At 40.7% G+C, this 236,387-nt stretch overlaps 21 protein-coding genes and 1 pseudogene across 24 annotated transcripts; 12 read left to right on the plus strand and 10 right to left on the minus strand.

The window, feature by feature from the left end:
* Positions 1-190: 190 nt before the first annotated feature.
* On the plus strand, positions 191-4,080 carry aqp10a (aquaporin 10a). The gene is made up of 6 exons (XM_070912665.1): positions 191-274; positions 1,638-1,764; positions 2,124-2,261; positions 2,414-2,532; positions 2,625-2,842; positions 3,876-4,080. The coding sequence occupies exons 1-6, from the start codon at positions 191-193 to the stop codon at positions 4,078-4,080; spliced, it is 891 nt and encodes a 296-aa protein (XP_070768766.1).
* A 7,655-nt stretch (positions 4,081-11,735) lies between these two features.
* Positions 11,736-30,550, plus strand: atp8b2 (ATPase phospholipid transporting 8B2). The gene is made up of 29 exons (XM_070912527.1): positions 11,736-11,844; positions 15,119-15,177; positions 15,306-15,419; positions 16,440-16,538; positions 16,715-16,776; positions 16,940-17,012; positions 17,352-17,422; positions 17,522-17,601; positions 18,133-18,291; positions 18,374-18,462; positions 18,661-18,857; positions 19,856-19,976; positions 20,512-20,599; positions 20,820-20,854; positions 20,952-21,111; positions 21,232-21,420; positions 22,124-22,239; positions 22,483-22,647; positions 23,058-23,169; positions 23,766-23,871; positions 24,663-24,903; positions 25,091-25,274; positions 26,768-26,991; positions 27,099-27,182; positions 27,415-27,660; positions 27,789-27,927; positions 28,611-28,741; positions 29,747-30,355; positions 30,461-30,550. Exons 1-29 carry the CDS (start codon positions 11,736-11,738, stop codon positions 30,548-30,550), a joined length of 4,152 nt encoding a protein of 1,383 aa, XP_070768628.1.
* A 2,002-nt stretch (positions 30,551-32,552) lies between these two features.
* On the plus strand, positions 32,553-39,651 carry il6r (interleukin 6 receptor). Its single transcript, XM_070911578.1, has 10 exons — positions 32,553-32,712; positions 33,925-34,563; positions 35,256-35,379; positions 35,574-35,752; positions 35,863-36,032; positions 36,189-36,330; positions 38,159-38,205; positions 38,342-38,396; positions 38,728-38,830; positions 38,960-39,651. The coding sequence occupies exons 1-10, from the start codon at positions 32,631-32,633 to the stop codon at positions 39,219-39,221; spliced, it is 1,803 nt and encodes a 600-aa protein (XP_070767679.1). The 5' UTR covers positions 32,553-32,630; the 3' UTR covers positions 39,222-39,651.
* Positions 39,652-41,818: 2,167 nt separating this feature from the next.
* Positions 41,819-43,027, plus strand: LOC139290607 (RIIa domain-containing protein 1). The gene is made up of 4 exons (XM_070912433.1): positions 41,819-41,899; positions 42,008-42,084; positions 42,487-42,533; positions 42,950-43,027. The coding sequence occupies exons 1-4, from the start codon at positions 41,819-41,821 to the stop codon at positions 43,018-43,020; spliced, it is 276 nt and encodes a 91-aa protein (XP_070768534.1). The 3' UTR covers positions 43,021-43,027.
* Positions 43,028-45,319: 2,292 nt separating this feature from the next.
* otoa (otoancorin) lies at positions 45,320-56,422 on the plus strand. The gene is made up of 28 exons (XM_070912432.1): positions 45,320-45,419; positions 45,520-45,581; positions 46,519-46,540; positions 46,832-46,880; positions 47,319-47,451; positions 47,612-47,674; positions 47,780-47,973; positions 48,060-48,193; positions 48,807-48,925; positions 49,037-49,179; positions 49,492-49,609; positions 49,738-49,953; positions 50,037-50,207; positions 50,383-50,523; positions 50,773-50,822; positions 51,069-51,189; positions 51,276-51,394; positions 51,498-51,639; positions 52,049-52,242; positions 52,338-52,428; positions 52,608-52,698; positions 52,798-53,033; positions 53,372-53,524; positions 53,612-53,754; positions 54,146-54,282; positions 54,643-54,740; positions 55,448-55,601; positions 56,023-56,422. The coding sequence occupies exons 1-28, from the start codon at positions 45,320-45,322 to the stop codon at positions 56,103-56,105; spliced, it is 3,477 nt and encodes a 1,158-aa protein (XP_070768533.1). The 3' UTR covers positions 56,106-56,422.
* Positions 56,423-56,605: 183 nt separating this feature from the next.
* On the minus strand, positions 56,606-63,993 carry znf687a (zinc finger protein 687a). Its single transcript, XM_070911537.1, has 10 exons — positions 62,047-63,993; positions 61,164-61,419; positions 60,850-61,031; positions 60,567-60,751; positions 60,255-60,431; positions 59,986-60,148; positions 59,643-59,882; positions 59,413-59,525; positions 59,147-59,249; positions 56,606-59,066 (listed from the first exon to the last, which is right to left on the minus strand). The coding sequence occupies exons 1-10, from the start codon at positions 63,991-63,993 to the stop codon at positions 58,443-58,445; spliced, it is 3,990 nt and encodes a 1,329-aa protein (XP_070767638.1). The 3' UTR covers positions 56,606-58,442.
* A 1,220-nt stretch (positions 63,994-65,213) lies between these two features.
* Positions 65,214-70,477, minus strand: LOC139290239 (26S proteasome non-ATPase regulatory subunit 4-like). Of its 2 annotated transcripts, none has more exons than XM_070911950.1 (10): positions 70,398-70,477; positions 69,118-69,258; positions 68,921-69,035; positions 68,472-68,558; positions 67,649-67,717; positions 67,301-67,516; positions 66,935-67,043; positions 66,707-66,844; positions 65,751-65,806; positions 65,214-65,652 (listed from the first exon to the last, which is right to left on the minus strand). In XM_070911950.1, exons 1-10 carry the CDS (start codon positions 70,421-70,423, stop codon positions 65,482-65,484), a joined length of 1,128 nt encoding a protein of 375 aa, XP_070768051.1. In that variant the 5' UTR covers positions 70,424-70,477; the 3' UTR covers positions 65,214-65,481. The 2 variants fall into 2 exon arrangements, with proteins under 2 accessions (XP_070768051.1, XP_070768052.1); XM_070911951.1 differs by having other exon boundaries at positions 66,707-66,842; positions 66,924-67,043.
* Positions 70,478-71,397: 920 nt separating this feature from the next.
* LOC139290146 (C-reactive protein pseudogene) lies at positions 71,398-72,312 on the plus strand (annotated as a pseudogene).
* Positions 72,313-72,511: 199 nt separating this feature from the next.
* On the minus strand, positions 72,512-84,603 carry LOC139289694 (phosphatidylinositol 4-phosphate 5-kinase type-1 alpha-like). The gene is made up of 16 exons (XM_070911310.1): positions 84,558-84,603; positions 81,528-81,562; positions 80,721-80,813; positions 80,362-80,492; positions 80,138-80,255; positions 79,377-79,529; positions 78,894-79,193; positions 77,472-77,707; positions 77,272-77,355; positions 77,092-77,140; positions 76,737-76,821; positions 76,473-76,643; positions 76,236-76,368; positions 76,078-76,140; positions 75,850-75,949; positions 72,512-75,719 (listed from the first exon to the last, which is right to left on the minus strand). The coding sequence occupies exons 1-16, from the start codon at positions 84,601-84,603 to the stop codon at positions 75,717-75,719; spliced, it is 1,800 nt and encodes a 599-aa protein (XP_070767411.1). The 3' UTR covers positions 72,512-75,716.
* Positions 84,604-85,588: 985 nt separating this feature from the next.
* Positions 85,589-91,200, minus strand: LOC139290124 (extracellular matrix protein 1-like). Its single transcript, XM_070911818.1, has 10 exons — positions 90,981-91,200; positions 90,250-90,306; positions 89,695-89,763; positions 89,489-89,551; positions 89,019-89,299; positions 88,041-88,246; positions 87,030-87,318; positions 86,750-86,949; positions 86,334-86,424; positions 85,589-86,218 (listed from the first exon to the last, which is right to left on the minus strand). Exons 1-10 carry the CDS (start codon positions 91,048-91,050, stop codon positions 86,036-86,038), a joined length of 1,509 nt encoding a protein of 502 aa, XP_070767919.1. The 5' UTR covers positions 91,051-91,200; the 3' UTR covers positions 85,589-86,035.
* Positions 91,201-94,328: 3,128 nt separating this feature from the next.
* rorc (RAR-related orphan receptor C) lies at positions 94,329-111,601 on the minus strand. The gene is made up of 13 exons (XM_070911240.1): positions 111,449-111,601; positions 111,229-111,330; positions 106,886-106,915; positions 98,617-98,702; positions 97,993-98,134; positions 97,536-97,886; positions 97,344-97,445; positions 97,133-97,254; positions 96,616-96,748; positions 96,395-96,502; positions 96,164-96,274; positions 95,455-95,564; positions 94,329-95,323 (listed from the first exon to the last, which is right to left on the minus strand). The coding sequence occupies exons 1-13, from the start codon at positions 111,483-111,485 to the stop codon at positions 95,165-95,167; spliced, it is 1,593 nt and encodes a 530-aa protein (XP_070767341.1). The 5' UTR covers positions 111,486-111,601; the 3' UTR covers positions 94,329-95,164.
* A 3,428-nt stretch (positions 111,602-115,029) lies between these two features.
* On the minus strand, positions 115,030-118,441 carry them4 (thioesterase superfamily member 4). The gene is made up of 6 exons (XM_070912573.1): positions 118,250-118,441; positions 116,886-117,075; positions 116,565-116,727; positions 116,060-116,170; positions 115,603-115,727; positions 115,030-115,477 (listed from the first exon to the last, which is right to left on the minus strand). Exons 1-6 carry the CDS (start codon positions 118,376-118,378, stop codon positions 115,431-115,433), a joined length of 765 nt encoding a protein of 254 aa, XP_070768674.1. The 5' UTR covers positions 118,379-118,441; the 3' UTR covers positions 115,030-115,430.
* A 1,685-nt stretch (positions 118,442-120,126) lies between these two features.
* On the minus strand, positions 120,127-122,040 carry LOC139290452 (tropomyosin-2). The gene is made up of 4 exons (XM_070912236.1): positions 121,637-122,040; positions 121,377-121,431; positions 120,708-120,825; positions 120,127-120,480 (listed from the first exon to the last, which is right to left on the minus strand). The coding sequence occupies exons 1-4, from the start codon at positions 121,931-121,933 to the stop codon at positions 120,447-120,449; spliced, it is 504 nt and encodes a 167-aa protein (XP_070768337.1). The 5' UTR covers positions 121,934-122,040; the 3' UTR covers positions 120,127-120,446.
* Positions 122,041-123,211: 1,171 nt separating this feature from the next.
* On the plus strand, positions 123,212-126,246 carry LOC139290446 (uncharacterized abhydrolase domain-containing protein DDB_G0269086). The gene is made up of 4 exons (XM_070912229.1): positions 123,212-123,640; positions 124,827-124,881; positions 125,082-125,196; positions 125,291-126,246. The coding sequence occupies exons 1-4, from the start codon at positions 123,347-123,349 to the stop codon at positions 125,589-125,591; spliced, it is 765 nt and encodes a 254-aa protein (XP_070768330.1). The 5' UTR covers positions 123,212-123,346; the 3' UTR covers positions 125,592-126,246.
* A 7,916-nt stretch (positions 126,247-134,162) lies between these two features.
* msmp2 (microseminoprotein, prostate associated 2) lies at positions 134,163-135,182 on the plus strand. Its single transcript, XM_070912709.1, has 3 exons — positions 134,163-134,271; positions 134,815-134,923; positions 135,008-135,182. The coding sequence occupies exons 1-3, from the start codon at positions 134,163-134,165 to the stop codon at positions 135,180-135,182; spliced, it is 393 nt and encodes a 130-aa protein (XP_070768810.1).
* Positions 135,183-136,015: 833 nt separating this feature from the next.
* Positions 136,016-148,302, plus strand: nbn (nibrin). Its single transcript, XM_070912083.1, has 17 exons — positions 136,016-136,108; positions 137,304-137,425; positions 138,906-139,033; positions 139,206-139,365; positions 139,449-139,552; positions 139,665-139,782; positions 140,990-141,180; positions 141,292-141,392; positions 141,507-141,639; positions 141,743-141,945; positions 142,648-142,804; positions 143,259-143,925; positions 144,041-144,130; positions 145,287-145,427; positions 145,902-146,015; positions 146,099-146,148; positions 147,631-148,302. The coding sequence occupies exons 1-17, from the start codon at positions 136,078-136,080 to the stop codon at positions 147,662-147,664; spliced, it is 2,544 nt and encodes an 847-aa protein (XP_070768184.1). The 5' UTR covers positions 136,016-136,077; the 3' UTR covers positions 147,665-148,302.
* Positions 148,303-151,095: 2,793 nt separating this feature from the next.
* On the minus strand, positions 151,096-153,246 carry osgin2 (oxidative stress induced growth inhibitor family member 2). Its single transcript, XM_070912464.1, has 5 exons — positions 153,159-153,246; positions 152,836-152,972; positions 152,564-152,755; positions 152,371-152,462; positions 151,096-152,278 (listed from the first exon to the last, which is right to left on the minus strand). Exons 1-5 carry the CDS (start codon positions 153,223-153,225, stop codon positions 151,096-151,098), a joined length of 1,671 nt encoding a protein of 556 aa, XP_070768565.1. The 5' UTR covers positions 153,226-153,246.
* Positions 153,247-157,316: 4,070 nt separating this feature from the next.
* gtpbp10 (GTP-binding protein 10 (putative)) lies at positions 157,317-161,717 on the plus strand. Its single transcript, XM_070912195.1, has 10 exons — positions 157,317-157,349; positions 158,097-158,290; positions 158,435-158,526; positions 158,814-158,958; positions 159,067-159,140; positions 159,284-159,336; positions 159,448-159,555; positions 159,709-159,786; positions 159,951-160,074; positions 160,670-161,717. Exons 1-10 carry the CDS (start codon positions 157,317-157,319, stop codon positions 160,879-160,881), a joined length of 1,113 nt encoding a protein of 370 aa, XP_070768296.1. The 3' UTR covers positions 160,882-161,717.
* A 2,924-nt stretch (positions 161,718-164,641) lies between these two features.
* On the minus strand, positions 164,642-222,024 carry adam22 (ADAM metallopeptidase domain 22). 3 transcript variants are annotated; one of them, XM_070912588.1, is made up of 32 exons: positions 221,928-222,024; positions 221,481-221,641; positions 217,923-217,999; positions 202,260-202,326; positions 198,461-198,543; positions 194,659-194,722; positions 183,611-183,677; positions 183,383-183,459; positions 182,688-182,762; positions 181,793-181,864; positions 180,446-180,612; positions 180,273-180,357; positions 179,871-179,961; positions 179,710-179,761; positions 175,470-175,569; positions 175,302-175,373; positions 174,840-174,932; positions 174,368-174,448; positions 174,209-174,259; positions 174,052-174,115; positions 173,800-173,905; positions 173,587-173,706; positions 173,166-173,334; positions 172,800-172,911; positions 171,928-172,018; positions 171,580-171,633; positions 170,561-170,761; positions 170,021-170,121; positions 169,599-169,665; positions 168,153-168,242; positions 165,249-165,372; positions 164,642-164,662 (listed from the first exon to the last, which is right to left on the minus strand). In XM_070912588.1, the coding sequence occupies exons 1-32, from the start codon at positions 222,022-222,024 to the stop codon at positions 164,642-164,644; spliced, it is 2,952 nt and encodes a 983-aa protein (XP_070768689.1). The 3 variants fall into 3 exon arrangements, with proteins under 3 accessions (XP_070768689.1, XP_070768691.1, XP_070768690.1); XM_070912590.1 differs by lacking the exon at positions 168,153-168,242; XM_070912589.1 differs by lacking the exon at positions 168,153-168,242 and having other exon boundaries at positions 194,638-194,722; positions 221,928-222,015.
* On the plus strand, positions 184,343-188,176 carry cldn12 (claudin 12). The gene is made up of 3 exons (XM_070912591.1): positions 184,343-184,457; positions 185,701-185,953; positions 186,041-188,176. The coding sequence occupies exons 2-3, from the start codon at positions 185,735-185,737 to the stop codon at positions 186,851-186,853; spliced, it is 1,032 nt and encodes a 343-aa protein (XP_070768692.1). The 5' UTR covers positions 184,343-184,457; positions 185,701-185,734; the 3' UTR covers positions 186,854-188,176.
* Positions 222,025-224,807: 2,783 nt separating the features above from the next.
* Positions 224,808-229,998, minus strand: dbf4 (DBF4-CDC7 kinase regulatory subunit). Its single transcript, XM_070911840.1, is given in 12 exon segments — positions 224,808-225,624; positions 225,730-225,845; positions 226,408-226,522; positions 227,013-227,138; positions 227,236-227,281; positions 227,443-227,488; positions 227,615-227,691; positions 227,807-227,876; positions 227,965-228,015; positions 228,148-228,351; positions 228,985-229,154; positions 229,944-229,998. Coding segments are annotated over 12 exon segments (1,884 nt in total). The 5' UTR covers positions 229,990-229,998.
* Positions 229,999-230,989: 991 nt separating this feature from the next.
* On the plus strand, positions 230,990-235,560 carry slc25a40 (solute carrier family 25 member 40). Its single transcript, XM_070911969.1, has 10 exons — positions 230,990-231,140; positions 231,359-231,466; positions 231,793-231,852; positions 231,942-232,048; positions 232,182-232,249; positions 232,598-232,722; positions 233,285-233,568; positions 233,708-233,789; positions 234,655-234,735; positions 234,826-235,560. Exons 2-10 carry the CDS (start codon positions 231,367-231,369, stop codon positions 234,957-234,959), a joined length of 1,041 nt encoding a protein of 346 aa, XP_070768070.1. The 5' UTR covers positions 230,990-231,140; positions 231,359-231,366; the 3' UTR covers positions 234,960-235,560.
* Positions 235,561-236,387: the final 827 nt, after the last annotated feature.

A 236,387-nucleotide genomic window follows, 5' to 3' on the forward strand; every position in this document is an offset into this window, starting at 1 on the left:
GGAAAGGTTGGATACAATGCACAGGTCCTCAGATGTTCAGCTGGAAACTGGATTTTTTTTGGCGTCAGCACCGACACCTCCTTCACTGACACAACCATATCAGCTCCTGGACAGACAGCCCGACAGCTGGTCTGTTTGACAATAGAGACAGAGTTCAGTGTGAGATCAGAAGAGGGATTTAACTTCGACAATGTTGAAGTTACGTATTCTGAGAGTGAGGAATGCCCTGGTGCGAGAGTGCATGGCTGAGTTCTTGGGAACCTTCGTCTTGCTGGTAAGTGATAATCTCTGAGGGTCCTAACAAGATCCACACTCTTGTCATAACTTCATAAATAAAAATGACAGTGGAAAATAAAACCATATATAAAACACAAAGAGAGAGAGACAGGTGAATTAAAAAAAATGAATTTAGTGATTCCATCATTTTTATAGATGTGGCCTTAATTTACATGTTCTCCCACAATCATTTAGCTTCCTTTGCATTGGCAATGTAATTCTTAAAAGATACATTTTTATATATGTTTATTGTATCATTTAAATAAGTTTAAAGTATGTTTTTCTTAGTTTGGATACATTAGACATGTGAGTAATATAGGATGTATCTTGTGTCCTTAATGTATGGATTATTTTATTAATTTTAAACAATCTCTTGTAAACTGACCAATGGCAATATTACAGTATCATATGAAAACTCTATACTATTGTTTGTTGTTATTGTAAAGCTGTATATAATATATATATAAATAAATAAAATACATTTATACATACATTTGTATATGATATATAGATATAATTGTTTCTACAAATAAAACTAAACATATATACAAAAGATTGTATATATGTTTTATATGTATATGAAGACACGTGCAGACAGCTTTCAAAGATGAAATTATTAAACCACTTCCTAGAATCAAAGTGATAGAGTATATATAGAGTTTTTGATTTAGTCTGTTTACATTATTGTGTTTCACACATAAATTAACACAATCCATAAAAATTATTGTGATCCAGTTTGAAATTAAATGATTATCCACATGTCATCATTTTACTGGCACATCCAACTACTTTTGCAAGGAATTTTAATGGCCTTGGCTTAATTGTTATGAAATGTCATTTGCTTTTATGTGATTTCATTGACCTGTAATAAATACATAATACAACAATGTCAATTAGTGACTTATAGCCAATAAAGTTTCATCAGAAAATGCTTTGCTGCAGGTGTGGTTTTTATGAGATAAATACATCAAATACGTGTATTTGTGTGTGTGTGTGTGTGTGTGTGTGTTTTACTTGTAGTCCTCTCATCTGTGGGCTTCAGATAGATAGTTTGTTATATGGCCATTTAGATAAGAAGTGGGCAGTTGCATTACAAAGTCTAAGTTCACGAGGGAATGGAATTAACTACATTTTAATGACCTCAAATTTGTTTTTAATAACTGATAAGTTTGTTTATAATATAATATAATATGTCAATAAATAATGAGTCAATCACTAAGAGAGCAATAAGGAATTACAAAATGTGCCTGTGTATTTTGGCCTGTATCAGTTTGAAGTGAGCTTTGCTGTTTGTATTTTTTGCCGTTGACTTTTCGGGTTTATTCTCTCACTCACTCTGTCCCCTTTCATCTGCTGTGAAGCTCTTCGGCTGCTCTGCTGCAGCGCAGGTGAAGACAAGCCGAGAGACTAAAGGCCAGTTCCTGTCAGTCAACATGGCCTTCTCTGTGGGCGTGATGTCAGCCATGTACCTCACCAAGGGCATCACAGGTAAATGGACACTAACTTTTACCACGATAAGATCTTTTAACTCAGTGTAAAATGGCTCTCATGGCATCCTGCAAAGATTAACATACAGTTAACTACAACAGCGGTATTCAGTTTGCTGCCTCACACTCTGAGTCTACTGCAGTCATTCACTGATCTGAGCGCTCCAGATTTATTACTGTAATATCTGGCGCTCGTGCAGCTTTTCAAGGTCTTCACTCTGACTGATATCTACCAGGACACAACTACTCCTAGTTGACACACTTTACGGCTACAAATAATAATGTGAGATTTCATTACCTCCCAATCTATCCACCTCCTTCTTGTCTTCCTCTCCCTCCGTCTCCTATTTTTCTCTGTAGGTGCTCATCTGAACCCAGCAGTGACTCTGAGTTTCTGTGTGTTGGGCCAGGTGCCCTGGGGAAGGCTGGTGCCCTACTGCCTCTCCCAGCTGCTGGGGGCGTACATGGCGTCAGGGCTTGTCTACCTGGTTTACTATGGTTTGTCTTTCTGGCACATTAATCATTGTATTGAATTATTCAGGATGCTAGAAGTGGAACCTGAGACACTTTGAATTTCCCTTTCATTTTTCTCCAGATTTGCAAATCTGTTTGTTTAGTTGTTTGCTACTTTACCTCTGTTTCTGTCTCAGATGCTATAATGGAGTTCAGTGGAGGAGTATTGACTGTATATGGCCAAAATGAGACAGCGTCTATATTTGCCACATACCCCTCAGAGTACATGACTTTGGGCAGAAGTTTCCTTGACCAGGTCAGTGGGAGGATTTGTGTAAACTTTAATCAGTACTTTAACAGCTGCTCCTTTATTGAACTCATAATTGCTGCATTTATACTTTTCATTAGGTCGTGGGCACCGGCATGCTGATGTTGTGCATCCTGTGTTTGGATGAAAAGAGGAATACTCCCGCTCCCTCAGAACTGATCCCTGCTATAGTGGCAGTGATCGTCCTGGGGATCTCCATGTCAATGTCAGCTAACTGCGGTGCTGCAATAAATCCTGCTCGGGACCTGGGACCACGCCTCTTCACACTGACTGCAGGCTGGGGCACTGAGGTCTTCACGTATGTATCTTATTATCTTATCACTTAACACATACAACTTTCCAGGCAGACAACTTGAGGATGCATGTTTCTTATTAAACATTTTAAGTAACCCTAACCCTAACCCTAAAGCTACACAATTAATTCAAACTCTTATAATGACATGTGAAGAGGGACATTGTTTGCCATTCTTCCAGGTCTTTAACCCTGTGTTACTCAGAAAATCATGTATGTCAGAGGTTATCAGATGTTGGAGCTGTTTCCTGCAATCAAAGGAACATTAAGTGTCAGCTTGTTACAGAACATCTGATTATGGCCTGCTGTTTGTTCCACGATGCAACCTGTTGCTCTGAATGATCTTATGATCATAGATAGCTCCACACTCTTTATGCTTGATCTAATCAATTTAAAGCTGCATTAATTGATTCTTGCCCTGTAGGGGGCAGAATAACTCTTATGACTCACTTGTTGGGAAATAATGGCATACTTACACATACGGCAGACAGAGAGCAACAATATCAGATCATTGGAGTTGTGTTTCTGGCCACCAGACAAGTGCAAGTCCAAAACTCACTTTTAGACAATGTGCAATTTCACAATGTACAATTTCCCCCCGGGGATCAATAAAGTATTTCTGATTCTGATTCTGATTCTGATAGACAGCTGCTACAAACTGTGTAAAATAGCTGCATGCTAGATATCCGTCTTTAACAACGAGTCAGTCATTTGTTCTGTGACTTTATTTGGTGTTGGGCAGATAGTCAATGGACAGTTGGTTATTCTGAGCTTGTTTGCTGAAAATAGCCACTTCTGCTTCTGGAAATGTGGTGAGGTGAAACCATGAACTGAGCTATACAGCCAAGAGACAAAAAAATATCTGTAGAGCTGCAGTGTTGAGTAATAATTGTTAGTGTGTTCATCACAACGAACAAATCCTTTCACATTACACATTCAGCATCAATATGAAAACTATTGATTAATGCAGCTTTAAATAAAAAATTAGACACATCACATTGGCTGGAGAACTCTTCTAATCTGGGTGTCTGCTCTCCAGGTGTTACAACTACTGGTTCTGGGTACCCCTGGTGGCCCCACTTATCGGCGGTATTATAGGCACTTTCATGTATTTGATCTTCATCCACTGGCACCTGCCTGACCCCGACCCCACTGAGAGCATGTCCACCCTCTCCACCATCAGTGACAAAATCAAGCATCCCAGTCCCACGTGGGACAACGAGTTAAAGGCTGCACATTTGTAAGTGTTACTGTAATGAAAATATGCTTTTCAGACAGTAATCTGGTTGATGTTTGAGAAAGCAGAAGCGAATAGCTGAACTGAGCTGCTGTTAAGACGCACACACATCTTCTCATCTTCTGTTGTAAAATGGAAAAATGTACTACTGTATGATCTGTAGAGAGCTTCTACTCACAGACGGTAGAGGTGGAGGCAGCTGAAAGAGATACTGATTGTGTGATAACACTGTTTACATTGACGTCTGCATCCTTTAGAATATTGATTTATTCTTGGTAAATTATATTACTGAGTTGTATTTACTTTTTATGAAATACCATAATGAATATTGTGCATATGTGAAACTGATTCAATAAAACTCTGGAAAAAAAACCCATTAATGTCACTTTTAATTACAATTATGTTCAACTTGAGTTAGCATTGAGGGGTTAGCATTATTATGTTGTGTAAAGTAGGTGTACATGATTATGTATATGTAGTTTGAAAATACAATCCCAACTCAAGGTCCACTTACTATATATACAGTATATGCATGAACCTGAAATCTGCTCTTTTTTTCTGCTGAATTATCTAAACATACTTACCTTTACCTTTTACCTTTAACAAAAACATCTAATTTTATAAAGATATTTCCAAGAACTTCATGGTGACGGTCTTTGTGAGGTTTGTAAAAAGAAAAAAAAGGTTTTATTTATGTATTTCTAATAATTATCTGTTCAGAAATCCTTATATAAAAAGGTAGCTTGAGTATGCTTGAGTTGGCTTTTATCTATTTCTTTGTTATATGTTTCATATTTTTCACACACAGGTGACAGAGAGGGAAACCATTTCATTGTTTCACCCTGGTAGTAAGTATGTCTCTCTCCTGTGTGAGGAGAAGAGGGTCAGTTCAGAGACCCACTTCAGAAAACACAGGTCTCCAACGTCTGGAGGTCTACATTGTGATTATGTGGGTCCTTTCATCAGTGTTTTAGATTGCTTTGGTCTCTTGAGTCTATCTGGAATACACTCAAGAGCAGATTGTGAAATAGGTTGATTATAGAGTAATGATGTGTTTGAACCTTTGAGGTCAAGACTGTAATCAATTGGTGGTCTGTGACATTGACAATGTCACAAACTACATGTGACATCAATTCACCAGCAATAACGGGCCGAGACAGCAGAAACGGACAAGACAACAATCTCAAGCCTATTTTTGTCTATTGTATTTTTCTCAAAATATCCCCCCTTAAATAATATATTTTTTACACTCCTTTGTAACATTGACACATGGAGAAACCTTTGAAATGGAGCAGGTCTAGTTAATCCTTGATGACGTACTTTATACCAGGCTCAGCTTGTTTGCTAGTTTGCAACTCTACCTCTAAACACAACCTGATATTAAGGATTTCCACATGCCAATTGGAGAGCAAAAGGTTTTTAATGGTGATTTTCCTTCTGATTTCTCTCAAACACTGTTAGTCTGTTAGTTCTGGTGGGTCACTCAGCAGCTGCTTCATTAGAGCCCAAAAGGTCTCTGCCATTGGAACAAAACTGCTGCTCTGGAGACTGTGAGGCTTTATATGACATTTCATAGCTCCACCCAGAGATGCTCAGCTTTATACAGAGACTACAGGACAGAAAGAAGATGAAAATAATATGAGGACCATCTCAAGGATTGTGTCATACATGAACATATCTCTGCATGCTGACATATTTATAATGCAATTTGAATTTTGATAGGGATCCAGTGTATGAATAGATGGCTACATGTTTGAAAGTTAAAAAAATAATGCTTATAGGCTAATCTTTGTTTGTTTAAAAAATTCTAACTTTACAGCTTTAATCTATAAAATAATAAAAATACATTTCCTTTGATGTGTTTATGAAAGATCGATTGACATACCATGAATTTGCAGACACTATCAGAAATATTGTTATAACATATGTTTACAAACTTACTGCGGAATCTACAGATGCAGATACAGTATTGTTTGCATTATGTTTTATGCAGTGAACAGATGTTGGAGCAGATAATGCTGACAGGGCAGTAGGGGGCGGTATGACACAAAAGGAAACAAAAAGCACATGGCTTGATGATAAATGTGAAATAAAAGCGTGTGCTCAGGCTGTTAAATCAGTTAGATTTTTAGGTGTAGTTTAAAAAAAATGTGGGTTAAAAACAGACTAAAGTTCCAAACAGTGGGCATATAATAATAACGAAACACCACCACTGATGCAGAGCAAAATGTCAGATCCTCAGTGAACGTGCTTTAAGGTCCTGAGTGCAGAAGGTTCAGATGGAGGTGGAGAAGGTGCAGGAGGTGCAGCCCCTGCTCCTCCTCCCACTCCTCCCACACCTCCCTCCTCTCTCCTGGCCGAAGCCAAACACTCCCTCACCTCGACACGGTGTGACTCCCGCGCATCCCGGGTTCCTGCTTCACCCTCCCACCTCAGTGGTCGCATCTCATCACGGGCCAATTCAGTCCAATTCAAGCCCGAAACCTCATCATGACCTCGGCGACAGGAGCAGCGAGGATGAATCCGGCAGAGGCGCATTTATAACGCCAACTTGAAAAGGTAGATGCATGTTGCCTGAGCTGATGTGTGTGTGTGTGTGTGTGTGTGTGTGTGTGTGTGTGTGTGTGTGGTTAGCCTATGGCCAGTTTGCTGTGCAGTCTGACAGCTGAACTGAAAGTATTGATGTGTGTCTCGGCTTTCACTGTGAAGTGTTCAGCTCTTATTACTGCGCCAGACAATGTGATTTACATTAAAGCTGCTCAGTTCATACAGTAGACACAGTTCTTAGTTTCAGGGGATTTGAAACCAGTAATTAGTCAAAACATTTTCCCAAAGTCAAAGTGAAAGTTGGCATTTCACTGTGTAGTGACTCCAGACATCACTACATTTCCTCTAATGGACGTCTTGCTTTGGACTGACAGATGAACTTTGGACTTTGGATATGCTGTGTAATTCAATTTCTTCTTAAGAAATGTGGAACCTGCCCTCAGCAGGCCGATTACATACTGGTTTAACTTTGTTAGAGATATTCTGTTTTTTTTGTTTGTTTCAGTTTGTTGCTCTGTGCTTCCTTATGAAAGTGACCTACAATCTTAGTTCATTTTAATAGGATGTCATACAGACACCTCGATAACTACATCAGTATTTATTAATACACCAGAGGAGAGTAACAACCTGCCTAACAGTAAGTAACACCACTTAATTATTATTTGAAGACAGATAATGTGTTGAGTGTGTAGAGCATGGAGAGCATACACCAAGCTGAGCACAGCAGACATTAAAAAAAATAACACCAATAAACAAAAAGACCACCTTATGTTCATTATCGTACTGCACCTGTCAGCCTATCTATACATTAATTTCTTCCCAAGGCAAGCTGCCATCTGAGCAGACATTACGTGATGACTTAACTCTGTCAGAGTCACTCTGGTCGTCTGTCATTCAATGCTTCCTTATGAAAGTAGCTATAGTGACCAGCAGTTCATTTTACTGTAACAGGATGTCATGCAGACGTCACAAGAAACTATATTAGTATCTATTATGGTAGTATATGAGAGGAGATTAAAACCACGTAATTTAATTCCTCCTCAAGAAATACACAACCTGCCTTCAGAGAAGACCAAGTGCATAGTGATGTAACTTTGTTGGAGTTATTCTAGTCTTTTGTTGTTTGGCTTCCTTATTATAGTGACAATAATAGGATGTCATGCAGATATCACAAAAGGATTTATTATAGTAGTATGTCAGAGGGGACCCTGTAAAATACTTTTAGGTCACTTTAAACCCACTTTATTACTTGTACAACCTGCCTTCAGAGCAGGCCAAAGATGTGATGACTTAACTTAATCTACAGTAATCTTGTAGTTTATATTAATAGGATGTCATGCAGGTCCGTTTTTAAATACAGTAGTAGAGGAGATTAACAAACCAACCCATCAACAAAGTGTATTATTATGTGAAGACAGAGAATGTACTGTATAGCACACGCCAAGCTGAACACGGCAGCCGTTGAGTAGAATGATTAGAAAACTAAACAAAATTAAAGACCACCTTATGTCTATTCCGCTACATCGCACCAAGAGGGTTATATAGGCTACCGACCTCTAAATGTATTTTCTTATGCTCAAAAAGTGTACAACAACAAGTTTTTCTACATTACATTACAATACTGTAAGATAAATTGAAGTCACCAGTGAGTACTGCAGACCCACCATTATATGTATGCATTACACGTATGCTTGTTTTTGGTAACATTTAAGATGTGAAGTACTGAATTTTGTGTTTGCAGCTCAAAGCCACACATCTCATTAAGGTTTTTTTTTTTAATTGCTCCAAATCCTCTAAAACGTCTGCCAGTGAGAGAGATTAAAAGGAATTCTGCCCAGAGGCCGAGAACGGTGCTCAGATATTCAGTGTGCCCCTGGTGTTCCTCACTCCCCGGGCTGCCATGCTTTATTTCATCAGGGCACTGTGGGTCTACAGGGTTATACAAGGCGCCAGCCACAGATGGAGAGTGAGAGAGAGGGAGGGATGTGACAACTGAAAGCTTGAACACAGGTGAGAGGTGAGAGAACATGGCAAAAAACTCTCATTCTCATCCTGCAGTCTATATTAGATTGATAAAGAGGTGGTTACAGTGTAGAGAGCATGCAATAATAGAGAAGAGTGTATGGCAGGGCAAGAGACGATGCTGGAAACTGTAGCTGAAAGCTGATCGGCCCGACTCACATGGACAGAGGCAGAGCTGCTCTTTCTCAGGAGTATTGATTGGAGGCTCGCTGCCTCAAGCCCCCGTCTGCCATACTGTTTGTACCTTCTAGTATGCACTACAAAGACGTATAACGCCTCACCTCTGCAACCTCATCTCTCATCTCTCTGCCTCACCGTCACTTAGCCGAGATAAAACACAGCGAGTGAAAGCAGCGAGGTGTGTAATATTAACAGGTCAGCATAAATGGAAAGAGAGGAGACAAGAGGGGAAAGTGAGGAGAAGAGAGAAGAGGAAAAATACCACTCCATTACTCTTTCTAATCCACTGTCGGAGGTCTGGCCCGAGCCACCAGTCCCCAGACACTGTGTGCCACAGAGACAGATGCAGCTCTCTGCTGAATGTCATTTCCTCATTATGGCTCTAACAGACCAGAGATGGCCTGGTGTGTGTGTCCTGTTGTGTAACGGTTGTAATGCCTGATTGATTTGCACTTTCTCTCTGGGAGGCAAATAAATGTTTTTCACACCCTGAAACAAAAGAAAAGACAACAGTAAGTACATCACTTCAATACAGAGGTGCTCACTGTTTGATTTTAAAAATGTGAGCACTTTCTCAGAATTTCACACTTCATATCAGAAGAAAATATCTGTTTATTATGGTTCTCACCTCACCTCCTCTTCTATAACTACTTCAACCTTCTTCTCTCCTCTGTGTCCTCCTCATTTCCTCTCTCCTCAGCGCCTCTCAACACAATTAAGTGCTGCTTCTCTTCTGTGTCCTTCACCTCCTCTTCTTTCCCTCTGCAGACAATCCCATGGGCCATAGCAGAGGGACGCCGGCAGAGTGGAGATGTTCAGAAAGAGGCCTCCTCCAGGTCAGTGCCTGACATTAAACACACTAATCACTTGTGCCTTCATGTAATGAGGGAGTTGGAGCATCTCTTTGGCGGAGAAAGCTCACAAGGCCCTTCAGAGAGTTAAACTTTTACCTGGTGTTAACACGTTTGTAATCAGATAGCACATAACACATTGACATACAGGTATAAATGCACACAGAATATATGGAGATTGTCCAAACCAAGTCTTGAGGTGTTCAGGGATCATTTAAGAGCACGTTGAGCACAATCATGTATTTAATTCACATACAGTAACAATATGTTGGCAGGAACACTTACAATAAATTACTTTCTCTACTATACTTACTATACAGGCTATTATATATATACAGTACATTGCTAGATGTCCAGACAAACAGTGTCATCTCTGGTGATGGCTGAAAAGACTGAAGCAGCCGTCTTCCCTGCTGATAATCCAACTGTTTTTTTAACAGAATTATCTGCCACCATGTTTCAAATGCCTCACCTGCCTCTCATGGTTCATTCAAACTGTAAACACTATAGAAATAGGTATATGTTTTTGGAGTGTGAACTTTACGTATCCACATTCAGTCTTGATACAAGATGCATATTATTGCCAAGTGCAAAGGGGGCCACAGTGGATCGGTGATAGCACTTTACTTAAGGTGCCCATGCAGGGTTAGAGGGCAGAGCCTCAGCGATCTTAGCATCAAGCATTCATCGTAGGACGGGGCCCCACAATTTGCATTTTGACATGTAAATAAATGTGAAGTTTAATTGTAAAGCTGGTCTTTTATACGCTGCCATCATTATTTGCATTTTGAAGGCGTGCGAACTTGACTCTGTTGGGCTGATACACAGCATGTAGTTTCAGTGTGAAATGGCGTTGTTTTTTGTCCCTGAGGATGAAACTTTGTGATAATGCATGCCTTCCACTCTCACCCTTCCCTCTGTGGCCGCTGCCTAGTATATCCTTATTGATCTTCTCTGTCTAAATAAATACAGGAAGAGTCACTTTCATTACTCTAACTGTACGGTAATTACCTTAAGCTGCCCAATTACAGCTCTGACTCTTAAATGTATGCCTCAACATTAATTAGATATAATGATTTATTCTGGAGAAATCACATGCTGTATATTTTCAACTATATGTGTGCGTGTAGTGGTGGAGCTGCAGTTCCTTTTGTTAGTTTTATCTTCTTATATTGTGTGTGTGCCCGATACGAGACCAGGGAATGCAGAAGGGATGTGTGTGTGTGGAGGCGTGTGGTCGGCAATCTTAAATGTATCGGCACGAGGCTTGCCGAACAGCACGTGCTCAGGGCACCTGCCTGGCCCCGCCCACTGCAGTGCACCTTCTCCTTTCAAAACGCGCAGGAAACTGGACTGCTGCACGAGCCACTTAGGCTCTAAACGCCACAGCTGTGCGCCGACCAGCTCATGCTTCGTCGACCCGAAATGGCGCCCAGTTTCCTCATCCAGCGACTCCCTCAGCTTTGGGATCGCTGCAGAGGCTGTTGCCATGGGAACGCCCATCAAACCAAGAGCCCATGTGGTTACGTAATGCCTACAGCCGGCAGTGTTTATGTTGTGGATGAGATGAAAAGCTGACTTTGCACATGGGTGCGTCAGTTGATTGATGGGGCTGTCTTGCAGAATTGATAAAAAAACACTTCTGGTTTACGTTTAGGATGTGTATAAATGAGTATGCAATCTACATATTTAATATTTATAGTAAACATAAATCATAAACAATCGGAGCGTTTTGTCCAGCGACAGATTAACCGTGAAATTGCTGACTAACCTTATTGGAAAACATGACCTCAGTGTTTCTGCGGCAGGAGGGAGAGAAAATAGAGCAAGGGATGGACACAAGTGTGTGTGGGTGTGGGTGTGTGTGTGTGTGTGTTCGGTGAGGCGAGAGAGGCAGCAACAGAGAGGCAGGGATGGGACGGTGCGCGGTTAAACCAACTTCACTGAAGTTGGGGACCGGAGTTTCAGTCCCGCGTCCTTGCCGAGATGCGGCGGTCATCTGTCATTGAAACAGCGCACACATCTAAAGAGAATTCAGACGGCGACTGTTAGAAACGACAAGATGACAGTGCTGAAAGACATCCCGGAGAAATGGTTTCCAGTCGTCCTCCCCCTGCAAAGAAAGAAACAGAAAGGACTAAATGGAGCCAAATCGAAAAAGAGACGGACAGGTACGAGTGTGTGTGACCATTAAGGCTGCGGTTTCATTTGAGTCTTTGTAGTCATCATCGTCATCATCATCATCATCATCATCAGGAGGTTGTTAGTTGTGCAAACTGCATCTCACTGTTTTTCAAATAAACGTCATTCCTCATCCTCATCCCAACTGAGTCCAAGTTGCTTTTTCATCTCACACCCAATTATACACTTGACTGTGTGTGTGTGTGGGGGGGGGCGGGGGGGGGGGGGGCGTATACACTGTTCACCTCATCATATTACATGTCCACGTAAAATACCTAATTGGCTTTTTTGCACAATACCACGTTGTGTCTGCTGGTCCTGTAATCACTCAACTTTCTCATTCTGTTAATTAGAAATCAGCCTGCGATATCAACTGCCAAACAGCAGATTTAACAACAGGGAAATAACAATAACTGTCATTCTTCATACTTCAGTAGTTACTGTAAAGTCTGCACTTTTTCACTGTCACCCAGTTGTTTTTCAGTCTGTCCTATGTCCCAGTATTGGGAGATAACCTGTCAGAGACCTTGCTCAATTTCAACTGATGTTTGTCCAATCTGTTTTTACACAAGTGGGATGTGCATGTGTAAACAAAACTGAGTTTTCTGAATTTTCTGTAAGTAAGTAGGATGATGTACTTGTCTCTGCTGCCAGAGACACTGATCAATCTTCCCGGCGCCAGCCTCCGCTGTCACTGCACTGCCTCGTCTCTATCCGTATTCTTTAGCTAAACTATCACAAATCACACTGGATGTGCACCTTCATTTGACCTCCAGCTCATCAGTCTGTCACTGTGTCACTCGCATCGTTTTCCAACAAATTAGATCACTCTGTGTGTGTGTGTGTGTGTGTGTGTGTGTGTGTGTGTGTGTGTGCGCACGACTGCAGACGATTCCACTATCCCATTTTCATCTAATTAAATCAGCCGCAGTGAGTGATGATCACTTCTGCACAGAGTCTGATCCTCACTTAGGTTCAGTCATGGCAAGGACAATAGCACTTCCCATAGCTCAGACTGACTGCGCTCTTTGGTCATCATTGATATGACTTCATAAGGGGAGTCTGAGCTGTGGCACATGCCCTCACATGTCCAGCCATGGGGGGGTGGGGGGAGAGTGTTAAAGAGACACGAGGGGTGGATGAAAGAAAATGAGTGCTTTTGGATTAGGCTACAGTTATTCTGTGTAAGATAGTATGATATTAAGTATTTTAGTTTGAATCAATATTTATGTCTCAGTTGTTTATGGAAACCTTATGCTCGCAGCAGAGTGCGCCTGCAACTGAAAGTTTCAGTAATGGAGCTTTATGGATTTATACAGACTTGCTGTGTAGCATCTAGTCTGCGTCAGGGCTTTTAATGCCCTTGAAGCTGTCAGAGACGTTAAACACTTAATGGGCGGTTTGATAAAGATGCTCATGCATTCAGGTTGTGTTGGTCAGCTTGCACAGGACAGACTGGTCCTGACATCAGGCGCTGGGAAGCCTCCGTGCCTCTGTGCTTACGTGGCACAAGCATCTTGCCCTCTTCATGGAGGGTTAATGCAACCTTGGCACTGCCTGTCAGACACATCTCTCCGGTGAACACTTGCCCCAGAAAGCAACGTGACGACCTTCAGGTAGACAGGAGACGTGCCAGAGGGAAAAGGAAAGGGAGGGGGGGGGCAGGATTGGAAGAGTTTCAACAGAATAGATGTTATTGAGGATGTGCACCTACACGATCAGACAAACCTGATATTGTTACTAAACCAGATTTTAGAAGAGAGGACATATCAAATACCATCAGCCCAGAGCTGGATTCTTATATGGTGCAGTTTTATGTATGCTCAGTCTAACAGCTGTAACATGTCCGCACTTAAATTAACTTTACATACACAGTAGATAGGAGTCCAGTGATGTCCTAAGACACTCTTGAATAGGTATATTGAATATATATATATACATATATCAAATACAGTATATATTGATATCGCAATATAAAATAAGAAACACTGTGATGGAGGATATTGTCCACTTATTCAGTCATATTTGTAACTCTCCTTAGGTTTCTGCGAGCAGCTTAAAATAAAACTTAAAAAACAAAAGCAGAGATGGCAAATAATTAGTATTTTCTAACTTGACTAAATCCACTGTGACATCAGCCCAGCTGGTCTGTTTTATAGCCTGATAACCCGACAACAGAAGGGAGCTCTTATGGGATTTCTTTTAAGTGGCCGGTGTTTGTTTGGTGAAGCTGAATACAGCAGAGACAAAGATGTACTGTAAGTTTTGAGCTGTACAGAGTGAGACAGGGCTTCACAGTGCTGCAGAAACACCGGAAACCACAGGTCTTTGTTTATGTGTGTGCATGTGATTATGGGGCAATGGCCTCTGTTGTTTGATGTCCGTTCCTGTGGAGCCTCATTGCCTCTCAGCCATCATTTAGAAGTGTGTTGAGGACTTTGTGGTTTCAGAGCTGCAGTACCTCCGTGCGTATGCTTTTTGCCCTGAATCTTATATTTGTGTTTGTGTGTGTGTGTGTGTGTGTGTGCATGTGTGTACAGCCCTGTGCAAAGCAGGCCTGTCATTTAAAAAGCAGTCTCATCAATATTAGAGGAGACAGGCCCAGTGGAGGAGGAGGGGAACTCCCGAACTACTTTGCATCAGCATAAACAGAAACCTAAAAACAGCAAGAGTATAAAGAGTAGGGTCAGGAGGGGAGGGGCACGAAAGCTTGAGAAGAAGACGTTTCACAGTTTTACTTGTACTCTCCATAGATTTACGTCTCTACATAGTTGTATTTGATATAATGCTTCATCCTGTAATGGCTCCCAGACTCCTGTTGACTCATACAGATGTACACACACTCATCCAATGGTTACGTGTTGCGTATCTGGCCCAGATTGCACATCCGGTCATTAAAAGACAAATGCAGAAGCCAATTAAAGATCTGAGGTAATTAGTCTACTTATTAGTCCCTTTGTGTGTGTGTGTGTGTGTGTGTGTGTGTGTGTGTGTGTGTGTGTGTGTGTGTGTGAGACAGAATGAGTCTATCTGACACTCTGTCTCTGTTGATAATACTCAAACAACCTCCAACAGACACTCTTTAGTAAATAAATGCACAAACATCGTGGACTTCCCCCCTGCTGTCTGTCTCCTTCACTGTAAAGATATTGACATTCTTTAGGGATTACACTTTTATGCACTTTGACACACAGAGATGCAGCGGTTTGGGCGCTTTCTGTATATCTTTGTTGTGACTCATTTTGTGTCTTGTTGTTTCTGCAGAGGAGGAGAGAAGGGTCAGAGCCAATGACAGAGAGTACAACGAAAAGTTTCAGTATGCGGTAAGAGAGTGGTCTCCTGTGCATGTTCCAAAATATGGATAAAGGATGAGAGGACATTTTAAACAATTCAACTGATGTATTGTGAGAGTCCATATGATTTTCTGTTTTTTTCCCTCCTCCTCATCCAGAGTAACTGCATTATGACATCCAAGTACAACATCATCACCTTTCTGCCCGTCAACTTGTTTGAGCAGTTCCAGGAAGTAGCCAACACCTACTTCCTTTTCCTGCTCATACTGCAGGTGAGGAGAGGATGGAAAAGAGGGATGAAAGCATGGCAGGGAGAGAGAGAGAGAGTCTTTGTGTGTGGGTGCAGCTGGAGTGTCAAAGGCTGAAGAGTTACTGGTTTACATCTCTGAAGGACCAAGATGTGTCAGAAAGAGACAGTTAGCTTGAGATATATAAATTAAATGAATTTAATAGGTGATAATAAATCATTATTACAGGGAAGGTAAAACTTTTACATGGCCATAGGAAACACATTCAAAATCCAATTAATTGCTCTAAAATCAGTGTGTGAGAGGTTGTTTATAAAAGACCTAAAAAAATGAGTGAGGATAACTTTACAGCTTGCTGCAGTTGATTGACCTGAGAGGAAATATGGGATAAAACACATTCAACCAAACAATTTCTCATAAACACTGTTCACAGACACAAGTTGCAAAAAGTTGCCAGCAGTATAGGGTTGGCAATGTCGGTCCACCACTTTGGTACAGACTGAAATGTCCCAAAAATGTTGGATGCATTACCATGAAATTGTACAAACTTTGGTGATCCTCTTCCTCTAGCTCCACCAGTAGGTCAAAATGTCTAATTTCCATCAGCCTCAGCTGTACTTCGCTAATAAGCTAAGATGGTAAACATGTAAACATCAGCATGTCAGCGTTGTCATTGTGAGCATGTTACTAGCATGGCTGCTGATTCGAGTCTTGTTATTTTTTACTCTGAAAGTTGTGCAGCCTTTAATATCAAACCCTTTTCAAAGCTTGGTGAAAACATAAAATGACATGGTAGTCAAGAAGTTCATCTATCAGTGAACAAATGCTTAGTTAAAAGAAGCATCCAAACAAATGTGTTTGTGCATTGTAAATTCAGTGCTGTTTACCTGCCCACTTGGAACAGTCTATGACCTGAACACACAGTATGGTGCAGTGAGGTGCACTCTTAAGGAGCTCAGCAGTCTGCTGTGTAGATAAGGTCAGATGTAGCTGTCTTTGATTCAAACTAATGTGCAAATCAACCTTCTCTCTGTCTCTGTGCAGTTAATACCTCAGATCTCCTCCCTCTCCTGGTTCACCACCATCGTGCCTTTAGCTCTGGTGCTGAGCATCACTGCAGTAAAGGATGCCACAGACGACTATGTGAGCAGGTTTTTTCATGCACCACATACTCTTGCAATCTTGCTCGTGGCAGAATAACATTACAGTGATTATTATTGGATTATTTCTAGCTTTGAATGTAGCACGCTAACAAGTGGCCTCGTGAATATGTTGAGCTCGACTCCTGAAATGCTCACAGTGATCTTTGTCTCCTCCAGTTTCGTCACAAGAGTGACAACCAAGTGAACAATCGTCAGTCTCAGGTCCTCATCCGTGGCTCGTGAGTCTCCTGTCTTGTCATTGCAACTGCACTCACCAGGGCTGTTGCTTCCTAAACTAAGTCTGCTAATTATAAAATTCATTATTCAAGTTTTATCAGTCTTGTATATAACAATTTCTTAGCTTCTGTAACTCTTATCTCTCTTTACTTTTTGCTGTTTCAGGCTACAGCATGAAAAGTGGATGAATGTTCGAGTGGGTGATATCATTAAACTGGAAAACAACCAGTTTGTGGCAGTAAGTGTGTGTCCAACACAGTGATGCACATCACCACTCATGCACAAACACACACACACGCACACAGTGATCAGTAGTCTTGCAGGGCTCTTGACTCTCTAGTCATTTTATATGTGCATTTATACTGTTTTGTAGACCAAGTGCTATAATGCTAAATGGATTTCAGTATAGTATGTGTCTTATTAGGGGACGCTAGCTACTGTTGTTAATTACTAACTTGTTTGCAGATGAAAATACTCATTTTTATCATCACTGTGCCATCTGGGCACACAGATTCTGCTTCTGTGCCGTCTGTGCTGTGCACTGGATGCTAACCTCAGCTAATGTATCTATTTTCAGGCTGACTTGCTCTTGCTGTCCAGCAGTGAACCTCATGGGCTCTGTTACATCGAGACAGCCGAGCTGGACGGGTCAGAAAACACACCTTACCATCGACTAACCCTAACCCACAATCTGTAGAAGCAACAGGACACTACATCTAAATTGCTGTGTATTATATTATCTTGCAGAGAGACCAATATGAAGGTGCGTCAGTCTGTCTCGGTGACATCTGAACTTGGAGACCCGAACAACTTGGCTTTGTTCAACGGTGAGATTTGAGAAAACTCATCTTCTTCTCTCGATTCCTGGTTTGGTTCATCTTCCTTTCTTGATAATATAAAGGTCAACAGTCTTCAGTCTGCACTTGACATAACACAAACGTTATCCACTTTCACACCCTTGCACATGAAGAAAGAAAAGACTCACAAAACATGCACACACACACTTTCTCCTCTGCCAGCACTGAATGACAGCCTATCATCACCCGCCCACTAGTACACACAACGAAAGACTTTCGTGTCAGCACAGCGCACCCACACACACACACACACACTCCTCACCTGCTCTGGAAAATACATTAGTGCAGCAAATCAACCCACACTTTGCCTCATATCAACTTACAAAAGGTGTGTGTTTCGGCCTTATGTGAGGGACAACAGCATGATATCATGGGGATGATTAATTCAACACAATGTCATACAGCTAGGGAAAAGAACATAATACTGTAATTGGATTTGGTGGACATCTATGATATAACATCTGATTTAGATTTGTATGTGCTTTGCCCTTGCGTGTGAAGGTGAGGTGGTGTGTGAGCCCCCCAACAACAAGCTGGACCGTTTCTGTGGGACTCTGTACTGGAGAGACAAGAAATACACCCTGACCAACCAGAACATGCTGCTACGAGGATGCGTCCTCCGCAACACGGAGGCCTGCTACGGCCTGGTCATCTTCGCAGGTCTGTGTATACTTGTGTGTGAAGATATATGTATGTGATGTGATGTGTGTAATGGGTCTAATTTTCCCTGTTTTTGTCCCAGGCCCAGACACCAAGCTAATGCAGAACTGCGGTCGCACCAAGTTTAAGCGTACGAGCATCGATCGTCTGATGAACACTCTGGTCCTCTGGGTAGGACACCCAAAACCTCTCACTTTCATGGCTCACACAATAACTATTTCAGGACTTGATCTCAGTGGCTTGAATCTAGTTTCATATATCTCCTCCAATAATGTATTCTATCCCAATTTGGGCTCAACTGACCAGAGATCCAAATGTAAGATATCTGATTGTACATTTACTTTCTCTCCATCTGTGTGTTTGTGTCAGATCTTTGGCTTCCTGGTGTGTATGTGTGTGATCCTGGCTGTGGGTAATGCAGTGTGGGAGAGAGAGGTGGGCTCCCTGTTTCAGAGCTATCTGCCCTGGGACCCTCCTGTAGATAACTTCCTGTTCTCGGCCTTCCTCTCCTTCTGGTCCTACGTCATCATTCTCAACACCGTGGTGCCTATTTCTCTGTATGTCAGGTGAGGACAAGTCCAAGACTAATAGACCTACTGTGCAAAGCAGACAGTTATTTACACCAACTTTGCACCACATTATTGTGACACCATGTACACTTGGCATTAGGTGAGCAGATTGTCCATAATCCATACAATACAGACAATAAATACAAGTTACGCATTTGTCTTTTAAAAAAAAGCATAAGTATATATTGTACAGCCTTATATCTAGATACAACCTGGACACGAAGTGAACGTTACCTTCACTTATAGATATAAAATATAAATGAATGTTACATTTATATCTACTTCTGCTTCTCCCTTATTAAACATATTACTATTCTTAATTTTAAAGTTAAACTGCTGGATGTAAGAGGTCTCATTATCAGTGTTTGTGCACTGGAGGTTTCATGTTTCCACATCTCACTTGCGTTAGTTGCGTATGGGGACTATGATATGCTTCCAGACTGGCGAGGATGTCAAAACATCCTGCTTGTATGTGCACATCTTAAACTGAGATTTTAGGTGAGCACAGAACTTTCTTCTAGTGCGCTTACGTCGCTCTGCACAGTGAAGGTTCCAAGTGAAGAAACAATAAGCACATTTGGGAGTGGAGGGGGACTTAAATGTCAGGTGTGACGGGGGCCTAAAAAGTGTATTAGACTGTTGCCTATATTTCCTAAATGTATTAGACATTAAGCTTTGTTTGGCACAGTTTGTATATGTTCTCTGCAGAGATTCCCTCTCAGGTAAGAGAGCAGCAGATGAAGCCTGCTCCCCCATTTCCAAAACACCACTGTAGTCCCTGCCCCCCTGATCTAGTAGACTTGTAGCTCATGGGTGTGTTACACATGTGCCACTACAGGCTAACCTAAAGACCTGACTGATGAAAATGTTGTTGTCCGCTGTCTCCGTTGTCAAGGTGTTGTGTTAGAGAACCTAAATTGGCACTAGATTAGTTAGATGACTTTTACTCTTCTGTTGTTGTGACCATGTCCCTCTCTCACCTGTCTGTGTATCAGTGTGGAGGTGATCAGGCTGGGTCACAGCTACTTCATTAACTGGGACCAGCAGATGTTCTGCTCACAGTGCAACACAGCAGCTGAGGCCAGGACCACCACTCTGAACGAGGAGCTGGGCCAGGTGGGCATTCACACTTGTTGTGCCCATAAAGCACGTTTATTGATTGTCCATTCTGCCAGTCCATCCATCCTACATCCAGCCTAGTTTCTGTTGCTTTTCTGATGCTCAGTTAATTCATCTTAAATTCTTTTAAAAATGCATTTCCATTCATTTTTCAATACATTCTGCAGTAACTGAATGAAGCCACTTGTGTCTTACTGCACAAATGAAATGCACCTGCAGACTAAAAGGAATCTAAATTCAGGGACGAGGAGGCTTCACAGATTGGTCTGAAGAATACGTCACTCTCTTGGGCTGTAATGTGTTCAGTATATGCAGTCAAAAACTCAGCTTAAGCATATCAGTCAAGCACTTTTTAGTTTTTTTAGTAGAGAACATAGTTTTGGTCCAGTTTAAGTTCTTTATTTTTATTTTCCAAATACAACAATGTCTTTAAAACATAGCTTTAATCTTTCTTTTAGATGCACAATCATTTTACATTAATGACTTTGTGTAATTTTAGATTTAGTGTTACCATTTAAATTGTTTGCTTTAGGTCGAATACATCTTCAGTGACAAGACTGGAACTCTCACTCAGAACATCATGAGCTTCAATAAGTGCTCCATCAATGGACAGACTTACGGTAAGTGCACACACACACACACACACACACACACACACACTGAACATTATACGCACCATAAGAATAGGCTTTACAGCAGAACAGTTGTATCAGGATGCATTACGTTGAACAGCTGTTAAAGAGGGAGAAGTGGCCACTGAGTGTAAACTTGTGCTAAATCACCATGCATACACACACATATACAAAAATACACAACCTCACGCTTCTGTTTGTATTACAGGTGAAGTAACAGACCCATTGGGACCTCAGCCAAAGGTAACTAGCCAATTTTTTTTTTTTTTTTACTGAAATACACATTCACACATATGCACTCCCTAGTTTATGGAGGTCCTGACTCTCCTTTCATCTTCAGAGATTGGACTTCACTCCCTTCAACCCCTTGGCAGACCCGGACTTCTGTTTCTATGACGACACCCTGCTGGAATCAGTGAAAGTGGGAGACTCACACACTCACGAGTTTTTCCGCCTGCTCTCCCTCTGTCACACCGTCATGAGTGAGGAGAAGAGCGAGGGTGAGCGAGGGAAGGGGAATCTGGGAGGTTGAATGTCAGCGAACATTGGCATCAGCACACCATCTCATCTGTCCGTTATATATTGACCATTACTCGTTATCATTTTGTCTGTCTAACCAGGAGAGCTGGTTTATAAGGCTCAGTCTCCAGACGAGGGCGCTCTAGTGACAGCAGCTCGAAACTTCGGCTTTGTGTTTCGCTCCCGAACACCTGGGACGATAACCACCACAGAGATGGGACGACCTGCCACCTACACTCTGCTCGCCATACTGGACTTCAACAACATACGCAAGAGGATGTCTGTTATAGGTGTGCAGGGCTCATCATTTTACAATTTACATCAAAGGAAACAACTCTGGATAATTTTTACTGTATAAGGCAACCTTATTATAGGCTACAGTGATGGGCATCTTGTTGCAGCAGAAAACACAATGTGAGTGTGGGTGTCCAGGGACATCAAATTCAGGTGACAACCAGTTCAAACTGATCTGGGATCTTGGACTATTTACGCTCATCTTTTGTACTTTGGATACCATTAACACAACAAGAACAAGTTTTCTGTGCTTGTAGCAGGCTTCATTGCAGTGGACCCATCTGATAAACTGAGGTTTTTATGTTTAAATCACAAATATGCATTTAAATCATGATCCACGCTCCTGCAAACTGACAGGAGAAAGGCTATTAGTCATGTTTACATTTTATATCATGGTGAGATTTTTCACTGTGTGTTCCTGTGATTGGTCTTCTTGTAAGGTGCTGGGAAACGGCCCAGAAATCACTGGTCATAAATCACTCTCGCCTTGGCAACAGCTTGGATCTAGTAACCGAGCAGCGAGTCCACGAGGCACCGAGCAACACACTGGTACATCAGTGCCAAACGATATTCAGACGGACAGATCCACTGTATGTGGGAATGGAATTTGTTGAAGCTGGGAAAGCGGAGTCTTGTTATTTGAAGGTGATGGAAGAATTGTATAGATTGTCTTCATTACACTCTGTTTTTCATTTTCAGTGCGTAACCCAGAGGGCAGGATTCGTCTGTACTGTAAAGGTGCTGACACTGTGCTGCTGGAGAGGCTCCACCCCTGTAACCAGGAACTGATGAATGTCACCTCAGACCACCTCAATGTGAGTAAACACACACAAGCTCATTAACTCTTAGATGGACGGATGGATGGATGGAAGGATGGATGGAGCAGTGCTGCCATCTAGTGTCTCCAAACTTGAAAACAGCTGTTTACTCAGCATCGACTCTTCCCTGACCAGCTCAGTTTATCACCTTGACATGAGGCCGACACTGACATTTTTTGGGCCTAAATTCAGACCCAGTGATAGATATATATATATATATATATATATATTTGGCTCTAGGAGTATGCAGCAGATGGTTTGCGGACGCTGGCACTGGCCTACAGGGACCTGTCAGAGGACGAGTGGGAGGCGTGGTCAGAGAGCCACCGCTCTGCCGACAAGGCCGCCAACTGCAGAGAGGACCGGCTGGCAGCCGCTTATGAGGAGATAGAGCAAGACATGATGGTTAGTGACTAATGGTCTGAGATGTGTGTGTGTGGTTTGTATGTAACGGTTGTGCTTTCAGTGTCATTTTCTTTGACTGGAACGTTAAACCATTTCTCACACAATTTATGCGGAGTGCCTTCCGCAAATCGAATAAAAATATCTCTATGAAAATGGGAACTTAGGTTTAGTTGGACCTATCGTCCAGACTGCATTTGGTGAGGGGAAATTCCACTCTTTTATTAAACAGCACTGTCGAGCCTCTCAGTGCAGATGTTGTTTAATTGATGGTTGATTTAATGAGTGGAATTGGTGATAAGCCATTTCAAGTCATAACATAGAAATAGCTTTTACATCCTCCTTAAATTTCCTGCAATTATGATGAATTTGAAGTTGTGTGTGTGTTTCTGTCTGTCTGCCTGTGTGTCAAGCTTCTGGGTGCCACAGCTATAGAGGACAAACTGCAGGAGGGCGTCCCAGAGACCATCGCTGTCCTCTCTCTGGCTAACATTAAGATCTGGGTTCTCACCGGAGACAAGCAGGGTGAGATGTTCACACTTTTACACGCACTTTCAGTTTTTCTTGCCGTTGTTTAAAAAAGCATCATCATTTGGAACAAATCAAACAAACAAAGAGATTATTCTCCAACACACACTGGTTTGTACTGTGAACACATTTATCATCAACAAGGCCCACGGGCCAGTCACAATTATGTCGTAGGTTTGTAGTGGTGCATGCGAGAGTGTGTAGACCAGCAAAAAGCATGCAGGCAACCCCACCCCACCCCAGTTTCAATACAACAGTGAAATGAGCTAAAAACACTGTTGTTTGCAACAAATCTACTGCAAACACACCAGAAATCCAGAAGAATTCTGGGAATAACAAAACTCACAAAATGACAGTGACTTTGTATATGTTGCTAGCCTTCATGAGGGTACCTGTAGCTTGGTTCTACCATTGCAGTTTGTTTTAATCTCGTGCTGCCAGTCACTTTGTAAGAGGAGGTATCACTTTTCACCCATATGAATAAAGATATAAAGATCTTCAGCACCAATCTGGCACCTGATCTCTTTATCATGCATCTCCAATGTGTTCAGCTGAACTGCACTCCAGTAACCTTCTCCCTTTCTCTCACATAGAGACGGCTGTCAATATTGGTTACTCCTGCAAGATGCTGACAGACGAAATGACCGAGGTGTTCATCATCAGTGGACACACTGTGCAGAGCGTACGACAGGAGCTCAGGTCAGTCTGTCTGTCTGTCTGTATCTGTATCACGCTTTGATTTAGCCACTATAGTTAAATTAACAAAAACTACTTACGAGTATCGTGCACGTCCCTACAAATGGACTGCCTCCTCCAAAGAGTGTCAGTTTTACAGTCAGTTCATTCATACCATTTGTAGTGTAAAAAAGTGTAAAACCAGCATATGTCAAAGATTTTGTCAAGGATGATGAATAGTATCATTATTGATTCTAGTGCAACAACCTGCACCATCCTGCCTTGTTTTTTGATTCATTGAAACAAGTGAAATTGCACAGGACACTCTTCACAAAAATTTGATTTTATCACTCCATAATGAACTCAGTGACTTATATAAATGGATATTTCTCACAGTGTTGATTGATGCTCTTGTGACTTCTTCTATACTGCATGGTTTATGAGCACACACTGTATTTCCCTTATACACGGCTCTTAAAACTTTGCATGGCCTGAAGATTGCATACTAAAGTTCCCGTAACTTGTGTGAATTGCAAAAAAGTGTTGAGTTGAGTTGTTGGAACCTTACCTTGGTGAGCTTATAGTGCTCTTTCCTCCCTGATACACCTGCTCTTTTTCAATTTTGCTCCCCTCCTATTTCTATCTCTTCTTTGATTTCTTGTCTCAGCCGTGTCTGTTTTCCTTCTCTGCGATTCCTCTTTCATCTCTCCTATTTTATTTTTTCCTCTACATGGTCATGTTGTCTTTTGCTTCTATCTTTATGGCGTACATCAACGAGCCATTTTGATGTCAAGTTTGTTTGTCTTCCTCACCAGGAAGGCGAGGGAGAGGATGATCGAGCTGTCACGAACCAGAGATGGAGGGAAGGAGGAGGGGATGGAGGGATGGGGAGAGGCATGTTTCATGGGTAACGGGTTCAGAGAAGGACAAGATGGAGATGGTATGGCAGGAGGAGGGAAACAGCTGCAGTGCCCTCTTCCTCCTCCTCCTCCTCCCTCCAACCTCATGGAGAACATCTCTGGAGAGTTTGCCCTCGTAATCAACGGTCACAGTCTGGTATGAATAACATGCCTGCACGCTCACATACTGTACACATTCACATATACAAAACTGTCTGTCAACTGTCAGGAAATAGTGAGTTGCCAGAAATGTGTTCTTCTTAATGTATGTTTATTCCACAGCTGCAACTCTGACCCCTTTTAGACAAACATTAAGACGACTCTCTGTTCCTGTTCTTTGCTAGGCCCATGCACTAGAAGCCGACATGGAGACGGAGTTTGTGTCGACGGCATGTGCGTGCAAAGCAGTGATCTGCTGCAGAGTCACCCCGCTGCAAAAAGCCCAGGTGGTGGAGCTCATCAAGAAACACAAGAAGGCCGTCACTCTGGCTATAGGAGACGGAGCTAATGACGTTAGCATGATCAAAAGTGAGTTGTGCAGGCAGGATCATTATGTGGAGGATGGAGGAGAGGAGGAAGTGTAACTGGATTATTGTTGAGATGGAGAGGAAAGACAAAAAGAGAAGTAGAGTTATAGGCACATGGGTGCCAGTGTCAACCTTTAGGCAATGGAAATTGTGTAGTTGTAGAAGTTGTTTATCTACATTGTGTTACTCGTAGTGACGAAGGCTGTGTGGAAATGTGTGTTGCAGTAGGTGTGATGTCCTCATCAAGTTAGGAAGTGGCTTCTTAGTGTCCACTCAGTGTAGTGAGTGTCCTCTTAAACCCTGCTGACCCCCAGGTTGGCCATTCATTACGCTGTGCAGACAAACATTGTTCAAACCCACAGAACCTTCTTTTAAATTCTAGTGGAAATCCCAAAGTTTCCAAATATGCTGACCATGTCAGGCTGATCTCTGTGTGTAACACGGCATAAACAAGACATCCAGAATATTTCTATTTGATGAAATGGTGCATCCATTGTGTAATATTCTGTGTTTTGCAAGTGTTGCATCACCTTGCGTGTTTGTCTGTGTATGTACGTCATGTGAACATGATGTCTTCAAATGAATTTATGCAAGTACAAAGCAGAAATGCAGCTGGTTCACATCCTGTGATTTATGCTCTTCAAATCTCATCAACATTAGCAGTTGTTTTTTTTTCTGAGGCATTTGTTTTATCTGTACCTCTCTTTGATAAGGCATAATAATAGATCATTTACTACTGTTTTATTGACTTTTGGCAATGGCAATTAATAGGAATGCATTTTAGGTTTCTAGCTTGTTAAAAAATTATCTGGCTGGTATTTATCCTGCTGTTTAGTTCTTCAGGAAGTTCCAATTGACTGTTTTACAGCTTATCTTCTGAAAACGGGTTGCAGTGCATCCGGTCCAAAATTCATGTATTAAACACGTATTAACATTTACAGCTCTAGACTTGACGGACAGTTGTCAAAAGCCTGACTTATAACTCATGATTGCAAACAACTGATTTTTGCTGTTAGCTTATTGGGATGTCAGAAACCCTTACCCTTTGAGAAATTTAATTTGTAACCGCAGCATTGACTGCTTATTAGAAAGGTAGATCCATCACCCTTTATTAATAACTTACTAACATTTATAACGGCAGACATGATGGCTAGCTATAAACCCATGAGTGTTTAGTCCGAGCTAAAAAGAGCAAGGCAAGTGTCGGGCCGGAGGCGGAAATCCCAGTAAGTTGTTCTTATTAAAGGAAAAGTTTATATGCTTATTCGCTTTCTTACCGAGAGTTAGATAAGAGGATTGATACCTCTCTCATTTCTGTACAGTAAATATGAAACTACTGTCAGCAGCCAGTTAGCTTAGCTTAGCATAAAGACTGGAAACAGGGGGAAACTGGATTGTGTAATAAATAAATTACAGCTTATAAACACTAAAGGCAGTTTTCCAACTATAGCCAGCATTATTTGACTTACTTTTCTCTCCCCTCCACTCCTCCAGGTGCTCATATCGGAGTTGGTATCTCAGGTCAGGAGGGGATCCAGGCCGTGCTGGCCAGTGACTACTCCTTCTCCCAGTTCCGCTTCCTGCAGCGCCTCCTGCTGGTGCACGGCCGATGGTCCTACCTGCGCATGTGCCGCTTCCTCTGCTACTTCTTCTACAAGAACTTTGCCTTCACCATGGTGCACTTCTGGTTCGGTTTCTTCTGTGGCTTCTCTGCACAGGTCAGAGAGTAGAGGTCATGAAGACATCATTACAACAGGGCTCAGGAAATTGTAGTCATGATTTTCACTTTGTCTGTGTTTGTGTGTCCGTCTCCTCTCTCTTGTAGACGGTGTATGATCAGTACTTCATCACTCTCTACAACATTGTCTACACCTCCCTCCCTGTGCTGGCCATGGGGATATTTGACCAGGTCTGTTATAGCTAGTTAGCTATCTGCTAAACATCAGCATATTAGCATTGTCATTGAGTATATTAGCATGCTGAAGTAAGCAAGTACAGCCTCACACAGCAGCTAGCATTTTCTGGGTAAACCATAAGTAATTATTTTATGAAAAATAACAATTCCAGATCATTTCTGTCGTACATAGCTGATTGTCTTATTTTAGTAATATTATTTAGCCTCACTTCCTCTCTTATTGTAGGATGTTCCTGACCAGAGGAGTCTGGAGTATCCTAAACTGTATGAGCCTGGACAGCTTAACCTCCTCTTCAACAAGAGAGAGTTCTTCATCTGCATCGCCCAGGGCATCTACACATCAGTGGTGCTGTTTTTTGTCCCCTGCGCCATCCTGTCCGACGCCACTCAGAGCACCGGAGTGCCCCTCGCTGACTACCAGACCTTCGCGGTCACCACGGCAACAGCCCTGGTCATTGTGGTCAGCGTACAGGTGAGTGGGGCCAGAGTGGTGTCAGCTTTCCTCACGGCTGGCAACCTCTATATTTACCCGCTGTTTTTTCCATCATTGTGTGTTAACTGTCCACTTCTGCTGTTTTCTGCGTGTGTGTGATTATGTAGATCGCTCTTGACACAGGCTTCTGGACAGTTATCAACCATGTGTTTGTGTGGGGCTCTCTGGGCTCCTACTTCACCATCATGTTTGCTCTGCACAGTCAGACCCTCTTCAGGATCTTTCCCAATCAGTTCCACTTTGTAGGTCGGTCCCCTGTTGTCTTTATTTGTCTGTCAAACACACACACACACACACACACACACACACACACACTCTATAGCCTGACCAATACTGAATTATTGTAGCCGATATAAGAAAATTTATTTTCTTAATTTGAGGATGCCTCAAATTTGTCAAAAGAATTGTGATAGATTGCACTGAGGGAGGATATTTAAATTTAATTTTGTCAATAAACCTGTATTATCAAATATGACAGAAACAGAAAATATGGTCATTTTGAACAGTAAGGTTGAATCAAAATTAGATTACTTTAAATAGCTAGTATACAAAGCAAACATAACAAAAGTATATTAAGATTGAATCAGGAAAAATAAGGTTAGATAAATGCAGCCAATAAAACATTAATGCACTACTACCTGTTGTCATATATGTGATAAGCCAAAATCTGACAATAATATTGGCTGATACATTGGTTGGGCTCTATGATCTGCCCACTCACAATTTTGTAAACACATAGCCTAAGTCAGTAATTGGTTAACCCAAATAATCATCATCATTTTTACTGATGAATCATTTCACACCATCAGTATGAACATTATGCAAAGATGTCTAACATCCGTGTTTTCACAGTGTTTGTGAAATGCCATAAATTCCTAAAATATATTTGCTCATGTTTGTGTATGTGTAATGTGTGTTTGTGAGTACAGGTAGTGCCCAGAGCACGCTAATGCAACCAGTCGTGTGGTTAACTATTGCACTGGCAACAGCAATATGCATAGTTCCAGTTTTGGCATTCCGCTTCCTCAAGGTGGACCTCAAACCTCAGCTCTCAGACACGGTGAGTAAACACGCACAAACACAAAGTTTCTAACGCTGATGTGTCCATCTTCTTCATTGCAACATGCGTCAGTGTCACGTCTTCCCGACAGGTCAGTCTGGAACTGGTCTCAGCCAATGATTAACTGCAAGCGTACAAACGATGATTTGCTTCCCGTCACTGGCCTCATGCACCGCAAATACTCTGCAAATATTGACTTAATCAGTGTACCCCAATGACACAAGTTGCTTTTAGTACATGAATATAAGCTTGGTGTTTGGCCTTGTCTGTCAGTGTGTCTCAAGCTAGCTGGGCATCCAACCGAAGCCACTGTCAGGGTGGTGTGAAGAACTTCCTTTTTTGATTTGTTTATAGTTTCTCTACTGTCAAACCTACTGTCTATTACTGGTTTCTATGCTGGGGATAAGTTTGAGTTGTAAAGTATGTTTTGAAAAACGTTTTGCAAAACACCTCAGCCTGACAGCCTGATCAGCACCTCTAAAGCTCACTACTTAACATGTTGTATCATGTTGGTTTAACCTGTGCAAAAACGACAAGTTGTGTGTTTACGGAGGGCTATGTGCCGGGCTATTTCTTGGCCAGTCGCAGTCCTTCTGGAGCTAGTCCACCTGGCCTACGAAAAGTTACCCAGATAACCCCCAGTAAAACTACAACTTGTCACTTTTACATTTATGTAATAGCCTCATATTTGTGCTGTTATGAAATACTTCTGGTGTGTAAAGCACCCAAATAAACCAGCCGCCATTGGTGTGTGAGTATGTGTTTGAATGGGTGAATGAGAGGCAAATTGTAAAGCACTTTTTCTGTTAAGGTTAAAAAGTGAATGCATTTTACCATGAATGTATTTCTGCATCATCAGCTTTTCATTTTTTGGTCACAGTCTAGTATATCAATCTGTCAAGTTCAGAAGCTCTCTTTCATACAGACTGTGATGAACTAACAACACCGACATGTCACTGAATCAAGTCATAATCTCCCTCTTCCTCTCCTCTGTTCCTTCTCCAGGTGCGCTACACTCAGCTGATGCGGCAGAAGAAGCGAAAGCCGGTTGGTCGTAGCGTGGGAGGTGTCTGGCATGGGGTGGGCAGCGTGTCAGAGGGTCGTCTGGGCGCCCGTGGCAGTTCTAGGAGGTCAGGCTACGCCTTTGCCCACCAGGAGGGATTTGGAGAGCTGATCACCTCAGGGAAGAACATGAGGCTCTCGTCTCTGGCCCTGGCCAACTTTGCCTCCAGACACAGCTCCAGCTGGATCGACACGCTCCGCAGGAAGAAACATACTCACACTCACACTCCCCCCAGTGCCTCTGGGGAGTGCAGCCCGGCGCCCAGTTGTGTCTCTGGGTCCGTTCCACCGCTCTCAAACTCCTCCTCTGTTCTGGGCGGCTCACAAGATACGCCCATCGAAGAGGAAGCAGCCACAGCACCAGCCCAAAATACACAGACTGCTCTCCCTTCATCCACACAAAACCCGCCAGCTTTAGCACCAGCTCCAGAAGCAGCTGCACCTCAGGGTCCAGCCCAGGCCCTCAATGCTGGCGTCCACACCCCCACAGCAGTGAGGTCGCAGGGGGGAGACTCACCTGGAGGCTGGACGATCACTCTGGGGACTGTGCAGGTAAGCTTTCCCGTACTTGTTATAACACATCTAAAATCAAACACGCTGACATGAATTAACTCCTTTCAAATTGCACTAACAGTGAACTCTTCCTCTCTCCAATAGGAAGCTCTGTTTGGTTGGAAGGCTCGTGCCACTGCATCCAGCAGCCCAGGCCCACCCTCTGTTGCCAAGGAAACCAGCCAGATTGAGTGAAACATTCAGAATAAATGGAGGAATAACTTGTTCACTACTGTCCATCACATGTTTGCACACACATACAGGATGTGTGGTATGCTTTACTGGAGAGACACTGAGTGACTCATCCTAATGACACGGACCTTGCCAACTATGAATTGGGATTTAATAGCGATATACATGTTCCCACGGCATATGATAACTGTGTTCATGAATGACTGATATAGAACAGTATATAACTGAAGGAAAGCAGCAGGTGCAGAAACAAATGTCAAGATAACTTACTATTAATTATCTAAAAGATTGATTCCACTTGCTTAGCCTCACTCACAGCCAAGTCACACAGCATCTTGAGTGAATGAGCAGAATAACACAACTTTCAATCAGTTAAGTGCAGGCAGTATTATGTGTAGAAGTGTTTTTTTTATCCTCAAGCCTCTGTGTTCTCTATAGTTCTCAGTGAGAACGGTATTTTAAGTTACAGAACACCGCAAGACTGTTGCAAGACTTGTGTCCCTTTTCTCTCCTTGATCCGTTTCCCTACTTGTTACTCTTCTACTTTACATGTTTTCCTTTCTGTTTTTTGCATCATATTGATGTGTTTTATAATGGCCTAGTTGAGTTGCACCTTAAAGCAAGTTCTCAGTGCCGTTTTTTCCTTTTTGCAAGTGTTTTTTTGGGTCTTACAAAAGGCCAGATCATGTTAATGCACCTCTGATGTAATGTCTCGTACCACCACGGTCTGAAAAACAGACAAACTGCCGCTGGCTTACTTTAGGTTAGACCTTTAGGGCAAAGTGCAAATCAAAAAGGCAGTAATAGACATTTAAAAGGTGGTTTGTCGAATCCTCAATCGTACATGTTGTCATTTTGTGTGAACAGTCGTGCTGATTCATACTGTATACATGCTGTACACTTCAGTTAAGTGCTTTACATTTGTCCATGAATAGAGGTTGAATGTGTTTGGGGATAATCATGCCTTAACTATGCCAAAATGTTGGTCTCTTTCTGGTTCCTGAGTACAACATCCCATCTGTCAAATACTGACCCCTGACCCAGATTGGGGTGAAGGAGGGTAACTAGAGGGACGATATGAACCTCTTCTTGGATCTGTGCCTGTACTACAGTCTTCAAACAAAGACGCTCTTCGACTGAAAACACAACAGAACATGATCTGCAAAAAAAAAAAACAGACTGGAAAATGAATGTACTGTACAGTGAATTGTTTAAGCCTGGGTCAGCTCTTCGGGAGGAGCATGGAGCTGTTGAATGGTGGTCAATAAACATGTAGTTTCTCTTTCACATGAGAGAAACGTACTGTGTCCATGCAAATGTTATTTCAAGCAAACCAAAGTGTACGGTAATGACTGCGCTATGGTGGGGAGTGAAATGAGATAAAGTGAAAAAATAACTGAGAACTTGAGGATTTTTTTACGTTTTAGGTTTAACCACAAAAAGCCGTTCTGTGGTTCTCACCCTATAGTCCTGTAGTTTATCATGGTGCACCATCACTTCCTAATGGCCATGGTTAAAACATGAACAGAGAATAGAAAGAGATATTTTCAGTTGTGTCCAAATCGAAAAGCAATATGATTTTTTTTTAACTTTGGAATAAAATAGAAATGCAGTCCTTATTTAGGCTGTACAAAAGTTTAACAAGCATTCCCACACTTATAATATATCATTGGAATACACTTTAATGTACCATGCATGATAAAAAATAAAAAAAATCAGGATAATACAGTTATAGACAGTACAGGATGTTTTTGAAAAAAAAATATGAAGGCACTTCCTGAGAATGACAGATTTTAAGAATAAATATTATAATAGGCCTATATTCCGCTTTCATGGGGTTTTATTGTGACGCTGAGGAGGATTTCCTCTGAGTAACGGGCTCAACAAGGGGAAGAGAGCTGGGATTTCACAATAACGGGTCTTACGGACAGCAGGCTGCTGCAACCAGAGGAAGCCGGTAACTCTGCAGCGGAGGACTCTGTTCTGTGAAAAGTTTGATGGGAGTCACAACAATCGCCAACTGATGCCGTTTGCGGGCAGGTGATGGTGTGAGGACTCGGTAAAGGGAGATTCATGCGCAAAAATGCGGGTTTTTCTCCCTTTGCTGTGTGTTCTGTGCGCCACACCGGTCCACAGCATTTTCGACGGAACCTGCCTCAGAAAAGGTAAGCGGCCAGAAGAGACGTGAGCGCGTTTGCTCATGCGATCGACATCAAACATGTTGGTGCTTATTGTCACCCACAAGACTGATTTACGTTCTTCTCATGTTTTGATTTTAGATGACTGGAGATAAGATAAATCACAGCAAACAGACCAAACTTCTTTGTATGCTGTTTGAGAACAGTGCAACAAGTCGTTTTATTTCTGTGCACCTCACAGATCAGATTTCACATCATATTTACAGAACATCCAGCGTGATATTTTCATTTAAAAATATGCAGGGCACTGTTTTTTAATGATCTGCATTGTCATTTTGTGTCGTTTCACTTTGAAATTGCTAAAACTTTTTGGAAGCTCAGAAAAATGTTTTTCATTCTGTCTCTCAAAAGAGCTATACACTCTTTTCACAGTTTTTAACCAAATCCGTCACAAAGTTTGTCCTTTTTTTTTTATTTTTAATTTTGTTATTAAGTTCAGCCAGGACCCTGAGTAGTTTTTTTTCCTAAATTCAGGGTCTGGCTTCATTACTACTATTTGTACTATTTGTACATGCTGCCAACATTTTACTTTCCAATCAGCATCTCCTATAAATGTGTCTTTAACCCTGGTTGTGTTTGTTGTACTGGACTAAAACTGCTGGAACTTATTTATGAGCAGGGTCAGGCAAAGTCAAATCTTAAGATAAATAAATGTATGAAATCTAAAAGCAGTACACACAGAGAAGTAGATGAGCTGTTCTGCCCTCTCTCCGGTGCGGACCCTTGAATTTCCACATCTGATTTCTCGGCAAAAAAAGACAGTGACCTGGGAAAGTGGGAGAAAGGGAGAGAAAGTGTGTTTGCACTTTACAAGGGCAATGGACCTCTGACGTCAAGCCAGTCCAAACAGGAGGCTATAAACACAAATACAGCTATGTCTCAAGTTATGATTGACACAGTGAGAACATCTGGGCGGACAGAAAATGAAACAGTAAAGAGGACAGACAAATTAAAAGAGGAAGTTCTAAAGGAGTTGGTAATTTTGGTTATGCAACGTTGCATCCTATCTGTGATGCCTATTCGACCGCAACCAATACTCAAAGCAAAATAACTTGTCATTTTGTACAAAATACTGTAAAAGTCTTGAAGTCACTCACACACAATTTACAACAACCAGCAGACACATTGATTCTTATTTATTCTATAAATTATGTTTTTGTTGTTTGTTTTTCTGTGCAGACCCTCCCCCCGGTGTGCTGGTTTTATCCCCGGGCAGTAAGCTGGTTCTGACCTGCAGCGGCCATGTCAAGGTGGACGGAGTAAAGGTCAGCATGGCCAGAGACAGCATAAACACCAACAGAAGAGGGAGTCCTTCACACACAATCCCAACCACTGTAAACATTAAAAGCAACAGTGGAGTTTCCATGAAAAGCGACAAACATACTATTGATAATTCTGTGAGGGAGGGAAACCGCTCTCACCCTACTGAGGCAGGAGAAACCAGAGGCCTCGGACAGACAGAGACAGGATACACAGCTTCTCCCACCACTCACACGGTCCAGCCAACCAGTGTGAGCAGACAGCCAAAGGGTGAATCCAATTGGGAGGCTGAAGAGACTGATGGCGAGGGCAATTATGAGGAAGAAGAGGAGGGGGAGGGGGAGGCAGGGAGCAGGATAACAAGGGGCATCAATTCGAGGCCTCAGTGGAAGTGGAACGGGAGGACAGTGGGAAAAGGAGACAGAGACTGGGGAGAAATTGCATTTGAGAGGAGCGGGGCTGCACTGTCTCTGTCCTCAGTAAAACTGACCGACTCCGGGAAGTACTCGTGTTCGTACAGAGGCAGAGAGAGGTTCTCCTTAAAAGTAATCGTCGCAGGTGAGTCAATGAAGCTGTGACGGATGATTGGAGTCATAAGTGATGTGTCAATTTGATTTGATCCATGGTATATTTGTCCTTTGTCCTTTCATTTGTCCTAACATATTCTAATTGAGAAAACAAATCAAAAAGTTTTACATATAAAATACAGGAAGCGTATCATGCCACACATTCTGAATGTCCGGACTTGGTGTAAATTACACATCTTATGTGTCAGTGTGACAGAACGATGTAGGGGTAAAACAATGAGATGGTTCAGATATTCAGGAAGGCCTTCACATGACATTATATTATTTATTATATCGTAAAAAAATATTATTTACAAGTTTTTTGACAGATGCTGCCACAGTGGGATCATACTGCTCGATTTGCTGCTTTTCATTCATCATTCATTCATTTCATCATTGGTGATTGAATATCTTTGAGTTTTTTATTGCTGTTTGGACAAAACAAATATCTACAAATGTCATGTTGGACTTTGGGAAAGCGTAATGTGTATTTTTCATAATATGTTTAATTAATTGAAAGTTTAATCTGTAACAGAAACAATCATTAGTTGTAGCCCGATCCTGCCGGTGACTGCGTGCGTGACTGTGATTAACAGTGATCTGTCTTTGATGTAGAAGTATTTAGGACAGACAACAAATGACTGACTGACTGACTGATCACTGCATGTCTTCTCCACATGTTAGATCCTCCAGAGACTCCCAGCCTGTCCTGCTACAAAAAGTCACCCAGCAGTAAGATTCGTTGTGAGTGGGCACCTCAGAAGCCCGTCACTATATTGCCTAACTGTTACCTCTTACTCAGTAAAAGGTAAGAACAGACCCTAACATATAACACATGGTCTGAAGATAGTAAATAATACTTTAGGGGGGTGAACAGGGTTAAAACTACAACAGCAAATCAAGTAATGCTCTCCAGAGATGTTATAGGACTGATTTCTTTACGTCTTTATATCCATCTTTGTGTGAGTGACGCTGTTCTTTCTTTGACTTTCCTTCTCTCAGCCCGACAGAGGCATTCCTCCGTTTGCCGTGCTCATACTCATCTCGGCTCTCCCGCTGCTGGTGCGCTCTGAACCACGCTGAGGACGAGCTGAGGACCGTTCACATGGCCTACCTGTGCGTAACGAGCATCGCAGGCAATGCCACCAGCACCCTGCAGCACTTCATACCTCTGAACATCTGTAAGTGTGTGTGTGTGTGTGTGTGCGTGTGTGTGTGTGTGTGTGTGTGTTTGGTCTGACGTAAAGGTGATCTGAAGCTGCACTCACTATGTTCCCTCCTGCTCCCTCAGTAAAGCCCAACCCTCCATCACGTGTGTCAGTCCGACAGGAGGAGGGACAGGAGATGAAGATGACGGTCACGTGGAGTTTCCCGACTTCCTGGAAGTCTCAAGACAGCTATTATCAGCTAATGTATGAGATCAAATACAAACCTGTCACGTCCTCAGTTTATCATGAACAGGTGCGTGCTGGTGGACCAATAGACAAGTTGTTGTTGTCATGTGTTTACTTTTCACAGTTCAGTAGTTGGCTGTTGGCTTTTATGGCCTGAAACAATAAAGCACTCAGCTGTTTCAGGTGATGACAGTGTGATGTGTGTTTACATCTGTCTGTATAGATAATGAGGATTAAGGAGCGCTCCTACACTATCAACGATGCAATGCCCGGTGTTGAGTACCTGATACAGCTCAGAGCTAAGGATGAATATGATGGCCGGTGGAGTGACTGGAGTACACCTGAATGTGCCAGCACTTGGACGGGTAAATACACATGAACACATACATACACACATAAAAAAAAGTACCAAATCAAGCCCTTTTAAAATGAGATTTAGCTGACAGTATTATTAGTTGAAAATTCAAATAGGTATTTCTTCTCGCTCAGACCAGAAAAGGTACGGTATGGTTTTAGAGATGTGTTATACAGATTATCGTCTCTGTAATACACGATCCATCCTGGACACAGACAAAAGTAGTCATGACAACCGGAGGAGGCAGGTCTCCTGTTTCCTTCCCGTATGATTGGGTCTTTTATATAAACATCCTCTCATACATGCATACTTTCCCCCCTTCCAGTTCTGTTTCTCCTCCTTTCTGAATAAGTATACTCATTGTGCACAATGTGCATACATGTTCATGAAGCTGTTAAGGGAGTATTTACAAAACGTTTATGAATGCAGCCTCATGTCCTGATATTCTTTGCAAAGTGAAATATACCACATTTTAAATGAAAGTTACATTCTCCTGCACATTTTGACAGGAAAGTGAAACCTCTTTCAGGCAAATGTCTTCTGTAGGTATTTTCTTGACACATTCATATTCCTCTTTAACACTGGCAACAATTCCCTTAAAATCCTTAATCTATTTGATGTTTGACTACAGGACTATTTAGGAAATACGTTTATTTGCTTTCTTGTGAGTTAGATGAGAAGATTGATACCACTGTCATGTCCTGTTGATTTTACATTTTGGTTTTGTACAGATTCAACAAACTAGATATAAGGTGTTAATTAGGTGTTTTTATCTTTGTACAGAGCCGGGCTAACTGTTTCTCCCTGTTTCCTAAAGGAGAAGCAGCTAAGCTAAATGTGTCTTGCTCTATTCTAATATTTATTGTACTGATATGACAGTGGTACCGATCTTCTCTCAGAAAGAAAGTAAATAAGGGTATTTCCCCAAATGTCAAACTATTAATTTAAGTAGTTTCCTGGTGGCCAAGGGATTTAAGAAGCTGACCATGTAATTACTACTTCCCTAGTCTGAGGCCAGCCTGACTGGCTTTGGTGCATGTCATCAACTTTTCTCTCTCGTCTCATTTCCTGTCAGCTCATTACTGTATGTTATCAAAATAAAGGCACAGACCGCCCCGAAAGTATACTCTCTCTGGATGTGTATGACAGCTCATCTGGTTTATGCTAAACAAATGTTCAATTATTTAAATATCCTTTGAGTTACTCATGGAATGTATATATATATATACATATATATATATATATATATATATATATATGTGTATGTATGTAACATTGTACAATACAATATAGCCGGCAATATGCATTCAAGACATTTATTGAATCAGTTCCCTATGGTCTTTCTTCAGAGTAAATTAGATACTACTTCTACTACTATTCTGTAGGGATCAAAACATTTGATATACTGTTTGATAATTCTTGAATGCAAAAGTAGACTATCTAAAAGAAACTATTGTTACTCTGTCTAGATCCGTGGTTTGCTTGTGACCCTTGTGACTTGTAACCCCTTGTTACTGGTTATACAAGTCTACATGTTGTGACCAATACAACCAAAAAGGGATCTTCTTCTTTTTCTATTTTTAGAGGTTTGAAGAAGTAAAAAAAAACACCCAATAATTCAGAAGAAAAATGCCAAAGTTTAGATGAGAGTTTGAAAAAAGACACATCATTTTACGGGCCGAGATGTAGTTATTTTCTCTGGTTCCGGTCCTGCTGATCATCACACAACCCCCAGTGTGTTTTTACTTTTAACACATCTGTAATGTCTAGATGAGCAGGGGCTACCTCTCTGTCAGTTTTTGACAAAGTGTCATCTGTATGGATGTCTCTCTCCTCAGCTCAACCGTCAGTCATGCCGTCGATTGATGATCTCAGTACCATGACGGTGAGAGTCTCAGTCTGTCAGTCTCTTAATGCTCTCTCTTTGTCATTTTCCCCTAACACTCATGCATTCAATATTCATTGTTGACGTATCTCCAGTATCTCACACTGTCGCTTGTGTTATCTTGTCTAACTTGCAGTTTACAGAATTGGTAGACACGGAAGGCTCTGGTACAGATGACTACGGGTCTGATGGTATGAAAGCTAGCAGATGATAAAATATTCTGGTTAATTAGGTGTGTTTGTGTGAGACGGGACAGACAGAGGGAACTCTTAAAAGTTGTTATTTCTGAAAATCCCCTCTGCCCCACTGGGTTTTTACAGGAAGCCATGTCATCATAATAACTGAGCCTCAACAACGAAACAAGCCACAGGAAACATGGCTCAACCCACCTATCTCTCTCTCTCTCTCTCTCTCTCTCACACACACACACACATTCAGTCAGTCACACCCAAACATGTACTTGTATGGATGTTATTCAGCTCCATTAGGATTCCTCACAGTCTCCCCCTCTCTTTACTGCAGTTAGTGAACCAGTGCGTAGCGGAGTGGAGGTGTCACATCCCGTCCTGTGGATCTCTGGTTCATTTGCTCTCTTGTCAGTCATTTTAGCCGCCTACATATTCAGGTAGTGAGATGTGCACTTGGTTATGTTTTTCTATGTCTGTATTTTCTGCTGTACAATAAATATGGATGCATTCATAATATGAGTTCAATTATAGCTAGTGGATGGAGGTCCCTTTTTTTGTTATTTCAGACACAAGGACAGATTTATGTCTAAACTCCAGGGTCTGAGTGTCGTCACGAAGTATGATGACTCGCCTCGTCCTCTGCCCTCCGTCCCACCAGCCCCAGAAGGGCAGGCTCTGGTGACCTTTGCCCCTCCGCATTACAAAGATCCCCCACCGAATGAAGTGGAAGAAGGGGAAGAAGAAAATGAAGAAGAACAGCAGGTGAAGGAGAGGACAGAAGCCATGCACTTCAACAACACAAGTTATTTCTTCCTCCAGCAGAAGTGATAACCAAGCAGAAAGGGGAGTAAAACTAGCCAGAACAATTAAACTGCTTTGTGTTGTTGGATTGTTGTTTTTCCACTTCAGAGCCAGTGTCACAGATGAGAAAACAACAATGGACTCCAAATTTGTATGGTTCTTCAATGAGTTTCTGTTGGACACAAACTCAGGAACAGCTTGTATAGTCTGTCTCTATCTCTCTAATGCTATCTCATGCCTAAAATAACTCTAAAATACTTTTTTTGTCATTGTATTTGTCTTAAGAGCAGCCTTTCAGCTACTCTGTCTTATGCCTTTGCCAATTTAGAAAAAGTTAGTTGATAAACTGCAGACTAGATGTAGTCCTAGTTATAGGCCTGCGTCTAGCATACCACCTCTTGTTCTGTTTGTATATAATTTCATTAAGGTTTATCAAATATATCACTCACACATCCTGCCCTTCTAGTTTCTTTACAAGGACTGGCTAAAGTTGGTCATTCATCTGTAAACTTGTTCATCTGTTTTAGCGGTGTTGATCGTCCTGTTTAAGGTTGTGTGTTGCTCCAAAGAAAGGTCTGGATTATGAACTGTGCAAAGTGGACAGTTGCCCTCGGGCCCCAGAACTCCCGGTTTACTTGTTTAGGAACATTTACCACTGAAGCATACAGTAATATCAATTGATATGACACCGGCCTTAACCCTAGAACACTAACGTTAAAATTAGTAACACCATCACTAACGTCGGGTATATTTTACCCGATATAATATCCCGGATAAAATACAGTTTTCATCAATTTATGTAAAAGTACAACACTGTATGCCAAATTGTAGTACTCTTCTTTAATTTCCCAAAATACAATATCACATAAAATAAAAAAAAAAGGTACCATGGGGGACCCTTTAAAAAGGCAGCAAAATTATTGAAAAATCAGGTAATCCTAAACGAGAAATTTCCAAACAAAAAAAATAATGGAGCTGGGAACTTGTTCTTCGGTCCACCCATTCCTGGGACATGTGAGCCTTGTCTGGTGAAGGCACAGTCTTCCTGCATCACTGACAACTGTGGGAGAGAGAGACAAAAAATGGCATTTTTTAAGAGGGGAAAAATTACCAATTTTTTTGACTATATGAATTTCCTTGGAAATTACCATTAAGTGATGTTTACTCATAGCCATTATACTAATTAAGGATTACATGCAAATTCTGGGACAACTCTAATTTACCTTATGCCTTACATGCAGTCGGTACAGGCAGGGTAGTAATGGCGAGGACACACTGGTCGACGGCAGACATGACACCTGTGTCGTGTCTTCCTGTCCGAGCCTGTGGGGCAGTTGTCACTTGTTAGCATGCCAGAGTAACGAAGCCTGTGACAGGATGACAGCTGTGGATGAAATGGGGCAGAGAATGTGGCCGGCCTGAATGTTGTTTCCCTTGAAAAGTGCAAAGAGCGCCTGATTTAAACACACAAACACTAACATCGGGTAAATTCCACCCGTAAAATATGTTACTCTCTATCACTAACGTCGGGTGAAAATCACCCGAACGCATGCCTCTTGAAAAAACCATAGATGGGAGGAGGGAAGCAAACATACCATTAATGACATCAGTGAGCAGCCTGAAGCTACCCAAGGACCCATGCAACTCAGACAGCAGCAACACAATGAAAATCACATGACAAGAATTGTGTGGGTGAAAATCACCCGACGTTAGTGTTCTAGGGTTAAGGTAGGTCCTGCTTTATTATTTGATCTTGAGACTGTGTCTTGAACAGGGCTTCTGTGCTAACATATAGTTATAAGACTTTTCTAAGACTATCATAGATTTGTGCTTATATGTAGCATATTCCAAAATGAATTTGCTAAAATTAAATTAGGCTACCACAGAGCAAACCTGGTGACACATATTCTAACATAGAAAGCATGGAATAACTGTACACATTGCACAGAGAGTAGGAGGAACGGGGAGGTAATACAGGCCAAGCAGCTCATGTTTGCCTTGGGCCCCCCTAACAGCTTAATCCAGCCATGCTGGGATACTAACAGACAGAAATCGAAAGGATTTGATGACAGTGGTGATAAGGGGTGATAAGGGGATTATCAGGCAAAACCTTATAAATTAGGATTTGTGTGGTCATATGTGGAAAGTGTTAGATAGAAAAGTTAATAAACTGAGTCAATGATCAAACTGTACTACAGCCACCATGGTGATTTAGCCTACTGGTCTTGCATTATGACATAAAAGTCAAAAAGTTGTACTCTTTAAAATAATTTTTGATTAGCCCTGAGTTGGCATAACATTTCTGTTTTTCCTATAATGTATTTGTCAAATTATGCCAGCTTTAAAACAACGTGGATTCATTATATTTACAAAACAACAACAAAGCGCAATCGAGTTGTGAACCTTTTAATCCTGCCCTGTGCTGCCACCTCGCGGACGCAGCGGTTAATTGCTGGGAGTCGTTTCCATAGCAACAGTTGTTGAGAGACCGTGGAGCCGTGTCAGTAACAGGTGACCATTTCTGTGCGTAATATGGCTTCAAACGTTTAACAGCTTTAGCCTGCCTGCCAGTGTACACAGAGAAATAAATAACTAATAATAACTAAATAACTTTGAGAGGAATTATGGCTGGAAAAGAAGGTTTGGCGAAATTGGACGTCGGTGCATTAAGCGCTGAGCAGCAAGAAAAACTACGGCAGTTCAAGGTAACACTCAAGCTAAAAAGCTACGTTAGCTAGCCACAAACTGCACCTTTAACGTTACGTGCCTGCTGTTTATTAGGGAGCCTGAAACGTATTTTCTTTTATTCTCAGATCAACACGAGAGTCGACAACGAGAAGTATTTGAGGTCTCATCCAGAAGTAGAGGTGTTGATAGGCGACTTTCTGAGGTTAGTCATCCTCTCATGTTAAAACAAATCAGTCAGCAGATTAACTGTCAGCTAACTTTGCTCACGTTGTCTAGTAGTTATGTTAGAGACTGAGATGAGGAGAGACCCAACATGCTCCTGATGTCATACAGAAGTAGCTCTCTCATTTGGATATGAAAGCTGGGGACCATAAGCCTGTCTTACTTTTATTTGTTTATTTTTTAAAGATGCAGCTTCTTCTTCAAAACAGCCTCTGTAGAGTTAGATTTGTCAGCATCTGCCTCAGAAAATGATTTCTCTGAGGAATATCTGCAATTGATCACCTTTTAATGTGAACTTTTATTTTTAAAACACTCAAAGGGCACAGTCTAACGTCATACTGTAGTTGTATAGTTACTGTTCCCATTTCCTGTCCTGTCACAGAGATGTGCTTCTTAAAAGGCCTGCTGAAATCCGTGAGTTTGCTGCAGGTGAGTTGTGTGCACGCACACACGCACACACACACACACACACACACACACACATACATACGTGGTCAGTTGTTCATTTTATTATTCTATATGTCACATGTTTGGTCATGGTGCAATTTTATTAAGTGTAAAATGTGACAAATATACTTCTCCTTGTCCAAAAACAATTAAAAACACATCAGTGAGCCACACTGATGCACTGGTGACATCAGAAAGTGCATCAAAGGTGTTGGAAATATCTGAAAATAGTCTCACTTAACTCCAGTTTGACTAATAATTGCAAAAAAACTCAAGTGCCCAACTGGTTTAGGAATGTTGTTGCTGAGGTAATAACTACTGGGGATCCAAATGAACAAAACTGATAACACACACAAGCATGATCTTACCCACTAAGTAGTGTCAATGGTCTTTTTCAGATCACTTCACCAAACCAAACCTTCATGTGGTTATTGGCTCCAAAATGGAAGGAAACAGTGACCTGGAGTGAGACATACACACCCAACAGTCATGGTGCTTCTCCTTTGTGTCTTTCTCTATCCGGGGCAACACGTGTACAGAATCTATTTCATTAACAACTAAGACAAAAAAAAGCAAATTGTTCAGCTGTTGTACAGTATCTCTAATGTGAAAAAAAAAACATTAAGGAAAGCAAAGTGGCACTACTGTACTCTTAAACTGTATTTATTTGTCTATAGTATCTCTTGTGCCGTTCTTTAAATTGAGTGTAGTGATTAAAGTTAATGAGAAGAGGATGTCCTGTCACATCACCAACATGATTGTGAAAGCTGGAGTTTGTGTTGACTTCCTGCAGCTACCCTTTCCACCAGAAAGAGTCTTTGTGGTCTGCATTGTGGGCCCAGTTGTTGGGTGGACATATAGTCTGCATTGACCTGGATATGGACTCAACTACATGGACCAGTGAAGATTTTATGTTTACTTCACTCGTATATTTAATGAGAAAGCCGAACAGTTTAAAAAAATGTATTCATGGTCCAGTGTCCTCTCAAATGTATTCTTTGGTGTTATTTTGTTATCTCATTTCTCTTTTTTTATATACATATTCATTTTTGTGCCATTGGAGAATTGAATTCACATCTGTGTGGAAAATAACAATTATTGATTGATTGGAAGAATTAGATTTAATTATGAAACTGAAGTTCTCAGACTCAAGTGGAAATTTCACAAATGAGAACCTTACATGCTGTGGAGAGACTTGACTGACTTTACACGTTCCCATTGAACTCCTCACTGTGTTTGTTGGATTTAGCATCTAGTGGCCATTACATGAACTGCACCTTAACCTACTTCTGTAATGACCTTAAAATTCAAATATTAAGGCCATTGTTGTTTTATGTTTGTCAGCTTTCTCCATGTTGTATGAAAAGAGCTTTCACTGTGTGGTTATCTTCCTATGTTTGTTTTGGCTCCATAATTCTGTTTGGACAATGCAGTTCTATCTAGGGTTGTGGTGTTTGGATTTTATCAGCTGTCATTTGAAATGTATGATCTGAGGAACAACCTTTTATAGAACCTCAAAAATAAACAACTGCTCGTCCCATCAAGACTCATTCCTTTATGGTCTATTGTTATCTTGTCAGTCTGCATCCTGTCAGATTTTCTGAAAAGATCTGAATAAAAGCCGCAGTCGTACATCCTTAAACAACCTCTCTAGTGTAATCTCACCTTTGTCCAACAATGGTGTGTTAATTGCATGGTCGACATCAGAATGCATCAATTAAAATGGACATCTCAAATCATTCATAACCCCTGTCTGTCTGTCTGTCTGTCTGTCTGTCTCTCTCTCTCTCTCTCTCTCTCTCTCTCTCTCTCTCTCTCTCTCCCTTTCATTTACACACTTACACACACACACACACACACACACACACACACACACACACACAAACAGTGGTGTTTTAATACCACGCACCTACTCTGGTTTCGTTGAGGACAGGTAACCACCCAGCCAACTCGCATCAGACGTGAGAGAAAGGCAGAGGAACAACACGCACAACTTCACTGACTGTTTCCAACTCGTTTTGTTTCTACCAGGGAGCAGACGCACATTCTGTAAGTAATAATTCATCTGTGCATAAATCAAGTTCTTTGTATTCTTTTTCAGTCTTTGCGATGTATTGATAATTTCAGGTGTGGCATTATGTCAAAGCAGTCACATTGTTTCAAAAAACGGTGTTTTTATATGTTTTAATGTTTTTTTTTATTATGACTTAATGCATTATATAACCAGCAAATAAACAATTACGCATTCAAATATTGTCTCACTTTACAAGAGGCTATACAACGTCTTGAGAATATATGTTATTAAAAGTAAGAGGTAATTATTATTGTTATTGTGATTCTTTATATTTCCAGTAGCAATCCAGGTCATCATTGGGCATATTTAAATGAGAAATCAAATCAATGGAAAATAAACAAATGATGAAGGCAAAACACCAACATGCAAATGTTTGAACTCCATTATGAGAAGCTGACTTGTTGTTCCACGGTACATCATGTACATTGTTTTTCACAGCGCGTTATCCTCCAAAGTCCATGGAGCCTCCCATAGGATGAGTAACAAAGACGGTAACTAGGAAAGTATGATGACAAATCCTCAGAGGAGGAAGTATGTCAGAAAACTGGAGGTGGCTCACATGGAGACAGGTTCCATAACGACTAGAGACCGAATAACAAAATCATCACACCCTACAAAGAATAACCTTTTTCTGTTGCCATTCTATGTCAAAACCACTTGTAATATGTGTTGATATTAATGCACACTTTGAATCATGTCATTATGTTCAACAGGCAGGCGGGCAGGTCTTTCCACCATGGCTCCAAAAGGAGGAACATTTGTCCTTCTACTCATTGTGGCCTGTGCAGCCTTGGGTAAGCAGCAATGCCACTACATGCATCATCTCCTCTTATAACTGGCATAAATGCATGCATTATGTTTACGTGTACATACATTTCATTACTACCTGTTCAGCTAAGACCCCAGGTAGGATGCCCGGGAAGAAACCTCACTTCAAAGACATGGCCGAAAGACTGGTATGTAATTTCCTGAATACTTGTTTGTGTAGAAGGAAGTAGTATGCAAAACAACCTTTTTTGATTCATACACATTTTCAAGTCCAACGCTTTCTTTGTCAGTTTTCTCTTTGACTTTGGTCAATTTTCCAACAATAATAATTTGTCATCATCACATTGAGATTTTCTATTCCTTAAGTCATTCTAATGTTATACAGGACTACAGTAATGAGCATATGGATGCAATCACTCACGGGAATCAAACTGTATTCATTGGTAGTAATTGCACTGGAAATCATCTTCTGTCATGGTCAGAGAGGGTAAACTGTCTGAAAATGGTGTAGAAATTATTATATCTCTGATGTGAAGAAAAAAAAAACATTAAGGAAAGCAAAGTGGCACTACTGTACTCTTAAACTGTATTTGTTTGTCTATAGTATCTCTTGTGCCGTTCTTTAAATTGAGTGTAGTGTCATTGTTTGAACCTGGTTTTGAAAGTTGGGTTTTTGCCATAAAATTGATCAAAAATGTCCTCAGGAATCCTATTGTTGTTGGTTGAAAGCTTTTTATCTTTTGTAAAATATTTGATTAAAAATCCTTTATTTCCATTCTTTCACAGAGAATAAAATTGTTTTGTACTATGACCTACTTGCTGCACATCAGTACCTTCATCACAGGCCTTTCAGCTTTGTACCTTACTTAATGACAAAGAACCTCACAACTTCATGTCATTTGCTGCTTCCACCTACAACATTACTGTCACGATATGGTTTACACTGTTTCCATAGTTTTAGTAATCTTTGCTTATATACTGTATATAGAACATTTCAATGCAATTAAGTGCTGTTCACATTTATTTTGAGTGCAATATTTTTTTCTAACCATGTACAGAGATTTTAAGCAATGCAATATCTTACCTGAAACATCTGATGGTGATATGTCTGTCTTTTTTCATCAGATGAGGAAGTGCCACAATATGGGTGAGGAAACTCAATGCACTCTTTTCATTAAATTAATTTGTGTGTGAGATAGAGAGAGATGAAAAGAGTGTGTTTGAATGCCTTTTGTACTCAAAATTCAAGTTCTATTGCAACATTAGACGGAGCTAATTGTATAAATAAAACTGTACAAAGCCTAATCCCAGTCCATAGTGTATGAGAGTGTCTGTTTACATGCATTGTGAGTATCCACCGTAACATGAGTCACAACTAATACATGGCAAATACTTTTAGCTGTGCAACGTGTAAATATGGAGGGTTGCTATGTTACAGGATACCCGGTGCCTAAGATGATGCTGCTGAAAAATGTCTTCAATAACAGGTAATTCTGTAGGCGTGTCTCTGTTGTGTGTTTGGTTCATTTCCTGAAGAGGCAAAACATTTTCAAATATTACAGCTGGGTCCTTTAAACCTGGAGTTGTTCTCATTTATTTTGATATAGACTTTTTTTAAACTGTTACAAATGTTTAGCTGCCTTTTTATAAAGATATTTATTTGCTCCAAGCAGCAAAAATGTGAGTAGGGATCAATTATTGTCCAGACCCCCAGACCTGAAGGTGCTCCAGCTCCAGCTCCTTCAGTAGATCTGCTCAGAGGGCAGCAGAAGACTGTGGTGATGTGTGATGAACACATTTATGAATACAAAATGTTGCTAAAAAAGTGAAAATGGGCTCAGTTGAATTTCACTGGATGATGAAAGGATACAATGAATCAACAAATAAAACACAACACCTAACATTTGAAACCATTTCTCCTTCAGTGACTTGCCTATGGAGGGCAGAAACGCTGGGCCGTCCAACACCTTCCTGTCTGCTTTCATCAACGTCCTGGACTCAGTCTCTCCTGACAAAGACTCATTTAGCCGAGTCCCCTCGGATGACCCGGATAAAATGGTGTGAATACACACACAGTCAAGCACATTAGATTATTGATTATTAGGAGCATTAAAACTATTATCTTAATGGTTGATGGGTCCTTTTATTCATCATTCATATTTATAACTTTCTTAGCCAGCGCACATTAGTTGTGTCTTTTCTCTCTATCTCTTTTTAGACAAACAAGATGTTGAATTGCAGCTATCTTCCAACCATGATCAAGCTGATGAGGAACTCCTCTGTCAGTACTCCACACTAATGCCAAGATCTTTAGAAAAGATAAACGTAATCCATTCACGACTCTCTGGCAGTCTAATCATTCCTGCCATCTCTCTTATTCTCTCAGGAGGCATCTGCATGTTACATGCAAGCATTTGTGGCCCCTCTGTCCTGGGAGACTTTGACCACACCGAGTGAAAATAACATGGACTCGGACGACTATGACACGCTTCTGTGGGCTGCCAAACCTGTGCTGCAGGATATGTCTCCTTCAAGAATGAACCTTCCAATCAAAGTAGAGAGACAAAACATGGAAAAGATGTGAGTGCGCTTCTATGCAATTAATTCCACTTCCGCTGTCTCTCAGCAGCTTTTCTTGAAATTGTAAAATTGTTTGTTGGTTCCAGGATGAAGATGCTGCAGGAGGTGTACGATCCCATGTCTGAAGACAAAATGACTCAGATGGTAAAATGGGCAAAAGAGCAGATGACCCAGAACTACTTCAACTGTACAATGAGGCCATCATCTGACTCAAGATCAAGTAAGAAATTAGTTACGCACATGAGGTCAGAAACCACTTTCTACAATAAAATCACACATTCCAACATATTGACCATTAACTATTTATGAACAAGTCAGATAAATTCATACTCTTGTGTTAAACAGAAAGAGGACAGAGAGGCTAGAAAAAATAATGAGCACAAGGCAGAAGAGAAAGAAGGACAGAAAGTGTGAAGTGAAAAAAAAGGGAAGTAGAAGTGGCTAAACAGAGGGAAGCACTTGAGAAGAAAAAGAAGGAGGGAGAGAAGCAGAAAAAAGGTGATGAAGCAGCTGATATAAAGCAAACCGGATTAAACAATAAAACAGGCAGGAGACAAAAAACAGTGGGAGATTGCGTGTGTGTCATAGAACAACTGTGCTTGTTATGTGTGTTTGTGGAGCACATATTTGCAAGCAGTACAACTGCTCAGTATGTACATTTGCAAATGTGTTTATTCAAATCAAAGACCGCATCAGGTGCTACAGACATAGGGATCTGCTCAGCAAACACCCAAATATACCCAGAAAACCTTCATGGGTTGTGATGCCTTGTTTTCCTGTCACTTTTCTGTTAAGTATGAATGTGACTTGTAACAGCCTCATTTATTCTATAGTGCTGAAGGAGCGCTGCAAACCTTCACTGAAATGGCTGAACATGGAGGTGATGACCATGATGGGACCTTACCTCTCCTTTTTAACACCAAACGATGTTGATTCTTCTCCCAAAGAAAAGGTGAGGGGGTCTGCAAAGGATGAAGGGCCAGTAAATCTGGAAATAGCAAAATGACAAGATTTTAATTTTTAATTTGCTCTGTTGGTTTGTTTCCTTCATTTTCTCTTCTAGCTGTGTGAATTCTACCGCTCAGCCCGCTTCAAATCCGCCTTGAGCATGGCCACAAAGATCAAACCCAGCCTGGGCAAGAAGTTTCTCCAGAAATTACAAAAGTGCTTCAGTGGAAAGACGGAGTTTGCAGAGCATGTGGACAAGTGTGTATTCATGCATGAATGTGGGTACATTAGTGCATAAAAACTCTGGATCAGAACAGAAGAGGACAGATGAACATACTCTTATTGTCTCAATGGTTTCCACTCACTTTTACCATGAATGTCACACCTCTGTGTGGGGACTTTGTAAGGAGGAAAAGTATTAACAGATAAGAGAGAGAACATTATAAGAGACAGAAAAATAAATAAATTATAATAATCCTGTATACAAATGAATGTACCTGACATTATAGAGAGCTGATTCAATTTCAAGGTTGGAATGATCTCTACATTTTTGCCTTTGAATGTCCTCAGGCTCGGCACACTGGCCTGTCATTATTACGCTGCTCCAGACTTGACTCTTAACCTCAGCAGGAGCCTCCTCTCTGAGCTTGACAAATGTGATGACCGCGACAACCCCAGAATCAAAATGGTATCACTCACTTGCTCATACTTTCCCAAACTTTCACGCATGTCCCCCTCAGCCAGGACAGAAGGGACACATTTCATGACTCTCAGTAATCTCTTTATTACTCTTTGTTGTTTTTTCCCCCTCTCAAGCTGAAGAAGCGCCTTGTCAATTCTGTGATGGCAAACTCCAACACTACTCAAGCACTACGTGAGCTGGGCGGCAGCATTACCTTGTTGTCTCCCAAACAACTGTCCATGATCCCTGGCAACGATCTCAAAGTTGTTCTCAAAAATCTGGGACCCATTGTCCAATGGACTCAGGGCCAGCTGTTCACCCTGGTCAAGAAACAGCTGGGCGATAAGAAGGTGAGTTCGCAGGGCTGCTGGAAACTTGTCTCTCAAATGCTCTCCCTCTCCCTCGATACTTATCTCGTTCTGCTTTCCCTTAGTGTAAGCGGGTGTCGGGTGAGGAGCTGATGGCCCTTCAGTCAGCTGCAGGAGGTTTGCCCAGATGTGTGCTCAAGCATGTCAAAGCCCAGGAGATCCTGAATGATACAGAGGTCCTGAAGAACATCTCCAAGCGGATGAGGAAGGGGCAGTTGAAGGCCATGCTGCAGGGGGTGAGTAAGGAGAGAGAAGCAACAAATAGAGGCCGGCTCCATTGATTAAGGCCAACTATGACTCCAGAGGGAACACCAGATGGATCTCAAATGAAAAAGTAATTTGTGTAATCTGTGATGCCATGTAGATACACTGTGAACATCATTTTAGAAAGACTGAAATGTTTCCCTGTAGCTGCTTGAGGATGTGGGTCCCTCAGAGCTGGTGCAGAAGTTGGACGGCACTTTGCTTTCTAGCATTTCTCTAAACAACCTGGACAAAGCAAATATCACCTCTTTGAAACAAGTGGAGGATAAAATGTGGACTCGGCCACAGGTAATGTCCCCAAGTACCTCCTCTCTGCCAACAGCCCTGAGCTATTAACACATTTTATGTTTTTACATTTGTAACATTCTTTTTGTTGTTTTAATGCAAATTATTACTGTTCTTGATGCATTTGCTATGAACCAATCTGGATTACTGAAGCCTTCATAAATGTATCAGTAAATTGTTAATTAAGTTGGTTAAGTAATGAGTTGTATTTGCTAAGAAATGCTGTTCCCTACTTTGTTGTCTTTTCTTTAGGCAGCGTACCTGGCAAAGAAGATGTATGATCTAAAGCAGCTTCAGTATAGGTGAGATGTACAGTGGACAAAATACCTGAAACTTGAGAATGAATGAAGAGAATTATGTCTATTGTCAGGTGTTTTAAAGTTTTTAAAGCACCAAATAAGCAAGTAACACCCTTAATCCTCTAAACTTTGATTATTATGTATTTCTATTTGTATGGTTTTTCAGTAATGTGCATGGTCTTGTTACGGAATGTACATGTCTGCCATTGCTTTACATGCTTACCTTTAAAACATTATTGGCCGAGACAGGAGGCTGCGTTCAGTCCTCCAGGGAATAACCTGCAAGATGATTGACAAAGTAGCAGACAGAGATGAGCAAGACATGACTTGGGCCATAACAGAGACTCCGCAGTGGCTCTCCAAAGTGCAAGTATGTATTTATTCACACATACACACACATGAATAAAACATATGTCAAGTGTACCTATTGATGACAATTGTATTTTACATTTTCAGACAGGATGTGCTGCCCGAAAGCTTTTTGCGACTTTGGAGAAAGTGAGAGCTGACTATTTCAAAACCATCACTGAGGAGGAGATGGTTGAGATTCCCACAATCTTACTTCTTCACCTGCCGTAAACTAAGTCTCTTCCATATCTCACTTCATCATGCATTTAAATATGTCTATAATAAGATGTAACATCTCTCTGTCTCTGTATCTCATTTACACTATCCCAGGCCTTCGACGGTGAAGGATTTGCCTGACTCAGTGTGTCCCATCTTCCTCGACAAGATGGAAGCGTCCAACCTGAGCTTGGTGCCTCTCCGTTCCCCTTCTCGCCCCGCGCTCACCCGGAGAGCTCTGCTTTGCCTGGCCAATGTACGCACAAGGATACAGGCTGGTGACAAACGAAAGGAAAAGCCAACATAAACTGTCTCAGCAAGGTGTCGAGCCACCATGAGCTGTTCAAAGAGCAGCAAAAATGCTCCTTGGCATAGATAGTTCAAGTCTCTGGAGCCAAACGATATTCCCTCTTATGGTGTTTTGATGATGGTGGTGGAGAGCACTGTCTAACACATTGGTCCAAAATCTTGAGATCTGGTGAAGGTCATATAATACACTCGTCAAACCATTCAATGAGACCTGTATGGAAGCATATGTTTCTCCTTTTTCTTTTAAATTGTCGCCTGCCTGTACCTACGGCTCCACACCTATAATTGATATTATTATCACATAGTGAGTCTTTTGTGCGCAACAACAGCCTGAGATAGTTACTGTATATTTGCAGGGGACAGACTTTTCTGAACTGACCACTGAGGACATGTCCATGCTCGGTCCGCTCTTGTGCGAGCTTCAGCCTTCCCAACTGCGCCTCATGGCCCCTGATGTCCTCAACTCCAGCCTCCAGGCCATGGCTTCCTGCCAGCACATTCCCCAAGGCCACAGGGCAGGCCTAATTCAGCTGGTCAACCAGACTTTTGGGTAGGACAGGCTCCCTGTGGACGCTGGGGTTACTGCGGAGAAAGACAGAGGAAGGAAGAGTCTGATGCATTTTTTTATTTTTAAATCTTCTGCAGGGATTCATCTGATTGGTCAGCTGAGACTATGGAAGTGATGGGTCCTCTCCTCCTTTTGGATGATGATGCCACATCTGCGCTGCCCAATAAGGTTTGAATCTTTTGTCTTCTTCTTCACATGTTGTCTGTCAGCGACACGGCTCATAATGTCCTGTGTTTGCTTTTCCACATTTCAATAAATCGTTGTAAACTCACTCAAAATGAGGACGGAGATCAGCACTGCACTCATATGGTTGCCATGTTTATTTTCCCTCTCTCCGTCTCTGTCAGCCTTGGATGAGGGACGTTCTCTATTTTCTGAGGTGGCGCCTGTCCAACGCCTCCGATGCCCTGAAAAAGAAGTTCTTCAAGCTCACCACCAGTGATAGTTAGTGATACTGCGCAAAAAAATGGTGATGCATGATTCCACTGTACTTTTCTATTTCTCACCTGCTATGTGTCTCTCTTCTGTCTCTCTCAGCCAAGAGTAACAGTAACGGCAACAACGGCAACAGTGGCACTGACAGTAGCAGTGGCGATGCTAAAAGACCCACTGTGGAGCTGATTGAAGAGCTGGGAATGGACAACGTCTACTGGACAGCTGCACAGCTAGATCGGATGTCAGCCCAAACCTTCCTCGCTACTGTGGAAATACTTGGGACCATCTCTGACTACAGAGCAGACCAACTGGCCGTGCTCAGTAAAAAAGCAACAGAGGTACAGCGGAGCCACTGATTCTGGTTCTGTTCATTGAGGGGGCAGAGGACTCCTCTGGTGCAGTGATGAAGAGAGGAAATCAATTTATTTATCTTTCTAACATTTCTGCTTTATTTTATTCTTTGGGTTTAATTGTGGGATTGACAGTGAGGTCACTACAATAAGGGACTGTACGAAAACTATTAGGGTGTTTTTAACAAACACGTTTAGTGGACCCTCCCCTTCACAACCCCCTCTTAATATAGAAATCCAACATTTTATGTTCTTCACAATTATTTTATGAGCAGTCACCCCTATAAAAGTCTGATTTGTGTGAGTGTTTCTGTGTGTTTCTGCAGGCCTTGGGCCCAGTGTCACAGATGACAGATAAGAGTGTGGTGATGCAGGTGGGATGTATAACTCAAGGCTTCTCCGACGCAGACCTGGAGAAGCTCCCCTTCTCACTGGACACTCTGGAGGAAATTTCCCACTGCGGCTGGAATGAGTCACAGGTGAAGTAATAAAAACAGCCTCATATACGCATGACTATTATACTGATCATCATGATGTTTACTCAGCAAGATGACCTGTCTCATTAGATGGAGGCGGTGTGGAAGGGTGTTGCTAAACGTAACAACCTGACAGCGCAGCAGCTGGGAGCTACAGAGATGGTGGCACTGAACCGGTTCATCTGTGGCCTAAACTCCAGTGAGATCGGACAGCTCAACATCAACGCCTTCAAGTTTGTGCATCACTTTCTTATTATTATATTCACAAATTAGTTTATATCCAATTAACCTGTCGTACCAACCAATAAAAAGAGGGTGTAGCCTCACAAAAGCACCACAACATTATGCCAATTATTTATTCTAGTTTCAACACAGCCAAGCAGGCATTTAAAAAAGTGAAACTATCTAAACAAGATTTCTTTTCTTTTCCTCCTATAGTCTTAATGTCTTGCTTATAGATAATTCTGGATGCTTAAATAGTTTTGTAGCAAATCTGATTTCACAATCAGGAGATTCCTTCCTGCACAGAGAATGCATTCTCTAGAGTGAGATGGTGTCGCAACTACATAATGTGTGTGTGTGTGTGTGTGTGTGTGTGTGTGTGTGTGTGTGTGTGTGTCACAGGGACGCTGTGGGCTCACTAGATGGTGTTCAGTGCTCCTTCAAGGTCGCACAGCAGTTGAAACGTCTTGCTGTGTCTGCGTTTAGAGATCCCAAAACCTGGACTGAAGCACAAGTGTCTGACCTGGGCAACGTCATCGGTTAGATAATCACCTGTAAACTGTTGGCTGGTGTAGAATCAGAATCAGAATCAGAATCAGAAACTGTTTATTGCCAAGTAACATACATTACAAGGAATTTGCTGTGGTCTGAAGGTGCTATTGTTTTGATAACAAATAAGTAGAATATAAAAGCTAAAATAAGAATAAGAATAAAAAAAAAAAATAAAAAAAAATAAATAAATAAATAAATAAATAAATAAATAAAATAAGATAAGATAAATAACAACAGTGCAGTGACCAGAATAAAGTAAAGTGTCCAACTAGTTTTAGTTCTTGTTGTGTGCCTTTTGCTCAGCAGCTTTTTACCAAATACTGACCAACTATTTCCATCTCTCTCAGCTGGGCTGGATGCAACAGAGTTGGCTTCTTTAGATCCGTCTGTCTTCTCATTTCTCAGCGAGTCCTGCATCCCACTCATACCACCAGGCCACTTTGCTGTAAGTAACGTTCGCTAACCTTTGCTCTTTGCTTCCATCGTCTTTCAGCTGGGAGCCAAATCCAGTAGTGGAAAGTAACTAAGTACTGTATTTATGTAGAGGTATTTGTACTTGAGTTGAACTTGAGTCTTTCCACACTTCATCATTCTACACCACTGCATTTCAAAGGGAAATGTTGTATCTTTTGCATATTATTTGTCATGCAAAACATATAATCAGCTTCCAAAAAACAACATGATGCATTGTTTAATGATAAAATAAAGACATTTTTGTGCGAAACTGATTAAAGTTTCCTATAAAAACTTTTTTTATATCTGCAAGTGTAGTGTAGGAATATTTCATCCTGTTTTCAATACAAATCAACTTTTTCATAATTCTAGTGATGCTACAGCTTAACAACAGTTAAGATCAGCTCCACCTCAGTCAATTACAACAAAAGTGGTGCTCACATACAATGTTAATGCATCAGTGATACATATACATATACAGTATATAACCCCATGAAAGGGTCCATTTGGCGTATTTTTACTTTTGTTTGTTTAATTTACATTTTGCTGATAATACTATGTACTTTTACCCATAAGATTTTGAATGCAGGACTTTTACTTGTAATGGAGTATTTATACATTGTTGTATTACTTACATAAAGGATCTAAAAACTTATTCCACCCCTCTGACCTCTTTGCCACTTAACCTTTCCTCCCCAGACACTCTCTGACGCTCAGCTCGAGGCTCTTGGGCCTGACAATGCTGCCATGGTAACCAGTAAACAGCGGGTTGCCATGACAGACAAGCAACTGGCCGCTCTTGAAAGGGCCACGACCGGGTCTCGTGACCAAAGACAAGACCCTGGCAAGTCAGGTAAGCAGATACATACATAAATTTATTCTTCAGTGTTTATATACTCTCTTATAATTCCTTTAATGTGTCATACTGTTAACATATTAGTTCTGCAGCATTTGCAACCAGTAGAGATTCACCCTGCCATCAAAAGCTGCTGTGAAAACTTAGTTTCAAATCCAAATCAGGTTTTTTCCATAACAACAAATATTCATAGTCAAACAACATTGTCTCATAGAATCTGCAGTTCCTCTCAGCTTTATGGATTGTTAAAGCATCATCACTTGAAACTCATTGTTTTGAGGACCCAAAATACAGGGCCATGAGTGATGAAAAAGTAAAAACAGGCTTTAGTCCTGTTGTCTGTCCCAATAATAGACGATTGCTGTATTTGCTGTATTAGGAAATCTTTGCATTCGGTCTTCTTGTCCCTCTCGTTTAGGAGCTCCATCGCTGAGTGTCGAGGGGATCTCGGCCTACCTGAAGCCCCTTCTGTTCCTGCTCACGGGGTTCCTGCTGCTGTGAGAACAGAGAGGCACCACAACCTACTGCGAAACTGCCAGGAGCTTTAGCTAACCACACAAACGCAGCCTCCTTCCTGAGTTATCATTGTAGTGCACTTGTGACATGTTATGTCATGTTATGTCTTATGTTATTTGAGATGAAGACATGTTCCTCATAGATTGTCTGAGATCATTTGTGTGTGAGTGTAGGAGTGTGGCTGACGCAACATAATCAAATGACCTGTAAGATGTATAAGCATTCTTTCTCACTTTTTATCAAGTTCACTTCCACAAATATAATAATCTCTATATATTTATAAGAAAGCATATTTTAATAGAATGAAGAATATGTCACTCTGATGTCCTATATGGGGTTATTAAGATCTCATTATTTGGATATTTGATACTGTACTGACAAAATGGAAAATGACAAAGGTTAAACTAAATAAAAAAATATTAATATACTTACTCAATTACTGTTGAAATGGTATTTAATGACAAAAAAAACAAGTTAAAACAAGACAATGTGCCAGTTTTTATTAATCTTTTTTTATATAAACATTTGGTTAGAAATTGTCTTGTCAATACGAAAACAGAAAACGTTAAACAGAACAATGTGTGTGAAAGCGTTGGATAATCTCCTGAGAAAGTAAACACAAGCGCAAACAGGTCACCGATAACTACAGCACATTAAAGAGATGCAGCTGCGTGGATATTAAGTCGTCTGTGGAGATATTTCAGCGAACCAGCAGCTTCTTAGACATGACAGCTAAAAACCACTAAACAGAGAAATTAAATCAAAACACAGCACTCAAAACACTTGTTTCTCCTCTCAGACGTCATTATATTAAGCAACAATTTTGTTAAATAGTTCTGACTTTTCAGTTTCGTGTCCTTCTGTGTTGATGTGGATGCTAAGTCGACACCTGTCCATCAGTAACACATCAGTGACAGTTAGTCATGCAGAACAACGATTTTCTTTTTTTTTTAGCAAGGCTAAAGACATTAAAAATACAAGGTTCAACATGTTCTCATATTCTTAGGAAAGCATAAGGAATAGACACACATACAGATCTTTCATTTATAGTAATATCATAAAAAAAGATCTAGACAAACGCATCCCCGAACCAAAAGCCAGAATACATAATTTTACTTCCATCTCTTGCACACAGGGAAGGAATAAATCAGTTAATCTGATGTAAATACAGTACATTCCACTTAAAAAAGGTATTAAACGCTTATTTCAGTTTTACCCCATTAACTACAAACTGTGTACACTTCAGATTATTGCTGACCATTTCCCAAAGCATATTTTAAGCTTTTAGATTGGATTCCTATCTTTCACAAAGTCGGTCCGTATTCATTGAAGTACAATATAAATATGAATGTGAATGTGCAGGGACCACAAACTCTGCTCTAACAGGTTATCAATACCAGTAAACATTTAAAAAGGATAGGTTCACATTTTCACCGTCATTATTCCTCCTGTCCAAACTGTCAACACGATTCCAATGTCATGATGGGGGGAAATAATCCACAGTCCTCATTTTGTGCAAAAATATATTCCAAACTTCAGTTGAAGCTACTATATCAAGCAGTCTGAGTTGAAATGAAAGTGGGTATCTTATCAAGTTAGTCTTTTTGGTATAAAATGTGCTCTTTGTGTTATATCCCTTTATTGAAGCTCAGCAAGGGAAACACAGAGACAATTGAATGGGTTACCTATCTCCAACAAAGTTGAAGTCTGCATTTAAAGTTGGAAATAAATATGAAGTGTTATTGTATGTTTTTGAAAATGGCCGGCAATAAGTTAAAGGTATACACACTTAATAGTAACTGAGCTAACCTACTCCTATGATTCTCTAAAAATATGTAAAAAACAGAAAAACACCTGGATTTGCGGTTCAAGAATCTCCTCAGTAGGATGAAAACATTGAAATCAAAACAGATACATTCCATCGCCGGCTATCAACAGCCGTCATAATCACAGTAGATTTGATTCTAACATTCACAGTTCTCTACAGGCACATTTTTATGTGAATGTGGCCACAGCAGTGAACTAGTCAGACTGTTCACTGACCGGGACGTAGCTCTAATCTCATTAGTAACATTACTGAACGCAGAAATGCAGCATTAGATCCTGAGTGTCAGAAGTTGAAGGTTAAGGCTGATCTTGACCAGTTATAAATCACATTTGATTTCTTGACAATCTATTCACACACAAACTCTGTTCTACCTTTCTTTGGTAAAATTAGTGCATAGGTGTGCTAACCCACACTTCAGGTTGACGATAAATAAGGCACTTGCAAATATTCTTCAATCACCTGCCGACACTGCTCTTCTCCACGTATTTGGCCTCTCAGGTAGTTTTTCCTGCGTTCCTTGCACTGATGAAAGCCATACCGTGAGTTCTGAAGTGTGTATTCAGATCTGACGCCTTTTCAAATTGTTTGCCGCACACCTTACAGGCCAGTGTGCCCTCCTCCTCCATCCCCTGAGCTATGGAGGACTGAGAGGAGGGCGATGCTGGTGCAGAACCGTCCAGAGAACTCTTATCATCGTGGTTCCTGCTGTTACCAGGGGAAGGTGCAGGGTGCATGCTGAGGGGCTGCTGGTTGTCGGTGAATGCATTTCTCACTTTGTGGGTGATGAAGCGATGGCGTGACAGGGAGGAGGTGGACGTGAAGCAGGCGCCGCACTGTAGACACTGCTGACCGCCGCCCTCCGTCCCTGCTCGCCGGTGCTGGCCAATGTGCTCCAAGAACGATGCCTGGTCCTCTGTGGTGAAGCCGCACGGGGCACAGCGAAACCCAGACTCAGGAAGGGAGTAGGAGGCTGGAGCAGAGGAGGAGGACTTCTTTACTGGACTCACACCATCTGTGGACTCTTCGTCCTGCTCCATCTTCACAGCTCCTCTCCGCCTCTGGCGAGGCCCCAAACTGCCGTCCTGCTCTGAGGAACTGTCAGCCTCATCTCCGCCTCCCTGTGACGAGAGGAACTCTGCTGTCAACGACATCTTAGTGAAAAGTGTTTCCTGTTTGACCTCCAAAAAGAGTGGCTTACCATCAGTGTGTCCTGGCTTTCTGTGTCCATGCTGTGTCTCAGCTGAACGTGCTTTTCCAACATCGCTCTGCTGCTGAATGTTTTCTTACTCTCACTACAGTACCTACACACACACACACACACACTTAACTTTATCTTGGCGTAGCCTGTACTGAATTTGTCCTTCCAACGCCTTGTCATGTCCAGAACAACAATATACTGTATACTGCAACTACAAAGTGCCAGGGTCAATAAAGGATAAAGGATGCAAAGTGTGGGATACTCACTGGCAGCGAAAGCCACGATTCAGGACTTTGTGTTTGTCTCTGATGTGACGTCTCATACTGGAGGTGGTGGTGAAGGAGCTCTCACACTTGTTACAAGGAAACTTCTTCAGAATCTGCACAACACAAACAAAAAAAACATAAGGTTATTCATTTATAGCTGGATCGAAAAACAAAATTAATTCAGTCAAATTATACATCTTAGACCGCAGGGGGATGGTGGACTTCCAGACCTTGCCATGTTGCTCAGCCATATGGGCGATATAGTCATCCCGGTCAGTGTAGCGTGCGTGGCAAGGTGCACACTTCCACCCTGAGGGGGTCTTCGTCTTCTCTTTTTTCTCTTTTTGTTCTTTATCTTCATCCATCCACTCCTCCCCATCTGAGCTCTCCAGCGTCAAAGAAGGCCGAGAACGAAATGAAGCAGCAGGAGGTGAAGGCAACTCTTGTTTCAAAGTGAGAGTCTTATGGGTCTGAGGAGCAGACAGAACAGGGGGTAATGGTGTTATAAGGACATTTTTTGTTTGTCTTAACACTAACTAAACTATATTATACACTACATAAGCATGTATATACCTTGAAATGGTCCAGTAGGGAACTCCTCTGAGAAAACAACTTGGTGCACTCCAGGCATTTAAACACGTGCACCTTCTGATTGGTTAAATGAGTGTCAAAGTGGACGTACAGCAAGGACTTGTTGGTAAAAACTGTGTCACACATGACACATTTATAGATCAACCTGTAAAGGGATAAAAACTGGGTCAATTCATTCAAAGGATTTTCATGAGGAAAAGCACATCTGTGTGTGTGTGTGTGTGTGTGTGTGTGTGTGTGTGTACGTATACATGGTCTGTCCGTCAGTGAGCGTTGGATGTTGGGCAGTGATGTGGTTCTGTATGCTGGGAGCAGATTTGAAAGCCATGGGACAACTGGGGCATTTGTGAAACATATCACAATGAGCCTGTTGGATGTGAGACTTCACAGAGTTAAGCCCTCCAAACACCACCAGGCAGCTGGAACATCTGCAGAGAGAGAACGAATTGTTAATAGACAGAGAAAAGAGGGATACATGGGCATATAAATGTAATTTATGTTGGTATAACAACAGCACAGTACACTTTTGTTTAATTGAACAACCCCATGGGCAGATGTCAAACCTGTATCCAATGCGGCGTGCGAAGTGCAAACAGGTCTTGTCCAGGTGTGTTTGAAATAGCGGCAGCTTGGCCGTGCCGCCACACTCTGGGCAGACGTGTGGTGGGCAGCCTTGGTGGATGCGTTGATGAGCTGCTGCACTGCAGCTGTTGGGCAGGAGCATCGGAGGAGAACACTCTGTGCATGACTGGAGATCAACAGAAAAAGAAAGGAATTAAGTTCATTTTCATATAATTGGAAAGCAAATGTCTTCCTCTGTTTCCTCCTTACACTCAAAAGACTCACAGTGGTTTGTGCCGGTTTGATTTCTTGGAAATGCTCGGCCACCTCTTCTTTGGTGCTGAACTGAGCCTGACACTCAGTACATTTGTTACTGATGTACTGCACTGCCTCTGTTTTCTTGTTGGATATTGCCTGATGTGGCTGCGTTGTTGGGTTTGGGGTGGTCTGGGTGGATGATGACGGTCCTGAAGAGGATGACAGAAGAGATGGAGAGGGCCCACCTGAGGAATCAAGGAGGAATGTACAAATAGAAGCATAATCACTCACAAGAATCACATCTAAAATTAAATTAAACAACAGAAACAATGTGCACCAACCAATTGCTGTGGGTTCCCGCTGGCCAATCATCTGCTCCACAGGTACAGGTTTCATGACCAGGTGTGAACACTGCATGATCAGGCCTCTCTCCTTGTGCTCTCTGGCGTGTAAAAGCAGGCTGCACTTGTTGAAGAAGGCCAACCGCTTGGCGCAGTGATTACAGGTCACCTCAATCCTCAGTGAGCGCCGAGCGTAGTGCCGCGCCAAACTCTGCTCCAGGGCAAAGGCATCACCGCACTCCAAACAGCGGTAACCCTGCAGGGGATCAAACATTCATCTTCTTAGATATTGATACATTTATATGAAATACAGCTATGTGAAACAATGTTGTGAGCTTGTCATGAAATTAAGCCTAGATCTGTTGGAGAAGGAATTCAGCCTGACAGGAACATTATATGTCACAGCGGGAACATTTTGAACCATGACACTCATAATAATCATAATGCAATATCTGATGAGTTATACAGCACACATCCTCTTCCTGTATATTTTACATAAATGAAAATCACACTCTTCTATCCTTGATAACATTGGGCTGCTTGTCATTAGCAGACAAAACTTTATATGCTAAGCAAAAAAGCTAAATCAGCTGGATAAGCTGTTATGGGTTTGTGGCAGGGCTCCCTTGTTGCAGTTTGCACAATTGGTGGTGCAACTAATGATTATCATTACTGATTAAACTGCAGATAATTTTCTTGATTAATCTATTTGTTGTTTTGTCTCTAAAATGTCAGAAAATAGTGAAAATGTCAATCACAATTTGCCAGAGCACGAGGTGACACCAGTCAAAAAACCCAAAATATTCAGTCAACTATCATATATAAAACAGCATATTTGAGCAGCTAGGAATAGTGTACAGCAATATACACAATGACAGCTTACCTGTGCAGGTAAAGGAAGGCCCCACTCTGCAGGAAGAGGTGAGCTCAGATCTGGTTTGTAACTGGGCAGCAGGTTCTTGTTGTTCAGGATCTTGTTGAAAGCTTCTACCAGGTTGGTCTGACTCTTGGATATGATTGCCCCAGTGCTGTTAACTATGGAGGCTGGTTTGCCGCTACTTTGAGGATGGAGCAGAGGAGTAGGTGCAGGAGGAGTCACGCCAGTGTTCAGAGTTTTCTGACCCAGACTGCGAGGATTGATCCCGCCTGGGCTGACTCTGGGAAAGGAGACTGAGATGGAAGGCAAGGCTGCAGTTTTGGTAATGCTAACAGCAGTGGGAGAAACTTTAGGCTTGTTGTCCACTGCAGTTTTGTCTTTGACTGAACGAGGACCTTCCTGGAGCATCACCATTTCAGGCATCTGAGATAACTCCCTTTTGGATCTTGTGTTATGACATTCTGGTGAAGGTTTTGCACTATGCACACCCTTAGTAGTGGCTCGTGCACCTCTTTTAGGTGTAACACCAGTCACAGTCCTTGTGATGCTGCCTGTGGGCATTTTGATTTTAACTTTGAGGGGACGCAATGGAGGTGAAACTGTCTCTGCAGCACTAGCAGACACAGGATCCTCAGAGCCAGCGCCACAGCTCTCCTCGTTTACATTTTCTCCATCTCCAGCCACCTTTTCACTCAGCTCCTCAGTGTCCCCTGGCCTGTCATCTTCTCTGGGCTCACTTTCCATGAACTCCTCCTTGTGGTTCGCTGCTAAACCTGATACTTGGGCCGAATCAGGGCTGCTGCTTCTCTTGGGGACCACAAGACCTGTCTCACTGGGCGGTGGGCTCTCAGGCGAGTCCCTCTCATCAATTACATGCTCTGGGTATTTCTCCTCTTGGACTGATGTGGAGCCTGTGCCGACAGAGGGGAGGCAGTCTTGGGGGCTCTGTGGCTGAGCAGCTGTGGGGGGAGAACTGGGGGTGGTAGGTTGCCCCTTTTCCTCAAGTTGGAGTTTAGGTTTTGCAGGTGCCAGAGAAGGGAGACGAGGAGGATGAGAAGCAAGACAAGAAGTGGTTTCAGGAGACCCAAGCAGCTCAGACTGTACTTTTGCTCTGCGTTTAAATTTGGGAGGGGAGGACATTACAGATTCTGGGCTCTCCTGGATCACCAGTGGACTTCCTAAGTCTGGTTCTGAGTCACTTTCATCTGAGTGCATAACACGCTTAATTCCAGCCATAAGGTTGCCGTTTTGTGGTAAAGGGGAGGATGGTGGATTACTGAGGAGACAAGTTTCCTCCTTCTGAGGGGAGTGAGAAGGAAGGTGAGGGCTGACTGAGTGTGGGGAGGGAGGAGATGAGGAGTTAGTACCGGCACTAGTCGAAGACTGGAGGTACAGGAGGGGCTTCAAACTGTTCATGACATCAGTCGTGTGCGGGACCGGTTCAACCTCAGCTCCTTTATTGCTGTCACTCTCATCAGTGTTTAGTGTGGACCTCAATGGGGAACGCTGGGGCCATGGTTCTGTGTTGGACTGTCCCTGATCCCTGGAGACAGATCCCTCAAAGCCATTGGCAATCTGGGGCTCCACCGGTGCATGAGCAGGTATTCTGGGACCAAGCTGTGCAGTGAGCTCACCAAACTTCACCTGAACCTGAGAGTTTAAGCCACTGCTCAAAGGATTGTCTGCATTATCCCCAACAGACTTCTCCTCCTCTTCAAAAGACTCAGATCGCACTGTGTTCTTCACAATAACACTCACCAGAGGGGGGTCACTGTGTGGGGCAGGAGGGCAGGGAAAGCATGAAGGAGACCCACTCTCTCTCACATCTACATTAGTCCCCACCTCATCCCGTTCCTCCTCTGGACTTGATTGAATGGCTTCTTTGGCATCAATGTCAGGAATGTCAAAAGCTGCCAGCAAATCATCAAAGTCTGGGGTCTTCATGTCCCCCATTGCCAGCACAAGGCTCAAAACCTATCGGGCCAACAAATGAGTCAGAACCACTCATGTAACGTTAATTTAATCACAACATGTTGACACAGCCGTCCTGCGACAGTTAAACGTTTAAGTCTCATTGAAATCAAAAGTGTGACGACTGGTATCGCAAGAGTGTCGACAGTGTCGACTGGTTAAAGTAGAAAGTAATTGGTGTATTGTTATTCTGCTCCACTTTACTGCTTTACTGGAGAAAAATAAACAAGCCTAAATAAATAAGAAACGTTAGACAAAGCTGCAGTTTAGCATGTCAAACTTAGCTAACTAGCTAACTGCCATGTTACAACAAGTGGGTTCTTCTGCTAACATCTAGCCACACTTTAGCATTTCACTGCTAGCTGGCCGTGCTAACGTCAGCCGGCCAACTTTCCTCGAGTAGCTAAATCAGTGCAATACTCAGCTAATGTGGTTCTAATATACTATGTTTATTGCGAGTAATGTTTCCTCTAGTTAACGCATACATTAACTTACGCTTGTATGTCATTTGAATTACCTGCTAGTTAGCGAACTTGGTTCCTGACTTTCCTCTCGGACGCATGAGTTCTCCGTCACCAAATCGTGCGACCGTGACTTCCCAGGAGCCTCCCAAATGTTTACATTTCCAGTTTACAGTGTTGTTAACATAATTAAAGAGGTGCCAGACAAACTAATTAATTAATGTTACCCTTTCAAATACTAGCTCAGGAAGACCTTTTTTTTAATACAAACTGTACTTACTGAAAAGTACCTACATAAAAACAATTTTTTAATGTCAACCGTGTTCACCTGTTTTACTAAGTTACATGAACTGATGCTATTTCTCATTATAAGAACAGTATGAAAACATCAGTAATATAAGCCAAAGGCCTATGTCGACATGTCTGTTTCTCCCCTAGGCTGTGCTCACTTGTATACATTGTGTCTTGTATTCCAGTTTTGTTCAATAAGTAACATAACATGCAGTGATAATAATAGTAATAATATTATAATATGCAAGGTTAAATGTTTGTTTAACTGGATGCTGAATATGACACTAACTGTGTAATATTAGTGAAAGTATCTGAATTTCAATGTAACAGTCATTGATATTTTGGAAACGTTTTTGTGTGTAAAAAAACATTTGCAGCTAACACAACTGTGAATACATTTTAAGCATCAGATGAAATACCACTTTGTATTCTGTAAATTTATTGAGGAAGTCTGCCCATGTTATTAAGTAGTCATATTACAAAATATTCAAAAGTAAGCATATCTGCTTGACACAAAAAATGAAATCAGAATAGTCCTTTAACCGAAAGTTGAAAAAAAGGCAAAAGTTGTTTACAGTTTATACAGTGACACAAACAAAAGATGAACAAAATGGTTCCTGTATTGAGGAGAGTAGTAACGTTACGGTGAATAACACATGCAGTGCAATTCTCAGGTCTTTTTTTATTCATCATATATTAAGTTCCTCTCTTTGTATTTTCATTTCTTTTTCTCCTCATCCTTCTTGGTGTCAGGTTTAGAGCCCGTCTGGGAAGCCAGAGAGCCCATGGCGTTACGGATGGCCTCATTGTTGGGATCGACTCCAGGAAGATTTTCCAAGACGCTCTGAAGGAACTCTGGATCCTGCATGACATCGTAGTCCTCTTCATCCTGGACACAGAAAATGACATATTATAACTAATCTTTACCGAGCACTTTTCAATCTGATGAAAAAGACAAATGAGAACAAGTAAAAGGCCTGTGCTTACCTTAGCCTTACTGGAGTCCATGTCAGCTCCTGTGTCCATGTCCTCAGCACCAAACTCTGCAAGAAAAACGGAACAGAAATGTAGTTTGAGTAGGAAAAATGGGGTTGATGGACAATTGTGGTTATTTCTAAGCTATTTGTTCCTGAATGTGCTGCTGTGCAAAAAACACATCTATTCAACAGTGAAGTCCTCTATTGCCAAAATCAGTTGTGTTGTTTTAAGTAACAAGAGCAATACTGCACTTCTACTCTCATGCTGCATTCAGTGCATATAGAATACTCTTTAAATATGGGCAGCAGACTGCTCCTGCCAACTGTTTAGTGGTTAATCACAATCCAGGCTCCAAAGTTTCCACCTGACATAATAAATTGTATTCAAGTGCCAATACAAACAAACCAATAACCCCAATGTCAGGAGCTCCAGGTAATCATTATCCAAATTTGCCGTTAGATATTCATACTTCTACAATCAATCATGCCTTAAAAGGCAGATATACTTTATATTCTGTAGTTTGTCAATGGCTTATTTTAGGTTCAAGAATGGTCTTTCTGCTTCCTAACATGCCTTGAACCGCCAGTCAACAAAGTAAATAAGGAAGTGTGTGAATGATAATTAAGTATGAAATGGGCTATTATAATCTGACTAATGTGACAACTGCTCAATCAGCTGTAGAAACACTTTTTTAGACGTTAAAGAAACAGTGAAACTTATGGAACCTCATTTACTGCTCAAAGCCAAAAGTAACCATTAAGTGTTCAGTAAACGACCCCGACCACTAAAGGTGCTGATGAAAGCAAAATGTACAGTTAAGTACAAGAGTGTGAAGACATAGCCGTAAATTAATTCTGCTATGCTTTTCATATTGGTGATGTGATGAATACTGAATATCACTTTGTATCATAAGTTATTAATTCTCTGGTCAGGGAAATCCAGAAAATTCAAAATCCATGTTTAACCTGCTCCTTCTCCCTGCATGGACATCTGTAGAGCATAGGCAATCTGTTCATCCTCTGTCATGCGGCTGAAGTCTGGTAGAGCAGGTGTGGATGAGTCAGTACGGGGAACAGACATCTTCAACAGGGCATCCTCAGACTCTGCAGCAGAAAGAGAGAAAAATATTAAAGGAGGATGGGCAGAAATTGGCATCTATGATATCAAATAAAGTTGGTGGACATTTTTCTCACCATCTGCGGCAGGGGAGGAAATGCCAGCTTCAGCAGCTGATGCAACAGTGGCTCTGCGAGCTTCATCCTCCTGTCGTTGTCGCTGCTCCTCCATAGACACCCGCAGAGCCTAGACAGAAGAGAAGAGAGGAAGAAACATTGCATTACCCTAAACACTGACAATACAGCAAGTAGCATGACAGCACAGAAATAAACAATGAAGTAAGAATTAAAAAAAAGACAAAATGTGATATAGACGGTAGTTGTGAAAAAACAACAACAACTATAAGGATGAATAATCCAGAGACAATAAGACAAACAAAAAAAACTATTCAAACTATACATACTACAGTGAACTATTGTAGCATCTTTCCCCTGCGCTCTTACCAAGGCAAGCTCTGGGTCTGCGCTGGGATCCACTCCAAACTCAAAATCACTGGCACCCAGGCCCAACACTGCACCTCCCTCTCCAGCCAGGATGGGTGAGGACAGCAAGGCATCAGCCAGACTGGGGCCTGGAGGCACTGTGACCAAGTGGGAGCCTGCGCCCTCTTTGCCATTCAGTGTGTTGATGAAGGCTGTCAGCTTCTCTGTATTCATCTCCTGCAAGGGTGAGAAAGAATGGGGGTAAGCACATGGACCACACAACCACGTAGAGAGGACAAAAATATACACAATACTACATTAGATATTCAAGAGGTTGAGTATTTGTGTGGAGCTTTGATGGAAAAATACCTCCTCTCCAAAGTTAATGACATCCACATTGACCTTTTCCTTCTTTAGACGCTTTGCCATTTTGACCAGCTACAGGAAAAAAAAAATACTTCAGCTGACACAAACACTACATGTTTTATGACAGGCCTGACAGATATATTAGTACACTGATGCTATCAGCCAATTTTTCCCACAGATGAACGGGGACCTGTTCAATGAAAAAGCATTACTTAAGTAAGCTGGATAATAACAACACTGAGTAAACCTAGAACAGCTCTTTTTACATGAGTCCATATTCCAGACTTGAAGATTTTCTGGGCTTTACTCAGAAACTGTTATCCAAATCCTCCTTTATGAAGGAAGACCTATGCTGTCTGCAGCTTTCCACTGATAATGTAAAGGTAGAATTTGCAAACAAAACCTTCTAGTATTAAACAATAGTAGTAGTAAGTTGTGTTTAACTTCTGAGTTGTCAATTCTTTACATAACCCAGGGAGAAGACTTGTCAGTCAATTCTTTAGAAAAACAAAGTGTGAATAATGATACTGTTAATGTTAATTAACATTAATTAATGTTAATTAATAATGTTACTTTGGTGTGTACAGGCAGCAGAGTTCAACTTGCACAGTATAACTATTTACCATTAACTATTCAGAGTTTGGTGAGCAGCATGCTTTTCCAAAAGATGCCTCCCATCCCATCCAAAGAAAATATTTACAATAGGACATTGTAGAGTCTTCTCCCTGGTTATCAATATCAGAGTCACAAATCTAGTATTCGCTGGGTAATGCATTATCACTAATGTCACGCAAAACACACTGACTTATGTCAGAACTTAGCTCACATCTTTTTCGTTGTCCTCCACTGGGCTGCCAACAAATGCAATGATGCGCATCTTGTGGTTTTTGCCCTGTCTGTGCTTCAGCGCCAACTACAGAGAGAAACGTAGCAAAACATTATGAACTGACAAAATGCATTTATGTGACAAATAGGACAATAGATCTTTTCACCACAGGCATCTTGGCATGTCCTATCAGGAAAAGCACAGCTGTAATTAATAACATTAATGATGGCTGCTCTACATTTAGGTGAGCTAGTTCCAGTTGTGTATGTTGGCTCACTGTATCATTGGAGAGGCGAAGCACTAAGACCTTCAGTTTGCCCTTGTTTTGAATAAAGACCTATCTATATTTACAGTAACAACTTTACTTGACCTCCCCATATGACCGAATACTGGATTCCTGCAGGAGGAGCAGGAGAAGACTCACTGTGTAATGAAAGTCACAAACTCACATGTGCCACCCTGATGCCAGTGCAGAAGCTGATGTTTCCACGAGGCTGCACAGCATGCAGCTTGGACAGTATCCTGCCCGTGTCTGGAGTCAGTGTGGTCAGCACCTCACAGTTGCTGCACAGGGACATAACACTTGTGTTATTATATTAACATATTCTAAATGTGAGTACACTAATTCAAATACACTGCCTCTTACTTTGCCATGGTGATGAGGCCCACGTTGTTTTCAGGGTTGCTGCGGGTTTTGGAGTGACAAACAATATTAACTGCGTCCTGCTGAGCCTGCAGCCTGGTGGGCAGAAAGTCTCCATTGCGCATGTACTCGCTGTTGTCGACACTAAGAGAAATGAACAACAGTGTTAACTATTACTAGCTCTAGAAAATTGCAAATTACACAGATTGAACATTGGTTGCTGGTATAGGCCAATATCGATAGTACGACAATATGTATACATGCATCTCTAATGAGAACACTATAACATGTAAACAGGGTGGACACTAAAACAATTAATTCACTAATCAATTAGTTGATAAATCGCTGAAGTAATTTATCAAGAAGAAATGCCAAACATTTACTGAATTCAGCTTCTAAAAAGTGAGGAGTTGCTGCTTAAAGTTGTTTTATATTGTTGTAAATTGTATATTTTAGGGTCCTGAACTGTTGGTTGGACAAAATAATTAATATGAACACGTCACTTTGGGCTTTGGGAAAACGTGATAAGCATTCGTTGCTATTTTCTGACATTTATCGAAAAATTATTAAGGAAATAAGTATTACTATATTACACAATAATGAAAATAATTGTTGAAGCCCCAGTGAACACAATAACCTGAACTCTTACAATGTAATGGAAACCAATGCAACAGCCCTGTAGCACGGCTGCCTTCGAAAAGCTGTAATATTTCTTATCAAAACAGAAGGTTTTTCGTGTTGTGTACTCTCTCTGAATGCATCCAAAACTGAAAGACAGCGTTTACTTGTGATAAATAAATAACATGTTAACTTGGTTTATTAGGTTGGTCAAAATAAAGGCAACAATAGATCCCCCTGAGTTGCATGCTGTCAATGACAGTAGGTTTTGGTTTTGTTAGCTAGCTAATGCTAACGCGTTAAACAAAGCAATTTCTATTCAACTTGAGGCGCAGTCAGGACTTCACAGTTACGTTCCGTAAAGGTTAGGTTGCAACACTTTTTGATTAGCGTTAGTAAACATATTACTTGTTAAATAGGCCATAACCTGACTAAAAATCAGTTGTTTAGCTGTGCTGGGAGCTCCTGCAAGCTAACGTTAGGTTATGGAGTGACTCAGGGAATAGCTCGAGCATCTTAAACCCAAAACACAAGTTACGTAAACCTGTACGAATGTTTCAGACAAACGACGTCCAAAGACGCATATTTCGTTTATCAAATGATAGCTAATTTTTAATAAAGTTAGCCTTTCAATATTAACTTTAAACATATGTCTAATTCCTTACCAGACCATAGTACTTTCAAGCCCCATCTTGATGGCTGTGGTTTACTACGTCATTGTGATGGTTTATGGGTAATGTTGTTTAAACTGAAAAAACGCCACAAATGTCATACAATGTAATGATAAAATGTTAGGGATGATTTTTAACTATAAAATAATGGGATGCAATGAGTTCCAAACGTTTGGTGAATCCATGTATCAAATATAAGGACTATAATAACATTAACCACTACTTTAATTGCTCTGTGGGGTCTGTAATTGGCATATCAGATGAGGTCTAGTAATTTGAACTAGTGGTGTGCACAGACTCAAAGAGCCAGAGGCAAAACTGGGAAAGGGACACCTCTTTGGATCCCGGTAGACATTTAAAGGTGGCATGTGTTTGTTCAATGAGAAGACTGAGATACCTCTAAACTGCCAAATAGTACAGATACACACACGCACACACACACACACAAACAAAAGACATATGTACGTAAGTGTACACAGTCTAGCACAGGCGTGCACGTGTGAGCAATATGTGCCATATGCCTGAAAAAAGCCCCTTCCTTGTGACTATAGGGCAAAAATGAATGTGAGAGTCTCATAATAGGTTCCCCCCTTGTTCTTGGTTGTGAAAGAGTCCACAGTCCTCCATAATGAAAGCAGATCAAACAATGTTTGTTGCACAAATAAACAGACAACCTGAAACTGGGAAGTCCAGGATACAGCCAGGCCACAAGTTAAAAGGTACTCTAAATACATCTCAAACCTAATAGTTTTTCAACTTTATTTTCAAACCGATTTCCATCTGATCCTTTATTGTCATAATGCAAATAACATAATAATTTCATAAAAAAACAAAGTAATATTTAGTCAAAGAGTTTGTAAAACTCCGGTTTTGCTGCCAACCGGTGATGAATGAAAGAACTATTGAGCTGAACTAATTGTATCACCAAAAAATTACTGCAAAACCAATTTACTATTTTCAGTGTTACTAAAATATTGACTTTTTGAAATCTCAGATGGAGAAACTCTTACTTCTGATGGTGATGTTTGTAACATGTCAATCAACAAAGCTTTGTGCACAAGCTTGTGTTGAGTATAATGTGAATTATATAATATAGCTGGAACACATCTGTTTGTTTCAATCACAGAACATGTTTGGTTAATGTAGTCAATATTCTTGCTCACTCTCCTCCTCTGAAAGACTTAGGTTGTTTTTCCACCTGTGCAGATCTGTCAGGCAAAGTATTTGCCTTCTCCAAGGAGAGCAACAAAGACCATGTGAAGCTCCTGACATCTCAAACTACATTCAGCTCTGTGACCACCTGTCTCAGGTAACTGGTGGTGTAATCAGAAAGCTTCGTTTGTGATAATGTTTGAAGAATTGTTTGCCCCAGTTTCTCACAGCTGGCACATCTGTTCAGATTCCAGACAGATCTCACCAGGAACTATGGGCTTTTCTCTTTGTCTACTCCCACGTTCAGCGACGACTTTGTGCTCTTTAAGATCAATTCAGGGATGTCATCAGGATGCGTGCTCGGGACGGGGGCACAGACTTCCTATCACTGTCACTTTCTCCAAACACCTGGCACTCTATGTGTGCCACCTGGCGATCTGACAATGGGTTGGCTCAGCTGTGGGTGGACGGCAAGTCGACCATCAAGAGATTCATCCAAAGTGGCGCCATCACTGGAGCACCCATCACCATCCTGGGCCAAGAACAGGACTCCTATGGCGGGGATTTCGATGTAAATCAATCTTTCATTGGTATGATTATTCAAGTCCACATGTGGGACTATGTCCTCCCTGCCGATCAGATCAAACGCTATATGGACAGCAAACATTTCACTCCAGGCAATGTGCTCAACTGGAGAGCCTTGGAGTTTGAAATCGAAGGGCAGGTTCTGGTGGATGAGGAGTCTGAAGTTATGTAACAGGGTGTAAAACCGTGAATGAATCACTAGTCACCGCATTTAATGCGGCATTCACTATATCAAACACGTGTTATGTTCTCAACAGATAAAAAAAAAATCTCTTCAGACACTTAAAAGATGGTGGTCCTTTTTTTAAAGTTATCCACAAACACCTAGTAACCGATAGTTAGATAGTACACATGAACAATGGGTCCAAAACCAAGATTTAGAAAATATGTTTAATCCTTTAAAATCAGACATGGAAACATCACCACCACATAACTGAAACATGGCAGGAGGGACAGGCAGCACATATTGCATGAGAAGGCATTTCCGTGACTCCTATGTACATATACACATTTTATACACAGTAAAAATATAGTAATTGAAGCATATAGGACAACCAGCAATGTCTGGCTCATAAGCCGTGTGAAACATTCATGTAGAAAAAGCGTGGGAGATTAACAACCCAGAATCATCATGGAGAGAATCTACCTATCATATCACAATCTAAACATGAAATATAAAAAGTGAAATTGTCAAATAGTCCCCCCCCTTCATAGGCAATACACGCTATAAAGTTTCAGACATCCTTCTGTCAGTATACAGTATACGTACAATCATCTAAGGTACATAATACAACTTTTATCATTTCAGCCTGCAGAAATCAACCATATTAATAAATATACTTCTTAGAGCTGAAAGGTGGCAGATTGTGGTTCATATTGCATTACTTCAAATATATTGTAGTGTCTACACTGAGTGCGCCGCCCTTTAAGCACCAAAGGATGATGTTTCTCTTGTGCCATGGTGTAGTACAAAAACAACTGTGACAGAACTGGTCTGCATCCAGCAAGTACACAGTACCACCCATTAAAAGAAAATGTTACAACATAAAACATCAAAACGCAGGTGTCACAAAATATAATCTGGATTTTTCTACATGAGAAAGAATTTCTAGGAGTGTTTTCTTTGGTGACTGTTTGACTCTCAACCAACTAAGTATGACTTTAAACGGATCTGTTTGAAATAATCAATGTTTTACATTTCTGCATAATACCAGAAATAATTCATATCAAGTTTATCATCCCAACTACACAAAAGGTGGTAAATAATGGGTCCTAAGAGCTACCACAACTGTATTAAATTTAACTTGAATTTCACAGGAATGTGGAGTTAAATCTTGAAATGTCTCTGGCCACAATGTAAACCAATTCTCTGATGAATAAAAAAACAAATCTTTACAGGGACTAGGTTTATGTCAGATACAGCTTATCAGGTGTGAAATTATTTAGCAAAAAAAACAATCCAGTTTAATCATAGAACTTAAAACACAGGTCAACCCAGTGTTATTACCATGTACGACATATCAGTCCATGTAGGTATTGAGGAGTGTCTAATTTCATTTTCATGTTAACTCGATCCTGAACATTCGCAGGACCTCCCCACTCTTTTCTTTGGTGCCGCGACTGGCTTATAATACAAAAGACTCAGTCCTAAATCCTCAACTGTGCATTGATGAACATGAGTAGTTTTCCTTCTTTCTATATTCACAACTCACATTTCCCCTTCTCCCTCTCTGCTGCATAGACCACATGTGCCTAACAAACATCAACAGTAAGTCTTTAGAGATGAGATGACGTCTAAGATCTTGAGTGTTGCTACAGTCACTTGGTAGGGAATCAAATATCTGTATCAGAAACATCTCATGGGGTGAAAAGCTCTCTGCCAGCCACCTCAGTAGCTTGTTTAGTGCCCTAAACAATAAGATAAACACAAACCATGTTGCCAAAACAAAGCACAATTTTTATGAACAGCTGAATAAAAGCTGAGTAAGACCACATACAAAAAACATTTTTTGTTATACACACGGTTAGTAATATTGGTCCAAGAGTGGATGTGGGCGGGTCATTTCTGTAACCAGCAGAAATGATTAATAAGAGACAAACATCCTTACTGTCTGATGTCAGGAGAGTTTAAAGACTCACACATTCGTATAACCAAAAGGAATTGTACTAGTGTTTGCATTAAAATCTGAAATTATTTTAAACCCTGACAACTGGAGGTTGTCCCAGACATACAAATGGCAGTTTGATGACTTCAGCTGTAGTGATAAGGCAGGTTTGTCTGTGACTACAACACTAACCTGTAAAAATAAAATGTCAGTTATACATCACGTTAGGGAAGGGACAAACATGTAAAGGCACAGACATGACAGACAAATGACAGTAGCTGGAAATGATTACTATTCTATTAGCTTAATAGCATGACTTCATTTAACAGCATCTACTGGCCAGCAACGCTGTCGACAGCTCTTTTCAGCTATACTTTAGCACATATGGTCACATCAGAGGGGGAGATTTTGCAGGGTTGTACAAATGTGGTCTGCCATGTTAATAAGACACATTCTATATAAGAAAAACATTATAATGTACATTCAGCAGTGGAAAGATCTAGCTGGACCTTTGCTGCACCACCGTGGCTTCCAGCCGAATAACTTAATAACAAAACGTGAAAAAAAATGACCGTATAGGTCTATTTCAACTCATCCCTCCGCTGTTTCAAAATCCAATTTCAAACAAATACCTGTACATCCACAATCAGGAAAAAAAAAAGAAATGCATACATGATTGCAGAGTCAAAAGCAGCAAGTGTTGATTTGACCACTGATAGCTCAGAGTGCCCCTGCTCATGAGGAGTGCCGAGGGGAAATGGAAGTGCAGTAACGGGAACACTCGAGTGTGAATCACGGAAATGTGAACCCACTTAGACTGTGCATGAACACACAGGAAAATATTCACTCCTACAAATGCAGGATATTCCCTTTGTGTGCTCTTAAGTGTGTGTGTGTTCCTGCTGAACTGCTGTCTGTGCCATCTCACATGGCTTCATGCTGCGTTAAGTGGATCCTGATTCCTGACTCTTCATGGATAACTTGACTGCCTTCACCATCCACTGGTGACTGGAACATGGGATTTTTTTTATTTTTTATTTTTTTACAAAATACAACTAATTATTTTGTTTATTATGTCATTTCAGCATCTTTGTTTAATCAATGTAATGCTGCCACAGCAACTACAGAGCTGCTAATTCAGGGTCATAAGCCTATTTTCCAGTTGTATATTGGGGGGCATTGGGGGGGGCAAATGTGTGCGCACAGGGACAGTGTTGATGTCTGGGGAAGCCTACAGCCTACCACACACCATCTTCTTCTTGATCTTCCCATCACTGCTTTCTTCATTGTCACAACCTCCACTGCACCTCGCTGCTTCATCCAGCGATCCCCGTATATACTGTAGGGGTGAGAAAACAACAGGAGGTGCAGTGGAGCGTCTGTGGTGGATGGGTGACTTCACTTCCGCTTGCCTCACCTCATCCAGGAACGCCTCGTCTTTTAGATGGCACTGCGTCTGTTTGTTTGTTTTTTACTGTGAAGATGAAATTAATGTCAATACCAATATTATGAAGGGTATAAGAAATGGAACTAATACTGGCTGCTTCAATAATCAAATCATAAATAACAATTTACAGGTGTATAATTTCATCGTTTAGACTTACAAAGCAGATGTTGGTCTCAGGGATGATATCTGAGAGTGAAACTACATCTTCGTTTCCAGACAGGTTGCCTGAATTATCTAAAACCCCTTCTGCTTCCAAACTGGCACAAAGAAAAGGCAATTAATACGACACAATGACTAACACAAGAGAGAAAAAAACATCTATTTCACAGACTGATGAGGCAGAGTTATATATGAGAATTATATGGCCTATCACTGCTGTCTGTACCTGTGGGAAGAACCCTGGTCAAGGTCTGTGTTTGCTGATTTGTGCACTTCCACCCCTACAGACCTATGGAGAAAAGTCAGTCGGAGCAATTAATATAGAGCGTGAGCGTGAGATGGAAGAACAAAAGGTCATGCATTATTATCTGGGTGATGCTTTACCGTAGGGGAGGAGAGGTGGAGGCAACTCCTGTGCTGCCTAGTGATGAGGTGGACAGGTTGGCCTCACAGTCTGCAAGGTTTTCTACCAGCGGAGGGGTCCTCGGAACAAGATCTGGTCTGCCCGACTGCACGCCTGAGAACAAAGAAACCAAATTATAATCTCCAACCTGAGCACAGATGAAATAATGGATCTATTTAATGCTCTTATCACTTTTCTGGTGATGTCTCAGTTCTTACCACTGTCTGCCTCTGAGTCTGTGCTTTTAAAGTGGCTGTGGTAGACAAGTCTGGAGTCAACGGCTGACTGTCCAGTTGCATGGGAGAGCGGGGTGGGAGCTCCCAGGGTGGGGGCCCTCCTAAGACCCCCCTGACCCCCACCACGACTCTTCTTAGATGGCGATGGTTTTACTGAAGATGATGGAGGACATAGAATTGGAAAACATCAATGCATCAGGCTATTAACTTCAGCACATTTAAAAACACACGCATGCGCATACTTACGTGGAATTTTCTTGAACACCGTGTTGCACATGAACTGCTGGAAACGATCTGCATAGAAGCCAGGTCTGTGAACTGAAACGGTGTCCTAAAGTAGTAAAACAGCAACAGATACATTAGAAGCTGACAGCACTAACATCTATACGCAATCAAAACTGTCCTACAAACAGCAGTACTTTATACGTTTTGTTTGTGCTTGTTTGTTAAGAATTATTTTAATTATTAAGTAATCTAGATTGCATATTAACATAAGTTATAGCCATAAATGATAAACAGCACTCTGAGCCATTCTGCTCAGCTTCACTGCCTAATGATACTTTGTTTAGCTTTATAGAGCATTTAGTGTGTAGGCTCTTACCCCATCATGGACCAAGGCCTTCCAGGAGTGCTCCAACTTCTTAATAAACCTAAATAATAAGACATAATAAAACTGTTTATTGAAAGCCATATAAATGAGTAATGTAGGTGGGAAGCCTGCTCATAAATTAAGAACGAATGCTTATACAAGGAAGTGATTTGGCTGCTCTGAGACACCAACCTGTAGGACTGGAGAATGTCAATGATGCCAATGTAGATCAGCAGCCTCTCTCCTTTAGTATTACGAGATGGAATCCCGCCCATGCTGAAAAGTCAAGGCCAGAGAAGCAACAACAGATCACTTAACTGTCATGTCCCCATCACCATCAAACACTGGTTCAAATTCAGCTCTGCTTGTGGTAAGACAAACAATAAACTCACTGGTCTTCTGAATCCAAAGCGCCCTTCCCTCGAGCCTCCCCCTGAATGGACTCCATGGCTGTACAGTACAGACTTTTCTGGGCTTGTGGCCGGCGCTGATCTGGGGTCACTGCTCCCTCCGACCCCCCACTGTCCCCCGAATTGCCTCCACCGCGCTCCCGCTCTCGACTGGCCTGGTCCATGTTGTGGATGCCCATCAGCAGACTGTAATCCATGATCTTGAAGCTCTGCAAGAGCTACATAAAACATACAAACACAATAAATGACCTTCAACAGGAGCAAGTCTTAACATTGACACATACAGTTTCATACATACAATACCACAGACTCACAACAACATTGTTTTGGTGAGGTTTCTTCTTTGAGTATGTTATTTTGCTTGATTTAATGATTGGTGGTGGACTGTGATAGAGAAGTGGAAGAGAAAGAAGGTACAATTGTAGAAAAAGTAATTTTTGTTTTTTTTTATTTGTACAGTAGAGGACAGTAAAACCCAAAAGAGGTGCATTCACACTATATAAAAATGTTGATTTGTTGGATTTGAACCTCTGTTTGAAAATGCCATATAAATACGGTGTTAGCAGCGGGCATTGCTGTGGTTGTGGTTGATACGCCCCAGTCTATCAGTTTGATTCACCCCAGTGAAACATTTTCTCATCCTACACATATGGGCTGTAAGTAATCAAATAATTTAGATCATCATGATGATAAAACTGCTACTTGTGCAACAAATGAGGGTGAGATACATACAAGCAACACAGCCAATCAGACAACAATTAGCTCGCACAATGGTAGACACACAATCAAAATAACAAATCTGCAGAATGGTCATGGTAATAGAGACAACAGAGAAGATAATACATCAGTGGTGATAAGTCACGTAAGCTTAAGTAGGCTGGAGAAGCAAAACAACAGTGACCACAAAGCAACCACAAATGGATTAGCTTCTAATGGAAAGAGATATTTTGATGAATAAATGACATGCAGCCTCTGTCATATAAGTTGTGTGGCTTTCGTAAGTATTGAATAAACACTATGCACAAAATAATGACATCGCATGTTAACTGCAATGATATATGCCACCAGTCTCTTCCACCATTTGAAAAGGTATCATCCCTCAAAGTAAACAAAGTATTAGATTTCAGTGTCATGCAAGCTTGAGCCATCTCTTCAACACTAGACTGTTGATGATACTTCAACTGCCAGCAGGGGTGGAGCTCAACATTAAATAACAAACAACACTGTCGCCTCAGGAGAAACAGAAAATTATAGACGCCTCTGTAATAAAAAGTTTAACAAAAGCGGCGGCCATTGCTGTCTGCAAATTTGGCTGCTCTGACACAGTTTAGAATGAGGCTTGAACGCACAATACTTGAATAAAAATCAGTCAGTCAATGAAAAACAAGTGTCTATGTGACTCACCAAGCAGTCCCTCTGTATAGTTTTGCACAGGGCATTGTAGTTGTCCGCTTCCAGCAGCAGGCCGTCGGGCAAGTCCTGGATAAAGTCCAGGTCTTTGTGAGTGGGAACGGCCTTTTCTCTCTCCTTAGGGGAAGCACGTCTCTTATAGGTGGAACCCTTCAGGTCATATTTGAGGTGCATGGGGATGGTCCGAGGCAGAAGATTGTTCATCACTACAATACGGATATTCTTGCCCCCTGCCTGAACGCAATACAGTCCGTAGAACTTGGGTAGGAGGGTGCGCTTGTTTTGGTTTATATTCTGGAAGGGAGGGGAAATATGGAAAACTGATTACATATCTGACACACTTAAATTGGAAAGAAATGATTAGAGCTCCCACTCATTTAAGCTTCCTACTGTCACGGTAATTATAGTTATTGCAATAATAAATCATTCACACTGAACACGCTCCTGGTTTCTGTTGTATTCATTCGTGAGGCTCACCATGAAGTATCCAGGCAGGAGTTTCTGGAGGAATTCTGCCTCTTTGTGTTGAACAGTCTTGATGATGAACTCGTCGTCACTAGAGACATAGAAGATGGATCCGCTGGCTCCGGGGTTAGACAGCTCGATCAGTGGCTCGTTACACAGAGAATACTTCAAGAGGAAGAGGAGTTTGCATTAGTATCCAATTGATACTGGTAGCACATATAGGCAACTTGACATAAACAACAACAGACTTCTGACAGTGACTCCTGATTGCACCAAGTCTGTGTAGTTGGACTACAGAGACATGGAGTGATTTCTAAATCAGTAAGAATTTGTAATTCCAAAATGCTGATGTTAAAAAAAAAAGGTGCAGCAAAGAAAGAGCCAAGAATGGGGAACAAAGCCAAAAGCAGGAAATACGACAAAAGGTTAAGGCTTCACGTAGACCTGTGATGGCGAGGATCCACAACTACAGTGTCAGAACCAGACATGACTTACTGCAGACAAACCACTTCAGGAGCTACATGGTGAAAAATATGTCTAATAAAAAGCCGTTATGGTGAATGAGAAAGCTCTTCATGCCTCATTATTTCTTGATTTCCAAAACTGGGAAGCCTCACAATTAAGGTGACACTTTTCAACCTCAAAAGGGGGCACTGGTTAAAATCACTGAACTAAACCCACAAAAGAAATATAGGAACAGTGACTAAAGCCATAACAAGAGCAGAGCAGTTCTTGTAAACATGGCAGTGTGTGTGTTTGGTGTAAGTACTGACCAGGTAGTCATCTGGCCGGATGCCAAAGAGTTCCCTGAAGTATCGAAAGGCAATAGGAGCGTAGGTTTTAAAGCGAAAGTCACTGTAGTGATGAGCAGGAGTCAGGTTACTGCCTTCACTGAAAAAACATGAGAGACCCAGAGACAGAAAAGCCATTAACACACTACATACATACTACACCACAAATTCATCATGTTTATTCAACTACGACGTCTATTGCCAACCTGGGGAAGAAGATGCTTTCGACCACCACAAAGTCCTGCATGAGAACATCCCTTTCTGCCTTTTGGCTTAAGCTGCCAACTGTGTGAGCGATGCCCAACATGATGGCACCTTTTAGGGCAGATGATGTGGTCTAGAGAGGTCAGAGAGGAGAAGATAGTGAGCACTGGAACAAACAACATTTTACCCCTGTGACTTCTGCCGTTTCACTCACTATTCTTGGGCGGCATCTAGTGAGATGAATTCCCAAACTAAATTTAGAACATAAACACCAAACACCCTTTACACTTTTCACCTCTGCTGCTCAGTATTGTGGGTGTCAAAAAACCACCTGTGTCACTGACCACCCCCCCGTTCTAACCTTTTTATAGGTGGTCTCTCCTGTGGTGGTCTCAACGCCCCGGTGTCCAATGGTCTTCTTCATACTCTGAGTTGTGCCTGAAGAGCCAGGCATCTGAGGAGAGGGGCAGGGAGAACATTGAAATATGGCTTGGTGTGTGTGTGTGTGTGTGTGTGTGTGTGTGTGTTTATGTTTGTGAACACAGAAGACAGAGAGCTAATTATGTGTAGGTTTTAGGTCATATTGGCTCAACATCTTCACATGATAACCTCACCCTGTGGTAACCCAGCCATCAAATTGACTGACACGTTGCTGAAATCTCAGCGAGGTTCTACCGTCTACTTTATGTTTGCTTTAGTAAGAAACTGCAATTAATTATTGTAATTGGTACCAAATAAATTTACATTAGTTTGTACTCTGCCTTTTTTGTCAATATTATCAAACAAATTCCCCATCCCTAAAACTTTTTTTTTTGTTATCCTTTGACTGTTGTTTTCAATTATTAGCTTTGAATACAGGTTACAGTAACAACATTGTGGCATTATTGGTTTGTTTACTGGTCCCAGTACAGACAGATAAATTGTTGACCACGTTTTTCCAGGAATTTATTCACCTGTGTAACAAACATAGGACTCTTACTTCCACAAAAAAAATTAATAAACTGATGTCTCAAGCTGATGATGGCTGCATGAATGCAGGCCTGCACTCTCTAAACCAGTTCTCCTTCCCTCCTTGGGGGTTGACTGGATCACTATTTACATTACTTGGGGCTGTACATAATGCGAAGGTGTTTTATCAATTCAGTATGACAATTTCCGGAGTCCTTACCTCTGCGGGGGCCATTTTTCGGATGCCACTGGTCCCTAAAGACAGAAAAACAAAAACAAGTTAAATTGGGATTTACAGCATGAGAAAGACACTGACAAAAAGGAAGAAGCCTTGAGGAACCTCTTGTTCAGACACGACTTCACGATAGCCGTGTAAATGTAAACCCAAACAGTCAAACAATTTGACGCTTGAAATCATTTTGAAGACTTGGAGTTGGCAGCTTTTAACTTGGAAGAATTTGTTAATGACTGTTTAATAAACCCTCTGCTGGTTAATTAGCAGCGTTATTTCCAGCGCTGGCTGATAACTACAAGGCCAATGATGAGCCCAGACCTAAATGTGGCCACAGAAACCGACTGCTGCCTCTGATACAGCAGCTCTATGTGAACTGGAGCTATTTCTCCCGTGAGCTGGCTGCTCCAGATTCATCTGGTCCCTGAGGATGTGTGTCTGCAGTCACCAGCTCCCTCAAAAAAAAACTGTACAGTTTCTAGATATTTCTGTAACAGCCTAATTTGTGTCTCACAGCAACTTTGCTTTCATCATAGTGATTAACTCCATAATTCTAACATGACTACATAATGTTTGTTAAATTCAGCCATTCAGCAAACTCAACTGATCAGTATAGGAGTAGGATTGTGTAGGTAAAAGTTCAAACCATCACCATGCAAAGACATCTAGATGTGTCTAAAATTTACTGGGCTGCTTACCAAAGATAAGAAATGAAATTGTAATACATGACCCAGACACATGGGTCTGGGTAAGCATGATAACAACAACAGCACACAGTAGTTTTGTAAGAAAGGCACACAGTGGAAATAAAAGAAATACTCGACATGATTTCCTGTGTCCTTACATAAACTTGCTGTTTAAACCTACTATCTCGCCCACGCTGCAAGCACCTCTAGCCTGTAACCAATGGCAACATCTACTTCAATGCTGCAGTGCCACGGGTCAATATATACAAAAGGATGTCAGGAAGATTATACACCTGTAATCATGTGTGTGAAAATTCATCTACGCCCAACAGATTCAATCCAGGCGATGCACACAGTAAGTGGACACTTCAACCCAAGAAAGGTGGGAGCGTTAATAATAAGGCAGCGTCCCTGAATGCCATGCATCTCTTCTCAGTTAACAGGGACACACGGCAACCCTCTGGGAAACAATGAGCATCATTCTGCCCACATTCCCCCTCATTATGTAAAACAACACACTATATCATCACTACTCATGCAGTTTCTGCTCACGCACACAGAAACACTCACGCACACCCATGCGAGTACCTCGCTGTAATGCTCTCCTCCAGAACTGAGTCCTAATATCTGTGGAGCAGGACATGGTCAGCCTAAACGGCTTAACCTAGTACAGGAGCAACACTGAACACATTTAAAGCATGATTGTATATAAGTACAAGAAAATGTGTTGCATCTAGAGCTGAAATAATTAGATGATTCATCAGTTCAAGCAGAACATTTATCAGCAACTATTTTGATAATCAACTAATCATTTCAGTCATTTTTCAAGCATAAATGCCAAACATTTTCAGGTTCCAGCTTCCAGTATTTGAGTCTTTCTCAATTTTTCTCTAAGGTCAATGCAGAACTAGTTAATAACAAATACTGTGAAGCAGTTTCGGGGTAGGAATTACCAAACCCAACTCAACCCAATTACTTAACAATGACTTAAGCTTGTCAGTGACAGGCCTTATGACAATAGGCAAACCATCTGTTCCACCCTGTATACTAAACAACTCCCTGCCAGCCTTGTTCACATGTAGCCTGCAGCCTGAACAAGGCAATAATATGGGACAGGCACACTCTCCTAACATCATTTTCTGCCTATGAAGACTCCATAAATATACTGGTTCTTGGCCAGATTAAGAAACAAGGCCAATATGGGCGAGTAAAGATACCACATTATGTTACTGTCACTCAAATGTCTGTGTGAGTGTGTGTGTGTTTGACAGAATACTGTATCTTGTACTTGTACAGTCTAGGGCTCTCAGCCATGTGGGAGCCACAAGAGTGCTTTGGAGCCACTATTTTTATTCCCTGATTCAGACTGGGTGGCTACCAAGAGAAGAGCAACTCCTCTGTACACAGGGAAGCTAATAAGTGACGCACAACTAAATGGATTAGTAAGATGCAACGTGCCCATCATCTGTCGTGTCCTCAGAAAATTGAACTGCCCACCACCCATCTGTATATGTGAGATCATAAACAAACCTTTCATCAGCTGAACAGGGACAGTGTAATGAATGAAGCCTGTTCATTAACTAGATAAGCATGACAAGCCGGTGACATTGGTTAAAAGAATGTCGGGAATCAATAAGATCAATATTTCTTTTGACAATACATCACCTCAACTGTGAAACGGTGGAAAGTAACTGATGGGGGGCTAGTGTTGGAGTGAATTTGCTTATTAAGTTTGCCCCAAACCTGGACAGACAGACAGACAGAGGAAAAGGAGGGGAGTAACGGGCGAGGAAGGCTGGATAACAGAGTAGTTTCCCATAGATGGACAGACACATTTGAAACAGCAGCCAATTAGCACGTCTCGTTAATTTACTAAACAATAGACCGGTATGTATTAAAACTCATATATATCCTCCTGTGTCCAGCTAACTAATTAGCATAAAACACCGTGTAACGTTAACGAAGTAACCGGCTTGATAACAAAACACATCACTTCAGCCAACGTGGTCACGGGAATTCATTTTTTACATGCTATTAACCCCAATAGATAACAATAATTCGATATAAATACTGCTGGCCTGCTAACTAAAGCATCGTGTGACCAACAACAACATCAACTGAGGTTTATCAACTAGGCAGCTAAACAGGCTAGTCATTGCTTGGTTCATTTGTTAGGTAAAAAGCCTCGATGCTAACTAGCTAACTGGCTAACCGGGACTTGATAAAGCCATGGTCACCAAATCACACAATTTACATCGCTACAAAATGTTACACAGTTCTGTTTGAATGTACGTTTGAAGAAACAAAGGAGGAAGATTAAGCAACTAGGTACCTGTCGGGGCTGTTGATCCCGAGTCTGCTGTTCCAGCAGTCGCCATTACGATTTGAGTGTTCACATCACAGACAGCGCCGACAGTTGAATTCTGATGTTCATGTCGCAGCAGCACCACAGCGCCTCCAGTGGACTGAAGTGGAACAGTTTCAGTTTCAGTTTTACTGTAAAGCTACATATATTCATTTTGTGTGATGTTTACATCAAGTATAAAAGTGTAGAATATAAAACAGGTAATCATTTTTTAAAATAACATATATTATTCAAATATATGTGTGATATGTTTTAATCATTTTAATAATAATCTTACAGAGGGAGCTGGACTATGATTTCCAGTCATTTCTGAATTAGTGGACATTTTCCCCAAAAGTGATAAAAAATCTCAGGTGTTTAGTTAGTGGATACAGAAATCATATTAATGAACAGAAACAGGACACTTGTCTAGTTAGTTGTGGAAATAAATTATATTAAAGTTAAGTGCCGCCTTGTTTGTGTTACACGCTATGTAGTTTGCGTTATTTTACCTTTATTTTTAATCTTTGCATTTGTCCTTGATTTAATCTGTGGTATGCGTATGTTGTTAATGACAGGATCAAGTGTCATCGAATCCAATAACTTAATTCGTTTTATAGGGGTTTTGTAATGCCTGTTGATCAACAGTTGAAACTGTTAAATGGGCAAGATTTGGCAAGAAGGCTAATTTCCATCTGGTGTCCCCTGGCAGATGTTAAAAGGCATCCTGAAAATCTAATTAGAAATCAATGGTGCAAAGTTAAGAACACAATATTAAAATAGGTAGTATGAATGACGATTTAAAAAATGTACTTTTGACCTCTGATAAACTGCAACTTTATGTTGTTCAATATCCACCTAAAAGACTCCCTTTCATGTTGACTTATTTGTGTTCAACACATTTACATTTAGTTGCAAAAAACCTCATCATTATAAAATGTCAACATATTGTACCAGGCACACTGTGGTTAAACTAACATAAGCATTGCATGCAAGAAGACAGTAGACCACACGAAAGGAACATTTAAAAACATTTTTATTAGAGCTGTTGTAGATATGATCTTAACCACAAATCCATATTAAAAGAAGAGAAATGATCTTGCGGCTCCAAAGGAATCAAAAATTGCATTCATAATCAAATATGTTAAGAACAGCCTAGAAAAAATAGTGGTACAGTGACACAGACAACAATCTGTTTTACAAACTAAGCATTTAACAATATCTTTGTTTCTTTATAAAGTTATTCTTGTGATAACAATGCTTCTCATGTGGTCTCAGATGAAAATATGCAAATAACACAGTAGGTAGTAGCAGTAGGTGAAGCTAGAATTTGGTCCACGTTTTGAATATTCTTACAGACCTCTAATTGTTTCTATTCAGTGATTGGATGTCAGCTCTGCTGCTAGCTTGCCATTTCCCTGAATGGCCCGGTGCCAGTAGGGTCAGCAGCAAAAGGTCATAAGGGTTTAGGCGTAAGGGCACTTTTTCTTCTTCTTTTGACGCAGGACTTTGGTTGCTTTGGTGATGGCATCCATGAGAATTTTGGAGATGCACTGTTGAGCCTCTTGTGAAGACATGCGGCAACAGCGGCGGACAGCTGGAGGAGGAGTCTTTCTTGGTGAACACTGGTTCTCTGACGTTTGCTCAAGCTGATTTCATGAGAGAGAAAAGGGCAAGAAAATGACACATTCAATTTAAAACATTTCCCAAACATTTGTCTTTTGATTTGTCTTTTATACAAACTCACTTCCTTTTATAACTCACCATTTGCAGAAAACAAATGGTCTGGTGTGTTTTAGAGATGGGCAGGCAGCACTGGTTGACAAAGCTCTTGAGAGGAAAACCAACAGGGAACCTAAAACACAGTGACTTCGTTACTATGTTTCCAACTTTACATTGTTCAAATGTTGTGCACATCTGTTTAGATCCATGACAATATTGGTAACACAGAACATACTGTAGATAAGTGGCGGCATCACATTTAAGATAAGAGACATTTCAGCATAACAGGCCGCTTGAGATTTACTTATTTTCTGTGACAGAAGAAACGGCAAAAAGCATCAAAAGAGACAAGAAAACAAGAAAATTGTACAAACAAAAAAAGAACATAAAAGAGGAAGAGATGAAGAAGACAGACAGAAAAACAGATCCAAGTACAGATGTAGGAAGTACTGTCTCACTTCTTCTTGATGATCTTGTGAGTGTCACAGAGTGCGTGCATTGTGAGCTCTTTGTTGGCGGAAGTCATATTATAATGTGGGTCGGGAGACACGTATTGGAAACAGTCGTCTCGTTCATTTCCCGCACTACCCGCGCAACAGTAGAAATCCACCGTGTCACCATTCTCATCCACGCAAAACCGGTTAAGCTCTTCACGCCACTAAAACACAAAAGGAGAAAGGACATGAGAAGGTACCAAAAATGACAAAAATTAAGCAAAATATTTATGTTTTGCTTTACCTTCTGATCAGCACAGGTGAGCACATCCTGCTTCTTTCTGCAGCACTGTTTGTATCCCTTTTCTATACGATTAATGGTCTTTGCCTGACGAGCCAGCCAGTCGTAGCCTGGACCTGGCAGGCACTTGATAGTATAGAGCGGGCGTAGCTTCTGGTTGCCACACAGTGATTCAATGACATCTGCGGTGGGTCGTCCAGGAGGAAAGCTGATGTCAATTTTCTTGGAAGCAGATGGTCTCTTCTCCTTCTTTCTTCTGTTTCCTCTGGCACTGTACGGAGTCACCACTGTCCTGTAAAGTGTGAGACATAAGTGTGTTTTGCATTGTGAGGTTCCTCAATAACACTTCTCTATAATTTATTTTCAAATCACTTTCTTTCCTTTGCCTGAAAGGATAAGGTTGGTGTTAATCTATATTTGTGTTTCCCACTCAGTCTGTCTCTAAATATTTTCTAACTTTGCTACCCTGTCTATTTCAGTCCCAACTGGAGATGTAATATCCTTAAAATGGCTCACAAATATGTAGTATGAGTTTTAAAAAAGGCTCAGTAATTTCATAAAACATCTGGGCACTGTTGTTTTTAGCTGATGGGGAGAGGAGTAAAGAGGAGTAAATAGTGCATTTGTCGGGGACTATTTTCAGTAGTGGATTAATACAATTTGGTTCTCTAGTGAATATTTACAGCACCAGGACACTGTATTCAGGATTTACTCAAAATAAACTAGTGTCAGTGTTCATTGTAATGAAGGAACACGTCACGCAGTGCAACAGCGACGATCATTGACATGTTTTTAATAGTTTTTGGACAAAAAGTTTCTTAATGGCACATTCTTTAAGGCAACATATTATATATATATATATATTAAACACTGCTATAGAAACTGATTTCTGGTTTTGTCCTCTGCATAAGAGCAACTGGTATGTGGGCCTAAGAGAAACATAGCACCCGTATTATTACTCTACAGAGACTTAATTGTCAGTATCATGCTCATTTTATTTATTTCCCTGCATACCTCTGGCAAGTGCTGGGGTCAAAGCGGAAGTTGGCAGTAGAGGGTGGCGGTGGCACCGGCAGCTCCTCTGTTGGCTCGTAGTTTGGGTTTGGAGCGTCGTTGTGGAAGCAGCTTAGCCTGTCGCTGCCTGTTTGTCTGCAGCAGTCATAAAGACGATCCTTAACTGATGAGTCCTCCTCACAGAAGGATGCGACTGACAGCTCCCACTGTAGTAGGCACAGAAAAATAACACAGACAGTCAGTTAGGGTGTATGGATTAAATCCTTTAATACTGACATAAAGTCTGAGTGAATGGGCCACCCACAATTAGTAGAGTATCTTAATACACACTTAACCAAAACAAAACAAACATGGTAAGAAGAAAGCGATAAGATTAAGGTAATGTTTTATTCACAGAAGAATTTGAAACAGGTTTGTTGCTTGCCCTCAGACGGCTCCACTGGTGCTCATGCCAAGGCCTGTCTGTTATGTCAGGCTGGGCTGCACGTAATGGGCTTATCGACTGGAAGTGCCCAAGGCCTTCAACTTGATGAAAAATGCAAGTACCATCATCTCTGCAATGTGAAGAATGTTTTATGTCCTTTTTTATATTCGGGGTAAATATAAGACTGTTTGGTATGAGTGTATGACTCTAGGCCTACTACATTACAGCTTCAGGAATAAAGCTACTATGGATATAAAGTATAAGATGTCTATGAGAGCCTTCCTCCTCATGAGGTATGAAGTGGATATCATTCATTGTATCTTGGTTTGGGTGCGTTGTGCATAATGTCATTGTGTTTTTCATCATGTTCCACTGCTTCTTGAGAAGGTAATTATGTTGAAAACAATGAGAAGCAAAAACATAAACACAGTGGAATAAACCAAGAGGAGCAGAATTAGACCAAGAAGATACAGGATATCATATTTATCACATTTTACATTTATACAGAGTAAAAAACTGCTCAATCGGCTGTAGGAGCTGTTGTGAAAACTCACCGCCTGTGTGGCGCAACAAAGCGTCACTTCCCTCTCCCACGTCTGGTTCCCTTTGCAACATGTACCAAACCAGGACTCTGCCTTATTGACAGCACTGGCCCTTCGCTTCTGCTGGCCAAAACCAGAGTCAGGAAAGTAAGAGTCTGGGTAGCGGGGACGAAGGTCTCCATGGAGACAGATGGCTTGGAGATTGTCAGAGGTCGGTCGGCCGAGGGGGAACTGAACAGGATAGTCCAGCATAGGAGGGCCACCGAAAGAACGAGGCCCAAAGCTTGGTCGACCTTTGAGGAAAGGACAGGAATCATACTGTTATAGGTGGTACAAATGAAGCAAATGAAAACTCAAAAGAAAGAGAGGAAAATAGATACTAGGTGTCAAGACTCCTGGTCTGGAACCCCCTGACAGAGTAAAGGCTGTATTAGATAGATAGATAGATAGATAGATAGATAGATAGATAGATAGCAACTTACCTCTCTCACTCAGGGTATCAAACTGTTCTGGTGGAAACACCCTCGTCTGCTCTATTGGGCGCTCTATTAAAACAGAGAAAACAATGAACATAAGACGACGGTTAGGTCACCTCAAATCTATGCTACCAAAGCGACAAATGTTTCAAGTGGCGTGCAGCTATGTAGTTTGAGAAGGTCATAACAATAGGTAAGAAGATTAACAGCACCCTCTGGAACGAAGAGATCTGTCAAGTCTGCTTCTTTCTGAAACATGAACGAACTTGGTTGTTGCAACTCTGAAAGACACAAGGATTTTAAAAACAATGATTTACATAAAGGAATATTTTACAGTGTCTTAAATACTTACATTTATAATGTATTTCTATACTTAAACCTAACCTACATTAACAATAGTCATGTCCTCGACTTGCCCGTAAGCACTCTTACTCTTACTCTTACTATGCATAGCCTAAAATCTTATCCTAAACTTAACCTTTAGCGATTTAGTATGTCACTTCCATACAGCTCCCTTCAGAGCCACAGAAGACATCAAACAGCCATTTTCAAAGGTCATAGTTAGCAGTTTCAAAGCAAAACTCCCTGTGATGAGCAATTTCATGAGTGAAATCAGTGGAGTACTCCTTAAATCTCAATATCAGACTCAAGTCAGAACCTCAAAATAGTCTCTTGAAGTAGTGAGAGCTGGCCAAATGCCACTCTGAACATCTGAGGTTCTAATTGGTCCTTGCAGAGATACTGCACCAGCATGTGAACACACGCACCTTGCATGATTTTGTCAAGGTCAAAGGTGACATCACGCTGCTCAATAAGGCGCTCATCTGGAAAATGGTACACACAAAGAGAGAGAGTGAGGGAGAGAGAGAGGCAGAAAGCCAGACAAAGTTATGCAACTCTTCAAATTATACTGAGAGACAGCGAGACAGAGTGGAAGAAGTATTCCTTTACTTAAATAATAGTAGCGATGCCAGTGTAAAAATTCTCTTCTTACAAGTAAAAGTCCTGCATTTAAAATATTACTCAAGTAAAAGTTTTCAAGTATTCATGAGTGAATTAATTGTACTGTCAGTGTTGCATCATTAAATATTACACATACATTGCAACTGATTTTAGTGTTGTTGCTCTTTGATGTGGAGATCATTTGAAACGTTTGCATACTATTTGTTAGTTTCATCTATTACAATGAATCATATTCCATTAACTCGTGCAAAAACTGAATCTGCATAAAAATATTCAAGTTATGCATAAGTACCTGAAAATTATACTTGTAAGTAAGTAATTACATTCCACTAATGGAGACATCAGAACATTTATATAAAAGTAATTTAAAGTCTATTTGCAACATGACTCATGTCAGTAAGTCTGCAGGCGAAATAAACGCACTTACAGCAGCTGAGACGAACAAAAATGGAGCCCGGCCATCAGCCAAGAAGCAAACACAACAATTTCTGACATGAGAACAACAACAGAAAGAAGGGGGAATAACAGCACTAACCCTTGGATGCTGAGCTCAGTAAAACCAAGACAAACGCGGTGGAGCAGACTAGAGCCCGAGGCGACCCCATTGCGAACTTGATAGGCGTCTGTCTGGGACTGCTTGTCTCGCACGGTCCTCTCCTGGCAGAGTGAAGTCGAGGCCGCCCAGGAAAACACGCTCAGCGGGGCAGCGCACAGACCGGCCCGGTAATTGGTCCAGCAGAGGCTTCCGTGCTGTCCGTCTGTGAGAGCGAAACACCGCAACCGGGCAAACAGTTTTTATGGTTGTTGTGGGGTTTCAGAGGGGGGAGGGAAAGAGGGAGGGAAAGAAAGTTTTTCAACATGACTCATAGGTGATCCGTTCAAATCCTGGGTGCTGCTAGGGTGCTCCTATGTGGGAAATGACTTAGTCGCTGAACCTGAGTTCATGTGTGAACATGATTTTAATTTTTTCTTTTCATTCTATCCAGACTGGCTGTTACTCTTAAGCAATCAACTCGTCATTCACTGCCCTGCCATCAATTCTATAATTATCACCTATTGGCCGAGACAGTCAGCAGTTCTTGCTGAAACAGATGAGCAAGTCAGTGCTGGAAAGTCATTATTGTACGATTTCTCACATAGGCCTAGGTACTTAAAAGTGAATTATTATTAGTATTACTATTGTAGAAAATATTTCTTGTCTTCTACAAATAGTAAATATTCAGTAAATTAAAATGATTTGTGACTTGCTTCTTTTCAGATGGTGGAATTCCCCTTTATCAAAAAATATGCTTTTTTATTATACCCTGTTATCAAGGTTGTACTTTTGTGTAATGCTTTTTTTCAAGGATCAGACCTGTGAAACTGCTACCATTTACCATAAATTAGATGTTTACTTGGCCTTAATGCCTTTATATAGGAATACATCAACTCTGTCACAGTGTGAGACCTTAGGGTACCCCAGCGATTTAGTATTGCACTTCCATGATGTTGGTTAACTGTAAAGAGATTTATTTTAAAGAGCATGAATAAAATCAAAGCAGCAGAGCCTGACATATGCTGTCTCAAGTATTGGTCAAGAAAAGAAAGAATCCTACATTTCCCATAATGCAAAAAAATGTAAATGTAAAACCCTGTCTTTCAAACTCCACTCTCCATGTGTGTAACGCAGGCTTTCTGCTAAAATGTTTTAGCCTCCTGGCAACAGGAGGAACTGTTTTTTAGGCTTTAGAGAGGCTGAATATCACTCTCTGTGATGGTAAACTGAACGTGATGTGTAAAATCAGCGTAGTGCTCCTTTTGAGAACACGTTGGGAGAGAAAATTGAAATGAAAACTGAATGAAATACTTTACAAAATAACAGCATGTATTAATATCAGCATAATGCTGTGTTTGTTTCCTCTATCTGAATTTTGTCCATCTCACCCACTGTGTTTGTGATTCATTGTCTGCTTGTCAAGAGATATTAAAGGCCTTAAATTCCTTGTTATCTCACACTGAGTTTGAGTCCAGGGTTATCATGGCCTCACAGATTCCACTGTGAAAAACTGACTGTGACCTCCACACAATACCTCCCACCATGTTCTTGTAAAAAAAAAAAAAGACCAGAGAAGAACTCCCTTTTGCAGCTGTAGACTGTAATTTAATGAGTTTCCACAATTTGCTCTTTATAGGCCACAGCTTTAACTGGAAGGATTATCCTGCCTTGAGCAGCTCTGCCCACATATACATTAGATATCAGGAACAAAGTTTTCAAGTGAGTGATGGGAGTCCGGAAACTGTTCAGAAGTGTTTGTCCCGGATAGAAATTCCCCAGAGAGGTCAGAGAGAAAGAATGGCAAACAAACCCAGGCAGGGCTGCAATGCACTCCCTCTCATACTGATACTGGAAAAAGAGCTCTGCTGTCTGCCATTAAAGTATTGAGACAATTAATGACAACTTGCTTTAAGGCTGTAAGACTGCTGGAAACTGGTTTTATGGTTAAAATATGTGCATGCGTTGACAGTACAGACTGCCAATGTTTGATCACCACTTTCCTCTACTTTTAAGAGTAAAAATCAAGTGAGGTCTAGTTTATTTATGTTGCTCAGTCCGCATCTCTATTGGCTTTACTGGTCGAGAAAAGAAAGTGGCTTAACACATAAGAAAAAAAGAAGAAACCACAGGAGGAAATGAAAAGATGGCTCCCCCTCCTTAGTCTAATGTATTCAACATGAGAAAGAACATTACAACACAAGTTGTTTACCTGATGCTTTTCCAAACCAAGCTGAAATATGACGGCAGAAATCACTGCATATAGAAAAGCTGCTTTTTAGCAATCACCCAGGGAGATAAAAACACGACTAGTTCTCTTGCATGGTACATTTAGCATAAATTCTTTGTGGTTTTTTGTAGGAAAAATTCATATTTACCACATCCAATTGACTCACAGTCTTTTAATTTGCTTCCTTTTAACTTGGTTAGCAACAGTTTCTGTCCATGACAACCCGATGACAACTTTCCACTGCCAGCGTCTGCAGCAGGGTCATCCACAATGACTAATATTTCCTTTCTATTAAATGCTGCAGCTACAACTACAGCATGGTGCTGGGACTGTGCCTGGATGTCCTTTAATGTGCTACTGAGATGATAAATCCTGCTTATCACTTCAGAGTTATGTATGCTATGAATAAACTGTTCTTGTTGAGTTTTATTGAGTATTTTTCTTGCATGTCTCAATCTTACACAACTATTATATAGTATATATATACTATATATTACACAGTTTTGACACAAATAGAAGCAAAAAGTTACCACATCTGCTTGGTGTCACAGCCTCAGCAGTTTATTAGAAGATTTACATGGAATTATCTTCATTATAATCTCAACCTTTCTAGGAACAGAGAGGACTACATTTGCACAAACAGTACTTAGTGCTGAAACCTCTCCTCATTTCCTCTTTATCATGGCTTTATTCAAAGATAAGTAGAGAAAACAAACATATGCATGGTAATCTGGGAAAAAAAGGAAAAGTTTGCACGCAGAGGAAGAGACTTCTACTGTATCTCCACATTTTTAATTGAATATTTATTTCTACATTTAATGCAACATCTTTTCAAAGCTCAAAAGATATAAAAGCCTGTGAGGATTTATTCAAACACGAAGGAAAACACTTAAGAGGTACAGCTGCTTTATGGGACTTATTAGTCGATCTGTGACATCATCAACCTGAGGCGGAACATTTCTCTGGAGACATACAGAGTCAAAGAGGCAGGCCGTCTCTTGTTTTTTGGATGTGTTTATCACTGAATATGTAATTGACACATTCAGCTCAAATTGGACAGCTGGTTTCTGAGGTTGCCATGGTGAGAATGGTGGTGGGGGGGGGGGGGGGGGGGCTATCATTTAGTTTACTGGCATTTGACAAATCTGAAATCTTCCAGTTGTTCAAGTTTTGTAGGGAATACTTTGAATAACCTTAAAATATCTAACATTACAATCAAACAATGATGTTGAGCAATCAATCTGTGTGACGTGTTCTGGGTGCAGCCTATTTTGAAGGTTCCTGAAAGTCTGAGAAGCATGATAAGCTTCCGACTTTTTTGGCTTTGTCTGCACATTTGTTTGACTGTTTTTATTTTATTTTTCTATTTTGTATTGTACAAACAAACAAAGGAGTCTTTTACGAATCCAAGCAGATTACAACTGATAGCAAAGGGACAGATTCTATACTGTCACCTTTTAATTCTACAGGAGGACAGTGTTTCGTGCTCTAAAGATAGATTTTGGGTGCGCTACCATTTTGAGTTTCAGTTGATGGCCGACGTGCCTCTTTGAATCACTAATGTCTGAATGCTCTGTGACACAGTAACTGTAACCGGACAGAATCACAACAGCAGGTCCTGAGAGAAAATGAATCCTGTACCCCACTGACAATGTACTGTCAAAGAACAACAAAACGCACGTATCTCTGGAATAATCAAAATAGTTTTAAGCTATCAAAATATCGAAATTTATGTTTGACACAATCTACCAAAAATGCTCTGCCGGAAGTCATATAATACTTAACACACTACAATTACTGTGCTTTTCTCAATTATTTTCATTTTTAGAAAAATAGATTCTGTCAAGAAGTAATGATGAGACTTAAAATAATGTGTGTGTGTGTGTGTGTGTGTGTGTGTGTGTGTGTGTATAATGTGTGTGTGTGTGTGTGTGTCTTTGCATATTCTAGTGAATCATCAGTGAGTGGTCCCCGGCTCGGCCTCAGAGGCGAACAGCTCCTTGTAGAGTGGAGGGAACAGAGAGTGAGCAGTGAGCGGGTAACGCTGACTGAACCAGCGCAGCTTCTCCATGTGCAGACTGCACAGTGAACGCAACACTGCCATCTTCTGGTACAGCTGCAGGGAGGACACAGACATGTTTAGGGAAGAACACACAGATTAAAGAATAAGAACGTTTGCTTTTTTATCAGCTTTTAGCCAATCAGAGGATTCAAGAGAAAGCATCTGCTCTATACTGAGACATGTACCTTGTGCATTAGGCCTTCTTGGTTGTCTCGGTGTAGAATGTGTGTGAGTCCTAACTCCACGCTTCTCTGCACTCGCTGAACCCTTCCTCTGTCCTCCAGACATGGACGATCTGCACAGACAGACAAAAAGAAAAACAGAGAGGGATTTATTTTCAAAAGGTGTACACCTTACCAGAGACTCAAATCACTGTGTGGCCTGTTAATATTACCATGTCTATTAAAAGCCACTAGGAGGCAGAACAGCTAATTGTGTGGGAATGGACAAATGAATGAAGCTGCAGGGCAAAATGTGATGGAAAACATGGTAAAAGGATGATTTATATATATTTTTCTACTGAAAGCTGAGAAGTGACTTTAAAAAGGTCAATACTTCAGGGACTTTTTGACCATGTAATTTTTGTTTTTATAAACTGAGATATTTAGCTAGAGGTGACTAAAAATATGTCTGTCATCAGCTAAATTTGGACCAAAATGAATAAACTACACTTGTTTCAAAACTTTTTGGTCTGAAAGATGATCATGATGTACTGACTATTTAGCCATAAAGAACCATCAACGTAAATGTAGACTGGGTAAATCCTGGAGAACAAGGAAGGACAAATCAGCTTCCAAAAAGTAAACAAAATAAAATGAATGTTACCTAGCAGTGCCTTCCCACATTTATAAGTTTCAATGCAACATAACTGAGAAACATATGAGTTGATCTTACCTGTGTTGATCAGCACCAGAGCACTGAAGAGAGCGATCTGGTGCTCAGTGAGCTTTAGAGCACACACACCATGAGCAAAGTCAAACACCGATGTGATTAAATCACCACATGCTGAAAGAAAAGAAACCACAGAGCGCTGATAAACCTCCAAATGTATATATTGCGCTCATTGCACGAATGGTTTCAGAGCTGCATATGTGCTTCAGGTAAGGAGTGTAGAGGAATCCTCACCCAAAGACTTGAAGACTTCAGCTCCGGCAAACTTCCCGTCAAAGAAGACAGTGTTGTTCTCTGTGTTGAAGAACCGACTCATCCTGACCAGAACCACCTCCATGGAGCCTGAGTGAAGGGGGAAGAAAAGGGACCAGTTAAAAGAAGGGGAAAGACAGATCAAAAGCCTTTTAGATTGTGAGGGTGAAGGTCCCGTCTTGTTAAGCGACAGGCAAACTCACCGGTCTTCAGGAGAGCAATCTGGTCGTTCTGGCTCAGCATACGGAAACCTGGGATGTGTTTTGCAAACTCCACCACATACTGCACAGCATCAGTCAGTCGGATTGCACAGTGCTGCCACATCTCATCCACTGACTGGGAGCGAGAGAATGACAGAGAAAAAAATATTGTTTTAGATCTTTTGCAACATAACATTCAACTCAACCATTGAGTCTACTGCTCTTTCTTCTAATGTAGCATATCAGGTTTCTGTATTTTATCTCTTTGTTTATTGTAAAAAGATCAACAAAGTCATTAACTTTAAATTGAACATAGGCTTCCCATGTGATCAAAGAGGGAGAAGAAGAGGAGGGGGGAAATTATGAAACAAGTTTTCTGTTTGATGAATCAAACATAGTCTCAGTCTCAAGCCATCAGAGGTGACATGTTCTGTCTGTTTTGAGATTTGAATAAGGTCAACAGAAATGCAAGAGGAAGCCTGAGAACCAAAGAACCAGTCATCAGGTTGGTCTGCTGTACTTTGCTCTGGTAGGCTTGGATCTCCTCTCTGCTGAACACTTTCCATCTGAGAGCCTGAAGCTCCTCCACTCTGTACTGGCTGGTCTCTCTGTGGGAACGCACAATGCTGGCACACAGTTCATCTGAAAAAAAAGAAAAAAAAGAACTGCTCATAAATATTAAAAATACAACACAATTACATGCATATTAGCCCACTGTGTTGTTAGCTCACCTATGTTTCTCAGAGAGTGAGGATAGAGGCTGTACGGATCCTCCAGAGGGTTGTAGGGATGAATCCCCATCAGATCATGAGATGGCTGTCTGGAGTCAAATCCTGACATGAGGAATAGAGAAGACAAATAAGGAATAAGCAGAGGAGGATGAAGGGAACACAGCGAAGTGTGTACACACATGAGTGCCTCACCTCTTAAGTCGGTGTGTCCGCTGTTGTCCCCCCTCCCCTGGGATCTCGATGTGGGAGAGACACCGGAGCCTCGGTAGATCATACTCGACACCTGCGACTCGCTCGGGGAGCACACCAGGTAAGAGTGAACATCAGCGGTGTAGGGCAGCAGCTCGGCCTCCCCGGTGAAGGAGTAGGCCATGGGCTGAAGGAGCTGTGGGGAGCGGTCTTGACGGGTCTTGGTGGGGTAGGACAAGATTGACTGGGCGTCTCCCTGAAGCTGCTGCTGTTGCTGCTGCTGCTGCCGGTGCCTCTCCACTTCAGCGATCAGAGAGTCCCGCTGACGTTTAGACATCCGTCCAAACTTCACCGCTGAGGAAGGCAAAAGATGAACACATGGAAATAAAGAAATGCTGTGAATGAAGAGTATAGTTTGTCTGTCTGTCAATCTGTCAGTGTGGGCGTGTTCATGTCTCACCATCTCTGCTCATGCCCTGTGCCAAACACTTCTGCAGACGGCAGTGTTGGCAGCGGTTGCGGCTGGCCCGGTCGATCTGACAGTTGCTCTGCCTGGAGCAGGAGTAGGATACAGTAGGCAGCTGGCTGCGCCGGAAAAATCCCTGAGGGGAGGGTACCGCATGGTTAACAGAGCCCAACACAAACAGGATTTATGAGGCAGATACCATTATTGATATTGAAGACTTACAAAACATGCACAAACATTTTTGAGAAGGATCCCTTAAATTTGTGACCAAGATATGAAGCTAGCAGGACATTTTATAGTTGAAAAATAAACTTGCCAGTGGTCTCTGATGAGCAACATGTGACGGTGACACTGTTTCGACATTAAATCAAACATATCCTGTTCATTTCTGCGCTTACATTTATTCTTACATATCAGCTGAAAAATCTTGCTGGTACCAAAACATCTGCAATTAGATAATATTGGGTTATGTCTGATGTCTGTTCAGGTCTATGTACAGATCTAGCTGTTTCCAGTTTTTATGCTAAGCTATGCTAACAAGTGGTTGGCTGTAGCTTCATATTGAATGGACCGACATGAGAATGGTATCAACCAATATGTCGTATGCCGTCATCTCACCTTGCAGCCCTCGCACGTGATGACTCCATAATGCACTCCAGAGGACTTATCACCGCAGATCTTGCATGGGATAACTTCAATCTGGGCTGAACAAACACAGAAGTGAAAGCAGTTCTGTTAATATTTTCAAATGCAGACCCTCTTCTCCTGCTTTTCTCCACACACTTCACAGTCACTAAGGTAACACACCGACACACACATGCAAGCAAACAAGAAGAAGTGAGTTTGTCACTGTCATTGAAAGATACTTTATCTTCAGTATTATCACTACTCATGCAACTTAACAGGTCATGAAAAACTACAGTGTCAAAATCTCAGACAGCTGACCAAATAACGAGTGTATACTGAAGGAAACTGACCAAATGTAAATGAATCAGTCCTGTAACTGCAACATAAACTCCTTTACATCAGATTTCTTTATTCGCACGTCAGCACTGTATAATGTCGATAAAATGAAACAATACAATATGTTGTTTGAACAATATTAAAGAATTCCTTGTGTTTTCTGAATCATTTTAATATCCTATTTTAATATAAAATATGGCAAAAAGCACCATAATGACACTTCATATTTTTACCCAAAGAAGTCAAATGGAAATGATTCCCACTGTGAGAACTTAAGTCGTATGCTGTACTTCCCCTTGAACATCTACCAGTGTTGTGTGACCAGAGTAAACCAAAGGTATTTTCCTCTCAAACACTGCTTGCCTTAATAATAATGAACAAAATAACATCAAACGTGGAGTATTTGCAAATGGAGAAAGGCGGAGAATACGAAGGTGTCAACCTCAGAGTCCTTTCAAGTGGTTGACTGGCTTCTCTTTCACTCTGACTGTCCCTCTTTCATGTCATTTCTTTCTTTGTGAATCCTTCTCTGTCTCGCTCATAAAGGACACAGCTGCCAGTAATGCACTCTCTCTCCTTCATCACTGCCAGTAATGGCCATCCCCCTCCCCCCCCCATGCCCCCGATCTCTGCAAACTCTCTTGGTGGCGATCAGACGGCATTTGATTCATTGTCTTGGTGACAGGCGGGAACAGTTTCATAGCATGGCCTGACAGATATATATCCCATACAAAAAAATGATAAGGGATTGTGCATCCCATTCTGTAGAAGTCACATTATTTAACATCCAGGAAGCAGCACAGACAGTCATCTTTTTTCTTTTTTCTAACGCTAAATAATCTCTCCTTTCATCTATTCCTGTCATCTCCTCTCTTCCTTCCATATATGCACTGAAATTGTGATTGCTTTCTGCGAGATGAGCTCTTACGTCTGCGCGTTGATGCAATTATACAGTAGTATTTGCGTTTCCGTGCATAACTGTGTCAGATTTTTTTGTGCAAGTGTGTGTTAGTGTGTCAGTGTGTGCCCTCTTTATCTGGTGCCACAGGGATCACCTGAAAGCTCCAGAGGAGGACAGCCGGTCTGAGGTAAAAACTCACTTTTTTTACACGCAGACGTAGAGCACGAGCACATGATGAAGCAGAAACACTGATGAGATTTCTGCTGTCGCTAATAGAGGCGACTGATTAACCTCAAGATTCACCGTGATAAGGATCAGTGTGTTACAAGATTCTGACACTGTAAAAGTCAACTGGATGATTTGGTTCAAAATAAACAACAGAAACACTTCTCTGCAAGCTAAACACCATTGCTTATTTATACACATAAACTGTCTGAGCTGTGACTATGATTGCCTTTCTGTCAGCAGTGCAATAGTTGGAGAGAACATGAGTGGTCTCTGTTTTTTTTTTTCGCTATTTCAGTTTTGATTGTCAACCTCAAACAACAGGAAATCCACTGTGACCCACAACCTTTCACTGTTACACACACACAAATATACACAGCAATCATGTACACTGCTCATCTAATAACTTTCCAATCATAGCTGTTACAATTCTCAGCTGAGTTTATATGACAACCTAAACACATATCACGTTATCTAAAGCAGCGTCGAGTTAAAAAACACCTGCAAAACAGCGACTACAATCTGCCTTAGATGGCCCGGGAGTGTCAGGACACCAGTATCTCTAAGTGGAAATTAACTTGACAGCACATAAACACTGAAGAATCTAAAATCACCAATTCACTAACAACTCTTGTGAGCTTTTTTTTGTCTCACGTGGTTATCTCCAGCCACAGGCCTAGACCAATCAAACCCAGCATCTCCTGGTGTATATGTGCATGCATGTGTGTATGTGAGAGAGATAAGACAGATAAAAATACTGAAAAAGGACTAAACCACCTTTATTTCTTCTGTTAGTGTCTGTTTGACAGATAAGAGGTTATTGTGTCTAGCACACAATATGGCTGACAGGCAAATACAAGTACGCTGAAACATAAATTACTGATATTGGTTTACCCTCTTGCAGCAGGGCTGCTGAACATCTCAGCATGACCCGGCTAATGAGGGTTTTGGGTTAAAAAGATATTTTTACTGTAGATCTTATGTACTTGATGCTCAACCCGTAAAATGAGGATTAATTTTGCTTTTCACTGGGGTGTACCCAAACAACACTAATTACTTTAGTTGCATTATGTCATGATTTGCGATATCTCTTGAGAAACCCTCAACATTTTATATTTCCACTGCGCTCCAGTAATACCGTACAGTATGAAACCAACCATAAAGACACCACACAAAGCTGCATTAACGTGTTCATACTGAAGTGAGATCATTTAAGCAAAAAAACCAATCGAGTCAAAATGTTCATTCTAAAATCGATGCATTACGTGCTGGAGGATGTTAGGAAGTGGAGAGGTTTGAGTACAGTAGACGTGCAGCGATGGAAATATTCTGGTTTGTCAAAATAAAAGAGTACCACCTCCCACGCTTCCGCATACAAAGTATACCAAGACGCTGCTACACAGAGATGGGCTGATTTATGACTTTCAATCAATTATCAATGACTTACAGGCTCCCCCTTAAAAAGCACATCTGTCAGTGTCGTCGAACAAACAACAGAAGCTTCCGTGAATAACAGCAAATAGAAATCATGAAACACTCACAGGTTTCGTACGAGTGTAACGACAAACAAAATTCGGTTCTCAATTTTTGTGATTCTCAAGCTTGATGACAATAATAAAGAATACTACATCTTGGCTTTCTAATATGATAAATGACTCTGGACAAGCCTGAAAAGGTGAAAAAGAGTCATCAGTATGTATCACCTTAAATATACAAGAGCCAAATACAAAATACTGAGTAAATCATAAGAAAAAAGAAAAAGCAGAAGGAAAGGTTTGATCTCTGGATTTCAACCTAGACAGAGTTTATTTCAATACTCTCAACAGTTTTGCGTCAAACTGAGTGTGTGTGTGTGTGTGTGTGTGTGTTGCTATACAGATCGCCACTCAACTCATCACTCTCTGCCTAAAATCACCTTGTCAGCAGCCTGTTCTTTTCACTGTAAACTGACAAAAAACCTCAACTTTCCTCTGACGGAAGCTTACCTTTGGTACATACACGCCTCACACCCTTATACACACACACACACACACACACACACACACACACACATACACAAACTAACAAACAGATTTTTAATCTCTCACAAACACACAGACAGGATAGGAGGATTACACACAATGTATGATCATCTTATCTACCGCACCTCCATTTTCATAACTTACACAATGTAATGATAATTCTTGTCATTATTATCTATAAAAAAGAAAAGCTTTTTTGTTAATGTCGTCATTTACTATAATTCATATAAATTATACTTTGAAGATTTTAATTTAGAATCTTGCTGAGGCAAACGTTTAAAACATTTCAAGAGATCGTGCGTCACTTGGGTAATAACCGCACCGTATTTTCTATTCTGTCAAAATGTATGTGTGTGTGTGGGGGGGGGGGGGGGGGGGGGGCGGTATATTGCGACATATTTGTAGTTAACAAAATAAAATAGCAGACATAATAATAATAAAATTTAAAAAAATTACAAAATTAAAAATACAGTAAATAAAAGGTAAACGTCACACTAAATCCAACTTTAGATTCATTGGTCCTGCCGTGCAAAGAAGAAAAGGATCTCTAAAAGCTCTAAAAATGGCTCTGACTCACTAAAACAAAATGAAATTATGACTGTCAGAATAAATTTCCTTTCACGAGAAGCCATGACTTGGGTCGGCAATTTCTTAAAATAACTGTAATATGTATTTAAGGAAGAAATTAACAAAAGAAACAAGTATTCATCATCAGATAAAATAAAAGTTATTACCAATAATGACAAACTGGGGTATTTCAATAAGAAGTACTTCACACTACTCTTCTGTATTGAATATTTTGGTTACATATATATATTTCATTGCTGACTTCAGGTTTATAGATGTTAAATATCTTGGAAGTATTAGAATCAAACTGTGCTGGTTGCTACATAAATGTGAGAACTCCTTCACTACTGAGTTTCATTCATTATTTAACAACAACAAAGTGGAAAAAACGACCTACAGTACCTAATCTGAGAAAAAGAGAGATGATCAAAGCAGATCTGAACACCAATTAGCATCAGAGTTACCATATTTCACTTTGAAGTGCAGGCAGAATTTGGGGGTGTTTGAAACAGGTAATGTTTTGACAGTAGCAAAGGGTGTGAATCAGCTCAACTGCTGTATTTCATTTACCATATTTTGGGTGGGAATGTGTCACCTGCGATTTTGATGTTAGCTTTGATCTGAAGCCAACCGCTTTCTGCTGCTTTGGAAGTGCTGTGCACCCAGAGGAACAAGGAAATCCTTTCTGATAAAGAAACTGTATAAGAATCTACGCAGGAATCCCCCGAACACAACAACAAAGCCATGTGAAATGTGTGCGTGCATAAGTTCTGCCCACTGTGAGTGAGTAACACCAGAGAATTAGATCATTAATTGTGTCTTGCTGAAGTTATTATATATTCGGCAATGGGAGCCTCCTTTTCTCCCTTTCATGCGCACAGTATCCACACACAGCTGCAGGGCTGAGATATGCTACATCTAGGCGCCATCTAACAAGCAGCAGCGGATCTGTGTGTGCATGTGCATCTATGCGTGTGTGTGTTTGCATGTTGCAGGAGAGAGACAGAGTGTAAGCAACTCGTACAGAGAAGATGAATTATTCCTCATCTTTTGTCTCTTTGCTTCCCCCCCCGTGTGTGTTTTTAATTCTATTCATTCAAAATGAAATAAATCAAATTCAATGGTGTTTTAATTACCACATTTGCACAATATTAACAGCCTCTGCATCCTGTCTACTGTATGTGTGTGTAGCGTCAGTCCATTCAAACTGATGCACTGCGGTCGTGACGCATCCTGTTTTCCTGTCTCTTTCGATTTAAGTTGGTTAGAATTCAGTGGAAGTGTTTGCAGAAAGGGGTTTGTAACATGTCTGATATCAGATCATGACCTGGTCATATTGGGTCTTCATTTCTTTCATTACTTGTCCTGGAAGCATGATGGGTCTTTTTGGGTGGGATGGGTAGATCAGCAAGGCATTTTGCTGATCTACTCAAAACATGTGAGATTTGTATAGAATACAATATAAAGTATTCATTTTTATACAACTTCTTGCACTCTGATTCTCAACATCTTAAGTCAGCTCAGCTTGTTGCCTGGAGGTGCATTGTGTATGTGGGAGGGAGGGAAGAAATATCTGAGACATGATTCAAATCTTAAATCCATCAAAGGGAGCTCAAAATTGAGTCATGTTACCAAACCATAAAACTGAAACACATATATCCGTGTGAACTTAGTTAACAGTCATCCAATCAAGAACTCCAGAGAGACCCAATTAAGTTTCAAAACAAATAACGTGGCATACTTTAAACTGTACATACATGAACACGTGTGTGTGTGTGTGTGTGTGTGTGTGTGTGTGTGTGTTGTATGGGATCTGTTACAGAGCTACTGAAAATATCTGATTAAAACTTAAACGTTAAATAAAACATTAATAAAAAATGAGCGTGACATGAGTGCAAAATTGTGACGTTTAGAGCCACTTTGAACTTCAAGAAGGTTTTACTGTTCAACCCGGTGTTACATCAGAAATGAAAAGTGGAAACTGAAAAGCTTAAGCCTGGTGAAGTTCAAAAAAAGTTGACGCGTTTGAAGCCACAGGTGTCAGAGTCTGTGTGAACACAGTTATTTCAAGGATTTGACAAAAGCTAAAAAAAGATGTCATGTAGTGATTAAACGTTATTAGACGTCTTGATAACAATACGGTGCACCATCAGGAGCATGAGGTCATCAGTCGCAGTGTCTCTTTTAATAATCATAAACTATGAAATCAGAGTGGATTGGAGAGAAACTTTGACCAAAAAGCACGTAATTGATCTAATTGATAAAATATCTTTGACTGTACTGCCCACACACACACACACACACAGACACAATCAAAGAACTTCATCCCTACCTCGCATCATCCTCACTCCTCCACTTGTCTCAGACGTTTGTCCCACTTTCACAAACTCACTTTTCCTCTCACTTTGTCTGACAGCAGTCTCTCACACTTTTCGCACCAAACTATTCTTTCACTCCTTCAATCTTTCTTCTTTTTTCGTCCGTCCTTTAGCAAGCCGGGTCGGGTGCTCACTGCAGCTTTAGCACACATATTCAGACTTTTGAGTGTCAGTCACCGCCTCACCTTCCTTGTTAGCGTGTGTGTGTGTGTGTGTGTGAGAGAGAGAGAGAGAGAGAGAGAGAGAGAGAGGAGACAGAGACAAAGGAGAGGGGGGACTGTCCCCTGCCCTGGCTTCTTTCTCAAGGTACTTTTTCCTCATACCTTTGTTGTTATCCGTCACCCCCTCACTCTACACCACACGTCAAAAAATTATCTTTATAGTGTCTGCCACCTTTAAGACTCTCCCTGAGAATTTAAATCAAACCACCTTCAACAGGGATGACTGGGGGATGCAGTAAAAACATGTAAGTCACAGGAACATTTCAGTACAGTAAGATTTTATTTATTTTCAAACTCACACTTGGGATTTCAATTTTGGATTTTGTTTTACTAACTGGTCAGCAATAAAAAAATAAAAATAAATTAAAGAATAATTTCTTTCTTCTTTCAATGTCTTTCCCTCTTTCTGCGCTCGACTCTTCAGCTTATTAAAGTTTAGCGTGCAGATCTTCTGTCACAAAGCGACAGTGATGTAAAAAGTATTGAGATCTTTCATTTGAGTAGCAACACCACACTATTAAATTACTCTACAATTCCTACATTCATACTTTTACTTAAGTAGTAGTACAGAAGTATTACCAGAAAAATGTCCTTAAAGTATCCAAAGTAAACAAATGGCCCCCATCTGAGCGTTATATCATATTACTGGATTATTATTACTGATGCATTAAAATGTAAGCAGCATTTTAATGTTGCAGCTGGTCGAGGTGAAGTTTTCTAATTTTAACTATTTTATAACTATATATAACTGTTGGGTAGTTTAATCTGTAACAATGCTATATCTGTCAGTTACATGTAGAACAATATTTCCTGCTGAAGAAGAAGAAAATACTCAAGTATAGTAGTGCCTCAAACTTTTAGGACAAAGGAGAGTAGGACAGTATTTCAGTAAATATACATAGTTATCTTTCTCTCCCTCTATCATCCCTCCATCTATAGCACCTGACTGAAGCATCAAACGACACAAGACCACCATGGCTCTCTATCTCAACGCCCTTCCTTACTGCTAACCTCCAAAACAAAATCCAAAATGATTCCTCCACTCTGCAGACACAGCAATCAGGTTTTATAGACATTCACTCGCAAGCAGCAATCAATAAAACGATTATTATTTATGCTCAATTTGTTTATCATCACACCACCTAATGCGCAGGTTAGTGGTGTGTTACACACAGCATCTCCACACTTGATTACACACCCAGGTGTGCTAAACTTGTGGCAGAAAGTGTTAAACCAAAGAAGTTAAAAAAAGACGAGATGTTATCGCTGCCATCTGCATTCAGATGCCAAAGTGTCAAAGCCATAGTAGCTAGTATTTTCATCACTGTGTGTATGTGGTGTGTGTGTGTGTGTATGAGGGGGAAAGCACAGGTGCAACACACAGCACACACACTGCTAATGGCCCAACTCCAGCGACACCACAGTGCATGTTTGTGTGTTTGTGTGTGTCTTGCTGTACAGGTGCAATGTTGTATGTTCACTAACTATGAAGTTAACCACAATGCATGCACAAATATCTAGCACAAACACAAGCAATGCCATTACCACACACAGACACACACATGCTCTCTCTCACACACACACACAGACAGTATCTCATAGAGAACTTACTCAAATGAGTCTTCTTGGACACGGCTCCTCCTGAGGGAGAAAAAATGTAGTTAGTGAATCAAAACTACACGACAGTTACTGTAAATCTAAGTTTTACTACAAGCTGTAATACATATGAGCATCCAGGTTAATGTTTTAGAAACAGAAACACAACATGCAGTGTACTCATGGGCTTTACACATTAGACTTAACCCAGGACTAAATAACACACTGGTATTTCTGATAGAGGCTTACATTAGTACATTTACTCAAGTACAATTTTATGTACTGTATTTTATTATTGTTTTAGCTGAGCATTTACATTTTCTAATACTTTATACTTCTACTTCTCTCCATTTCCCTCGGAAATGTACTTTTTACTCCACTACATTTATCTGACAGCTGGACACCACCAACAACAACATGAAACTACTGCTGACATGTTAATCCATGTCCAATAATATAACACTGACAGGGGGCATTCTTTAAACACAGGACTTTTACCCAAAGTATTTTCATTATTTTGTAATTCTACTTTTACCTAAGTTAATGATCTGAATACTTCTTCTCCCACTGAAACCTGCACTGTAGCAACATTAGCTTTGCAGTTAAACATCTGATGTTCAAATGTAACATCGTAACCTATCAAATATCCAAATGAGCATGTTACCAGGGTCAGAATTTAATCAAGGGATTACTGGAAACTAGTATGAAACGTGACAGAAGCTAAACTAACGTCTTTAATACAGATTCAGCTGTGATAAACTCCTCATTGTCAAATCCTTGATGGCAGTTTGGAATAAGGTTTTACAGACTTTTTGGTATTTTTTCCAGTGTACAAAGGCCTGTGGACAAACAATAAACCCTACTGATAGCAGAGAGATTAAATTAGAGGATTCCCATTTACTCTGGTGTGTGTCTCTGTCATGTTTGTGTGACTCTTTAGTATTCACACAAACACAGCAGATAAAGGCAGAGGAAGGTGGGTGTCTGTGAAGCAATCGGTCCTCTTTTTTGTCTGCCTGTTTGACCACAATTGTGAGAAAGTCTACGCTGCAGTGAATGTGGGTAAATGTGTGGAGGGTCTGAACCAAGGGGTTTATTTCTGGAGTTGTATGTGTGTGTGTGTGTGTGTGTGTGTGTGTGTGTGTGAGAGAGAGAGAGAGAGAGCGAGAGAGACGGAGAGGTTTGAAGGCCGGGGAGATAAGTATCAATGGAAGACGTAGAGCTAGCCGGTCTTTGTCTGGCGCCAGATCAGGCCCTCTGTGGTTTCCACTGTTTTCCTCCCATCATCAAATCAGTTTTGCTTCATAAGCAGAAAGCATGGAATGAAAGCAGAGCAGCGCATGCACACACGGAAAATGTAAAGAAATTTCAACTGAGCAAACGTTTTGAGGTGGTTTCTAAACCAAATGAAAAAGATTGTTGATGTTAAATTAAATAATATTTTAAAGGGAACTGTTTAGATCTAAATACAAGCACCATATCCTTTGATGGGTTTTAAATGTTCCCATGAGCCCCAGGGTTATTGAGCTTAGTTAATATGTCCAACAATTACATAAGCAGTGTAGTATGGTTTCAGCGAGGAGTGTGAAGAGCGATTGTGCTTCTTTTCATCAGTCAGTTATAGAAATGCACAACAGTGTCGTCCCTAAAACATATAAAGACCAATTGTAAGGTTGTTGTTTTGGTTTTTTTTTATTTGATGACCACATGACTGCTCCAACACTTAAAAGATTAAAGCTATTAGTTGATGGTTGGTTTTGTACTTTGGTTAAATGATTTACAGTCACCTGAAACACAGTGACTTTCCGCCTGAGCCACTGTCATCTCTGAAATGTGTTATTAATGTTTTTAACTTGTGATCTCTATGCAGAGTGGAATAAACGGTTGTGGTCGGTGGTGGAAAAATAATCTAATGCAATCACTGACATCGGCTTCTGTATAAACTAAATGTGACACAGCATGCACACATTTAGCAAGACTCACCTGCCAGCCAGGCCATAAACCCACCACCATGTACACACACACACACACACACAGAGGCACAAGCATCAACACCACTCATCAGTCAAAATCTCACTAACGTCTCTACACTCTGACATCTAAGCCGACTGCTGAAGTGACAGTTGCTGCATTACATAACAGCACTGAAGACCACTGAACCCAGAGAGTAGGCCGGCACATTCGCCTGAACATAAACTGTGAAACATACAGCGCAGGAGAGATAAAAAACGTAAATATATTAAAAGCCAGACAGGCTACTTTATTACCTTCTCAGTACTCTTCAATCTTAATGTCAATGTAACAATATGTGGAGTAAAAAAGTCATGAAGGCAGATGGTGTTTATGTCTATGATGATCTGGATAACTTGTAATAAATAAGTGAGTAAATCACAAAATAAATGTAAGAAAGTAATTTACAAAATATAACGATATTTTGAAAATGAACATAGGCGACTGAATACACACATATTAACACTCAGGTTTGGATGTTGGTCGGGGTTACAGTAGGTTATTGACCAAAAAGTGCAATTAGCCTTAAATTGGTTGTCCTAACGGGTTTATAAATCATAAAAAGGTCAGAAATCTAGCTTAGCTTGACCCCTAACAAACCAAAAAGATAACTATCAATTTGTATCAATCCTAAACTACAGTACACTGATGATCACAGAGGGGAAACTAAATTTGGGGGGGGGGGACGTGTCAGGGTGTGACAAAATAAAAGTGTGACACAATAAAAGCAGGATTCGCAGTTTTAGGGTGATTAAAAAAACATTTTTGACAATGTCTTGTAGAAAACAATACTTAAGTGTTTAAATGACCAAATTATTAAAAATGACTTTGAAGAGTTTTAAAATGGTTGTGAATTTTTGAACTGAAAGTATTTTCAATTCAAATGTATTCGTGTTAAGTTGCAAAGAGGCCAGATGCTTAATACCACACACAGGAGAAGAGGATTGGACCCACAATAGACCCCTGAGGGACACCACAGACGGACAGTTTGTATCCAATAATGAACTGGAGCAGGGTTTTACCCTACAGGCAGGAGGAAAAGTAATGTGGAGCAGTACCAGCGACAAAACCCAGCGCTCAAGAAAAATCAGAGGACACCACAACAGCCACTAAAACCAAGACACTCATCACCTTGAGAAGAGCCATCTCAGCGGTACGAAAAACTGTACAACCACACTGAAACTCCTCTTTAACCAGATTAAAACACCATCACAGCAGTTCCAGTACCTGATAAGTAAGCTGATGTTGCTTTTTTTTTTTTAACAAAAAAACTTTAACCCCTTAACATCCATTTTATTTCCCTTAAGTAGCTTTAAAGTTGTTAAATGGTCTTTTTCCACTCTGTCAGACAGTATCATGGTTATTGTGTATCATGTTGCTCCAGCTGTCTTGTGCATCATTTAGAAAAATGTCCCCAAAATGCTGTCATATTTGGTGTATTTGGAAACTTCGGCACCTTCACAGAAACTTAAAATAAAATTGTGGGGATTTGAACAATATACGGCCACTCGCCATGACTTAAGGACTCCTAACCCAAGCCAGGACAGTGAGGTTGAAAAGAGGAATTGTGGTATAATATACAGTTTCCCTACAGTATTGAGTATATGATTATATTCACTTCTTGTTGTCCTCTCTGTTAATACTTTAAGTACATTTAACAGTGGGCCACGAGCGATAATGTTGTTCATATAGTCATCCTTGATACAGCAGTGCAGGTAAACTCTAGACAACTGTGTCGCCATGCTATGAGAGTAGTAGGAAAGGTGTGCAGTGGGTTTTTGTGGCAGAGGGACAAGGTGTCTTATCTCAAGTGGCTGCCAAGAGTTTGATTTTAGCCAGGGAGAGGCTTTGAATAGAAAAGCATTGACCAAAAACAGAAGCAAAAATAAGAACTAATCCCCAAGGATTACTCCGGCTTACTGCCATTCTTACCCACTCGCAGCACCTTAACCACACCCCAGTGAAAGGGAGGAGGAGGGTTACTGGGGTAAAGATGGGTGAGAGTGGAGGGAAAGAAGATAATAGTGAACACGGTGACAGAAACAGAGTCAGCTGGGGCAGGGCAGGTGGGCAGAACGAGGTAAAGGAGGTGTGAAGGAGATAGATGTGGGTGGGAGTGGGTGCAAAATGACATGCTGGGAGATAAGAGCAAGGCCTGCTGTGCATAAAAGGCAGAGGGGCATAAAGAGACACAAAATAACACTGTAGAATATAAATATAAAAGTAAAAACCAGCTGAAACTATTCAACAAGCTGCTTACAGAGGCATCACAGTTCAAATAGCCCACACATGCGACAGCAGACTACATGTAATCTGCAGAATAAAACCTCAGTGATGGATCCTCTTACCTCTCTTGAAGGGGGCGTCAGCTGAGGGCACGTCGGGCTCCTCATATTCCATAACTCTCCTGTCAAAACACTGGGTGGCCCTACACGAGCATACACTCACCTCTTACCACACACACACACACACACACACAAATACACACACCTGCTATGTAAGTCGGGTTTTGAACTCCACCCGCCGCCATTGGACTCAGAAGTGACAGAACTCGGGCTCTTATACTACCTGTTGGTTGTTCTAGCGCCCGGGCCGGCGCAGGCATTTGAAAACATGCACTGCCATGTCGCCTCCTTCCTGTCCTTTACAGCGGCTCCCAAAACTCGGCCGTCATCTTCTTACCCTCTCTGTCAGCCTCCCTTGTTCAACTCTACACCTCCTCTCGTGAGGTTGTTTTGCAATAATTTAATTCCCCCCGAGGCAGCAGCAGCAGAGAGGAGAGAGTGCAGCTGGACCGGCCGGCCGTTCACAAGCCGTGCGCCCCAGCCCCCCCACCTCCTCCCCGCGCGCTCTCTGTGAGCCCTGACCGTCCCAGGCTGGAGAGAGTTATGTCACCGGCTGTTACGTAATAGCAGCGGATCGGGTTTTGCTTTGTAGTGCTCAGTTGAGAAATATAATCCCATGTTGCTGCCACAAATTTCCGCCACACTAATCGAGGAAACACAATGCATAGAGAGGAGACATTAAATTCCCTTTTTTGTTACTTCCCGGCTAAAAGGGAAACAACATAGTTAAAACAAATTCCCTCCTCATGGGCTGGTGTAATAGTGGCTTGTTAAAAACCACCTGCAGGGCTCTGTGCATGCAATATATGCAGAGAGATTAGTTTAATAAAAGGCATGCAATGCCTCATTTTAACTGAGGCAGGAAAACAACTGCAGACACAAAGAAAACGATGAATAATCGATATGTCTTCTCGGTTTACATCATTGTGGTACATGCTGCTCTAAGACATGGCGCTTACACACACACTCATGCTGTGCCTATGTCAGTATACTCAAGTATACTCAAGTATTGTACTTAAGTGCAATTTTGAGGTAGGCTTCTCGTATTTTATTTGTATATTTCCATTTTCTTGTACTTCACCACATTCCAGAGGCAAATATTGTACTTTTTCCTCTGACAGCTGAAGTAACTTTGCAGACAAAGCCTCTTAAAATGTGATGAATTCCTATACAGAAGATAGTTTAAATATGTTCCACCTCAAACTGCCACAACATTAAAATGCTTTGTACATGCTATGTTTACACATTCATAACAATGTTATATTGTGTGTAATAATATAACTTCGACAGGGGCATTCTGCTGGATAATGAGTACTTCTGATACTTTGCTGAGGACATTAATATACTTTTAATTAAGTACGATTTTGAATGTATTTGAATGAGTATTTTTACCATGTGGTATTGCTAAGTTTACTTAAGTAAAGGATAAACTTCCTCCAGGACCGCACCATGCCAGGCTGTTAAGCATCAATAATATAACCCACAGTTATTTATGTCCAATGGCCAGTGAAAGCTGTTGATGACCAGCGGGCCAACAAGTGGAAATGGCCCAGACAAATCCAGTATCATTAAGTGTGTAACTTTTATTCATTGCCAATTACTTTGATTACTCACTTAATTGTTAAATCTAAAAAGTACTTCAAAAAAACAACATGGTGCCTCATAACTGCTCATTTTGTCCGACAGTCAAAAAACTACAAAATTCTCATAGAACAAGAAATGTTTAGTATTTTTACTTGATTTACATTCAGTTGTTTTGATGAATTTTCTGTCAAAATACTAATTGATAACCGTCTCAGCTCTACACATTAGGCCTATTGGTAAAATAAATGGATAGTAATATTACTGTTAGGATGCCAATTCATAGATACTCCTCTGCCAAAGGTGACACTATACCAAACTATACGCCAACTTTAAAATGCGACTGTCGTATACAGACACCTCACTATCCTGTCAGGTGTTACCACTTTTAGCAGGCTACTTTGTTTAAAGTATACATATCAAATTATTAACTATTATTATTAAATTTGCAACTATTAAGCTTTTCAAGTGGAAAGAGAGCTTTCAAGCAAATATCTAAAGATAATATCAGGTCTGGCAGTGCTACAGTGGACACAGAGCTTGTTGCAGGTGGTTTTAACTGAAAGTTGAAAACAACTACCCCCACTCTGCCCCCCCTCCACTTCCTCAAACCCAACTTGACCACATGGCTCTTCAGGGGAAAAGAGAAGCGAGCTGGTGTTCATTTGTCCTGCATCCGCCACCAAACACACACACACACACACACACACACGAAAAAAAGGTTTTAGACACTGAGGTAGCATTTCCATGTGCACTTTACTGAGGTTAAAGATGTGAGGGGCCCTCAGAAGACCACCAGGCCTGTACTGTGATGAGCCCATACACTCAGAAACCACACATCAGACCAAACTGTGTGAGAACTCAAGTTAAATGCAGTTAAATGCGTGCAGGTTTGGTGTACTCGTAACCAGGAATTTACTGCAGAACAAAACCTCACTCAGCAGCACCTGCTAATAAGCAACACAAATTTACTTTGCAACTGTAACATTAATTTCAGCAATTAGTCAGAGCTTTTTGGCCAATTACTTGAAAAAAACAACATAAAAGAGCGATATTAAGAAATGCCTGAGTATTTTAAGCTGTGTCAAACACATCAATGGATTTTATCAAAAATAATTCACAGATATAACAAGCGGTGGGTGAAAACGTTCCATTGTAATGTTCCATAGTCAAATGTAAAAATCAAATAACGCAATGGTGTCATGAACATATAGTCAGTACAGTATGTGTTTAACCCAAAATAGTGCTCTATATGCTTTCAGGTGTCTGTCATAAGCGCACTTTTTAGCATCGTTGTCTGCAATAGCTGCCAGAGCAGCACAGATCTCTGTGGTGTGGGCAGTGTTACTTATTATGGCACATTGCGGCATGCCTCACTCATCTCTGACTGTAGAAACATGTTTAAAGTGTCAGAGGGAGTGAGACTAACCAGTCATCGCTATCATGATGATTTGGGGTTTGAACACCTTGCGTCGCCATTGTAAGTTTTGATCAGAATCAGAATCAGAAATACTTTATTGATCCCGGGGGGGGGGGGGGGGGGGATTGTACAGTACTGGGACTGTGATATTCTCATAGCATACATATTCACACATCACATTCAAAATATAACCACATTCACCACATGGTTGGCTAACAGTAAACAACCAACACCTGAAAATCAAAATGTGTAAGTAAGAAGTGTGAAACTCTTCAGCCGACATGTTACAAAAATTAGATCACTTTGATTGCACAAATTTATCAAAGTGACAGCTCAAATTGGGTTTCAAAAATAAACATAAAACCCATACATCGTAAGTGTATAAATTATAGACAGACAAAAAGCCATACCATATTCTGCAAATTAATCAAATGCCTTATTTTCTGTACCAAATCATCACTTTTGTCAAATATAGCAATATCATTATCTGTCAATTAAACCTTTACAACAATGTTAGCAGTTTGATCAGGGGATTAATTAAAAACAGTGTAGATATATAGTTTAGAGTGCTTTTTGGCAAAAAAAAAATATATATCTATGTAGCTCTATGTACAACATTATATAATATAAAAAGTTTTTATCATACCAAGAGAAACTTACATTTTCATTTTCAATGTAGGTGCAATCCAGCATTTAATTTAAGATCCAAAAGGGAAAACAATGCAATTTTTATTCAATTTTGCAAACAATTTCACTTGTTGACAAAAAAATAAACACGTGGTTTGTAATTTATATAACACCAGTAGGTAAGGCTTTATTGGAGGAAACAAATATCCATTTGTACATTTTGAGCAATGATCTCACTTCTAAAGGCCCCAGTTTTACATAAAACCATCAATATTGTAAAAGTTACAAGTTAGTTCAATAAATAATGTTTAGATATGTTGATGCGTTAGTAACACTAAGCAGAGGTAGACGAGTAAAGGTTCTTCATGAAACTGTACTGTGGCCAGCAGAGATGCATGAATATTAAGATATATTAAAAGGTTTGTGTTAAACAAGTTATATCTGTAATCACCTGGCATGTAAGTGCACACTCCCCAAAAAATACTTAAAACCATTGACACACACACACACACACACACCCGCTGTGGCCTCAGCTTGCTGACAGCGCTTGGTTACATGGTAGGCTGGTGCGTTTGTGTCATACTCCCAGTAGTAGGTGGCTGACATTGATCGACAGGAACAGTGCTGCACGAGAGGAATGAAAGAAAACAGGATAGTGACAATACCGAAGAGCAGAGATGTGACCAACCACAAGCTGTCACACCGACATGTCCCATCAGACACGTTGTGTGTATAATAATGGACCTTACCTGTGGTTTCCGTGTGCACTCTGGAGCCATCAGTGCTGGTCACTTTACACGAAATAAATGTTTTTCTTCCTTCCTTCTTATCAAGAGAGGATTCAAGCAACACTGTGCTTCCCAGTGAGATGGGCCTTAGGACAAGACAAATGTTTGTCAGGGTAAACTGACCATGGATGATAATAGTTATACAGTGTGAAGATGTTAGTTTGGCATCCTTATTACATTATTATTATTATTGATATCTGGGTTAAGGAGACACTTGGCAGTCACTGAATGTGGCATTATTCAATGTCAATGCACACTATACCAACCCAGAGCTGGCTGACAAGTATATCGTAATCCCATAAACCCTGCACATGGCAAAATGTGTTCCACATAAATAAATGGACAATGTATGACCAAAAAATCTATTTATAAAACAAAATAACTGTTGCATTTCTATAAAAATATATTCTTCCTGTACCTGCGGTAGTTGATGTTGAGGTTGGCAGTCATAACAGGTCCAGAGAGTAGAGTAGCGTGAGTCCCTGTCACAGTATCAATCATAGTGGCTATCGCCCCCCCGTGGACATGTCTGGAAATACACACAATGTCTATTAGACATCAAATCCAAAAGGTTAAAAGTGAACTTTTGAGAAGTTCAAAGATTTAAAATTAGCCCATTTTGTGAGGTAATTATTTCTTTGATTTATTTATTAATTTTTTGGCATTTTGTCTTTATTGGAAAGCCGATAATATAGAGGCAGACAGGAAATGAGAGGAGAGAGAGGGGTATGACATGTAAATAAAGCAGTTGCCAAAATTGAACTGTGGACCAAGACATAACATTTTTAAAACCATAAAATGTGCAAATGTATTAAAGGTAATGTTACAGTGTAGTTTAGAGTACAGAGTACAGCCAAGTAGGAACCGTAAAACAAGCACATACATCTATACACAAACTTGTACAACATTAACAGTTATCTCACCCTGGCGGCCCCTCCAGTAGGTGTCCAGCCTGGAAAATGCACACACACTTCTGTTCCTCACTGTTAACAAACAAAACATACTCAAATGCTGCCCCCGGGTCTCTGATGTTCCGGGTAAAAAGACGAGCTTTTGACTGGATTATTTTACTAAGATACAGTCCACCTGATGGGAAAAATACACAAGTGAACGGTCAGCAGCTAACAGAGCATCCCAGGGAAAAAAAAACATAATAAATATAGTATATTTATAATGCTTACTCTATTTCATGAACAAAACAAAAAAGCACAAAGACAGACAAACATCACAGTCTGGGTCTGCACCTGTAGCATACTTGAGGAGGCGATTGTAGCTTGGCAGTCTCCTCCACGGCCCTTCCTGTTTCTCTCCTCCCTCTGTCTCCACCCCACACTGGCTGTTATAATGCTCATACAACCGCATCATTTCTGAGCCCCATGAGGAGTTCGGCAAGCTGAAGTCCCGGGGCTTGGAGGAAAAGGGCCATGGCAGCGCCTGCCGGACAGGGAAATGTTTTACCACCTTAGTCTGCTACTGTATCTGGGTCTAAAAGGCCTTGGGCAAAGTTAGTGGTGGGACAATGTGTTGAGACAGGGCATGTCATAGGACTATGTAAAAAGAAAAAATGTATTTAAGCTCACATGCCAGTTATTGGTTCCTGAAAGGATGATATATAAATACTGAGACAATAGAAATTTGTCATCCATCATACCATTTCTACCAAGGACTCTTTAACATCTCTGGTTGTATTAGGCCATTGAGGGCAATGTTGTAAATCAAAGACCAGGACTGCTTTATGGCACTACTGAATTTGTCAGGTATTTTATTCTGTTGTTCCCATATGTTATTGTCTTTATAAACACTTGAATTTCCAGAAAATGCACAATATCACAATATTTATATACACTCAGTGGCCCCTTTATTAGGCACACCTGTAAAATCTAATGCAAGCCAATACAACAACTCAGCCATACATTCTACCTTTACAAAGTTAATAATGTTCAGTTTTGATTTGACATTAGAAAATTACTATGTATATGTACATTGTCTGTTGAATAACTCAAAAGGGCCTTTGCAACCTTTGATGTCAGAGAAGGTTCAGACTGTCCAGTCGTAAAGATTAGAAGACCTTGTGGTGTTTCAATTTCTTGAGATAGGCTTGTTTGGAGAAAACAACACGATAGCAAAGAAGAGCCATGCATGCCCCTCTTTATGACCTTCTTTTCCTCGGTCTATCCAGCCTATTGGAAGTATTTTTGAAAAGCAAAAACCTACGCAGGGACTGTTGGGGAGAGGTATTCATTTTACTAGATGTTTATGAGGTTGCAGTGGTGCTGTACTAGACTGCATTATATTAAAATGTTTCTACTATTCTCCCTCCTCGTGTTTGTAAATGGGGTGTATGACAGCTGCATAATTACAGCGATTTATGACAATATTGACTGGACTGTTGTATTTTCAGCCTATAACCCTAACTCTTTCTCCTGTTTGAACAGGAATGCACGTAGCTAACCTAATGCTAACACACCAGTGATTTAAACTGGCTAACTAAACCCGTGACTAGCTGAGAAACATCTGGAAGGACAGGAAGGAGAATGAATTCACCCCATTCAAAAAGATCCGACCAGTCATTTTGAGCACTTTCCTCAAAGCAGTTGATTCTACCTACCACCATGGTCCGTACAAAGGTGTTCCTGAATGAAACGCTGGCAGACGGATGGCTGAGTTGAGTCTGTATGGATGAGAATGAGCCGAGGCTTTGAAAGCCCTTGAATATTCGACCGAGGCTCCTTGCCATCTGTTCACTGTTTCAACTGACGAGGATGGTGGAAAAGTTTGCACATAAACCTATTCTTACAGAGCTGCCTGTGTTTTGAGGTGAGCTCGACAACTGCTAGTGTAAACGCAGTTAACGGTTGTAACTGGCAGCTATCGAACGCTTTTGCTAGCTAACGTTAGCTAGCACCGTAACTAAACTACTATCGTTGCAGTAAACACTGAGCTGCTTTATAATACACCGTAAGCATGTTTAACACATATTTGTGTTTAGCAATCTCTGAAAATTTAAATACGCTCTTCTGTGACACACTGTGATTGTTTTACCGGTGACTTTCATGTGTCATCTTATCAAGCGCCTGTCAACTTCCGGCACACGAAGGATTCCAGCTATAGCGTCATTTAGGTCACGTGGTTTACGCATTGCACTGTGATTGGCTATAGAGGATACTGTCACCATAGATACAAATTTTGGAAATATATTCATGGTTTCATTTGTAATAATCACATACCTGCCTTTGCATTTAAATATGAATATTTGTGTCAGGTAGATAGAGAACAGCATCTTCTCATCCTTCATGGCAAATAATTTGAAAATGTGAAACCCTGCTTTATATCCTTTTGTAACTATATGGACTTACATGTTTCCTCATAACAAAACACAAAAGCTCTGAAGACATATGAACTATGTCAGCAAAATAGATTCTTTAGTTAAGATGCATTGTTCTTTTTTATTATTTTGTGTTTAAAATATTTATTAAGAATGCACATATCTATGTTATTTTACAGACTACTTAACAATAGATGTAGCCAATGTTTTCATAAAATGTTTATCAACTGTGTCGTTAAGATAAGGTTTTGCCAGACAGTTTCACAAATGGGTAGCAACATAATAATAATAATAATAATAATAATAATAATAATTGAACAGTATCCCCTGGGCATCTACTACAGAAGCAGCTACAATAAATTTTAAATTATATAATTTCATGCCAGCAGTCTTGTAACACATGTCAGTGCACTCCTAATAACTAAAGTTATTCAAGAGACAATTTTACTCAACTGCACTTCAAATTGAATATGACTGCGGATGACACTGCCACATATTACTGTTTCGGTTAACTTCAGTGCATTAGACTTTTGAAGGAGGTGTTAAATTGATCAAGACTCATCCAGATGTCTCTCGGTTTGTTGCTCATGAGAAGTGACACCTATACCAGAAAACTGTGTCTTTGTTATATCACCTGTCCAAAATAGTATCTACAGTTTAGCAGCACGCTGTAGGCCAACGGACTCAAACCAGACAAAATGGCTGCACCAAGATGAAACATTGTGTTACACAGAGTGAGCTGAAGAGGTAGGACAGGAAATGAGAGATGGGAGAAACTGTGCACACCAAGTAGCTCTTAATCATGAATGAAAAATGCAGTGGGTCCTTCACTCCCATACCTTGGTTCTGCACTAGGGGGAGGTAGAGGAACATGCCATTGAACAGTTTATTTAATTTATCATAATTTGGTTTCTGATTAATAGATGAAAGATAGATTCCAGCTCAGTTTAAAGTATGTTGATTATGGCCCTGCAGTACAGCCCTTGAAATCAGGAGAGAACACCAAAAAGCTCAACAGCCAGACAACATTTCATCATGTAAAAAACAGATACCATGAGGCAAGGGGACCAAAGCAACCCAAACATACCGTTCAGGCCTCAGGCAGGTTCAGGTTCAGGTGTTACACAATGTAACTTTACTAATTCAATCAGAGGAAGCTATTTTTGGTAATGACCATTATAATTTATTTGTGTAATGACAAGTATCAAAGTTTTTTCACATAGACAAAAAGCCAAACTAGATGTAACCAACCAACACAATCACATTACAAAATAACATACTTCTCCTCTCCCCATGTCAGTGCCATTTGTCGAATGGATGTACAGACCTTTTACAAGATAGTTTTTAACTTTCTCATAATTAACAAGCAGAGTTGTAGTCACATCAGTAATATTACAAAATGTATTCCTGGCATTCTTCTTTTTTTTTTTTTTTTTTTTTAAAAAGCTCACAGTCAGTGTTGAATGTTTCTGAGTTGACTTTATTTTGGAGCTTCAGAGTTTCCACACAGCTTCCTGCAGAATTAAGAAAAGAAAACACAATGTTAATTTAGTGTGTCCTGACATGACAAGGTTGCCTTACATCTTTACTATAGCAGCCATGACTCTATGTGGTTCTGCTCAGTAATGGGATTTATACTGTTGAAACTGAGAGGCCTTGGGGCTCTCTGATGTTCTGGACAGCTCTAGTTGACCACACATTCTTATTCCGAGGATGCAAGAAGGCATTTTCAAAATCTTACCGTGCTTCCTCCTTGGTTGTATCTGCAAAGGCACAAAGAGCTTTGTCTCTATCCAAAATCTGTTGTTTCAAGTTCAGAATGTCCTCCCCAGCCTTCTTTTTAGCCACTTCTTGATCAGCTGAGGAAATGACAGAGTATAACAGAGAAACAAATGTTATTCCAGAGTGTGTACAAAATGAGAATTTCCATATTTAATTCACTATAAATTAGTGATTTGAAGTGGAAAACAAACAAAGGTATTTGCCAGTTATCAAGGCACAAAAATGCTATTTTTGCTAAGCTCAGATTTATATCAGCTAGGATCAGCTAAGAGGTGTGCTGATCAGTGACTGAAACCAAGGATAGTTTGCCTGGAGCACTTTAGGTTAGCGCTGGTTTCATTTGAATAAAAAATAAAGGCAGTTATCCCAGAATATCTTGTTAGCTGGGTTTTTCAGAGGCCTGAAGAGACGGCGCAAGACTGACAGATGTCAGTAGCTCCAATGCATCCTGTCTTTTAAAAAGGCAAACAGCAAGTCTGAAGGTGTATTGAGGCACATTATGATTTGTCACATTTGCTTATCTGGCTCAGTTTTGGATTGGCCAACATCAGTGTACAGAAGCACACTTTTCACTATCTCCCCAGAGCTGATATCACCGGACCACAGGTGAAAGATAAAGCGGCCTTACCTTTGAGTTTGGTTATGGCCTCTGCAATACCTGTCTTCTTATTCCCAGTCTCATCCTAATAAGGGCACAGGTGAAAGTAATTGTCAGCAGTTGGATTAATGCATGAGAGGGGGAAAAAAGTTGACTAGAAACCTAAATCAAATATTTGGATGTAACAGAGTACTGAGGTACAAGCTGATCCTGACATGCCATATTCACAAAGTCAATATTAGACATCGTGCAAAGTGAATAACATCACTGCATGTGTGTGCGTCCCTTGCCTTCTCTGTGTTACAGGTCTGCAGACTTTTGTCAAGGTCCTGTGTTGATTTCTCACTCTCTGCCTTCGTCTTCTTCAGCTCATCCATCTTGGTGTTGACAGACGCCAGCGTCGTCTTCAGTTCCTGGATCTTGTTCTTCAGTTCGATGATGGCTTCCTCTTTCCTCTTAACCTCCGCCGAGTTCGCCACCATCCGGGTTTTCAAATTGTGCAGGTTCAGCTCCTGACGCACTGCCTGGAAAATCATTACGGCCATCACGGACACACTCAGGCCGACTAAAACAATGGCGAGCTTCATCTCGGTCGAGACGAGGAAAGATAGGATCACCGAGACTGCTGGTGGAGACTGCTGCCCGGTCACTTGTCGCTTAGTGCAGGTAGCTCTCCACCCGTGCACCTGCGTTGGCTGAGTACCTGTAACCTGCTTTACCTGCTCAACTAGCTGGGCGTGGCAATCCCCATGTTTTCTCCTTTGACTGTCCCTCTCTCCTCTAGAGACGCACTCACTCTCAATGTGTTTGCATCTTGATCATGTTGCTGTCTTTAATATTATATAACATATTCTGTTTGGTTTCAACATTAATGATGCAAATAAGCAACAAGAGATTTATGTGATATACCACAAATATACAAACTCAAAACCTTCGTTCTTGTTACTCATTGGTGAACTGTAACGGTGCATTTACACAATCGCCTCCTTAAATAATAAAATGGATCTATATGTGCTTTTCTATGTTTTATCGTGATACCTTTCTGATCTACTGTTACTGTTTCTCTCAACAGTGGCAAAAAACCTGCCACATTTACTCAAGTACTGTACTAAAGTACATTTATTAAGATACTTGTACTTCACTTGAGTATCTTAGTTTTCTGCTACCTCTCCTCCACTACATTTCAGAGGGAAATATTGTTCCCTTTACTCTACTACATTTATTTGACACCTTGAGTTACTTTACACATCAAGGTTTTACATACAAAACAATAATGATACTCTTTTAAAATGGTGCATTCATCATAAATTAAACTACCTAAACAGTATATAAAATACCAACACACCTCATTAACATGCTGCATAATGCACAATACAAAATGTATAATAATAACACTCTGAAAGGGGCTATTTTAAGTACAATTGTGAATGCAGGATTTTTACTTTTTAGTTTTTTTACAGGGGGGTACTGCCACTTTTATTTAAGGGGAACATCTGAATACTTCTTCCTCCAAATCAGGCTGATTTAAATGTAACCTCATATTCATATTCATACAAGTAAAAGCATTTCAGAGTGTTGTGTCTTTTGTGTCAACACACAGATATAAAACATAAGCCAGCCTGCTTATCTGCAGTCATATTTGACTCCTCTATCAAGGTAATTGAGTCTGATCAAGGTGAGCAGGACCAACCAGTCTTTCCTCAGAAGCCATGCAGGAAGAGGGCGGGTTTCTGATGACAGACTGGGGGAATGCTGCGCAGCTCAGACCTACACGAGTCAATGTCCAATCCAAAAGCGCAGGTGAGTCAGCCTCTTGGGTTGATTGATTTTAATTCGGCAAACGCAGAGAGGTGTAACCAGGGAGACGAGGAGAGCAGCTCTGTTGACTTGGTCACTCTGAATCCCACATGGAAGTTTAAGAAGCCGTGCTGTGACACCTGTAGGGACAATTATAGCTATCCATCATCAAGGACAAAAACAACTCGCGGCTCCCGTAAATCATGAAGGTGACATTATTTCTACCGATGACAATAGTCGTGTCTGTCGCTGTGGTGGGGTTCATGAAAGTCCGGAGAAAGGAGCACGACAAAGAAGAGAGACAGAACAAGTTCGAGGCTATCAAGCTGCGGGTGACCCACGATGTTCTGGGAGAGTATCAGAGCGAGAAGGCAGAGACGCAGAACCGGCTGGACCAAGCCCAGACTGAGCACAAAGCGCTGGAGGAAGTAGTGAACATGCTCCGGACCAAAGCAGACAAGGCGAAGGGTGACATGGACATCTGCCAGGGAGGCCAGGTGGGGAGAAAATGAAAGAGATGCAAGAAGTGAGAGTATGACGAGTGATCTAGCCTACAGTAGATTGTGTCAGCTTAAAAGGAAATGAAATGCTCCACAACTTGAACCTGAGGAAGGAGGAGGGGTTAGATATAACAACCAAAATACAAATGAATTACTTTATAGCCGTTTTTAAATGCATCATCTATTTTCATAGCCATTGGGATATTATTTGTAATGTCATCTCTTTCTGTGGGGGAACAACTGATTTGAATCGCGTTACGTCACGAGTGTTCGCACGAGTCAAACAAAACACACATAACCTGTTTCACCTGGTAAGGAAATACATGCATCTCATCGGCACCTGCCGGAAAATCAGGCTTGTCTGCATTGTCAGAGCAGGGACTGACTAAAGGCCTGTATACACGAGTAAACTCCGGCAGTAGTGTGCATTTTCCTACATTTCTGTATGATTTGTAAACATTTTTATCGTTTAAATGATGTGAATGAATCTACTGTCCCTGCTTGTATTCAGGGCAGGCCTTAGCCTTTATAGGGTCACAGGCCAATTTCCTTATTTTCCCACCCAATCATTTCCCACACTGCCATTAAGCTACAGGTATCACAGTGGATGTTGCTTTAAAACTGTTTTTTATCATATCATCAACAAATGTATTATAAAAGAGAAATATTATCCGCTCCCTCCCGTCTCTGCCCCTAAAACGTGTTGTTTTACTTCATATTTCTACTTCTTAAAATGGCAATAAATGAATGAAAGAGTGCATCACCAAAGCGAATGTTCCTCTGCTGTGGTGTCCAGTAGCTAGAGGACCAACACTGACATGACTGAGGAGCAAGAGGAGACAGTCAGAAAATTACTGCACTCTAGCTCTGTGTGGTTTATTCACAGAGAATCAGAATTTGCATTTACATACCTATCATTGTCACCCATTTACTGCCCTTTATGATCCATCTGTACAAGGTTAATCTAGTGGTTTCACAGAGGATTTAAGTGATTCCTTAGAGCATCTGAGGAAAACAGAATCCTACAAATAATCGTTTATGGCATTTGTAGGGCAAGTGTTCAAATATGAACTGTGGAAATCAGAAGCAAGCTGCATCAAAGTTGAAGATGTTAATCTATGCAGAGAGGATTTCTCTGACAAACTCAGGTTTGTGTTGCTGAAATTCTCTTTTCCACCTGCAGAAATCTGCAAGAGATGAGCTGGCAACAGTACAGACCGAATTCGATAATCTCCAAGGTAGGTGCCGGTTTATGGGCCTCAATGCCAAAAGTGGTCATGTATTCATTAATGGAGAGGAGAGACTTTTCCCTCTTTTACCAAACATATACTGCTTCAAATGCATTTTAGTTTATTTCTCTTCCAGTTTGGTGGTCTTAACCTGTCTTTTAATTTGTGAAACACTTAAAATCCCTCATGTCATATGATAATATTTACAGCTGAAACCGAGAAGGAGAAGACCAGCTGGAAAACAGAGGTGGAAACACTGCAACAGCAACTAGCAGCAAAGAGCCCCCTGTGTGACTTTTTGAAAACAGGATCACAAGCAGCAAGGTATGGTGGCTACCTCACTGGACAGTGCACTTGAACATCCATAATGAGATCTATGCATTCACTACATTTTCTGTCGTTGAACTTTCTCTTAAAGCACGTTGTGTGGCGAAGTGATTGTTGAAGCCCCTAAACAAGGAGAGCCTAAAGCAGATGGCCCTAAACAAGAAGAGTCAAAAGCAGAGGCCCCTAAACAAGAAGAGCCAAAGGCAGAGGCCCCTAAACAAGAAGAACCAAAGGCAGAGGCCCCTAAACAAGAAGAGCCTAAAGCAGAGGCCCCTAAACAAGAAGAGCCAAAGGCCGAGGCCCCTAAACAAGAAGAGCCAAAGGCAGAGGCCCCTAAACAAGAAGAGCCAAAGGCAGAGGCCCCTAAACAAGAGCAGCCTCAGAAGAGATGAAGTACAGCCTGTGTTTTCACTCTACAACACTTCAAAAACACAATTTCTGACACGGATTCCAGCACGTTGCTTTACTGGATCAATGTCAAATGTGGTACAGGTGCAGGTAAGAGCCTTAAGGAGGGCTACTTAGATTTTGCAGTTAAGTGGAATAATGAATCTTCCCTTTCAATCTGATATTTCTTTTTATGCAACAAAATGGAGGAGGAATGAAGATACATTCTGATGTGGGTTATATGTTTTTGTTTTTTTGTGTGTATTTTAGTGTAATAAATAGATTTTCTCAAAATGCAAATATTTTGTTCTGGCTAGATTCACTCACATTTGTTGTAACTGAAAGGTAATGAGGAAATAGAGGAGTGACATGGGAGCTTCATGCTGTAGATTCATACAAAGATGTCCAGCTTCTCCTTTGCCACCTGCTCTGCTTCATGTCGTCTGTCGTTTTGATAATGTTTGTCTGCCATAATTCAGTTTGGATTTATGGTCCAAAGAAAATAAATACACAGCTGTGAAACAACTTTGTTTTAAAAAGGAGGGGGGGCTGTTGTTGTATGTATACAGTATCTTGTCAATAATGTACTTACTTTTTGTTTAATGTAATAAATAAGGTAACTTAATCCAATGAAATAAATTGTCATTAATGATCATTCAACATGGACGTACATCTCTCTACAAACTCATTATACTATACCAATCATGACTACAAAAAAGTACCACTGGCAATAAAGTACAAAACTGTGAACCTAGTATACACATATTAATCTGATAATACATTGGTAGGCCTCTACCAATTTCTTATATATATTTTTTTAAATGATCATTAGATTTGTATCTAAAATTACACCCACTATAGTACTCAGTTGTGGTACTACAAGCTACAAAGGATATTGGTATGTTACAGCAAACAGTAAAAGCAATGTCTCATTCTTTTGAACATATTGCAAATGCTTTGGCACATTTATGCAAATGATAATCTGCTGTTTCCTACATTATCACTTGCTTGTGTCATGTTGATCAAAATTTATTAACCTGGTTCTCTGTTTAACAGTCTTGCCCTCCAAAACATCTAGGCATTAGTTCATTGCACAAGTTATTACATCCAAAATGGTTGAATCTGTCACACTCTCTCTAAAATAGCTCAGAGGTGCATCTCATGAACCTTCACTTTGCAGGCATATACAGACAGAGCACAATACAGTGTAAAAGAAATTAACCTGTTCAACAGCTGGCAAGAATTCCCCATACAGCACTGCATGTACAGTTCTGCCTAAGGGGCATTCCTAAGGGTTTACATTTCTAATTCTTTCCTTTGTACTAAGCAGTGCTGTAAAACAGTCTTTGTCTTCTTCTTGTCTGTATCACAGTGACATGGTCTGTCATGAAATGAGTGCAAACAGTAAAAGCGTAAATGTGAATCCTGTCCAATCTGTTGCAATCAGTCTCCCACATACAGTACTGTGTAACCACACACAGTAATGTGTAACTTTGTACTGTTGAAGTTGATATATGCAGCCTTTTCAATCATTGTCATCAAGACCTTAGCCATAGAAAATACAGAGTACACTGTTACATTAACAACATGGACATGAGTATTTACTTTTGAGAGATAAACTAAGGATTGTGTGGTGCTGCTTCGAGAAATGCACTTACAGTTTTGCAAGTGTTAAGGATGGTTCAAGAAATGCACCAAAGCGACTGAGAAGAACTGTCACGCTATCAGTATGTCAGAATGCACCTCACCTAACACAGTGTACACAATAGTCAGGGTGTGGGGCTTGACAGACACAAGGTTGTGAAATACTCACCCGCTTACCTGTATCCTGGTTGCACAGGTAATGATTAATTAGTTATTTGGCAGCATGTAAATAGGGGACACCGGGAAATGCAAATCAATTCTGAACCAGGAAAGGGAGGAACAATCTTTTGTGTCTTTTGCTGCAGTACATTATGCATTTTTTTGGCCTTTAGTTTTCCTCTGTTAGATAACTCCAATACCTCCAACGCTGAAAACACAGAGATAGGTATTGAATAATCGTTGTTAACCTTGTCTGCCTCTCTCTTTCTTAGTGACCCTGCCTCAGGGTTTGTGTGTGTGTGTGTGTGTGTGTGAGAGAGAGAGAGAGACAGAGAGAGAGAGGAGCACTGACCAATCAGAGAACACAAAGCCTTTGTCTGTCACTCCCTATAAACTTCACTCTGTTATCCTGGTGAAGCTCGGGCTGTACAGTTTGTATTCTGGCTCATCTTAAAGCTTCATCATGTATTTCTGTTGGAGTGTGAGTTTACAATAAATTGTTATGCCTAAATTGATATTTTGTTCATGAGTGGCATTATGTTTTAAACCTTGATCAGACAAAAACATTTGAAATGCACCTTTGTTTAGGAATGCATTTTCAATTTGTAGAATAATGTTAGAACAGCAGCTTTGTAAAGTGTTCCTGGTAGATAGTTCAGCATATTTTCATCCATCTGATGATTGAATTCAAAACGAAGAAATAATTTTGGATTACAGTGGATTTATACGGATTTGTCATGACTGTACCACAATAATGGGGCTGCATGATCTGATTTATATGATACTGATGTTCAAAATGTTTATATTATTTTGTTATGTGATGTTACGGTGTAATGATGTAATCCCCTGTTTATCAACAGCAAGAGCCTTTTTGAACTTGAGCAATCTTTACTAGCACCTTATGTTCCCGGTATTCACCACATGGATTGGACAAGGATTGTTTTAAATTAAAGTTTTTTTAGATTGTCAAATTAGATGTTTTAGATAATTAGATGTTTTAGTGCTGCATCCTTACAAGCAATTAGATGTCCAAATACATCAGTAAAACTTAGTGACATGTCACCTGAATACAGACTCATTTCAGATAAATCTGTATTGAGTCAGGTTTCAACGTTAGCTTCAGTTTACCATAAAAAGTCAAGTTAAACTAATTAGACTAAATACATATAGTTCCTCTTTTATTAATTTTTATCACCCTGCCATCTCTCACTTTTCCTCACACTGCCCTCCATCTGTTGGAGATTAAAATAGTCCCCCCAGGCTCACAATTAGGCAATCAGAGGGCCATCATTCCACCCCAATAGGCTCACAAGGTCAGCGTCATACCAGGAGAGGATACAGAGACGGCAGAGGGGAGACATTCAGTCTGACTGATGAACGAGGACTGTTGTTCATCAAGTATACTGTGTACAGAGATTTAAAGCACAGCATGTGATGTTCCTAAACAGTCAAATACTGGATGTCTCGATGAATCACACGCTGTATTCTGGATAAATTCTTATTCTCACAATGTACTTCTTGTCAGCTACACCTGATCTACACCTGCTACTTGCTGATTAAAAACAAAAAAACACTCACTGACACACCCAAAGGTGAAAGTGTTGTGTTTTTCTTTAGCCATCACATCTGCCGTAATGATGTGAAGTCAACACGTTTTACAGTCCCACACTCCCCCCTCCTCCCCACTGAACACACAGATGGAGTGATAATACCATCACCAGTCATCTTAACAACCAGAGGTCATGCTGACAGCCAGAGGTCACCTTGACTTTAGAGGAGTGTTGATCCACAATGATAAAAATAACTCCTTTCAGATTTACCAATAAAAACACTTATTTTCTTAAACTTTTAATTGAGGTTCTGAATATTAACATCCCGTCGGAGATACTGTACATACAGAGCCACATTGTTCATCTTCACACATACAAAACACAACAGGTATGATAGTACTTAACACATTTACATACCAAAAACCAATGGTGGAAGAAGATTTGAGACCTTTTATTAAAGTAAAAGTAGCAGTACTTCGAAGTAAAAATACTCCACTACAAGCAAGTCCTGCATTCAAAAACATTACCTCAGATGTTTTAGCAGCAAAAGTAAGCACAAGTACCTCGAAATTGTACTTAAGTGCAGTACTTGAGTTAATGTTACTTTCCACCACTGCCAAAAACAAACCTACAAATACCAAAAAAACAAAAACATCACCAGGCTTTGATGGGACAACAATGACATGTTTACAGTCAGTAAATCAGTTTTGGGATTGTAAATTAGACATAAAAAAGTGTCGCTCTGCAGATCCACTGTGTCCATGACAGGTTGCCATATGCAGAGTGGAGGTCAAAGAAACATCTCATGACACTATACCAGTTGTCCACTTTGGAAATCCAACATTCAAGGATCTTGCCATATTGAACAAATGGCCAATAAACTTTGCATATTGTCCAACATTCTTGATGCAAACATGCTGCACTAAAGGAAAAATATCAAAACTTGCCTGCACATGGAGATTACAGCTGTACAACTCACACATGCAGATACTGACAAAAACTAACTTTAAGATTTGTGATGCTGGCACAGGATGGAATTCATATTTAAACATTTTATTCACGTTTTTATTATGCTACTCTCCCTTTTTCTTTTAATACATAGTTTATGAATCCATTTATAAAGGTAGTCATTTGAGATATCAGTCATTTGATATATTTGAATTGTTAAAGGAAATATTAGTAACAGGACACAACTAGTGACTTAGTGAAGTGACCGTCATGTGTGTCCTCCCTACAGGCAATAACTGAAAGTCATTTGACATCTGCGGTCGTGTGTGTGTGTGTGTGTGTGTGTGTGTGTGTGTGTGTGAGGGAGCTCACAGTAGGATGAACATCACATCTATTGATCAGGCTAATGTGGGGAGGAAAGGCTGCAGGCCACAGCAGCTGATCAATATTCCTCTAATTACATGGTGCACTGAGTGTGTCTGTTACTGAAAGAGTGAGTGTAGGTGGTCCCCCCCAAACTTACAGCGTTGTGTATATAAATGATGTCCCACAGAGGAATTGCACACAGATCATAGCTCACACACACACAGTTAGCTGTGAATCACTTTTTTTTTTTTTTAAACCTTTTTTAACCGCACACACACTCAGAGTAACTACATTTTTTTTACTTGAACCACTTGTTTAAAGAGTTTTTCTTGGCAGGACACTGGGACGCTCTGCATGGATAAAGAAAATCGGTAAGTATCCTCATATTTGTATTTACATGTGTGATTTCTTTGAGAGTGTGGAGGGTTTCTTTTTTGTGAATATTTCCTCTCCTTTTCTTGCTTTTGCCGTCTACTGTTTCCCATCAACCCTCATCTTTCCTGACGCCAATAGAGTCACTGATAGGTGATGTCACATGCCAACAGGATCTCCCTGTGTTAGTGACTCCCTCCCTCAAGTCCCCCCCTGTCACGTCCCTTTTGTGTCGGGCAGGTTGTTCAGGTCTTCCTTGTTATATGATATATATGTATATGTATTCTATGGTTTTGGCTGTAGTCTACATTCAGTCTGAAACAACCTGTGATGTTTTCTCTTTTTGTCCCTGTCAGTCCCTTATTTATTCTGACTGCATTGTTTCTCTTGTGCTACAGGTTTTTCCAGTCTGAGGCTGAGGCTCTGACTTGCTAGATGCTGTGTGATATGTTTGATATTCGGTTGTTCTTGTGCTTTATCCTGTCAACTAAATATCAGACATATTCCTACAGAGTCTGGCATTGACTTCTGATCCTTGTTGTACCTCTGAAAAAAAAGACCCATGAAGTCAGATGTTCAGGTAAACAGTTTTGGACGGTGAACTTTTGCTAAATATTGCTAAATATTGTAGAAAATCATTGTAATGTTCATTTGAATTCCTTCAGTTTAATTGCAGTTTCTCCAATTAACCTCTGTGAAGAAAGTGTGAACATACATTATTAGTATTGTGATGCTTCATTGTTGCAAAAAAGTAAAACATTAACAATGAGTTGTCATTAAAATTCTCTTTATGTTGTGAATAAAAGAAAATAAACAAAAATGATCCTGAATATCACGTCTCACTGTTTACATGTCCTTTCATTCTCTCGCTCTCAAACACACACACACCCACATGCACAGTAATCATTTAACAAGACTAACAGCTGAGGCATTATAGTTTATTTTACAATGGGATCTAAGTGTGCAAGTACATCCTGCTCCAAGAGCAAACAGGTGTTTTCCTGGCACCATGCATGTGACTTCAGGAGTCATAACAAAGCTGAACCTGATAACATCCTCTGTTTTATTGATTATAAGTCTGCCATTTCCCTAACTGCCTTTTTTGGCTTCCTTTTCAGTAGGAATGTATAATTAAGGTCATCATCTGTGATTTTATCCATGCAGGACATTAATAAAGCCTGATGGCATGTTAACATCATGATTCATTACAGTCTCCACATCTCTGATTCACATCCTGTTGCATCAGGCACAGTGAGCTGTATGCTTCAGATACTATCTTTATACTTTAATTAATAGATTTTACATAGAGGGAACAGGCTTTGGGACTTTTGGCTAATGAAACGTCCTCCCTCCCAGTCAATGAGTTCTTCAAATTACGTAATAGTCCATTTTCTAAGGAAGCATAATATGTTACATCCTAATGTGCACTGCGGGAGCACTGGATGGAAAATCAGTGGCACTGATGTGAGTCGATTATATGCTTTCTAATCAAATTAGTTACTGTATAAAAATGCAGCCAAACCCCGGGTATCACAAAATGGCAGTTTTCAAAATGACAAATTCAGTTTTACTTCACCTCACTACATTGTAATGTGAACAGCCGGCAATTAAGGGGTTACCTTGGGATGCCTCGTGTACATACAGTAACACTCTTTAAACCAAAACTATTCTGACAACAATAAGGAAACTGGTATGTGTGCAGAGAAACCGTCTGCCAATCTGTTAAAATATGGGAATGAGTCAGTTACAACCTGTTGATCAAACAACGACCGTGTCCTTAGTTTGTTGTCACTGCAGACTCTGTGTCAGTGTGAGCTAAAATGAACTGTGTGTTCACGGAGGAGAGGTTAAGGTTAGTGTAAGCCTGTAGGCAATGAAATCTCCTCAAAAGTGACAAACAAATCTGTGTGTGTGTGTGTGTGTGTGTGCACATAAGCACGTTTTATCAGAGGACTCGGGGTCGTTTATTCAAACAACTCTCAGCACAAAGAAGAAAAACACTGAAACCCATCCTCAAACACAACAATAACCTTGAATTTAACCAAGAAGCCCTAAAAATATCATGCCCCCTCCCTGCTCCTGACAACAAAACCCACAATGACGCAAAAACATTCCGTGTCAAAGAGACTCTTAAGAGGAAAATTAAACTAAAGCTCAGTGAATCATGTAAAACCATAACTGACTGATTCATTAACAATATTAACAATATGATACAAAATTGAATTAAGCAACTGATGTGCATCAATGAATTTGATCATTAGTCAGTTGTAAAGACAATTATCAAAAACATCCTTGGGATCTCTTTTTAAATACAATATAAGAGAGGTGGAAATGTTTGGTTTTTTTGGTATTTGTTGGTTTGTTTTCAGCAGAGGTGTACTCAAGTACTGTACTTAAGCACAATTTTGACACACTTGTACTTAACTTGAGTATTTCAGTTTTCCGCTACTTTATATTTCTACTCCACTACATTAGAGCCACTGTTTATTATGCTTGAATGATATGATGAAGTAACATACTACTAATCTACCCAGTAGTATGTAAAGTATCTAAAATAGATGTCTCCACATTGACAAACTACAACATTAAAATGATCTTAAATGCATTTGTTAGTGATAAAAACAGAATAATACAATATTCTATGATAATATAACACGCCAATCTGCATAATGAGTACTTTTACTTTTGACATTTTGCTGATAATACTTCTGTACCTTTACTTAAGTAACATTTTGAATTCAGGACATTTACTTGTATTTTTAGACTACGGCATTTCTATTTTTACTTCATTCCACCACCACAATATAAATAATATTACATTTTAACAATAAAAACATTAACATCAACATTAAATAATCTTTTCATTGAATGTCACAATAGAACAAGTATACATGCGTCTGGATGCTGAGCATGGGGTCAAGGGTTCATACTCCTCCGTACACACACATGCGGCTCCAGAGTCGGACAATAGGCCGCTGGCTGCTCGTCCTATGGATGGTGTCACCAGTGAGATCGACTGATAGGGTCAAATGGCACCCCATGAGACAAATGTTATCTGAAAGAGTGCACACTGTATACTCAAGGGCAATTTCTGTGAAGCAGTAAAACGAGGGAATGACGAACATTGTAATAATAATGCTTGTGTGTGTGTTTGTGTGTGTCTGCATACTGTATGTGTGCGTGCAGATATAGAATGGTAACTAATGAGTGGTTAGGGGGTGTTGGGGGGTGGACAAATAGCAACGAAGACAGTAGAAATGAGTGCGGAGATAAAGACGTGCTGGTTCCGTATAAATATCTGAGAGCACAGGGAGAGAGAGCATCAGTTCAAGAGTGGCACTGAGGAGGAGACAAAGGGAGGGAATAGAAAAGCAACAAGAGGGTGAATGAAAGAAAGAACTGAAAATACTGCAACGGAAGGTTTTTATATAACATAGTGGAAACAGGTAAGACTAACAATCTGACATTTCTCTCATCTGGTTATTATGTTTTTGGGGTGTATTTTAATTTTTTTTAACCTGTTTCTTTTTTTCAGAAATGGCAAACACAGCAGACAGAGTGCTTTTGGCTTTGCTGTTGTTCCTGAGTGCCAGTGTACCATGTTTTTCTGTGTACAACAGTGGCGAGTGCTTCTTCAACACTAAAGGTACAGTGTGTGTTAATGTATGTGTGTTGACATAGGCTTATATATGTACATGTACTTGTGCTTTATTTTTATGCTACTTTATACTTCTTCACAATATTTCAGAGGGAATCATTGTACTTTTTACCCCACCACATTTATTGGACAGTTATAATTATTAATTACTTTTCAAATTTCAAATTCAGATTTATCGTCCAAAACATGTGATCAGTTTATGAAATAGGATACATAAAGTAGTCAAATATCTCTATCCAGATCTGCAGCAACATTTAAATGCTACTTAATGCATCAGTAATCATAAACCTATAATAATTATAATAATTATATAATATGAAACAGAATGAAAGGGACAATTCTGTATAATTAACTACTACTCTAATTACAATTTGCTGTTAAAACTAATTGGTATGTACTTCTATAAAGTAAAATGATTAAGGCAGGACTTTTACTTGTAATAGATTATATTTTACATAGTATTTCTACTTTTATCCAAGTAAAGATCTGAGTGTTGTATACGTCACAATAAGTGATATTTTGAATTTTCAGGGAGCTGTGAACACATGGGACAGATGTACGGGATAGGAGAGAGCTGGATAACCAGTGACTGTTACCAGTGTGTCTGCATGGAGCCTTTTGGAGTGGGATGCTGTGACCAGTGAGTTTGTCTTAAATTCACAACCACCCCAGAAAGTATTTAAACTGCAGTATGTATATACTCTAACTCTGATCTTCCCTACAGTGGATCTGAACCTGTGGATTATCCAGACTGGTGTGAGATCATCCGTAAACCTGACTCTTGTACCAGTGTTGCAGTGATGAGAGCCAATCACAAACTACCCTGCCTCTGGGGACGAGGCCGTCTCAGACCAGCTTCAGGCCAACCGTGGAAATCTGACAATGATCCTTTATTTTGAGTTCAGAAATTAATGAAAACAAATAGCAATATAACAATGTGTGATGTTTATTTTGAATTCAATAAATAAAGACCACAGGTTTTATTTTATCATAAGGTTTGTAAGAGACTAAACTATACTGAATTTCATATCAACATCTGCAAATAACTATCATAGGAATTATCTGTGAATTTTGTTTGTATGTATAATTTCACATTTTAAGATTGTGTTGTTGATGACTCTGTCTGAATGTCTGGATTGTTTCTGGTTCGTGTTTTAAGATTAAATAAAAATGTATGTCTAATTTCTGGTTTTGTCTATTTACTATATTCACTTCATTGTTCTGTTCACTTGCTTCCTCTACAACTGAGTAATGCAAAATAGAGAATTCCCCCTAAAAACAGAGTTTTCGGGACGTACATCAAAAGTTATTCCATTATTCACAGGTCAGGATTTATCTCCAGATAGCATCACCAATACAGTTTTATCTGTCTGCTGTTCGAGTTTAGTTCAAATTGCCTGGAATTAGATTTTTTTCATGCCAGTCCCATGAGTCATCAGTGGTGGAAGAAGTATTCAGATTTTTTACTTGAGTAAAAGTAGCAATACCACAGTGTAGAAATGTTTTCAAAACTTTACTCAAGTAAAAGTGCAAAAGTATCATCAAAATATACTGAAGTAGTAAAAGTAATGGCCCATTTCAGAATAATGACTTCTAATAGCTTCACTGACTCTTAATGAATGAGGGAATTTACTTTTACTTTGAAAAGCGGCGCAGCATTTGTACGTCACACGTTGGCGCGCTGTGAGTGTCCACCGTGATGTTTTTGTAAATGGACTGGTTGTTTTAAAATGTTGCCTTCCTCTTCACCTGCTGGTGGCTTGGGTTTATGAAAGAGCAACACGAAGCAGTAAAATGTGGATACTGACACCACTGCAGCCTGGAGGTAACTTCTTCAGGCGTGGCTGACATTTTAACGCGAGCTTAACACGCAGCTAGCTAGCAGGTTAAAGTTAACACAGCTAACTCGAGTTATCTGTGTCATTGAGTGCTTACTTTTAACGGTATGATGAAAACAATTAACGCTGAAGGTAAAAATGCGGCCATAGGCTGAACATAAAGGGTCTACAGCTTTGGTTAGCAGTTAGCGAACAGTCAGCGGAAATAAGATGTTTTTTGGTGGAGGTTGCGTGGGTGTGGTGAACTTTAACCATGTGATGATAACGTTACTGTAACATAGGTTTAGTTTAGTGTGCATGCAGAGATGCATGTGCAGTTTAATGTTGCCTAAATATGCCACTGGGTGATGGATGGTATAAGATTGGGCTGGGAGCAAATGTATATCTGCTGTCCCTTCACAAACAGTAAAAAACAAAGTCCGTTACTTTAATATATATATGTTTCTACATTGTTATTACACAGTGAGTTACACATAGTACTTGAACATGAATAAAATAGGCATTAGACATTGAAGCATGCATTAATCAGCAACTGTCATCAGAAATGATAATCAATTAATTGATGCGAGTGATTTCTTCAAAATTATCTGGTTCCAGCTTCTCCAGTGTGAGTATTTGGTGGTCTCTAGTTTTCTAAAATTGTAAACTGAATATCTTTGGGTTTTGGTCTGACAAAACAAGACATTTGAAGATTGAAGCATTTTTCACTATTAATCGCTCAATTGTGAAAATAATTGGCAGATTAATTGATGACGAGCCTTTAAAGCCCTGCTGATATTAGAATTTGACATATTGGTTTTATCTTGTATAATAACTCCTTAACCACCAGTAATGCTTTTTGTTTTTCTCATTCCCCAAAAGATGATATGCAAATGAGTGTAATATTTACTGTGCTGTGGAATATGTGGTCCTTTCCTGGTCATAAAGGTGGCATTACATTTTAAAGATACAATTTTGGTAATAGGGTACATGCTGCACTTATATAGCGCTTAAACTTGGCAAAGCATCATTCACCCATTCACACACACGCACACAGCCACACTGGCAGAGCTGCCATGCAAGGCACTGGCCAGACCATCAAGAGCTTGGTTTGAATGACCAAGAGTTTGCAGACCCACAGTTAGGTTGTCTGTCTGTGATTTTACATTAGAAGGTCCATAACTTGCTTCCCATCACCCACAGGTGAGACCCACTACCTCCTCTCAAGTAAAGAGTATGTGGTGGGGCGCAAGAACTGTGACATCCTCCTACCCAGCGACCAGTCCATCAGCAGGGCTCACGCTCACCTCACTGCTGCTGACCAGGTGAGAGGACGATGAGGGGATGATATGACCAAAGAATTGTCATACAAAATAAAGACTGACAGTACACATAATCTGCTGTGCTTTAACGATTTATTGAGCACATCATACTGTATGTACAGTATCATCCATGTTAGGGCTCTGTATGTTCATGATTATGCACAGTTAAATCAATAAATGTAAACATACAGAAGATTGCATGTCTGTGTAGCTGAAATTGATATCAATATTCAAAGAGAGGATCCTACATAACTATATTCACTTCTTCATTGTTGGTCCATATGCTCAGTATCTTCCAAACACTCATCATTTTTATGGCAGCTTCCATCTGAGCACAATAGCACATCATGGAGGCTGTCAAATGTACTCAGAAGTAACACAGAGATCTTGTGACAGCGACAGTCAGTGTTCACTTGGAACAATTTTGTATGCACTGTCTATCTAACTATCACCTAACACCACAAACAGTAACTTGTGTTTGGGAGCAAATATTATCACTTCCTTGTCTTTGAACAGGATCACATCCTGATGATGTAAAGAGTTTGGTATAATTTTCAGTGGTATAAATTAGTGATAAACAGACACAAAGTGAGATTTACAAAATACTTAATACTAATAAATATGTTATCACTTTGTATCACCGTGCAGATCTGTGCAATGCCCATTAGTTTACTTATATAAGTGTTACTGCGCGTATAGTTTGTTCACTAGATAGTCTCCTATTAGTGTGAATATTTTGTTTATTATTATTAGATTATCAAGGTATTAATTTGATCTCATCACCCAACCCTTCTAATAATGTATAAAGTAGATGAGTAATGTGATTTCATTTGGCAAATGTTTGCCTGTGTGATAGCACTTCTGCACAGCAGGTGGTGCTATTGCATCAGTCCAATAGTGGTCAATCCCAAGTCTAACACCACCCAGTTGTGTAAAATGGACTGCTTACAAGTACCCAGCCCGCTCGTAATATAGAACATAGCTTCTTACATACTGTAGAAAATCACATTGCAGACAAAGAACTTTCACTTTATTTTAATTTCTGTTCATTAAAAACCATGCTGCCTTTGCTGAGTAATAACATACAAATTAGTGTTATTAAGTGTTATTTTAACAAAAATTATGTTGTATGTATTAAGAAAGTAGATAAATGCTGTTACATGGTGTTGCTGTCCAGGGACTTAATTTGGGCACTTCTAGCAATTTATTATTATAATCTGTTAATACTCAAAAGAATCAGAATTTCAGGTCTTATTTTTAGTTCTCAGTGTCACCTGTAGATAAACATGTAGTCCTCTCCATTTGGTCTTACACTTTAATTTGTTCTTACAGTTTAATTGATTTTCTGAGCTAAGGAAACATTTCCATCTTAGGCTTACTTTAGAGGATGGGCTTCTTGAGACATGAATAATTGAAAGATGTAGAATGGTTTGTTTGACTGATGGACAATTTCATGAGTTGCTCTTATGAATTTTATTCCTAGACCCTGACTCTGAAAGACACCTCCAAGTATGGTACGTTTGTCAACAGCCAGCGCCTGACAGGGAACACACCAGTGAACCTGAATTCGGGCGACAACATTACTTTTGGGGTTTTTGACAGCAAATTCAGGTATGAAACTGAAGCAAGACCTGTTTAGTTATATTTTCTATCACAGAACCTGATTTTCTGTCTTTAACTGCACTCTGTACTTAAAATGCTCAATGTAACGCACAGTTAATATGATTTTCATTCATCTTAAACCTGTTTATGAATCTCCTTCATGGTCATTGCTTCATCTCAGTGTGGACCATCAGAAGCCAGTGGTGTGTTCGTCCTGTTTGGACAATGAAGGCAAGGCGTCACTCTCTCAGGCCCTGTTGGCTGTGGGTGGAAAGCTAGTCAACACCTGGACTCAGGACTGCACCCACCTGGCCATGCCCTCTGCTAAAGTCACCATCAAGGTCAGGACCGGACTTTGTATCCTCATTAGGACATGTGCCGTGTTCTGAATATGTGTTGATGTGCTCTCTGTTTTCCTTATTAGACTATTTCTGCCCTGCTGTGCTGTTGTCCCATCGTGAAGCCAGAGTTCTTCTCAGAGCTCAGCAAAGCTGCTCAGCAAAAGTTACCCCCTCCTAAAGCTGAGAGGTACAATACAGTCCATCATATATATACACACATTCACACTAAGGATGAACCAAACATCAGAGGCCTCACCGAACCAAACACTATATCATCTGTGCTGTTCATTGTTTTCAAGTTTCATCCCTGAGATCGATGAGCCCAGCTTGAGTAAAGAGGATGTTGACCTTGGAGCAATTCCAGTTCGCAAACAGCTTTTCGCTGGAAAGACCTTCATATTCCTCAGTGCCAAACATGTACGTCTCCTTCTTTCTTTGTGATAACCTGATATTGTTTTCATGCTCTGCAAACTGCTTGGTAACTAGTCTTAGAATAGCAGGATTTCGGTTATAGTTATAGGCTGTATAATTGCCCAATGCCCTGCTTGTTTTTCATTCATTAGCTGCAGAAACGATTGAGAGTCACCTGAGCTTCATGTTTATCAGCTGCACATCAGTTGCCAGGCAGTCGGCAGGCCGGAGGTCCTCTGAGAGTCTCACTGCTCCAGTGGAGAGCTGCAACTCTTATTTTCACTATAGATGAGATATTTTCAAGATTAATTACAAGTTTTATTGTAATATTTTTACATAGTGTCATCAGCAAGCAAAAAAAGGTATCCATTTAATATGAAGGAAAGCAGATAAGTCTTTGCCTTTTTAACTGTAACCTGCAAATCTGTGGTAAGTGCAGTTTATCAGCTGATGAATTATTTGATAATGATTAAAAAATGAATAATAATTTCAGCATTTCTCTGATGTGTCTTTACTTCATGCTTGCTGTTGTAGAACACCACAGCTATGGATCATATATGGATGAACATTTGAACCTCCAGATGAGGTCAGGTGCACCAGAGGGCACCGGCAGGTTACTGAGACAGCAAACTTATCTGTACTGTCTTGCTTGGCCTTGTTTACACAACAGTATGAAGTGAAGTCTGTTGTCTTATGGATGTTTGTAAACATCTCTTATGTAAGGTGACTTCCATATTAACGTTACCAACTTCAAGGGTTTTTTTTTTGGTTCATTATTTGACAAGAAGCTCTAAAATGTATATTTTATTTCCAGGAGAGGAAACTCTGCTAGCTGTAATGTGTTTTTGTCAGCTTCATGACCTAATCTTCAGCATCCCTGCTTTAAGAAGCCAGCTGAAATGTAAATTGTAGTTGACTGTTATCACATAATGAGGGAGTGTTTCTGCATTTTCTTAGCTTTAAGTTGCAACAGCACAGGGATATCTCCTGGAACAAATGCTTTTACAATAACTCAGATATTAATGGCTCACTTAAATGGTTAACATCGGAAGAGAGGGCCTTCAGCTTCAACTGGGACACAACAAAATGAGGGGAAATATCACAAGAATTTTATTGTCAGTAGATACACAAGCACTCCGCCTGTCTCTCTGATCTGCTGTACAGATAAACAGTCCTGGTTGTGTAATTTACTGCTCTTCTATGTTGTTTGCAGCTGAAGCGTCTGAGTGCAGCAGTGAGTTTTGGGGGTGGCAGGAGTCAGCTGCTGGAGGAGGGCTCTCTGCCCCAGCACCTGCTGGAGTCTCCACAGAGCTGTGTGGTCGATGCTACTGCAGGCAGCTTCCAAACTCTGCTGCCTTCCTCCACCACAGAGTGGGCAAACTCTGTGAAGAACATTGTTCAGAGGTTTGCACAAAAAGCACTGAACAGTGTGTTTTGGTAATTTACTTGTCAAGGTGATTTGTGGACACTTTAAAAGTCTCTCTCTGGCACTTCTTTTTTTTCCCACTGACACAGAAAAGGCCTTCGAATCATCCCAGAGTCTGAAATTGGTTTGGCTGCTATCTATGCTTCCTGTGACAAGTACTGCAATCCATCCAGTCTAATACCGGACTCAGGTGGGTGACCAGACACAAAAGCACTGATTTCTTTCTTTCTTTTTTCTTTTATATAATTTTTCTCTTGTGTTAACATTTTCTTTGATTTGTTTCCTCCTTTGTTTTTCGTTTTAGACTTGGTAACAAACGTGAAACCCAGAATTCCAAGTTCTTCGCTGTCACAGAACGTGGCGGTGGATGAGACTGTGTTGCCTGCAGCATCTCAGAACATCACAGCTTATGCAGTTAACACAGAGACATCACAAAAGTACCGACAAGCACTCACAGACACGCATCCATTATGTGTTAAAGGTGTCCAAACTTTGTCTTAGAAAGCCTGTCTGATGTGTGTAATTCTCCTTATTTATCAGGACAGAGCTTTGTGAAGTTACAGGGGTGACAGCTGTAGGGGAGACTCCTGAAAGGAAGCGAAACGCCAGCAAGCTCCGTGGATCCAAACCCGTAGCTCAGGAGACAGCCTCTCAGTGCGTCGTGGCTGATACAATGAGCTCATCGTTCAACACTGTAAAGAGCACAGACTCGCAGAGGAAGAAGCCGGAGTCCAAACTGACAGGTAGCTGCATGAAGGAATTCTCTGAGATATGCAGATACCAATCCAATATCAGTGCTCTGTTTCTTTTTCAATTTAAAGACAGGCACTGTTTCTAGAGCTCCTCCGTCATTGATCAACAATATTCTTTGGCTTTAGTACATTTTAAGTAAATAGTTCCAAAGGGTTTGTTAAGTGGTGCTTGTACAAATTATATAACTGCATTGATAAAAAAAACTATGTAATGTGGATCGGTCACGTCCGTCCCGTATAGATCCTTTTAAATTAGTTCAGACTATTGGATTGGTGCATCCCCATAGTGTATCTGGCTTCATTTCTTAGATTTGATTGTGTTTTAAACTTTTGTGGTGGTCTAGCAGTTACTGTAGCAACATGCACACAACACCTGAAATACTGTATGCTTATTCAGTAACTTCTATAGATAGATACAATGTGTTAATTAGTGAGCTTTAGAGGTGCTGGTAGGCGGATTTAGTTACCTTTGGACAGAGCCAGGCTACCTGTTTCCCCGTGTTTCCAGTCTTAATGCTAAGCTAAGCTAACCCATTGCAGGCACCGTGGACAGATATGAGAATGGCATCAATCTTCTCATTTAACTCTTAGCAATACTTCCAAAAATGCTAAACTATTCCTTGAATTCACTCATGATAGGAGCATCAGCTGAATGCCTGTAATGCTGTAACAAATCAGTCAATGTTTTTGCAGTTTCAGGTGCAGGCAGTAGTGGGATTAGGCCCCAGCCATCCCTTCCTACTAGCAATGGTGGCACAAAGACATTCCTACAGAGGCAATCTCCTTCTCAAGTTTCCCCACAGAAACAATCAACTCTGACCAGTTTCTTTCAACCAGTCAACAAGAAAAGGTAAACATCTGCTCCTTAAGCAGGTCAAAGTCACACTTATCAGTGTGTTGGTAGTAATATAGTGCACTAACTGTACAACTGCTACTCATTGACAATAAACATATCTTTGACTGGCAAAATAAGATCCTGGGGATCCTGAACATTCATCTAGAAGATGGATGATAATGTTTACTCTGATGGCTCATCTAATATTCAAGTTTCCAGTCTCAGCAAATTGATTTTCATGTCATAGAAAGCAATTGTACTAATGTACCTATTAGCTGGAGGCATGTGCTAGGAACATTTGTTATACAATATCATTTCTTTTTACTGAATAAGATGACCACTCCTCTGATTTAGCATTGCACTCCTATAACATTGTCTTGCTTTTAATCGAAGCAGAGTCTTTTTTATTCTACACAACTGCAGCTGGCTGAAAGTCTATTCTTACTCTTTGTTTCATTCTGTCTTCAAGGCCTTTGGAGGATGAACTCTTCGCTATTATGTCCGAGCCAAAACGGCCTGTACTGGAATCCTCCATCAGCATACAGGCACCAGACACCTCAGTCATGTCTAAAGCAACATACTCTCGTTCAGACAGAGTCCCTGCAGCAACATCCCAGACAGATCCACTGGGGTCAGCAGCTGATCTTTTTGTAGGACGGTCAGAGGCTCAGTCAGACAGGGTCTCCCGCTCTGTCCAGGAGGAGCCACGGAGTAGAAAGAGGAAGGAGATGGATGCAGAGATACAGTTGGCTGAACTGGAGTCTATTATGTCTGAGGATATGGACTGCTTTGATGAGCAGCCCTCAGATAATCAAGGCCAGCAAGCACAGCTGATAATGCACAGCTCAACTGAAAAGAAACAAGGTTTAAATACTGTGGAGGCGTCAAGCAAGAGGCAGCGCGTCCATCTAGAAGAAAATGTAACCAACAAAAGGCCACAGGTGGGCCTGAAGGAAGAGTCCCATAAGAAACACAGCCAAAAATCTGAACAGCACATTGTCTCCATCAAGACAGAGCAGGTCGATCCTTTAGAATACAGAACAACTGATCACGAGTCCAGAAGACCTCCAGAAGTGTCTGCCAGTACAAGTAAAAACATTGAGCCTTTTGAAGATGACGAGGTGTCTTTCATTGAGGTGAGTTTGTCAGTGATTTAGAGAAAAGAAATTAAAACTTAAACTGTCTGTCTGGCTTCACATCTCAGTTTTGTATTCAATTACCACACATTTTTCACCCCTTTTATTCCTGTAGGATTTAGAGCTTCTTAAAGGAGATATTTGCCAGCCTAAAGGAGAGACCAACACCCCTCTGAAACCCGCTACAATCAAACAGGAGGTCCAGGTAAGTACTGTGAAAAAGCTCTTACTGTTACAGTTTTGTCTCCCTTTGAATAAGCCCCATTTTCTAGCTGTACCTTGATGCTTTATTTCCTATATATATATATTTATTTATTTATTTATTTGTCAAAATTGGCCTTTCCAGTTTTCAGTGACTCTAAAGCGCGGGACAGATATTGACAGATATAAGCATTGGACGCATCAAAGTCTGTAAAGGCACCTACAGTTTCCTGCGGCTGCTAGCCAACAGTGTTTGTTAAATGTTACATCAAAACTGTTTGATGTGACTCCAGCATCACGTCAGTTCAATCTCAGAGCATCAACTCAACAAATTTCAGTGTTTACTGGCAGAGTAGCTAGCCAATGTATCTATTGTGCTGTGTTGACACTTAAAATCTCTCATGTGCAGTGTAAACTAGTTTAACTCCGGTGACGTTTCCTGTCTGTCCAACACATAAGAGACCAGTCTAACTTGATTAACAATGATGGTGGTTGGAGCGGGCCGAGGGTTTCAGATTAAACTGTCTATCAAGCCAGCAGGGCCAGCCACTGTAATTTAGCCTAAGCAGATACAATGTAAATGTAAGGCCGGGGTGAGTGTAGGATTTAAAGGCAGCTTAAAGGTACATTAGGTCAGAGCTACGAGAGCATGGTGTCGCCTGTCAGAGCGCCCAGTAGATTCATGACGGCACAGACTGATAATCACTGCAGGGCCTAATTATTACTGACACTTTTTACTGTGTAGTGATAATTGACTGCCTGACAGATAAATTGTTGGGCTGATATTATCAGCCAATGTTAGCTTATCACAGATATTTTGTATCAGCATATAAACAGTATATATCAGCCAATAAGTAAGAAGAAATTACTGTACAGATATGTTAGAGATATTTAGAGCATCACAGACAAGTTTATTTTTCAACAGTACATACAGTATATTGGTGACAGCTGATGTATTGTTATCACATTTTTTGTTGGATCAAGACTACTGTGAGCAAACTGTTGACACAAGATTGGAAACCATTCAGGATTCACACAAGATACTGTACACCATGTTATTGTTGTTTGAGCTGTGTTTTTTTGATATTCCAACTCTATGATAGAAAGAGTATTAACTGTCCATCAAACAAAAGTTGACTTTTTAGTGTGCTGTTTTGCAGGAGTCAAAGATTGATGAAGACCTTCCTAAAAAGCTGGTGTTAGTGGAGTTCAGATCTCTTACCGTGACTGCAGCACCCAAAACCAAACCACAGAGGACGCAGGACATCAGTTACGCAAAGAACTTCAAATGTTTCCGCAAGGTCAGACTACAATGCATCTTACACAACAGAAACAACAGTAGAGCCTAGTTATAAATAAACATTTAAAATGACCTAATTCCCCTCCAAGCACACTAGTGAGTGATTACTACTTTTTCTTTTTGAAGATTATATTTTTGGCTTTAATTGATGGTGACAGATGAGTGAGACAGGAAAGGTGGGAGATAGAGGGTTGACATGTAACAAAGGGCCCAGGCCTTTGTATATGGGACGCCAGCTCTACTAGGTGAGCTATGAGGGTGGCCCGAGTGATTACTTTTCTTCATAAAAGTTCCATTATTTGTGAGACACATGTCCAAATATTTAGTAAGTTGAAGAGTTGATCACATATGCCAAGATGAAAACATTGTCTCCTGTACAACCAACTTTCAACCCCACCACAAAGCACAAAACAATATTTCCAACAATGTTTGCCTCATGCACAGAATTTTTTTTTTCTTTGTGTGCATGTGACAGATCTGCGTGCCAGGCGCAGGCGGCTCACTCCACGTCATTGGAGGGTCTGATCTGCTGGTTCACAACAGGGGCAAGAACTCTGATCTGGATGAATGGCTGAAAGATGCAGCTGAGGTACTATTGTCACTCTGTCCCTGTTATCTGTCTGTGATCTGTCTCAGCCTTGTATTCATGATTTGAGCCTGTGTTTGTTTCAGGAGGAGCGTCACAGCAGACGGGACGAGAGTATAGGAGATGATCTCTTTAGGTGAGAAACTGGAGCTCTGTTTCTGGAAGATGTGTAGTAAACTTGTTACCCCCTTCACAGCTTCCTAAAAGTCCTTGTAAGGTTTCTTGTATGGCAGTCACATGTCTGTTAGGTGCATAGATTGAGTTGTGTTTACCCAAACCAGTCATTAGGTAGACATGTGCCCAAAATGTTGGATCCGATCTGAAACTCGTGGAAAACCTCCTCAAACCCATAATTTGATCCGCTCCAAAATGCAGTCGACCTGAAAAGATCCTTTAGGAGAAATAACACCAACACGGCAGCAGCATGATGTCCTACAAGTTAACAAGCAGCCACAGTCGAAAAGCAGCGAAATAATGATATTGTCCAAAGAAAGGATGCAAAATCTGTCAAGTAATTCCAAAAATATTTAGTTTATTGTTTATATACTTAAAAAAACTAATTTATAGAAATAATTGAAAGTCCTATTTCCACCTCCTACACCTACAATACAATATTCTTAAGCCAAAGACACAGAGTAATAATTTTGTCATTGGACTTTTGTGTTATGTCTAAAATAATATAACAAAACAATACTGTGGATTAAACTGAGAAACTATCTACAGATAATGTATTGTATGTTATTTTGTCCCCCAGGTATGAATACTCCTTTTGTCAGTAGCATCCTTTCTGATTTAGACTTCAGTTCATGGGAGGCTAGAAAGAGCTAAATTACTTTCCCCCGTTAACTGTTGAATGTGTTCGTATTCGAGTTGAAGTGAAATTGAAAATTATTTATCCAAATTGAAATTTCGATAAATAATAGCCTTAATTTACACTGTGTCTCTTGTACAGGACTTGCTTGGTCCCTCACTTGGTATAAAAGCGAGTCAAGGTGGTAAAAACACAAAGATTCTGTCTGTACAGCCTCAGTCATTATAATCAGGTGCAGACAACATAATTAACTGAGAATTATGGATGTGGGGCCACTGTAGCTTCGGTTTAACCAATCGGAACGTAGTAGTTATTTCGTCACAGTGGTTGCCAGGGTAACAGAGGTGATGTAAGCTGGCGCTGCTGCTGCTGCCGTCGCTGCCGTGTTTTCTTTGACTAAGCAGAAAAGAGACAGTCTGAGATTGATTTTGTGTGTGTGTGTGTGTGTGTGTGTGTGTGTGTGTGTGTGTGTGTGTGTGTGTGTGTGTGTCAAGGCTGAGCTGTTTGATCACTGAGTCATGCTCAGTCAGTCATGCGTAGCCGGGGAACAGACTCTGCTGCTAAGAAAACAATCCGGTATTTTTTTGGTAGGTCTAAACGAAGTTTCCAGACGTGGTTTATAGGAAGCCTGTTTGCTTTAAGCTGTTCAAACACTGTCCGTGTTTTACAGCGCTTCATTTGGGCTGTTTTTATTGTTTGTTCAAAATGCCTCTAAGGACATTGAGGAATGATCCATGAGGAATGTTAAAAGCCCATCCTGACATGGGCAGACCCATGAGATAAAATCTTTTGTGTGTGTGTCTTTAGGTACAACCCCTCCAAACTAACCAAGAGAAGATGAAATGCCTTTATTTTGACGTCCGATGGAGGGAATTCATTTCAGAGGCACAGGAAGTAACTCCAGAAACGACTCCAGAAATAGTTTGCTATAACTATACTATAATGTAGATTAATACAATGCAGAGTTAACTGCTTCATAACTGCTAAAATGATCAGAAATGTTTATCAATGTTTTGTTTTGCTGATCTTTCTGTTCGATCTACAATTGTTTTCATCCTCTCCACTAATTAAGCCACTGACAGAAAGCAATGTAATGTAATATAAAGACAGTCTCATGTTCGGAGATTTTTCTCAAAGTTTTTATTCGTCAATAATAAAAAAATGCAGCATACAAAACATTAAAAAGTCTTCAATTGTACAAGAGAGCATTGAAACTCTACATGCTGAAAGCAGCTATTCCTGTGTTTTGAAGTTAAGACCAAATGTGTTCCCTGGTTTCAGCTGAACTTCAAACTTAAGAGGGATTCAAGTTGCCATTTCTTAAACGATCTCTGATGAGCTAACCCTACAGGCACTTTTACTGATGTCAAACTGTTCAGAGAAGTAGTCGTCATGCCAAAACATCAATGGGTCTTTCTGTGCAGATGGAACCTCACCTGTGCCTTCACATTCAGGGCAAGTGCCACGTATGAGTTGAGACTTGACGGCATTCAGCATGAGTTGTGCAGTAATAAAAGTTTTTTTCATGGGCAGCAGAGTGCCAAAAAGGAAGAAGGAGACTTTAAACACAGTTCTTTTCTCTATTGCAATCGGATTCTTTTTCTTATTACTTTGTGATAAAAGCAAATTTTCTACTATTACTACTACTCGCGAGTTGCCTTCTAAACTCCATACAAATCTGTACTAAAATGTAAAGTACATGGATGGACACACAGTAAACCTGTCTGTGCTTTTATGAAGCAAGCAGATTGCGCTCTGAGTCGACAGCAGTGGACACTTGTGTCCGACCTGGATGTAACAGGATCATATTCTTATCTTTAAGTAAATTCAAAACAAAGAAAGAGTTATCTCCACTCTAGAGTAACCCGGTCTCCTCTGCAGTCCTTAAATGGATTAAAACTCTTCCCAGGTCTGTCCTCATAGCACTTTTCTGTCTTCTGCGCACAGCAGCTGCTGCTAGGCAATGCTTCATGCCTGCATGCATATATTTAATATTTATATCAAAACAATACTCAGAAGTCAGTGAAAAAAGCATCAAGGAATAATTCAGCTGAAATTCAGTATTTAACACAAGTAACAACATTTTCACTAGTTAACTGTTATATAATTACCAAAACTTATACAGCAATGTTTTAAACTACTTTGTTAGAGGAAAAAATAAAATGACTACAGTAACGTGTTACTTAGTAATGCATTACCCCCAACGCTGACTCTGACTACCATATTGTATTGAAGGGGGCAGAAGAGAAAAAAGTGTCACATCACAATAAACAAACCATGAGCTGTGCGTGAGCGGCACACAGAAAAATGATGCATATGGCATCACACTCCTACAGACAGTGTTTCAATGACAGGAAAATATAGCAGAAATGAAGAATAGATTGCTACTTTCACTGCTCACAACCTGTCTAAACTGTTATTTTGCGTTTAACAAAACAATATTGGCTCTGAAGCTGTATTAAAAAATGGAAGAATAATCTTATATATACACACATCTAGAGTTTGGCAATATGAAAAAATAACAACAAAAACATTAAATTTGCTTCAGTGTATCGCAGAAATAGTTGTGGGAGAAGTCTGACTTGGTAATTGGTGTGTAGTGTTGAGTAAACAAAGTTGTGTGCCATGTTTGACATTTTTAAGAGAAACCTTTAATATGACTACAGTGATGGACAATAAGTAATTGACATATTGCCCAGTCATGCACACAAGCTGATGGAGATTAGACGTTAGCCTTCATAAGGATAGCCACAACATGTTAAAAACATGGTATAATGTAATTATAGAAATATGAAGAGGATGCCAAGATTTGGTTTGCTAAAAATATAAAAATAAATTATTTGGATGGTATGATTGTAAAAATGGGTATTCTGTGTGCGTGCTTTCTTGTTTTGGCTTTTTCAAAGCCCCTTCTCTCCATGTGTATCTATGTGTGTCTAGATAAATGGATTATGAAGGCAAGAATTGTTAGTTAAAGGATCATACTGGTATTTCTTATTTTATTTTCTACAAATCAACTTTTACCTCTCAGTGAACACCATGCCCATCTTTATTTTGTCTAAATGTATTATTTTGGAATAGCACAGTTTAAAGCATGGGTTAATTTGATGAGAAGTTTCCATGTCTCAGAATTTAAAGTTAGCTGTCAAATGGCAGAAGCATTCACAATATTTCTGGAAAATCAAACCCAGAAAAAAAAAAAAACAATAAGAAAACATCAATGGGAAAAGGATGACGTGCACTAAGTCTCTTGTGCTATGAAATTTGCTGTTCTGAATGTAAATCTAAACAAAAGTATTAAGATTTTCACTGTCAACTGTAATAAAAAAAGAACGGAAGTGTCAAACACCAGAATGATCCTTTCATGACCAGATCTTTTGCCAGGATGCTTGAATCCAAACAGTAAAATTAGCAATTGTTGCCCAAGTATACATTCAGATCTGTAAGTGAAATTATTTGCATAGAAAGCCTTTCAGTAGTACTATAACCAAAGAAACAGGTCAGATTTTTTAGACTTTTCTAACTGTTTTAGGTATATGGCTCCAACTACCTACAATAGCAGCTAAACAAATAATCCTCTGAAGTAAAAAACAAAAGCAAATAAATGGTAGGCTCAGAATAATCAGGAACATTAAGATTGCTTGTCCATGAACTTGTGTGCGTCCACTATTGCAAATACTCACCACTCAAGGTTGTATTACTTAGAGTTCAGATGATCGTAACTTTGTAAGTGGGACCACAGATTGCTCTGCGAGGGTCCATCACTTTCATAACTATAGCTATAAGTTGCATGGAGAATGAGCGTAGTGGCCTCTACTTTTGAGCACTCCCTCTCCTAAAGGCTAAAATAAGTACTTAAACGTGTGATACGAAAGCAAGTTAAGAGTTGTTAGTAAATAGATTGAAGGACACATGGTGAACGAATAAATAACCCTGATGAAAGTAAGGTCCCATTTAGTTGTGAGGTTACAGATTGACTAGAAAACATTGGCACATGGTAGCTTGGACTTCTGGGGACTTCTTATGAAGTCAGACAAGACTCTTGAAAGCTGTCCATTGTTTCTTTAGAAACTAATTAGTTAATTACATCCATTGTCTTTTTGGTCTCAGAAAGTTGTAAAAATGCCTTAGCTTTGATGAGAAAACACTGCATTAATGATTAAAACATATTAAAACTCTTGTTTTCCCCTTCACCTTTTACATCAGTTGGCAAGAGTGCTTGAAATCTGTGCCCTACGACCAACGTGTACTGCTCTTTTCTCCATCATGTTTTCAAATGAAGTTATTCCCTCCATTGCTGATGAGCTTCCCCTTCTTCTTGAGTCTCTTCAGCAGACAGGAGGTGATGCCTAAGGCGCCACCCTTCAAAAAGCGAACAAAGTTGTCTCCCACCAGTGGGCCCATGGCAAACAGACCTGGCTCCTTGGTACACTCAAAAGTGTAGGGGTGGATGTCAATGGGGTTCTGCTTGCAGGAGATGGGTTTCGTTGGATCCTGAGCCAGGTACTGGCCTTGCCCCTTCAAGAAAAACAAGTTTGGGTTGGTCCCGATCAGCACCAGGGCCATGGAGATCTTGAATGCCTTGAGGGAGTTGTTCCCCTGCAGCAAACACTTCATGTCAGACTGGAAGGACACCACACAGTGTTCAGGGAAACTGGTGTAGTCAGGAAACAGGCTGACACTGGCATTACCAGCCATGTTACCTGCAGCGAGTTGGGGCTTTGGGCACATCTTGGCACATACTGAAGAGGCAATACTAACTGCCTGGGGTCTGTTTGAAGCAGAGGAGGGAGCCACATCTGTGTAGGTCTGAGAGCACATCATGTTGTAGACTTTGTGGTACTCTGGGTACAAGGTCTTGGGCAGCTGTTTGAAGATGAGGTCTGGGTCGTCTACACTCTTACGAAAGACATGCAGCACCCTAATGTTGCTGTTACAAGCGCATAGAACTGCATCTGCGGCGCTTAAACCAGCACCTACAATTAAAACCGGATCAGAGTTCATATCCAGTTTTCTCCGGCTTATGGCCAAACCCAGGTCTGAGATGCTGTGGAATACAAATGGAAGGTCCTCCCCCTCTACATTTAACCGAACCGGCGAATCGGACGCACCGGTGGCCAGAACTACATTCTCAGCAAACACAGAGAAGGGGACATGAGTGTCGTTCTGCACCTGCTGGTATCCCCTCACTTCCCAGAGAGCCCCCCCTCCTCCATTGTTTAGACACTCATCTCCATTTCCCTCAAAGCTTTCATTCCCACCATCTCCCAGCCCTCTATCTCCTTGATCATTGTGCCCATTTTCCAGATCTTCCCCCTTGTGCCCTCGGCAGAGTTTCTGTACAGAGGTCACGTAGGTGTTGTCAATAAAGGTCTTTTGGAGGCCCTTTAGCTTCACATAGTTACGGTAATAGGATGAGATCTCCTCTGGGGTGGCTCTGTCACTGGTTACATCCCTAGAGAGAAGAGAGAGAGACAATGAGGAACGAGAGGTTGCACAGCATCAAACTGAGGCTTGAGCCATGTATTTGCTGTCCTCTCTTGTTACCTGCGTTTCCCATTGGTCAAGTCTCTGTAGTTAACCCCAGGAAGCTCCATCCAGATGCCAAGACTAATAGTCAGCATGGAGCCTTCCATCGCCTGAGGAAAGAAGAGAAGGGTAGAGGAAGCTGCAGTGTCAGAGACGGACAAAATAATGTGGATCCTTACAAGCGTGTGGCAGACTAAACCTTGTAACTTACATGCCAAGCACCTCCTGGTGTTGCCCTCCCCAGCACCAGATGTGGGATGTGTTGCTGCTTGTCCCTCCTCCACTGAAGAACAGGGGGGAACTCGTAGCCAAAGTCAGCATTGGGGTGCAGTAGTGTGTCAAAGAGCACAGCCACGGGGTTCCTTGACCTCCCCTCGAGACCTTCACTCAAATATTCCAGATCCTGCAATAAAAGTCCCTATCATGACACACCTGAGTGACTGATCATGTCTACATTTGAAAGGAATTCGTAGGTGTTTTTACCTGTTCAGTGATGGGTAGGTGCTTGGTCTCCTGTAGTTTCCTGTAGAGTATCGGGTTTGGGTGGACAGTTGACGTATCTAGGTAGGGCTTGTATCCACTCAGTAGGTATGACAGACAAATACCTGATGGTCCGTTGCCTAAAAAAAGTCCCAGATTTGGGAAGTGGTGGATTAGCATCACAAAGGAGCACATGACAAAACATGATACAAATTAGATGGAGAAAGGTGCATTCAAGGTTTTATAAATGTGTGCAGGATTAGGGCCAAATTTGAGTAACAATGTGAAACTTTAATAGGTCAGGAGGTTAAGGGCAAAACGTTTACCTATGATGACCACAGGGACAGTGGGTGGGTGCTCTTGTGGCTGAGTGGTCTCTTCCAGAAGAGGCATGGCTGCAGCCTGGGCCAGAGCCGGCACTGAGGAGAAATGACAGAAATGTGAAGAAAGTTCCAGAGATTTCTAAAGCTGTCCATTTGATATTCAAGTAAACACAGAGGCCCATTTGTGCTTTGTCCCCCCTCGCTGCTTCCATGTCAGATTATTTGAACAGGTTCAAACCGGCTTGCTGTCTTTTGTGTCTGCCAATGTTGTTGTTGTCTCATGTTAGCTTAGATCCTGTCTCCATCTACCATCATCAGCTGACTCACACACTGAACGGGGAAAAAACCTTTATTCATCCTGTTATTGTGCTCCCACACACAGCCATGACCCTCCCTGTCTGTCTGGGGCTTCACACACGTGGAAACACCCCGCCACAACAGAACGTGACCCCAGCTTTTCTCTTTGCCGTCCCGCCAACGTCCACACACCCCCTGTCCTATCAAACATGGCCCGCGGCGAGGCTAGCCTCTGTTAACCCCGGTGCCGCTTCCCAAACAAAAGGGAGTTCTAATCAGATTTATGTAGGCTTGGGTCTGTTGTGAAACGTTGCCGTTGAGCATGTGTAGTGTGTGTTTGTGTGTTACGCGACAGTGCCATTGTGTGCCCGACGGGCAGCAAATCCCCCCTGATCACTCCTCCGAGTGGGCCCTAATCCCACTGGGCCTGTTTATGTCTTTACCGCCCCTTTCAACAGCAGCAGGGTGAGAATGTGGTCCTGGCATGCTGACAGACCAAACCATCAGAGCTCCTCCTCCTCACATACCCCCCAGCCAGCCAGCCAGCCAGCCAGCCGCCACCACCCAAACACACACACACTCACAGACAATCCCGCCAAAACATTACCCACCAGCCACAGCAAACAGTGCCCACTTGCCCCAGTTTCATACCAACCAAAACACTGCCCACACTGCCTTTGTCTTACATCCCAAAACTCTTGCTCCCTTCCCTTAAAACTCTGATGTCTACCTGCTGCCAATATAGTCCCCCTATACTCACATGCACCCCTCTATCCCCCCCTTCCTCCCTCCCCTTGTCTGACCTGTGTCTGTAGGCCAACTAGTTGTCTTTGGTCGTCGGCTTGTTTACCCTCTTCACTGAAAGCACTGGGATTCCACACATTGCCTGCCCTGTCGTGTCCCCAGTTGGCAAGCTGATACTGGTATTTCCATGCCACTGGTCAATTTTACAAACCCCACAATGTGTACAGTCATAAGTTGTTTGGGGGTTTTTTTGCTAGAACTTTCACTTTGCACACCCATAGCTCAGTGCGTACCAAAATGAGCCCCGTACTCTACGTGGACTTCAGGGGATCCCATCTAATTCACAATCATTTATTTTAATGTAAGATTATAGTGTCGTTTGTCAACTTTTTTCCACCAATAAAATAAAGAACAGGTCAAAATAACAAAAGTCTCCACATGGTTGACAAACAGAAGTATGTTGCTCAGTAAGGGAGTTCATTCTAGATCTTGGGAACAGTATTTATGACAAAACAGTCTCAGTTTAAAGGTCCAAATAATAGCTTTTTGTTTAAGCTTTCTACTGCATTTTAATCAGCAAAAAAAAACAGATTATTTAATCACGCCGCAGTATGTAGTGTCTGTTTTGGGTGGTTAGGTTGTTATTCAGTCCCCTGAACATGCAAATATAGTCTTCCAGCTCTGTCAGCCTGAGTAGGATTATTATTCAGTACATCAGTTGTTGTTGCATCATTTGCTGTTTACTGATTGTGATTTCACAATACAATTTTCTATTTTTGTGATTACGGCAACAAATGCCAGAGTAAATAATGAGCATAAGTCTGTGTGCTTTATTTACTGTATCTTTGACATTTAATTAAAATCCATTCAATACCAAAGTAAAGAGTTACAGTGCAGATTTCAGGGGAACAACAATACACCAATAGCTAAAAATGTGATAATAATAGAAATATTGACTTCATTGTTGTTGTTAGTTGACTTCATTTTGTGATGTGTTGTACTGTCTTCCTGCCCTTTCAGGCGCCCACATGTTTTGCAGCATGTGTGGAGAGGACGGACCATACTTTTCTAGAACATAGTGTGCTGAGAGCTATTTAAGGGAAACAAATTAAACTTAATGTTAAATGCTCAGTGGGCCAATATAAAGACAAAATGTACTTTTTTATAACCATCAACCTTTTTGTCGTTAATCTGGAAACCATGCTTGGAAATGTTAATGCGTTTCAATCAGGAATCCTCTTTTTTTGTCTGACTTGGTACAGGCTCTGTTTGACAGGTGCGTTTGGTTTTCACAGGCCTACAACTGCAGCCTGGAGGTCAGTTACAAAATTAGGTTAACTTTAACCAAGAAATATATATATATATATGTGTGTGTGTGTGTGTGTGGATGTTGCTGCAGCACAAGCTACTGGAGGGACTGAAGGATGATGTAGCAGTTTGCTCTCATCCTCCAGAGCCTCAAACCTCCCACTACACTCCTGACTCCTGAGCAGTCCTTACAGCCTACAGTAAAGGCACAAGGAGCATGCGACAGCGCCTATGTCACCACGATTGCATAATTTAGGTCAAACACACACTCACGGGCATCCGCAACACTCGGCCAAGAACAGCATCTCTTACCGCGTTGTGATGTATCTCTCTATCTCCCAGTCGCGTCCTGTTATCACGACCCAAGGCAGCGTTTCTAACCGTATAAATAGGCAGACACCGGTGGGAGGACCTATCCAACTGTCCGGGCTCTTGCATGAGATAATAAGCCAACCTCTATCTCGTCATCACACACACACACGCACACACACACACACACTTACCTCCGTGCAGTTAAATCCGAGCAGACCTGGTTTATTCAGGTCTGATCAGCCTGTTAATGTCCCCTGAGGAGGTAGATCTTCTCTGTGTCTTGATTGCAGTGTGTGTGTGTGTGTGTGTGTGTGAGGGAGAGAGAGAAACCGGGTCCTGCGTTTGCTTTTGTCGTCACATGCGCATCTCACTCTGCACCGGCAGGCGTGAACGCGTTCACAGAGAAAGACGAGAGCCGGAAGATCAGCGCATCTCTCTCAGCATCCTCACAGCGCCGCCGACCCTCTGCTGTCCACTGAGTGGGCTTAAAGCGGAGGGTTAGTGATGCTCAGGACAGCCTAATGCTGTCCAATGTTGTTTCTGATCATATAAGAACAAACAAATAAAGCCCTGCTATGAGCTCCTGTAAGCTGCGATATGTTTTACAGCCCGAGTGCTGGGCACATTAAACAATAATAGTGATGTTGCTGTTCTCAGAAATGTCCTAGGGGTAGCGCTACAGAGAAATGGCTATCCAAATTGGAAAGGGTTCATCATCAGCATTACACAGTGGCAGACTCAGACTGTCTGAGGGGCAGGGGTGGAAAAAATAAAAAGGGCACCAGCTGCATGCGGTGGGGTACCAGTGTGCAGAAAGTTGTGATGCATTCATGGTTAAACAGTTCCAAACGCTGGTTAAGATTAAAATTGTTTTATTATGGCACTGTAATTTAAAGTATAATTACTACACCTTGGCAATAAAAACACACAGGGAACTATTAACTATTTAACCATTTAGAGGCGCATAGAAGCATATAGGGCCGGATGTATGGCACTGCATCGCGTTTTCTCCACTGGAAGGGAACCCAAGAAGGCCACGTTTACTTGCACATTGGGCTCCTGTAGAGGGCTCTTTATCCTCTTTAATCTACCATAGGGGCACCCAAGAGTATGATACTGTATGTGAACATTTAGTTTTTATGCTGTCAATTAAGATAAAATGTTTATGTACTTTGTCTTAGACTTCATTTGTAATTGACAAAGTGGGTGGACAAAATGACAGTAATGTCTTACAATGTAATGCATTACAATATATTACTGTCACTGCAGTTTCTTGTGTTTGGCAGTGGCACTAATTGTTAATTTACAGACTTAAAAAGATAATGATAATTTCTACCAGTCCAAAACTGTCACTCAGCCCTGCTGAGTCCCGCCTCTTTGTCTCATGATCCAATGAGCTGAGAGAATAGAAGACACCGCTTCCGGTCCTTCATACAAACACATGTCAACTAGCAGCTAGCTCACTCAACAACACAAAAAGTGGCTAAAACATCACTGAAGATGGTCCAGTTCACTAGAATCTGCTTCCGGAAGGTAAGTGCTGTAGCAGACAGTAATCCCATGAAAACTATTTAATTTAAAACGGTGACTGTTTACAAACAATTGTAATGGCGACATTGGCAAGCACGCTAACTGCTAGCTAGCTGTGTGACAGGCTAACTACAGTCAAAACATCAACATGACTAACTTGGTCTGTGAGATCGCTCTCATCAGTGTATGATCTTAATACGATGCTAGCCATCTGGATCTGAACAGTATACGAATGAACTAGCGTTAATGTTGAATAACTGCACGTTAGTTTAGCTTTAACGTTATGTGATATTAAATGCGTAGAATATATTGACAACAAAGATATATTTTTAAACATGAAAAGTCTTTGTTGGCCTTGGAAATAGTAGTCTCACAATCACAACTCAAGGCAACTTACTTGTTTTTTCCTGAGCTTTGAACGTTATGGAGATGTTGATATGCAAGATTAGAAGCTGCTGTGATTTTATCCAAAGCCCTTTTAGGAGAGTTTAGCATGCAGCTTTTTTGAGCTTGGAAATATCTGTCTGTCAAAACAATCCCATGATGCAATTGGAAGCTTCAGAAAAAGCTAATAAGGCGACTTTGAGTTGGGATTGTTTTGTCAAACAACATATTTGTAGTTTATTTGACAGTAGTTTATTTATGATCAATAAAACCACTCCAAGTCAAACAGCAAAAAATAAATGATTAAAATGACATGCATAAATGTTGAATCTCATCACTGTAATGTCTCTTTTCTGCCTCCTGCAGTATGGAAACTTTCTGGACAACCTCCGTCTGTACGTCCGTGGAGGCAGTGGGGGCATGGGTTTACCCCGTCTTGGGGGGCAGGGAGGGAACGGAGGAGATGTTTGGGTGGTGGCTTCAAAGAACACAACCTTAAAGAGGATCAAGGACAAGTACCCCCAGAAACGTTTTGTAGGTGGAGCAGGAGCCAACAGCAGGTTTGTTTCATTATTGTCTGTAATTCACTGATCATTGACATCAGTTAATGATTTTTGTTTGTCAGATATCCTCTGACATGTTGTATAATAGATGCTAAGAGCTCTTTTGTGTGTTTAGTGTGTATGAATTTGATTTGTTGACAGTGTCCGTGCACTGAAAGGAGAGAGGGGGCAGAACAAGGAGATCTTGGCTCCTGTTGGTATCACAGTCACCACTGATGATGGCAAAATACTTGGTATGTCAGGCGTCTTTTGTAATACCTCCCCTATTCACTTGCTGTCAGTCAGACTTAAAAATCCTTGTTGTCAATCTTCTTTGTAACTGTGTCAACACAAACTCAACAGGCAGGTTTCATTTGAAATATAAGCAAAGGACAGACATGAGGTTGTATGTTTTATGGGGTTAAGTACATAATTTGTGGCATAAAACATATAACAGCAGTAATCAAATGGGAGTGGAATAGCCATCTGATGTTGCAGTAAAAACTTAGCCTCATGTTTTTACAATTATTCTCCCCCCAAGGTGACCTGAATATTGAGGGTGATCGTCTGATGGTGGCGAAAGGAGGACCAGGAGGCTCCCTCAACTCTGCTTTCGAGCCAAGTAAAGGCCAAGCTAAACACATAAGGCTGGACCTCAAACTCATCGCCGAGCTGGGCCTTGTTGGGTGAGAGCAGAAAGCACCCATGAACATGTTGGTTCATTTCAACCGAGACTCAAATCGGCACAAACATTTATCTAAATATCAGATTTTCTTGTGTTGATTCACCGTCAGGTTCCCAAATGCAGGAAAGTCCTCTCTCCTGACAGCTATGTCTAATGCCACCCCTCAGATTGCCAGCTACGCCTGTGAGTGCACAATACTGCACACATGTACAAATTGTGTGTTTGTGTTCCTCTTTGTGCATTTTTACTTCTGCATTTTTATTACAGAGGTGTAGTAATTATACTTTAAAGTTTTTTTTTTTTCTAAAATCTTTATTATTTCACAGTCACAACGTTGAAGCCTGAGATTGGCAAACTGATGTATAAAGATTACATGCAGGTATGGGAATGCATATTAGTTCATTGTCCTTTAACTGCCTGTTGAATTGATTCCTTTTTAGTGTTTTACCGTCATTCAGTTGCGTTCTTATCATTTTTTTGTTTTCGGTAGATTTCTGTTGCTGATCTTCCAGGCCTGATTGAGGGAGCTCACATAAACAAAGGCATGGGCCACAAGTTCCTCAAACATGTGGAGAGGACCAAGCAGCTGCTGTTTGTGGTGTGTAGTGGAAGTGACGGAAAGCACATAAGCTGCTCCAGTTATCACCTGGCTCCACCTGATAATTACCTGTGGTGGTGGTGGTGGTGATGATGATGATGATGATGATGATGATGATGGAGTTTAATTTGTTTGTGCTTTGTCTGGCCGTAGGTAGATGTTTGCGGTTTCCAGCTGGCCAGTAAAACACCGTTTAGGTCGGCCTTTGAAGCTGTTCAACTTCTCACCAAGGTGAGACTGATGACATGAAAGACTTAAATAAATAATTAAATATTCTTCGTACCATTCTTCTCTTTGACTTGACTCCTGATCCATCCACCTCACGAACACCATTTATTTACCTTCTCCTTCTTCTTCTCCATCCTCTCCTCCTCCTCTGTCACCATGGATTCAAGGAGTTGGAGCTGTACAAAGAAGAGCTTGTATCGAAGCCGGCTTTACTGGTGGTGAATAAGATGGACCTGCCGGACGCTGAGGACAAACTAGCAGAGCTGAAGGAGCAACTACAAAGCCCAGACGGTAGATTTGAAGGATTTCTTTACTATTATATTACTATTTTATTCAATAGCTTTATAATTTAATAATTGTATATATATATATATATATATATATTATTTTTTTTATTTTTTTTTATTCACTTTTGTATTTAAAAGTAGATTTTGCACTATAGCATCTGTAAACCCCATTTTTCCACATCATCTCTGGGTTGAGACACCAATTAAATGCATTAATAAGGTAAAAAAGCACCACATGGTGATCTTTTTTTTGGTGGCAAATCATACTTAAGTTGCTCCCTGCAAAGAAAAGTAAACATTTCAGACTCAGTCGGCTACTCTTTTCGCAACAAAGGTATAACTGAAACCCAGAGAAACTAAAGCAAATCTTCCCTTAAACATTTAATGATTTATGAGTAATCTACTTTTTCATTGTAACATTTGCTTGAGATCAATGGTAGTAATAAAAGGGGTTAACAGATCAATAGGTCAATAACCCAAAAAGGTGCTGTATTAAACATGCAGGTTGACTGATGACAACCAAGAAATAAAGAATCACAACCATTTGTGTTGCCTGTAACATGTTAACAGGACAATAATACATATATTCCTTTCTGTAGACTTCTCTGATCTGTTGCCTGATGACATGATACCGAAGAACTACATGACCTTCAGACACGTGGTTCCTGTCTCTGCCTCCACTGGGTTTGGTATCGATCATTTGAAAAGTTGCATCCGAGAGTCGCTCGATGAAGACGCAGAAATGGCAACTAAAGCCGTCCATCAAGAAAGACTGCAGGCACTGAGGTACCAGTCACACAAGCAATTGTGATGAACATGGACAACATGTCGCACATTTGAGTGGGACCAACAGCGTACGCCGACAAAATAAAGTTCAGAATAGTTGAACTTTAATGGCAGGCAAACATCACCCACTGAGAAACACCTGTGACAACAGAAACTATGTGGTATCAGTGCAGACCTGCTCTTGGAAGAGACAGAGGAGGACCTCCTCACTGACTGACCGTCGCAGCCAAAACATCCAATGTTATGAGGCTCCACGAGTTTCGGCACGAGTTGTGTAGTTGCTTGTTTGGTCGGTTGTTGTTGTTGGTCGGTTCCATCAGAAATTATACATTGTAAAAAGAGTGTATTTATATTTATTGGTGTGTGTTGTAGGGATGCACTGATCCTGATACCAGTTCTGATACTTCGACTCTGGGTATTTTCCAATACGGAATACCGATCCGATACCAGTGTGCAGAACTCACAGCAGTGATGTTTGATGTATGGTAACATGAGGCCAGGGATTACCGATCCAGCAGTAAATACAGTTTCTTTGCAAATGTCATTATAAAATTCAGTGTTTCCACAATCAGTTACGACAGGCTGCAGAGAAATACATGTCTGTATTTATTGTTGGGTTGGTCACGATTGGCTGATAGCAGTTGCACTAAATAAGGTCTGTATTGGATCAGTGCATTTCAAGTGTGAAGTGTGTATGCATGTATTGTTTTTGTCCTCTAGAAGTTAGTGTAAAATCTCAAGTTATTAGACATGTCAGCATAGACAGATGTGTTGATGAAAGTTTTATTTTATATTAAATATATTACAATACTGAATGATTAAGAGGAAAAAAATATGGGGATTAATTTTTGCATCATCGGTCTGTACAGCATACAGGCAAAATTAAAAAATTAAAAAGAAAAAGACAGCAACTGCAGTATTTCGATTTGAATTAGCACATTTGGGGTTTTCAAGGTTCCTGCAGCAGAGTGCTGATGTGTCTGGCAGGATGGGACCACATGGTTGAGAGACTGGGTGGTTGGTGTGCTCCAGTACACGAATACATTCAAAGTCTCTGGCCAGACAGAGACAGACAGCTCATCTGTGGGGGACATCGTCCTGTTAATATCCGCCAGTCCAACCGTGTGTAGCAGGCAGATACAGCAGATATGTTAGGAAGATTGACAGCTGTACAATCACAGATTTCACTGAAGCCTGCAGGTCCCATCTTTAGCGGAGAGTCCTCAGAGTGTAGTACAGTGCAACGTCCATGACACCGGGACAAATGTCTCGCTGTAGCACAGTATTATGATGTTAAAAATATTACTCAGGAGCTCTGAGATAAGGCTCTCCACAGCCTTGAGTAGCCCAGGAAGATGGCTGGGCCACTAGACACTGACCAATACTTTTAAGAAGACCAGAGCAAAGAAGAAAGCTCCGGTAGAAGGCAAATCATGAGCCCATACAGATCTCATATACAACATTATGTGTGTCCAAACTTTATATGATACAGATTAGCACATGCCAGAGGGGCAACTGTGTCTATTGGCCCTGGGACAAATGAGTTTCCAAAAAATGTCTCCATTCAAACTCATCAACACACATAATTACAATAATGCACTTAATTACTGTTTGAATCGTTGCTGTACATAATGCTGAGAAAAAAGTGAACATTACAAAGGTACTTAATAAAAAAGATACTAGTAGCAATATTAGTCCAATATTGTGAAGATCATATTACCTATACAGTCCTAATGCATACATGAATTACAAATGAACAAGTGCCCACACAGGAACCAAAACTAAACAGTAAAATGACAAACAGGAGGCCTTAAGACAACAATTTCTACATGAAGTAGAGCAATGAGTTGTAACTGTACAGAGAACTTGCTTTTGGGGAGCGATATGGGATTAGTTTCCAAAAAAAATATCCACCTTAAATAGCTACACTGGCATCAGTCAAAGCACAAAAACTCCATTCTCAATCATTTTTAAACCCTGTGGCTTCATGCCATGAATTGTCCTCACTTTGCTGACAAACAGTGTAGTCTGTGGTACACAAACCCATTTAGACAACAGCAAATAGGCAACGGGGGGGGGGGGGGGTCTTTCAGTGACATGCTCGTTTCCCGTTATGGTCTCACAAATAGCCTACCAGAGAAATAACTTAATTTGATATAGAACTGTCATGCTGTTGGTCTTCACAAGCTCAAACAGCAAGCACTGTACAGCATAGTTAATCATTTACAAGGCTAAATATCTCAATCAATCACAGCTAAATCCAAAATGCACATTTCAATCACAGTTTCCAGATCCCTCGCAAAGTTAGGTCTCTTCAACCACACTGCGTCATCGACTTCTTATTCTCACATACATCTGAGCGACGCCACATGCTGCCGTTGTGAAAGCGGGAGCACAGTGGTCTCAGACAGCCAAATGCAGAATCAGGGGAAACGCAATACATCTTAACATTATCAATGGGAAATTTCCAAAAACCACGTGAGTGAAAAGTGGCACATCTATAACTACACCAAACACATCCCATTCATTTCACTCGGGAATGGCACATAAAACTATTCAATTGTCCTAAATAAAACAGCCGCTTCAGCAACATTCTTCATGCGCCACAATCGACATCTCTATCAATACTTCCTCAGTCATTACCGGATGTCTGTGCATTTCTCCCAGAGGTGGATGAAACTAGTGCCAAGATAATATAAAAACACTTTTACATTCTGCTGTGGATGGAGAAAGCTATAATAGGTCACAGTCACACAGGAAAAAAAGAGCCAGAGGGAGAAAAAAAAAACGAGGCCGGAAAATAGAAACACCAGACAGAAGAACGAGTGCGGGGTCTCTACACTTATCTACAGGAATCCGCTTCTGTCTACAACACAACACAACAGGAAGAGGACAGAAGAGACGTCCCTCTCTTTCAAAATAAAAGCAGAAACATACTCTGTGTGTATTTTACTGTACATATTTACACACGCGCAAACAAACCGAGGGGAGGAGGAGGAGGAGGAGGGCAGAGTCAGGTTGAGTCCATGTCATGGGTTATGGGCTATAACTGGTGATACAATATGGGTTACCTATAGTGGAGAGAAAGCGTCTAAGCCTACAGAAGGTATAAAATCACTGGCCCCTTGCATGCTTTCCTTTCAGATCAGACAACTGCTCTTCTCGTCTTTTCAGTAGGAGGACATTGCCGATAAACAGGGTTGTCTCATGCATACAGTGTTGGAGTTTCTACAGTGATTCACGTGCGTCAAAATGATCCAACAAATCCAGCGATGCAGTGTGATACGATGCTCCTGGCTCCACTGCTCCTTGTTTAGGGACGAGCTCCAAACAAATCGGGGGGGGGGGGGGGCGTTGAAGTGAGTGTGACGAGAGCAGAGCTAAGGAGGATGTGTGGAGGTTTGAGGTTTTAGGACAGGTAGTGGGGGGGTCGGAGTGGTGGGGATTCCAGTCCCACAGGTGAGGCCTGAGCAGACAGGAACAGCTCAGTCTGAGCTCCAGCTGGTCTGGAGTGGATGTGGAGCTGGTCTCTCCGTCGGCACTCTGCATCGTCTTGTAGAGAACCACTGAATGACGCCGTCAGGCAAAGACGGCCGCAGAGATGCTTGTACACACTTACTCACACACACACCTTTGCCTATTTCCACTCCAGTGGGGGGCTCTCTCTCTCTTTCTCTTTAAGCGCTTACAGTCAATTTTGTTTCATTTTTGTGTTTTTCGTTCATAGAAAAGGAGAGACAAGTGTAGTTCCTTAAGGTCTTTTTGCAGAGTGGGTAAGATGGCTGTTATATTGAAGTCTCCCACAGCTGAGGAGACAAGAAGAAGGGAAAAGCACAGAAAAGAGAAAGGGATGGGGGAAGAGACATTTTAACATTTGCTGTAGTTACTTCACTTCCTATTTACATGAATTTTGTTCTGTCTTCTGTACTTGAAAGATTAGGCTGGTCTAATTTTATCTTTTTACGATGATATTATGATGACAAAACGCAAAAATCATGATCCTCTTTAGCAATGTTTTAGTAGCCTTCAGTGATCATAGTTTTGTCTTTATAAAGCCATGAACACACTACAGTAACACTAACCAAGCGTGAAGACTTGGCATCATTGATTTATCTAACAGCTGAGATTGAACAGTTGCTCTTTTTATCTCGTGTAGTGTGTCACAGTGGAAGACAACAGACAAAAAAGCATTTCTGTCAGCAACCAGCTCAAGCTACAGATCCAGGTTCAGATTCATCAACATGCTTCTCCAAAAAATTAACATATTAGTGTCCATAATGACCTGCCCTATTTTGTGCAGACCAGTTAAGAATCTCCACTCCACTAAAAATAAGTAATCATGGCCAAACCAGTGTCTTTAAATTATGTATTGTGTATCTGATCGATACTTGCCCTGGCGCTCTGCCTGTTGGCTTTCCTCTGGTCGTCGGGGAGAGGGGGCATGGGGTAAGGGTATCTCCTGCTGGATGCAATAGATCCTGTAGAGGAAGTGGGAGACTTGGCAGGGGATAGCGTCCTGAGGGGAAGATGAAGTGACATTATTAAAATATTGCCTCTTATGTCGTGGTTGGTTTAGGATTAAGTTGGCCAAAGACACAGATGGATAAATTATTTGAGACTCGGGAAGTTGGGCTAATGTTAGTATCTGTGACTTTGGGCAACATCCTCCTTGAGCTGCTCTAATTATTTTCACCTTCCTACAGAGAGAGGTTGATCTTAAAAGCTCTCACTGCTGTTCACCAAAAGCACAGACACCGACAAATAAACCATAGAGTGACCATAGCTCAGCTTTTAGGGGCAACCTCTGTACACAGTATGTACCTCTGTAAACAGCAGTACACAGTTCCCAGCAGCGGTGTGGGCATAGTCATAGTTTCCTGCAACTCACATGCGTCACCCTGCCGCAGCATTACTCTTTCATCACTGACACACAATAAACAGAATTTGCAGAAATTCCCCTTTAGCAACTGTTTAAAAAAAGCATGCTGCTAAAGGTGACTTCTGCTGTCAGCTGAGCCGCTGTGTAGTCTTGAAAAGTTGGATGTGTGTGTGTGTGTGTGTGTGTGTGATAATGAGGAATGCTGGGAGCAGTGAGTATGATGAGGTGACTGGGACGGTAGACCAGACCGGAGCTGGGTGAGAACAACAGACTGGCAGAATTAGAGGGGGAGGTCCTGTCCAGTGAAGCGGCCACAGAGAGACAGTCCGCCCCATGTTCAGTAGCTTGTTTACACCACTGCCGTGTGGTGAGCGGAAATACCTGGATGGGTCAAAGTAGTGGAGAGAGTGGGGAAGCAGGTGGACCGCTGGTTCCACAAGTTCGTTGGTTTTTTCTCCCAATTAATTCCTGTTGAACTTGAATATTATTTAAGAACTCAGTAAAAGGATTTTGTTTGTCCACCACTTTGGTCCAGGCTGAAATATCTCAACATATACTGGGCAAATTAAGGTGAAACGGTATACAGACATTATACATTCTCGGTCCACAGAGGATGAAATCTGCAGACTTTCATTCACATTTGTGGTTTGACTGAGATGATTATTGGATGGCTTATCATGACATGTGGTACAAACATTCATGTCCACCTCAGGATGAATTGTAACAACTTTGGTGAAACTCATCTAGCACATTCATCAAATCGAAACTACAATGTGTCCAATACTTCGGTTTATGACTACATAACTTAAAAACTAATGTCATTCTCATCAGCCTCAGCTGTACTTTGTATGGTTTAAGATGGTGACCCTGCTAAACATAAACATGTTAGCATCGTAACGGCATGTGCAAGCATTCTGACTTTAGCATTTATCTCAAAGCAATGCTGTGCCTAAGTAAAGCTTCACAGAGCGTGGCCTTGTTATTAGATCAGTATGTTAATGGCTCTGAATGCAACAGCACCTGCGAGCCTCCTATGGAGAACTCAGCTCAAGTGATTTTTTTGTTATACAGCCCAAAATCACAAATATACCTAACACCCTCTAGCTTCAGTCCTTGTTTCAGATAAGAAAACTCCACAGACAAAAAGTCAGATTCCTGCTCTTTAGGTTTTTACATTTGTTGCATGTTATATATATGTTATATATAACTGCTTCTCCCTATTATAACTGGTGCCATTAGCAACAGAATTTAAACTTGCTGATTGGCTGTTTTCTTAACACAATAGTTTTGTAAAGTGGTTTGTGCACAGTCTTGTACTGTACATGTAACTTATTTTTAATTAATTATGGCTTTTCTTTCAAAGCAGCTGCTACTTTCTTGTACAGACAATTTGATCAGAAGCGCTTTGTGCCGATTTAAGTGTTCAAACAATCAGTTATATAACATTATCAGTGAGAATAATTTAGTAATCTTTAGCTTTAGTTGTGGGACCAGGGCTCCCTGATGTAACCCCCCACATCTCTCCACTCTTCTGGACTGTTTCTGTCCTTCAGTAGGTGTAATAAGGGGGGGGGGCAGCTCCTGGACACAGTGAAGGTCTATAGATTACAGCGCTGATTGACTGCTTGTTGACGTTTAGCTTGTAGAAGTGAAGAAACAGTCGGTGCGTTGACATGGGACAGATGCTCTACAGGGCCAGCGCGCCCATGAGCTTCCTTGTTGTTGTCAAGGAAACCTTGTGGCTTGGCGTTTGGGATTATCTATAGACCTTGCACGCAATCCGAGTGGTGGCCCACAGCAGCACAGTGATGATGTCAGCGCAGCACCCCAAATATTTGGCTCGGCGGTGACATCACACTTATGCGAACGCGTGTGAGGTCACTGGGAGCGCGGCGGGGGCCGACACACAGACACTCACTGACAAAACAACACACAACATGCAGAATAACAGGAGACTGAGGGGGAGAAGCAAAGAAGGGAATAAGGAGAAATTAGGAATAACATGACTGTATTATAACTGTAACACTAGCACAGGCAGGAGGAGCCATTTTTTTTGCATCAATACGATATAGCTGAAAATGATAAATAAAAATCTGCAAAGTAAAGTGCAGCTGATCAAAAAGAAATGAATGTCTTCACTCAAACTAAAAGGAAGAATGACATAAAATCGGATATACTATAATGTAAAGCAGGAAAACTCTTTTTAATGCTCAGCAGCAACCCCTTTTAGGAACTCCAAGTCGCAACATGCCAACTGTCGAGAACACTTTCTCTGAGATATTACTTTTAAAACGTCCAGAGAAAAAGACCAGATTGGAGCTGATCGTTACTTTCCTTGACTAAGCCACAAATCAAACCAAAAGTGAGGGGGTTTTCAGAGAAGCGTGTGGGGTACAGGACATGGTCTGAGGCAATACCTAAGGTAAGGTCCTTGAGTGTTTCTATTCACATCTTCTACCCATTTAGTTACATCATAAAACTCTGCTTTGAAGCGAGGGGTTAAATACCTGTGGGAGGGGGAGGGGGGTGATGGACACAACACAAGGAGGGGGGAGAAGAGAGAAAAGGAAGGAAGGAAGGAAAGGAAATTGAAAAGGACAAAATCTCCAGAAATAAGCAAGTGTTTGGGGGGAGGAGAGAGGAAGAGGAAATATTTTAGGAAAGCAGAGCAGAGCAAAGATATCCTGAACAAACACCAAGATGCAATTGAGAAAATGAGAAGATGGCGGACAGACCTGTGTGTGGTTTCAGATGAAAACAGCACCAAGGAAATCACAAACAACTGTGGCGTGTGTTACAGGCTCAGTTGCATATTGGTTACATGTCACATTATTCCAAGCTTCTCGCCGCTCAGTCAGTCTCATGCTTGTGACGAGAACAGGTGCATTTCATATGCCAAGACCTTCAAACCCACAAACAAACAAACAAACCAACACGCCGGGCTGGGAGGCAGCCGATGTACGCTGTTCATTCACAGTCAACAGGCTGTATGCAAATACTTTATCACAGGTAGGCGGTGAGCAACGTTTAAAAGACATAGAGTTTTAGTGCAGCCTCACAAGCCAGACAAGAGCTGAGAGTTCACACTGCGAGAAAACAACGTGAACTCACTGTCTTGTGACTCGACCAGCTTGCAAGGCTCGGTGCAACAAACTCTGTATAGCTCTCTAGCTCTGATACTAAATTTGAGTGAAGGATTTCTTCCAGAGTTGTGTGAGCTACGCCACATACATAAAGGATAAGGACAGTAATATTATTTTTTTCTTATTGTCAACAAATCTAATGAAAAGTCCAAAACCAGCAATAAATTGATCCTACTAGAACACATCGTTTGTGTAGCCAAAGCCTGATTTCAGTTATTCAAAAACCATTAAAAAGACATACATGAACACAGGCACTATAGTGTATTGTGAGTCTCTTTCTGTCAATGCTGTAAATACTCTGTAGCGCACCGAACATGCATTAATCCACGGGTGAAAATAGTTCCCAACAAATACACTATTTGCTCCTGTTTGAGGAACATCTGCCAAAAACTACAGCTGTTTTATGAGATGATTTAGCCTTGAAAATCAAACTATACATTTGTGACCAGTTTTTAATGATTTACATCTTCAGCAAGAACCGATGGGTTCAAGGCTCGAATGTCACAGAAAAGGTAGGAAGGTTAGTAAGTGTTGAGGGACTCAAACATTGTTTGTTTTGGTCTTTTCATGGTATTTTGTTGACATAAAAAAATATAAAATTAAGAATAACGCCATCTACCTGATAAGTCTATTTTACACTAGAGCTTCTCCTTGTCTGCATGTCTCATGTACAATGTTCATTGACCTCACAACATGACCGACTTGCCAGAAGGAACTTACTCCGTGGAGTTAGAGCGAGCACGGAACTTCTTTCCTTTCAGTTTCTTACGATTACCGCTCAGATTTCCTGGAGAGAAACAGAACATAAACACACACTTTAAATCAAGATACATACAATAACACGCAAACCATTTACTGGGGGGCAATATTTAATGCAGGAGAGAACATGTATGAGTAGGGCTGCAATATGTTTGTATCCCCAAAACAATTTCAGGCAAAAGACAGCACTTAATTTGGCTCGAGACATGAGGTGACTTCTTTTCCTTTTGTTTTACCACAGGTGTGCTGCCTTTTTCCTGCATTTGTTTTGGGGGAAACAAAAACATTGCAGTCCTTCTTTTTGAGCCACCCAAGTGAAATGCAGTGCAGGGGAGACACAACTGTTTCCTCTATCTATCTATGAGTGGGGATTTGTATGTTACCTTGCCATGAGTTGCTCCTCGGTCGCCCATTTTCACAGATGTCAGAGATGTGTTTGGCATCTGGGATTCTTTCACTCCATGAGTGGGATAGGCCGTTAGATCTACACACACACACACACACACATACACACACACACACAGCATGGACAGAATATTATGAGTGCAACATCGTACGTCCGAGCTGCTACAAATCACTAAACGCTGTTCTGCTCCTGTTGCGTTAGTGGAGATGAGGGAGAGGCTGATGTAAACCATCGCAGTAGATGGTAAAATTATGAGCCATGAAACAATATCATGACAGCTGACTGTGGCATGATGTGAGAAATGTAGTTGTGAGGTATTTTCTGCTCAATTCTCCATGGGCTAAAATGTTCATAACATTTTGGTTCAAATCCAAAATGTTTACAAAAGGAGACGCATGATGAAAGCCATGATAGTAACAAAGCATGATATGAACACACAAGAACACACCAGCGATTTAGAGAGCGCAACACGCACAATTAGCCAGTGAATGAAATGAGTGATGATGAGATGGCACACCTGAAGCCAAACAGTGAGATGTTCTGAGAAATGGATGGGATGGAGGGGGTGAAGGACAGGGTGCAAATCTGCAGGTGCGACAGGCAGGCTGACCTCTTCTTGGAGCTGCAGCCGGAGTTTGTGCTGACACCTGGAGGCATGTCGCTGTAAAAGGAATCTGCATCCCCAGGCTTTGTTACATAGTCGCCTGGGGGCATTTGCCTGGAGATACAGAAGGAAGCTTTTAGATAGGAAGTAACAGAAATTACAGGAAAAGGCCAGCATCAGATATTCTCAGTTATTTATCACTAATTTATGATGTTTAACAACATTATTTTTGTTCTCACTTTGAGAACGTGCTGTATATTACTTTTTGTTGAAACCTCCTCAACCTGTTGTGTGTATCTACCTCAGTGATTTTTTTTACATTTTCCAGAAAGACTTTCCACAACTCATCAGAGACAGATGTTCAGTTGTCGCACAGAGCCGCGAGTACTCAACATGCAGAACATCTTGTGGCTGTATTGCACTTAAATCTATTGATCCTCCTATTAGTGAGTCTGTTTTGAACTGCAGTTGAACAGCAGTGCTAACAGTATAATGATGTAAATATGTACATTTACTCAAGTACTGTAATTAAGTACACATTTGAGGTACTTTATGCAACTTTATTCTTCTACTCCACTACTTTTCAGAGGGAAGTATTGTACTTTTTACTCCACGGCATTTATGTGACAACTTAAGTTACCAGTTACCTTTCAGTTTAAGATTTTAAAAAATTGTAACAGTAAATGAAAACCGTGGTATTGGTACTTTTACTTGAGTAAAGGATTTGAGTACTTCTACCACCACTGGTATTTTTTTAGGACAACCAGGATATTTTCTTCCCACAGTTGATTTGTAATGTAGGTTTATGGAGGGGTTTTGTTGTAAAAAAAAAACATTATTTAGAGAACACTAACTCTCAAAACATGCTCACCATAGCTCCGTAAAAATCATGTGAAATCAACAAATTGAAAATAGAGTTAAAGTGAGCAAACCGGCAGAATCTTCGATGAACCTCAGACTCAGCGTAGCGTCTCTGCTTGTAGCTCCTGTGAAGAGAAGTGCGAGTGTCTTCAGTCGACATCATCAATCAAAACGAAGCAATAACTTCTAGCGACCCCTTGTCATTGGTGGCATATGTTTATTGAGACCACCTCAACCACCAGACACATATTTTCTTGCTTTGTTTGAATGATTTTTAGAAGCCCTCAGGGTCTAAAGTTATTGTGTAATAATAAGTTTGAAGTCTGAAAAAACAGAGATGTGTCTTTTTTTCCTATCCTGTTAATCATCTCACAAGTCTGATATAAAACATCACACATGCAGGCCACAGGGACACTCACTTGTAACACAAGGCTGTAACAGCCAGTATGAGGGCGAGGAAGAGGATGGAGCCCACGATGGCCCCGACGATGATGTTGGTACTGGTGATACCTGAGACAGAGGAAGAGAGGAGAGTGGGGAGCCGAATGTGTGTTAATTGAATGTGTGTCTCTTGTTTCCTGAATCATGTGGACACAAGGGGATACACAAACCACAAAACACTGCAGCAGAACACAAAAACACGGTACATTTAGCAGGAAAAGTGTAAAAGGAGAACAAGGGAGAACAACATGAGAACAACCAAACTGCTGTCACCCCTCACCACTACTCTGAGGGGAACTTACATGTGCAGTAGGTTCTCATTCAGGATAACATTCAAAAAGGCTTGTTTTCTAACTCAATAATGGTCAGAATTAACCGACCGAGGTGAGCTGAAGTTGGGGTGAGAGAGGAAGAGGACTAGGAAATGACATCAAAGACAGGACAAATACAATGAAAAGGAACTCAAATCTGACCTCAAGTCACTCCGTCAAAGACATCGGCCTGTCGACAAAGAATGAGTGTGAAAATAATGACAAACAAAAAGAATGACATGCATGGTTCTGTGAATACAAACGCAGCTGGTTTTAATGAGCAGACATGAACCTAAAATGAAGAGAAATGCAACGGACAATCAACAAAAAAGCAAATAAAAAGCTTTGAATATTCAACATAACAACGTTTGTGAATGGGAGGGATTTTAAAAGAAGAGCTGAAAGAGATGAAGTGGGGTGGAAAGAGTCGAGAGGTACAGGTATGGAAAGCAGAGAAGAATGAACGGAGAAGAAGAAAAAATGTGAGATGAAGAGAGGTATGGATATGGATAGAAGCAACAAATAGTTCACATCTCTACCTGAAACTGAGGCAGTGGGTCCCACCACAAGATAACTGAGCGGAGATGTGGAATTACAGTCCTCTCCAGTCCAGCCCAGGTAACACACACACTTCAGCTCACTACTGCACACCTACAGCGAAAAAAAACACATTATTTGTCCCATAACTATGAGATTTTTAGAATTTGATCCAAAACGTGGACACTGAAAGCACAGAACAACAATTCAACCCTGATCTAACCGTGATACCAGCTTCGGCTGAATGGCTAAAACGGTTCTACACTTGTATGTTACTGTGAGTGTGTATGTGTTCAGTTCGTGTGTGTGTGTGTGTGTGTGTGTGTGTGTGTGTGTGTGTGTGTGTGTGTGTGTGTGTGTGTGTGTACCCCGTGTCCAGAGCAGACGGTCTTGTCAGTGGTCCCGGGGCAGGTGCTGAAGTTGAACTGTTGGATGGGGAGACATTTGTGATTGAAACAGATGCGGTCTGTCCCGCAGGCCGTCCCGTCCTCGACGTATCCCAGGTCAGTGTCTCCGTCGATCAGCACGTGAGCACCACTGAACAGCAAACATGCCCGAGTCACTCAAACAGCACACATGCCATTGTCTGCTCATACAGTACAGTACATATGAGCGTATGCATGTCTTGTATTTGTCATGTTTACATGTGTTTTCTTAGGACAATGAACCATACAGAGCCAGAGAACAAAACCAGACCAGGGGTGAAAGATACATCACCAACAGGCTTTTTAAAGGCCTTTTTAGGGCTTTGAGTATTTCAGGAAGTGTTTTTTCCTCAGTGATGTGTACCTGCAGTCAAGAGAAGCACTGTGCCGGGCTACTGAGAAAGAGGTCAGCCCTCCCTGCAGCTCTCCCAGTCGCGGGGCAGGTGAGATGTTGGAGCACAGCAGGTACCCACAATGAACATCCCTGAATTACAAAGATGAAAGCGACGATCAGGGAGGGTGAAATAACATGACTGCAGAACTGCAAAGGATTCAGTCACAGAAAAGTCTGGCTCACTGTTTGTTACACTGGATCCAGGTGTCCTTGTCTTTCCCACAGTTGCCTTTCTCTGTCCCTTCAATGTTTAACTTCTCGTAACAGAACTTGTCGGCCGCTGTTGCCTCTGAGGGAGACACAATGAAACACGATGAACATCTGCAGCTTAAGGAGTTCATTTCTACCAAAGGTGTTTAACCCTGGAAGATGTATTACTATAGAGATTTCACATTTGTCAATCCAAAATTGTTTTGTACATAGGAATACACTTACTCTCTCCCCAAATGTACTTGCACTGTCTGTCTTTGGTCTTGCACCTTCCGTTGAAGCAGCGACCCTGTAGAGAGAAATATAGTGTCACAAAACGTTGCCTGTGCAGAAGGAAAGACTTCTTTCTTAAAAGTAAAACACCATTTGTCAAACGTCTCACCTGGTCCTTTTCACACGTGTAGCCATCCATCTTGTGCACATTTGGTGGACACTGGGACAAACAGAGAAAACCTCAGAGATACTGTGGCGTACTGCATGAGCCAATACTAAGTTTGTATCTCCAGTTGTAGAAAATGGTTTGAGGGAAGGCCATGCTCACCTGGCTGGAGTTGCCTGTGCAGTTTTCTGGGATGTCACAGTCATTCACTGCATCTCTGCACACGACTCCCATGAACTCCATCTGTAGCAGCATACAATACAGATCAAAGTCTGTTTTGTGTCAGAGGAATCAACCTTCTGCACAGTTGGTGACTCCAGGCACGCTCTCTCTTTCCTCTTGACATCCCAAATTACCATTTGACCAAGTCTGTGTACCCATCCACAACTCAACAACATTCATTTATTCATTCATTTTGAGATATTTGAGAGCGTTAAAAGACTGTCAGAACCATCTCTTTGGTAGTCCGGTGAATGGAGAGATTGAAGAGGACACTTTAGTGTGTTCAGGAAAACGGCTGCTGAAACTTATTGTCTCAGATTAAAATTAAAGTAAATTCAAGTGGAAATGGTCACTTGAAGACTACAACAGGCATACTCTTTAGAGGCTTCAGCTTGGAGTAGCTGTTCTGTACCTGGCAGTTGTTGCAGCACAGTCCGTTGCTACACTTGGAGCCTTGGGTCAGGGTGCACCTGTTGCAGCAGGCCTCCCCCTCTCTGGCACACTCCTGAAAAACAGACAGAAACGGCTCTCAGTAGCCTTCTTTTGATTTGATGTCAACTGTTTCTGTCTTTTATGAAACTCATTATCTCATCAGACAGTATAATCCATTTAAACAGAGGTCTCTCTGGACAAATTCTATGATCAGGCAATAACTGTTATCACTGTGTATACAGCGCCTTGATTTCTCCAATGAAATTACTTCATTACTTTAAATTACCTCTTATTGGACAAAGTCTGACACAGCAGCCGGTTTTGTTGTCGGGTAATTAGCCCCTCACTTTGACCTTGTATGATTATCAAATTAACCCTTTAAAGTAGTACATTACGTCCCTATTGGCATCCATCCAGTCTCATCTACAGTGTTGTAACTTACCGCTGGGCTGCCACAGTCACACTCCTCTCCTGGCTCCACGAAGCCATTTCCACACACCGGAGGGTCCAACAGCTGAGGCAAAAAAAGGGAATTAACATTCAAACAACTAAGGAGACATATGTATATATACTGTCTGTAGATATTTATATATGTGTGAGTGTGACGTACCTTCAGAGGTTTGTTGAACAGACAGGCTCCTCCACCGCTGTTTAGAAAGTTATGGTACTCTTCCACATTGCAGTCGGAGAACCTCTTGGGCAGGTAGAAACTGTTTAACACAACCGCAGCATATTATGCCGTTACCGTGGATACAGTACAGACAGCACCCTCATTTAAAAACACAATCAAAAACACATTACAGGACAAAAGGTGAACTGGACAAAATATAGTTTTAAACATTTTTACCCACACAAATTGACTTTCCATACGTCAGACAATGCCACAGCAGGTTTTTCATATTTAATAAAGTTTGCATTTCTTACATACTATGAATATGTCACAGGTTTACCATACTCACAGTTCAGAGGAGATCCTTACTATAATGTGGAGATAGATATACAGTATAGCTATATAATATATACAGGATGTAGATGCATTTATGGATTTGTCCTGGAAATGAACTTGAATACTGTGGATGATTCACTTTTGAACAGTTATTGCATTATCATGCGATATTGTGTCACTAAAACGATCACATCAATATCAACACATTTTCCTGAGAACAAAGATTAAGCTCTACGTTGATGAAGGTATCATCAACTCTTAAATGCTCCACGAGATCGCTTCGATTCGCTTCCAGTAAAAATATAAAACACAGCTTGGTGATACGTTCACCTGGAGCCCAATCAACGTCTGAAATATCTGAAGCATAAATCTATTACAATCAAATGTCCTGTGTTCATTCTGATGCTCTTAACGACATCGACCCAAACCTGAGCGGTACTTAAATGTTATTATCTTCTGCTGTACCATCAGACTGGATGCTGATTATGCTGCTAGCACATGTTTAACTAGAGTGCCTCTGGTGTTGTGGCTCCTCAGGACTCCTCAGGAGACAATGCAATAACAGACAGGCTCAGTGAGAGCTGGAGAAAGCCAGGGGCTGCGAGAGGTTGATATGAGATGTGACTAAATGAAGCCACCCACAGTGACAATGGTTGTGTAAGGAGTCGGTAATGACGCTTGTATGATGGATGAAGTACACTACAATATTTCAGGTAGATTTCCTAAACTTATCAGGTTTAAAGTTGCCCCGGCTATCACGCGGGATTTGCATCTTTGATTTCTAATCTTATCAAAATCTTGTAGTGTTTATCCCCTTTTAAGCAGTAATAAGGCGTGAAACAGAGATGAAATGTGCTTGAATGATTCACTGGTCACCAGAAGAAGTACAGTCGTTACCATGTGGACTGATATTGTTATTCAGCCACGATAAAGACTTTTCATTTCACAGCACATAAGACCATGAGATCAAACAGTGGTGGTTACAAGCAAAGGTCCTGCATTCAAAATCTTACTTAACTAAAAGTACAAAAGTTTTAGCATCAAATATATATTTACCTACGGTAAAAGTACAGTCCATTTCATAATAATGTCTATCATAATACTGGACTATAATTATTGATGCATTAATGTGTGCATCACTTTAATGTTGCAGGTGGTAAATGTGGGAGTCATTTTTATTACTTAACCTATAATAATATTCAACAATTTATAAGTTGAATTATATATTTTGTATTAATAATCAAAATCTGTCAAATAACAAGTAACTAAAGCTGTCACATAAACGTAGTGGAGTAAAAAGTACAATATTTGCCTAAAATAAAATGTCGTGAGGTAGAAGTATTAAGTAGCATAAACAACAAACAAAAGTACCTCAAGTATTTTCATACAGTATGTGAGTAAATGTACTTAGATACATTCCACCACTGGCATCAAAAATCCAAAAGATTAAAACATAAATGCTGTATTATTTGCCTGTAGTGTGTAAATTAATCAAAATATAAATAAAATATGTACAGCACCTCATGTAGCCTCATTTCTTTCTCTCTTTCTTCATTCTATCAGTCTTTCATTCATTCACAGTCAGCCTACCACCACCTAGTGGTGGTTAGGAGGCATGACAGTGTCTGAACCACAATCATTCACTTGTTTCTGCATTGCTGCTGAATGTAGGGTGAGTCATGTCTTCGTCTGAATGTCCTTGTTACAGTATGATTTAGACTATTTGAATTAATTAGATTACAAAATATAACATTTTACAATGTGACACCCTTTATAATTCATATTTTGTCCTGGTTTGTTCATACCAAAATCAGTTCTTTCATGAGAAAGAAACAGAAAGAAAAAATCAGTAAAAAATAAAATGCAAAACATTTATATGAAACTATTCTAAATCCTAACTCGACCGTAATGCATTTTCAAACAATAAATTGTACATTTGTTTACCATCTGCCATATTCATCCTAGGTTTAGTTATGCCCATAATGATCTGCCACACACACACAACACAAAGGAATAAACACATATATATGAAGAGACCAATCGACCCACACATACACACACACACACACACACACACACACACACACACACACACACACACACACACAGAGTAGCTGAACCCTGTGAAAAGTGTGAAAGTAGTTAGTAGTAGTGGTCAGGTTAGGTTGATCATGCAGGTGCTGAGGGATAAAAAAGAAAAGTCCGTCAATGGACATGACTGAGGTTTGCTCATTGAATACAACCGTCTGAAATACCATTGACTTTATTTTAGAGAATACAGATCTGGGCCAGGTCCATTCACAGGTGACAGGCTGATAAGAGCGCAGAGTCACCTGTTCTCTGTCATGTGAGCACATGACATTAAAGTAGGTTTATTATGGAAACCCAATAGAGCAGAATCTGGACAGAGAGTGTTAGGGGAGTGTACTGTTGTTACAGGGAAATGAGGTAGACAAATATTTGCCTAAGATGAGAATGACATTGCAGACTGTATCAATCGGTTAGACATGGACAAAAAGAAGTGATGAAAAGTCCTGACTTCAAAGGGCAGGAGGGAGAAGTGGCCTATCAATTATAAGAACAATCAAATTAATGACATTTTCTTGGTTGATCAACCGGTGATATCGGCCAAAAACGGAAGGATACACATAAAGTGCATGTGAAATTGTACAAAAATGATTATGAAAAATACAGTCAGTGCATAATAAAGGGACATCAAACTGTATTTGTTCATATCATTTGAATAAAAAGTGAAGCTGGGGCCACAGCAGCTGTAGTGCTGTTGGATGAAATGGGAAAGGTTGTGATGACTGACAACCCCTCCGAGGCAGCCAGTTGTTTCAAAACAGCACAGGCAACGTTCTAGCCAAGCTTCTGCTCACCTGCTGTCCCATTCGGGATAGAGGGGGAACGCGAGAAGTATTTAAGAAGAGGGGTATACACACACACACACGTCGCAGACGCAACACACAGTCACATCCGTGTGCTCACAGTGGCACAATGCCAAGCTTGAACAGTATATAAGCTGCAGATGTACACAAACACATTTTAAGACAAACACTGTCATGAAACTGAAAACACGAAACATACACAGACTGATTTATCACCTCTTTTCTAATGTTAGCAAGCAGATTATATAACACATTACTGCTGAAAGACGCCCAATGAAGTTACATAAACAGGCCATATGGAAGATAAACATCGCCTGACACCTAGTGGTGAATTATGAAACTACAATAACACTCCAGTGTGTGGAAATATTCATATTTACACTGATCATAGTTTGATAAACGAAGCACATAACTTGTCTAACATAAACGTGTGTGTGTGTGTGTGTGTGTGTGTGTGTGTGTATGATGCACTACATTGTGTATCTTTGTATAGTTTGTTTAGTGCTGTTCTGTCACTGTGCAAATGTTTTAATTGTGAGTGACCTGGCAAGAAATTAGCTTTAGCTTCAATAACATTATACATCACATGATAACATTTATATGTTTAATATTGTACATGGTCCCTAACAAATAATACTAATAAAATAAACCTGTTGCAAGCACGTTTAGGATACTCCATTTATAAAGATATTATTATTTCAAGTAACTCTTAGGAGATACCCATCAATTTAAAATAGCAATTTATTTATTGAGCAAACAAATGTGCAATCATTTTTTACAGTTAAGTGTGATGTTAGCATTGAATCCAAAGTGTAGCATTGTATCCAGCTCTGATGTTATGATTAAAATGTATTTGTTTGTTGTCGATAAAACGCAAATTCATTCAAATGGACAGCGTTTTCGATCCCAGTTGGATTTTTTGTCATAAAATGTGTTGGGGAAATTGCAGTCTGTCTCTGTTGTGGCTTTAAGGTTATGACTTGATGAGGACGTGTAATGTAAAAGTAACTCACCCAACATCATCCATGATACAGCCCGACCAACGATCGTCACACTTGCACTCGCCTGGGAAAAAAAATGAAACACACTGACATGTTCCCATCGCATAAAGAGGAGGCTTACAAAGTGATCAGGAAGTAAGAAATAAAGCACTCATTAAGGTTTAACTGTGTACCATTGAGGATCCTCTTCTTGTCAGAGAAGATGCCAATGTTCTGTCCAAGAGACTGAGCAAGCGTTATGGCCATCTCATCTGTTTTCCCGTACTGATACAGAGACAGACAGATAGACAGACAGACAGACAGACAGACAGACAGACGGACAGAGAAACAGCAGTAGACAGAAAACAAACAGAATATCAGTTTGGAGAAAAAAAATGGTGTTACAAATGAGCTTACAAAGGCATCCCCATCAAAGAAAAAATAACTGGACTAATTAATTTAGTGGTATAACAGAAACTAAATGGCTATAAAACAGAAATAAATGCACAGAATTGACATCTAAATATGCCTAATTTAATAAGAGAAAAATGCTTTTTTGGAAATCTGTAGTCATTAATTTGTGGTTCAAGACTCACCTCATTGACTCCCCCTCCTTTCGTCAGGGAGCAAACTCCTCCCATATAGGAAGCTCCTCCCCAGCTGCTGTGAAATCGATTCCCTCTGATGAGAAAAGAAACGTGTGTGTTTAATAAAAAAGATGCTGGAGCGCCACGAACACAAGAAAATCCCTTTAAATATTCAGCCTTACGAGAAGAGGTGAACAGAGTCGCATTTCTCCTTGATGAAGTCTTTTCGATACTTCATGAACTCCCTCAGGGTCACCATGGGGTCATCGTCGATGTTGAACTTGTTGTCGGCCGACCACGTTTCCATGGCAACTAGCACAATCCGGGTGTTAAGCTGTTCCTTGAAAATCTGGGGAATCACAAGTAAATCTAAATCAGTTAAAGTTCAAAGACCAAAAAAAATACCAAATGACATGTCCTGATCGATTAAAACTGACAGGCATGCCTATATTCATCAACATCTCCAGCTGTCCGCTATAACAGTCAGTCAAACAGTCAGTCAGCGTGATCAATATCATCCTGTCACCAGACAGTGGCACGTTACAGGCGGCTGGATGAAGTCAACAAGGGTAAGAGTCTGAAGGACATAGAGGGAGCAAACTGGATGGCAAATAATAATGTTTGCTTTCATAAGACGGAAATCTATTGGAGTACCGGGCCAGACAAACACCGGAGAAGAGGACAAGAGCAAAGCCTCTTTGTTTAAGCTGAATGCCAATAGTCTCAAAACAAAGCTGACAGAGCAGAGAGGAAGTGGTCAGTGATATGTGCGTGCGCATACAACCTCACCATCTCGCCCTATCCACTCCACCTTTTGTGCACATTAAGAGCCGTCCTATCAGAATCAGAAATCAGAATCAGAAATACTTTATTGATCCCTGGGGGGGATATTACACACTAGCTGTTGTTTGTGCCTCTGTACAGTCACAGAGCTAAGCATTACATTTTCAGAAAAATAAATAACCGCTGATCTTTGGAAAACCCAGAAGGTCAGTTAACTACACTTATTACCGTTCTGAAGGTATTTCCAGAAACCATATCTGCTGCCACTGTGAATGTGGCCTCAGTGCCGTGGCAGCATGGCATACACTGGGGAAAAAGGCAACTATACTCATACGTGGAAATCAATGTGTACTTCCCAAATAGAGTCTGCTTCATATGATCCTCTACAAGGGCACGACAAAAAGCGCGACCTTTCTACAGCTTCACCAGCCTATCAGCTTACAGACGTGACCCTGTAGCAGGTCAGATTTCAGTAGCACAGCACACAGATGTGGCTACAAATAATGAAACACAGAAATATCTGCCTCAGTACTGTTGGGATACCGCTGCTGTTTCAGTCGTCTGAGACCTGAAAACTCATGACTGGCTGGTTAATGGCTGCTTGCAGCATATTATGGGCCAGGAGAGGTTTTAAATGTAGAGAGTGAGGTTGGTTAAAAGAGAAATCAGTGCAATATGCGCTCAGCTCCAATACCTGGGAGTGCTTGTGGCAAGCTTTCCAAGAAGAGGATCAATACAATTCTTACCATGTCAGCCATATTGACCACTGACTTAGCATAGTTATTCGTGTGCCCAACGGAAAGCCGATGCTTCTTATACTGAAGAGAGAGACAGAGAGAGAGACACAGAGGGATGGAAAGGAAACAAAAAGTGGGATTTACAAATTCATTTTAAGCCATTTAAAAGTATAAAAGGAGCCCGTGTTGCACATTTGGCTCGCTCCAAATATCACCTTTATTGTGTATAAAACAATTTCAGTCTTCAGCTGTCTGTTTTATGTACAATGAAGTTCATATTTGGAGTGCATCAAGAGTGCAAGCTCACATCCTGTACTAAGCTCTGAGCAATTTAAAGGATAAAAGTCTGGTGATATTCTATATAGTTTTTTACAATACATCCCATGAAAAGACCAAAAACAAAAATAATTAGATTTTACTATCAAGTATTGCCTATGTAGCCAACGCCTGATATAGCTTATTCCTCTGTATTGTGACATGTATTTAATGATTTGCATCATCAGTAGGAACGAATGGGCTTGTGGCCACGGACAGGATAAGTTAATTTGGAAAGTATTGAGAGAGTTTTGGTCTTTTCATGAGATCTGAAAAAACACTTAGTAATTCCAGCCTTGTACTTTAAATGTAGATGTCTAATATAAGTAATTGATCTCTTTGAGTGCCCTGTGCCAAATGGGACCCAGTCCATATTAGCTTACAAGACACTAGACAGCAACAACAACCAGGATGTACAGTTCCACACATTAAAAAAATAAATTCAATTTACATAACAAAAATGTGCTATTATGAGGGATACAGTGTTCTATGTCTTTTTCTATGAATCTCTCCAGCCAACTCATATTTTACAGTATACCGTCTATCATGATTGTACATCCATACCATATCTACGCAGTAAAAAGCTTACCATTAGATGGTCATTTATCACCATCAACTCAATGTATTTGGTCTCATCCTCTACACTTCGTGACGCATGTGGAGCCTGAGAAGAAACAACAAAGTTTGAAAATTTTACCATAAAAACAGACAAACAGACACCCTTATTTTTTCTAGTTTGAGACTTCAACATCAAGGACAATTTCAGAACAGCACACACAGTAAACACAAAGATCATCTCATGTCTCATGCGTCACCAAGAAAAGAAAAGAAACGACAAATCAATACGGATGAACTTTGCAAAGCTGAACCAGGTTTTTCTGTTTTCCAAATTCCAAATAAAGATGAGAAGCAGCTCTGAGGGCTGAGAGACAGACAGCTGCAGACATCTGACTGTGTCTGAGAAAAGACGAGGCTGGAAGCAGCCTCTACTCACAGGGTAAATATTTCATGAAAAAGAAGAAGAAGAAGAAAGATGGATGGAGAGCTGTTGTGTGGGAGGAAAGTGAGGAAACGGTGCTCTCTCTTCAGCTTTGTGAGTTCATATAAAACGTACAAGCAGGAAACAACATAATCAGGTTTGGACAAACATTAGCTCTCTATCTTGCACTCACACAACAAATATACTTATGTGGACATCATAAAGTGAAGCCAACATGAGTCCATCAGCATCCCTCGGCTAATGATTATGATTTTCCAACAAATATGCCTGCAGAGGAGTTGTACCTGTCTCTTTTTTCTCCTGTGAACAACTCCTGAGCCGGGAAATGGAGGGCTGGGAAAAGGCGGCTCTGGAAGATCACCTAGGAAACAAATTAATTGTAATCAATATTCATGTAAAGTACCAATCCAAAACAGTCAGACACACCTTTTACGAGTAACATGAATACATTTATTTCATTACCTTCTACAAATATTAATCAATACATTAAATTCCTTTAGTCATCATCTTACCATTGAGGAGATCAGTAAATCCCTCTTTCCCTGCAGATTTATAGATCATGTGAATGCGGACATCTCCCTGAAAGACACAAAAAGAGGAATTCTATCACAGAAGTGTCTGATATTCACATCAGAGTCAAACAACTGTGTTCAAGCTCACCTGAGGTAAAGTGTCTGAAAATCTAGTCTGTATTTATGACCTACACAAATATCTGCTCTTCTACGCTATATTTACATCTGTCAAAGGAGATGACAAAGAGCACCTGAGAGAATCATCAGACAAATACTTGGACAGAAACACGTAATATCATATGTGTTGCTTTGAAAATGAACGTTAAAGAGGGTTTGGACAGAATATTGGTTGACCTCTTCCACCTTACTATCTACCTACTTTGCTCCTTCTGTTCCTGAATGTCAATGTATATATACAATGTATGTTTCGCAATTTACGGTTCAGAGATCTATTTTAATATTTTGAATCTATTTTGAACAATTGGATATCTTTTATTTATTCTCTTGCTATTTTTGCTCACCTCATTATTCTATCTACTTTTAATTTCCTCTGTGTCTAATTTTATCATCCTCAATGCTCTGTGTCTGTTTCTGTGTATAGGGAATCATTTCAGGAAAAACGCCATTTGATCAAGAATATCGCCTGCGCAGGCGTGAATCACCTGGGAGACAACACTGAGGGCGGAAACACCGTCTCTATTTTGAGGCCATATCCTGTTTACGCTCCCCTCTACTGTACTTCGGTAAAAAGGCTCTGGTCTGATTTGGGTCCAAGTGTGTAAAGGAGGACCAGGCTGAAATGCCACCGCCTTCGAACTAAACACGATTGAACCGCTGGAAATATAAGGTATGGTGGTCTAAGTTTAATGTAGTTTCCGTGTTTGAGGAATTCGGGACGCAACAGGTTGCCGTAACGCTAACTAGCTAATTAGCTAATGTAGGTTAACGAGCTAACGTTATAAATGATGGTTATTCAGCCCATTCTTACCACACATTTCTTGTTATTTTTTTCATATTTTGGCAATATATTTTGCGAACAAAGTTGGTGATATGTGCAACTATTAATTAGATTATATATGGTATCCAGTTAAACCAACGGTCTAAAATAGCTAACCTAACGTTATTGAAAGTTAGCCAGCTAGCTTGTGGAACATCTCAGACAGTTGGCTGACGTTATTTGGCAAGCTGTTGAATGTAATAATTGCTCCGTAGATACCTGTTATTACTCGGTTATGGTGTAGAGTTGATCTTAAAATTGGATTTGAGTACAGTATCGGGTATCTGTATAATTATAAGGCCACGGTTGTAGTCATTCAGACAGCTTTATTGGGATGATACAGTCATTATTGACCTCTGCTGATGTACTTTAGTCACTTATTACCATGATGAAAACATTCCGGGACTACAATAAATAAATAAAACAAAACGGAATGAAATACGAAACTAAATAAATGTGAGTAAGGAATGAAATAAACAACGGATAAGACATATTAACGTTGCAACTGGGTAAATTAAAGGTGGGACAAGCATAAATAAAAGCCTATATAAAAAAAAAAAGTAGAGAGAGAAGGAAGAAAAAGTTTTTTATACGCTGAAGGCCTGAGATAGTTTTAGCTTATAGGAGTTTCTCAAGATTAAGTTTCCACTCAGTGATGGTCAGTCACGTTTGGATGCTGTCACATAAAGAAACCTCAAGCATCTTAATTCAATTGCTCATTGTTTAGCTGTACAGTCTATGTATTGCACTGCAGTATAGACATTCTTGCCCTGCAAGCTCAGCCCCCAAGTCATTCCCACTTTGTTTGCTAATGAAATGAGAGCATTGTTTCTCGGGGACAGCAGATATTGGGTCAACTACGCTGTGGTGAATAGAAATACTGGGGGGTTGCCCACAGCTAGGTCAGTCTGTGGCACAGTTAGCTTACATCAATAGTAACGGGGCCATTTGGAGAAACTTGTATAACCATGTTTCTGTCCTATGATCAGGAGTTCTGTTATTACTATAGTTATGTTATGACCCCATCACTTCTCCACTGCACTGACCAGCCACTTCTGCCTCTCTGACTTCCTCTCTTCATTTGTTCAAACAGGAACTCTCCTCGTGGCCTCCTGTCAGCACCCACCATGTCGTGCCGGGACATCCACGCCACCAACGCTTTTGCCTTCATCATTGCCTTTGTGTCTGTGGGAGGGATTGCTGTGGCAGCGTTAATTCCACAGTGGCGTGTAACGAAACTCATCACCTTCAATCGTAATGCCAAGAATATCAGCGTGTATGATGGGCTGTGGGCTAAATGTGTGAAACAGGATGGCTATTCAGGATGTTACTACTATGATTCAGAGGTATTACTTTGAGAAATCTCCTTTTCTCTGTTTTTGCTGTATTTCTTTTATTGTCCTAACCAAAATCATGTTTCCTCATGTTTCCAGTGGTACTCTAAAGTGGACCAGCTGGATCTGCGGCTCCTGCAGTTTTGTCTGCCTACAGGCCTGCTGTTCGGCTCTCTAGCCTTACTGCTTTGCATGGCAGGAATGTGTAAGACCTGCTGCTGCTCAGACAAGCCTGAACCGGACATTAAGACCATCAGATTCCTGGTCAACACTGCAGGCTGTCACTTGGTGGCTGGGATGTTCTTGTTCCTGGGCGGAGCTATCGCCATCGCACCCTCCCTGTGGTTCCTGTTCCGCACCAAGGAAATGAATATCAGATATGACAACATTTTCTCTGATGGCTTTGCTGTGTATGTATCTATAGGCTGCTCTGGAGGACTAATGCTAGCTTCCCTGCTGATGTTTATGTGGTACTGTATGTGTAAAAAGTTGCCTTCACCCTTCTGGTTGCCCCTGCCCTCCATGTCTACCTCTCTGTCCACTCAGCCTCTCACTGCCAACGGGTATCCTCCTTCGCCAGTTTATGGTCCTCAGCCCTTCCCACCACAGGCCTATCCTCCCACAGTGATTGACACCCAGCCGTATGTGCCTTCACAGGGCTACGCGCAAAGTGTGGTCGCCCCTGTACCACCACAGGTGTACATGTCTCAGATCTCTGCTCCAGATGGGTATGGTTCAGAGGTGGGAGGGACTCAGGCCTACAGCTACGCTCCATCACAGAGTTATGCACCCTCGCAGAGCTATGCTCCTTCTCAGGCTTACGCATCCGGCTACGCAGGCCACCGCTACTCGTCCCGCTCACGGATGTCTGCCATAGAGATCGACATTCCCGTGTTGACACAGGGACAATAAGAGAATAGAGGCTGATAACATCAGAACACTGAAGGTTTCTCCATGAACCTCCATGAAGTTCACCACTGATAGATAAAATGTTAATACTATGAGAGTTATTTACAGCCCTGAGAGTGACAGTTTCAGTCAGTCCAGGTCTGTAAATTGCTGATTATAGAAGATGGCACCCAGTCAAAACTACTATATGAAGGATGAGATTTTCTTTAAAATGAAGATCACTAAAGCATTGGTGCAAACAACACTGTATTCAGCTTAGTATTGTAGAAAGGGAAGAAAATAAAGTTATTTGCAGCCACAAATACTCAAGGACGCCTCAACCAACTAGCTTTTTTCACTACCAGCAGAGTAGGACCACTAAACAATAGCTCCTAACTTGCTTAAGTGGCCAATGGATCAACTTACAAGCTACAAGCAAATAGTTACTAGCATTTGTGGCTTAATATAACTTCCCACTCTTGACACTTTAGATTAAAGAAGACGTTGTGCTGGCTGCCAAAAAGCTAGTGACAGCTAGTCAGCAAAATTATATTTTTCTGTTACATTTGTTTTAATGTTGGACACATTGCATTCATACTCAAATAACTTGTCACTTCTGCTTATGTAAAGCTCACAGTATAGAGGTCGTCTGTGACCACTACTGAACATAACACTGACCGTCATCCACTTTAAATTCTGTAGTTCTGAATGGACAACTATTAACTAACTTGTTTGTATCTTTCGTGCCTGTTGTGTATCATGAATTGTTATTATATTGTTGTAATGTCACAGTGCCCTGTGAAGAGCAGCTGTTAACATTTTTAATGCACTAAATATGTGAATACTGTGCCAGTTTACATTGCCTTTGTTCACTTTGTTGAGTATTTTCTAACATATTTTTTAATCATTTATTGTAACATACTTTTCCTGAGTGTTTATGTCACAAAAGATAGCACTAAGAAATGTGTTAGCTGTGTTAAATTTACAAATGCAGATTTTGATTACTGTGTGGAATTACATTATTATACATAATTATGAACTTAAAAACACCAAGACATGGAATGAGAGTGCTGTCCACCTGTACTCAACATGTCTGCCAACTTAGCTGGAAGTGTAATGTCATAATGTTGTACAGTGGTGGTAATACTTGTGATTTAAGCCAAATTGAACTTAGAGTTTAAATCTTGCCTTTTGTATGTTTTACTTAATGAGCGCTGATCAACACTTCTTCAAGTCTGATGTGTTCATCATGTTATTCTACAATGTTGAGGTCATTGTTTTTCTACACTGTCATCTTTATTTGTTTTTATTAAAACATAAGTCACAATGTATCTGCGTTCCTGTTTATGTTCTGGGGTAATAATAAAACCAATTTACTAACTGCTTTAAAATATCTAATGTGTAATTGCAACAAAAATAGACACACAATCTAATTTATACTTAAAGAAATCATGTGAGTCCATCCTCACCCACCTAGCAAAACACAGAGATGAAACTGAGCAACATTTTAGGCAGACTGAATTACAAACTGGGAAATAGAGGCAGCTCATATCTGCTCCAGCGATGGTTTCAGCTGGTTACGTCTCCACATTTACAGTTTGACTGATAAATTGTTTGAGGAAATCAATGGCTTGTGAGGTTCTGGTTTCCCAGAAATGGATCATAAAATGTTACACTTCCTTCTGTAATCCCTTCATGACAACTTGATTCATTGAGGGATATTAAATTTGCTCATATGCCAGTCTGCACCACCATGGACTGTGCCTTTAGGTGACTCAGTAAAATATTCATGAAGGTTGTTTTATGTTGTACAGGTGTTCGTGTACTCCCTGTATATGCAGCATCCTGTTATACAGCATGCAGCTACAATATGTTTCCATAATGACACACAACAGTCAGCAGCTTCATTCTCACTTTATAATAAATTACATTCTTTGTATGATGGGAGTTACGTTTGTTCAGCTGTTAGCCTTGACTCGTGAGCCAAGTAGTCAAGCTGTTGACCTCGTTCAGAGTCTGTATTTGATATGTTCTCTAACAGTGGCACCTACAACCTCCCCGTCTCCAGGAGTTACACTAATCTAAACAATCATCATATTTTCACATTAACAAAGACTAAACTACCAAATGTAGTGCAAAAATCTAGAGATCTAAGTGGATAAATGCACAACTAATGATTCATTTCATTATCGATTCCTCTGTTGATCTTTTTTTTTGATTAATCCATTAATTGTTTATTCTATAAAATGCTAGAAAATGTCATAAATGGCCACCAGGATAATCTACTTAGTATAGATACTGCTTTCTAGGTAGCCTGGGGTGCATATGAATATTAAAAACAAACAATAACAACTGCGCTGAGATCCCAAGGTGGAGTCTTCAAAAAGTTTATTTTGTCCCACTAACAATCCAAAAACCAAATATATTCAATTTATAATGAGCCCCAAACATTATATTTGAGAATCTGGAACTAGAAAGGAGAACGGAGCTAGACTTGACTAATCATTTATGCGACAAAACAGTACTGCTTTGTCTTTGTTTGGCTTGGGAGCAACATTATTTTTAGCCATCATGGTTGAAATGTGCTGAACAGAACAACTAAGAGAACATAAACTCATCGACATTTGCCCTGAACTATGATATGCTCCGTTGGTAAATATTTAAGTCATCACATCGTAGGCTCTAGGGGGAAACCAGAGCCAATTAAGAACAGTGAGCACTCTATTAAAATGAATCTTTTAGCACTCCAGTGTTTTGTCTTATCTTTGATGTAGTCCTAGTGGACTGAGCATCTGAATTAATAGCCACCAGCCTAAATTGCAGCAGTCATAATTGGAGCCAACTCCTTCTTTGATGTGACACTTTCATGTTGACTGAGAGTTTAGTGGCTCATGATTGTTAAGACCATAATTAAAAGGAGTGTATGACATAGCTGCTTTGGTATTATTCGTTGCACATACACACAGCACAGTCCATCATTATGGGATTTAGGTTGCTCCTGAATTAACTGTTGTAATAAAGCATTTTCTTGACCAGCGTGTTCTTTGTTCCCCAAATCATCGCTCCCAGCCAATGAATACGCACACACAGCATATAGACTCTGCAGGGAGTGTGCAGCGATGGAGATTTAAGGTCTAAACACAGATGGCTTTCATATGTTGTGCTACAAAGAGGCGGGGGCGGAGCCTGGGTTGCCCAGGGAGATGGTACCTCAGACACAGACTGCAGGCTCATGAATATAAAGCAGGGAGGGGTCACATACGTTTCATTCTCGCTCTCTCTCTCTCTCTTTCTGCATGTGTAAATGAACCAGTCCAGGTTTAGTAACATGAGGTTGGCTTGAGGCCACAGGGAGACCCCCCTTTACTTAATCCCATCAGCTCCACCTCACACCGAGATTCATTTCCAGCTTGTGCTAGTTTTTAAGAAATCCTCCTCTTGGCACCTAATGCAAACACCCCCCACCCCTACAACCTGCCACTACCCCCATCCATACAACCCCTTCCTTCACCCTTAAACTCCCCACCCCCTCTTCCTCAGTTATCCTCCCAACCTCTCCTCATCTTGTAACTGCAGGTCAGATCGCCACTCAGGATCTGACAGCTGCAGCAGCAAAAACACGGACCAGTTATGAACATTACAAAATGTGAGGTTTGGGAATATTTTACACAAATGCTAACAGTCTAAAACCGAGAGATATTCAATTTAAATGATTTAAAACAGAGAAAATCCGCAAATCCTCACATCTGAGAAGCCGGAATCAGAGAATGTCATTTGTAGTGGTTTAGTTTTTATTTTACATATTTCCAGCTGTGAGAAGCTCCTCCATTTCGTTTGTGCATTGCATTGTGGGAGATTAGCGTCCATCTACAGCATAGTCAAAAATCGTATTTAGTATACAAACTGTCTGTTTGGAGTATACTTCATTTTGTCACTTTGCCAGTGTGAACACACTTGCTAAACATGCTAAAATCCTGATTAGAATGACGGATACATCTTGTTGCTTGATAAATTACTTATGTAATCAATCTCTTATCAAAATTGGTGATTCATTTTCTGTCAATCCACTCTGTCAACCACTTTGTCTGTTTTTTTGGCCTTCACAGTTGAAATGTGCTGCAACACTGAACTCATGGCCACTGCACCATCAACAAAACACAGCACTATTCCTCACTGTATCACTGAAAGCCAATAGAAAGAGGTGTCGGGATGCAGCCGCAGAGGCCCTGAGGTGCAGGTGGGGTTAGAAAGGTGTCCAGAAAAACAAGAGGGCTAAACATATGGTGTTTTCTGCATATGCAAGTCAGCATCACACATTCTCACTCCCAAGTTGTCTGCACACACACACTGACACTTACACACTCAAGATTCATCAGCCACGCAGCGCCCGGGTACATCACGTTCTTAGCTTGTGAACTTTAATTTTGGGGTTCTGTATTGCTCTCAACTGTAGTCTCGTTGTTCACAAGCCCATTTACATAACACGATAAGACACTTTGAAACCAGTTCAGCTGCAGAAGGTGACAAGAGCAGCTTGTTCAGGACGCACTTAGCTAATGTCCTGCATAACTTTTTCTGCCTTGACGGAAGAAGGGCAGATGGATTTACCATATGGCCGACAGGAACCATGCAGACTCTCTATCTCAACACTCCCCCCATCCCGCCATGTTTTCACTTCAACTAGATCATAACAGTCAGAATTAGTGGTGCATCACAGGACACAAATCCTCTGCATATAATACTGTGACTAAGTGATAAAAAGTGATATGTGGCTGTTTCAGGTTGTAACAAGAAAGACTCAAAAGCACAGTTTTGTCTTTGTGTGTGTGTGTGTGTGTGTGATACATAACAGGATACATGGAGAGCACTTAGGTTTTTGCAGCAGACATCTGTGTGTCTGTGTGACAAAAATGCGAGGACGACTTGCAGACCAAGCAGACTGTCAAAGAGAGAACGATGTATAGACTGAGAGTGAAATGGAGAAAGAGATACACAAAGAGGAATCCAGAGATGCAGCAGGGGAGAGACAGTCAGGGTGGACCATCACCCGCAGGGAGCAGACATCCAGAGCTCAGTGCTGAGAAACTGACAGCCACCGCGGGGCTCGAGGGCAGCACTGTCCCCAGCATTGTCATGCAGACAGGATTCCTCCACCTAACAAGCCAAAACCAACACTGCAACGGAGCTACCTGTATAGACGGTATAGACAATATGTTTTATATAATTTACAGTATCTAAGAAGCACAGATCAGAAAAATGGGCCATGAGTGCTATACAACTGTATACTTGTATGCATTAATGTGTAAGTAGCATTTAGCAGTTACTTTCCAACACAACAATGTGCCATCTCAATGATATTGAAAAATGAGTTCCATTTGTTTCTATTGTCTTTATTTACTGTAACATAAAAACTGAAAATATATTTTTTTAAACTTAAAAAAAACTGAGTTGGCTGTTCACGCATGAAACATTTAAGTTAGCCAGTTACTTGAAAATTAGGAACTAAATCTGTTTATGATGTATGTATTTTCTTTTGGCTTTGTTTATATGCTACCACAAGATGTCTTGCTGTATTTTTCACATTTGATATGCAGCAGTGTTTGGCCGGACACGCAAAAACTAAACTCGTAGAGAATCTCCTCCAATTTTTATGTGCATTTTACGTCACTGTGTCTGTGCGAATGACCAAAAAAAGGCTGCCAAGATACTGTATCTCTGAAGACGAGTGCTGCAGCAGTATTCTGAGTTAAGATCTCTCTCTCTCTCTCTCATCGCTTGAATAATTCAGTCTCTCCAGAAGACGGTGGAGAAGAGTGATGGAGGAAGAGGGGAGATGAAGAAGAGAGGCCAGAACAGGAGGGAGAATAGAAGAAGTGGAAGTGAAGAGAGAGAGCCGTGACATATTTGAAATAAACATAGTGAGATATAGCAACTGCCATTCCAAACAAATTAGTTCCTCTTAGTTTACAGTTTCTCTGCAGAAGATACAATGACAAGCAATCTAATTACATTTAAATTACCAACAAATTTGTGTGTTTTGCTCAGCCTTGCCTCCCTCTGTGAACCTGCCTCCTTCTCTTTTCAGCCCTATGTTACTGTCCATCCTCTTTATTTCCTCTCTTTCAACACTGTTGGCACTAAAGCTGTCATATGGGAATGAATGTTAAGTAGCTCTGTGTGCCAGGCCACCACTACCAACACACAAGAACACACACACACATATATGGACACAAACACAGACACAAATCCCTGACCTCTCTAATCTTGTCTCCTTTCGTCCCTTACTGATTAACACCAGACACACACTTCTTCTGGACGTTTTAATTAGAGCAGAAAGGACACACACACACGGTATCAGCGACTTATTCCTTCACTCTCTTGCACAAGGCGCCTTTAGACAATCTCAGATCTGTCTTTTCGTTCCGACCATAATGCCTGTAATTGTTATTATCTAATTGGCTGAGGGCTTTTCTGCTGTCTGCAGGCTTTGTAACCCAGCAAATCTCTCTGTCCTGAGACCTGTGCGCCGTACTCAGGGTTCATTAGTGGCAACAGCTGGTGTGTGATCTGTAACTGATTCTGGCTTTGTCTCAACCTCTTCTCAGGACAATAACTGACCCCTGTAATGAATCCTGTAATACCAGGAAAACTATTTTCATCTGCTGCACAGTCAGTCCTGTAGCAGTGAAAAGTGTTTATAATTGTTCCGAATGGCCACACTCGAAGGCAGAGTGAAAAGCCGGCCTTCATAGAGAGGGGGGAGACACAATATCATTTAAATACAGTGACAATGGTGCACATTTTCAGACGGTCAGTCCTGGAAGGTGTTCATAGTGTTGCACTCAGTTGTAAACATGAAAAACGTCTCTGTAACGAATGAAAAAAGAGAGCTTGAGAGAGAAGTTCAAACCCTGCTTACTTTCCCACAGCTGACCAATCACGACATGAAGTGGGTGCGAATGTCTGATTGTTGGTTTCGGAAAGTTACAGAAATGATCAGTTTCAGCTCCCCCCTAATTCGACATCAGAGAGGTGTGGAGGGAGGCGCTTTGAGAGGCTGAGTGTACTGTCAGCTTAAGCGAGTGGAAAGGGGGAAAGCGATAGCTGCACCTACTGAAAAACCAGCCTAACCAAGCTTAAACATCGACAATTCAGGGATAACTATATATGTCTTTTCTTTAAGACTATTTTTGATGCATTTCACCTTAGACAGGACAGTACTGAGGTAGACAGGAAAGGTTCTCAGATGGATGAGAACCATGGACATTGCGGTTATAACCGTTAGGCCTTCAGGATGCCCAGGGATAACTTTATGTTGTATGAAGAAATAATGTAACAATATCCACTTTTATATAGGTATAGATGTAATCTGCTGATTATTTTTATTTTATTAAGACTGTGAAAAATAGAATAATAACATAATTTCAAACATCCCAAGAGATGTATTCAAATTGCTTGTTTTAACAGTTGTTTTAACAACCTCAAAGATATTCAGTTTACTGTACAATGTAGCAATGAAAAGCATCAAATCCTGGCAAAACAGTTGTGGCTTTACTTTTATATCATCAATAGTGTTAAATAACATCCAGTTTAAAATCATTTTTAAAGAACACATACGGAAGATGACAAAGAGCTACTTGAGCTCATCTGATGAGGGTGTGGGGGTTGAGAGCCGCTGCTACAACAGATTATCTGACCACAGAAAAGTCAACAGGGCTGAGAGGCAGCTGGACGTGAGAAGATGGAAGTAGAGAAAATTGATAAAAACCCCTGAGAGGAGCCATCGCCAGCTCCTACAAAGCACATACATTTTTGTGTAGAGTACTTACATTGCTGCTGCCCTGTCCTCCAGGTTCAATCATGTAGGTGTGATTGCCATCGAAAAACATCCCACTGAAGAAGAGAGAGAGAGAGGCGGGGAGGGGAGAGAGGAGAGCACATATGAACGACAGTCACTGTTGTTTTATTCATCACTAAATGGAATGATGCATCTGAATTCAACTCCTCCTCAGCTATCAGTGAGATAGATTAGCTATTTCAGTGCTTGCCTAAGGGGGTTTATTGTATTATTAGAGCATTTGTCAGAATAATAACTGTAATGCACTCCTACAAGGTGCAGTTTTGGACAAAATCCTCTGCTGCCTTGACTGCTGTATTTGGCATATGTACAGGTGAGGGGTGGAGGATAATGTGAAACAAAAGGTCATCCAATCATCGGAGAGATTCCCCCCACGCAGCATAACTTAAAGGTCACCTGAGGATTTTATCTCTGCAACAATGACTAAGAGTTTGAACTGGTTGACCACACGTAACAATGACTAAGCGATCTTTGAAAGGGGTGCATTTTAGCAGAAGATCAGTGCAAATCTTGATGATCCTCTCTAACATTTACTGAAAGACTTCACGTGCACTTTCACTCACTGTGCACTTAAAAACTCCAAATACATTCATCACATAAAGGTATGAGAGAAAGAAGTCACGACACACACACACATCATTTTGACCAAGCAATCATTTTAAAAAGTCAGAGATCAATTTCTCATTTAGCAGCTGGGTGAAGGCCTCCTTGTCTCTGCCCGCCTGCGAGTGCGCATGTGCACAAAAAAACGGACATCATCCTTTCATTAACTTTATCTGAAGCTTTTAGGAGATTGGTCAGGTCAAACTGTGAAGTCAGGAGGGTAACACACACACACACGCATCTGTCTTTCTCTTGCAACTGTCTCTGCCTTTTCTTTCTGGCCTTCAACACACAGAAATCACCTTCAACACATTCTTTGTCTAGGTCCAACATTGCACTTAGAGCAGATTACACACACATACAAAAAGAGAAAGAAAACACAGGTCAAAGTGTGTATTGCTTTCAACCTTTTTGTTCTGTTTGTGTTCTACTTAGTGTTTTATTTTCCCTGTATTGTGTTGTATGTTCTTTCAACATATTTTGTCATTGTGAAATTGAAAACTGTAAATAAAACACTTTTAAAAAAGAAAGTGTATTTTGTTATATCACTATGTAACCCTTACTGCAGTTACATTTTTTATATATTTTTTGGCAACCTAAACCACTGGTCATTCTGCTATGAAACAACCAGGGAAAATTCACAGTTCTTCCACTGTTTTCTAAACTTTAAAGACGCTGGAAACCTATTTTCTCAATCAGCTTCTTACTATGAGCGATGGGATCCTACATGAACATACTTTCTACCGTAGTTAGAACTACTTTTTGGTTATCTCACATGAGAAATGTGTGTATTTGTGTTTAAGTCTGCACCCTTCTCACTGGTTTGAAGTAGGCAGGGCTCAGTTGGAAAACAAAGTGATGTCATGTACTACTGTGCACCAATCAGGATTTAGCAATATTTCTCTAGACATTAAAGGATGATTTTTTCCTAATTCTACCTTTGATTGCTGTTCATTAAGTCATGACCCTAACTCTTTTAATGTTATAGAGAAATTTTAGTTTTAGTTTTGAGGGGCTTTAAAGCTACACCACATAATGTTTGCACTGGTGGCAACATCCAACGTGTCCCAAATGAAGGCCATTGTTGTTCTGAATTGAAAGCAGATTTTAACTTGTGTGTTTCTGGGAAATGAGAAGGCAAATTGTTCACGCTGATAATCTCCTAATCAGTATGAGGATTTCCATTTCAGTCAATGGTTAACTGTCTGAATCTCATGTGATGGATGCAGCTGAGAGCACTATCACTCTGTATACAGTTAACACCCTATTGCATTGCAGCGTAAAGTTTCTGTGTGTGTGTGTGTGTGTGTGTGTGTGTGTATATAAGAGAAAGAGAGAGAACGACGAGAGAGCAGGATGTATATTATGGTAAATACCTGACTCAGCATAAGGGAAATACTCTGCCTCTAATGTCTAACCCCCCGACACCACTATGCACTCCCTTAACTCCCTCCCTCGCACTGTCTCACACACACACAGACACACACACACACACACACAAATTAGTGTGTGCAGGGCATACAATGGGTGTGTCTCTGTCTCCTTTATAATGTAAGCTTGCGTGTCTCTGTCCGCAGTATCATAAATCAGGAATGAGACCCCCCAAACTTGACATTTCAATCAAAGAAATACTACTTCTATTAATAATATTACTACTACAACTTCTAATACTACTGCAACAAATAATGAAAATAAACATACCAGCAGAATTACAACATGCTACACTAATATTTGTACTAATAAGTATTCCCACCTAACAGAATAATAGTCTGCAGAAAACACTTCTTTTAATCTTGTCACATTATATCCTGTTCTGTCCTACATATGAGACTGTACTGCATGTGCAACACATTTACCTTGTTTGTGTTTGATTAATTCATGACCTGCTTTTCATTATTTTGTGTGCCGTTACATAATTTGCTGTGCTGACAAATTTCCCAACGTGTTGCCACAATCACATAAAATATGCAAACATTACTAAAAGCCCTGCGCTTAGTTTAGCTTATTCAGCAAGTATCTGATTGCATTAATTAGCTGAATTTACTTCTTCGCACTGATTACTTACTATGTTGAAGGAAGATATATTGGACTGAATCGAGCTTTGATAAGGCGTAATGCATCAAGAGTGAATAATAATAACATAGCGAAAAACCTAGCTTAGATCTGTCCATCGTCACACCTCAAACCTTAAATTTGCAATCAAACCTATTACAAAGCTGTTTTACCCACCACACACCTCTCTGCTTTCTTAGAGAAATCCATGTTATTCAATATTGAAATGTCCAGTCATTACAACTCAACATTAATTAACACACACAATTCTCGAGGTCCAAACACTGACAAGCACGATGAATCACACCATGAATAAGTTACTGTTTATGAATGAGCAGCAGATCAGACCGGCAAGCAGCTTCTTCTATCTTCTGCTGTCGTTTACTTGTTTACAGGATAGACTGATCTTTATTTTTTTGCAACTACTTTTTAAGACGCTTAAATAATTAATGTAAAAAAACTGCAAGTGCAAAATATACCGTGTGTTAAAAGCAGTGTGGGCTTTTTCGTCTTATGTTCACAGTTTGGGGAAAATACTGTTTCTTGTCAGGAAATGTGTGTAAGAAACTGTGAAAAACTGTAATACATGCACATGTGTTATGTCTCATTACTCACAGGTGCCTTTTTATGCAAGTGTAGTATTGTCTGCACACTTCAGTACCGCATAATGCATATTTGCCCTGCAGGATGGCCACTCTCTCACTTCTCTTCTCTTCATATATTCAGTATATGCACACACATATACTAACTCATAACACGCATATACAGTGTACATGCATTCCTCCCAGCAGGCCTTGTTTCTGAGCCGTCTCTCTTCAACAGAGCGCCGCTTTAGAGCACAAACTCTAAAAATACCGACGCCAGGAAGAGAGGAGAAGAGAAGAAGACAAGACGTCTGAGCAGCACCTGTCTGCGTGAATGATAACCTGTGTAACGAAAAATGCAGAGAGACAGAGAAGGGCTGGCTAAAACTAATTACATTGACCTAATGGATAAATGGGAGCAAGGCCCAGGACCTGAACACACACAGAGGCAGCATAGTTGGCTGAGAAACACACCACATGCACACATATATAAAGTCTCACACACACGCACACACACATAATATTTGTACTTACTGCAATCCGTGACAGGTCGAGAGAGCCACAAAGGAGTGAGGAATGTCTCTGACCTTCCCCTGATAGTAGCAGTGCTCTCCTCCCTGTGAGCAAAACACAAACACCCACACATTAAGATCATACACGTGGTCCTAAAATGTCTCACACACTCAAACAAGTGTCATCTGGTGTAGATACGTGCATGTACATGTACTGTATGTTTATGTGTTTGTGTGGTACTTTGCACTTTGACTTAACCCATTCACGTCCTACCATCTGTGTGTTAGCTTCTCTGTGACTCCATCCATCCCAACTTTTGCCCACAACAGGAGGCTACAGCATTGGTGACTCGTAAAGTTTTTTCCATCTCTGTCACGACTCGCCATCAACCACTCATACTCTCTATCTCCATCTGTCTATATGCCTGTGTGGTGTGCGTTTCTTCCCCTCTCTGCGAGCGTAAACACACATTTATTTTCTATAGACGTGTATGATGTCTAAGTGTCTAAGTGCTCTGTAGGCCATCTCTTCCTGGTCCATTTCTCGCTGCCTAACAGCCATTAGGCAGGAAGCCGGCCTCCCTGAGGAAGCGCAGCTTTTATCAGAGGATCAATTCCTGCTCTCCAGTCTGATGCTGTGCACAGCAACATACTGCTTCTACCTCCAGCTCTCTCTGTGGACGTCATCCCAATCCACGCCTGTTTTATGGGTTTGTGTGAGGATGCATGCATGCGTTTGTTGTTGTTGTTAAACTACATGGCCAAAAGTATGTGAAAACCTGAACTATAGGCATTGTGATGAAGGTTTTCCACAAGATTTTGGAACCTGGCTGCAGGAATTTGCTCCCATTCAGCCACAAGAACATCATTGAGTTCGGCCCCTGATTATGGTTAGCTTAGCTCAGCATAAAGTCTGGAAACAGATGGCTTAGCTCTGTCCAGTGGTAACAAAATCTGTCCACCATCTCTTCTCTAAAGCTCTCTAATTATTACATAGCATCTTGTTTGGAGTCTTGTCATCACCAAGAGGTTGTTAGACAACCAGCGGAGACTCCAGTAAGTTACTCTGTTGACTGTTGTTTTTACACATTGTTTTTTTATGGATTAAACAAAGGAGATATAATGTGATAATTAGTGAGCTTTAAAGGTGCTAGTAGGTGGATTTTTGTTACTTTTGGACAGCTGTTCATGCTAAGCTAAGGTAACGACCCCCGTGGCTTTACAGTATATTTACCGTGCAGACAATAACTAAATGGTTATCATTGACTTATAGGAGTTAAATTGTGTCAATCACGCTGAGTTTGATTTGTTGTTGTTGGGTTTTACAGTTCTCTGCTCTCACTCTCTCTCTCTCTCAGTCACTCTTGGCTACTACTTCTGAATCAGATTCTTATAGGACGAAGGAAACAAGCTATGAGCTCGAGGCTAGAGGCATGTATCATACTAACACTGACCATCTCTAACTCTCTATCCCCGATATCACATCCATGATGGCCAGAACTGACAAATGAGACAAATAAGACTAAAGCACAGCTAACAGCAGCGCATTATACTGACAGTTGTACAAGTCAGGTAGATTAACCTAAACGGAGCCACAGATGAAGAGAGAGAGAGGTCGGGTAAAGAGACGTAGAGCGAGCGTGAAATGAAGAGACAGAGAGGGCTATTTATAAGTGGTGCTGTGCTCTACTATCCCAGCGTCTCTCCTCCCCCTGTCGCCCTGAACCTTCTGCTCCACTTCTCATCAAAGCAAGAAACACCCAAAACCCAGCGCTGTGGGTACATCCTCAAAAAGTGTGTGTGTGTCTGTGTGTGTGTGTGTGTGTGTTGCTAAATTGGTCTGATCTGTAATCTCCTTAGACCCATATAAGTGTAATTAATCATCTAATCTGGACATCACAATGCACAATGAAAAGGGTCAGACAGTTGGTAAACAAGTAGGACACTCTGCCCTCTGAATGTCAGTGAAAGTTTGGGAATAAGGAAATTACACAAATATGTATCATATTTGACTATACCTGAGACAGAAAGTGTGTATATGTGCTTTATGGGAACACTGGATTACATTGACATTAAAATGCTGGTGCTGATTAATGTGCATTGCAAATAAACAAATAATAAACAAAATCATTGCATCAATGTGATGAAGCACATTCATTTCTCACAGCTCCAGCTTTCCATCTACAAATCAATGCAATTGACGTAGGAAAGTTTTCACAATATTCAGCACCAAAAAGCCAAAATGATGCTACATAAATCTAACAAAGCTAAATTGGAGGAATTGTTAAAACATTTCAGAAAGCTTTTTGCCAAATCAAATGCATTCCTTATACTTCTAACGTAACAATAAAAACATTTGATCGATTTTACAATAATTACTGAAATGCTCCATTATAGACAGCTGTAGCATCATATTAGCTTTAGTTGAACAGTGGAATGTGTTTTTGTGCTAAACGAGGATTTGAGATTTTTCCTGCATTCATTGCAATAAACTTTAACTGTGGACAGAGAGTTAGAACTGCTACCACATTTAGCAGTAGATGCTACCTCTATTACCTATGTACTACATGAACAGAGGGGATTCTGAGGCAGACCTATGACAGCAGCAGCTGTGTTACGACGGACATTTTGACCTCTGTGAGCAGAGTAACAAACAGGAGCTTGTCTCATATTAACCTTCCTGAACAGCAGCCATTAATAAAGAGGCAAAGTGCCTCTTATTCTTTCCACTATTTAAAGGAAAGTAGGATAATAGAATTTGAGTACATTCTGGATATTCATCTACAAGGTGAATTAATTCTCAGAAAGATCGCTTTATAATAAGTTCCATAATTACTAAGTGACTATATCACACATTATGTGGTGTAATAATTTGGATCATACTCTGTTAAGTGTCTAATATCTCACTAATCTCCTGCTTAGCTGAGTAAATCCTGACCATTATAATCCCCACCACTTATGTGATGTAACACAACGCCTCAGTGGGTGTCCCGTGACTGAAGTCCAGATTTCAGAGGATTATCACAGCAATCTTAATTTCATGTTAGTTGAAGGTTTAGGCCACAGCTTCAGTACCACTTTGGTCCTCTGAAATCAAAGCTGAGCAAAGACTGGGCGGCTGGATGGGATGTGATTCCTCTGTGTGTGCAAAGTAGCACATTGATCAACCAATAAAAGGCTTGGGGAGGGTGAAGAACCTGTAGGGTCTACAGGAAATTGCAGCTGTACAACACGCAGCTGAGAACAAATCTTCAGTGAATTCGATTCAGCTGTTTTTTTGGAATCAGTCAGGTAAACAAACACCATCACAACATCTCTTCTCCTCTAACCTTGATTAACTGAACCATGCTGTGTCACACACCTGGTACTAACATGTGATACGTTATCTCGATAATGACAGACCTTTACATTTAAACCTGGTGTTAATAAAGGTTCTTGTTTTCTCAACTCTGCCCACATTGTGATTGAATCTCAATATAAAATTGGGCTTGATTAAAATAGAAGCTTTAAGAAGGTGTTCTAACTGTTCAGATTGTATTTGAACCTGGCTGAGATCTGGTCACAATTCAAACCACCTCCAGATGTGTTTTGGCGGATCCAATAGCATTTTGAATGCAATACATTCTGCATGACTGTGTTAAGATGCTTTTAACCCTATCCTCATAACCAGATACAGACTGCATGGTAATACCAAGGGTAAATGGGGTCTTAATGTCAAGACCACAACGCCATAAAAACACTGCAGCTTCCATTCTAACTGCAAATAGTCTAATCGTGAACGTGTGAGTGAGCATGAGGAGAGATGATTTGCAGAATCTTACATTGGTGACGACAGTCCTCCCTTTTTCAGACAAATGCCTCTCCATGTACCCCGAAGACAGCAGATCACTAGGAACAGAGAAGAAAGACAAAAGAGAATTAAAGTTAGAAAATTTGTGATTTTCATTCAAGTGTCACTCAGTTATACAAGTGTGCTTGCATTTTATATGAAGATTGTATTCAGTCTTGGCAGCACAGAGCTTCAGAGCATCAGGCCGGCTAATTATGACCAGCGTACGGGGACGAGGCTATTTCCAGCACACAAACTCTCACAAACACAATTATACAAATCCAGCCTTCTAGCAAATGTCTGGTGTGTGTGTGTGTGTGTGTGTGTGTGTGTGTGTGTGTGTGTCTATTCGAGAAAGGAAGGACAAGTGAAGGTCAGTAAGGAGTAAAAGAAGTGACACAGGCAGAATGGGAAGGAGGCAGGAAATAAATTGAGAGAGCAAGGAAGAGAAAGAGTGGCATAAATAAGAGGAAATCAGTCTGTGTGTGCTTTCTCAGCAGAGCTGGACCCAAGAATCCCAATGGAGATACACACTGCAGGCCCAATCTGAGACAGAGATGTATGAGCTATAGTGCACACAAAGCCACACACACACGCACACACACACACACACACACACACACACACACGCACACACAGAGGAATGCGGCATATGAATGGGGATTTGTCCCTTCTTCAGTCTATTTCAAAATATAATAGAGTTAAAAGTTTCAGCCTCTTATCTCACAAAAAGGTGACCTGACCATGGACGCACACACACACACAGGCACACATTCACACATACATAATAACACAAGGCAGTGTAGCCTTTTATTTCTCTATATATACATTGAGTGAGTGGTGCCAGAGCAAACAGTAATCTGAGGCATGTATACACAAAACACACACACACACACACAATGCAAATGCTAAGAAGAAATCTAAGCCAACCCTGAACCAGAAGAGAGCAGTGTATAAATCAAACAGTTCAATCAAAGTGATTCTTATCAGATTAAACTGAGTTTACTTTTGCTGAATCAGGAGCCTTGAAATACTTTCTAAAAAAAAACAAAATCAATGATAAGACTGCTGCTGTGTTTATCAGTCAGAGAACAGGAACTGACACAAAAATGTGCAACCGAAACAGTAACATAACGGTATGTGAGCACGCCACTCGTCGCACTGAACCAGAGAGCCATCAATCAACTCTAACTTCCTGTCAACATCCAGACATCTACAAGAGACAAGTAGGTGGGATCAATTTTCATCTTGTTCATTCACCAAACAAATGAACCTCTTTTTCAGTGTGACGAACAGTTTGTGACGGATGGAAAATGAGGGTGAAAGTGTGAGAGGATTTGCATTGCTTTTACCAAACAATGCAAATGTATACATTGGACACTAAATATAACAATACAGATCATGTCACTGCATTAATTAAGGTATATTAAAATAAATAAAACTGGAGAGAAATATTAGAAAGTTATCATAAACACTTCATTCATAAGAAAAAATGCATGAAGCTAATAATAAATAATTCAAAAGGAAAGAAAATAGCTGTGTTTAGTGTTTTAACATTAGAGTTCTCATTCATTTTATGAGAATGTCCTGAAATAGCAAATAAGTCGCTGTAAAACCACAATATGCCATTTTTATACTTTGGTTTTTGTATAGATTATATTATTGAGAAATAACATGTTAATTAGTGAGCTTTAGAGATGCTGGTCAGCAGATCTTGTTACCTTTGGACGGAGCCAGGCTAGCCGTTTTCCCCCGTTTCCAGTCTTTATACTAAGCTAAGCTAATCACCTGCCTGCTGTAGCTTCATAGTTAGTTTACAGACACAATAGTGGTATCGATTTTCTCATCAAACTCTCGGTAAGAAAGCCAATAGGGGTATTTCCCAAAATGTTGATTTTTATAAAATGTTGATAATGCTGCTTAAAGATATATGTCCAATTTATAAGTCTATTTTGTCATGGACCAGCTCGAGGTGTTAACAGATACATTTCTTATATCCACCATTTCAAAAACGGTGCTGTCTTTGACAAAACGACAGACTGTTCAGGCACCTTAATGAGTCATAATAAGGCCGATGGTAGGAAATGGTTTTGCTTTTGAGCGACACATCACTCACAAATATCAACTGAGCTTTTTTTTAGGGAGTAAAAGTTTTCCATAGATGACATATCATATATTATTCAAACAAAACCTCTGACATCAGGGAGCACACACACACACACACACACACACACACACACACACACACAGGGGAAGGAGGCTGCTTTCTGAGATGACTAATGGGCATTTTGCTACAGCAATAAAAAATATGCAGGGAAAGAGGAGAGAGAGTGAGGTAAAATGGAAAGAGGGAGAGAATGGCCGTCAAGGGGCGAATAATGAGACAGGAAAGGAAAGAGACAGTGAAAGTTAAAGAGAGGGAGGCACAAGGTGTGAATGCAGAGCTCAGGGCCCTAACAAATGCCCCATCATGCATTGCCATGAAGCTCTTTCCTGAAAAAACCCTGTGACATCTACACTATGTGTAAAATAGACAACCCCCATTTGTTCACACTTCACACCCTCCAACCTCAGGTCACACATCACACACACACACACACACACACACACACACACACACACACATCACCTCAGACTCGCAACAACATTGTGCAAATTAAACATGTCGTGACTCTTGAGATGTTTTATCAACATTTTGCATCGAAAAAGAGCCACCATCAAAATATTCATACGCTCCTGTGATGAAGACGTTCGGTGTGTGTGCGAGTCTCTGGGTCACAGCCGCGCGCTGTTCGCCTTTGTTCTGCTGGGATGTGTGTTTAAGATTCAGAGCTTGTGATCTTTATCCGGCCTCACGCTGAGCCCAGACGGGGGGGAACAAGCAAGGAGCATACTGAGGCAGCAAGGCAGACACACGGGCCTCTAATGGAGGACGCTGATAACAGATTTCAGGTTTAATTGTTGGGGGATTTAAATAATTTATTTGACAGACAAAGACGCAAACTCAGCCTCGACCCCATCCCCCACACTGACACACACACACACACACACACACACAAATGTAGAGGGATCTCCCCATACGCATACAGTCCCCCGTCTTCCTGTTAACATGCACACACACTTATGTATAAATGTATAACTGTGAGCGACCTCTTTGTAGCTTCACTCTGATTTGGAAACAAACACAAAAAAATTACAGAAATAGAAACACAGACTTACTCTCGCGCTGTTGGCATGTGATCTGTCTCTCTGTGGACATAAATGCTGCAAACTTTCAGCATAAATGATGATCAGAGGAAGGCGGTTTGTAAAACGAAGCTGAGGACTTCATTAACAAGAATAAACAGAAAAAAATGGATGAGGCAAAACAGAAATAGACGCAATTATGTTCATAAATGTAATAAATTATCACATCATCACAACATTCAAGAGCTTAAATTAACAGATGTATGGCAGCATAAGTGGTCTACCTCATGTCGGACATATTTGCGTAGTATCTGGCACCTAAAGGTGTCCGTGCTGACCAGATGTGTGGCTGAAACACGAAGCGAACAGCACCCACATCTCCTGCTCATTTTGTGTCTCATACAGTGTCTGTTCCTCTCATTCTCTCAGCTCATTGCTTTTTTAAATGCTTTGCTTATCCTCCACTATACTGGAAGAGAAGTTTTCTTGGCACCATCGCCGCGGCAACATCTGTTTGAGAGCTGGCATCCAGCTGTCAATCAGGCCTGGAGGAGATTTCGGAGGTGGATCTGCAGACGCTCTTACTTTCAAGCTTACAACATTTCATAGCCAACCAAGAACAGCCATTTACATAGTAATCAAATCCCTCTCTCGCTTTCTCTACACTTTAATGTCAGTCAGCCAGCCCACACACACACACACACACACACACACACACACGTAAACATAAGAGCACCGACGCTGCTTCAGCTGGGAAAATGTTGCTCTGAAAAGACTTATTCAACTTTATTAAGTGGGTCTTGAGGAGGTTAAAACTGAGAAGCAGCGAGTGCACCGAGTTCGTCACATCAAACTTCATCCTTCCTTTAAAGGATTTTTGGGGGTTTTTTCTCTTTTCTTTCTTTCTTGCTTTGGTTGCTTTTGGTCTCCCCCTTTCGCTCTCTCTCCCCTTTATGTCTTTTACACAGAAAACCCATACACACACAGACACACCTACCTACACACATGCATACTACAATAAAATAATCTAAGACAAACATTGTGCCTTTTTTTTTTCTTCTTCTCTTTCTTCATTGTTGTTGTTATTGTCGATGCAGTTTTGCTTTACTTTTCTTTCTGTATTGCACTATCAACAAATAAAAAAGAAATTTAAAATTAAAAAAGAAAGGTTTTCCAAATAAAGGGATTCACATACATATTATTCTGTATTTGCAAACCAGTGTCTTTAATTTCCTATTGTAAGACTTTGATAAGAGGCCTGACTAGGGAGCTCTTTGGGGTGACCTTACTGTCTTATATAATATTATATAATAGATCTCACATGATCGTCACGTTAAATTTATACTTCTTATAACAAGTAAATGGGCAGCGGTTGGCATGTCAGGATGCATTTCCATTTTCTCTTCAGCACTTATCTTGTGCTATTTGGCTGCTGCCATGGTAAGTGGAGGAAGAGATTTTAAATTGATTAATTATATATATATATAAAAGGATTTCTTCATATTGAAAAAAAAGAATTTTGTTGTGATTTTCTCTGGCCGAAGACATCTGCTATGGCAACCCAGTTCAATCTCCTGAGATGAATCATGCACACACACACACACACACACACACACACACACACACACACACACATAAAACAAGTTTCTGTGTGGCCAAAAATTCCTCTCACGATCTGTGTCGCCTGGCACCGCCGGATGAAAAACAGCACAAAAAGGACAGATTGGCAGGACTAATGTTTGTGTGTGTGTGTGTGTGTGTGTGTGTGTGTGAGCAGATTGGCACAAGTGATGGGGTAGCAGGCTTTTCATTGCTTTCACGCAGGCCAATCTAGCTACTTTCAAAGACTCTTCTTAATATACCCAGCATCCCAAAAAGACACAAACATACGCACATGTGAATTAAAAAACAGCAAATCAGATGTACCCATATGTCCATGCACATCTGCACACAAGCACTGTAGTCATCAAATGGATTTCTGCTCCATATATGGATTTTTGCTATTTAACCCGGCAATAAAAGGGCACCGCCACACAAAGGACTGAGCATGTGCTGTGTCAGGCGTCCGTAATGAGGATGGGGGAGAGCTGAGGAAAGAGAGAGGAGAAGGGATAAGTGCACCGGAGAAAACATGGGGGGGAGTGCAGCAAGATGGAAAGGTGGATAAGAGAAATAAAGATGTGAAAAGGAGTGAAGGAGAGAAGAGAGGTGGGGGGTGGAGGTTTCTCTTTAGGGGAAGCTGCAGCTGCTTTCACCTGCCCACCACCCCCTTCTCTTGCCTCACCCACCCTCCCTCCCACTGAGGCCTCATTAAAGGTCTCCAGGCTATAATTCATTCACTCTCCAATCACTTATCAGACATGCAATTCCACCGGCACACTCTCTGGGAGCCCTCCTCTTATTGCACAGGGAATACTGATGCTCACAAACGAGAAATATTGACGCTAACAGAACATAAACAAGGAAGAATCAAACGGAAAGCTTATATTCCCGTTCTCGGGTCCATTATGCAGTTGGGTCTATGGCACGTAACATACAGGCCAAAGAGAGTTGACTCCTGAATTATGCAGTGGCCGGGGATGTTGTGGGCACGAAGAAGAACATGCAGATCTGTATCTGTGACAACATGTGGATTGTTAGTGAACTCCATGCCACGTAAACAGGGTCAATAGAGACAGACTTTTAGAGCCTTGTACAGTTGGGACCAAGTAATCATTACTTATTTACTTTTTATGTTCTGCTGATATTATTCTATTTTATGCCGTTACCTGCATCATTATGTGTGTGTTTGTGGGTAACTTTGCTCACCATCTATCCACCGACTCCATCAGATTTTGCGCAGTGGTACATTTTGTTAAATTGTTAATCTCCTGACAGTAAACCATACTTTCGATTGATTTTTATTCAGCATGACAGAGGAAAAGGAGTAATCTATGAGAGACAATAGTCTTTAGAGAGGCATTAGTATCCTTTCCTGCTGAGAGAACAACAGTCTTTCCTCCTGTCCCTGTCTTCAGTGAGAGCCGGCTCCTGGATCTCTCTTTGTCTCCACTAATCCTCCATACTGAGTCAAGACGGCTCGACAGAAGGGGGGGGGGGGGCAGAGACGTGGGAGAGACAGAGGCAAATGAAATAAAAGAATATAAGGAGATGGGGAGAAAGCATGATAGAGCATAAAAGGGAGAAGCTGGTAATTCAATGCTTGACATCCTGCAAAGTCTACAAACACAAACCCTGACCTTAAAGGAAAGGTCCACACTGGCGGCGTGGCTCTAAGGATGGTAATGTCCACCACGTTGGTTCAGACTGAAATATCTCAACAACAATTGGACAGATTGCCATTAAATTTTGACCATTCATGTTCCCGTCAGGTTGAAGTGTATTAACTTTGGTGATACGTTCATTGTTCATTTAGCGCTAAGATTTCAGTTAGTCCAACATTTGGTCTGTGACCAAATACCTGCAAAACTAACGACATTCCCATCAGCCTCGGCTGCACTTTGTGTTTAGTGCTAATTAGCAAATGTTAGCCTGCTAGCAAGCTAAACTAAGATGATGTTGGCATTTAGCTCAAACCACTGCTGTGTCTAAGTACAGCCTCACAGAGCTGCTAACATGGCTGTATCTTTAAAAGATAGTCACATGTCCATTTGTGCATTAAAACAGTTTTTGGTTGCTATTGTTTGGCCCTGAAGAGATCCCATCCTGACACAATCCCAATGTAAGTGTTGTTCTGCACAAAACTGCAAAGTACAGCTGAAGCTGATATGATGCTTAAGCTGTCTGAGTTCGGTAAATCATGTGGGGGTCTTTTGTTTCCGTGAGCAGCGTTTCTTTGCTGAGCTGCAAAGAAGGGAAAGAAAAACAAAGAGGAGATTTTCCGCCACTTTGAAAGATACCCACTTGATTTGTCTATCAGACTGTTGAAGCCTCATATGAACTTGGGCTGTATTTTGAAATACATTTTTGCACAAAACAAGAACTTTGGAATTGCACAAGGAAGGGATCTCTTGATGGAACAGGAAGAATTATGCAGCGACCAAAGAATGCCTCAATATACATATGGGCATGTGAGTTTTGTTTTAAGACATACTTGAGAAATGTCCACCTATTCTTTAATCTTAACTTAATCTGTTTTCAAAAATGCCTAAATAAATCCTGCAGGGCCACTGAAGTGCGACACGTCTTTAACACACTCTGAAGAAACACATATATACATTTACACGCTGTTACTGCTACCATCCATGCTGCTATTTGTTCTTCTAAATTAACCCTGCTCACCTCCATAAAATGAATCTGTGTCCACCTTCCTGACACACACCACAAACTCTGCAAAACACATTCAGATACACACAAACATGCACTTATATACCGGGACATACTGTATATACACAGTCCTGGATGTGACGCTGAGCCACTCAGCAAACACAATCTAATATACTGTTTGTGAGCACTGCATTTGCTCACAGACACATACTCACAAACATAATTCCCAATGTGATAGCTAAGTGTGTGTGTGTGTGTGTATGTGTGTTTGTGATCAGGCGACACACAGATCAGAGAGAGAGAAGCCCTGCCTGAGGCAAGAGAAGAAGAAGAAGAAGAAGAAGGAGAGGAAGAAGAAGAAGAAAGCAGGAGATGGGGATGGAGAGAGAAGAGGAGAGGAGAAGCGGGGACTGTTTTCTTTTTTGGGTGCTCCTTTCAAGTACCTACCTCCCTCGAGCATGCACACACACTAACACACACACACTTCACTCTATCTCTCCCTATCTCCTGCACTTACTCAACCCACCCACCAAGATTCAAGGGTGCATGAAGGACATCCACACATCTCTCTCTCTGTCCTCTTCTTTCTCTTCATCCTTAACTATTTCTTTCTCTCTCCTCCTCTCTCTCTCTCTCTCTCTCTCTCTCTCACACACACACACACACACACACACACACACACTCCCCTCTCTGTGTTTTTCTCATTAAGTCCGCAGTAAATCAGATCACGCCTCTCTGCAATAAATTACAGACCTGGGAACGGAGGAGGAGAGACAGAGATGGAGGTTGAAATGGAGGAGAAGAGTGGAGTTGGGTTGTAGCAATGTCAAGATGCAGGGTGCGACACACGGGTGGATGATAAATTATCTTGGAATGGGACATGAAAGAGAGTTGAATCATATACATGCGGAGATGTAAGGCTGCATGCACATGTACGTACAAGCGGCGCACACATAAATGCACACACGCACGCGCATACACAGCACAGGGATGCGCACTGACAACACCAGAGCATCAGCACCTTTCACGGTCCAAGGCAGCCGGACACCTACACACATTTTAGGGATCAAATTGCCAAGTCCACCCAAAGTCAAGCAAAGTCATGAAGTCAACATGAACATGACATCAGCTGAAAGGCATTTTGATGGCATTATTTATCCTGCAAGTGAACAAGAGATTATTGTCGGGTGCAAAATACTTTTAGGACCAGCGACTCCTCCCACAAAGCTGCTCAAAAACAAGTAGGAGGAGATGTTCTAGTTCCAGAAATAAATATTCCACTAATTTTGTACAAAGACACTGTTAGATGACTATAGCCATTTAGAGCCCTTCCAAGGCTTGGATGGGCAGGAAACCCAGTTGAATCATCAATACAAAGAATGAGCAACATGTTAGAAAATATCTGGTTCTTTACTTTTGGTGTACATAAAAAACATGAAGAGAGAAGTCATCTACGACTCCCAGGGAGACTTGCGCTTAGAAACATCCAATCACAGAGCTTCAAATTCTGTTGCTTGCAACGCAAACAACGAGCAAACGCTTTAGACCTGATGTTTTGTTCACAGTGACAAATTCTGAATTTACAACAGCTCTGATTTGTACCTATTTGAGGCTCATGGGAATCGTAGTATTTAGAGCCTACCACATCTACCACATCAAGCTGATGGAAAATAAAAAAAATCAAACTTATAGTTGTAGTATAGTACTATAGTGTTACACAGGGAACTCTTGAATTACAATGTCAAGGAACATTGAGAATATCATTAAAACAAAACTTTCAAATTAGAATTTACACTGAGGAAAATACTTCCAAAACAGCAGCTTTCTAATCACTTTCTTGTTCTATTGATCTCAAGCGTGTGGTAATACAATATTTCCTCATCAACAACACAAAGTCACAGTGGAAACTCATTTGGTGAGTTACACAGTTACACAGTCCAGTCTTTCTGTGACATGGGCTTATAGTACAGTTAGGCGAAAACTAACTATTTGTGAATCAGCTTCCAGAAACATCAGCAGATTTAGTGATTGTTGGTGGCAACTGCAAATAATGTTAACAACATCAGTTATTAACAATAACCTGCATCATCGTACAAGTCATCAGTGTAATTTTTCACCATAAAAACATCAAGCTAACATACTGCTGCTAGTTGAATTGTAAGCCAGTTAATGTTGTACTCTAGGTAACTTTGCGTCAAAGGTCTTATTTAATCCGTTATCCGCAGCGTATGTGGTGGTGTCATATGACCTCCTCAGTGTGGATGTGTGTTCTCAGCTTTGAGATCTGTTTAGTAGACTGTGAACCGAGACTTTTGACTTGAGTTTACTAAAGCCATAAAAAGGTGCAAGTTAGTGCACTTTAAAGGTGATCCAAAACTCAATTTATATAATAAAATCGGCAACAAGAGCGTCTATAATTAAAGAAATAGTTAAATAATTTGCCCCATTCTCTTCATTTTCCTCCTCTTAAATATTGATCCTTTTCCGTCTGAGCCTCATTTCTTTCGATCCAGTCTTGTTATCTCTAATTAAGACAACACTTCACGTGCCTCTTCTGCACCTGAGGCCCAACGAGACAACACACACAAAGCTATTCAGGGCTCACGACTGAACAACCCTCCTCTCCTCACACGCACACACATTCCTGCCCATGCACAGACGCACCAACACATATGCACACATTCATCAAACCACTGAACCATGCGATGTTTGGTTAACTTCTTGCCTAATATAGGCAGTTGGAGGGACCCCATGGTTATATCAGTGCTCTATCCCCTCCAGCCCCCTCCCCACCAACACTGTCACCCCTGGTGCACACACACCCTCCCTTCACAAAGATGAATAATGCATTTAGCATTGCCTGTAATTGACCCTCAGTATTAGCATAAAGCATTTGTGTGCATGCAGGGAAAGCTGACACAACACAGTAGTAGAAATAATAATACACTGAGTGTCTGTCAGCGTCAACATCGTGCATGAGGACATGGAGAAGCCCTCTTTATGCTGCTGCAGCAGATTATTTTGTAACACTGAAGAGGTTATGAAACTCTCTAGTCCCACTTGGACCTGCCCACCTTCTTCTTCTCTCAGTCTGCACTCACATATTGTCATACATACATAACCTACATACTGTGAGAATACAAAATCACTTAGACATGTCCAATCCTCACTATTCCTCTCAGAACCACACACAATTTAGCAGCGTCGAGCTAACATCTTCCAGCTTGTTCTTGTTTGTTGTCAGCAACTATGCAGTTTGTTGAATATGTTTTTGAAGACAGGACAGTAGCTTTTCTAATGATTGTGATGAAAATATGATGAATAGTAGCTGATAGGAACTAGCCTGGTCAGTGTTTTGTTTAAACAACGCAATGGGTCAGGGCTGGGCAATAATTCACTATATTATCATTTAATTCACTTTCAGTGGAATTGTGTTGTCTATATATTATACAGTAAAATGATTTTATTCGTTTATAATAATTTTGAAGGACGTGGTTAATTGTATTGAACATGAACTTGCTTATTTTATATAGAGGTCTGCATTAATTTGCCATACTGTGAAGTAGGGTTGCATTTTAATTACTAAATAATCTGCTATATATTGTTTTCAACTAACTGATCAATCATATGGTCAATGAAATATCCAAAAATAGAGAAAAATGTCCCAAGTTGAAGTATTCAATTTGCTTATTTTGTCTGACCAACAGTCCAAAACCCAAAGATATTCACTTTACTATCATAAAAAACAAAAGATACAGCAATTTGTCACTTTTCAGAAGCTTGAACCAGAAAAAAAATGGCATTTTTGCTTCAAAAATTACTTGTATGATTGGTGGATCATCAAAATTGTGGCCAATTAATTTTCTGTCAATCTTCTAATAAATTAATCAAATAATAACTTGAGCTTGAATAAATGTCATTACTTTGTACAGGATTTACATATTGTATATCAATATAAAGATATTGATTGTATAGCCCCCCCCCCCCCCACACACACTTGGTGGTACGACTTCTGCTGAATGAGCAAACATCTAATCTCATATACAGTAGACAGTATATCGGTTCCCCACTGGACTAGCACACACTGCATGTGTGTGTACATGCATGCTTGATATGTAACACTGTGCACGCACACCAACTGGATGTTTCCCTTTCACCGCAAGATGGACAAGCCGGAAACCATTACACACACACACACACACACACACACATACGTGTGCACACTCGTCTTTAATCTTACAGCACCATCTATTATTCAGCGAGAGCAGGTGGGAGGGCGGGGTAAAGGGGTAGTAGGGGCATGGCTGAATGGAGAGTGGGTGTGGAGGGAGGGGGCAATCAAGGGTGGAGACAGGGTATGTGTGTGTGTGTGTGTGTGTGTGTGTGTGTGTGTGTGTGTGTGTGTGTGTTGGGATTGAGGATGATTAAAAAGAGAGGCAACCCCCCTGTCCTGAGCACATTTTCAGCTCACTCTTGTCCCATGAATGGTAAATTGTAGCCAGCCGCTGAGATGGAGGAGTTAGTGCAAGACAAAGACAGAGAGGGGGAATAAAGACCCCATGACCCTCCAACCCCCTCCTGACTTCCTCTCTATAGACTGTCACACTTCAGATGGGTGGCTCGTGTCAATACTGCATGTTGCTAATGAAAGAGCTAACGACTACAGCACACATATTAATACTATCAACTGATTATTCTCACTATACAGGACCCTCATTTCGTCCAATCTCTTTTCTAAACAAAATTTCTGTGCAAGTTCTCTGAGAGGATAGCAACCTCTCAAGGGTTTACCCTGCCTCTTGCACAGTGCATGTTGGGATAGGCAGCCTGCATGACCCTGAAAAGGAGAGTCAGGTATACTGAATGAATGGATGGATGGATGAATGAATGAATGGATGGATGGTCCAAAGGAAGGAAAACATACAAAAAATAAAATAGCTAAAATATAAGCACATATGTGAACATGAAATTTCTCAGAAAAAAATAAGTGAAAGTGAAAATAGTTTTTTAATAAAACAAATACAATAGCAGGTGAAAATATAGCAAGATTGAGCCTTCAGCCATGCTAGTGGCTCTGTGAGGCCGTACTTAGGCACAGCAGTGCTGTGAGGTAAATGCTAACATCTGCATACTAATATGCTCATTCTAGGCGGGATCAGTATAATGTTTATAATGTTCACCACCTTAGTGTAGCGTGTTAGTATGGTAACACTTGCTAATTAGTACTAAACACAAAGCACAGTCAGGGGATCACCAATCTGACAGACATTGTCATCAATAGAGTCATGCTGCTAGCATTACTAAAATATACATATAACAATCAACATGTGTCCAAAAAGCACATGTGCTTCGAATTCACAAGGCATATGACTTTATAACAAAATGCCCACACTCCTATTATTCACAGTTTATGGCCAAGCATTAACTCGAGGCAAAGACTCTGAGAAGGCAGACAACTAAAGCTGAAAAACCTTCCTTGTTTGCTCACGGCAACAATTAAACGCAAAAAACTGCACAGCAGCAAAGTCACTCATTGATCAAGATGAGAGATCTAGATTTTGTTACTGGGAGCCAAAAAGCAACGTTGGCCCATTGAGCTAAAATACCTCCCACTCCTGCACCCACACACACATCAACTGGGTTTATTCTGTCTGGCATCAGTGGCATGAAAGCTATCTGTAAACAAAATCAGTGTGGCTGTCAAGCAGGGGATGTGTTCACAGAGGAGTGTGATAGAGGACGGTGACGAGGAGAGAGGAGGGCAGCAGCAGGAGGAAGAGGAGGAATCTGAGGTGAACTCACTCAGACACAGAGGGAAACTGGAGATCTGCCCCCCGTGAGGGACGGACAACTGGGACTGGGACGAAGACAGGAATGCAGCCGAGTTACAAGCCAAAACAAAACATTCCCACAATTTACAAAATACCAATCACCATGCACACAGGGCTCCAACTAATGATTATTTTATTACCTATTAATCAGGTTGATTTTCTTTGCCGATTACTCATTTAAATTAATTAAATACCAGAAAATAGTGAAAAAGGCCCATTACAATTTCTCAGGCCCCAAATTTTCATTAGTCCAAAACTCAATGATATAAAACAAAGAAAATCCTCATATTAGAGAAACTGTAACCACCAAATTGTTGCCCATTTTGCTTGATAAATTACATAATTGATAATCAAAACAGTTGGCGATTAATTTTCTATCAATTAATTGACTAATCATTTCATTACTTAACTGTTTTGGCTATAAAAGGATGGAAAATAGTAAAAAGAAAAATGCCAAACACCAAATTTACTTAAAAAACGTAAAAACATTCAGTTTATTATCAAATAAAACAAAGAAAAGCATCAAATCCTCACAACTGAAAAATACTTTCTTTGTATTGGCTAATCGACTATAGAGCACTCCAGCCCTACACATAGTATGAGGGATTTTTAAAGAAAATAGATAAGCGTCACACAGTGCAACGCTCTACTGCACTGATCTCACTCTCTCATTCTTATTCAGAACCACACACGTCAAACTGTTGCCCAGAGCCGTCTGGTTGGAGGCTAATTCCCTCTCTGGGAGCTAAAAACAGGATTTCACTTAAGTGTTTCCTTTCGGTTGATATTCTGACGGACTTTTTGCACCACATGCAGTTAAGAAATTACGGAAAAGGACGCTGTAAGCACACAATGTCACACAGATGAATAATGACTCTGCATCAAACCAAGTGCTGATGAAAGTGTATGTCAATGTGTGACAAGCTCGTGCACACAAACAAGTGTGTGTGCATTTGTGTGCGTGCAGACGACACATTTATATCCATGACTGGTTGATGCGTCACGCAGCGAGCTGCAGGCTTTACAGAAACATATCCTCTAAACCTGGGAACTCCTGTGATGTAACGTTTCACTCAGCAGGGGAGTGACTTCCGCTGTGATGAACGGGCAGCATCAGCTTATGTGTGTGCCAAGTTCACAGGGTTTTCTGTTTTGGGGGCTAAATGAGACAAACAAGCCGTGGTCTCAAAGAGTGACAGAGGGAAACAGAAACAAAACAGAAAATGGAATAGTTTAAAGATGCCAAAAATGGTGGTTTTAAAAAAAGTGTATGAGGTGCACGCACAAAGAGAGAAGGAGTCAGAGTAAGAGGGTGAGAGAAAATATGGAGAGAGAGTGGCTCGCTTTCCATCAGCAGTGCTGTGATCAATATCAGTGTCTGACAAGGCAGTGCTCCAGCCTTTACCGTAAATCACTTCCTATTATGATGGAACCTCTAAATCAAACACACACACACACACACAATAACTGCCCTGCTGCACACACACATGTATATACATTCCTTCATACAATGGCCCACTTCAGCACACACCCACATTAGGTATTTATGCCCTAAAGAGTGCATTCCCAAAAACAGATGATAAACAGCACAAAGGGAGGAGGAAAATATGACCTCTGTCCAAAAATACCACAATGGCCAACTTCAGTTAAAATACTGGAGTCAGCACTAGTTTAACACACAATATGAGTTTGGGGATTTACACTAAACAAGAACATAATGTGAATTTCTACTCAGAGGTGTTGTTCAGGCCCGAGAGACTGACGTGTCACTCCTGCTGGGATCATTTCATCAAGCAAGTGAACGTTAACGTTATTTCATGAACATTTAGGGAATAAAAATGAATCACCACCTTCATTTACGCAAAACAATATTGTGATTTTGAGCCATGCCATTGCCTATTTATTTATCTAATAAGCAAGTGTAGAAATAAAGACATCAACCTGCAGTCACACAGATGAGTAGATACTGTAGATAGCTAGCCAGACAGATAGACAGATAACTAGACAGATAGACAGGCCAACAGACAGATAGCTAGATAACCAGACAGACTGATAGCAAATAGCTAGCTAGACACACAGATAACTATTAGCTGACTGTGTGTCTAGTTAGCTAGCCATGCTGATAGCCAGACCGACAGATATCCAGACAGAGAGACAGCTGGCCAGACAGGAAGATAGATATTAGCTAGCTACCCAAATAAATAGATAGCCAAACTGACAGACAGATAGCCAGATAGCTAGCTACACACACACACGCATAACTATTTGCTGTTTGTGTGTCTAGCTAGCTAGCTAGTCACGTTGATAGCCAGACAGACAAATATCCAAACAGACAGCTAGCTAACAGACAGACTTTATAATGTAATACTCACTGATTCAGTTCCACATCCAAGATGAATTTTCTGCCAAAAGCGTCGACTTGAAAGCTTGCCTGGGCCACATGGTTCACCTAAAAAGGCAGAGACGACAGGTTTATTTACTATTGCTAAAGGCAACCATTATCACATTCATGGTTCAATTCATTATCATATGTGAGGATCAATTCTCATCTACATTGATGGATGGCTGCATTGTCTTTTTCAGCACCAATCAGCAGTGAGAATAAGACAGTTTTCATTAACCCATCATGGTCTGTCATCTTCTTCTGAATTTGAATGTCTGCAAAGGATCTCACGCAACACTAAAAATCTGAAATACAGTTTATGTAACACCCACTCAAACACACACACTTAAGTAAACATGCATGTGGACAACGTAATGTGCAACGAATCTGGCCATTCATTTCTATGTTTAGTAGACTGGTTTTGTAACAGTTTCACAAAGCCAAGTATTCATTGAGATTCCTGAATCCATACTGAACCATATTTATGTCTGGCAGCAATGATTTGTATGAACACAAACACAGACATGCACTTTCTTCTCTGACTGCATGTACTGTGGGTGATTGATTTGGCTGGACGAGGGTCCGATTCATTTCCAGCTCTGGGCACATATGGTACGGGCTTCATTACAGACCCTTGGGTCAATGAGAACCCCCAACAATCATTCCTGTGCAGGTCCAGGGGAGTCCCAGAGCTGAGCTAAAACACAGCTCACCCTCCCCCAGACTTTGCCCACGGGCAACCGTTATTCCAGACCGGACACCGCATGACAACGAGGGGAGGAGGGGTGTGTGTGTGTTTTTTTGTTTCAGTTTGAGGAGGTGCCCCTGTGCTCACCCAAGGACGACCTTAGCCCACGAGGTCCCCATTGGCCACAGACTCCATTGTTTGTTGGAGTGTGTCTGTGCATGGTCAATGCATATATGAGCGGCTAAGAGGGTGTGTGTGTGTGTGTGTGTGTGTGTGAGCACGTACAAAGGGCAATCCTTTTCCATGGCACACTTGTGATGAAATCTAATCTGGCAGATAGGATCCATGATGGGAGGAGGTACCAGTAATTGTGTTTAATGAAAGCGCATCCCAGGTTGACTGAGCCGGGCCAATATTCTGAAGCCACCACTGACTCTTCTTACATTGATTTCTGAGTTATAGAAAGCCTGACTTTCCACTCATGACTGTCGAAGTATGACTGTAAGTGCTATCAATCCACTGCATACACACACACACAGAGGCAGGAAGGCAAACATACAAACCAACACACACATGCTCAGTCCGCTCCAAGCGTTTGCCTTTTCCACCAAAACATCACGAGCACTTTGCTGAACTCCCCACTTCTCATTCAGTGGTTGAAGCTGTTTGTGTCTGAGACTGAAAATAGGCAATGCAACAGAAGGATATAAATAACTTCCTGTGTGTCACACATTTTCAGAAGTATTTGACAGATTTGTTTTTAGGCTGTTGATCTAAAAACAGCCGATATCTGATCAAACGTAGTGCAAGTGGCATCATGGCTGACTGCACACCAGATTCAACTCTCTGGAGAGTTAAGAGACTCAAAACATCAGAAATCCAATCAAAGATGCCATCGCCAGTCTCCTCCTCCTCTTACCCTGGATCTATTCCTCACTTGCAATGTATATTTTATAGCTTAATTAGAACTTTGAGGCCGTTTATGATTGCCTGTATTCGAGTTATTTAAATAACTGTGAGCTGACAATACAATATACAATATACAAATAAACACATCTGCTAAACTCAGGAATTGCACAGAAATGACTCATGAAGATATGGGTTTTTAGGCATGAAACGACATGGTTCGAGCAAATCTTCTTATGAATCTGTGTGGAAAGTAAAAAGAAATGTCCCCTTGCTCTGCAGAAATTAGTCTCCTTGCTTTAAGTCCAGTTCACAGAAACACTGTGTTACGTGACAAACCTGTGATGGAGATTAGTATCAGCCTCAAAAGGAAAATATTAACATGATATCTGATGGCAGATGGTTCCTGTTAGCTTGTTTACCCATCGGGCTGCAGCTCTGTCTGAGGTGTGAGGGAGACAAAGGGTTAGCACCTCCCTGCATGCTACCATCTGTAGTCCTCTCCACTCTCTGAGCCCTGAATAGGTTAGCCTCCACAAGCCTAAGCCGCACAAATTAAAAACGCATGACAGGTTTGCACAATACTAATTGACTCATCTCTTGAAATGAACCCAGTAGACATGCTGCTTCACTGAACTGAGTCAGTGAACACAGTTACAGTGATTATGATTATTACTGCACTGTATCGGTTATTACAGACAAGGAACAAATGGCTGGGGCAGGTTTTCATATCACACAACATTGTTGTGCCCATCGGTTTTAGATAACTACCAACACATGTCTGCATGATTCTGTTGCATGATAGATTTAGTCGGTGGTCACGTCCAAACATACTGCAAAACAAAGTTTAACCCATGTATTGCCTACTTTACCTGCTAGCCTACAGTGTTTCACTTGCCTACATGAAGGTGCGGACATCCAAACACTGGCTACAGTACAACATAATGTTAAATAACTGTAAACTTATAAATGCATTTATACCATTATTTAAATGTATGAATTATCTTGGGAATCAGTCCCTCTTCAGGACACATTTCCTGCAGATTATCACAGTAAATATTCAGATATTCGGCTAGCAGAGCCCGAAAGATGCTGGATATTTTAGGTATATTGATATTGATATTTGAGAACTAAAACAAAACAACAACATTTTTGACGAGGATTCCTCAAATTTGGTTATTATTTGTGACCCTATAAACAAAAGTGGGACATTTAACAATTGAAAAATAAACTTGTCTGTGCCCTCTGGTGGACAAACTATGTAATGGCGCCCCTGTTTCCAAATTACCTTAAACATAATGTATCTTTAGCATTTCTCTACTGCAACTTCTTGGTACATGTCAGCCAACATATACACAGATACCGATATATATATCAGTGATTAGCTAAAATCTGCTGATAATATGGCCCACTCAGATATATCAGTCGAACTCTAACAGCTAGTCTCTGGTCACTTTCATTTATAAATAAAGTGAAAAATGCTGCTTAATGGGACATGAGATATGAGGTGGTAAAGGTGAGGCAGCTGCTGGGACAGCAACCCAACCTGACACACAAGATATCACTAAATTATTAATTATCCTGGTTGGCCAGATGACTATAGCTGATGATTTCCTAAATGTACAGTGTGCACAGAGTAAAGCGACCTATCACTTAGCTGAATATTTTATATCAGTTCATAATCATTCGGGGTCTGCTTTTTTGCATATGAAGGCAATGCTGACCCATATATAGCACCTGCAGACAGTCTAATTGGTGCGGCCTGTTTCTGCCTAAATGTTTCTTCTGGTTTGCTTGTAATTAACTAATTATTAATTTCCCCTCGGAGGACAAGGGCAGAGGAGGAGACGAATGCAAACATAAACACGCAAGAAACAAACACAGCCTGCATGTAGACACTCCTCTCTCTCTCTCTCTCTCACTCTCCCCGTGCTGACTGAAAACATCGTGTACCTGTGTGGAGCCGGGGCTGGCTTTAACCCTGGTGCTGAGCTCGTCCTCGGTGATCTGGCTGTGGTTGTGCCTGCTGTAGAGCAGGCGGAGAGGCACCGTGTCCTCCTTCCCGACAAACCTGCCCGCATCACGAAGAGCCTTCAAGCTCGACAAGGCGTCTCCTGCACACAGAGAGGAAAACACCGATTTCATTACCCGCCTGTCCCTCCGTGCGGGAGGCGATACAGAGACACATTCATCACAAACACCGCCATCTGAAATGTCGATTGGTCCTGTTTCCTTTGATAACATGAAACAGCTACAGCCTACATGCATATTTTAGATGGAGATCATGAGGTAGTCGAAGCTATGATTACAAAAATAAATAAACACAGACCGATTAATGATGATTTAACGCTTTGATTGCGTGATAATAAGTCATGTAATATCTAAAATAGCATCAGTTACCATTTTGGGCATTAGGGCTGCTCTGGTGACCGACGTGCATCAATCCACAGACGCACAAAAGGGAAATCCACCATCGCGGGCGCATCATCAGCACCATCACCTTTCTCTCTCTTGATGGGAATTATAAAACAATGCGGTATTCCAGGAGCAGGCTCTCGGGGTCCTGCCTTCGCTAGGGGAGCTTGAAGCCGGGGCTGGTCGTCTGGTTAGCGCAGTCCCTCTGCATGGGGGCCATCGGGGTCCTTACGAGTCTGAACGCCGAGCGCGTCTGAGCGCACCGAGACCCCGCGGATCAGCAGCACGGAGGAGGCAGGGAGGAGAGAGAGGGAGTGGGAGGGAGGGATGGAGGGGAGGAGAGGACTGGGGACACCTCCTTAAAACCCATCAATATCCAGCGGCTCACTGCAGAAACGCCTAATGCATAAATATGAGCGAGCAGTGGAAACGGGATGGAGGAAAGCTGCGGGCCCGGCCTTCCGCCGTCTGGACGGACGGGGATGATATTGACGCACCGCCTCCTCCGCGTCCCTCCATGTTAAACTGCTGCAGGAGCGCCATTCCTGCCCAATTCTGCCTCTTCATATCATCATGAGTCACTCCATCATCTGCCAGGGCTCCAGAAAGCCAAGTTATAATAACGGAAAATTAATAAATTCCCTTGAGCGTGTGTGTGGTATTGTTTTTGTGGATGTTTAATAATTGTTATCCCCCTATTAGGGCTACAACAATAGGCTACCAGATTTGTCTCTTAAATACGGTCATATTTTCCAGTTTTGCCAAAAACAAACAAAGTACATGTTTTGAAAATCATGAGAAAAAATCTGGATGACCGGTTTCTCATCTACATAAGGAGGCTTCTCATTCATATCTGTGACATGTTTATCTTCTTGTACAATTTGCTCACATGTCCACAAAACCTTTAGACTGTTGACATGTGGCAGCATCAACACATCTTTCATACAGCAGTGTTTATGTAAGTACACAGCAGATGCTTAACCTGGTGCTGGACAGGAGTTAATGAGCTGATGAGAAGGCTTTATATTTTCCAGACTCATAACAGTTGTTTATGCAAGGAGCTGATATGGCTCTGAGGTCAAGAGTCAACACAATCTGGCACAATGTTACATTAAGTTTTAAGATTTTAGAGTCAGTTAATGTTTATAATGGATTGAAAACAGCCAACTGACATTCAGGGGACACAAAACACCTTATTTGAGATAACTGTGCCAAAGATGTGGAAGTGTTCCCCCTGTTTCTGCATGGTTTCTCTTGTCCTGTAGGTGATTTGAAACTCGGTTTAAGGAATGCTAGGTACAGAGTAGTATCTATGAGGCAGGTACAGTTTGTGCAGTATGATCATAAAAGCACAGCAAGGTTACAATCCGTATGAGAGGAGCAAGAGATGACAATAAGTCTGCATTCAGTGTTGCCTTTGCCCTTTTTTATTTGCAGTACTGCTGTGCTTGTAGCTTGGAACACATTGTTGCGGCTGATGTCTTGTTCTTAATGCCAGTGGCACAGAGACTCCCATTTGACCCAGTGCATCCATTTGAGAGCAGTGAGGGTGAACAAGGGCACTATGCTAATGCACTAAACGCAGGGAAAAGGAAGAAGCTGAGCTAATGCATCGGGGTGGGAAAGCACATGAAGGCAGGTCATTAAAAGTGCACTTAGGGAGAATCCTAAAATGTTATATATAATGTCAAGTACCACACATCCAACCTGCAGGTCATTCACATTAAAGTACATTTGCAACCACTATATGTATTTTATACACATATACAATCAGTTCAGCATGTCTGGGAAGATTCAAGTCATCTTTCTCCAGATTACTGTGTAAAATATTATGACTAAAGCTGCCTTTTTCCCCTTCAAGTGAACAGTCAGTATTCAGTGGAAAAGACTGCGTACAGAGACAGTAAACTATGGAAATAAACACTTCTGTAAACATTCATCCACACAGTAATATTTCATAGATTTTCAAGTGGCAATAAAAAAAAAGGTATCAACCTTATGAAATTGTTTAAAAATACATCTGTTTGGTAATGTCTGGTTTGAGATCCACACAAATTAAACTGTTCCGTCTTAAATAAGGTCCCTTCAATACTTTGTGATGGGACTTTAAAGTGTTGGGTGTTTTCTTCTGCTGAGCAGCATCATCTTTGGGGGACATTTTATTCCAGTTCATGGTGTCTCCAAGAAATGTTTCCACATAAAACTAGTATGCATATATTGAGTTAAAGTTTAGAAGCTGAACTTGCTGTGCATTTGTTCCCATTTCTGATATAAATTACAGCAGTTGAATCCGGGTAAAAGCAATTAGCTATTATTGATTTCCCTTACTAAATTTATACCCATCACAAAGGAGGTTTAGATATAGACAAGATGAGTTATGGAGATATATTTAAGCCTTCAGACATGTGGATTGTACTAAAAGGGCTGCAACTCAATATCAAGATGTCACTACATTTTGTACATTTAAGACACATTTTACTGTCATGGGAATATTATAGTTTTGTATACATTTCTTCTATTTCCAGTCCATTTTGACTTGGGTTGAGTTTAGAATCTAAATACCAAATAGATGTATTTTCTACAAATTTTTGCAGCACAAGAAAATGTGGAAAATTGTTATTTTAAAGCCACAGTAAAGAGAATTATAAATCTCATCATACGCTGGTTTACCTCTTTCAAGTTTTATATTAACAAAATGCTACAGCACTTCAGCAGCTGCCTTTCATCTGATATAAAAACAAAATAACAGGATGAAGAAAATAAGCCACTGTAGATCCTCAGCTGTCTTTAAACTGATGTTTCTGAAGACAAGAAAGTCCATGGCCCAGAATGTGTTGTGGCTGTAGTATTGGAAAAGACAATAGGTCAGTATATCCCTTCCTAGTCCTCAAACCCCAGAAATTCCACATCCATGTCATCACTTGACTGAAACAGCTCCCAAAGTTTCAGTGTGGGGTTGTCAGAAATGCCGCTTGGTTTTACATGTTCAATGTGTGTGTCCACTTTCCGTCTTTTGCGTTTATAAACTCTGATCCTCCTCTGTATTTTCCGGACCGGCGAGAAGTTTTGTGTGGGAAGGATTACTTCTTCCTTTTCTGAAAGGTTGTTTCCAGTAATGTTGTTGGGCAATATGTTTCCATCCTGAACAGAGGCATCCTGTTTCCTATCAGACTCCTCTGGTTGATTTGTTACTTTTGAAGAAGCTTCCTTCGGTACGTTCAAAATTTGGAAGTGAGAGGTCGAGCTGTTATTGTCTTGAGCTATTATTTGGTCCAGGTCGACCTGGGTAACTCTGGAGGGAATAGAGGCAACAACATATGCACCTCTAGAGGGAGCTGTTTCCATCTTAGGCTGAGGAATTTGATCCTGTCCAGCTCTTTGAGGGCAAGAAGTCAAGGAATTCTGTCTGCACAGCCGTTTACGTGCAAGAGATTTGTGCTTGGATCTGTCTGAGTGAGTGTAATAGCTCCTCCTGCCCCCCTCTCTGTGAATCAGAGGATCAGAACCAGGAACTGATCCGATTTTTAAAGTGTGTCCTGAATAAGATCCTTCATGCCCATTGACAGTTCGGTGCTGCTCTTCTTTAATAATCTCTGTGGTATCGAGATCTCCCTTGTGCCTTAGCTCAGTTTTCCCACATGGTCGAGGCGCAATCAGAACAGAGGAAACACTGCACTTTGGTCTAATAGGAATCAAAGAAAAAATGAGATGAGTAGAGGGTAGAGTAGATTACATTTTCATGTATTGAGTTGTTTTGTGAATATGTCAAGGAATGGAGACTAATTACCTTTTAACTTGAGTTTTGATGTGGATGAAGTTGCAGTGCAGGGTTGAAACCAGTTTATCCACCACCAAGTATTCATCACTCTTGGAGAAAGCCTTGTGACGTTCACTCTGCAGATGCTGAACCAAAAAAAAATATCACCCAGTTAAATAATTGATAATTACAGCTGTCCAGTAGAGGCCACTGACCACACAAATTCCTCAATTACAAAAGCAACTAAATACAAAATATAAAACGTGTTGCTTATGCCACCTAATAAACTGTTCCGAGTAAATGAGGGGAAATTACTGATAATGTCACTGTACACGACTACAGATCATCTGAAATTTTAGAATTTGCACTTTACATGTCACTCTGATCAAGGTGAACTACTGACTAACTAGCATCAGTAGTTAAAAGCTATTATTTCATAACACATTACCAAATAACAGCAAAATAATGTCAAACACATGTACGCTTTGATGAAAATGTTTTCAGACTTGTGAATACACATGAGGGTAAAACAAAACAACAAAGTATCACAGTGCAACACCTATTGTTAGTTCAGAGTGACCATTGTTTTAATCTTGATACATTTAATTACACTGTGACCCAAATGAAAACTGTGGTTAATTCAAATAAATAAAATGGTTTAAGAATGTTTCAGAGTTTTATTGTGTAAATACAAATGCGATAACTTACCGTTGAGACGTTCTCATATTTGATCATACAGCACTCGCAGTAGCCGCCTCGTTTCTTGTCTCTGTTCTTCTTTCGGCCGTGTGCTCTCTCTTCACTGGTTCCCAGAGGGGCCCACAGAGGTTGCACAAACAAAACAAAACTAAGATGAGAACAGTTTGGATTTCTGCATTTTGATAATTTTTCATTCAGTCTTGATGGGTGGCTCCAGAAGTACCAACACAAATTGAAAGGCACTTTTCAAACCCACAGAACTTTTAAATTCTACTCAAGATCCCAAAGTTTCAAAAGATGCTAAACGACTGAATTACAGATAAATGTGTATACAAAATACAAACACAGTGCAGTAATTTGTGAAGAATACATTAATTTTAAACAGTGTGGCAAAATGTTGCAAAATTAAAAAGTTAGTTAAACTACCTTTGAGGGTAAATATAGGTGGTTTTATGGTAGGTCCAGTGGTTAAAATATGTTAACTGATACTTCTGAGCTAGAAGAAAAGTTTTGTTTTTGTTTTTTTTAAATGTTGTCCCTGTGAAAGCGTGATATATACCGTGCTGCCCACATGTCAAGTTAGCTAAAAGCAAAGCAGAGAGGTAACACCATACCTGTGTCCTCGCTGTTTGTTCCCAGGAGGATCCTTGTCCTCGACACAGAAGGGACTACAGGGAGGAACCGTCTTCAGGTTAAACTCAGGCACGTTTGGCATAGTGAGGGAGATCGGACGGTAGTGTCTGAGGAAGGGAAAAAGAAACATTTTGTAGTCAATACAGGTAAACAACTCAAAGACAGTAGGTGGATATCAGCTTCTTTTAACCTACGGTCTCTTACCTGCTTGAATCCTCAACCTTGATGAACGGTTTACTGATTCGGCCCCCTGGAACAAACATCATTGAAGTCAATTTAAATTTCAGCATGTATTTACAAAGCATCAAAAACAATGGACGGATGGAAAAAATTAGAGTGACTGTGCAATAACTACATAAGCTCAGAAAACTCAGAAGTGTTGAGTCCTCCATAAGACATTAAGACATTTACCTTTGCATTTCTGAAAGCCTTGCTTTGCTGCTGACTCAGCTTTGACCTATAAAGAATGACAGAAAAGGCACTTTATTTAACAATGTTAAACCAATCATTTTCAAGATAATAACCCCAAAATGATTCAATTCTTACAAAGAATGCACTTAAGAATTTGAACCTGTAAACGTACACTTGTTTTGACAGCAGTGGCAGCAGGACAGTGGCTGCCGATCATCTTTTTTTTCTTCTGAACATATGCTATAATATCTGCAAGTACCATAAAAGAAAACTACAGTAAGTCATTGTTTACATTATACATTCAAATGATGTTCATAACGGTTGACTTAATGTAACAAAAACCGATATAACCTCAACAACATACCATCTATGTAGAGGATTTTCACACCCCATTCCAGAGCATTTGACAGGATCTTGTTGATTTGTACTCTCTCCTAAAAACAAACAGTGTGTATTAGCACAGAAAACAAAAGGAGGTAATAACAGTTCCTTACTAGACTCATTAGTGTTGACTTAAAAAACCTGCTCTTTCACCACTCTCTCCACCAAAGACTTCCCCCGACTTGTAACAAACTGCAAAACAATAACAGAAAATGAAAATCTATGACATTAATAACTAGTAGAAATTATCTGTAAGGGAATGGAAAAAGTGAGATAGACCTAGAAACATTATATCTATACTATGTACAGTGAAAGTGAACTCACTGTGTCCGTTTGGCCTTGAGACCTGCTTTTGATGTTGTCCCCATGGCTGCTCGGCCTGGTCGGCTTTGAGCGAGGTTGAGGTGAACTCTGTCCGGAGTCCGGGCTGGGGACAGGAGAGTCCTGCCTGAGGCACTGCACATATTTAGCCTCCCTCTTGTTGGATACCAAATACTTAATTTCCTTACTGAAGAACTTCTCAACAGTCTGAGCGACAAAAAAAAAGAAAAAGAAAAACAGGATAAGGTTTTTGGGAACGCTTTAAGACCTCTCTCAGAATAATAACTGCAACACAGAGAGTATGTTCAGAGTGTCCTACAGGGAATGTAGTCAACCGAAATGTGTCATAAGTCAGATTTGTACTGTACTGCTGCCTATATTTAGCAAACATTAAACATTTGAAAAGTTTGGCTTGTTTTCCTAAATGGGGGCAGGGAATCAAATTTTCACAAATATCAAAAACCAAAACTCAGGTATCGTATTGCCACTAATATTGAGTGATTTCAAACAAGACTCAGACCTAGTGTTGTTGCAATCATCATAAATAGTATGATAATGAAGACGTAGAATCATCATAGTTCAAAGGCTACATTATGTCTGTCTGTAATAATATAACGCTACCAAACAAAAGAGTCGGTCAACAGCAAATGCAGAGGAGAAAGCAGAGTAGCGGTGAAGCCTGATGAAGTCTGCAGGGCTGAGAGGGATGGTATTGTGAGCAGAAAATACAACATTATGTGTGAACAACTCAGGCATATGTCAAGCTGACACAGGAGAAATTACATTTGATTTCAATGACAGCCAAAAAAACAACATAAGGAAAAATTATTTTTGTCTCACCCCTCCCAGTTCTTTGATGTCACTCTCCAATGTCTCTGCTATTCTGTTTGATGGCAGATCCAGGTAAAACACTTTCCCAGCAAAAGGTTTGACTTGAGCAGGAGAGGACACACGCGATGTTGGCTTAGCTTGGCTCAGTGTTGCCTTGTCACCAGCACCAACGCCTTTCCCTAAAGGGCAATCAGGAAAGTCACATGATGAGAGATGGAGCCCAATGGTAATCTCAGCTGTGCTTGAATAAGTAGTCACTGATCAATCATATGAATGGTTACATTTGTGGGCCATCACTTAATTGAGTAGTCATTTATCCAGTAAAATATCAAATTTCAATGGTTACAGCAATACAATACAAAGAGCAGCTGATTTTTAATCACTCTAACTGATTACATCGAACACTATGTTGTGTACTCATTTTGCCATCCTGTTTCTCAGTATTGTAACTCTACTTCTGCTATTTGTGTCTCTTGTGTACATGACATGTATTGCATGTCTGGCTCTTCTGGAAGTCACTATTCACAAGTTTCTCTCTTCTTTCCTTGATGTCACGTTTTTCCTTATCCAAATCCAGGGTTTGAGGATAGAGGGTTGCATCTGTTGTGCAGATTTATAAATTAAAAATAAAAATAAAATAAAAAAGCCCCCTGAGACAAATGTGTCATTAATATAGATTTTGGCCTATATAAATTACTTTTACAGTTGAATTGACTGTGCGTGACTTCAATTAAAGAGAGTCTTTCGGTGAAGACAGTTGGGACTCAAATATCTTGAATAGAAGTTACACTGTTTTGTAAGTTTTGTGGAGCATATTTATAAATAAATCGGGGGAAAAAATCATAGCCAGTGAGAGTATAATAAGCGTACATCGCTTTTAAATTCAACTACAAAACACGACAGGCTTTGGTAATAAAAATACTAGTATAACACGGTGGTAAAAAAAAAAGAAAAAAAAAGAACAATACCTTGCCAATTGGGTCCAGTATGTCTCTGGATGCGTTTTGGCTTCATTTTATTCTCTTTCACTGAGAAATAAATGTTTTTCTTGCCCTCCTGTCTTGAGTCAACATGCCCCAGGAAGTCCTTGTCTGCCCCCTGTGAGTAGCGTAAACAAAGAAAGGGTTATTTACAAAGAAGACAAATAGTAAACCAAAAAAGGGATCTGAATAATAATGTACGAGCAATGTAACGCTAGCTGAAGTGGGGGGCTTATTGTTCCCCCGTTATTCAAATTTAACCGACCGTAACTTTTAAAGGCAGTCTTACCGTGTAGTTAAGTTAACGTCAACTTAGTGTTTCCTTTCGCCGGCGGACAGGCAGCTTTGTCGGTTAGCTGCTTTGCTCAACTGTACGTTTCATTATTTCGTAAGCTAACGTTAATAAACGGCACAAGAGCTGTGTTTGTACGTGTGTTACCACAGACTATCCATTGGCAGGCGGTTTTGCTATTGTTTAGACAGCTGTAGTAAACTTTTAAGGTCACTACTTCGCTAAACGAAACGTCCCTTTCCCGCTTTAAATCCAATGGTGGGCGACGCGTACGTTGCCATGTTTGACACTTTCCGGTCACGTAACAACTGTCACATTTAAAAACACTAAGTTCCCAACCAGCAGTTTTGTAATTACATCAAGTTCCGATTTTTTTTCTTGACCAGAAACGTCAGTCTTTGATAAACGTTACTGTCGCCCTTTCCATACCTTCGAAAAAATGATAAGTGGTGGAGTTTTACGGAATTTAATCAAACCTGGCAACACCAGAAATAAGTAAACGCTTCCCCTGTGTTTGAATGTGATGTTTCCACATTGCTCTTAAAGAAATAAATAAAATAAATAGATGCATTAAAAATGTGTATCGAGAAATTGTTTCATTTACAAAAGTAATTCATATGCTATATGTGTACGTGTTTGTATATCCTTTATTGCATTCAATGTAACGTAAAATTCTGAAAAGACCGAGAATGTGCTCTGCTGAAATTCAAATTGCGTTACATATGTCATCATGTCATTTTTGCTGTGTAAACTGACCAGCTAGTTAGGGTTACAACATACACACGTGTGTAAGCAACGCTTTCGTTTTACAGCCTGTAACTCATACTGTCGGGAAACTATAAGGGATGTGTGTGTTCACAGAAGACTTTGCTTATGCTGAGGTGCTCTAGCAGGTAGGAAGTTAGCGAAACTAATTAGCTAACTCGGGTTAGCCTGAGAGCGTTCTCCATCATGTAAAATCACTGCACCTGGAATTATAGTGTACGTTAATAACCAACGTCTCTGTGGCCGCTCATTTAGTATAGCGAGTTCTTGTATACGACGTATTCCACCATAACTAACGTACAGTTTAAAATACGTCTAATGTCGAACTGTATCTTTGTGTTTTAAGATTACAGTATGAGTGGTCAAGGTCCTGCTCCTTCAGCCAGTAATGGCATTACTCCACTCCAACAGATGGTGGCGTCCTGCTCCGGAGCCATCCTCACATCATTGCTTGGTGAGACATCCAGACGAATCACCTGTCATTTTCCTTTTAAAGAACTAGCCTGGTGTTTTTACTTGTTTAACTCATTGAATGCAACATTACTGTTTTAGCTTATGTAAGCCTGAAGATAAACAATCACAACATGGATGTGGTGAAAATAATCATGTGAATGTGGAAGTTTTTTCACTAAACAAAAAGTGGCTTGATGTTCACTGACTAATCTGGATCAAATTTCAGATTTATGAAAATGTTCATAGTGTGCTGGTGGAATGAAGGATCATTTTGTATCTATGTATTGTCATACATAGAGGCTCATGGTAAGTCTTTGCTTTTTTCAGTCACACCTTTGGATGTTGTGAAGATCAGACTGCAAGCACAGAAAAATCCCTTCCCCAAAGGTATGAATATGAACTCTGTTGGTCTAGTATTACGTTTATTAATACAGTAAATGTTAGATGACCGCTTATGTTTTTTTAATATCTTTCAGGAAAGTGCTTTGTCTACTGCAATGGACTTATGGACCACATATGTGTGTGTGAAAACGGCAACTCCAAGGCCTGGTACAAAGCCACTGGTCACTTCAATGGCACACTGGTAAAAATGTCATATACCCATTCACTGTTTACCAAAATAAAATATAAAAGTGTTTGTGTGTGTGTAAAGTAGAGCTGCACAGTCACACTGAGAGAAAACACCCACACTGGCTGTCCACTCTGCATCTCTGCAGGATGCCTTTATGAAGATTGTACACCGTGAAGGAATAAAGGCATTATGGAGCGGTCTGCCTCCAACCCTGTGAGTGTGAAGTCTTCTGTGTCTCGTTTATTCCCTCTTTGCACTTCAGTCTGCCTCCTCTCCTCTTAAAGCTGCTGAGTTATTGAGCAAATGTGGTTGGTCGACACTCGTTTAGCCTGTCACTGATGCACTCATTAAGAGTGCTTCCGTGTGAAGTTGTACCAATTAGTGGCAAACCACCTAAGGTTTTCCTGCAGGCTGATTACCAAAGATCGATGCATGTTTAGTTTAATCAGAATGGAATTTTCTTTAATAAATCACATTCATTGATGTATTGGTGTTGTTTTTGTGCTTGGCTGCTTGGAATAATTTTGATTTGTGGATATGTTCCGTGTGTGCTATCTCCAGTGTGATGGCAGTCCCAGCTACAGTGATCTACTTCACGTGCTACGACCAGCTGTGTGCAGCACTGAGGGTCAGGATGGGAGATTACGCTCAGGAGGCTCCTCTACTGGCAGGAGCTATCGCCAGAGGTCAGCTGACACAGGGCCTCCGTGGATCGTGTTACAAGCTTTAACATCAGTTACTGTCGATCGTTTGCATTCAATTATTGTTTACATAATGGAACATGTTTATTTATTTATACAAAAACAGCCTCTTTTGAGTCATTAGAGTATGAGTTCTTTTCAGCGTGGCTAACTTATTGCATTGAATTCATTTTCAAGGGCAACCACCCATACTTTTTGCCCTTCAGCCCTGAGTATCTGTAATTTCAACCTACACAAGATTTCATTTTGAACACGTTGTCACATCGTGACCCTGGCTTGGTCTAACTCTGTTTTTAATAAGCATGAGCAGTTATTAAAAAGAGATTCAAAAAAGTTGGTGAGGATGACTACAATTAGCTTGATAATTCAAAAAGAGATACTCTACTCTTTTCAATTAAAATGCTCCACCAAACTGTGACAATTAACCTTTTTTAACTCTCAGCGTCATTGTTATCTGCTGTGTTTTGATAGTTCTGTCAAGCAGCAAGAGAAGATGCATTTGTGTTTTGAGCTTCTTCTTCTCTGTTTTCTCTCCGCTGTGTGTCAGTGGGGTCAGCGACAGTGATCAGCCCTCTGGAGCTGATCCGTACGAAGCTGCAGTCTCAGAAACAGTCGTACAGGGAGCTGACTGACTGCATCCGCTCGGCAGTGCAGACAGAAGGATGGCTGTCTCTGTGGCGGGGTTTGGGGCCCACACTCTTCCGAGATGTGCCGTTCTCAGCCATGTACTGGTACAACTATGAGAAGAGCAAGAGCTGGCTGTGTGAACGTTACAACACCAGAGAACACACGATCACCATTACCTTCATATCTGGAGCGGTGTCTGGCTCTGTAAGTGCATCTGCACAGCGTTCAGTTTTTCAACCTGTAGATGAGAATATTGATTAACTTGACAGGAAATATCACAATTCATAAGTAAAGCGTAATCTAATAATGAATCTAGTAATTTATACGTTTCCATTTCTTTCAGATTGCGTCCATTGTAACTTTACCTTTTGATGTTGTCAAAACGAGAAGGCAGGTGGAGCTGGGAGAGCTACAAGCAAAGAATTGTAATTATAACCATTATAACCTTTTTTTTTTGATATTGTGATTAGTAAATCCTTGAAGATTGCAAATGTTGCACATCAGTGGATTCCCAACCAGGGGTACCTTTACCCTAGGTGATATTGACAATAGAAATTAATGATTAATATAACTGAGCACAGAATATAACCATAAACTACCACCTATGATGAGATGGCTGCCTTTGATCCACCAACCTCAGTCAGATTAAACATTATGTGCTGCGATTGAAAACTCGTAAAAAATAGTCGCCAAGCAGAGACTTTGAAATGAATAGCTTGAAGTAATGGACAAATGGTTGAAACATCACTATGTCTTAGTGATGTAGTAGTATTTTACTTTTATATAATTAAAAGTGTTGAAACCCCTCAACAAGCAGCGCATGTTGTTTGCCAGTCTTTACAAACTGGTGCTGTGCAGCCAAACTTTAATCCAAGACAGTTTTCTCTTTCAGTAGACGATATAAGAGATCCCAAAGTCTCCAAAGATACTAAATATGTCAGGTTGAGTTTTGAGTCTTGGGCTAAAATATTTCACTGGAAGTTGATTTTTTAGTTGATTTAGAATATATGTTATACTGTTCCACAGTGTGGAATAAGATGCTTTTTCCTACATTACAGCTACTTAAGGGGAAACATAAAGGCAAATTGAATGTTAAGGTGTTAAATAGGTTAAAACCAGTTCAAATGAACACATTTGGAAATGACGGGTGGTGTTGATGAAGGGCTACTTGGAGTCATCTGACAGGCCTATGGAGGGTACGTCAGATTACTGAAACTATATCTCTAGTGGTCAGTTTTTTGTTAGAGTTCATGGGTCGTGTCATGTTGACTGTTGTCTTTGTCTTCTCAGTGTCATGTCAGCTCTCCTCCTCCACCTTCAGTGTGATGAGCAGGATCGTGGCCCAGGACGGCTTTGTTGGACTGTTTGCAGGTAGATACTTTTGTGAAATTCTGTGAATCATTACAGTTATATGTCTAACTGAATGGTGATGAAGCCTCTTATCTGCTGCCTCTCTGCCAGGTTTCCTCCCCAGGCTGATCAAAGTGGCCCCGGCGTGTGCCATCATGATCAGTACTTATGAGTTTGGGAAGGCCTTTTTCCGCAAACACAACCAGGAGAGGATACTCGGGTCGCTGCAGACCAGCAGCACCTGATAGTTTCCAGTCATTCCTCTCCAAACCATAATGACTACACCATGAAGGAAAAGGCTCACGTTGCCAAATTAAAAGCAGAAATGGGAGCGAAAAAACCCCAATTAATTGCTTGACCCATTTCTGTATTACAAGATATTATAGATGATCAAAATTTATATTAAAAGCTTTTATTAATATTTATGATTTAATATTCTATAGTTTTATTTTAGCCGCTATATATCATGTGCGCACAACTTTAAATAAATAATGTTTCGCCTCACCAGTTTGCAAATGCTTTTTGAAGCATTTAACAGCCAGCAGATGGCAGCCACAGTTTTGTTAATAATATGTAGAGATTGTACATGTGGCCGTCTCCTGACACCCAGAGAGGATCTCCATGTTTTTTGCACTTCCACTCCATCCCCTGTAGCCTGTGAATATGTGTGTGTGACAGAGAGACAAACACACACACACAAAAGCCAATATTGTGCCACTACAGTGTGAGTGTAAAGCTAGGAGTGTTTTTTTCAGTTTGACAAGAGACTGCACAACAGGACTGTGACACATGTAAACTCTATTAAAATGTGACGTCTCAAATGTTCAATATACATACCTGATTGTCTTTGGAAATTGTGTTCATTCGTTGACAAGCTATAGAAACTCAAATGTCACTATCTTTTCACTGTTTTGAGTAAGTGGAGTTTATTCAAAATGATAAAAAGGCAAACAAACCCAATAAAACATCTGCTATATGTCTGTGCAAATGACTGCTGGATCAAGCTAAAGGCAAAGTTCAGTGTTGAGGTACACAGTCATTGCATTATACTGATATTCTGCAAATACACTTATTTCTCGTTCTCAAAATATCTGTTGCAAGAAATTCTTTAGTCCTAACACATTATTCAGAGTTTTAGGAATGATCCAGTTGTGTTAACTAGCCATTAAAATACTGCATTTGAATATTAAAGGGATTAATAACGATGGTCTGTGTCTGATAAAGCTGAACTTTAAAAGGTAAACCCAGAACTGAATATTAATTATAGTGATCACTACCTGAGAACAAAACCATGTGATTCAGCATTATGCACAACACTGACTACATAAAATGATTAAAAAGAACATTTACACCTCAGAACAAAATGTGACATTACATTATGTAAACATTTGATGACATACCCCTACAGAAGAGGAGGCACAGTCACCATCATAGATCAAAGAAATTGCTAGATCAAAAAACAATTTTAAAAATTCAATGGCAGCAATAACAGCAGAGAAGATAATAAAGGACCCTTTCAACTGCAGGAAATGATTCATAGTGACAAGAGACTAAACACTGACCAAGGCTTACAGTGTTTTGTGTCATCCCCTAGACTCTGATCTCATCTGCAGTCAGTATCTCTTGAAAAACCTTCTCTTTTGAGAGGGGTGAAAACACGTACTCTTCTCTCT

Source organism: Enoplosus armatus, chromosome 9 (genome assembly GCF_043641665.1).
Source record: "Enoplosus armatus isolate fEnoArm2 chromosome 9, fEnoArm2.hap1, whole genome shotgun sequence".
Taxonomy (NCBI): Eukaryota; Metazoa; Chordata; class Actinopteri; order Centrarchiformes; family Enoplosidae; genus Enoplosus; species Enoplosus armatus.

Excerpts from the sequence above, each read along its gene's own strand:
- aqp10a (XM_070912665.1), top strand. The coding sequence starts at position 191 with ATGTTGAAGTTACGTATTCTGAGAGTGAGGAATGCCCTGGTGCGAGAG. Across the intron at positions 275-1,637 it reads TGGGAACCTTCGTCTTGCTG|CTCTTCGGCTGCTCTGCTGC; the intron begins GTAAGTGATAAT and ends TCTGCTGTGAAG. Across the intron at positions 2,533-2,624 it reads GCAGAAGTTTCCTTGACCAG|GTCGTGGGCACCGGCATGCT; the intron begins GTCAGTGGGAGG and ends ACTTTTCATTAG.
- atp8b2 (XM_070912527.1), top strand. The coding sequence starts at position 11,736 with ATGACAGTGCTGAAAGACATCCCGGAGAAATGGTTTCCAGTCGTCCTC. Across the intron at positions 23,170-23,765 it reads TCTCACCGGAGACAAGCAGG|AGACGGCTGTCAATATTGGT; the intron begins GTGAGATGTTCA and ends TCTCTCACATAG. Across the intron at positions 26,992-27,098 it reads TCTGTGGCTTCTCTGCACAG|ACGGTGTATGATCAGTACTT; the intron begins GTCAGAGAGTAG and ends TCTCTCTTGTAG.
- il6r (XM_070911578.1), top strand. The coding sequence starts at position 32,631 with ATGCGGGTTTTTCTCCCTTTGCTGTGTGTTCTGTGCGCCACACCGGTC. Across the intron at positions 36,033-36,188 it reads CCTCAGTTTATCATGAACAG|ATAATGAGGATTAAGGAGCG; the intron begins GTGCGTGCTGGT and ends CTGTCTGTATAG. Across the intron at positions 38,831-38,959 it reads TTAGCCGCCTACATATTCAG|ACACAAGGACAGATTTATGT; the intron begins GTAGTGAGATGT and ends TTGTTATTTCAG.
- LOC139290607 (XM_070912433.1), top strand. The coding sequence starts at position 41,819 with ATGGCTGGAAAAGAAGGTTTGGCGAAATTGGACGTCGGTGCATTAAGC. Across the intron at positions 42,085-42,486 it reads TTGATAGGCGACTTTCTGAG|AGATGTGCTTCTTAAAAGGC; the intron begins GTTAGTCATCCT and ends GTCCTGTCACAG. Across the intron at positions 42,534-42,949 it reads AATCCGTGAGTTTGCTGCAG|ATCACTTCACCAAACCAAAC; the intron begins GTGAGTTGTGTG and ends GGTCTTTTTCAG.
- otoa (XM_070912432.1), top strand. The coding sequence starts at position 45,320 with ATGTCATTATGTTCAACAGGCAGGCGGGCAGGTCTTTCCACCATGGCT. Across the intron at positions 47,675-47,779 it reads AGCTGATGAGGAACTCCTCT|GAGGCATCTGCATGTTACAT; the intron begins GTCAGTACTCCA and ends TTATTCTCTCAG. Across the intron at positions 48,194-48,806 it reads ATCATCTGACTCAAGATCAA|TGCTGAAGGAGCGCTGCAAA; the intron begins GTAAGAAATTAG and ends TTTATTCTATAG.
- znf687a (XM_070911537.1), bottom strand. The coding sequence starts at position 63,993 with ATGGGGGACATGAAGACCCCAGACTTTGATGATTTGCTGGCAGCTTTT. Across the intron at positions 61,032-61,163 it reads GCGGGAACCCACAGCAATTG|GACCGTCATCATCCACCCAG; the intron begins GTTGGTGCACAT and ends CATCCTCTTCAG. Across the intron at positions 59,067-59,146 it reads AAAGCCAGGACACACTGATG|GGAGGCGGAGATGAGGCTGA; the intron begins GTAAGCCACTCT and ends CTCTCGTCACAG.
- LOC139290239 (XM_070911951.1), bottom strand. The coding sequence starts at position 70,423 with ATGGGGCTTGAAAGTACTATGGTCTG. Across the intron at positions 69,036-69,117 it reads GGCCTCATCACCATGGCAAA|CAACTGTGAGGTGCTGACCA; the intron begins GTAAGAGGCAGT and ends GTCCCTGTGCAG. Across the intron at positions 65,653-65,750 it reads TGGACTCCAGTAAGGCTAAG|GATGAAGAGGACTACGATGT; the intron begins GTAAGCACAGGC and ends TTCTGTGTCCAG.
- LOC139289694 (XM_070911310.1), bottom strand. The coding sequence starts at position 84,603 with ATGGCGACTGCTGGAACAGCAGACTCGGGATCAACAGCCCCGACAG. Across the intron at positions 80,814-81,527 it reads GAAAAATGGCCCCCGCAGAG|ATGCCTGGCTCTTCAGGCAC; the intron begins GTAAGGACTCCG and ends CCCTCTCCTCAG. Across the intron at positions 77,708-78,893 it reads CTATACAGAGGGACTGCTTG|CTCTTGCAGAGCTTCAAGAT; the intron begins GTGAGTCACATA and ends TGTTTTATGTAG.
- LOC139290124 (XM_070911818.1), bottom strand. The coding sequence starts at position 91,050 with ATGGGGTCGCCTCGGGCTCTAGTCTGCTCCACCGCGTTTGTCTTGGTT. Across the intron at positions 89,300-89,488 it reads TGATACCCTGAGTGAGAGAG|GTCGACCAAGCTTTGGGCCT; the intron begins GTAAGTTGCTAT and ends CTTTCCTCAAAG. Across the intron at positions 87,319-88,040 it reads GACCCCAGCACTTGCCAGAG|GACAGTGGTGACTCCGTACA; the intron begins GTATGCAGGGAA and ends CACACTTTACAG.
- rorc (XM_070911240.1), bottom strand. The coding sequence starts at position 111,485 with ATGCCTGCGCCGGCCCGGGCGCTAGAACAACCAACAG. Across the intron at positions 98,135-98,616 it reads TCACGTGCGAGGGCTGCAAG|GGATTTTTCCGGCGCAGCCA; the intron begins GTGAGATGACGG and ends CCCTCCCCTCAG. Across the intron at positions 96,275-96,394 it reads TGAAGTCTTCAAGTCTTTGG|CATGTGGTGATTTAATCACA; the intron begins GTGAGGATTCCT and ends CTTTTCTTTCAG.
- them4 (XM_070912573.1), bottom strand. The coding sequence starts at position 118,378 with ATGGCAAGGAGCCTCGGTCGAATATTCAAGGGCTTTCAAAGCCTCGGC. Across the intron at positions 117,076-118,249 it reads CCTTTGTACGGACCATGGTG|GCGCTGCCATGGCCCTTTTC; the intron begins GTAGGTAGAATC and ends CCTGTCCGGCAG. Across the intron at positions 116,728-116,885 it reads CCTCCTCAAGTATGCTACAG|GTGGACTGTATCTTAGTAAA; the intron begins GTGCAGACCCAG and ends TTTTCCCATCAG.
- LOC139290452 (XM_070912236.1), bottom strand. The coding sequence starts at position 121,933 with ATGAAGCTCGCCATTGTTTTAGTCGGCCTGAGTGTGTCCGTGATGGCC. Across the intron at positions 121,432-121,636 it reads AGACCTGTAACACAGAGAAG|GATGAGACTGGGAATAAGAA; the intron begins GCAAGGGACGCA and ends TGCCCTTATTAG. Across the intron at positions 120,481-120,707 it reads ACAACCAAGGAGGAAGCACG|GAAGCTGTGTGGAAACTCTG; the intron begins GTAAGATTTTGA and ends TTAATTCTGCAG.
- LOC139290446 (XM_070912229.1), top strand. The coding sequence starts at position 123,347 with ATGAAGGTGACATTATTTCTACCGATGACAATAGTCGTGTCTGTCGCT. Across the intron at positions 123,641-124,826 it reads ACATCTGCCAGGGAGGCCAG|AAATCTGCAAGAGATGAGCT; the intron begins GTGGGGAGAAAA and ends TTCCACCTGCAG. Across the intron at positions 125,197-125,290 it reads ACAGGATCACAAGCAGCAAG|CACGTTGTGTGGCGAAGTGA; the intron begins GTATGGTGGCTA and ends TTTCTCTTAAAG.
- msmp2 (XM_070912709.1), top strand. The coding sequence starts at position 134,163 with ATGGCAAACACAGCAGACAGAGTGCTTTTGGCTTTGCTGTTGTTCCTG. Across the intron at positions 134,272-134,814 it reads GTGCTTCTTCAACACTAAAG|GGAGCTGTGAACACATGGGA; the intron begins GTACAGTGTGTG and ends TTGAATTTTCAG. Across the intron at positions 134,924-135,007 it reads GGAGTGGGATGCTGTGACCA|TGGATCTGAACCTGTGGATT; the intron begins GTGAGTTTGTCT and ends TCTTCCCTACAG.
- nbn (XM_070912083.1), top strand. The coding sequence starts at position 136,078 with ATGTGGATACTGACACCACTGCAGCCTGGAG. Across the intron at positions 139,553-139,664 it reads CCCCCTCCTAAAGCTGAGAG|TTTCATCCCTGAGATCGATG; the intron begins GTACAATACAGT and ends ATTGTTTTCAAG. Across the intron at positions 146,149-147,630 it reads ATAGGAGATGATCTCTTTAG|GTACAACCCCTCCAAACTAA; the intron begins GTGAGAAACTGG and ends GTGTGTCTTTAG.
- osgin2 (XM_070912464.1), bottom strand. The coding sequence starts at position 153,225 with ATGCCTCTTCTGGAAGAGACCACTCAGCCACAAGAGCACCCACCCACT. Across the intron at positions 152,756-152,835 it reads ACCTACCCATCACTGAACAG|GATCTGGAATATTTGAGTGA; the intron begins GTAAAAACACCT and ends CTTTTATTGCAG. Across the intron at positions 152,279-152,370 it reads TTGACCAATGGGAAACGCAG|GGATGTAACCAGTGACAGAG; the intron begins GTAACAAGAGAG and ends TCTTCTCTCTAG.
- gtpbp10 (XM_070912195.1), top strand. The coding sequence starts at position 157,317 with ATGGTCCAGTTCACTAGAATCTGCTTCCGGAAG. Across the intron at positions 157,350-158,096 it reads CTAGAATCTGCTTCCGGAAG|TATGGAAACTTTCTGGACAA; the intron begins GTAAGTGCTGTA and ends TGCCTCCTGCAG. Across the intron at positions 159,337-159,447 it reads TGTATAAAGATTACATGCAG|ATTTCTGTTGCTGATCTTCC; the intron begins GTATGGGAATGC and ends TGTTTTCGGTAG.
- cldn12 (XM_070912591.1), top strand. The coding sequence starts at position 185,735 with ATGTCGTGCCGGGACATCCACGCCACCAACGCTTTTGCCTTCATCATT. Across the intron at positions 185,954-186,040 it reads GTTACTACTATGATTCAGAG|TGGTACTCTAAAGTGGACCA; the intron begins GTATTACTTTGA and ends TCATGTTTCCAG.
- adam22 (XM_070912588.1), bottom strand. The coding sequence starts at position 222,024 with ATGGTGCTGATGATGCGCCCGCGATGGTGGATTTCCCTTTTGTGCGTC. Across the intron at positions 170,122-170,560 it reads ATCTCACTGTTTGGCTTCAG|ATCTAACGGCCTATCCCACT; the intron begins GTGTGCCATCTC and ends GTGTGTGTGTAG. Across the intron at positions 165,373-168,152 it reads ACTCAAGGACCTTACCTTAG|GACGCTATCCCCTGCCAAGT; the intron begins GTATTGCCTCAG and ends TCTTCCCCTCAG.
- slc25a40 (XM_070911969.1), top strand. The coding sequence starts at position 231,367 with ATGAGTGGTCAAGGTCCTGCTCCTTCAGCCAGTAATGGCATTACTCCA. Across the intron at positions 231,467-231,792 it reads CATCCTCACATCATTGCTTG|TCACACCTTTGGATGTTGTG; the intron begins GTGAGACATCCA and ends TGCTTTTTTCAG. Across the intron at positions 234,736-234,825 it reads CTTTGTTGGACTGTTTGCAG|GTTTCCTCCCCAGGCTGATC; the intron begins GTAGATACTTTT and ends CCTCTCTGCCAG.